Source organism: Carassius carassius, chromosome 2, assembly GCF_963082965.1.
Source record: "Carassius carassius chromosome 2, fCarCar2.1, whole genome shotgun sequence".
Lineage (NCBI taxonomy): Eukaryota > Metazoa > Chordata > Actinopteri > Cypriniformes > Cyprinidae > Carassius > Carassius carassius.
Window position 1 is genome coordinate 17,210,150 of NC_081756.1, and position 282,500 is coordinate 17,492,649.

Consider the following 282,500-nt stretch of genomic DNA (forward strand, 5'->3'; position numbering starts at 1 on the left):
TCTTTTTAATACCTACATCTTATTTTGTTTATTGAAACTAAACGCGTATAATAAACAAAATAAGAAAAGGGTAAAAAAAGATGATTTTAAAAATCACTTTAAAAACACTCAAAAACAACCACATCAACTTGGCACCCCGCGATCAAAACAAGTTCATACTTGGCAACCCTCTTTGTCACGACAGGACACACTTCAGTCGCGTTTAAGTAAAGAAAAGAAATGTCGAGCTCTATACAAAGTAAGATATAGCCTATATTGCATGTTAATCGGCTGATACAAAAAATAAATAAACAAATAAAACTGCAAAAGTGTCTGAAACTACATGACATAGTAGACTTTAACGCTGAGGTTGTCACAGCAAACCTATTAGCTGTATCCTGTAACGTTTAGTTACTGTGAGAAAGATTTTGGAGCGATGAGCTAATGAATAACTCTTATAAATCAATTGTTCGTGGAGTATATCTGGCATATTGAATGACTGGAACTGGAAGAAACGTAAAGCATTTTGTAATCGATTGGATGATGAGGAGCGACATCCTGTTTTTCTATCGAAGAGCACAGCAGAATCTGAGACACGAGCACCTCGTCTCTTTTACGGAGATATTCCCCGCTCCGCTTTGTAATGAACATATTGATCACGTTCAGTTCATGCATAGGCCTATATGAGAAATAATCATTAAAACTGAAATCTATCAGGATAGCTCTTCTCGCTGATTTACCACGACCAGCCCAGTCCTCCTTATTATTAAACGTAACGTTAAAAACAGAAACGTGTCCTTACCTTGTTGTGTCCTTTGTTTATCGTCTCTTCTGTCTAACTGGTGACATTAACAGACAGGGCAGCATCTTTAAAAACCCTCAAGCACGGAGGGCAAGCTGCCAGAAGGTCACGTGATGCCGGTAAAATTGGTGTCACGTGGGTTTATTTGCATATCAGACTGACTAAGTCGCTTTGTCAGCGAACCTATTCAGGTGCTGCCCTATAGCCAAAAGCGACCGATTTATGTGTTTGAGTGGTTTCTGATTAACGCTGGTTCACACATGATATGTTCAAAGTCAAGAGATTAGCTTTAAATAGAGGAATCAGGATTTGCTACAGAGGAAGGGATGAAATGAATAAAAAACATACATATAGCATATATATATATAATTGTTAATTCTGAATGGTGCAAGGAAATAAATATTTTAGGTCCTGCAACTGGTTACCAATACTTTTAATAAAATTTTTACCTTCACTAGTTCATTTTAAATGGCCCTGAATTGTGAAAAAATAATGGTGTAATTAAAAAATCTAAACAAATCTTTTGTCATTCTACGAGTATGTAGCTTTATTTATAATGACAGTCTTATTAATACTAATTATATAATAATTGCTTTAAATATAGTGATATTTATAATAATTATTCTTAATAAATAAACAAATGAAAAAAGGTTCTCTACGACATATTAAGTTTGATATGTCATTCCTGGATGCTGCTGAAGCTATTCGAATTCTCAAATCAAAGACATTTCATGAAGCAACTTGAATTCTCAAGTCAAAGACATTTCATTGCAATCTGAGTAAAGGCCCCTATGGCAAGGACCATTCTTGCCCTTTAAAACTAACCAGTGCAAAGATCATCCATGCAATTAGACAGTCTGTGAGGAGGTATGTGGCATGGTATTGACCTTAGTAATACCAAGTAATAGGTGTTCTCCGAGAAGTGAGTGGATCTTACGAAAGAGCTCAGGTCAAATACTGAAGGGACATACTGTTAAATACACATACTGTTATGTGGTAAATACACAACAGTATATATTATAAAACATATTACCAGTGTGAACATTTAATGACATTTCTTATACAATGTTTATTTTTTCCATACATTACTTTTTTATATTTATTTATTTATTTATTTGCTTTATACATGCCGTACCATAAATTTTACATAAGGAAGAAATGAATAATGTCTTGTTACAAGATACAATTCAATCAGAAACTACTGAGTCTGTTGTGCAACATGCACAATTGTTAGTAAAAAAAAATAAAAAAAAATACTTGGAAATGTATATTATGTACAATCTCAATTTAAACAGAACTCCTTTTCAAAACACATCTAAAGACTCGTCTTTTTCACCAGCACTTGACCAACTAATACTAGCACTTACCTTTTCTTGTCTATTCTATTCTATTCTTGAAGTATTCTATTCCTAGACTAACTGAGACTTGTCATGGCACTTGTATACTTTAGTTGTTCTCTTGTTGGTCTGATTGCTTCTATTGTTCTCATTTGTAAGTCGCTTTGGATAAAAGCGTCTGCTAAATGGATTAAATGTAAAATGTAATATATTTCACACAAAATAAATGTGGTTATAGTAAGGAATATTTTTAAATATGATCAAATGAATAATATATTAGGCTGTGAACTTCTCAGTCAACAGTTTCAGTATTATAACAGCAGCTGAGAGTGAAAGTTCACAGCATGCACGGTTAAGCATGAAATGGTCTTACCTTTCATCAAGGTTCTTTTTAAAATAATCTGTTTTTGTGCTGTTGAATTTTTTCTATCCACAAAGGAATGTAGTCAAACCTATATTTGCCCATTCATCAGAACATAATCATCATCATCAAAGGCATTTAATAATCCCTTCAGTTTGTCAACTGGGAAACAATGGCATAATCAGTACCTTTTATAATGGGTGTTAATTTGATTAGATTTTTAGATCCAAGTCTAAAGCTGCATTGTAATTGAGAGCTTATACTACCCTTGCAGAGAGTATAAGCTCTCCTCATCTGTTACAGAGTAGTCCAAACAAGAACACACTAACAATCCCAACACATTACAGTGCCACACAAATCTTATATCAGTCTGATATAAGTTGTTTCATGTGCAGTTACTGCATTTTGCAATTCCATAAGAGTAGCGGCACGTTGGCTTTACTTATCCAGCCTGCCACCTAGGGGTGGTCTGAGTATTTTCGGTGGATACTAAACCTAAAGTTGTGGCCACCAAGATAGCAACATTTTCACCAAGGCAGGTACAGATATCAAGCAAACAGCGTGTGCGTGCGGTCAAGGTCAGGGCCGCAGGGATGATCTCGTACATCTCACGGGTCACAGCTTGTCTAGCCCGCAACACATCAAGCAGGTTGTTAAGTCGTCCCTCAGTCATGCAGCGAACAATGACCTCCCGTCTTTCTTGCAGAAGTCGGCAACAGCTCTTTCCTGCAGACAGCTGGCATTTAACTAGAGAAAGAGGAAGGATCAGAGTATATGATAACAGAGTAAGCATAGAGTTAGGAACTAACACAAAGACAAGATTTACATCATTTTTATATTGTTCTATTATTATATGTGTGAGCAAAGCAAATCTGATCAATCTATCTCTCCGCTCTGCACATGGAAATAAATTACATTTTAAAATATACTGAAATAGAAATCAGTTCTAATAATATGTCACAATATAACTGTATTTTGATCAAATAAATGCAGCTTCGGTAAGCATAGAAGATGAGCATAGAAGGGTATTTTATTCAAAAACATAAAAAATAATACTAATCCCAAACTTTGTCAACCATAATGCATTTTTTAAAAATTGCCTTCCCACTTAACCAGTTACTTCACTGTGACAAAACCTGTAAAAGTTGACAAAAAAAAAAACACTGTGACAAAACCATCCGTAAAAACTACTTGCATTTCAACGAACAAAACAAGACTAATTCTGAGAAAAACAAAGACCCTCTGGGGAGGAAACACACTGGACACAGATAAGGCATGAGTGGGGCAGTCATTCAGGAAGCGAGTGAACAGTCTAACAGAACTGCTTACTGTGCACATGTAAAGTCCCAACACAAAAAACTGATACATTTGCTGTGTCCAGGTAGTTATGCCAACAGTATGTACACAATATCCTCTTGGGACCCAGACAGAGACTTTTGTCCTCTGTAGAGGACATTGTTTTTAGTGATTTTCTCTGAGACCATACATGCCACAGTGTTAAGTCTGGATGTCCTGTACAGAGCACATTATGGGGGTTTTAGAGATATCAAATGTTTGGAGGTTTGAACTTAAACAAATTTAGCATGTTTATGGAAATATGATAATATTTTGTAATTATCATTTAAATCTGACCAATTTTCCAATTGTTTGGCATATATAAACATCTCCAAAATGTTTTTTCTCCATTTGTTTCTTATGCTCCAACCAATGTAATGAAATAAAAAATGACAAAATTCACAAAGCTTCTTTTGTATGGTTCTCAGGAGGATGTGTACACAAAGCTCCTCCAGATTTATTTACCTAAAATACATCAGTCAATTAAGACTGACAAACAGCAAAGCTCTTCCAGATGGATTACAAGTTTGCAACAATGGCATGTTTATGTTCTTGGTCCGAACTCATTGGAAATATGCTGAACAGGAATAGAGAGTATTGGAGGGATTCAAAGAATTATACTGTTAGGACATTTTGGAGACAGAAATCATTTGTCACCCTGGTTGCCAGCATTTTGTTTTGGGTAACTCTGAAATATCGCTGTGGGGGAAACACATGGGAACCTTAAAGATGTAGAGCTCTGTCTCTGACGTCCATTAATCTGAATGAAACTATGATCATTGCAGGAGTTATTGGATTGGACTTTTGCCAGTATCTATAAAAGAGATGGGCAGGGGAAAACATAATTATAAGACAATTTATAGTAATGAAGAGATAAATGGTATACAAAATACTTTTAAATGAGAGATCACTAACCGCTACAACATCCAATCTGAGGACAACCCCTTATTGCCATCAGCAGAGGAGCCTTTACTTTTGTATTTAGTGAAGACTGGCAGAGTTTCATTTTGGGGAATCACCTCGGAGGTCAGATTTTTTCTGGTACTTTTGCATCTATTGTCCTGTTGGTGGTAAAAGACAGTCTGTTGTCAGAATCCAAAAGCTTTAAGAAGATTTATATTTGAATGTTATTTATTATGAACACACACACGATACAAAATGCAGCATCAGTAAAAAGTTCCTGCTTAATAATACTAACATTACGATATAAAAATGAGAGAACATTTCAATGCAAAAGTAAAACCTGCTCAAAATAAATGTACCAGCTGTCTAACTTCTAGGTTATGTAGCTCAGTATGCAACTCCCAGGATGAGCGCATTTTACAGCTCAGGAGCCTCCTCTCCTTATGAAACAGACAAACACAAAAAAACTAAATCAGTCAAGCATCCAATTCTTCACATCTCTATTAAATTGAATTTAAATGCATACAGGAACAAAAAAATCTACATAATATTGAGTCCATGTTCACTAGTGAAAATGCCCCTACTGATTTTTTATAATTTAATACTTTTTGCTTTACACATTTTATTATCAGCATAAAGTCAAAAGTTGATTTGAAAAATGAACAGTATTGATTTTTAGATTGTCTTCATTTTGCCAAAAGCAGCACTCAAGTTGCATGAACTTCACAAGTTTGTGTAAAACCTGATGATCTAAGAATGAGTTTAAGAATAATCCAAAAAGCATCTTGTTCTTTAATGGAAACAAGAACATTTGACCTTTTGAACAGTTTATATAATGATTAAATAATATGCGTATTGGATTAGTAACCAGAAAATCTTAAATATTTATTTTTATTCTTAACTTTTAATGTTTCCTTCATTTCCAGATTTTTAATGAAAAAATTGTATGTTTATAGTATGAAATTCGGACCCCTTTTTATAAAATATCCTATTATTCGGCTCATTAATTTTTAGATAAGAATACCTTGCATGTTTTCAGGTGAAGAACAGCTTCAGAGAAAATCTGTGGCTCAAACATTCCCAAAGTTGTCCTTAGAACCTCTACACACTCTGTATGAGCAGAAAAAATGAATGATTGTATAACATGATCTCTAAGATCCATAACTATTCCATAACTAACTCTCAGCTGATGGTCGTTATTGAGGTTTACGGTTCATGCATCTAATGATGAGCTGGGTGAGGGCATGGCTTTGAGGTGTCACTGGTGGCAGAAGTTCAACCTCCAAGCCCCAACTTGGTCTGAAGCTGATCAATACCTGTAAGAAAACAATTGTCTTCAGGCAAATGGAAGAATGACAAATCCTTCTCACTGAATAAGATAATTAGATTACACTGATACATTGAAGAGATGGCAACATACCTTCACATGGATGCTTTCTATTCAACGTTTCCCCCAAAAGAACCCCAAAACTGAAAATCATTAAAAAGCTCAAATGAACTCAACAACTGATATACAACTGAAACACTCTAAAATGTTGAAATAATGCACCTCACCTATATGTCAGCTTCCACAGATGGAACAGCGGCTTGTATGACTTCAGGCGACACATAGGCCAGATCTCTGTAACATGGCCCACGGCCATCAGAGGTGGTCAAGTGCATGTTTATCTCTTGTCCCCAGTCACACAACTACAATGCAACACACATAAAAGTAAGCAAAAGTTGCACAAAAAAACATGTTTCTATTTCAAGGGAATTTTGGGGGCTACGTCTGGCAAAACCTTGGCATGGTACTGTTTGTCGAGAAGAACATTAGTGGCTTTCAGGGCTCCATGAGGCAGCGGAATGGCATGGAGATGAGCTAAACCTTTAGAAACCTCCAAAAGGATCCGAAGACAAAGAGCCATTGAAAGCTCTTGGAACAGTCCTGTCTAATAAAAGCAAAAAATAAATGTCACTTTCAGCTGTATCGCTTGCCTGCACAGACAGACATTTGCTGAAAGTAAGAGTTATATTACTGATGACGCAATAGCTACTAACATGCTGATGCTTGTATTAGTATGCTATTAGTTGGTTGGCACTATTTTTGGTGCCTAGCGGATTTCCACATTCTCATGGTCACAAAAGTCAACACCTTCATCTACTAAAAGCAATCACACTTCCTGTTAACAGATTCATCAGGTTTATTAACACACCTGTCTTTGACTCATTAAATTATCTTTTTAAAAAAAGTTAAATAAATAAAATAAAAATTCAATTATTAGTAATTTGCCTACTAATTAAACAATATTATATAGTAAATAATCATTAGACCTGTATATGAATATTTACTACACTGAAAACCCTAATAAGTTGACTGAACTAAATTGATTGAGTAAACTCGTTGCCTCAATTTAATTGAGTAATGGAGTCTCCCAAAACGTACATATTTAAGTTTATTTAACTTGACGCTTTTGTAGACTCTACCTAAATCACTCAGAGGTTTTAAATGTTGATACTTGATTCATTTGAAGTCACCATTGTGGTGGAAAGTGTTTGGTTTAGTTGGGATCTTGGTCCAGTTGCTGCTGGGTTGGTGTATTTTAAAACGCTGTTTTTGTGGTGAAAAAAGACAAATTTAAATGAGCTCAGGTGTTATCAGATGTTTTTTGTTGATGAGAAAGTCATCACATAATACGTATTTGAGATCATAAAATAAGTTTTGTTTGATATTTTTAACAGGCACCAAGAGCAAAATACTTATTTTGAAGACGGACAAAATGAATGCATTTGAAATATTTTGAGTAAAAGAATCAAGTACTCACACACACAGACTTCTAGATTTAGCATATGCATCACAACAACGGTGACAAACAAAAGAGCTCCATAGCACAAACTCATCCTTATTTTACAGCCTTTTTTGTTCTGATTGTCACCATTGATGTGATGCATATCCAAAATCTTGATGTCTGTTTGTGACAATGTGATCTGTTTTCAAAAAGTAAGTACATTATTTTATCTACTATGTTTCTATCCATAAAAGTGAATCCACAGTTGCAGCAATACATTTTATTTTAACTTGTCACTATTACAAGCAAGATGTGCATGTCTGATCTCAACTCTCATTGCCACAATAACAGTGTTTTACAACACACAAGTTACAGCAGCAAGAGACAAGCTAACACCAACAAAGAGCTGATGACACCTGAGCTCATTTAAGTTTGTCTTTCTTCGCCACAAAAACAGTGTTTTAAAATACACTGTTACAGCAGCAAAAGACAAGCTTACACAAGAAGTAACTGGACCAAGATCCCATCTAAACCAAACACTTTCCACCACAATGGTGACTTCAAATGTATAAAGTATCAACATTTAAACCTCTGTTAATTCTCAATAAGAGCTTCTCTAGATGTCTGACAGAAATAAAGTCACAGAAAACCTTGTAAGGAGGATCTGTGAACGTCTATATCGGACGTACAGAAGACATAAAAAACATTTTAAAAAAGACATCATAAAACATTCTGCCTCCTCAGTGGACATCTTTTCAACGTCTGCAAAGACATAAAAAGATGTCCACTGGACGTAACTTTGCCCGATGGATTAGGTTGATGTTAAAATACGCAAACATAGTAATTTTTTGTTAAGTTTACTCAAAAAAGCGCTAGCGATAAGTTGCCTTATTTCTTTAAGTTGACACAACTTTTTTTACAGTGCAGTATAGGGTTTACTGTATTTTCATAAATATTGTGACATTTTGTCAAAAGGTCAAAGTTTAAATATGCTGTTATTTGTTTTACTTCAGTGTGCAAAAAGTGTGCGGTCAAAAATAAGAACATAATTTTCTGTTAAATTTACATGTTGAGTTAACTTAAATATATAAGTACACTTGAAATTAATACCAAGTTAAGTGAACATAATCGTTTAAGTACAATAAATAAGCACCAAGTTTGGTGAACTGAGTGATTTAAGTACAATCTACAAAACCGTCAAGTTAAATAAACTTAAATATATAAGTTTTGGGAGACTCCATTACTCAATTAAATTGAGGCAACGAGTTTACTCAATCAATTTAGTTCAGTCAACTTATTAGGGTTTTCTACAAAAACGTCAAGTTAAATAAACTTAAATATATAAGTTTTGGGAAACTCCATTACTCAATTAAATTGAGGCAACGAGTTTACTCAATCAATTTAGTTCAGTCAACTTATTAGGGTTTTCTACAAAAACGTCAAGTTAAATAAACTTAAATATGTAAGTTTTGGGAGACTCCATTACTCAATTAAATTGAGGCAACGAGTTTACTCAATCAATTTAGTTCAGTCAACTTATTAGGGTTTCCAGTGTATTGGTTTAACGAGTTAAGCAGTAACGTTAGCTGCCATGTTCTTTCTCTCAAAGGAAAACGATTGGGCCACTTCATCAAATACTATAAGTTGTCGTTTCAATAATCATACCATATCAAAATCACGTACCACAAGGATAACATATTTCACTAGTAGAAATCATGCAAAACAACTTTATATCTACATAACTTTACTCACCTAACATAATACACTAAAAAAAAACATCATCTTGAAATGTAGTTCAGCAAACCAAACAGACCAAAAGGACGAATTTTGTAATCCACCAATCAGTGCTTTTGTTCTCTTGTTGCTAGGCAGAATTCCTCCCATGGCCAATCACATTAAAGGAAGAACAGAGTGACGTTGAGTTTTTCCAAAGGATTACTCATGATTTTGAGCTCACAACACTTGAAATCTTAAGTTTATGCATTTTGAATGTAAATTAGTTAAATTAACTCATATTTTTAAGTGGCAGGGCCAAAACGCAAAATTTTAAGTAATGTTTAGTCAACATTACTTGATTTTTTTAAGTCAAGACAACATTAGGGTTTACAATGTATGCAAAACGCAAATAAACATGCAAAACAGATTAGTCACATATATGACAAGTAAAAAATTTTTTTGATTACTTTGATTACATGTCATGTCCTCCCAGAATGTCCTCGCAAACACACACCTGCACACGTTCGGACCAAAACAACATCGCGTAAGTCTTTCTCGTCAATCATCTGCAGATGACTGGTCTGAGCCATTCCTCTGGACACAATCGATTTCAGCGCTGCAGGGATACTGAGAGACTCAGATCTGTGTGGTGTCACGAATAGAACATGAAAGGACTCAAGAGCCCAGCCCCATATCGCGAGCTCATTCCACATCGCTTGTTTATGTCCATATTGGCTGCTGAGGCCACAGAACTCCCCGGCTATTTGAACAAAGTCAAGTAGTCTTGAAAACAATTGCAATTTAACTAATAGCTGAGTGATTCACCTGGGCTAGAGAGAAGGTAGGTAACACATAACCGATTAAAGTCTGAAATGCAATAAAAAGTAGTATCTCACTGCTCATCTTTTTTCATCCACATAATAAATATAAATATTTAGTTTCAACCTTCCTTTACCAAAATATATTTCAAACATATTTCAAAATTTATTTCAGGGTCAAGAAAACACATTTTCAATCATACAGTAGCCTTGGATAAATGCAACATAATACACTTTAATAATGTCTTTTAAAAAAAGAAACTTTGTAAAGTATGTTCCTTTCTCATTTTTATTCAAATATAATGTTTACCTTATTTTATTTTATTCTTAATTTTTTTTAGATTATTATATATATATTTTTTAATTGAAATAGATGGAGGGCAAATATTTTATTTGTCGGGAACACATTGATTATTGGACGAATAAGAAATTAATGCTGTGAGTGTCACCCACTCAGGGTCATCTCACGGTGAAGAGTCACTGGTGTGGTTCATGGAGTCATATAATAAACGCTAACATCTTCACAATGAAGATCGTCACTTATTTTTGAGTATTCGTCACTTCTTTTTCCCCCCTTGCCCCATTTCTTCTGAAAGTAATGACCACATTAATAACATCATAGTAGCCTATACACAAAATAGCTATAAAAGGAAGACAGTAAAGCAGTGGAGTGGAAAAACTCTAGTTATTATTAACCACTTGGCACCCATTTATCACCATTTTTAGTACCCTGTACATAATTCAAGTCTAAATAGCCCCTAGTCATTATGTTATAACACTGTTAACATATCTGCTTCAACAGAATCTGAATTAACAGCTATGGGCTATGTGAACTCATCAGTGTGGCTCCATCTTTCTCAACAAAAAAAGCAGTTTCCTCTTTTTCTCAGATGTCTGCCAAAATTGCAAAAGGAAGTGTCTGCCACACACTTGGGGGTTTACATTGCAAGAATAAAGTTTATAATTAAGTCTTACACCATTTGCTGATCACTGTTCAGTGCGACAAGTCAATAGGAAATGATATTTCTATCTTACATAAAAGGGGATGTCCAAAGTGACTGAACTTACAATAGAAAGAGGAATCTTATGTCATTATTTCATGCTGTTTTCTCAGGACAAATAAAAATAAAAATAAATATTGTCACTTTACTAATAACTTATAGTTTTAACTGTTTTATTGTAACCTACAGGTTATACATTATTGTACAGAAGCAAAAAAAATAAAAATAAAAATATATATATAGTATAGTTGTTGAGCTATTGTAGCCTATCTGATAAAACTAGTGAATACATTGACTTTTTATCTAAAATGATTAAAACTTATCATTACCTGAACAATATGTCATGTTACAAATATTGATCATGCTCACAAATGCACAAAGATAAAGAAGAAAGTTTAGAAAGTATTTTAATCCAACACAAAGGTAATCCACAAACACGAGGTAGAAACTGGACCAAGGAAACGCAAATGGAACTGAATTTAAGCAGGGGGAATACAAATACACACACAATGAAAATGCTACAGTAAAAATGTCTAAAATGTGCAACAGTCAAGGACCCAGGAAATAAGGCCCCAGTGGATTTTTTTTAACACACACCCTTAAAAGGCAGCTATGGGTACTCCAATTGGGCCAATAATTCAATTTCTCCTATTGCAGTGTCAAATCTGCTAAACTTATTGGTCCATAACTTTAAATTGCTACAGTAAAAATGTGTGAAATGGTCACTATAACAGTTAAGTGCCCTATAGGAACAAGGCCAATACTGCAATGGCTCCTTTAACTGTCAGTGTCCATAACATCAAAACTTTATAGTAACCAAGTTTAGTTCACATTTATTAATATAAAACTTTCATATTACATGTTTCAAAGCACCTTTACAGAAAACTTACTGTTCACTGAGGTCTAGGTCTAAAGTGGCACATTCTACAACCTGTCGTTTTGGCAGATTGGCTTCATTAAAAGAAGACTAACAAGAAAGTTTAAGTTATAAAACCTACGGGATGTTTTTATAGTACAATGACCACTTAAATGTCAAAAGATACACCTTAACACAATGATGAAATCCAATCAGTAACCATGACAACAACCTAAGGGCGGTAAATAGAGTTCATAGGGGTGTGATACATTGTATTTGAAAGTTTTCTGGGGGGAAATGTAAAGGGATTTGTTAGAAATGTGAACAAATTGTTACAAATATATTGTGCGTTAGTTATGTATATATTGTATGTTCTGTGCAATGTCATACAAAAATTACCTTATATAACTGGTTGTTGGAGCAAACCACCATTGCAAATTCCTTGGTATATGCAACTTATTTGGCCAGTAAAGTGAATTCTCACTGTGATCAATTGTGGTGGTGGTGGTGGTGGCATCATGCTTTGAGGATATGTTATCTGTTAAGGTGACTGGTAAAATCATGAAGATAAATAATGGATGGGATGGAAACAGAAAATTCTAGGTGGAAATCAGCTCAAGTCCAATAGTCCACAAGAGCACTGGGACTTGGATGATAGTTCAACAACCCAACAAACAATGGCCTGTTACATGCATCAAATATCACAGCAAAGACATAAAACATATCCCGGTGAGTAGCCTGTGTGAAATGAATAATAATAATAAAAAAACTTGGCTTTCCAATAGATTCCCTATCCGATTAAAATTTGAGGAATTTTGCGTAGAAGAACAGACAAAATTCCAGTAGCAAGATTGATAGACGCTCACATGTCTAATATTCCCGCCGAGGTGCTGAGACTGCAGCTCCAAACAGCTCCCACCAGAGGTCGCCTCTCTCAACCCAATCATCATTCTTAATATTCTGATTCAGACCCACCTCATATTATTTTTTTATATGCTACAGTTCTAATTGATTTAGTTAGTTTAATGGTCATTCATTCTTTCTGTTGTTTGACATCCCTTGGGTTTTAAATGGAAAATGTTGCCTTTGTTTTCACTTTACAGCTCTGCATACGTCCTCCTCAGTGTCTGTTTACACCACCGAACTCTAGTATCTCTCTTCAATTAATTTCTCTTTTTAATGAATCAAACAAAGCTTCTGCTCATTTTGAATAAATAACATGCTCGAAAATATATTTCAGAACAGTAAAAGATCAGGACTGTTTGGCATTTTCTAACATAAGTTATTTATATTATTATTATTATTTTAATTAATATTATGTTGGGTTTTCTGTCTGGTTCTATAAAAGATGTCCAATTTAAGTTGTTTAAAAAGGTGAAGAAAAGAAAATCAGCAAACACCAAAAATATTTATTTATATATTCTATATTATAATATTCCAACAGAAATACACATATGTTACAAATACGTAAAACGGAAAAAAAACTACAAAGTTTGTGCTTTACTCCATTTCATTACAAAACTGAAGAATGAACAAAAGTGCAGCCTACAGTTACATCTGACAGAACTAATACAGTGTTTGCTTAGCTCATTTACCATAATCCTGAAAATACACGAGGAAAGCACTTTTTGGCAGTTTCTACTTACTAATCTTACACAACTCAACTTTTTGACCACAAAATTATATATATATATATATTTTTATTCATTATTAAAAGCAATTTGCAAGAACTCCTATTAACATCTCACAAAGAATACAGCAGTTTCATACAGCAGTAAAAAAGCTAAAGTGCAAGACTGAGACAAACTATCATATGAATACAGAAATACAGCTTATGACAGGTAAAGCATTTATGCTCCATTACCTGGCACTCTGGTCCCCAATATCAGTGCAATGCCATCTAAAGAATATACCACACCCTGACCTGCAGGATGAGAAAATATCTTTACAAAATAAAATGCCCTTTGTGAATAATCTTTCATTGTAACATCTCTGAAAGAAGTGAAATTTGGCAATTTCAGAGAAACACTGTTTGAGCATCACCAGACTTTTAACTCTTTTCATGAGTCTGTAACATTTGCTGTTTTGAAGATCCAGAACTGCTCCTATCCGAAAAGGACCTATCATCATTTTTCATCCGATCAAGAGCATAGTATCGCAGCATGAGAAAAAATCCTGTTGGAATACAAGGAAATGGAATATCATGCCGATTTCATATAACAAAATGGAAGCTAATGAGTTAAATTCAAGATTTCTGAAGCAAACATGTAATGATAAGAAAAGGAAACAACTTTCAGGGCAGTTGTATTCTTATATGCTGCTACAGGAACTCAGCTTACATTCACACAAAAGCCTAGCCATGATTTGGCCTTGTTTATTTTGTGATAGTGCATTCAAAAAACCTTACCTTGTAAGGAATTGATAATGCAGAAGAGGAAGAGAATGGCCTCTGACAGGGGGCCAAAATCCAGGAAACCCAGACCCCAAGTTGTGCCGAACAGACAGGTGAGACCCCATATACTGAGAAAAGCCACATGAATCTTCTTCCAATCAGGTCGGTTGCGGATCTCCCTCACCACAACGAAAAGCATGACTGCACCAGAGCTCACCACAACAGCCAGTAGGCCAACATTAATGATGTAATGAGCCAATAGGCTCTTGTCATTCTTCAACATCCAGCACCTGGATGAGCAGAGCACAGCAGAGTTTACATTTTTGTATAGTGCATACACGGTTATATCTAATATTGAGTAATGTCTCCTTACATGTGGTAAGGATTGTTGACATCATCACTTGGTACAATATTCCTTTCGCCATATATATCTCCTACTGAGAGCAGTATACCGACAAGCAGAACCGGGAGACCTCAAATTGAAAACAAAAAACATCAAAACATGACATTATTACTTATAATGTTTATATTCATTATACACTTTTCTTCTTGTTTTAAAAAATACTTAATACATAATCGTGTTATCACTTACCAAAGCCTCCCAAGTAAAATATCCATGTCGGGAGGGTTGAGTTGAACACCTTGCGGATCAACAAAAATGTGTGAAACACTTCCATGGCCATCCAGCATAGGGTGCAGAGCAGCGCATAATGCAGAAGGGATCCAGTTATCTTACAGACGATTTCATTTCCTACATTGGCCAGTGTACCAGTAAGAATGAAGAACAAGCACAGAAGAAATATCGCCACCACTAGACCACGGTGCACCAGTGAGATCTGCGTTTTCTTCCCTCTTTTGGAATACAGAGACAAAGAAGAGACAAACAGAGCAAGAACATGGTGAGATTCACAATAGAATTATCACTGAACAAGCATTTTTTGTAATAGTGTTATGAAATCCAAATCAGTGAAGTCACAGTCACCTGCGTTTACAAAGCCAATAGAAGAGAACCAAACAGCTAACTAAGGACAAGGCACAGCCCACAGCGGTAATGAACGTCAGAGCCTTTAGATGGCGAACTGTAGCCTTCTGTTCCACTTGCTGAAGCAAAGAAGAAACAAGATCATCAAGGCTGGTTTAAGGAAAGAGACTAGAGGCCATTTTTAAAAAAGATTTCAATGGAGCAGATGTTTCACTATGCTAAATATAAAGCATTTTGGGAAAACAGCTTATAATTTAATGAACTGACAGCCTATTGGCTAATCTTCACCATGTTTGCCATTAAACATTCATTCTGGATTGTTCTGTTTTTAGATTTTACCCCCAAAAATGCTTTTTTTGTGAGAGGAGTCACAGACAATTTTGTGGCAGATAAAATTCAGTTTGCAGTTTGGATTCCACAAACAGTGACTGTCACAACTCTATGACATCGAGGCTGTGATGTTATTGGTTATCAAGGCACACGTGATCCAAGTTAGCCACTGCGCTTTCTCCAATGGTAGAGCCTTGAAACTTATCTCCCAATAATACAATCATTTCATTAATATGGCATGATTTGTTAATAACTCTGTCCCTCTAAATGCATACTATGCAAATACGGATTACCAAGGATGATAGAAATAGCTTTCATTGATTAAGATTATCTCACAGTGAGAAATATTACCAGCAGTCATTTTCTTGGTAAACCTGCTACTCACCACAAGGATGGCAAAGTATGTGAGGTGATTACAGTGACATTCTGTCTCTCTTTCATTAATATCAACAGTCGTACAGCCGTCATATCTCCAAGTCACTTCAATATCTGCAGAGACACATCGACAGAACAATCTGTAATTGTGCCACAGCTAGCATTAAACATTTGATTGATGTCTAATACTGAGTGTTGATGTGTCTATGAACATGAAGACTTGAGCGCACCTTCTTTTGTGTCCCATGAAACACATCTTCTAGAATGGTTAAGCTGTAAAAATGAAGTAGAAAAGGATAGGAGAAATGCATCTATAATCAGCTCAAAGAGAGTGGTTTGGCAATCACAGTACAGAGATTCATCATTGCTATTTCGATTGAGTAAATGGCTTTTGCGATTTAAATACCAAAAACAACATCAGAAATTTAATGTTTATCCGACTTCACCTCACCAGCTTTGTCGTTGTTTTCAGTGTTAAGGAAATGGCAGACATTTAGTCTACTCAGTAGAAAATGATTCCAGCTACAGTTGTTGCTAAGCTTATAAATAGCCTTTTAACATCACAACAAACAGGGTATTACTTGAGAAAGTACTAAATTGTGAACATGCACAAAACGACTTACTGGGAGAGTAGAGTGACGAAACCTGATTTTGACAGGTTCTGGGAGGTTTTTGATGGTCTCATTCTCCACTGAGAGTCCAACTATGTCATCCAGAAGAACTGCATCAGACGACCCCCCCTACACAACACAAACACAGTTGAATCAAACTGTTCATTGCTGTATATGTTGGTAAGGTAATGGAAGCTAATTAATTCACATGATTTATGTCTGCTGGACAAATATTGTCATACCTGAAATAAGGCCTTGTTTTTGAAGTAAGTACACACCACTTTGGTTTTTCTCCTTGACATAGATTTCAGGCAGGAGGGAAGATAAACTGAGGGTGTCCTGTTTGCAGCTGCAGTTCGAGGGCCCTGGAATGCAACATTTATATTTATTCATATTCTAGAAAGAGACCTTCCTGTGACTCAAAGGTTTTTTTGAACTTTGTGCTTCTATAAGGTGAATGTTATTTACTGGCAGAGTGAAATTGAGTCCTGTGAAACCATCGTTCATCTCAATGACTCTGCTCTGAGCACAAAGTAGATTCACCTGACCTGTTGTATTGGATTTCATCACTGCTTCCTCTATCCTGCAAACACACACAAACACATGCATTTGCACATGCTCAACAATGTTATTAACTCTGTCCCTGCCAAACACAGAATTTTCTGGGTTTTCACTGTTATATGCTAAGGGGTGCTGTAACGCATCTGAATGATTCCAGAATCTCATGATCAAAAACACAGATGAGGAAGATGCAGAGACTAATGATCTCATATGTAAATTTACCTCATATCCTAAAAAAGGAATGCTTGAAGTTAGAATAATTTTTTTTTATGTGAATAAAGAATAAACCCGATTCTTTTTATTTTGATGTATTGCATGTTCAGGTATTTATACAAAATTATATTCTGGGAGCCATGAAAGTTTAGTGAAAATGATAAAAAATGCAACTTTTTTCAAAAATGCTGTGGATAAAAGAGTTACATGTGCTAAAATATATATTTTTTAAGTATAAAACATACTTTCTAATATTTATATATGTAATGCACATTCTGTGTAGCTGACCAGGTTAACATTTAACTGCAAGTTGTATATAACTGTGACAAATAAAAATCTTTAAATCTTCTTCCTACTTCAGAAATGCATGAGCACACTTCATATCAGAGTATATGTCAGATTCAGTGTAAATACACAAATTACACCGATACCACAATACCACTACCTTTATCATTCAAAGAAAAAAAGTTTTTTAGTATTTGGAGGGCTGTGGAGAGTGTGTATTGTTATGATAAAAAACCACAGTAAACACTTTTGTAGCCACACGATATGTTTCCACCCATTTCTAAATCAAATAGATTATGCATGAAACGATACTAAAAAACTTTATTATGATGCCTTAGCATATCATATGAACATGCACAATAAATGGAGGGTATATACAATAAATAATGTGTTGAAGATGTGTTTAATGTATTAATAATCCTGCAATACACTTGGCAGTCCATGCATAAAAAGTAAGCATAATTTAGAAAGCCATTGTAGTCATGGGTTCAGCTTCCTGTTTGCGGCTCAACCTCTGTTTTTCACTCATACTTAAGCTTGTCAGGACTGTGCTCTTATAAGCATGCACAACATCACCTCTTGCTATCTGCATGATAGACCACATCAGTTCATAACACACTAAAGTAATAGGGAAACTAACAAACTGAAATAGAAACATGATTGGCTCACATGTTTGCTCCACTGGGCTTCGTACTTGCCTCATCACACAATTTCTTCTCTGCAAGAGGAAAGACAGAAGAAATATACTGAACCTAAAACTAATTACATTCTCAGAAATACTGAACTCACAAGTGAGCTCAGGCAATGTGTATTAATATCTGTAGCTTTTAAAAATTGCAATACAACGAAATGTAAAATATAACACTAAAGGTTCTTACTGCAGTCGATTGTATGTCCTCTAAATGTATAATTTCCCATGACATCATTTGTGAGGATATCACCGTGGATGCTGCCATTCGCAATACCATACAGAGCAGCAGCTTCTTGATGCTCTGGTGAGAGGTGAGTGCAGCACATTTCTTGAAGGCCATTTGGTCGACAAAGAGTGTGTTTCTTTCCATTCACCTGCACTATCAGCAGGTCCAGCAGCGGCTCCCAGAACACACAGAACTGACTTTGATTTTGAAGAGGGTTTGATTCTAGATTAATGGACGAAGATTGTGTGCACTTGGCTGTGATACTGCCCTGAATAGAAAGTGTGCTCTCACTGGCTGAAATCGCAATATTCTCACAGCCTGTTTTCAAATCATACTTCAGAGTTCGTGATGCGTTGCCATGGCGCCATGTTCCACACATCTTAAAGTTACTGTCATTTTCTGTTGATGCTACATGGACAAAATATGGTTAATTAATTTTTAATTAAAATAAATTATTAAATATATATCCAAGCTATTACATTTTTACAATGACCAAGTATGTATTTTCCTTCTAATAAATAGATTAATTAAACAAGATACTAAGAGCAATCCATCATCTATAACTAGAACAAAATTTTACTTCCTTAGCCATCACCTACTTACCTTGAACCAAAATGATCAAAAGACAGATGATTATCTGCATTCTTACAGTTTTTTGATTCCGTTCCATTGTAGCTCATAGATGATGCCTGAAAAGCAACAGAGAACTCAGTTAAAGAGAAATGAAAAAAATACACAAAGGCGTGCCTCAGTAGAGATATGCAAAGGCATCCCATATGAAATCATGTTATCAATATCTTGGCTGTTCCTTCCTCTTACTACTTCATTTTTTAGCAGAAGTCATATGTCTGTTTCATTTGTAAAACAAAAACCTTTCATTCCATCAAACAAACTCACTATTCTTGAGATAAAGAGGCAGCCATCTAGTAACACATATTCCTGGGCTCTTATCAAACACATACAAGGAAAGGTAAAAATAAATTCTGATGCATGCTACTGCCATCCTTTATCAATGAGAACAGACTTTCTTTTGCGACAAAGGGAGTTTTGAGATGATATTGTGAATACACACATTCATTGCAGAACATGGATATGATGCCATTCTTATGTCACCATCTTTGTTTTGTTTTGTGGAGCAATACATGAATCATCATGCTTAAGAAAAAGAGCATGTCTCAGTGTTTCCCATACATTGATTTATTTGTGGCGGTCCGCCACTATCAAAACTGACTGGCACAAATAGATTTTCCAAAAAGCTTTGAATTCGTTGATGACCACTGTACGTTTCAACAATCGAAACACGGTGCAGATGTTTTTATATCACTGTATTTCTGAAGGAAATCGACTGTCTTCAGAAAATTTAGGATATCATTTTCTTTTCATCTAGCATGTAACGGCTAATGAAGCAGTATTTGTGAGCTGAGCACTGCTTTGTCTACAGCCATTACTGGGGAAACCGCTATCTCTCCCGCTCTCCTGCTGGCCGAGAATGAATGTGCATATATATGTCACCACAAATAGATTCTAGTCTGTGGGAAACACTGATATCTCGTGTCCTACAATAGAGTGAATCATAATACACTGTCAGTCCCAGTGTGAAAAAACAGTCAGTGACAGTGTATGAGTCAGACACTGAATGTCATGTTTTCTGACTTGAGTCATCACGGCTTATTGAGGCACACAACAGATTCCCAAGTCACTTATGCAAATTTGATTTGTTGTAAGCTGATGTTTTTTCTCACCATGCAGACACCAGAAAACTGAGATATGTTTCTTTATGCACATGCAGCTTTTCACTTCACAGAATGTTAACTGATAGACTGGAGTTGTGTGGATTACTTGTGCATTATTGTTTGAACTCTCATTTGCTTTCTCCAAATCTTTTCAAATGAAAATGCTCAATTTGGGGCTAACTATTTCTTTTTTAACAGTGCAGTTCCCAAATAAAGTCTAACCATCCTTTGGGTAACAGCCAATAATACATGCTTCAATGCTTTGATTATTTCTCACCTATGTAACGCAGATCTGCCGTTTTGCTTTCCTGCGTGTTGACCTTTACATCTGTCAGAGATATAAGCCAAACTAATCGAAATGAAACTGTAGGAGAATATAGCACACTGTAAAGATCAGATCCTCTGTGGCTTTCCTGCATTTACCAACTTAATGCACAAACATGCAACAAACCTGCTGTGGCAGTATGCAAAACACAACACCTTCAGCTACCCAATTTGGTCTGACAACAGAACTATTTAATGTGTTTTGCCACTGCTGCTACTATTACGAGATGTGTTCTAGAACTACTAAACTACTATGAAATTGCATACGTGCATAAACAGAGTATGAGAGACATAAGTAAGTTAAAATAAATACTAATAGGAAATGACTGCTAATTGTGTAGAAAGGGCAATGATAAAAATATCTAAACTGTAAATGGCACATAAATACTTCCTTTAATCTGAATGAGGTGACAAAACTTTTCGACATATATATTTAATTGACTGTCGCATACAGTGTCAGAGATATGTGTGAGACATTTCTGAAAGTGTTTTGACACAAAGGCATCCTATACTAACAATGTGCCAACATATATTCTTGGGTTTAAGGGAACTTGTCTGTTTTTAAAAGCAATATTAATGTGGAATTTAGATTCAGATTTTTAGACCCCCAAACCTAAACCTACCCATTTAACAGCGATTATGAATAGATAAAAAAAAAAACATGATAGGATGAAATGCGCAGGGAAATTACCATTTTACTGTAGTAACACTATAGCATTTTGTCACTAATCTCTCTCCTAGACCATAACCATTTCTAAAAAATGGTAGCAGATATCACACAGTAACATAATTTTATCATTTCATATTAAGTAAATGAGTAAACTTCATTTATAAATGCAGTTGAAAACATAATGCCATTAATATGATAACTGAATGCAATAAAATGGGATTTCAATATTCATAAGTATTAATTTGTAAGTCTGCAAAGTTATGTAAATAATTGAAGTTTTAGGTGTTGTCAATATGTATTGTATGTTTAGACGCTGTTAATACATCAGTATTGTATCTTTCAGTGTCTGTTAAATGAAAATAAACATGTTTTGTAGAACCACAATTAATTTAAAATACATACAAATTCTCACATTGAAAGACGATGGCTAAATGGAGCTATAACAGAGCAGACTACCACAGAAAGTACCCAGTTCCTCTGTGCGACAGTAGGTTTGAGAAGGGTGCATCTATGCCTCCGCCCTTTTTGGCCCTCTCTCCCTCTGCCATTGTTCCAGCTATGTGGACTTCATAGCAGTCAAAGAATGTCCCCTTTCTCTCCAAGCACAGCTCAAAGGAAGCTGGTGAAGTCCATTTATTCAAACGGGGCGCCTTGCCAGTTTTGAACTGTGCACATAAAGGAATTTTTGCTCAAACTTTTCTTGCCCATGCTATGTTATTTCCCACTCCACAGCAATTTTTTTAAAAACTCAAACAATCATATAACACTTCCTCTTTTAGTTATAATGACTGTGTGGAAAACTGAGATGCAAACTCCTGAGCCTCCGCTCCAGTTGCCTATTTTTATTCCTGTGCTGATAAAATCTCTTGAAATGATTCAACATGTTTTGAAGTCCTACCTAAGCTTCAAGAGAGACAAACCACAGTAGACATGCATTTCTATAGTATTTCCATGGCCAGTGTTATGTCTAGCGAAGCTAACACCCTGCACAGAACAAGAATGTGAACTTTTAGAACTAGGTCAATTTACTGTGCTTTTCTTTCGTGACATCATTGCCAGTCATAAAAGCGAGAGGCCTTTCAGCTCGCCTCATTCTGAGCTGAACTGACAAGTCGTGGAGCTGAGGGCGAAGGTCTTTTAACCATGTAGTGGTGACCACATTGAAGCTAAGCTGCACTACAGCAAAAAACTTGTTGATGCTTAATTGTGCAGATCAGCCGCCGTGGTTCAGACAGGAAAACCAACATACACTACGAGACATGAAGAGAAGCTAAAATGAAAACGTATCTTATTGCAATTTCATGAGCAGCACTAAACACTAATTGGTGGTTATAGGCTTAATAGCCACCAATTCTTCAAGATAATGTCTTATGAATCTAAGTTCAGTTCGCATTTGCATTGTGCCTTCTAATATGCAGAAATAAAAAAAGCATATGTCAGTAGTAGGAACAGGCTCAATCTTCTCAGTTTGTAACATAGAAGGCAGAGAAAGGAAGCATTACTTTCTATTGAGGTGGATTGATGGGTTTGGGGGGGAGGTATGGGTTTGGGTCTCCGTCTCTGATTTGGTCACAGCCACGGAGTAAATATGTGGAGTCTGCTTCTCCACCTGTGTCACCAAGGAGCTTCTTGTCTCATTTATTACAACAGTGAGTGTAAAATGGTGAAAACAATGTGAAAATAGAAAGAAATGCATGTAGAATAGAGAAAAACTGCATGTTTATCTTATAAAGGTTGAGATGAGTGCTGTCTAAACCTAATCCTAATAAAGGTTTTTGCATGTTATGCTTTAATGTGTTACATGAAACTCATTAACATGGTTTATTTGTAATCAATTTAATGTATTTTAGCCATTTGACAGTTTATTTTGAGAGGGTGTCCTAAGCGAACTTGACACTTTATTCTGATTTGGGTGCCCTAAGCAAATATCAGGTATGGGGCACCAACACAATAACTAAGCATGCTCTTTTATGCCTAACACTTATTTTGCTCTCTCTCTCTCTCTCTCGGTCTCTCTCTCTCTCTATCTCTCATAGTTTACAGTTTATTTATCTCTTCACAACTTATGACAATTTGACACTCTCCAGAACACAAATACACACTGGAACGTTTGCCAAATATTTTTAGCCAATATCAGATGGGGCCCCCTGATGCCCCGGGGCCCTAAGCGGGTGCTAACCTCACTTATTGGTTAAGTCCACCCTCTGCACACATGCAAAAACTCCACTGAAAAATACAGAAACATAGGCCTTAGAATGACATGAGAGAGGGGCTAGTTGTCACAAGAGCTATACATAAGTTTTTGATAAAACAAATATTCAGTGGATTAAAATATTGCTTTTAAACACTTTTGTGAAATCAATCATTCAAACTGAAATTTAAATATCAAATAATTTTTCTAGCGCTTAACAAGTGATCACAATGAAAACACACTATCCATTGAAAAGAAAAGGACAGAAAAGGCCTTTTTCATAAATATCATATGTTATTTCAACAAAATTATCAAGAAGTTCTCATTGTTTTTACTGTGACAGCTTACCCCATTTAGAGTGTGTAAGCTTTGAGGTAGTGGAACAGACTGAGAATTAGGCTACTCACTGTCAGTCAAATAGCTCTGCATCTCCGTTCATTTTTTTTCTAATCAGTTTAAACAGTTCACATGAAAAAAAACATGGAAAAATAGTAAAACGTTTCACTATTCACGCGCGCATTTTGTAACCAAAATTAACCATGGTTTAATTATAGTAAAAGTGTTGTTATGGTTTTTGGGGGGATATTGATTGCCATAACCACAGTGTTACTACAAATACAATGGCTTAACTGTGTTTAGTGTATGTAGCCCATGGTTAATTGTGCTTCCCATGGTTTAACTATAGTGTTTTTTTGTTGTTGCTGTTGTTTTTTGGTTTTATTTGTAGGCTAGTAGAACCATGGTTAATTTTCGTAAGGGCAGTATCAGATATTCCACGTCAAAATGTATGAATAAAAACAATTCATAATCTAACACCTTTCTTAAATACCGAGTGATCTGAGATCATATCATGTAACATATTCGCAAACATTTAAAGAAATTGGCTTACCGTTCATAGACAAACGCAGAACACTTGCTATCTTCTCCTAGTACACAAAACACTTGCGTGGTGCTCGGAAAACGCGTAAATGGTCGCTCAGTTATTTGTTCATTCCCGGTGAGACAGTGCACGTGAAAACACGCGTAAAATAAAACGATTGGATGAGCGATAAACGCAAGTGACTCTCTCGCGCACGTCTCCGAGAGTGCGTCAAAGCTGAACTGAAGGCGCTCGTGTTACAGTATTATTTCTACTGAAAGAGAAGGCAACCTTACTCTCACTCCGACAACAATCTCATAGAAACACTCCGAGAGTCAATTACATGGCAGCATGAAAAAAAGCAGTCTAAACGACTGAAATAAACGTTCCAGCAAGCTTACCCCAACGGCCAGGTATGGCTACAGTAAAGGGAGGAGCGATGTCTGTGAACACTGGACTTAGTTTGCATAGTCTGGCTTTATTGTGCGTCGGAAAAAAGCTTAGAATAACTAGCCAAATGCAACACAAGTCTTTTCTCAGTATTGGAAGCATATTCTTTTCAAGGCCAACCTCTGTTGTCTCGGAATTTGTTACAAATTAAACCCTACAATAAAGCCATAATGTCCAGGATACTGATAAGATTGCATTGCTAGGTAGTGGACATGTAGGAGAGGGAGTGTAAGTGTGTGTGTGTGTGTGTGTGTGTGTGTGTGTGTGCTGTCTGTTGATCAGTTAAAGCACCTGGCTTCCTGTGCGTCTCAACTGCTATTTCGACAGCGTTAATAAAGGCCAAGGTCTGACAAAGGCTTTTCTGTTTCTCCAGAAGACTAATATTGAAAGATCATAAATAAAAAGTCAGACATTTACAGTGACGCATGTTTGATTTAGTTTGATGGGTCTTCTTATTGCTTCAGTTAGAAGTGATTTATAGACCGGAAATACCCTATAACTCTTTGCAGAAATACATGTATATTGATGAAATTATATATATTACATTTCTTATATCACATATATAAATAATTGTGGTCAGTAAGTTTTTTGATGTTAATGTTTTAATGTTATAATCCTATTTTCTGAAGACATTACTCCAGGCAAGTGTCACGTGATCCTTCAGAAATCATTCTAATATACTGATTTGAAGCTTAAGAAACATTTGTGCACTTTTTTAAACAAAATGTAATAATAAAAAAATATATATAGATAGATAGATAGATAGATAGATAGATAGCTAGCTAGCTAGCTTCCAATTCATGAACAGAAAAAGAATGCTGTGGTTAGAAAAGATTAGATATCTAAAAGTTGTATACTGGTCACCACATCCTGAAAAGAACTATGAATTTCCCTTTCACTATGTTTAACATGCATGGTTAAGCTATAGACAATGTGTAACTTGTCCCCTAACAGGTCATTAACTCCTTACAGCGAGATTTCAAATTGCAACTGCAGTTTTTATGTCTGAACTTATATGCGAGCTGAAAAAAAGAAGAGACTTTTCACACAGCTTTCTGTTAAGCATCTTACTTTTCACCTTGTTTGCAAAGTGGTCTGTTTTATTGCCGTTTAAGGTCCAACACCGTACAGACAGCTGCTTTACAACGACATTAAGGGCACACCATGGCTCTGTCTCTGAGCAATACAGCAGTGCATGCATATCTCAAAGAGATCCTACTGCTCATGCACACTCACAGACACATATTTTTGGTACATCAGGCCATTATATTTTGGCATATAGTTTATAGCAATACTAAACAGATGGCAGCTTTAGTGCAGATGGTATATAGTGCAATGGCAACCAGCCAACAAAGGCAGTGGTTTTGCTCTTTTGTTGCTTCTCTCAGTCTTTGTGAAGTGGTGCTAACTACCATGGTGATCTCACAGGCCAGGGGAACTCCAAACTGATGTTTATAAAGAGAGATTAGGGGTACCAGCATGAGAGAGTTGGATAAAAACATGTACATTTATCCATGTACTCATGGATAAAAACAGATGAAAAAATGAAAACAGGAAATAACTTTGTGGACAATAACTTGTTGGGACAAGACACAATTCACTTGTCCTACACTACAATTATGGCCAAAAGTTTTAGCAGTGACATCAGTTTTGTGTCAGCTGTTGTGGTGTTCATTCACATTGTTTCTATTATTGTGTAGAGTCATCAGATACATTTTAAACAATTGGTAAAAGCTTTATCGTTTTTGATCATAACACAAAATGACCAGCTATAGCATTAATTGACTATTCACATCAGCAGCACGTGAAATGAGAACTAGTCAGGTAAAATCATTATCATACTAAATAGATTGTAAGAGCAGACTTCATCACTTTGCGTTAAAATGTCCTCACATGGAAGGAAATTACTACAAAAAGTATTTACCCGATCATCAAGAAGTTCAAGAAGAGAGGTTCGACTGCAGTGAATAAATCTTCAGAACATCCAGAGTGTCCAGCAAGTGCCAGGACTATCTCCTCCTGAAGAGTCAGCTACAGAATCGTGTCTCCAGCAGCGAAGAGCTTGCTCAGGAATGGCAGCAGGTTGGTGTGAGAGCATCTGCACACACAGTGAGACCAAGACTTTTGGACAATGACCTGGAGTCAAGACGAGCAGCAAAGAAGCCCCTCCTCTCCAGGAAAAACGTCAAGAACAGACTGAAATTCTGCAGGAAGTACAAGTATTGTCTGCTAAATGCATAAATGTAAATGTTGTGCCAACAGTGTAGCATCCTGAGACCATCAATGTGTGGGGTTGCTTTTGAGCCAAGGGAGTGGGCTCTCATAATTCTGCCCAAAAACACTACCATGAATAAAGAATGGTATCAAATCATCCTGCAAGAGAGACTTCCTCCAATGATCCATGAGCAATTTGGTGATGATCTGTGCATTTTCCAGCATGATCACAAAGCAAGAGTGAAAAAGAAGTGACTGAAAGATCATTACTTTGAAATTTTGGATCCTTGGCCAGGCAACTCCCCTTATCTCAATCCCATAGAGAACCTGAGGTCAGTCCTCAAAAAATGAGTGGACAAGCAGAAGCCCACAAACTGCAAGAAAGCAAGAATGGATCGCCAGCAGTTAGGATTTGGCCCAGAAGCGAATATCCCACATGCCAGAGCGAACTGCAGAGCTTATGACGAACAAGGGTCAACACTGTAAATATTGACTCATTATTTTACTTTTTTAGTTATTTATTTTTTGACAATAAAAGCCTTTAAAACGTAAATGCTTATCATTGTTTTTCAGTATATCATAGAAATGTGGGAAAATAATCTACAAGTACTGAAGCAAACTGTGCAAAACACAATTTATACCACTGCCAAAAATTTTGGCCAAGACTGTACTAGTTGTTCACCAGAGCATGAGGCTGTTTTGCATAAACAAACACGAACATGCTTTAATATTCTACTTTCCTTTTCAGAATGTGTTTAAGACTACAATATATTTCCAAGTATGTGTGTATAAATAAGAGTTTAAACCATTTGAATCATCATTTTTATTATAAATTACATTTTTATCTGAAATGTTATAATTTTAGTCCAATATTCTCTCTAATTTTCTTTGAACAATTTAAAATGAAAAGTATTTTTGCATTAAATAATTATATTCAACAATATAATTTAAATAATACAATTTTAATAATAAAAATTTACCTACAATACATAAAGTTATATTATCCAAATTCAAAATCACTCCCTTACATTGACACACAACACTAATGACGCTGTACCTTCATGCCATAGCTCATTGTTAGGATCTTTCCATTTCTACTTCTCATTTTACGTATAGCTTTCTGTTCCTTTTTTCTGTCCCTCATCCTGCTGTGGTAAGCTGGGAGGTTTTTGTATGTGATTGTGGTGTCTGCTCAGCAGCAACAGTCGCATAATGTCTGTGACATGACAGTCTATGGTGAGCAGTCGGTTAACCTGTCAAGTCAAGAGACAGACGGATGTACCAACAACATCCCATCCAGTATTATTAACATGAATGAGCTGCTCTTGCCTTGTGGCTGCGGAATTCATCAATAATGGCACTATGGTTATTTGACCAATTCTGACTAATGGTCAATTCTGAGACTGCCAGCGCTGTAAGAGGGGAATTACTCTGGTTTATTAAAATCTTACAGTGAAAGGTTGCCAGGGTTGTCTTAATCTGATTTTATGACTACAAGCACACTGCATCAAATAAATGAAAAATAACCTTCGATTGCAATCATATCAGCAGTTTACACTGTCAACATGGAACTGAAGAAGAGCCACACTTGGAATTCGGTTCTGTAGCCCCTGAAGACATGGACTGGGTGAAATGTTCTAAAGCTTTAAGGATTATGTAACTACTATCAAATGTCTAGTTCTATCCCACCCATGTATTTAAACTGTGTTTACTGAAGCGGTTCAAATGCTTGACAGGAAGGAAGGAAACACAAGTGAACTGATAATAGAGAAATTTGTCAAAATGTGATTTTGGTAAACATTAAATGAAAACACTCCTGTCCACCTCCTTTGATCATTCAAAGAAAGACATAATATCCTGACAGGCAATTCCAGGTCGGATTTTGTTACATGCCTCACTTCTTACACCCAATAGAGGTCACCATTACCAGCCTGAAAAATCTCATTTTGACATGAACTCAACATTCATTCATTCAAATTAATGTAATTTTATATTTTTTATTATTTTTAAATAAATTGAGTCTTTATGTTATTTTGTGTGTCATTTTATTTATTTAAATACGCTACTCTTACTGTAAAATTAGTGTTTTGTATCTTTAGCATAGCTATCTTTGCATTCTGTATTCATGTTACTTAAGAAATAACACACAACTATTTAAAACAACATGATTGCAGGTGAGATATTGATTTTATTCAATAGCTCCATAAACATGAAGTTGATATAGCTTACATCTACATCCTGCCAATGGAAATAGTTCCAAACAGAGCGAAAGAAGAACCTCAGCATTGGTATTTCTAGCCTAAATTAAGTTTTTGAATGAATCAATTGAATTAATGATTCAATCGATTCATTTCGAATTCAGAAACACACACATACAAAATTAAATTTCAAGCACACTCCAAAGTCGGTGGAAAATTCAGATATGCAGTATTGGTTTAAACAATGCAACAGAATGCAAATGTAGGCCTAGGCCACAGGTGTTACATTAGACAATCCAAACATGTATAAGACATATGTTCAGATCAGATTTGTATTTCACTGTAACTGCTACATTAAATACCCTTTCTAATGAATGTTTGAAAATTAATTTTTCTTTCATTATTTTAAACTCCAAAAGCATTATATCTCAATTATATAAACTTAAGGAATTGCATACTGCAGATTTGCACAAAAATATTGCTGAAAGACAAGACTAGCTTCATAAATGTTAAGCTATTACATTCATAGAAATAAGATTAAAGAAATACAGCATAACTTGTGAAGTCTTCAATATACCTTCAGAGTGAGTGCAGACCAAAGAGTACATCAAACTTATTTATTTGTTTGGTCGTTGTATTATTATTATTATTATTTTTATAAATGCCCTTTTAAATAAAAACAATAATACTTATAAAACATTACTTAATCATTTCTACACTGTAACACAACAGATCCTCTACTACCCCCATCCGAACTCATCTCTTTTTCATTCGTTCAAGAGCATAGTATCGCAGCATATGAAAAACTCCTGTTTGGGTACAGAAATATTGATTATTCATAGATTATAATCCATAATTGAGAATTATCACTCTAAATGACTTCTCAATTTAGAAGCATGCATTATATACATCTGACAGGAACCTAATGAATTACATGCAAGCTTTCTTGTTATAGATTATATTCTGTCAAATTGACACAAAAGCATTGACAAGGCCAGTTATTTGATCTTTCTTTCATAACTTTCTTTAGTAAGTAGCAATAGTGTATCATCAAAAATTAGAAGAAAAAAAACTCTCTCACCATGACAGGAATTGATAATGCAGAAGAGGAAGAGGGTGGCCTCTGAGAGAGGGACAAAACTGAAGAGACCCAGGCCCCACGTTGTGCCAAACAGACAAGTGAGACCCCAGATACTGAAAAAAGCCATGCGGTTCTTCTTCCACTCAGGTCGGTTACCTATCTTTTTAGCCACAAAGAAAAGCATGACTGTACCAGAGATCACCACAACTGCCAATAAGCCAATAATAATGATGCAATGAGCCAATCTGCTCTTGTCAGAATCCAACATCCAGCACCTAAGTAAGGAAAAAAGTGTGTATTATATATATATGCTTGTGTTGCATAATGCAAGGTTACATCTTACTAAGTTTACTTACATAAAATATAGACTGGTGACATCTTCACTTGGCATAATATTCCTTAAGCCATAAATATCACCTATAGAAAGTAATCTATAAACTAGTATTGCTGGGATACCTGAAAAAAAATTACAAATTCTAATTTAGAAAATATAGCCATTTTTGAATAGGTTCTTTTTCAATTTATGTTTTAACTAACTCACCAAAGCCTGCCAAGTAAAAGACCCATGGAGGAAGAGTTGAGCTTGATAGACAGCAAACTAAAAAGAACGTGTGAAACATTTCTACAATCATCCAGGAGAGGGTGCTGAGCAGGGAATAGTGCAGAAGGGCTCCCGTTATCTTACAAATGGTTTCATTTCCAGTATTTGCTAGTGAACTGGTAAGACTGAAGCATAGGCAAAGAAAAAAGGTTGCCACCACCAGACTATGATGCACCAATAAGGACTGGTCTTTCCCTCTTCTTGAGTTCAGGGAAAGCAATAGAGGCAAAACAAGAAATTGAAATAAAAGTGGGAACAGGTTCACAAATAGACATAAAATGATAAGCATTCCATGTAAGCCACTTTAGTTGGTTACCTGGATTTACAAAGCCAATAGAAGAGAACCAAACAGCTAACTAAGGACAAGGCACAGCCCACAGCGGTAATGAACGTCAGAGCCTTTAGATGGTGAACTGTAGCCTTCTGTTCCACTTGCTGAAGCAAAAAAGGAAAAGAGACCAGGTGTGTACTGTATCATTACATTTGTATGGTGTAATCCAGAGTTCACCAAACTCAGCCCTGAAGGTCGGGTGTCCTGCAGAGTTTAGCTCCAACCCCAATCCAACACACCTGAACTAGCTAATCAAGCTCTTACTAGGTTTACATGAAACTTCCAGTCAGGTGTGTTGAGGCAAGTTGGAGCTAAACTCTGCAGGACACTGGCACTCCAGGGCCGAGTTTGGTGACCATTATTACCAACAATAAGTAAAAATACACTTATTTATATTCTTGGTAAACCTGCTACTCACCACAAGGATGGCAAAGTATGTGAGGTGATTACAGTGGCATTCTGTCTCTCTGTCATGGATTTTAACAGTCTTACAGCCGTCATATCTCCAAGTTACTTCAATATCTGCAGAGAGACACATCAACAGAACAATCGGTAATTGTGCTTCATTTAGCACTGAAACATTTGCTGGGTGTCAAATACTGAGTGTTGGTTCTTGTTGATGAGCACACCTTTTCTCTTGTCCCATGAAACGCATCTTCTGGAGTAGTTAGCCTTTTAAATGAAATAGGAGATGTCGGGAAGAAATGCATTTATAGTTAGAGCAGTTAAAGGGGTCATATGATGCAAATTCAGTATTTCCATTCTCTTTGGAGTGTTACAAGCTCTTGCTGCATAAATAAAATCTGTAAAGTTGCAAAGACTAAAGTTTCAAATCAAAAGAGTTATTCTTTATCAAAGTTAAGTCTTGTCCACACCCTCCTAAAATCCCACTCCTTCGTGGAATCTACCAGCCGTTCCCCACTCTAGCCGATGGCTGCTGCTCATTCAGGACAGCCGGCCGTTTCTCACTCTTTGCAAGGACAGTCTGACGCTTCTGACCCACAGTTTGTAAATAAGTTTTTAATACTAAAAAAATTTGCCAGTGATGATTCAACTGCCAGTTTTGAGCAGTTTAGAGTATGCTTGTTGGTTGTCGTTTTTTCTGATCACAAATGAAGACATGGTTTTATGTTTATGCGGCTCGATATGAAAGGCGTAAAAAGACAGTATAAGTCATTATAATCAGTAATTATGTCCCCACTGGATGCAACAAATTCCTGGTTTGTAATGGGTTTTATTGTTTTTGTCCTGACGTGCTGGTGTTCTGACCAGGACACGCCATAACAGGATGGTGAGGGACGTAACATTTCCCTCTGGAAAGCTGACCAATCAAAACACAGCTTGCTCTTCAGACCGATGAGCTTTGTAAAAAATGATGTGTTTCAGAAAGGCAGGGCATAGAGGACAAAGTATAATACACAGCATGTGGAAAGTAATGTGTTTTTTTTTTTTTTACCTCAAACTGCATAAACATTTAATTACACCAAATACACAAAATAATGGTCTTTTAAGCAACATCATACGACCCCTTTAAAAGAAAGTGTCATGTGGTTTTCAGTGTAAAGGAAATGGCAGACATTTAGTCTACTCACTAGAAAATGATGTGAGCTACGGTTGTTGCTAAGCTAATAAATAGCATTTTAACATCACAACAAACAGGGTATTACTTGAGAAAGTATTTAACAAAATAGTGAACATGCACAAAACGACTTACTGGCAGAGTAGAGTGATGAAACCTGATTTTGACAGGTTCTGGGAGGTTTTTGATGGTCTCATTCTCCACTGAGAGTCCAACTATGTCATCCAGAAGAACTGCATCAGACGACCCCCCCTACACAACACAAACACGGTTGAATCAAACTGTTCATTGCTGTATATGTTGGTAAGATAATGGAAGCTAATTAATCCACATGATTTATGTCTGCTAGACAAATATTGTCATACCTGAAATAAGGTCTTGTATTTGCAGTAAGTACACACCACTTTGGTTTTGTTCCTTGACATAGATTTCAGGCAGGAGGGAAGATAAACTGAGGGTATCCTGTTTGGAGCTACATTTCGAGGGGCCTGAAATGCAACATTTATATGTACTCATATGCTAAAAAACAAACTTCCTGTGACTCAAAGGTTATTTGAACTTTGTGCTTCTATAAGGTGAATGTTATTTACTGGCAGAGTGAAATTGAGTCCTGTGAAACCATCGTTCATCTCAATGACTCTGCTCTGAGCACAAAGTAGATTCACCTGACCTGTTGTATTGGATTTCATCACTGCTTCCTCTATCCTGCAAACACACACATACATATGCTTTTACACATGATCAACTGATACATTTAAGTATTATAAGTTATTTTTACATATTCCTTCACAAATGAAGAAAGCATGATTATACAATATACAAATATAAAAATGAAAGCTTTGAAGATTTTATTAATGCATCAAAAATCCAATGATGCCTTTTGAACTTCATGCATTAAAAGTGAACAGAAGTTTAAAAGCCATTGTAGTCATGGGTTCAGCTTCCTCTTTGTGGGTCAACCTCTGTTTTTCACTCATACTTAAGCTTGTCAGGACTGTGCTCTTATAAGCATGCACAACATCACCTCTTGCTATCTGCATGATAGACCACATCAGTTCATAACACACTAAAGTAATAGGGAAACTAACAAACTGAAATAGAAACATGATTGGCTCACATGTTTGCTCCATTGGGCTTCGTACTTGCCTCATCACACAATTTCTTCTCTGCAAGTGGAAAAACAGAAGAAATATACTGAACCTAAAACTAATTACATTCTCAGAAATACTGAACTCACAAGTGAGCTCAGGCAATGTATATTAATATCTTTTAAAAATTGTAATACAACAAAATGTAAACTATAACACTAAAGGCTCTTACTGCAGTCGATTGTATGTCCTCTAAATGTATAATTTCCTATGACATAATTTGTGATGATATCACCGTGGATGCTGCCATTCGCAATACCATACAGAGCAGCAGCTTCTTGATGCTCTGGTGAGAGGTGAGTGCAGCACATTTCTTGAAGGCCATTTGGTCGACAAAGAGTGTGTTTCTTTCCATTCACCTGCACTATCAGCAGGTCCAGCAGCGGCTCCCAGAACACACAGAACTGACTTTGATTTTGAAGAGGGTTTGATTCTAGATTAATGGACGAAGATTGTGTGCACTTGGCTGTGATACTGCCCTGAATAGAAAGTGTGCTCTCACTGGCTGAAATCGCAATATTCTCACAGCCTGTTTTCAAATCATACTTCAGAGTTCGTGATGCGTTGCCATGGCGCCATGTTCCACACATCTTAAAGTTACTGTCATTTTCTGTTGATGCTACATGGACAAAATATGGTTAATTAATTTTTAATTAAAATAAATTATTAAATATATATCCAAGCTATTACATTTTTTACAATGATCAAGTATGTATTTTCCTTCTAATAAATAGATTAATTAAACAAGATACTACGAGCAATCCATCATCTATAACTAGAACAAAATTTTACTTCCTTAGCCATCACCTACTTACCTTGAACCAAAATGAACAAAAGACAGGTGATTATCTGCATTCTTACAGTTTTTTGATTCCGTTCCATTGTAGCTCATAGATGATGCCTGAAAAGCAACAGAGAACTCAGTTAAAGAGAAATGAAAAAAATACACAAAGGCACCGATCTGTCACAAACTCAGAATTCTTGTGATAACGATTCACAGTCATAGGCCACCAAGTAACAAATTCCTGCAATTTTATAATGAGAAAACAAAGTACATATTCAACCATCATCCTTACTGAAAACACATCAGTTTTAAATAATTCACATAAACATGACATACTAATACTTGTTTCAGTTAAGTTAATGGTGAAACAGTAGCATTAATATGTTAGCATATATGCATAACATGAAGTTTTACTGTTATAATGACGCGTAACAGAGTATATAGGGAAGACTATGTCTGTCTGGATTTTAAGATAATGCCATCAACTGAAAATGTGTGCACAATTTGAAAAATAATGTTCTCTGATTTAAAACTTGATAGACACAGTGAGAGATCTGTTTGTTGTAAGCGTTTGCACTGCGTTTGAGCTCCGTCACTAGATTCTTTTTATCGACTATTTTTTTTTTACACACCATCGTTTCCGTTTCTATAGCGTGTGAATATATCCTCTATCGTATTCTACAACGTTGCTAACAGTCACACCACGTCTACGCCTTGTGTTTCTCTGCATAGGCCCGCACTGGTGCACCCAGGACGCGATCTTCCCAGATGTCCTTCACTCCGGCGCTGGGACACCACGGACCCTGGGTGCATCCACAGCGGAGGACGCGATCCAGGCCCCGGGCGACGACTTCTCCCTCTCCGGTCTTCGAGATCTCCACCCGGAATTGCTGCAGTGGATATGGTGCAAAACATATTTACACACTTGCATCAAGAAATGTGAAGTCGTGGAGAAATTTTGCACATCCGCAAATCAGTAGGCTACGTAAATTCATCCAATGAGAGTTGCACACTTGTATACTTGTAACTAGTATTTTCTCAGAAATGTCTTGTATATTTTTCTAACACAAACACAAGTACAAAACTACAGCTGCTTGAATCTGCTGCGACGAATCTAAAACACAGTTTTCGCTTTCAAGTGACAAGTTTCGCGCTCTCCCTTTTGCACCGAGATATTTCAATAGCAGATATTTGGTTCAAAAGTGATTTGTGCATTTGTAGAGGTAGTGGGCGGAACTGTTTAGAGATAAGAGAATTTCAGCCAATCAGAAGAGCTACTTTGGGTTGTTGCTGAGTAGGGGGAGGCTGCAGACCTGGAGCTGGTAGATACGCCCCAAGCAGTTTTACGTGCATTTTGCACATATACACGGCTCAAAACCCCCTGGATTTTGCTTTTGTTGTGTTCTAATGGGTGGATTGTGTGCATTCGGAGTAATATTTTATTTTAAGAAGCTCTTAAAAAAAAATATAAATGACTTATCCATGTTATGCAGCGCCGAGCAATCGATGTGACGTTCAGCCTGACAGAGAAAATCTCACAAGCACATATAAACACTCATTTTCATGTGTATAATGTATTCTTCTAATTGTTTTGTGCCGTTTTGCTGCAGTGTTTTAATGTAAAAGGCTGTAAATTCTCTATGTGGACTTCAAGTGTTCAGAAGAATACATTGCGAGCTCGCGGGCAGTTGTCTGCCACGAATATATCATGTTATTACTTTAGTTCACCCAGAGGAAGTGTCAGCCACATTAAAAAAGTTAACAGCTTAAGTCATTTGCGGATAAATGCGTATTGGAGACGTGAACCATTTAAAATGATTCAGTTCGATTTGGTGAACTGTTTCAAAAAGATCCGGTTACAGCGAATGATTCGTTCGCGAACCGGATATGACAAACTGCTTTGTTTTGAACGGTCTTACAACAGATACGGAAGAGAAGACAATGCTGAATAAAGTCGTAGTTTTTGCTATTTTTGGACCAAAACGTATTTTCGATGCTTCAAAAAATTCTAACTGACCCTCTGATGTCACATTGACTACTTTGATGTTTTTCTTACCTTTCTGGTAAAAAAACGGGTTTGGAACAACATGAGGGTAAGTTATTAATGACATAATTTTGCAAATTGGGCGAACTAACCCTTTAAGACTGCTATACTACATAGAGCTCGAATAAAAAAGTAATACTGTATAGCCACACTGGAGATAGGATACAAGCAGCCGTCGATCAAATTAGCACATTTTGACGAATTACGTCACTTTAGGGCACACGGCATGTATCCATGGCAACTCAGCCACTAATGACAGTTAAGGGTCATCTGGTGATTTCCTCAGACACAGCCTTGAGTTTTCGCTTTTGTTTGGTCAAAAAAGGTATTTATTCTTTTATATTATTAGACATTATAGCTACCGTAACTACTGTTTATCTCCTAATGCTTACATTTGATGAAGTTTACCTTTTTAAACCTTTGCTGAAGTTGTCCCACGCGGCTGCTGAGATTAGGCTATGTGAACACTTTCTAAGCTAATATTAGCTTGTAAAGCTGAAATGATTAAACGTATATAATAATGACAGATATTAAACTTAAATATTTAATTTCCATATGGTAAAAATACACACTGAGACGCCTATATGCGGCAAAAAGGCATATGTCGCTAAATTTCGGACCGCTTGGTCTAAATCCAAACTGTCAACAGTCTTTACAAATCTTTTGTCAATGGATAAACGATAGTCCTAGACATATAACGTCATAACACTACTGAATGTGTTCATTTTGTTGTTTTAGGTTAGAAGACAATGGGAAGAAATGCCATCGACTAACCACAGCTGACAACCAGAGACACGCTGACACACCATCCACCAAAACATACACACACACACACACACACACACACACACACACACACACACAAACACGAAAATAGCCTGCAACTTTACGATTGTTCAATTAAAATAAACGTATTTTGCTTCATACAGCGTGTCTGTTGTCTTTGATTAGCTTAAAAGTACAATCAAATGACATTTAGAGGATTTAAAGCGAAAGTCCCCTAAACGTCCCGAATGTCTGCTGCATGTCCTGTGAAGGTCCCCGTGAACGTCCGGGACGTCTTTGCGAACGTCCGCTCGACGTCAAGCGGACCCTACATGCTGACGTCCGGGGACGTTAGCAGAGGCCATTTCGGGGATGTCCTGGGGACCTTTTTTTGTTAGCTGGGATAAACGAAAACAGCCACGTGAACATAAACTGTTGAGAAATAAATGGAAAATGTGTAATGATGCTGGATTAAATATTAAAAGAGACTGCATTTACCAGCTGCTTTCAGTAAATTAGATTTTAATGGGAAATGAAGGACACATTGCTTATGTTGTCCACACGATGGCGCCACAGGATAAATACTAAATACTTCAAGATATATTCAGAGACAAAGCAGTTGGTAAATTAAATCACTTTAATATTCAAATAGAGTATCATAATCAACTTCCAATTTATTTCTCAACAGTTTGTTCAATAGCCAATTCTGTCGAAGCTATTGTCATAGCCTAGGCTTTTTATTAGAACAGAAGACAGCAAGGGTCCATAGAAAATTGCTTGGTGAATAGAAACGAAAACAGCCATGTGAACATAAACCTTTGATATACAAATCGGAAGTTGATCATGATACCGGATTTGAATATTAAAGTTACTTTATTTATCAGCGGAGCACAGGATTCTGCCTTAGTTTCACTTTTATATCGGTTAAAAATACAAGTAAATACATAAACTGCCTCTTGTCAAGTAAATTATGAGTCCTTCTGTGAGTCCTTCTACTATTAATTGCACAACATGAAAATAGATAACTAATATAGTGTCCCCTCTTTAATTTTTCAGTAATGTGTGATAACTTGAGAAATATGTTGTCAGTACTATTAAAATAAGATTATTATATGATAATACTATTAAAAAAGGAGATTATAGTTTTTGCATTATTACTATATTGGGCCTTATTGAAATTTAAAAAAAAAATGAGTATTTATAAATTTTTTATTTATGCACATAGATAAATTAGAAATATTACATGAGTTTGAATGAGTTTAAATTGATTAGAAATAGTTCTGTCAATTAAAGTCTATGGGATTTTTATGATTTTCAATATTTATTTTTATGAAAACCATAAGTCCAATCAGTTAGAAAAGATATAGCACACCTCATCTGTACAAAGACTTGAAAATGTTTCATTTATGTGCATAAATAAAAAAAGAATAAATATTCATAATTTTTTCATAACTTTCATAAAACCCAATATAGTAATTATGCAAAAACGATCGTCTCCTAAATACCATTAAATTTGATCATATTTTAATAATATTGCCAATATATTTATCAAGTTATCACACATTACTGAAAAAGTGGGACACTATGATAGTTATCTATTTTCATGTTGTGCATATAATAGTACTCACAAAAGGACTCATAATTTACTTGAAAAGATACACGTCCATTGTGCAACTGCATCATCTATACAAACCATTGTGCTTATAATCACCTTGATTTAAACCGCATTGTTTCAGTTATCTTGTGTGTCGTTGCCCACAACGCGACGGTGACAGGACTGTGAAATAGCAAACACGAGAAAAATAGGCATGACTTATTTCGCATCCAGCTGGACAACCGTGTCTATGGCTATGTCATCATATATATCTATCTATCTATCTATCTATCTATCTATCTATCTATCTATCTATCTGACTGTCTCTATCTATCTATCTGACTGTTTCTATTTATCTATCTATCTATCTATCTGACTGTTTCTATCTATCTATCTATCTATCTATCTATCTATCTATCTATCTATCTATCTATCTATCTACTGTATCTATCTGACTGTCTCTATCTATCTATCTGACTGTTTCTATCTATCTATCTATCTGACTGTTTCTATCTATCTATCTATCTATCTATCTATCTATCTATCTATCTATCTATCTATCTATCTATCTATCTATCTATCTATCTATCCTAGCAACATGCTAATGTTAGAAACATGCTAGTCGAATGCTAATCATGCTGATGATGATGAAACCTTTATTGCCCCAAGGGGAATTTGTTTTGCACTCAAGGGAGCCACATTTAACATTAACACAGATAACATAAAGGATACAGTAAAAAGTAAAACAAAACAAACAACAACACAGCAATGGTGTTGACATACAATCATCAATCTAATCAATAAAATAAATCAATAAATAATTAAACAAATAATCAATAGTAAACATTTCAAAATGTCTATGTGTCTTTGTCTGATCTGTTCAGTAACTGAATGCTCCTCGGCACAAATGATGTAATGGCACGTTTAGTTTTGTTAGGGACATTCGAAATCTGTGTCCAGAGGGGAGGGGGGAAAACTCTGAACAAAGTGGGTGGGATGGATCATCCAGTATCCTCAGAGCCAAATTGAGGGTATACTGATCTGCGAGATTGGAGATGCTTTTAACCTCAGATCCAGTAATTTTCCTGCCCATTTTAGTCACCTTGTCGAGCATATTCCTGTTCTGGACAGAAATACCCCCCCCAGCACTGGATGGCGAAAGTCACCACACTCTGAATTTTGACTGCACCATTCATGAAATTGGTCAACCTCAGTCCTGTAGTCCTGTTCATTATCTGTTAAAAAACCGACTAGGGCAGCATCATCTGCAAACTTAATCAGTGAACAGTTAGAATGGTGACTGACACAATCATTAGTATATAAAATAAATAACAATGGTGATAAAACACATACTTGTTGCACTCCCGTGTTTGTCATGATGGTTCTAGACTGGCTGTGACCCGCCCTCACATACTGTTGTCTACCTGTTAAAAAGTCCTGAATCCACTTTACAAGATTGCGATTTACACCCATGTTTGTCAGCTTCTCTTTCAACATGTGTGACTGGATAGTATTAAAAACGGACTGAAGAGAAGTCTGCAAACAGGATGTGTACATGAGAGGCAGGTGTTTCAAAGTGTTTGTAAATTCCATTCAGAAGGGTTGTGACAGCATCTTCCACCCCCCTTTTCTCCCTATAAGCAAACTGCAACGTATCTATGTGAGCTTTGGTTTGTATTTTGAGATGAATTAAAATGATCCGCTCAAAACACTTAATAGCAACAGAAGTGAGTGCTACTGGTCTAAAATCGTTCAGTCCAACTGGTTTGGGTTTCTTAGCAAGTTGTAAAATTTCCGCTGTTTTCCATATCTTTGGAACTTTATGTGTGTCCAGTGATTTCTGAAACAATTCTCTGAACACTGGACTCAGTTGTTCTTTGCAGCTCTTTAGGATGGTGCCTTCCAGTCTGTCAGGGCCGGCAGCTGTCCTTGTCCTTATATGGGAGAAGATCCGCCCCACTTCCTCACAGCGTACCCTTGATTGAAGCACTTGCTCTTCCATCAAGGCTTATTGGATTGGCTGGCACGTCACTCTCCCATCTCGCAAAGTGTTCGTTCAGGGCATTTGCCTGCTCAACTGTATGCTCCAGGGTGTAAGAGCAATTATTTTGACCTATGATAGTTTTAATACCCCTCCACGCCATACGTGAGTTATTTTCCTTTAGTTGTTTTTCAACTTTGTCTTTATATTGTCTGTTGCCCTGTTTGATTTTCGTCTGTATTTCCTTCTGAATCAGCTTCCCTCCATACCTGTCATTTGCTTTAAACGCTCTTTCTTTATCCATTAACAGTTTTTTAATATCAGTTGTAATCCAAGTTTTTGAGTTGGCAAACTGTTTCACGCGTTTTGTCGGGATCACATTATCCACACGAAAGTTAATATATGACGTGACAACATCCACATGCTCGTCGAGATCTACACAGTCCAAAACGCTCCAAACAGCCCTGCAGAGCTGTCACGCTGTCATCGTCCCACACACGCACTGATGCGATTTTAGATTTTTCCCTCTTCAGTTTTTGTCGATAAGAGGGCAATAAAAAGACAGTGTTATGATCTGAGCCGCCTATCGCTGGTTTGTTGACTGCTTTGTAAGCATTTTTTATGTTGCCATAACGTAGATCAATTATTTTTGATCCACGCGTAGCTCAATTCACATATTGCTGATAGTGGGGTAATGGAGATGATAAAGACCAGTCATTAAAGTCACCCAAAATAAATTTGGGAGTGTCTGGAGACACTGCCTCAAGTTCTTGTATGTGTTGATATATCGCATCTGCAGCCGCTTTGTAGTTTGCGTCAGGGGGAATATACACTAGACATACAAATAATTGTCCAAACTCTCGTGGTAAATATGTAGGTCTTAAGGAAACTGGGGTCTGGGGAATTGATGGTGTGTCTAATGATATGGTGTCTACACCACTTGATATTAATATACATGCATAGTCCTCCACCAATCGATTTCCCCGTAGCTTGTTGATCTCTATCAAGTCTTAACGGTGTACCAAAGCCAGGTAGGGAAATACTGTCATCATTCATTGTACGGTTCAACCAAGTCTCACTGAAACATAACAGACAACTATCTCTGTATTCATACCGGTATTGCGTAGAGGCACGGAGTTCATCTAATTTGTTCCTTAGCGATCTCACATTAGAGAGGACCATAGTTGGTAGTGGGGGTTTAGATCCTCTTGCATAAATGCGAATTAAACATTTTAACGACATGCTAGTCGCATGTTAGTCATGCTAGAAACATGCTAGCAACATGCTAATCATGCTAGAAACATGCTAGTCACATGATAATCATGCTAGAAACATGCTAGCAACATGCTAATCATGCTAGAAACATGCTAGTCGAATGCTAATCATGCTAGCAACATGCTAGCAACATGCTAATCATGCTAGGAACATGCTATTAACATGCTAGCGACATGCTAGTCACTTGCTAATCATGCTACAAACATGCTAGTCACTTGCTAATCATGCTAGAAACATGGTAGCTACATGCTAATCATGCTAAGAACATGCTAGTAACATGCTAACGACATGCTAGTCACTTGCTAATCGTGCTACAAACATGCTAGTGACATTTTAGTCACTTGCTAATCATGCTAGAAACATGCTAGCAACATGCTTGTCATGCTAAAGACGTGCTAGCCACATGCTAATCATGCTAGAAACATGCTAGCAACATACTAGCAAAATGCTAATCATGGTAGAAACATGCTAGCAACATGCTAATCATGCTAGCAACATGCTAGCGACATGCTAGAAACATGCTAACAACATGCTAATCATGCTAGCAACATACTAATTGAATGTTAATCATGCTAGCAACATGCTAGCAACATGCTAATCATGCTAGAAACATGCTAGCAACATGGTAATCATGCTAGGAACATGCTATTAACATGCTAGCGACATGCTAGTCACTTGCTAATCATGCTACAAACATGCTACAAACATGCTAGTCACTTGCTAATAATGCTAGAAACATGGTAGCTACATGCTAATCATGCTAGGAACATGCTAACAACATGCTAGTCACTTGCTAATGATGCTACAAACATGCTAGCGACATTTTAGTCACTTGCTAAACATGCTAGAAACATGCTAGCAACATGCTTATCATGCTAGAGACATGCTAGCCACATGCTTATCATGCTAGAAACATGCTAGCAACATGCTAGAAACATGCTAGCAACATGCTAATAACATACTAGTGAAATGCTAATCATGGTAGAAACATGCTACCAACATGCTAATCATGCTAGCAACATGCTAGAAACACGCTAACAACATGCTAATCATGCTAGAAACATGTTAGCAACATGTTAATCATGCTACGAACATGCTAGCGACATGCTAGTAACTTGTTAACCATGCTAGCGACATGCTAGTCACTTGCTTATCATGCTAGTGAAATGCTAGATACATTGCTAATCATGTTAAGTGCATGCTAGTCATTTACTTACCATGCTTTTAATGCTAGCAATATGTTAATCACTTTCTTTTTTAAACTTCTTAACTTTTCAAACTTTTTAATATTTTTGAACTTTTTAAACTTTTCAAACTTTCTACATTTTTCAAACTTTCTGGCCAGGCTTTTTCAAGCCAACTTAAAGTTTGATCACATACTTTACTATCTAGTTTAAATTGTTTACTATTTCAGACTGAAACCGTCAAACTTAAAACTTTTTAAACTTCTTAAACTTTTCAAACTTTTTCAAACTTTCGGGTCAGGCTTTCTCAATCCAACTTAAAGTTTGTCTTGACGAACTTTTTTATCTAGTTCTTATGATAAAATTATAATGTCTAAATATATTATAATTATTTTTAAATATAATGTTTAAATATATGTTGGCTTTCCCAAGCTAACATAATAAAGAAGCCTCAGAGAAACAACAACAAATTCAACATCAACAAATTTAGTATGTAATACAATTGTATTTTAATATTTTAAGGCATGCTATGCTCTCCAACCAAAGGGACTTTAATTGTCCAAAACCCTGCAAATTTCCGTCAGTACGTTCACTGATTCTAGATTCATTTTATTTGAACAGAGTATGCTAAATGCTTACATTCATTCATTTAAACTTAATTTCTATAGGCTAATATTCACATTTGACATATTTATTCAAGTGTTACACACCTACTTGCCTTTTGATATAAATAAAAGACGAGAGTGAGAAATGTTAAGGACATATTATCATAATACTGTTCAGCCTATATTCTTGATTTTTATTTCAACTCCCCTTTAATATTAAGATGACATATATGCAATGTTCTTATTAATGGGACAATATTCAGTATTCATTGATACAATATTCATTAGTACATAATATTAATTCAATCCTATAATTTAGAAATAATCTGTCAGAATACTCTTAAAAAAATCATTATAGGGGTCGTTTCAAAGTCGCTGCAGAACGAATTATGTGCCCAACAACATATTTCTGCTTCAAATATAATGAATTATATGTAAAATGTTATTTGTTCTGACTCTCATTCTTCCTCTCATAATTAAAAGGTCATAATGAAGGAGGAGCGATGTAACCAAACTGTTTCCGGAAATTTCCACAAAATAAAAAAACAGCTTGTGGTTTTTCTGTCAATCAGATGTGTGTGAAGGTGGTGTATATATCACTCAGAACAACTTAGAATAGCCTACAACAATTTTCTTTAATTACTCATTTAAGTACAGCAGGTAATCACAGCAGGATGCAGGAAATTGTTGAGTATTCGTTTAGGTATAAAAGACCTTTATTGTAATGCTTGTAGTGTCAATTTATAGTCTTTACATAGTAGCTTGGCTCCTTAAATGTTTAAAAACAGTTAATTTCAAAATGCTGACGTCACATTTGGTCGTCATGTGGGTCACCTGCAGAGTAAGATGCTCAAAGCTCAAGATGTTCGGTTTGACGTTCGATCGGTCGATCGATCGTTCGATCTTGGCACAATGTGCGCGCCATATTCAGGAGCCTGATCGAGACGGTTCGCAGCACGACGATCATTTTGTCAGGACCACTGCCCACGTATCGAGGAGGACACGAAAGGTTCAGTAGACTTGTTGCTTTAAATGAATGGTTGTTGTCATGGTGTAAAGAACAGAAACTGCTATTTGTTAATAATTTGAATCTTTTCTGGGAGCGTCCTAGGCTGTTTCGCGCTGATGGCCTGCACCCCAGCAGAGTCGGAGCGGAGCTGCTCTCTGACAACATCTCCAGGACACTTCGCTCCATGTGACTAGTAAGACAATTCTCAAATAACTATTAATGATGACTTTTGTTCCATCCGCTTAAATGATAAAAGTACTTGCGTTGTACAATCTATTAAGACTGTGTCTGTTCCCTGAATAGTGAGGTCAAAATATAAATTTAATGTAGGATCTAGAAAAAAACTTATCGTGATTAAACCAGAAAAATGTAAAGTAAATGAACAAAAACAATTTTTTTCTAATATTTATGAGCCCAAGTTTGGGCTCATAAATATTGGATCACTTGACTGAAACCTGGCTAAAACCAAATTATTATTTTGGTCTAAATGAGTCGACTCCACCAAACTACTGTTATAAGCATGAGCCACGTCAGACTGGTCGTGGCGGAGGTGTTGCAACACTATATAGTGATATTCTCAATGTTACCCAGAAAACAGGATACAGGTTTACCCATTAGAAATACTTCAGCTTAATGTTACACTGTCAGATATGCAAAAGAAATCTAATGTATCTCTTGCTCTGGCTACTGTGTATAGACCACCAGGGCTGTATACAGAATTTTTTAAAGAATTTGCAGATTTCCTCTAGGACCTTCTGGTTACAGTTGATAAAGTGACATGACATACAGCCAAGTATGGTGACCCATACTCGGAATTTGTGCTCTGCTTTCAACCCATCCAAAGTGCACACACACAGCAGTGAACACACACATACACACACTGTGAATACACCCACACATGAATACTCTAAACAAGTATTTTGGGTGAACTTTTTTATTGAATGCTAGACATCAAGTTGTTGTTATTTTCATCTGAAAGAAGAACTTTTTTTCAGTAAGCTAGACCCTATGTGTTCAGTAAGCTTGTTTCAGTAAGCTATGTGTTTTCAAGGCTTCAAGGTTTTATTGAAGGCTATCTCTATACAAGTGCAAAGTAATGCATTCTTAGTCAGTCTTTTATTTTGTAATTTTAAGAGAGATAAACATATATTGCAATGTTAAGGAATTCATGTTTTTTTCATTCAGATATGTAAATCAACATGTATAAATTGTTAGTAGTCAATTAATGGGGAGATAATCGAAACGGCCAGGAAAAATTAATCGTTAGATTAATGTGTATAGACCACCAGGGCTGTATACAGAATTTTTTAAAGAATTTGCAGATTTCCTCTAGGACCTTCTGGTTACAGTTGATAAAGTGACATGACATACAGCCAAGTATGGTGACCCATACTCGGAATTTGTGCTCTGCTTTCAACCCATCCAAAGTGCACACACACAGCAGTGAACACACACATACACACACTGTGAATACACCCGGAGCAGTGGGCAGCCATTTATGCTAATTATTCAATTATATCGCATGGAATCGATCTTACTGATATAGATATCGTACCTCAAAGTGATGATGTTACAGAACATTTCCTTGTATCGTGCATGCTGCGTATCACTGATATTAAGTATATGTCTCAGCGTTACCATCTGGGCAGAACTATTATTCCAGTCACCAAAGACAGATTCGCAAATAACCTGCCTGATCTATCTCAACTGCTATTTGTACCCAAAAATACACATGAATTAGACGAAATGACTGTCAACATGGGCACTATTTTCTCTAATACATTAGAAGCTGTTGCCCCCATCAAATTGAAAAAGGATAGAGAAAAATGTACTGTGCCATGGTATAACAGTAATACTCACTCTCTCAAGAAAGAAACTCGTAGTCTTGAACGCAAATGGAGAAAAACTAACTTGGAAGTTTTTATAATTGCATGGAAACACAGTATGTCCAGCTTATAGACAGGCTCTAAAAACTGCTAGGGCAGAGCATATACACAAACTCATAGAAAATAACCAAAACAATTAAAGGTTTTTATTTAGCACAGTGGCTAAATTAACAAATAACCAGATGCCACCTGATTTAAATATTCCATTAACGTTTAATAGTAATGACTTTATGAATTTCTTCACTGATAAAATAGATAACATTAGAAATACAATAGCGAATTTAAATTCAACAGCGTCTAACACTTCAGTTTCATCCATCGCACCCAAAGATAAACTGCAGTGCTTTACAACTATAGGACAGGAAGAGCTAAATAAACTTATCACTGTATCTAAACCAACAACATGTTTATTAGATCCTGTACCCACTAAAAAACTGAAAGAGTTGTTACCTGTAGCCGAAGAACCGCTTCTCAATATTATTAACTCGTTATCTTTAGGTCACGTCCCAAAACCATTCAAGCTGGCGGTTATTAAGCCTCTTATTAAGAAACCAAAACTAGATCCTACTGAACTGGCAAATTATAGGCCTATTTCAAATCTTCCATTTATGTCTAAAATTTTAGAAAAAGTTGTGTCTGCTCAATTGAGCTCCTTCTTGCAAAAAAAATTATCTGTATGAAGAATTTCAGGTTACAGGCCCCTCCATAGCACAGAAACTGCACTTGTTAAAATCACAAATGACCTGCTTCTTGCGTCAGATCAAGGCTGCATCTCATTGCTAGTTTTACTTGATCTTAGTGCTGCGTTCGACACCATAGATCATGACATACTCATAGATCGATTACAAACCTATACAGGTATTCAAGGGCAGGCTCTAAGATGGTTTAGATCCTACCTGTCCGATTGATACCATTTTGTTTATTTAAATGGGGAGTCATCTCATTTATCATCAGTAAAATATGGAGTGCCACAAGGATCCGTCCTAGGTCCCCTTCTGTTTTCAATATACATGTTGCCCCTTAGTAATATTATTAGAAAATACGGGATTAGTTTCCACTAGGGCTGGGACAACGCGTCGAGGTCATCGATGACGTCGACGCAAAAAATACATCGACGCAAAATATGCGCATCGATTCGTCGACCTGTTTTTATTTCCATAAAAAACGTTTGCAAAACGTTTATTTTATGTGCGCTGAATATACGCGATGGCCGGATCAACATTCTGTCCAACGTTATATAACCAATCCAGGGGTTTTTCTGCATTGATCTTTCTTTTTGGCGGCTGTCAAAGCCTTATTTGATCGGCGAGTGAAAGGGCGGAACGCCAAAGTTTCACGTGGAGCATTCGGAGATTTTTTTTTTCTCCATGACAGGCTGCTGGCTCCCACTGTTAATTTTTATTTTTTATTTTTTGGAAAAGCACTCTCTGTATTAGCTTAAAGCCCTAAAGTTTACATTGGTTACTGTATTCTTTCAATTGCTCTAAACAAGTATTTTGGGTGAACTTTTTTATTGAATGCTAGACATCAAGTTGTTGTTATTTTCATCTGAAAGAAGAACTTTTTTTCAGTAAGCTAGACCCTATGTGTTCAGTAAGCTTGTTTCAGTAAGCTATGTGTTTTCAAGGCTTCAAGGTTTTATTGAAGGCTATCTCTATACAAGTGCAAAGTAATGCATTCTTAGTCAGTCTTTTATTTTGTAATTTTAAGAGAGATAAACATATATTGCAATGTTAAGGAATTCATGTTTTTTTCATTCAGATATGTAAATCAACATGTATAAATTGTTAGTAGTCAATTAATGGGGAGATAATCGAAACGGCCAGGAAAAATTAATCGTTAGATTAATCGATGCATCGAAAAAATAATCGCTAGATTAATCGTTTAAAAAATAATCATTTATCCCAGCCCTAGTTTCCACTGTTATGCTGATGATACTCGGCTATATATGATACTCGGTATGTTTTGCCCAGAGGTGGAAAGTAACGAATTACATTTACTCGCGTTACTGTAATTGAGTAGCTTTTTTGTGTACTAATACTTTTTAAAGTAATTTTTTAAATCTGTAATTTTACTTTTACTTAAGTATATTTTGTTTGAAGTATTGTACTTCGCTACATTTTAAAAGACATTAATTACTGAGTAAAAAAAAATTAAAAAAAAAAAAAATCGCTCCCTGGAAACTATGTCAGTAAATTATGGGGAGGGCAAGCTGGCGTTAAAATCACAAGAAAGATGCAGACGGACAAAACAGGCGTTAGTGGTGCAGACACCGCTGAAAACGAATCCCCGTCATATTCTGAAGTTGAACTCGAAGGAAATGAAGTGAACCCCTGGCCATATGTATGCTCTATTATGCAGTGTAAGCTGTACTTGCCTAGGAAGACCAAACTAGCAGCTTATAAAATCTCGACAAGACATCAACCATTCGCAAGAATGTAGAGGTAAGCTAAATAATTGCATCGTTGCATTGGTGGTTAAAATGAAGCTTTGACATTTTAGCAAGAGGTTTTGCACAAATTAGCTAAAAAGACCGTGGTGAGGAGTGTGCTATTTTTGTTTTAATGATGTGCGCGCGCATTTATAGTGCGTTCTTTAACTGTGTGATTCAGTCTCCTAAAATGCATTTAGAATGATCACAAAATTGAAGATATAGGGGCAGAAAATTCACATATTTATATAATTTCATATATTAAATCAAAATCACACAAAGAATGCCATCGTTTCCTCCAAAAATCATCATGAATATATACATATATATATATATATATATATATATATATATATATATATATATATATATATATATATATATAACAGTTCAGTAAACAAGTTAATTAAGAGACTTGCGTTTTAGAAACCATATTGCCTTTTTAGCTCTATTTCTACAACAGAAAATAATTCCAAACACAGCCACCAAAGCACAGTTTTGCGTCTCTGAGCAACGTGACAGTGTTTCGTTCCTGAATGAATCAACCGTTTAAATGATTCGGTTCAATCGCAATGACTCACTTATTAACAGTGACTTGCTGACACATACTGGCCATTTTAATTTCACATTTAAAGTATCTTTTGATTTTTTTAAATAATTAATTTCTTATCATTTCAAATGAGTATTCAACATTTTATGTCTTGTATATCAAAACATTATTCATGCATTTGTAACTGCAGGTTAAATGCATTCTTGTCCTGCACTAAACAGTGTAATACATCTAAATGCCACTTCCAATGAATCTTCTTCATTTCCTCTGCATTAAAAGATGAGTTTGTTGATACTGATTTGCCTGGTAACAGCCCAAATGTTTTATTATTCTAAATAACTGATTCGTTTAATTAAAAACAACTAGTTTGAGATTAATAGACCTATCCCAGGGGTGTCAAACTCAGTTCCTGGAGGGCCGTAGCCCTGCAGAGTTTAGTTCTACCCCTGCTCCAGCACACATATCATGTAGTTTTCAAATAAACCTAAACGATTAGATTAGCTGGATCAGGTGTGTTTAATTAGGGTTAGATCTAAACTGTGTAGGACTGTGGCCCTCCAGGAACTGAGTTTGACACTCTTGGCCTGTCCCATTTTGACTCCCTCCCACTGTTAAAATGTAACTAAGTAATTTTTACTCTGAGTAAAGTTTAAATGAGCTACTTTTTACTTTTACTTGAGTAGATTTTTAGACTGGTACTTTTACTTGTACTTAAGTAAAATTTCATTAATGTAATGGTACTTTTACTTGAGTAGAATATTTTTGTACTCTTTCCACCTCTGGTTTTGCCACGGGTAACTAGGATTTACACAAGCTCCAGTCTGGATCCAGAACACCTGAGAAGAGATGATGCTGATCCTCAGAGGACCCCAGATGATGCTAACCCTGAAACAACATACAGAACTAACAAATATTGCTACAAGTGTGACTGCATCATATAATAACTGCTTTTAATAATGTTCATTGTCTGGCTGACTACGTCTTGTATTTATTTTTCTGGAAAATCCTGTCATATGCGCATAAACTGACAGTCACCACTTATAAGCTACTACTAAATATTGTAGAAACGTCATTTTCTGTAAAGTTGCTTTGTAATGATTTGTATTGCAAAAAGCGCTATACAAATAAACTTGAATTAAATTGAGATCTACTCACTCGATTAAGATCTGCTGATTTGTATCTCACTGTCTCGTCTCACTCATCTGGTAAATCCGAATGTGAGCCATTGACAATGACAGAAACAAGGATGGTTGCTTGCAGATAAATGTGCTATTGATAAAATACAGCAGATTAGATATAATTAATGAATGAATAAGAGATATGATAACTACATATTCTAGAACCTGTATATTAAGCACACACTAACACTTTCTTTTTCATCGACTGTGAGAAACAGTTGCTCTCTGCAGACTTCAAACCAACTCTCTCAAGGTGTTCCATTAGCCCACGAACCCCACTCTCAGACCACAGTAAATGACCTATAGCACAGTTACTCAGAAAAGACACATAAGACTAACACACATGTATCTTAGACGCACATATACAAGTAGATGGAAACCAAATGGAAAAGATATGTATTAAAGTATGACTGGGTGACCAAAATTTCAAACCATAGTTCACATTTAAACATCTAGAATGTCATCCAACATGATTTTTAATGATTGCAGGATAAACAGTGAAAACTACCTGCTCTCTCTCTCTCTCTCTCTCTCTCTCTCTCTCTGGCCATTCTGTCATGGCTTAGTTAAAGTCACAGTGAAGTAACATTTCCTGGCTGTGAGAATGAAACTTGTGTATTTTGGGACAGTTGCTGGGTGGAGGACATATGTGACACGTTCCTTATGTGTCCCTGCTTTGTAATATAAGAGCACATAAGGAAAAATAAGGTCATTTATTTCCATTAGTGTGAGGTGGTCCATGATCTTTAAACATTCTACGTTCTTAGACATCATGAAAAGTAATATTACATTTCTTAAAACGAATTCCCAAAATCCCAAAATTATTTTACAAAATTTGCTAATTTTCAGTTCTCAGTATGTTCATTCAGTTTACTTCAAGCCTTATATTATATACATCCAGAATTTGTGGATTTCCATGCTGGTTATTATGACGTTGCTGCGGACAATCTGCTGTAATTGAGGATATGGCTCCCCCTCGCGGACTTTTACATCATTTTCAGGAAGTTTTTGTTTTTTATAGAGACACATACAGCAACTTGTAAGTTTACATATTGACAGTTACCCTTATAGCATGATAACAGCTACATCTGTGTGTGAATGTGTTCTAACTCTTGAATCAATGCTTTAATTTGCCTCAGATCCTATTCTTTCTACAAAACTTGAATTTGTATTCCACCCATTCTCTAGTGACTTGCTCTAAATGAATCCAGTCTCAGGGGCGTCATGCATTCATGATTTTTGAGGGGGCACATTTGGGGGGTGGGGGGTGTGTGAAAAAACGTGACATTCAGCCAAGTATGGTGACCCATACTCAGAATTTGTGCTCTGCATTTAACCCATCCGAAGTGCACACACACAGAGCAGTGAACACACACACACACACTGTGAGCACACACCCGGAGCAGTGGGCAGCCATTTATGCTGCGGCGCCCGGGGAGCAGTTGGGGGTTCGATGCCTTGCTCAAGGGCACCTAAGTCGTGGTATTGAAGGTGAAGAGAGAACTGTACATGCACTCCCCCCACCCACAATTCCTGCCGGCCCGGGACTCGAACTCACAACCTTTCGATTGGGAGTCCGACTCTCTAACCATTAGGCCACGACTTCCCTGCGAGGACCCTCCCCCAGGGGGAACAGGGTATACTAGAGCACTTGAACACTCATATCCTTATGTATAAGTGTATAAGGGCCTTATGTATAAGGGTGTATAAGTCATTCTACGAAAGCACTGTATAACTGATATAGGCTTATGTTTTTTTTATTTATTTATTTTTCCTTTTTATTCAAAACAATTCCAAACATGCTTAATATATCAGGAAATATCTCGTTTCTCAAATATGTGTAGGTAAACGCGTTTTGCACCTTTATAGATTGTTATTTGATCAATATATGGAAAAGTAGTGTAATCTATTAACTACACATAAAAACCCGACTTTTTACTTAAGTGCCATATCATGCCATAAAATATTTTTAATACAACTGAAGTTGCATTTAATGTAAATTTTTATAACAATATTGTAAGTTACTTATTTTAACACTTTCATTTTACAGAGAGTAAAGAACATTTACATTATCAAAAAACATTTTCATTCAGTCTAGCCAGAGTTCAGGCACTCTGAAAAACTCCCATTAAAATCACTGAAGCACTTTACATTATGAAACGAATATCTTACTTACATTCGTACGCACATCTGCACTTTTTGTTGTTTCTGATGAGAGAATTCGCTAAATAATTTAGTCAGCAAGCAAGTAAACAAAACACTGCATTTCAGTGATGACTCTTCTGGACGTCTCTGATTGGCCATTGCATCCATAAGCGCAACAGAATAGTTTCTGATTGGTTATCATGAAGCGTTGTAGCGTGTTGAATGTAGCAGTTGATGCTGTGCACTGAACGATCTAATTTCACCGCTGTGAATGTATCAAATATATAAAAAAAATTATATTCGGCAATTTTTTTGTTGTTGTTGTTGTCGTTTGGAAGCTGCATTTAAAATCCACTTGGCTCAGAAATCTGAGGGGGCACGTGCCCCCTCACTTCGAATGGGCATGACGCCTCTGTCCAGTCTCACTGACAGACTCCCTCTGCCACCCCACAGTTCTATAACAGTAAATTAGATTTTTTCTTACTATCATTTAAATGAAATATTTTTAATGAAATTCTATATGAAATGAATTCCTACAGAATGTCAGGCTTTACTCATAGCCTAAACATTTATTGCCGTTTTTGTATATTCAGCTAGGCCTATCTCACATATTTTTGGCAAAATACAGTCTATTGCATAGGAATAGGAATGCATAGGAATAGCTTCCAGGCTGGAAGTTTGGTGACGGTGAAGGCGCCGCCTCCGTTCTGTTCGGTCATCCCTCCCCTTCCATCCTTTGCTCACATTGATCTTCCATTCGGTGGGAAAATTCCTGCTGGAATATTCACGGTGGATTTGAACTCGGGGGATTGTATGGGAAAGACAGGGATCTTCAACACACGCTGGAGGATTTTCTTCCATGTTCTTTCTTGTGTTGTTCAGGTATGTGCATGTGCTAACGGACACGGCATGATTCCAGATGTATTGTTGGGAGTTATCCGAACAGCGGTGTCGAGTGACATTCAACACGATAGTAATGTGCACGGAGACGTCGTTTTGGACATGCTGAACCTCCCAAATATGCAGTTTCCCTGTGAATTGCTACGCTGTTTACCCTGAAGCTGATGTGGTGCTGTTACAAATAGCATCTCTTGTTGCGTTGAGTCACGTCGTTGGAAATGTAGTGACTAGATCCTGTGTGAATTACAACTGTTCTGGAGGTTAAAAAGGGAAAGTTCATTGAGTTTTCATTGTTTTTAGACTTTCTATTACCGTTTTAGCATCAGAGCTCATATTAGTATTGTTTTTATGGTCTTAAAGTAAACAAGTAAGCGATAAATTGACTCGAAATACAAGTTTACAGTTGCACTATTTGAAACAAAGTCCACTTAGCAGTCATTCATTCATGTTGTATGGTAAACTTAAATGTAGCAGAGTGACTCAAAGCAGTTCAAATGTAAACTTTCGAGGAGTTGTGCTTTTAACAATATATTATTTTCTGAAAGAATATGGTGTTATCTAGTTCACAAAAGGCCCGTAATGCAATTGTTTCCCTATGTCCATCTTACAGTACAAATCGTTGTCAGTGACTGGATAATGACAGAAAAACAGGGCTTTTAAGACCATGACATCTGTTTTCCTCTGGGCTGGGTTGTCCCCATTTAATGCTCAGTTGTAAAACAGGTTAGAAGAAAGAAAATTGGGGGCTTCCTCTACACTAAAACAGTGTTAACTGGAGGTCACACAAGTTCCATAAAGCCACAGCCATGCTCACTATTTCAACACGAAATAACAGATCTATCCGTGACTACAGAGAAATACATTTTGGTGTTATATCCCCTAATAGCTGTCAGAGGAGGTTTATCCACAAATTTATAGTTATTCAGGAATATTGATTTGCATCCTAAAAACACACGCATGCAATCTAAAGGATGATTTGTAAATTACGTGAGGAAAGAGTTGGGGAAATAAGGCATGTATTGTACATTTGGGACTGGAGTTTCACAATGATTGTTTTTGTCTCTTGTGTTTGTCGTTTTTTTTTTTTAAGGAATGTTTTAGAATCCCAAATCTGGAGCACTATGGTCACCCACAGATTATGATTTTTTTTCTTCCTTCTCTGCATCACTGCATGAAAAGACGAACAGTCAAGGCCACGCTGAGCCTGGCCCTGTAGCCGCCCTAACCACGACCATCCCAACTGCAATTGCAATGACCAGCTATGTTGTCAGGACCAGATGTCTTGGTGCATAAAATGTCCGTCTGTCTTCGGAATTCCTTAAAAAAATTTACCCAAAATTTAACATTTAGTTATTGTTTGTGTCATTTCATCATTCAAGTCTTTTGAGCCCATATGATAGCTTTGTGGAAGATGGAAATCTTTCATTATTTACTGACAGTGTTCCCCTCCAGTGAGTCGTTTATTAATTATTTATTGCGCCAGACTTAACAAGTAATTGAGTCTTTAATCTCAATCTTTTAAAACTATTGTGAGGCTTTAGAATTCAACAAAGTCAATGCACAAATTGGTTGTTGACTATTTTATGGTGTATGGTGATTCTTGGAGCTTAATAAATGTCGTCCCTATGAATTGTCATTTTATGGAAAAGCGCTGAATGAAGATTATTCATAAATGGCCAATATAACATATATTATTTATTTTAGTTTGTTTAAATAAACACAACTAAAAGCTAAAATCGATCATTTTAAATATAACAAGTGACTTTAAGCATCATGTTATTACAATAGTCCCTATAGTATAAATGTATATTCATTTTAAGATTTGCTGAAGACTACATTTGAACTGTTATGATATTATTAGTGTTTTTAAAAATTAACTATAATAAGGGTGAGGTGATAGCAAAGGTAGTCTAAATGTAAAAACATGAGCACCATTAAATAACTTTAATATATCAATCAAATATCCATTATCTGCCAAAAGCTGTTATGGTACCAGTATATATTATTGTGCATTACTGTTTTATGTATCACTACAAGAACAGCAAGAAAATGTAAACTGCAAAGAAAACAGAACACAGATTATTATTCTTATTTTTAATTTGCACATGAATTTGTGATCTTGGTCCAGCAGTGCACTTGTTTTGGAGACCTTTCTGTATTCAGGTATGTCGACTCGACGGCCTTCATCAGCTTGATTTAATTACACGTCTTGTTTTGGTCTGGAGGTCAGACCTGCCAAACTCCCCTTCCCTTTAAACTGTCAGTCTGGCAGTGGTCAGCAGATGGTGGATTGCTTTGTGAAATACCTCTGTAAGCCATCGAGCCTCCCTCCTCAAGATATTCGCTTCACTGATCGTAGCGCCCAAGCATGGAAGTAGCTAGCCAGACAGATGGAAGGTGAAAAAGCACTGTTGCCCCTTCGTTTCTTTTCACTGAAAAGATAACCACTAGTGTGAGTGGTTGCTATGGTGACCACACATTTTCAGACGTCTCGTGCCGTCTTCTTGCAGGCTGCACATAGACTGAGAAAGCGGGAGAACGAGAGTTACAACGTTAGTGATCATATAGGGCTTTGTGTACGTGATCATGTATGCTTTTTGATTGTGAGAATCTGCTCGCATATGAATCCCACATCCTTGTTTTCGCTTCACGAGCATTACTTTTTCACGTAGTGTAGCTAAATCAAACCATTAAAGGTTTATATGGTCATTTATTTTTATTTTGAGGGCTTTGCGCCTTTCTCAGAAATGCAGCTTGCATGCTAAATTGACAGTTCATGCTAAATGACTGAATGTCAGTGTAATGCCTGTTAAAAGCATTCTGGTGGTCCACACCCGTCCCCGAACCTCACCTTTAAAATCTCCACGTTGTCTTTTCTGTTTCCCTGTCTCCTCGCGATTTCATGGTCTGTATTCGTTGTGATAGTTTTGGAAAGCTAGCTCTGGCTGAAGTGTTTCTCACAGCTCAGGCATGTGGCTACAGGAGATCTGTTCCTCCTAAATGATTGATTCATCTCTGACTGTGAAATACAAATTCTTTGATAGCAGATCAGCCCGAAACCGAAATGCGACTGTTGAAGTAGAGCTTATTGTCCTATGACAGGTCTCTTGAGGTACCTCACACCCCCATGGTGATAATTAAGGCCAGCTCTGAGGTCTGTGCAACCACAGAAATTGTATTACACCTCTTGATAATCCTTGGCATCAGATACAGTTACACATTCTCTGGCTGTTTTGTAAAGTCACGTTGAGGGTCAGGATTTATCTGTGAAAACCCCTAATTGGAAGTGGCAGTTAAGCTCATGATTAGCATTTCTGTGATGTGACGTGTGTCGGTGTGTTCCGTGCAAGTGTGCTGTTGGAGTCTCAAAAGTTTGTGAAAGTGTAGGGGATTTTTTTTTTACTCTACTTTCACTTTTTTTCTTTTTTTTATCAGTGTATTTGATTTAAATTGAAGCACATATTACCTGCAGAGACAAAACATTGCATGATTTACACTTAAAAGTTTATTGGTCGGAAAACATCTACTAAGTCAGTTTTAAATTGCACCATGGAGTGCCTGCATTTGGTCTAAAGGCCCGACGAAGTAAATTAATCCTAGTATTTGTTTTTTTTTTAACGTAAATATACTTTATCACCATTTTATATTTTTTGATATTCATTGGCATTGGCTTACCCCCAGGGCATCCAAGATGTAGGTGATTTTGTCTCTTCAGTAGAACACAAACAGTTGCAATCTGTCAGCCATATAATGGAAGTGAATGGGAAATCACAGCTTTGAGAGTCAAAAAAACATACACAAACAAAACCAAATTAAACCCTGCGGCTCGTGACGATAAATTATAGGTCTGTGCAAGAAACTGAACATTATTTATACCATTTTTTTACCTCTGATTCACCGCAATGCCCAAACTGTCCTGAGCATGTTCTCAACAGCCAGAGCGTGACGCAGACTTATAAGTTCATCACCACTACCTCTCTCAAATGGACCATTGACACTCTATCTACAATCTCCATTAGGAGTGTCAGTGGTCAAAAAATTTTCATTTTTGGGTGAACTATAAAGTCAACACTGGCTTTTCATTGGGAAGTGACTGGCTTAAGTATTCGTTTTCCAAGATGGGAGGATAAGTTCTGTCAGCTCTGAATTTGATGCATGGGGTTTGGATTAGGATCTGTGATAAGAAACACTGCATTCTTACATATTGTCACCAGATAACTGGACTCTCTATTTTTCTTCCTCTTTTTCCACTGTAATTTATGTGTGTGGGATTGGAGTATAAATCTTCTATTAAGAATTGCCTCATTCATGTGTGAAGAGTGTTGTGTCCTGTTATGAACCGGCACTTGTGTTAATAATTGCACCAATATTCTTTCCACATTACAGCTTCAGGCTCCGTATCACTGGTGACGTTTTGACATATTGCAATAGTCACCGATTTTGCATTGGTCTGCAAACTATTCAGATAGCACTGGGCAAGCATACTGTGTTTGCACTCCGCTAATATTTTGTCAGCCTTTGAGGCCTTTTTTTCAAAAGTTCTTTTGTCACTTCTCCAGCTGTGTCTCTGCACTGTTTATTATGGTGGTGACTTCAGTGCTAAAGTTAAGCCTTGTCAAGACCACACTAGCTGTTTAGAAAGACGTGAGGGAAACGTTTTTAGAGTGGAAACTTCATCGTTTTTTGTTTTGTTTTTTTGACAGGCAGCTCCTTGCACATTCATTTGTTGCAAATTAGACTGTAAATTCTTGTCAATGGGGCAAACAATCTCCAAAAGCTGTGTATTTCTGATTGCTATTGTTTACCTGGACCTGTGTGTTGTATTGCAGGCATTTTTTTCGATAAAGATCTTGAGGCATTTTGAAGTTGGAGCTGCAGGAAGGAAGTCTGATAGAATGTGTCAAAAGGAAGTTGTCTCAGGGGCCCATGACGACCCCCCCTGCTCTCCTTACTGTAGAAACAACTGTTCATGCCGGCTTCAGAGTGCTTATAAGTCACCTTTTGGCCCTGTAATAGGGGCCAGTCCAGCTGGGAATAAATGCACTACATCATTGGATTTTCTGTGCCTTCCTGTGGCCAATTAGCTTGCACCCCAGGCCCATAAGCAGTCTGCCAGATGCACCATAGCAGTGGTCTGTGGCTTTGAGAAGGAAGGGCTGTGGCAGCCTATGAGTGATTATTAGAGAGGCCCCTCTCTGAGTCCACACAAGCCTAGAGATTTGCAGCTTGACCTTCATTTAGACTGCAACTGGAATTGGGCCCCTCAAAGCCTGTAACGTTAAAGAATTTGGATGTGTCTCGATAAAATATTGTCCAAAACTTTCAGATCACTTCAAGACCCAACTTTAATAGGATAATTTATCCAGAATTCTTTGACTGGCAAACACAAAAGATATAGTTTTGAAGCACATTTTAAACTCTTGGCCATTTTGAAAACATCCATGCAGTGACAGTCAATGGGGTCCGAAATGGCAACTTTTATTGCATTTTTCAAAATGGTCAAAAAAAACAGTGGAAACGTTTTTCAAAATATCATCTTTTGTGTTGAAGACAGAAAGTCATACAGATTTGGAATGACATGAGTGAGAGTAAATTACAATTATTTTTTGGTTGAACTTTCTCTTCAAGTTCAAGTCAGAACCCAAACCATAAGTTTTGCAGACATTCTTTAATATTTTGCCAGATATTGAGTATGATTATAGTAGTTTAAGAGGTTTTGAAGGCTTCAGCCTTGACTGGATGATATCTGGAATGGGACTGGCAGATATAGAGCGCTCATAAATGTTAGAACACTTTTGTATTGTTCCGTTGTACTGCTGAGCATAGATGAGAAAACCATGACAAGGCTTTATTTTGAGCTGGCGTCAGCCCTAAGTTTAATAGTTGTATTAGAAGGGCTGTTTCTTTAGATAAAATCATCTTAAAGTCGCCAAGGTGTCTTCAGATGACATGAAAAAGATCTGCAAAGTTACAAAGCTCATTAATATGCTAATTTATTAGATATTTTATTTAACAGAAATCACTTTTTAAAAACTACAACAAACGACTCGTTTTGACTACAAAGCATATTTTCCAGGATTTGTGATATCACAAATACAGACGAATGGGACAAGACCTGGTTGAGCTGCACTAGAGAAGGCAACGGGTGTTATCACTATGTTGGTGACATGCTAGCTTTCCCAAGACAGACGAACTTAGAGTGGTTAGATTCATCCGGGTTTAAATCACGCTCAAATTGATTTGAATTTGACGCAATATTTACACTCAAGCCCACAGGCAACTTTGGTAAGGGGCATGACATTTCCGACCAGGCGCCGAGTGCTGCCAATCAAAACATACACTGGCCCAGCTAACCAATCACAGCACACTTCATATTTCAGAAGGCGGGCCTTCATATGATACAGGAACTATTTGAGCCATTCATGCCAGACTGGGGAGAGAGGTGTTGTTGTAATGTAAAATATGTGTAAAATAATGTTTTTTTTTTGTTTCTCGAACAACCTAGTACGAGAGCCTGTTCTAGTACACCCCCAAAACAAAATCAAGACTTTTTAAAAGAGCATAATAGGACCCTAATTAATCATGTGAGATTTAAAAAGACAAAATCACTGTCTCTCCATTTTCCAGTGGAGTGAGGCTTTTTCGCAAGCTTAGTGATAGTTCCTCTTGGGACTGGGAGCATACACACTCTCTGGTCTTGTAGTTTTCTTGTAGTAAAACTGTAATACCTTGAAAAGTTCATAAAGAGATTACAAAATTATTCCATATGAATTAAGCTGTTTAATTGAAACATGGACATTTTATATCATGAACATATTTAATTTACAAATTTTCATGAGCTTCACTGTAATTGTTTAGTGTGCGAGAACAAATCTCACCCTTTTCCCTAGACATCAAGCAAGCACCTTTTAGGATCCATTTACCATATTTGATGTGATCTGATCAATATCCATATTTCCATTGATCAGCACTTTTAATATGTGAATAAAAGCCTAATGTGTTCATCATATAAAGCGATCATTCTCTCAATAAGATATGGATTTATTTTATGATTAGTTTTTAATCATTAAAGTTTTGGGTGAATGGACTTTAAATGAATTGACAGAAATCTCAGGTTTTATTAAATACATCTTCATTTGTGTTTCAAAGATGAACAAAAGTCTTAAGGCTTTAAAACAAAATGATGGTGAGTAAAAGACAGAATTGAAATTTTTGGGAGAACTATCCCTTTAAGTAAGGAAAAAGCATTGTCAGTCTGAGAAGAGTCCCCGCAGTGAGGGGTTTCCCCTGGGTGTGTAGTTAGAAGATGATGGACTTTGCTTATGTGCTCAAGTTTTGTGATAGTTTGACTGTTTTTCCCTCATAAACTTTCCATTGAAAACTGTGATGTGTCCTTCAACCTGCTCTATCTGAACAGTTAATCTGATTGGTCGGTTAAACAGTCTGCCTTATGTTTTATCGTTTTCGCCTTTGTGTATTTAAACACCAAAGTGGCTAGAAACAATGTGTTCCTTCTGTCTAAAATTAACATACATTATGGCTGTTTATATCGCTCTGTCCTTTAATCAAAAGAAAGTATGTGAGAGAAATGGGGGATTTTGTTTTCTTTCTGGTGGATGGGTTCTCTTGATGGCTTTTGTGTTCTCTGGCTGAACCACAGAATGATTTAGTCTCTTTTTCTCCATTCATAATCAGAGCTCACTTCAAATACTGGATTTTTATTAAGAACGTTTAAGTTAATAAAGCTCTGTATTATCATTATTTAAAGTACCTTAAGTATCATAATCGTCTCAATATGTCTGCATTTGAAATACATTTCAAAATAACATCACTATATTATAGTTCATACAATATTTTGAAGGTATTATAATTTAGATCTTTACCTACCACAGGCATCAAGTGGAGGTCTTTTTGTGTTGTGCGTGTGTGTGGGTGTGCTGTTGTGGTGTATCATGTTTCTCATCTGATCCTCATTAGTGGCGGGGAACATGAAGAGTCTGTCTGTAGGGCTGTAGATGGTCTCATCCTCTCTGCATTTGTCTTAGCCTTATGTTGCACTTTACCATCAAAGACTGACTGGGATCCAAGCAGATGGCCTTCCTGAGCCCTCTGTGTTGATTTGAGTGTCAGTTGTTAGTCACTTTGTTTCATGAGTTTGAAACGGTAAGAGAGGTCAAAAAGCCTCTTTTGAATCCAGACCCTTTGACTCAACTGTTAAAGGGACACTACACCAAAAAATTCAAAACCTGTTTGACTTTCTTCTGTGGAACACAAAAGACAATATTTTGAATAATGTTAGTAACAGTGTTCATTTTGGCAGGCGTTTTTGATTTAGTCTTAGTCTTAGTCTTGAGACGAAAATGCTTAATAGTCTTAGTCACATTTTAGTCATTTGAGTCTTTCCTAGTTTTAGTAGAAAAAAAGTCATTGCATTTTTGTCAACTTTTAGTCATAACTTTTAGTCAGTAGTTTTAGCCAAACTGTAGTTACCAAAATTTATTTTGGTAGCTATTTTATATGTAGTTTTCAAATTAAAATAATTATTAATTCTTCTCTCTTTAGACCAAATCAATTAAGCTTATGAGAAATTTGAATCAAGGACTGAATTTGGAAAATCTTGAATAAATTATTAGGGATGCACCGATCATGATTTTTCATGGCAGATTCCGATACCGATTTCTGATTTCTTTTTTTCTTTGAGCAACAAACAAGAAAGAAGGAAAGTATGCATAAACAAGATGTTTATTTGGTATTTAATAGGCCAAACTGGCTTTTGGCTATTGAAAACAATAAACATTAACCATCTGAAATTAACGGCAGTAACTGCACAATAAGTAGCCTACATTCAATACAAACAAACAAAAGTATTTAGCTTTTGTTTTTGAATTGGGTTCAAAAACAACTGGTTGTACTTTTTGGATAGGGGTGCGCCATTCAGGGGCGGACTGGGATCAAAAAGTTGCCCTGGACTTTCTGGCCCACAGCAGCCCACCACATCTTAACGCAAACGCCCCTGTTTTGATGTCATTTATTAATTTAATATTTAAGTAAACAGTTTGGGGATTTTAACCAATAGGGCAACTGATCCTCCGTTGAAAAAAAAATACAAGTTCATGATCCGATTAGTGAACCGATGATTCTTTTGAGTCAATCTTTTAAAATAATAATTTATTTTGTTTAACGAAACCAGTGTGGAAACCAGTGTTTCACAAACTGGATAGATCTGAGGTGCAGGGCTCGCAAAATCGTTATCCCCACGTCCTGGGTCTATTGTGTTTTCCAGTCCGATGGGCTATCGTGAATAGTGATGTAAAATTCTTAACTTGATTCACGTTGTACACTTTAGACCTCTTTGGCATTGTAAAACGGAAACGTTTTGAGAAAAAACAACTACACTTGTGTTGTGTGACTGCGAGTATCTTCAGAAATCCTCCCCGTCACGTCACATGGTGGTAGACAGCCAATCACGGCAAATTTAGGTCCTTACATGCACGTATGCTACAAGCTCATACAGACACAGCCGCTTGAAAAAAAAAAAAAAAAACGGCCGCTTAGCTTTTGGAACCGAAATTTGGCACCGAAAGAGAAATAATTTTTCGATACTCATAGTATCGAAGTTGTTCGTTCGATACCATAAAGGCATCGAAGTTCGGTACCCAGCCCTAATCAACGCACATTCAATAAGATCTTTCTTACTCAGCATTCAGTTTTTGTTTTATTTTTTCAATTTGGTAAAAAAAAAAAGGTCTTTACCAGTGAGACTAAATAAAAGTATATAAAATAAATAAATTATTCCAAAATGTTAAAATCAAATAATGTTGGTGCGAATAAAACAAAGATGCAAAGTGTTTCATTCATCCAATAAAAAAAAAAATTGGGGTAATGATTTACATCTATAATGTTTACTTGAAAAAAATGAAAAATAACTATTGTCTCAAGTTAAAAAATATAGATGTTGGATGAATTGGATGAATGAAGCAGCTTTTTTCATTGTGCTACAGCAGGTGACTTTTAAATCAAATTAAGTCGATGTAATTTTAAGGTAAAATAAAAATAATCATCCTATACAGAACTGACGTTTACTGCTGGCTGTTCAAACGTGTATGCAAAAAAAAAAGTTTCAGTTTTGTCACAGTTTAGTCCGTTTTGTTTCTCATCCAACACGCGAGAAGTTGATCTGAACATCCCTTCACTGTCTCCACTTGTGCAGGGCACGGACAGGTACAGTACACTCGCACAACTTCAGTGAGAACAGGAAAGGGGCTCTTATTTTGTTCAGTAGGCTGTTCGTTTCCTGCTATCTGTGCTTCAGACGTGTAGCTCTGCGCTTCCAGTGCTGAACGGCTGCCCGTGTCCTGCGCACAGATTTCGAAATACTCCACACAAATGACATGATAGCAAATGATTACAATGTAGTCTGTGCACGTGGGTGCACTTCCGGAAAAATCGGCTGAAAAAAGACTAAAAACCAGCCAATTGCCGATCGCGTATTTCAAGCAAAAATCGTCTGGTTCCGATTTATGGCCGGTCAACGGGTGCATCCCTATAAATTATGAGAATTTTCAATTTTGGGTGAAGTATCCCTTTAACAGAAGTGAAAAAGGAGCAACTTATAAAAATATTATAAATATTATATTATAATATTTATTATTATATTATATAAAATTTTAGAATTGTGACTCCCGGGCAAAACGGGATGTCTGGTCCCCTCATCCCTACTCCTTCGAGTGCTCTGAGGCCATTGTTTCAGATCACTAGTTTGCATTTTTTTATTAGTCTATCCATCCACTGCGGCTGCTATACTGACTAGATATGCAAACGGCCCTTATCCGATCGCAATCCAATGACAGGGACGCACATTTTGAAGAACAATAGCCTATAGCAGTGGTTCCCAACCTTTTTCAACTCGCGGCCCACACAACCAAACATATATGTTTGCGTGGGCCACTGCAAAAAAATAAATAAATAACTGACCCCTCTATTGTTGGGTTAATAACTTAGTACTCAGAAGCTAGATTGTTAACTGTATTTATTGAATGAACTAGGGCTGTGCGATATGGACAAAAAAAATATACTGTATAAAAAAAATAAAAACATCGCGTTTCTTTGATCAGTTTTGCTATTTCGATTTTAATCACAATTCTGATGCACACATATATGCTTTACCTTCATAAATGCATTCAGGATGAATTTGAAACATATTCCCAAAAGAAAACCAATTAGAGCTTGTTGTAACGTCTCTAGAACAGACATTAGTCAAAATAATCACTATAGTAAAGGTGTAACAACATTTATAGACTTATGGAAAAATAAATAAATAAAATATAAATATATACAGTTTGTGTGTGCGGTGCAGAAGCAACAGAGAGAGCACATTAATGTAACGCGAAAGCACATTAAAATAATGCACGAGTGCGAATCTCTCCGCTCGCATGCAGATTTCCTTTTGCTCTGTCACAAAACCAGACGTGATGGCTCAGATACACGCTGCTCTCACCCGGAGAGAGTGTGCGCACTTAAAACATGTCTCCTCTCACTTAAACTGCGTCCTGTGCACTCACATTTCTCTCTATGCTCATGTGCTAGATATGAATTATTTTCGCACATTTTTATTTCTAGCCTTTTACCACGTGCAGTGTGAATGCTCTGATCTGTCAACATGGGCTCGGAAAAAAGGCGCACCACAGACAGTGTGTGATCCTGGAGTTCTGCATTCTGATTCTAATTGGATCGGATAGCATACTGCGGGAGGTCAGGGCCGCGGAAAATCGTGCTATAAAGCGATTTAGAAATCGCGCAGGCTCAAATCGTTATTTTATGACGATTTCTATTAATCGCATAGCCCTAGAATGAACTGGCAATGAACAGAAAATAACTTGGACTGGCACCACCCAGCAAAACGGGAAAACCAGATCCAGGCAGAGCTAGGCAGCGGGTAGACATGTTGACAGCATTTATGCATGTTTGAATTTGTTGTTCTGTAGCAGATGCAGCAAAAATATCTAAGATAAATTGCTGGTTTATTCTTAAACCAATCAGCAAGCTCGAATAGTGGAAGCATAGTTAGTTTAATATTTATTTTTTGTTATTTAATTATATATATATGAAATATATTATAATTTATTTTATTAGTAATTGGCGGCCCACCTGCAATACCATCGCGGCCCACAGGTTGAAAACCACTGGCTTATAGGATTCATTTTGAACGTCAGAATTTCGTCATCAGATATTATTTTTAGCTCGTCAACATCTTGTCTTAGTCACATAAAAAATTTTCGATAATGAATTTTTTCCGTCGTCGTCTTCGTTAACGAAATTAACACTGGTTGGTAACCAAACCTTTTTGGTGACCTTTGACTTTTTTACACTGAGACATTCCGCAAAATATCTTCTTTTATGTTCCACTGAAAAAAAGAACGGTTTGGAGCAACATGAGGGTGCGTAAATGAGGACAGACAGAATGTTCAGTTTTTGGTTGAACTATCCCTTTAAGAAGCACCTTGTCTGCTTTGATTATGGATTTTAGACAGATGCAGAGATCTCGGCTCTATTGCTGCCAGAGTAAGCAGCTAAATGATATCACTTCTCTCTCAGGCCCTCATTCTGAACTAGTTCTATCCTTTTGAATAAGTAATGGCCATCTGACACTAGAGCACATCCCCAGACAGCCACCAGCTTTGCAACTTGACTTCATCCTGTATTAAAGGAATTCTGTCATCATTTACTCACCCTCATGCTCCCAAAACCTGCATGCCTTTAATTCTTCTGTGGAAAACAAAAGATTCTTTTTAGAAGAATATCTAGGCTATTTGACATGTTTCAGTAAAGAATTTGGTTTATGCATAGCCAATATATAATATATAATCTGCAGGTGATTTCCAAGCAACAGCAGTTAGATGTACAGTCCCTCAGATCTGTATATGGAGTGACCAATGGCTCAAAATCAATAGCCAGCTTACTGTGTCAAATGTCTTATTATGGTGTTCTCTGTGTCCATCACATCAGCTTCAGCACTTACACTGCAGGATTGGAACAGGTTTAGCCCAAGGACAGGATCAGGATCTTGTGTGTTATTTAGTCTGGATGCTTAGTGTCCTCACCAGTCTGCGTTTAGAACAGTGGCGAAGCAGCATAAAATAATTATAAAAATTATCCCGGCTCATGAATATTAATAAGGTAAAATTCTAGGTGCTAGCCAAATTAGGACTACTGCTTACTGATTCATTGCCAATAGAACAGGTTGGCAAATGCTTGTGATTGGTCTCTTAAATATGGAATGATATAGCGGACTTTATTCAAAAGGAATTGCAAATTGTATTTGCAATTGCGTTTTCAATTTGTGGACGCATAAAATGTGACATAATCCAAACGCAAATGCAAAAAATGCTGAAGTTAGTAGGATAAACAAAAAAATAAAGAACGTCTGTGTCGGCCCGGGTTTCGAACACGCGCCAAAAGACGGTATGCCGTGAGAGAAGTCAGTCACTAACCACTGAACTACCAAGCTACACTGAATCAGCACCAGATCTCTAGATTCAAGACAGGACTCTCGGCTTTACATCGTGCAGCTGCTGAATCAAGGAAATGTGACCGTGTTAACTTGTGGCCTGTGTTTACCTATTATGAAAATAAACAATAGCAGAACACTGACTACATTTTATGGTTCATGATGTTAAAGAACATTTCATAACGTCTCAGACAACTGTACATTTGTGGCTACTGTGGCTTAATTATAAACACTATCGTTAACTCATATTTACCCTAGTAAAAACATGGTACATTTTAGTACGATCGTCACTTCCCAATGCAAACACGCCCAATAAAAGGGCCCCACCCCTGTCACTTGATTGACAGGTTTCCGTGTAGATGTTGGAAATTCAAATGCAAAAGGTATTGCGATTCCATTTGAGTTTTGGCAGTTTACATGCACAGTGCAGAGAGAGTGAAAAGGCAATGGTGGTAATTAATATTGCTATTTAAACATGACAGGCTCATAGCTCGTAAGATATGGGAAACACAATTGCAAACGGACTTTGCATTTCCATTTTAAATTTGGCAGACACTGTGCATTCACTTAATCGAAAATGAAAACGGTAATGCGCGATTTGCATTTGCGTTTGGATTATGTCACATTTTATGCGTCCACAAATTGAAAACGCAATTGCAAATACAATTTGCAATGCCTTTTGAATAATGTCCGCAATATCATTCCATACTTAAAGCTGTCGTTGTATTAGATATTCTAATATGTTCCTTGCCACTGACCAAGCAAAACAAAGGGATTCAATTATAATAGTGCTAGGACTGGGTCAAAAAATATTGTTTCTTCATTGTTTTGATGAATTGATACTGATTTATGAATACCAAGAATTTATCTTTTAGCCTGTGCTGTTTTTACTTCAATAAACAGAATTTGTAGTGCGCATGCCATTCAATAATCGCACTGAGCTCTGTGCTTGTTACTTTTGATAAGAAACACAATCTTAGTTTTCAAATTCTGCCAATGTTATGAAATTTAATATACCTGTCTTTGATCATTTATTTTGGACATTTGCAGACCACCATGGTCTCAGCATTTATTGAGAGATCATCAGTAGATTTGAGTAAGCAGTTGTAATGATTACATAAAAAACAGCTGTGTTTTTGACTGCAGAATCAGATTCATGCAATCTGTACAACATTTTTCGAATGTACCCATGAATTGCATTTTAATTCCCTCAAGACTGAAGTGTGTGTTTGCCACAGTCCCCTGCTCACCAGACACATTCCTTTTGATTATGTTTTGACTTTTTTAATTGGGCCCTTTGAGCTCTCAGGCAGATGTTGAGATTTCACTGCAGTTTTTGCCTCACAGGCTCCGAAGCGTTTGATCACCCAAGCAAGTCTCACACTTTTATATGTTCACTCGTAGTGATGACAAATGTGTTTGTTGTTTGAGGGATCCAACTCATTACTTTGATTGTGTTTGATGGTTTCATTAAGGTAGCTGGTCTTCTGTCTGGAGTGAAGAATTTCTTCTGATTCATGTAGAGTAGTATGATCTACTCTTATTGGCCTTGAGAAGAGATTCTAAAAACAAACTCCCTAATAATTTGGCTGAAGCTGCTTTATAGAAAATTAGCCCGGGGCATTTTTGGAACTGCATATTTGGCTTCAATTTTTGGTCATTATTATGAAAATGTAGAGAACATGAGGATCTGCTTTGTTGTTACACCCACTGATAGGTGTGGTCATTTTTGGTGTGTTGTAGGTACTTCTGTATGTGTGTTAGGGCTGCACGATGTGTCGTTTAAACATCAATATCGCGATGTACGAATCCACGATAGTCACATCGCAGGATGTGCGATGTAGGCTGTCGTAGTTGATCCGTTATTCATTAACTGTACGGGCCAGCTGCTCCCCGGCCCTTGGCGAATGTGATTCGCGGATTAATTGCACCGCTTAACCATCATAGAGTGAAAGTTTTGACAGTGCAGAGAGAGAGAGAGCGCGCGAGAGAGAGAGAGCGCGCGAGAGAGAGAGAGAGAGAGAGAGAGAGAGAGAGAGCGCGTGCACGAGAGGGAGAGAGAGAGAGAGAGAGAGAGAGAGAGAGAGAGAGAGCGTGCGTGCACGAGAGGGAGAGAGAGAGAGAGAGAGAGAGAGAGAGAGCGAGAGCCGCACGCTCACCGTCTTCAAACAACACGAGCGCTGTCTTGCTCTCTCTCCCTCGCGGATATTAATCAATTGACACGATGGTGTCGATGTTTTAATCATTTAAAATGAGAATTTAAGTGTGCTCACCCCATTTTTGTTTGTAAGAATTTTTTTTATTAGATTTCATATCGAAATATATATGGCAGAAAAATAAAATATCGCAATGTCATTTTTCCCCAATATCGTGCAGCCCTAATGTGTGTGTGTGTGTGGACTGGATATATGTATTTGCCGTCGAGTCTTTGTTTAGGAATGCATAGTGTGTCCTAGACTGATAGCTGAAACCTGGAGTCCTAAGAAACTCAGCAATTTCCTGTTGACACTGAGGAGCCGGTATATGATGGGACTAATTATTCTGGACAGAGCTGATGAGTGAGAACTAATGGTCCCATTATTATGCCTTTTATGAGATTACTTTGGAAAGAAATATCACAGCTAACTAACTGTTCTAACTGTGGATCTAACTGTGGCACACACCAGGCCTGCACAGTCGGAAGAAGTGGTTTCCTACTGGCCTTTCATATATTCTCATTGGTCACAGGCATTCTAGTCAAGCAGGGCCATAGTTAAAATATATTTGTAGGGTGGAGCTGTATGGAGTTATTTTACACTTACTCTGCAGTTTTCCTTCACGTTTATAAGTTGAGAACAAGCACAGGAAAATAACCGTTCTTTGTTTTGACAACTTAATTATTTCTCGGAGTTCAGTCCTGAAAAGAGCAGTCTACTGAATTTCCAGGCAGGTTTATAATTATAAAGCATATTTTATTTTTATTTTTAATTAATAATAATAATATGAATCTATTTATTTTTGCTAAATCCGTATGAAAATATGGTGTGGAGAAAAAAAAGATTAAGCTTTTTTCATGCCTCTGCTGTTGTGTTCTGTTCAGTTATGATCCTCCTGATGGCACGTTTCACTTGTCGATTTGCACATGTCCTGCTATGGCAGTATTTTACACTGGACTCTGAAATGGTCAGATTGGCTTCAAAGTCGATTCCCTTCTCAGCACAAGCCACTACTGAGAGTTATCATTTCAATTTGCTTATGTTGCTGATTCTGCTCTGTAGTGTGTGTGTAGTGGTTTGGACTCACTCATAGACTTGTTTGTATGCTTGCAGCTTTGCATTGTGACCATGCTCTGTAAACACTGCAGAACGTCAGGGGCGTTTTGTTTGATTCTTCAAGAAGAGTTTGGGTCTACTTTTTGTAATTCATGGGTTGCATGCAAAGCTTTGTTTATAGCATGTTTTTGTCTCGAAAATGCATGCTAAAGTATGATTGAGTTACTCTGTTAGATGTTTACAGATTTTTTTGCTGGCTTATTTTCAAAGCTGAATTTTAAATCGTGTCATATGTCATATGTGGATGAGAGAAAGAGAGAGAAAACCAGAGCATATGTTATTAAATTAAACTTTCAAAAATGGTTCACAGAAGTTTTATTCTGTGGTTTTATTGCACCTTCTCATTTTTTCAACCAACCTGCTTTCTTCAGCAACTTATTTGCACGTTTATGTGAACCCAACTTGGGAGGATGCAGCAACAATTATTGGTGTGGAAATGATTCACATCTTTGATGGTGGAGCTCTAGTCTACATTCCCTCTCTTGCTGGAAAACGCAACGGTCTTCAAATGGGAGCAATTCACATGCAGACTCCTTGAGAGCTGTCCAGATCTCTGCCTTGTTTCAGAATCACATGAATTAATGGGGAAATTTGCTATTAAGAGTATGACTGCATCTGTGCCAGCCACATCCATACACACAATGTGACAGTCAATAGTCTTTTTGTTCAGAGCAAATTTATGAACTGGCAGCTAGTTTATAGGAAAATGTACTCCCAGTCTGGCCAGCCCTGATATTTATCAATGATACGCAAAACTGACTGGCTATATTTTGGAGGCACTCTCATTATAGTAAAGGGCATTTAATAGCTAGATTGGGGCTCTTCTGGCTTTAAGCTTTTGCCTGGATTTCAAGTAAATTCCAAGTCTGTTTGGATGAGTGATTGATAGACTTTTCTGTAAAAAAGGAAGCTTCTGGGTTGTCAGAATGCAGTTCCCAGTATTGCAGCAATAGCAGTCATTAGTGCAAATGTGTTCTTTTGAAGTTATTTAAACTATCGACATGGCTATATCTGAAGAATGAATACCTGTTTAATGACATATATTTGTAGTTAAACCCCTTTTGCATATTAGCATAGTGTTTTTAAAACCTTATGTTTAATAGGGCTGCAACTAACGATTATTTTGATAATCGATTAATCTGTCAATTATTTTTACGATTAATCGATTAATCTTTATGTACTTATATTTTCGTTTTGCCCATTTTTTCCAATTAAATTATTAACAAAGGGTCTTTATCATTCAACATAGACTTTTTAGAGATTTTAACCATTTTGCATTGTCATATCCTCATCAAAAATATACCTGGAGTTTTGTTTTATTATGTGTTAGTAATTCTTTGTCAAACTCTTCTGCAATCAAAACACTGACCCATACTCTAGCAAATTTCACAAGGAGATTTCAAATAATGTTTTCACCATGGCAGTCCTCAGGGCACCTAAAGTAGTTTAACATCCCGAACAAAGCTTAAGGAATCTTTCAGAAGATATTTTCACGAAGAATAAGAATAAAACAGAATAATTTTGCAGTACATTGCATTTTATTATTTTTTTCCTGTAAACACACAACTTATACCTGGGAAACAGCTTTATAGCTTATGCTGTGAAATTGTAAACAATCCTTCGAATAAAGTGCCAGTGGCATGAAACCTGAATGGAACTCACATTTTAAATCCAGAAAAAAACACACAAAAAACCTGCTGTGTGAAAAAGACCAGTGAATACTTAGAAAAAAAGGGCATTTCAAATACATTTAAACATTTACCTCTCTCATTCAGTCATAATTAGGCTGCAAGACTGAATTATGAACTGGTAAATGACAAACTGATCACAGAACATGTTTGTAAATCTTTTAATGTTAACTGTTAAAAAGCAATGTTATCAGCTTTTACGACTAAACATTTGCAAACAACAACATTGTACTGGAGAATCTGCACAAATAAAAGTCTTAAACAGTTAAACAGTTCAGTAGTAGAGTTTACAGGTTACTCCTCTTTTTTGAAGGCTCAAAGTAAAGTTCTCCCACACTTTGGATGACTTCATTCGATTAGTTTTATCTTCCGCTTGTTTCTTTTTCTTTCTTTTTCTTTCTCAAGCTTCCTCCACTGCCGTCTGTCTCCACCATCTCGCTGAATGCTGCAGACGCAGTTAGGGAAGCACGTGACATAAAACGAGGCCAGTTATTGGCTATTCGCTACTTCTCCTGCTGTACTGGCTGAATAAAACCTCCGGTGGCTCATTACTGCCACACTTTGGTCATCGCAGATTTAAAATTTGCACAAAATGAGCCGCTTACGGGAAATAAAAGTTGTTTAGCAACTAATCGATGACTAAATTAGTTGATTTAATAATCAATTTTAATCGATTAAATCGATTAGTTGTTTCAGCTCTAATGTTTAATGACATGGCACAATGTTATCTGTTTGAAGCTGTGAACAGCCAATATTTTTTCAAGTAAGCTGAAAAATGGCATTAAAAATCTGTCTCAGGTGTATTGAAGGCTAACAACTAAAGCTAGCAAATATACACACCAGACAGTGTGAATTTTGTTTAGGCATAGCATATGGATAATTAGATTATATGATTAACTCACTGGCCCACAGCCAATTGAAATGAAGCCAAGAATTTAAATGAAAATGTGACCTCTAAATTACTTTGCAGTGAGATCTGCAAACACATGCGTCATCGGTTCATTAAACCATGAAAGTAGCTTTTATGGGTGTAATGTGGGAAGTGACAGATCAAATGAAGTAGTAGAGACAAGATCAAAGAGAGACAATTTGGCAGTGATATTTGGACCGGAAGATTTACAGTGGGAAATTTGACTGGAGATGGATTGATCTCTGAACTGGCATGCTGAAAGACAGACCGTCTTTCCTAAGGTTCTGAAGAAAACGTTTTTTTTTATTTTTGTTTTGTTTTTACTCCCATTTGAGCAAACAACAAAGAGCTCATTTGTTGGAATCAGCAAGTGATTGAGGTTCTGTAGTGTTCAGCACTCTTAAACTCCGCCAACGAAGAGTCTGATGTCATCTTTGTGTACAGATATGAATAACCGATGATAAAAAGATAAATTGTGGTTTTGTCGCCTTCATTGACACCAAAAAATGCTTTCTGACAGGAAATGGATTGTTGATGTTGCATGCTTTTTGCAAAGATGTTATACGAATTATAAATTTTCCAAAAAATTTTTTAATTAAAATTAAATTCATTTTAAGGTATTAGAAAATTAGTTTAGCATTCTATGTACTGTTTTGCATTACTATCACAACACAAGAAACAGCACATATTGCAGAAATTGTTTTGTTTCCATGAAGCTTTTAGATCATAATTGTAGAAACTTTGTAGAACATAACAATCAGTCACATCATAAGACATTTCAGGGTTTAGTCTATAATTTGATAAACTCTACTTATGTGTTTTTATACAGAATAACTTGCCAACTATATGATTTCCGTGTCTTGTTTGCTAAGGTTTTAACTTTTCATGCTTTGTCAATGTCAAAGCACCAAAACATGTTTCTTCTTGCTCTGAAACCACACTGTATATTATCCAATTCAACTTTCTGCCCAAGATCAGCAGTTTTGCAATGAACAGTCATCAACAATTAAAGAGCATTTTAATTAAGTTATAGACCCATTCAGTTGTAAAATTGCTTTAATTTAAAAGTTCATCCTCTTCTTTTGTATTCTATATAATTGTCTATATTTTGTATTCTATATAATTTTCTAAACTGAGAATTTGTAGATGGTGGCGTGCTTTCCTTCATCTAATCTCTTTCAGATTGCTCTCTCTCTTTCTCGCTACACTTTCAGCTTTTAGTCTGTAACTATTTCATGGATCATATAGTTGCAGAAATGTAGCATTGCCTTCCTCACTGTGAAGAAAGTCCGATCTGCTCATGTTAATGGATAACTGCCTCAGTGGAGCAGACTGAAGTCACATGGTCAAGCTGGAGGAAGTGTTTCGTCATGGGTCTTGAACACGGTGAGACTTGAACGGGCGTTAAAGTACTACAATCAATTGTTTTGGATTGCTTGCTTATGACCTAGTTCTGATCAGCACAGAAATGGATCCGCTAGCTCCCTTAGAGAGTCAGCGATTAAATGGGATTAATTTGTCACACATTGTGTAATATGTAACAAATTAATGTCTGCTTTTTTTGGTTATTTGTTTTAGTTTACACTGAACTGCATTTCCATCTCCCAGCACACATGTAGCAAAATTTTCTCAGCGTGTCTGAATCTCACACAGTGTTTTGGCCTTTTATTCCTGGTTTAACAGGATGTTTGTAAATCAGGCATCCTGTCTTTTAACCCAGTGTGCTCTGGATGAGCAAGGGACCTAAAAAGACATTGCCAAAGAGATTGAGAGCAGACCAACCTGCTCAGCTGTAAATAAGTGTAGTAAAATTCATCGGTGGCAGGAGGAATTCCATTCAGTAAAGAAACATCCTCTGCCATGATCTGCCCTTTCCATAAAGACTATTCCACTTTCCCCTCTTCCAGCTGTTTTTTTCTCCGGTGTTTCTGTCTTATTTCCTCTCTGTCTTCCTCAACTCTTTGCCCTCTGCCACAGCTTCTTTTCATACCTTTCCTCCCTTTCGTTGACTGTTTGCATTATTCAGTCTGGCTTGGATTATTACAGTTCATTTACATTTCACATTCTCCAGGATCCTTATTGCACACATAAATCTGCCAGCCTTTAACATCTGATCCCTATTAAAATGCATCATCGTACACGCTCCATATTACTGGTGCTATAAGATTGAGCACCATTAGCCATGGTAAGAAGAATGCACTGTTCTTTGAGTCATGTACCCTGTTACCCACTGAGCATGTGTGTGTGGACTGTACGGTGTCATTAACATACATTAGTTTTTCAACGGATATAACCTACATTGCACACAAGCACATGCACCTATATATTGTTTGATCAGTTTGACCAAACGCAGACAACGTGATTAATATTCATGAACCCAGCAGCTCATCAATTCATAGTGCATTGGATATACATTAGTATGATAGTAGAATTAGTAGTAGTATTATCTTTTAATAATAATTAATATGATCTATTACTATTTTTTTTACAGAAACCATCAATGACCAATATCTTAAGCATCACCACCAGTTTTAAGTTCAGTTAAAATGACAAATATGCATTTATTAGGCCTAAAAGTAAATTTTTACATAAAGGCATTGTGCTAGAAATATTACTATTATTTAGTAAAATGTAAGTGATACTGCTACTACCGTTGAAAACATTTATAAAACTTTATTTTTTAAAGAAATAAATCACAATATTTCTTACATGTTTTAATTTTAATAGAAAATCCCCTTTATTTACCAGAAATAAAATGTTTAAATTTCATAAATTAAAAGACAAATTAAATTTGGGTGAAACTTGTTTACTGTTTTTCATAATTATATAACTTGTAGAAAAATTTTAAACACAATTTTAAATAAGTATAAAGAATGGCATTGGTTTTATTTTTAGTGCTAAAAAGTTTTTTTTTATTTAGCATATTTTTGTGTTTTGCTTTGGTACCGAAATTGGTACCGAGAACCGTGGATTTTCACTGGTATCGGTACCGAATACTGAAATTTTGGTACCGTGACAACACTAAATGAGACCATATGTTGGCTAAGCTGGAATACAGTGAGAGCAGTGTTTGTCTGTTTCGTCATGTTGGTGGATGTTCAGAATTATGGATTAAGTTTAAAAATGGACATTGCACTCCGAGTACGAACTTCACCATGTGAGGTTCAGACAGATCACTTGGTGTCAAAAAGGCAGAATAATTTTATGTTTTGTTGTATAGTATACTGGGGTCAAGGGTTTTGAATCATCCTGACATTTTTTACTTTGTCCCCCTGATAAATATCAAAAAGATTTTTAGTTTAGAAATCAAAAACATGCTCCTTAGAGAAGATATTTTGAAGTCTTTCACTTCAGATGTATTTTGTGATAAATTACCAGTCCAGAAAAAAAAGAGCATCATATGATTTGACCTAGGGTTGTGCCGATAGACGATAGTATCGTGTATCGACGGTAGTCAGAGATATCGACGATAGCAGATGTCTCTGTCGATAGTCAAACGATATTAGGCTCATTCTCCTATTAATTTATTAAATAATAATAATAATTTTTATTTTTATTGGGCGGACTATTATAATTTGGCTATCAAACTGTCTAGCTATTTCACTTCAGCACCGCATTTCTCTCTCTCTCACACACACATGCGTGTGCAAATGAGGATTAGAGCCTGTAGCTGGTGAAGAAGTCTCCATCCACAAAAAAACGTACATCATCTGCAACGCCACTTCGTTTAATTAGCAAATGCATTTGCACCCATTTGTGCGCCCCTGGGCGTGCTGATCAAAAAAAGAGGTGTGTTCAGGCACATTGTTGGCGCATTGCTATTTTAAGGAGCTGAAAATAGACTGCGCCATAGACCAACTCGAACCTGTTCTGAAGTTAATGGCGCAATATTTTTTAATTGAACTATTTTTCAAATCGTTTTTTAAAGAGCGCGTTGGTAGAAAATGCACCTCTGGGTGGGTCAACAGTGCGCGTTGACTTTGCTTATTACACACAGGGATGTGCATCACACAAACATGCCAAATATTAAAAACAAAAGGATTACAGTGTAAAAGAATATTATTGTGTAGGCTACATGAATATAAAAATGTAATGATGGATAGTCATTGCATGTATTAGAATTAGGCTACCTATTTGCAATTACTACTTCTAATGATGAATGAAATTGGCTAATTCATTGAACAATCGTGCCAATACACACACACATATATATTAACTGACGCATCGCGCGGAGCTATTTGAAAGCCTGCATCCAACACAGACGACTGAAAGATTGACTGGCCACTTAACAGGTAATTTCAGCAAAACATCACTCGTTGAACTCCTCAGTTTAATCCGTGTTTAATAAGTCAGTGTATTCCTGCTTGTCCCGTAGATGATCTGCTTGCACGCTTTAACTTCGCGCACGAGCAGATCGGTTTCTTCGCTTGAGAAGCATTCAGGTTTTCCGCCAACAAATTCAGCCATGTAAATAGCGATCCGCCACGTCGGGAGCGCATCTCGCTCTTACAGGGAATGGGAGGTGAACGTTACGCCTATTACTTGTTAAGAGAATAGGGACAACCCATTCCAAAAATGCGCCTCGGCGCACTTTCCATTTTTCGGTCATTAAAATAGCAAAAGTGAATTTGGACACGACCTGAGTGCATCTGCGCCGCGCGCTTTAAACTTTGCGTTTAGAACGTTATAATGGGACCCTTTATATTTAACGTGTTCGTTTATGTTCAATATTAGTGTTAAATTGTTGGACTTTAAATGAAAGCTACTATCGATTTTCACTTTTGACTGATTTTGCAGAACATTTAGACTGATAACTTCCGTGCGCAGATGTGGCAAATTTGTCACAGGACGCACAATATGACAGTTGCGTCCGACTATATATGAACTAGCTGTTTGAAATACAGTATTTTTATATTTAACGTTAGTTTATCAGTATGTTTGAAAGTATATTTTTTTGATTATTGGTAATTCCAAAGGCTCTCTCTCTCGCGCACGTGCGGTTTAAAACCCCAAATAGTTCTCTAATAGTCTCTCTCTTGCTCCACCCATCCAGGATAATATCATGTATCGTCGATTTGACGGGCTGACGATATAACGATTTGAAAAATGACCATATCGCCCAACTTTAATTTGACCCTACTGCATATAGTTTAATATTCTTTCATGTACCCTCAAGTTATGTTATGTGCAAACTGTAAACCAAGACAAAGTGCATTTAAAACATTCAAGCCTTGTTAGTTCATATCTACTTAAATGACAGCATGTTATTTATGTGATCCCATAGCCATCTTATTTGTGAGTGCCATTATCTACTAATCCTGCTAAGTGCTTTATTTCTGGCAATGATTCCTCCCCAGGCAAACTCCTTGGTGTGCATAAGTGGCATAAGATAAAAGATGATAGTCATTATTATGCATTACTCTGCAGCCTGATCCTCACATCCCCCCCTGCTGTTAGCATGAAGAACAGCTGCTGTCCAATAGCTGCAAGATCATGTGCTGGTTGAGGGATTTCAGTCATTTTTGTGCCGTTGGCAGATACTACATCTCCTTTTATTAAAACTGCTTGAGTGGGTGATCGACTGTCATAAATTGTGTTAGTTTTCCTGGACACCCCTGGGGCAGTTTGCATCGTGATTGTTTCCTTTTCCAATTAAATGAAAGGCAGAAGTCTGATAATTGAGAAACTTTAAACACTATTTTGTACAGAAAAGCCACTGCATTTTATAGCATGTTGTGCTTAATACATTCAAGATAAATTGACATTATGGTGATATAGATGTATCATTATGCATGTGTAATTTTTGTGTTCCATGTGTCCCCTCAATGTTGGCTATGATGTCATCATACTGTGAAATTACAAGTTTAGGCACAACCCTGTCTTGTCTCGCCTGTATTTCCTCCCTTTATGCATGGTATGTGCCCTGTTTCTGCTTCTCCCTTGACTTTTCATCACCTGTCTTTTGTCCTACTTTTGCTTCCTGTTTTCCCTCCCTCATTTCAATGTCTTAGAATTTTTTGTTTCTTAGGGCTTTTCTCGAAGTCGGTTTGTGCCTAAAGGCAAAAAATAAAAAGTTAATTAAGAGAGTAAGTTCAACAAGTAAAGCCACGTTGTGAAATATGAAGTTACAATATAGAGTTAAAGACAACTGGGAGATATAAAATTAGGCAGAAATGTGCTACCATAACCTTCTTCCCAGTAGCTCTATTCAGCTCACTTGTCCAGTGTTTTGCATGACTGAAATCTTGTTTTGGTTGATACATGGTTGCAGGCCTGACCTTGACTTCATAAGCTGCTCATGTGGGAATTGGAATTATCGTTTCATGCCTTGTTGAATGAGATGATGAAGGGATTAACATCTAAATGAATAAAAGAGCACTTCCCTGTGAGACATTAACAGTTCTTACTTTCTCTCTCCCTTTTTGGCTGCTTATTAAAGCTGTCACAAGTATGAAATTTGGCTGAGGATTAATTGTCTAAAAATAGTCATGGTTATTGTGATTAATTGTCTGTTTAGGGCTTTGGCAATTATGATGATAGTGCCGATTATCGTGATTAATTGTCTGTTTTTTATGGCTTTTATTATTTAATTGTGATTTAAAAGTTCAGTAAATAATTATGATGTTATCTTTTAATCTTTTTATGGTTATTATTTGCAGTGTAAGATTACATAGAGTATAGAGCCAATAACGGTCCAACACCAGTGCTATTTTTTTTCTACACCACTAAAGAATATCAATACTGTGTTTGTGGAACTAATGGGCACTCTTTTTTTTTTTAAACCCTTTGTTAAACATAACCCACTAAATACTCACTTCCACATTACAGCAAAAAAACTATTATACGCTATGAAATTAAACTAGCTGACTGTATCTACCTTTTTCTTCAACGTGGAAGTAAGCCTATGGGTGAGACTTCTGGTTCATTAGCCACTATAGGTCAATAACGAGGAGAAAAACAACATGCGGTAAATGGTAAAGCTGTTTACACTACAAACCAGTGTGCTCATAATTAAGAAAAAATATTAAAATATTATGATAGGACACACCAACTTTCAATATCAAGCAGGAAAAATAAACTGTTTTGTTCAGTTAAAAATAGCTGGACTGAGTGGACGCAGATGAGACCGGAAGCCAGACCCATAGAATTTACAAATGCACCCATTTTTACGACAAGAAATGGATGCATAATTTAGTAGCAAAAACAAATCTTGACAAAAAAAAATCTTTGGTGCACATTATACAATTTAAACATATTTATTCTGTTAACTATTTGTATTCTTAAAAAGTACATTCATGAAATTAAGAAAACAAAAACAAATGCGCTTATGCACATGTTAGTTGCAGAATGATGTGCTTGAAACATGGTACAAACAAAGAGAAGAGAAATGAGAGAGCAATGAACTCAAGCAAGATGTCATTTTATGTGAATCCCCAGACCTTTATCTACACATCAAGTATTGTAAGAATCAGTAAGAATTTGTTGAAACTTTGAAAATACATTTTGGTCCAAAAATTATGGCTTTATACAGCATTGTCTTCTCTTCCGTGTTTGTTGTGAGCACGTTCACAACACTGCAGTGACGCTGCTGATGTGTTATCTTTGTTATTGGGTGCCCCAGAAAACACGTCAACAGTCACAGCAGTCGCAAGACCCAGAAGAGAAGACAATGGTGAATAAAGTTGTAATTTTTGTTATTTTTCAACCAAAATGTATTTTCGATGCTTCAACAAATTCTGGTGCTCTTCTGTTTCTTTTGGTGTATGACTCCCCCTTGTGCCATATAATAAGCACAATAATCAAATTAGGTTAGATCAAATAATTGCAAATTGATGGTTATTTAATTATCGCGACAGGCCTAGCTGCTTTAACTTCATCTTTCCCTCTATAACATGCTCGCCTGTATGAAAGTCCTTCAGACACCCTGATCCAGTAAATTCCTCTCTGGATATACTGGCTTTGATCAAGTTACTAGTGATTATTTTTACAAGAGGCCTGTGTAAGTGTGTGACAGGCTTGGCTGACCCCTTCCTGACCTTTTCCTGATGTCCCACTCAGTGAATTGACATCTGTCCCTCTTATTCTACATTTTCTGCTGATGTTGGTGCATTAGAGATGTATTATAATTATTATTATTATTATTATTTATTGGTAGAAATTTGTTGTTTAATTGTCCATTTTACCTGATCTGTAGCACATCCCAAAATGCATACATTTTTCGCACTGTAGATTATAATGATGTGATGCTGTTAAAAGTAAAAAAAAAAAAATATGTTTTGCCATAACATACGAATAATAATCAGCTTGTTGCCATGAGCAGGAAAAACCCAAAACAAGGAAACCTCTCTGCCTACCTGTTGATAACCTCAGAGATGTTATCTGTATTATCTGTATGTTATCTAGTATTATCTGTTCTTGAGTGAAATTTGCTTCACCCTAAAGGTGTCCAAATAATTGTCCATTCCAGATTTAAAATACATAGACACCATGGCCTGGTTCCACAGACAGAGTTTAGGTTAAGCCAGGATTAGGCCATAGTTCAATTAGGACGTTTCAGTATCTTTTATAAATGGGCCTTAGAAAAAAACATTACTGTTGTGCATCTTGAGACAAATCTGTAGTACTAACATAGTTTATAAGATATGTCAGTGCAAGTTGCTTACAGTTAAAACAGTCTGGGATTTTAGTCTGGGACTAGTCTTAAGTCTTGTCTGTGAAACTGGGGGCACATTTCTCAGGAAAAAAAAAATGTGTTAACCACAGCTGACCCCAGTATTATGCATGACCTGCAGATTTAATGCGGATAATTGTGTGTGTATTTAGTGTTGCTACAAAACATATGTTCACATTTCAAACATTGACCATGATTTATTTGAATCTTTCTTGATTTGAGTTCCATTTAAACAAAAACCTACATCCAGAAGAGTCACACCATATGAGCATTTGAATGTTCATTTCAGGATTCTGTATAGAAATGATTAAACATAGATGGAAATGGCATTATACTAGACTAATGTTTTATTAGCAGTATAAACATATTTTATGGCATTTTACTGGTCTTGATTAATGTGTAACATGCAGGCCCGGCTAGTCACTCAGGACACACTGGTGTTTCGTTGCATAGGTTATAGATGGCCTTCTGCTGGCTCACAGCAAACGTGCCTGGAGGGACTGTAGTTGTTGGTTTTACTATGTGTCATTTTTGGCATGTCTACCCGTTTCTGGTGTGTGAATCATTCAAATTTAATCAGCCGTGTCAGAGTGTGAGTCAATTACAAGCTTGAGAAAGGAAAGCTGAACGTGTTTACACTTTCTCTCATTTCTCTGTAAACTTTTGTTGAGAAAATAATTTCTTTTGAATTTACATGACATTTATTGTTCTTACTGAAACACTAACTGTTAAAGTTAATCTTGCAGAACAAAGAAAATTATGTCACGGTTGATGCCTTTTTTTTTTTTTTTTTTTTTTTTTTTTTTTTTTTAGCAAGTATTATGCTTGCGGTATGGGCTGTGTCCAGTGCTTTGTGATTAAAGTAAACTGCAGCTCCGGCTGGCTGACTATTTGGTCTCAAGTAAGATTCTTTTATTACTCCAGAATATTTTAATGTCCTCAAAAATCAGTTTGGCAATCCCTCTTAAGATATTTTTTTGTTAATCATAGCTAAACACTTCTATCCTGTCTTCTCCACTTGTTTTCTGCTGTCTGTATGGTATATTGTATCTGCTTACTGTCTGTTTACAATCAGAACAGTTTGACTGCTGTAACTTTTCAGCAAGTTTACTTTGCCATAGAGATAAGCCGTTTTTGATACTTGCATATTTACACTTGGCAGGAACGCTTTCATCCGAGACAGCGGAAGATCTTTTATCAAGATCGTCTGCTGTTAATGTGGAACGCAAAGTGATTGCTGTCACTTTCACAGTCTGCGGTTTGAGACCACATGCACTAAAAGCAGACAAACTTCCACTTCCTTTAGGGACAAGTTCTTCTGAAAACCACAAGGATCACAGGTCACAGCCAAGGTGTGCTTTCACGCTCATATCATTGAAATTTATACTAATGGATGCTGTGCTCAAAAAACTCCTTTTCTTGGATATTGCAGAACATTTCTATTGACTTTTTGGTTCTTCTTTTTACAGTGTTCTATGTTATGAGATCTCTGAAACATTACTCACTCCCTGCTGAGTTTCACTGACTCTTAACACTTTTTTTTGCTAATGGAAGAGTTCTCCTGAAAATAAACTTTGACAAGTATAGGAGATGGACCAGCGAACAAAAGAATTGTACTCCTGGCTTTGTATCAGAAGGTAACAGTAGGGCCTCTGTAGTAAAATGGGCTGCAGCCATCAGATCCTGTGAGTGACACTGTAGGAGCCATTTTTGAGTTTAGGTTAATCTAATTCGTTGTGCTATTGGAGCATGGGAATGTTTTGTTAGATTAGGGTCCTTTATTTGGTAGGGACTTATAGTTTGATAGTCGGTGAGAACGTTTGAAGATAAAGATGGCCGCCTCTCACCTTTCTAAAACAAAAGGAACATAGGAAGCTGTTGGAATGTATTAAGCACACAGTTCTTTACAATCACTATTGAATCGCTAAAGAATCTATACTGAATTAATTGAATCACTATTGAACAATATTTGGACATTATTTTTGATATTAAGTTGTGCCTTTTTTTAACCACTTACCAATCGTTTGTTGGACTACTGGAGTCCATGCTTTGTCTGCTACTACTAACCTACTTACCTGCCTGCTGCCTGCCTTGCTCTGCTTACCTGCCCTGTTTATCTATCGGCTGGAATCCCGTCTCATCCACCTCAAAAAAGGTACAATTTAAGTTTCTCTGTGTTGGATAGCTTGTCAAAGAAGCTAAGCAATACGTCCCAGCTAAGAGTGGTCCGCCAATACAGACACAGTATCTGAGTGTGCCCTTGAGTTCCTCCATCTCCTGCTGAGCAACTGGGAAAAACACAAATGGATAGTGTTTTACACAGGGGGGTTCATTTATTTCCTGCATTGAAGAACTCTTCAGATTGTAATTCACTGCTTGCTGAGTTTGGAGAGATGGGATGTTGCTCCGTGGTGTGTGGTCTCACTTGTTTGAAATGTTCTTGTAACTTTCCTGTGATGTAATCGCAGTTCTGGGGCCTCATGTATAAAACGTCATCCCTAGGTTTCATCCTAGAAGTATGCATACACACAAACTGCAGTTTTTGTTTATGTGTGCAAGATTTCAGATTTATTAAGCCATGCATATACCAGAGCCTGCTTCATGTTATAAAACACAGATAGTATATGCACAAGTTTCAACTGTCTTCTCCAAATTGACCATGCATGTAGCTCAACAACACTGGTTTTATTATGCATAACCTCGTCTGCATACAGTTTGCATACTCTGTGCATATTGTCATCCAGTCATGTGATACCTCCTTGGAAGTTTGAACCTAGGAAAATCATAAATGTAAAAGTTTTTTTTTTTTTTAGTCCAAGTTTAGTCCATTACCTAGGCAATGCAGTCGCCAAGTGTGTGGTAGATGCATACATCCCCACCCCCCAAGAATGTATTTATTTTTAATTAAATAAATACTGAAGTGCATATGTGGGGAAAAGACATGCACACTTTTCAATTGTCATTGTGTTTGCAACTTTTAAACAGGCCCCTGGTCTTGCAGATCTCACATTTGGAAAAAAATAAAATAGCTATTTTTGCTGAAGAACAACTGCCCATTGTTTTAACAAGTTGCCTTGAAATGCCAAGCATAATATGGCTGTTTTCTTTTGCTTATCCATCATTTTTCGAGCTTTCAGGTAACATTTGCTTTTTTTTTTTTTTTTAAAGATCATCTTTTGTCTTGCAGTTTTTGTCTTTTTTGCCTCGTTTTAAAGTATTTTGTTTTGGCAAAGATTCTAATCAATTTCTTCGTGCTTAAGCTGAACTAGCCTTTGTATACACTCCATTATACCTGTCAGCCTCGTTCTGTTTAGGTAAAGGGTGCTGTGAACATCCAGATGTTTCCTTGGCTGTGAAATATGAACTGAAATGGAGTCAGCTTGGTTCAATGGTAAATCCAAACTAATGGCAGCAAATTTGTGGCTTTAAGATTTCCTGTTGAGGGTACATAATTAACCGCTGGCTTTGTAGTTTTGCATTAAGTAGGATCTGTTCATATGTTAAGCAAGTGTTTCTCAATTTAGCCAAGTGCTTGAGTGTATTTGAATTCTGAACAGCATGTTTAATAAAGCAGAATGACCCTAAACATTTACTTCTTTGTTTAAGCTCACCTGCATATGTGTGGTTTAAATGTGTAGCATGTGATGCTGATGTCCCCACCAGGCTTAACTATCTTGACTAGCAAGATAAACCACTGTCAACCAGCTTTATTAGCTACGTTTTGCTAGACCAGCATCGAACCCATGCTGGGCTTGTAGCTGTACTGTGGAGAGAGAGAATCTTCTGTGTATCTTTAAAGGTGCTGTATGTAGGATTGACACAGAGTGATTGAACTAGGTATTGCAGTCCAAATTAAAATATTGGTGAGGATTTTTTTTTTCACCTAGCCCCTCCTCCTCAGACTTGATGCACACTCAGGTTGCCAGATTGACGACACCTACAGGAACGAGCACTCTTGATGATGAATGAAATGAAATACACTGTGTTTTCCACCAACTGGCAACCTGGGTCCCGGAATAAAATTTGGTAAACTGGCAGTGGGCTGGTTTCACAAACAAAACAGAGATCGACATTCCGGCCCAAAACACACATTTTCAAAGGAGAATAACCGTAGTATTGTTTTTCAGATAAAGAAGCATGTTAAATTAGTATGTTTCTTAAATATCTGCAAACATATTCTAGTATTTTTATGCTTTAGTAGAGTCAAAAACGTTTTAAGATATTGAAAGCATGTTTTTCCCCCTACTGTCAAAGATGCATTGATAAAATCCTCCCAAGTATGAAATAGGTTTACTTTTTTTGCTTTAGACAAAAGGCAAGCCTGAACCTTCATCGAAAAAAGTTTTTGCTCTTCTTTTGAAATCAACTGCTCTTTCTTTTATCTGTCAGCAGTATTCCAGTGGTTCCAGTCACTCACTCGTTCCACACCTCTTTCTCTTCATCTGCTTGTCTCTGCTCATGTTTCTGCTGGAGATGCTGCTCAGATTGCATCAAGGTTAATCAAGATTTCATGTGAAAGTCTCTGGAGCTAATTAAAATTTTCTGCCTCATTCTCCCGTTTTCTTACTTGCATTTATTTTGTAATTGTTTTTGACAGCTGCTTTGCCTCCAAAGGTAAAGAGGAGATATGAGCATGATGTGAGAAATTTTATTCTAAATCCAGGGTTACAAATCATACTGCACTTTTGTAAATTGTAAAGCACATTTTGTCTGTCAGATGTTTTCTCTCTTTTTTTTGGCTCAGAGAGATGACATTGCTCAGTTATCTTATGGGTCACATGTAGGGCTGTTTTTGAAAAATATAATAAATCTTATCCTTGTTCACCAAAGTCAGCGCACTGTGAAAAGCAGCCTCACACTTTTTACATATACAAACACAAGGTCCCACTTCCATAAGCTGCAGAGCTGTAACTCTCTCCTCACAGCCGATGAGAAATGCTGGCTGATGTGACTGAAGCCTTTTGACCTGAAACCTCCTCCTCTGTCGCCCTGCACTCTTTTAAGTAAATACAGCCTGTGTGTGGGAGTGTAAGAAAGGGAGAGCACATGTAAATCAAAACTGCACTGGGTTCTCATGGTGGTTTGGATTGCTCAACAATGTCAGTGTTATTAGCCATGTTAACAAAGTTATTTTTCTCTTGTTTGCTCTCATTGCTCCTGTATGTCTTTGTCATCTACTGAGTTTATATGTATTCTGGTTTTCAGAGCCAATTCTGGCTATTTTTTTAATTCCTCAAAAAATAAAAAATGCCAGGGTTATACTGATGTCATAATGAAGGAGAAAATTCTTTAAAAAACAAACAAAAAAAAAAAGTAATTTGAATCTCCAAAAAACTACAGGGATTTGTTTTAAAAAATACTTTGTTCTTTGGAGACAAAAACTATAATGTGTGTGTCTATAATATATATATATATATATATATATATATATATATATATATATATATATATATATTTCTTGAAAATGGTTGATTTCAAATTTTTTACAAACCACATGGATAATTTTTCAATGCTTTTTCCCCCCAACAGACATTCTTTTTTATTATTGATCCTTATAATGTTTTGTGACCGTTCAAGATCTTTTGAGCTGGTTTCTCAGTTGTTTTCTCTTTTTCTTTCTTCACAGAAAACCATCATGTTGATGTGGATCATGGCTTCCTGATCAGATCTTCCTGACCACTATCTTCTCTTTCCCTGGACTCATCATTGGCTCAGTGATGAACCACACACCCAGTCCCAACATGACAGAGACCGCCAAGTCAGGGGCAGGCTTGTTATGTGGCCTGGGCCTGGGCCCGGATCGGGTACGCTCCCCGGACAGCCTGACGCATACGCCCAGCCCGTCAGGGGGAACACCCAGTTCCAGCCCCCCTCTGCTGCTGTCTCCAGGGCTAGGCTGCGATGGCGGCGGGGACTGGGAGAGCCGTGAGGAGTTGCGTCTACGTGAACTGGAGGAGGCTCGGGCACGGGCGGCTCAGATGGAGAAGACGATGCGCTGGTGGTCGGACTGCACGGCCAACTGGAGGGAAAAATGGAGTAAAGTGCGGGCCGAACGCAACAGGGCACGGGATGAGGTCAGGCAGCTTAGACAACGTCTGGACACCCTTACAAAAGAGCTGACGGGGGCACGACGAGAGCGTCAAGAGCTGGCGGCAGAAAACGAACAACTGCGCCTAGAGGCCCAAAGAGTCCGGGCTGAACAGAACTCCCCAGAGAATGCTTCCACTGCACCAGCATCCAACTCCTCTGCTTCCACACACTCCAACCAGCCACGGGAACCAGACATCAAGCAGGACAGCCAGGATGAGGAGAATGTGAGAGATGGGCCAGGCTCTCCAGAGCAGGAACCTGTGAGAGATGTAGACACTGACAAACCAGACAAGCAGAAGGTTAGTGTAAAACTACATATTTTCAGAGAGGACCATTTAATGGGTTGCCTGGTAATTCACCTGACCCCAGTTGGACACTTAAAACAGAATGCACTGGTCAGCAGGAGCATTTTGTTAGAGTAGCAAGGGACTCAATGGAAAAAGTAATTTTAGTAATTTGCTTGTGCACTAACCATAACCGAAACAAGAAATCTGAGCTGACCTAAGGAGCCACATCTCTCAACATCATATCAGGGCATTTTTTCAGACCCTTGGTTTTTGTTTTTGAGGCATCATGTTGGCTAGTCCTAACCATATCTCATTGGTCTGCAATCTACAGTATGATGATATTTTTTAGCATCAAATATGTTGCCTCAAGTACTGTTATGTTTTCATTGTTGACAAAAAAGTTTTCACACTTGGTTTGAATGACTGGTCCAAAACAAAGTTTGACTTCTAACGCGCATGTCGTGTGTTATGGGTTTTCCTGTGTGGTTTTGGAAACTTACAGAGGTGCAGGTATGAGCTGTGTGTCATATGATGCTCAAATGGTCCGCTTCCAAGATTTGGCGGATGAACTTGCCCCTCAGCTGGAATTGTTATTTCAAATATGATTATACTTTTCAGTTTAATGGACTTTACCATGGTTGATACTACTTAAGTCGCTGTTACTATGGTTTTAGGTGATAGTCACAAATGGGCTTGACTTCTATGGCTATACTCGTTTGTATAGAAAGTGTATGAGAGTGTTCGAGGCACTACTAATGTGAATAGGACAGTTAGAGACTCACACCTGTTGTCAATCCCAAACAGTGTGAATGTAGCCTAAGTGAGCACACACATAAATAAAATATTTCATTAAATCATACTTAGCGTTTCATTAAAGTGAGTATGATTGCGAACATTGCAGCAGTACTGTACTAAAGTGTACTGAAGTTCTCAGGTAGCTCAGGCCACTTTTTTATGTTTTGTGGGTGCACACATGAAATTGGCATTCACATAATCATAGAAATTGGCATAAACATAATGCCAGGGATAGGCAACTCCGGTCCTGGAGGGCCACTATCCTGCAGAGTTTAGCTTCAGCCCTCATAAAAACTCACCTGCCTGTATCTATCTAGTAATCCCGAAAACACTCATTGCCTTGTTCAGGTGTGTTTAATTAAGGTTAGAGCTAAACTCTGCTGGGCAGTGGCCCTCCAGGACCGAAGACCTGGTTTAGTGCATCTCCCTGTGATTATCTGACGTTGCGTTATTTGCTTGTGCTGGTTTAATTTTTTGTCCTATTATTAGAATCACCCCTCTCCCAGCACAACCCCTCGTGTGTTTTACCTATGGGGCCACAGCCAGGGGTACTGCAGCAGTTCCCCCTACCCAGAAACCCCTTTATCATTCCTAGACTCGCTTAAGCATGTCTGTTGTTCCTCTAATGTGTTTATAACTAATCTATCAAGATAGATATAGAATTACCCCTCAAACAAACTTTGTCTGCTGTGTGCATTAGCATGCACCTCTTTTTTTTTTCTTTTTTTTTTTTGGTTAGCAAATAGATGCAAATACAACGCACCAGCAGAAAGAGGGAAGTTAGTATTCATGTCAGTGTCAAACTTGATCTTCAGAGCATGATGAATGTACTGTATATGTCTGCAAAGATATCAACAGGGGGTAGCCTAGATAGCTAGAGACTAAGGCTACTGTGAACAGTGAAGATTGCCTGCTGAGAGCAAAACTGGGTTTGGCTCTTTTTTTTTCAGCACAGAAATGTCCAACTTTTCCATCAGTAGTATCAGGAGTCCTAATTCAATCTTAGCTAAGTAAGCAAATAATAGTTGAAGTAGTCTGACTCTCACTTGATTGTTTGATACTAATCAATTCCCTGATCTGTTTCCACACACAAGTGGATCACTAGCTGTATTAGAATGCGTTTGGCTCCCCCTGGCGGTAGGGAGGTGTCATTGCGCTTTTATCTTACTCCACTGTGGCCGTTCTGGGATTGTAGCAGGTTTGCTGCATGTTTAGGGTCTCATGTCTGTCTCCTGAGGCCCATGTCTTTGATATATAATCCATAATGTGTGTAGGGAGGAAAGAGGAAGGATGGTGCATTGAACTGTAAAGCCAGTTTTTATTAATTGTATTCATGCACACAGGAAATAAGGGTAAGGTGCAATGTGATAGTTGTTATGTGAATGACAGAGAAAATGCCTCTTCTGTGGTTTGGTTTAATGAGGGAAAAAAACATTAAAGTCTTATTTTATTTATTATTTATTATTTTTTTGATTATGGTTTTCTTTTCTTTGTCGTGGAACATTGACTATGGCAGCGGTTCTCAGCTGGTTTCGCTTCACAAGCTCGGTTTTACTTTGGAAGTCGACTGGCAAGTCAACACAGGAGAATTGTTTATCGTACAAAAATCTTAATATGATTTTAAGTTAAAATATTAGGCTGTCCTTGTTTATTCCTTTTTTGTAAGGGAACTCCTATTTGTTTTCTGGGTTCAGTTTCTTTTGTAATTTTGTTCATGGTGTTAATGATAAACGCATGTCACGCAACCTTTCCATATTGCCATATTTTGACCATCTGCTGCCAAGTAGCAAATTAACTTACATTTATTTTCAAGTTATGTCAAGATTGATTGATTTGTTAAGCTTCAACTACAGTTTAAGAAGAGAAAATCATCATATTTACCATTCGTTTATTTATAAAACTATGTGTCAAAAAAAAAAAACTATTATTTCAGATTTCTAATTTCAATCTAGAATTAATTTTCCACTGTATTTGTAACCTTTTAACGTGCATGAAAAAAAATGTTTTGTAAACCTTGTCCGAATAGACTCATTATTTCTCCAGTTTAGAACCACTAGTGTTTAGAAGTATTTTAATTGTGATGCACAAAATTCTTTCTTTCTTTTGTCAGGAGTTAGAGTTATTGGAGGCTCTTCTCAGGGCAAAGTCAGAGGCTCCAGACTCTTGGGACATTCGCAGTGCCAGTAGCTTGCGCTCAGTTCTCAGTCGGCAGGACCGGAGCAGACTGCTGTGGGAGGATCTGGCTGCCCTGGAGGAGGACTCTAGCAAGCTCAACGCTCTCCAGCTACGTCTGGATGAGTCTCAGAAAGTCCTGCTGAAAGAACGAGAGTAAGAGATCATTGTCCAGGTGCAAACAATACATGCAGGAAATAGACCAGAACTCAACAAATGACATCAAAGGCTTTTTGGAGCTTCTCATAAAAATGACAGAGTCAGCATAGATGTATTCTTCTCCACCTATGATAAACAGTGAAGCATACATCTTTGTTGACTTGACTGGAGGCATCTCGGTAGAGCAGATCTTTTGTAGAACAATCTGTTTGGACTTGATGATTATGATCTATGTTGTGCATGTCCAACATGTCGTGTCTGTGTCAGGGATAAGCATGCGCTCATTAAGAACATCGAGAAGCTGGAGGCAGAGCTGAGTCAATGGAAACTCAAATATGAGGAACTGAACAAGAGCAAGCAAGAGGCCTTAAAACAGGTGAGGAAGCTTATTCTGTAGACTTTTACAACAACAAAAACAAGAAGCAACACTGCAGTGAAGAAACAACTCAAATCAGAGCAACACCCCATTTTTATTTTCCTGGCAGACTCTGTCTTAAAGGGAAAGTTCACCCTAAAATGAAAATTCTGTCATTAATTACTCACGCTGTTGTTGTGCCTTTAGGGATGAATGATATATAGAATACTCCTCATATATTTGTAGTGATTTTGCTGGTGATTAAATCAAGCAACCTTGTGTTCATTTAGTGACAGATGGTGTGGAAAACATGCCTCAATTACTTTTAACTAGATTTATAATTATGCATTAAATATTATGAATCTACTGAGCAACTATGATTGTCAGATTGAAATTACAGTTCATCCCTTTGGTTCATTTCAGCACAGTCATAAATATATAAAGTTATAAACTGAGATATATTAAATATGGTCAAAGGATTGGATATAGTGTATTTTGACAATAATTCTTCAGGAACCTGCAATAGATCTAACTCAAGGCCAAATAGCTTTGAAGCAGCTGTGGAACGTTTAGCTTACTGGCTTCATTTATTCAATTATGGTATTATAAGCAATTTGTTTTTGCTTTTGGGCATCAAGTCAAGACACCATTTGCTGAGCCTTAATTGACAACATTAGTATTCTGGCTTCAATGCTGAATTTGTTGTTTGTGGATCGTGTTTGAATTACAAATAACAGATAAATTGCTGAAGCCAGGAACACTAACACATGATATTCTCACGAGGAACTGTTCTCCTGCACTTTCATGTTAAAAGAGAATGGAATCCTTGGCCTTTTGTCCGATTTCCCCTGAGCAATTTGTAGTCGGAGCTTTAATCAGAAGGAAGAATGCATGGTGAGTGCACTGGGTGGAATGCGCTGTGGTTGTCTGTTCATCAAAACCCAGTACTTCACTTCACTTCCAGATGTCATATTCTTGACTTAAAAGATCCTCCAAATACAGTCACACCTGCCTCAAAGACATATTAAAAGGCAGAATGTTGAACATACCTACTCTTCATTTGCTACTTTTCTAAAATGTGCAAAAATAATAATTTGGAAAATATAAATAATAATCCAAACTGTAATTATAACAGTAAATTATAAACAGTAATTATAAAAATAAACTGAGTTATGTTTTGACCAAATAGTCTTAAGACTAAAATCGTTTTATATTTTAGTTGTCCCTTTTCCAGAAGTGTAGTTCTGCACACTTTCTTTCAACTTCATGATGTATCCATTTGCTATTTAATCAGTATTCATAATTGGCTGTTTTCCTAAACAATATACACTAAAAACAATAATTTCAATCATTTAAAATAACTGTTTTCTATTTTAATATTTTTGAAAATGCGATGGTAAAGCTATATTTTGTGCAGTCATTAGTCTTCAGTGTCACATCATCCTTCAGAAATCTTTCTAATATGTTGATTTGCTACTAAAAAAAAAACATTTCTTCAACAAAATGGTTGTGCTGCTTAATGTTTCTGTGGATGTTTTTGGGTTACAACCCTCCAGGTGAGAACAAGTATTTATTTGAAATAGAATTTTATCAATTTTACTTTGACTGTTGATCAATAAAAGGCATCCTTGCTGAATAAAAGTATTAATTTTGTTAAAAATCTTAAAAAACACAGACTGTTGAATGGTAGTTGTTTTGTTTGTTTTTTGACTAGGAATATGTATATTTTGTATAATTGTGTATAAGCATAAATTCTGTCATTGGTGTCAAACCTCCCGACTGATAAAATACATAACAACATATTATATTTGTGATTTTGAGTATTTTTTAAAGTAAAATTCAAGCATTTAACCACAAATATTTAAGATTATGAGGAGTGTTAATTCAATCAAATTTATCCGAACTAAAGAAAAATGAATGTAAAAATTGTATAGGGTGCTGCAAAGGATGCATCTCTAGTAGAGCACCACTAGGGGGCAGTTGTTACCTATGAACAAAACAGTCTGGCATTGTTTATGAATGATTAGTTTGCTGCTCAGGATTTCTTTCAGTCAGGCAATTTTATGGAATAGAACCGCACTGATTGGGCCCAGAGAAACTTTCACTCGCAATACAAGCCTTCCATAGAGAGAATAAGGGACTCATTCCCCCATCATACACCTACACTTTGTCATAGGAATATAGTAGAGGGATGATGAGTAGGAAGAGATGTGCTTCTCTTTTTAATAACCTCAACCCCTAAGGATGTGCATGAATACCATGAGATGATGAGTAAGAAGAGAGTGTGTGCCATATTGAGTAGTTTAACAGATGAGCTGCCTGTCGCCAGCCCAGCTGTGTGAGCTCACGACCTGCAGCGAATGTTAATCACTGTGTCTGAGTCACAGTACGCCGAGTGTGAGACGCTGTAGAGAGATCAGACTTTGACTGTAGTGTCCCTCTCCCTTAATGGCAAATGTGCCAGACCGTATTGCCGCAGAATGTCTGTACAAGTTGTATTAAATGAGCGCAGTTTCACAGAGTTTCATCAACTGTGAAATTAGTTTAAAAAGCAGACTCATTCATAATCCGAATGTTAAATCTGTTTGGATATCAGTGGCATCTTCTGAGTATTGCATAGTCAGACCGAGTATTTTATTTGAATACCATAGATAACCTCCAACAAAGCAAAGGGAAGATAGTGTTACTCAAGATCCGAAGTTCAGAGATGAAAGGATGACTCACTGTGTCTTTTTCGATCTCTCACGCAGCTGAACTTCTTGAAAGAGGTGCATCAGGATGAGCTGGGCCGCATGTCTGAAGATCTAGAGGACGAGTTGGGGGCTCGTACTAGCATGGACAAAAAACTGGCGGAGCTCCGTACAGAGGTGAAATGCATGTACATTTTCTGTATCCTACCCATACTGCACTGTTTTGCATGGCACAGCCGGTTTGGTGTCACCCCAGGACACACTGTGATCTACATCAAAGCTTAACATCCTTAGGGCTTTAAACATCCATCCTTTGTCTTCCTGTGTTTCGACTAGCATGACACCAGGCACCGCGTCCCTCTGTTTGTCAAGCTGACATAATGACAGAATGCTGCTTTAACACATTCCCAGCATGCAGTTTTAGCAGCAGGGTGTTGCTGAGATGAACCTGGCAGGAGAGAGTGACATTATGCACTTTGATGCGCTCCTTAAAGAGCACTGACACTCTCATGTGTCTGCTCAGATCCGCTGCATCCCCTCATCTCCAAAACCCCACAGTGACCTCCCTTCATCTCTGCCCTCAGGAATCAAGGCATTTCAAAGGCACTGCCTCATATCAGCAGTCAGATGATATTATAGAAATATTAATGACCAGTTGGTGTGGAGAGAGTTTGGGGTATGCCAGAAAAGTCAGCCAGCACTTAAGGTGAATCTAGAGATGATGATTTCCCATTAAACTGCTTTTAGCAGCAGGTGAGAACTGGGAAATCATGGATAGCCCTTTACTTAGCTCAACATCATTCTGGGCTAATAGAGGGAGCTGTGTGATAATGCAGCATTAGTCCTTCCTGATCATGGGTAAACGCAAGGGATATGCTGTCTCTTCATTATTTTATATATTTATTTATTTGATGAGGTTTGCACACAGTATTTGCATTAGCATTTTTAGTATGTTTTAGTTAAACCAAGTGCAACAAAAAAATGTATTGCGGTTAATTCAGTCAAAATTATTTGCATAATGCTTTTTACAAAACAAATTGTTCCAAATCAGCTTAACAAGCTGTTTTGGGAACTTAAACTTACTAAGAAACCTGTGTGTGTGTGTGTGTGTGTGTGGATGTTTTTCAAAGTCAGTACAAAATAATCAACATGACAAAAATGTACTTGACATTTCTGCAAAACAGTTTTTCTTTTAAAATTATTTATTTACTGAATTTGACAATAAAAAAATAAAAATAAAGCAATAGCATTTTGTACGAAAAAAGTGGGGGGAATTTCCAAAGTGAACAATAAGACTAAATGAAATATATTTTTTAAGGTTAATACTGTTACCGGCCACAGATTATGCTGTACAGACATGGAATAAATAAATGAAATACAATTCACAATACAATTTCGCTCTATGATAAAAAAAAATATTAGACCATTGTGAACATTTACATTCAGTTTAAATGGTTTTGGAGTGATGCATATTTTAGTTTTTAGTTAATTGACCCTTCACAAAGACCTGATCAGATCACCTGTCAGTCAAACTCCCTTCGAAGGGTCAATTATATAAAAAAATTTTGTGTTAAAATGGAGATGTTGGTAGTAAGCCTTTACAGTCGAAATGAATATATTGTCTTCATTAAATGTTTTTTTGTAATTTGTTGTCATGTCTCCCTTTTCTCTCACTATCTTACTAAATATATATGTGTATGTGTGCAGATGGAACGTCTGCAGGTGGAGAACGCAGCAGAGTGGGGTCGTCGGGAGCGTCTGGAGACGGAAAAGCTGGCTCTGGAGAGGGAAAACAAAAAGCTGCGTGCCCAGATGGAAGACCTGGAGGAGCAGCTGGCACGCAAACGCAGGCAGGCCGCCAGCGCCCTCGACACTGACCTCAAGACCATCCAGTGTGAGCTGTTTGAGAGGAACAAGGTGAGAGGAAGAGAGAACCGTCCACACATTATGTCAGCATCAGCTCAGATTCGACTGAATAGCATTGGAGAGATGGATGAAGTGTGGCGGCAGTTTGCAAAGCATCTGAGCCCTTTTCTCCAATAAATCCAAGCAGTGTGACTGAGGTAAAGAGGCCATCAGATCTCTGCTGCATGACCATTGAATTGCACAATAGCTGCCACACAATTTCAATTGTTTTATCTTATGTTATATATTGGCTGTGCTTTGAAAGTTGTTCTTTTTGTGTGTGTGTGTTTGTAAGATACTATTTAGACTATATTAAAGTAGTGCATCAGGAAATCCAGACACTTATGGCCATAGCTCTTATGAACAGCCATTAGTGCAACCAGAGATTTATGAAGTGATCCAAAGCACCCTTCATATAGACGCTGTAAATCACTCGCTCACCTGCTCTCTCACTTCTACCTTGAAAATAAGAAAGATTTAAAGAGAGTAGTGAAGAGGGAGAGATGAATATGAGCAGAGAGAGTTGTTTTAGAGGTGAGAGGTATGCTGAAGGGAAAGGAATGGAGAGAAAAAGGGTAAGAGTGAGCTTAGCATGTCAATTAAACCAGTAACAAGGGAAAAAGGATATTGTGCCAGGAAATGGACATGTAATCGCTGCATGTGAGGCTCAATGTGTTGGCTTATTTGTTAAATGCACGACATATGGCCATCTGAGAAGGGTGTTGCATTTTTGTGTGTTAGTGTGTCCGCATGCTGTTGCACATTCCCACACAAGTGATGTCCTGATAGTGGCCGGCGGCCTGCAGTCTGGGAGAGAAACATGGAGAGATTGATGAGCTTGCTCAGGAGCTGTTGAAGCAAATGGATCGATGAAGACAGGAGCGGAGAAACAGGCCACGGTGCACTGAGGACGATGCACCATCACTGACAAAAAGAACAAAGTGTGATTGATACTGAAAACATATCTCGCTCCAGCCGCTTTCTCACTTTCTACCACGTTTCCTTCGGCTCCCTTTCGTAGATTGATGTATACTGTCACATTTGCTGTTAAAACCAGCATGTCCAGAAGATTGGGAATGGGCCTCAATGGCTACTGGATAAACCTCGGTCACTCATTAGTAGAGTCTTTGTGCTCAAGAAACGTGAAGTCATAGAAAACTTTGAAATGTCAGGCAATTTTAAAATTGAGATTTGGTGGTCTGGGGAAATTAATAAATCCTGTATATACTGTATGTATATACACACATGATTAATTATATTAATCAAAAGTGACTAAAGACATATAAATGCTGTTCTTTTGAACTTTCTCTTTAAAGAATCCAGAGAAAAATGTATCATGGTTTCTACAAATATATTAAGCAGCACAACTGTTCTCAACATTTGTAATTATAAGAAATGTTTCTTATGGAACTAAATCAGCATATTGAAATGTTTTATGAAGGATCATGTGAAACTGAAGACTGGAGCAATGATTTTGCCATCACAGGAATACATTATTTTATATATATATATATATATATATATATATATATATATATACACACACACACATTTTCACCCCATAGTGAAAATATTCAGCCCATAGTACAAAAGAGTTTTTTGGACTTGAGAAGGAACTTGGAAGTTTAATTGCACATCCATACTTTAAGGCCTATATCATAGCCTGTTTTAACATAGTGACAGGTGCTCATCTGGAAGGCTACATGTTGATTAGAAAGAGATTCATCAGGTTGGCTGAGGCTCAATCAGAACTCTCAGTCTGACTGTGACAATGCTTTGTGCACAAACGCAGCTGCAGATCGGCACATCACATACACCTATAAAAACACACACACACACACACACACACACATCAAAAAGGCTCCAGGTGAATCGTGCAGGTGGAAGTTCTGCTATTGGTTCTGCTGTTTTCTCTCTATGTGTGTTGATCCGGGACTCGTGGTTTTGTTTGTGTGCATGACCTCTTACAAACTTCAAAGCATGTTTGTGTGGGGCTAATTCATGATGACGCTTGTGTTTCAACAAACAGAAATAAAATGAGTAGGCCTCCATCCAGATGGAAGAACGTGAGCAAACCAGGCTGTCGTTTTTCATTTTTATTTTTTTATTCCTAAAGGGTTTGTTGAGTCTATAGAGTCAGCAAGCTTTGAACTGGAGTTAAAGTCTGTCTCCTGCTCCCAGATCAAAGAGAAGTTTGTCTTTCTGAAGGTCAGTTTAATACCACACTTTTTTTTCAATCTCTCTCGGTCTCACTCCTTTCGTAATTTTCCCTTTACTCTCTCAACAGATCATTCACAGTACTAGTCAAATGTTTGACTAACCATATTATGATATATTATCAAATGAAGAATATAGTAATAAAGTCAACAGAAGTCATAGACTCATACTATAATTAATATCAACTATAATTTGTTAGTGTTTCTATATTCTAATCTGTGAAGCTATTTTACCTGCATTGTGCAAAAAAAGAGCTATCCAAATCATTTTATTGTTTAATATTAATGTTATTATTATTATTATTATAGCTAAGGAATAACACAAAGTATTGGAATTGTGTAGTGAAGTAATTAAAAGAAAAGCTTGGTGATATTTAAGGTGACATTACTTTTATTATAAAAAATAATGTATCAAGGCACAATTTACATTAGTATATTTATTTTTATTATACTCTTATTTATTTTCTTCAAATGTTTTATTCTGATCTGTGAAGCCATTTGAGTTGTATTGCATGCATGAAAAGTGCTATTCAAATTTTTATATTTATAATGATCTTTTATTTTTATTTATCATTTGTATTATTATTTTAAATAACAAAAATGTAAGCATATAAATTGTGTAGTGGTGATACAATTAATAATGGCTGATTAAATAGTAAGTTAATTAAATCTACTGAAGTTTTGTGCAGTAATATATATTTCTAAAAAAAAATATGACACTTACAATTGTCTGCTAATTTTATTTTAAGCATTTAAGCAAAATAATTTAGATCAAAAGGTTTTGAAGTTCAAGGGAAAACAAGTCTTGTCGTCTGTGCGTACTGTCATCTGTATCTCATTCTTTCTCCATATACAGCTGTGCTCTTCACGTTCTGTTTAATGTCTGTCCTTAAAATCCTTCAACATCTGGCCAACCACTTGCATCTCCGTACAGGTGTTTATCCCTCCTGCTCTGACGGTGTAGAGACAGAGTTCATTCACCAATCACAGTGATTAATGAGTCTATATTGGCTGCTCATCTGCTGCTGTTGCTCCCAGTTTCTGATAGAAATGCAGTAAACAGTATTGACAGCCAATGTGGGAGCCCATGTGCTCTGTTTTGCCTCTCTGGTTTTGAAAGCAGCATATGAAACTGTGTGTGTGTGTGTGTGTGTGTGTGTGTGTGTGTGTGTGTGTGTGTGTGTGTGTGTGTGTGTGTGTGTGTGTGTGTGTGTGTGTGTGTGTGTGTGTGTGTGTGTGTGTGTGTGTGTGTGTGTGTGTGTGTGTGTGTGTGTGTGTGTGTGTGTGTGTAAATCAGCTCCTCTAGTGTGTTACATCTGGAATAAGCCAGTGTGAAATGAATTGTCTTGCCTCTCAGGTTCTGGGCTGCTTCTCCAGAGGTTTTCCATTTGGGCCTGCTGTGTTTTTCTCACAGGGGTCGGCTCTTTACTGACTGAGGTGTCTCACACACATTTTCATCCATCAGTATTTTCCTGCTCTCATTCCTTTAACTTTGTCTCCTAAATTGTTGACGATTATTTGCTTTTTATGCAGTGCAAGAGCTGAAAGGTGAGGTGTATAATTTCTGCACCACTAGAAACAATGAAATGGATTTGGAAAAATAACTTTTTCCAGAAAAGTTTCCTCATGCCGTTGGTTAAGGCAGAAAATGATATGTCGGACGGCTTAACTGAACAAAAAAAATGTTTTGATAGCACATGTTTTGATATATATTGTTTTACCATTATTATAATTTATATTTTAAGCTTTTATTAGCTTTTATTTTTACATTTTCATTTGAGTAATTAGGTGGTTTTGTCATTTTTATTTGTTTTTATTTAAAATATTTTTGACTAGAATTTATTATTTATATTTTATTATAAGTTTTTATTTATTTGTTTTAGTAATTTTAGTACTTCAACATAAACTTAAAATTTGACATATATTTAGAACATAAGTCACCAGCAACGCCGGGTCCTTCAGCTTCACCCACTCCTTCACAATCACCAGGATTCTGATGCACTTCACCTGTCAGGACCAATCAGTGACAGTATAAAGTCACCTGCCCATCACCACCTCAGTGTCATGTACCTGCGTTGTCTCCTCCTGTTTGCTGACAAACATGAGGATCTGAAAATTATGACCATTTTCACTTTTGGTTGAACTCCTTTTCTCTTTAATGTTATGCTGTTCAAAGTAAAGTTCCTATGTTTTGGGACCATGTCCACACATTAGTCAGCTGTCCCACGATCCCACGCCAGTCAGTAGAGGCCTGTTACTGCAGGTCTGAGTTTAAATTAACCCATTAGCAGCTACTGCTATGGCTTATTTATGAGCCACTGAGGCTGATGTCCCAGTTAGCCAGCACTGACAACATGCCATTAATGGTGATCTACAGCACACTGTCTAACCTAAAGGGACAAACGACAAGGTGGACGTATGTATGTGTGGAATGTGCTGTAGAAAAGGTATAGAATGCATTAACTAAATGGTCCAAGTCCCCCCCCCCCCCCCCCTGAATTTCTCACTGACAAATCAGTTTGGGATCGGGAAAACTTCTTCCAGATTTGCATATTTGTAGATTCAGAACATTTTAAATTCTGATGTATGAGCCTAGACATTGATATGTAATGGTTGAGCAGCTCTGATACCAATGTCTGGGTCCAGTGATTTATTTTTTATTTTTTTTATCGAAAGAGATCTCGGTCAGCAAAAAAGCCTTCTCTCAGGACCGATAGGAAAGAAAGGTAGGGGAGGTGAAATGAAGGTTAAACTGAAGGCAGTCTGCAAAAAAGAGGGAGAGGATTGATGAGGATGAGGATAATGTGCCGAAAGAGAGTGCAGTGTTCATCTCATTACAATAGAAAGATTGTGTTGGGGGGGGGGGGGGTATGGACGGATGGACAGTGCAATCACAGTGGACAATGGATCCGCACTGTGAAATTGCATGGAGGTAATGAAGGTGAGACATAGAAGCTGAATGGAAGAGGTGACAGAAGAGTGAGAAACAGAGAAGGGAAGCAAAGGAAAAAGTAACTGGAACCTCAGAATTGAATGAGGAAAGTAAGAGGGGCTAGATCAGATGAAATAGTCTCACTTTAAATCTTTAAAGGTCATGTGATGTTTCGAGGGGTCCTATGTAGTCAGAATGAGGCCTTCTTGCATGCTGCAATTTATTGCTTCAAGAATCCTTACAGCAGTACACCAACATTACCAGCTCAGCTCTCCAGCACAAGGCCAGCAGAGGGTCATGGTTGTTTTTGTCTGTGCATCTGTCTTCTGGCATTTTAATTAAGCTTTGTTTAACTTATTTCAAATTAGGGCTGCCACGATATTAGATTTTTCATATCACGGTTATTGTGGCCATAAGAATTCATGATATCGATATATCATGATATCTATAGAAACCTTGGGGCGAAAAGATATCAGTCAAATTATTTTTTACTTTGTTTATTGAGTTTTTCTTTTGCACCCAACAAACATAAGGATACTGATAAACGCAGGGCACAAGACTGTGGCTTTCTCCGTCTTCTTTGAAGCGCCTATGAAATAACAAGTGAGAAAATACTGTAAAGTTCAACATTTGTTAACATTAATGTATTAACTAACATGAATAAACAACGAACAATACATTTATTACACATTTTATTAATCTTTGTTAATGATAATAAAAAAAGTCGTTCATGTTTTAGTCCACAGTGCATTAATGTTTACAAACACAACTTGTGATTTTAATAATGCATAAGTAAATGCTGAAATTAACATGAACTAAGGTTAATAAATGCTGTGAAAATATTGTTCATCATTATTTATGTTATTTCTGTATGTTAACTAATGTAATTAACTGATGTTAACTAATGAACCTTATTGAAGAATGGCCGCAGATGAGGCATTAAGTGCATGGCACTGCGACCAATTTACAAGTTTAATGTAGTAATGTGGTCGCTCAGCTTTTCAAGATAACTTTTAATCGTGTAACTGTTAATAGATTTGAAAAAAAAAGAAATAAAGTGTTACGCACAGGCTGTATTTATTGCAAATACAAAAACAAGGTGAGTAAAGAAAACGCGGTACTTATTAAAATAATCACCTTTCCTTAAATATATGAACCATAGACTGTATAAAAACATGGACGTAGTGTCCGTGACGTCACCCGTAGACTCCTGAAGTGTGTTTTTGAAGCCTAAAGTGTGTAGAGCGGGCCGTTGCCATCTTGGCAGCGCGTCACCGCGCGACTCTCCCGGACAATCAAAAATGGGCAAAAAGGCGGGAGCTAGTTGCTGTAGCCACACCCACCTAGCACGGCGGCAGTGTCAGCAGCGGCAATCCACCTGTCACTCAAGTGGCTACGCCCTTAATTATGCAGAACTTTAAGTCTTAATATAATTTAAACGGATGAGTTATAAAAAAAATCACCCCCCTCACAGTTGTCATGAAGGGCAAAATTAGCTATTTAGACCAAAATCATTTTTTGAACCAGGCTGTAAACATGTTTTTTCCTGGGCATTTTAACATGGGGAGTCTATGGGACTGACTCCCTTTTGCAGCCAGCCTCAAGCGGCCAGTCGATGAATTGCAGTTTTAGTCACTTCCTTATTGGCCTCACAAGAGAGAGCGGGAGGTTGGCGCTCGATATGAACACAGAAAACAGCTGTTAACAGGTTAATATAACATTTCCCCTTCTATAACTAGAAAAATAATGACAACTTTGATGAACATGGCTCTCCTTGGAGTATCTGTGAGTGCTGCGTCGTCTTCTTGTGTGACAGTGTCAGCGTTAATTAAGGCACAATACCGTCACCTGGGAGCTCAACCAGGTGCTGGCCCTGGAGTTTTTACATGTGGTGTTATCATAAGAGAACTGTTCATTTGAAATATTGAGGTTATCGCTAATACCGGTGTATCGTCACACACTAAATTAACACTATATCAATAATTGTTGTTTAAATATAACGGTTATCTTCAATTTCGGTATATCACAACACCTTTCTCTCTCTCTCTCTCTCTCTCTCTCTCTCTCTATATATATATATATATATATATATACATACACACACACTGATTTTCCAAACATTTTCAACTGGGTTTAGATCAGGATTCTGGGCTTGCTATTTCATTATTACAATGTTCTTAGCTTCAAGGAATTGCTTTACACATTTTCCAGTGTGACGGGGACAATGTCTTGCATGAAAATACAGGCTGATTAGGAGATTCTTGCAGGGAAGGTACCACGTGTTGCTGAAGGAGGTTCAGATAAACGTTAGGGCTGGACTGTTATTCGAATATTTTTTCAGTGGTTTGGCATTAGATTTTAAATTTTGAGATTTTAATAATCCTATTTTTTTTTTTTTACACCTGGCATCCCCTGTGAAACGGTCTTCATTCGCGCTTGAATATAGCTGTTTTCTGTACTGTCGGGCCGACCAGTTCTAAGGACAGTCAGTTATGTTTACAGTTGTATTTTCACGTGAGCCGGGTATGACGCGGCACAATTGCAATCGTTTTCAAAAGAGTTCTCTTTTTTTTTTTCTTAGCAATGCATATTACTAATCAAAAATTAAGTTTTAATATATTTACAGTGAGAAATGTACAAAATATATTCATGGAACATGATCTTTACTTAATATCCTAATGATTTTTGGCATAAAAGAAAAATGGATAATTTTGACCCATACAATGTATTTATTTTTTTCTATTGCTACAAATATACCCATGCTATCTATGACTGGTTTTGTGGTCTAGGGTCACATTTTATTCGTTTTTAAAATAATAACTTTGCATAATTGTGAAAAACAGAACAGGTCAGTGTGTTACTTATGTGTCAGCTCCTAATGAAGTGATTAACCAAGTGGTGGTGGGTACCTTGCATTTGGTTGTTACTTGATTTAGCATGTGTTAATTTTGGACCCTTTCTGTAAGGTTGCTTGTTAAAGCCACCAATCTGCCTGAAGACTCTTAAGGTGAACTCCAATTTAGATTCAGGCAGTGTAGATTGCTCACAAAGCACCATTCATTTGAAAGGCACAGCAAATTCTATTTTTGTAGACGGCACATCCATTTTCCTGGCCGGTTGAACTGCATGTTCCCTGTTCCCAGGTCAGGGCCACTGAAAGCCACAGACACTATTTTATCATAGCTCCTTGTCCAATGTTCTTGCCCACTGTGAAGCTGGAGAGAGTGAATCATCCTCTCAGTCTGTCAAGAGAAATAGTGTTAGGAAGGCACTAACTGGCAGAGAAACCATTATGGCTTCAGCGACTCCTACATCGCCCCCATTTTCCCATCGACTGAGGCATCCCACCCCCAGACCACGCTCTCTTTTAGCGGTCTTATTGGACTTGATCTAATCCTCAGCTGTAATGATAACTGTAAGGCAGGATAAGAGGGTTGTGCTGGAGTTTAGTTGCACTTGTTGAAGTTTGTGTTCATTTAAAAGATGCTTCCTTATGTAAAGCAACCTAAAGTAGGCATTTCTCCCAGAGCAGCGCTCAAGGACTCCTTAGTAAGAGAGACTCTCTAGATCATGGATCCCCACTTAGTGGATTTGGAGTTAGAACCTTATTTTACTAGTGCAGATCTTTAGCCACTAAGCTACCACAAAGTCCCTTGGCAGCCATATTCGTAACGCCCCTGAGCAGCTGTTTCCAGCCATGCAAAAACAGCTCCTATCTACTTGAATAGAGAAAGACTTGAATTTAATTTAAATGTTGCATAATAATAATATTAATTACTTATGTTATTGTTTATATTAAAATGAATTTTATAGGGCTACTTATTTAATTGTTGTGCTTTTAAACTGTTTTTTTTTTGTGTGGAAACCATGATACTGTTTCAGGAGGCTTTGATAAATATAATTATTTATTAATTATTTGACATAAAGACCTTTTGTAACTTTAATAATGTCTTCACTGTCACTTTTAATCAGTTTAATGCATTCCTGCTCAAAAGTATTAAATATAATTTAGTCAATTTCTTGTAGTCATGATATAGTTACATTGAAGTGCATTTTAACTGGAATTTATGTTGAAATGTTGAAAAACACTTAAATGAAGATTTACAACATTTCTGGGGTTTTTTCTCTCTCTGTCTCTCTTCAGGATGGTCAAGCTAATGAATGTTCTAGAGTAAATTAACAGTCGATTTACCCTTTTAACTGCAGAGCAAGACTAGCCTACAGTACATACTGAGCATTATGATTTCTGTTACACACTGCATCCTCTGCTTCAGCAGTCTCTGGCTGCTATCATGGCTGGCTTGTATAACTAGTTATGTGGGTGTGAGGGAATATATATATATATATACCAACAGCAGGAGTGGAGTTTGCTTTTTTCCTTATGTTAGAATCAAGTGAGAAAGCACGGGTTAGATTTAAGCTCCAGAAATAAATAAAACCTGCTCTATATCAGAGAACTACAAAGCGGGAAGAAATAGTTTAACATATTTATTAAGCTTAAGCCGTTTTTCTCCCGTATAATTCACTAAATAATATTATATATATATATAATATATATAATTTTTTTTTTTATTGCAAGTTAAAACATTGTAGCTTATACAATGTAAAATAACAATGTCATATATACATATACAAAAGACAGAAGAACATACAAAACACCCCCAAAAAAAAAAAAATATATATATATATATATATATATATATTTTATATTTCAACCTCCTAAAGCCTTGTCTGCTTTCAGCTGGCTGTGCATTGAAGCCACTCGATCCACGCGTGTCAAAAAGATCTTGGCTCTCTGCTCCCTGCTCTCGTTGCTGCTGCATGAAAAGCAAATTGAAAAGGATATAGAATATTCTAGGACCGTGCATGTAATTCTGATCTTTTATAGCGAGAGTGGGAGACAGAGAGATGTGATTGTGTCTGGCGTCACAAGCTGTGTGTTCTGAGCACAGTGGGCCAGATGTTTGAGCAGAATTCAGGATCTGAAAGCCTTGAGGGGGAAACATTTAACAGCCTTCCCCCACGTGGCTGTACAGCTTCAACTTGTCTTCACTTATCTTTATTCATTAACTCCGGGCGTATCTGTCTGTTTTTTTTATTTTACAAAGTATTTTTTTTGTCTTCACATTCTCTCGTTGTATTCCCATGTGTGTAGAACAGTATGTGTGAATCTGTATGTGTTGATCAGGTGTCTGTTCCCATATCCCAGGTTTCTATTTCCTTCTGCTGCAGTAAATTTCAGTAGCATCATAGATCATTCATAAAGACGTGGCATGTTTTATTCATCCGGGCCCCTCTTTCCTTCCGCTTTCTTTCACTATCGAAACACTCACCAAAGATGGCTTGGCCCAAATTACCCCAAATGAAAAATGTAACTTTTAAGTGGAGAAGGCTGTTAAATCACAGGCTCCTTGTTTCCTTTTTTTTTCTCGATATGATGTCATTAGTATTTTTACCTCCCCGCTAATCTCTATACTTTCTTTGAAGTTTTCTACTTTCACAGACAATGTTTCACCACTGTTTTGCATGACCAATTAACTTTTTTTTACCTGACTGTCTATCATTTCACAAACTAAATTTACAAGTCTACATTTATTTATTTATTTTTCCTCCATATCATTGAACCTGATTTGGCAAGGCTCATTGCCAAGTGTAGCAGCTGGGGCATGATTAATCATTTTATATATATATATATATATATATATAGATGGATATAGATAGATGGAGATAGATAGATGGAGATAGATAGATAGATAGATAGATAGATAGATAGATAGATAGATAGATAGATAGATAGATAGATAGAAGTTATTTTTACAGATACTTTTTACATATTTAATTTTCAATCTCTCTACAACCAACCAAGGACAAATTAACTATAATAATTTCAAAAGTAATATAATAACAATGAATATAAAATAAAGTAATTAATCAAAAATGTTACATTTAGATTAGGAAACTGGAACTCCTGTAGCAAAATATCAAAGAAAATTTCAGATAACATGATCCAATTTACCTGTTTTTAAATACATTTTTATTTGGGAAAACCACTTTTATAATCTTTGATCACCCCACACACACATAAGCTTGCACGTACAGGACTTAAAAAGGCCATAATTAAGCAATGTGCTCCACAAACAGAGCAGTGTGATTTGCTCTGGGGTTAACTATGCTGTGTAACTGCTCTCTCGGTAAATACACCAGTAGAGCTTGTCCTCCTTTCCAGTGATCCAGAAATCAATAGAACATAGCGGCATGGGATTCTCATTCTGCCAGGTGGCTTCGAGAGTATAAGTGTGTGTGTGCTTTTCATTCTTCTCTGTTCTCTTATGCTGTTGCTATCTTTTGAGGTCTAATCTTTCATATCAGTATGAAAAGGTCGAACCATTGATACTAAAAAAGTATGTATGTGTGCATACGTGCTCCCACTCTAAAACAAATATACCTTTTGGTTGCTCATGTGATGCAGGTACATTATGAATGAGACTTGTCTAGCCACTTGATTATCCTCTTAAATTATTAATGGTTTCTGGTGCTTCCCTTTGGCTTCCACCCCACTCTTTCTCTTTCTCTCTTTGTACCCTCACTGTTATGGCCACAGAGAGGTTTGTATGGGCTCTGTGTGTGTACAGAAACAGGAGAAGGTCAGAACACTAAATAGATCATACCCGGTTAGTTCTCACCAGGAGATATGCACAAGTAATTGTGCTTGACTTAACTGTTGAAGTGGTTGTGTCATATACTATATGTTGCCAATGTTATGGAAAAACCATTGCATTATTCATGGATCTAGAATTTCTTGGTCAATTATATATTTTTAACCAAGCCTGCATTTATTTTATAAAAATTGCAGAAACCGCAGGGCCAGCACTACCTATAGCCAAAGCAGACAATTGCCTATGGCAGGGGTGTCCAAACCCCAACCCTCAACATGAATTTTGCTTAGGGCATCCAGATGCCCTGGCAAACCATGATACATTTATAATTTTTTTTCAGGATTATTTGATAAATAGAACATTCAGAAGAACAGCATTTATTTGATATAGAATCATGTCACTTTTAATCACTTTAAAGGTTTAGTTCATCCGAGAATGAAAATTCCAGACCATTGTATTGTTGACCAATCAGAGCAGACTGCTCTTGTCGGAAGGAGGGACTTTGTAGAAAACGATGTGCTTGACAGAGACGGGGCATAGAGGACCTACAATAATGTACAGTATTTGAAAAATAATGTGTTTTTTGAACATTAAAGCATGTCAGCATATTCTGTTAAATCAAATACACAACATAATGATATTTAAAAAGCATCATATGACCGCTTTAAAGTAAAAATGTAAAGAGATCTTTTGGTTGTTTGTTTTAATCAGATAAAAAAAAGTCCATAAATGAGAAGGGGTTTTAGTGTGATATCATCCCGAGTGTATTTCGCAGGCCCCCTTTATTCCACTTTAGTTTGTTTTGTCTTTGTTTTCCTTTGTTGATTGGAACAGTATATGGGCTGTGGTACAGTGCATACCAGGAAGTGTCTCTGTTCAGATGCCTCAAGATCAACTGAATACAGTAGACATTATGTACATTATGTACATTGTGTTAGTTTGTCTTGTCTGATTTAAATACTTGAGGCTACGGTTTCCGGTTCCTAATCAGGGCACAGCTTCTAGTGGATGTTCTGAGAGGATTTCAAGATGGTAAATGTAAAGAGATACTTCCATGGCTTTCATAATATATAAAAAAAAAATCATAGTTCAGTGTTTCTGCCTTGCTTTTTTATTTACATTATTCCCAAAAACTGTATAAAAAAAAAGTTAGGCAGAGAAAAAATATTCAGGTGTAATGGAAAATAGATATAACACACTGTTCTCTTGTGCCATGGTAAATTTTTCAGAACTTTATACTCTACAAACATGATGGTGTTCTGTTCTGTGGACTGCAATAGACTCCAATGGCAGCAAAATAATAATACTAGGAGAAAACAAACACTATAGGAGGGTAATTCACCTTCTGTTAGCAACATAATGTTCTTTTTCGGACATGGGGCATTTTATTTGGTGATTAGATATGACTTGGGCTCCCCATCACAGTCCTTTTTTTGTGATGAGAACTGAAGCACTGTGTCCCATTGTATTAATGTCTAGGTAGGTACTAGGCTGTATTTTTATTTCTGATAAGTAACCAGCTCTATATGATATGTTTTCTCTCTAAAAACATAGCATGTGTAAATCTTTACTTTGATCTAGGCCTATTGAAGATAGCTCAGAATGTGTTTTCTTTATACACCATAATGTAACCAGCACCTTTTGTTTAAGCAGGAGTATACAGAAGTAACCATTATAGGACCTTAAGAAATTGCCTTTCACTTTATATTCAAGAGCTTCATTTTGCTTGGCTGCAGTGCAAACAGACCACAAAGCTTCTACAAATTAGTGAATGTACAGTACAATCTAATAGTTAGAGCCGTAATTAATATTCATGAGTTAGGCCAATAAGGTATATACTGTAATAGCCTCCCAAAGTACACACTTTTTATATTGAATCTGTGTCAAACTATATGAAAAAGTTAATGACACTTGGCAGTATTGGGCTTTTGTATTTGGAGCTTGGTGTCAGTACGTCTGCTCTCTTGCAGGAGCTGGCAGATTTGCGGCATGTCCACTCCAAGGTTAAAAAACAGTACCAGGAGAAGATGGCCGAGCTGGCACATGCTAACCGGCGTGTGGAGCAGCATGAGACAGAAGTTAAGAAGCTCCGACTGAGGGTGGAGGAACTAAAGAAAGAGCTGGGCCAGGCTGAAGATGAGGTGAACCAAAGCATTCACTCTAAATTATATTCATTATTGCTTCAAATGTGTTCTGTGGTTTTCTTTGTTTTGGCCATAGTTTTTTTATTCACTTTAGTAATTTTGTATTTAATTTTTGTATGTAATTAATAATATTATATTATATTATATTATATTATATTATATTATATTATATTATATTATATTATATTATATTATATTATATTATATTATATTTAAAAAAATAATGAATTGTATAGGTTTAAAATTTGTAAAAATTATATAGATATAAAATAACCTTTGCAAATTATAGCAAACAGTTATTTCATGATTATTAGATAATTTTCCACCCATTCTTCCTGTCCATTTTTACTGTCAGAAGTTTTTTTTTTGATCATCAGCTAGGTGACATTGCATTAGTGACTTATTTAAATCAGTAGAATTCTCAGCAACAATTCTCAGTAAATCACAGAAAACCAAATCTTTAAGTTTTCTAGGCATATACACATGATTAATTCATGTAAACTATAGTATGTATTATGCATTTGTTTTAGTTGGATGAGGCTCATAACCAGACCAGAAAGCTACAGAGGTCCTTGGATGAGCAGGTGGAGCAGACAGAGAACCTACAAGTTCAGCTGGAGCACCTACAATCCAGGTAACCAGATAAATATATGCACTAGGGCTGCCCTCGACTAAAGATTTATCCGGTTGACGAGTAGTCGTTTATTTTAAGCATTAGTCGATTATTAGTAACACTTTTATTAAAAACCATAGAAATCATAATAATGAGCCTTAATTGCTTACATAGCCTAAAAAGTGCTCAAGTGCACACACAAAAAGGCTTGCCAAAGCGCATCTGCAAATATAATAATTATGAATGTGTTAGTGAAAAACAGCAAGTACACTGCATTAACATTCTAATAATTTAATACACTAGTGCTCTCTGTTTTCGGTTTAAGAGATGAAGTCGACGACACTCTTCCTCTCCACCGTAGTGGATACACCTTTATGTTTCATACGGATTACATAATCTGAGAATATGTATTTTCTATTTGAATTGGTTTATTCCAAATTTTTACTCTCTATAGGTATATTTTCATGTCTATAATAAAGCAAGAATACACAGAGTTTTGAAGTGACTAGCTCAAATTCAGAGAGACCGAGACGAAAGAAAGCGCATCCTGTTTGCTTTATTTTACAAAAGCACAACGTTGCACTGTTATTCTGAGTGCACATGAATAAACAGAGTCTTTATAGATATGAAAGATGAATTACTCTTATCTGTATGATGACCAAAAATGACAAAGTATTTTAAGAGCCAATGATCACACTGGCACCTCCATCAGTCCTGCAGTAACCCAAGCTTCCACACTCCACACAAACACGCAAACAGCACACTTTTACTAGGCTAACATTAAATTGAGCTGCAATATAAAGTTGCTACTACATACATATTTCAGATGATAAGCCATATTTGAGGTTGATGAAAGTTAGGTGAGTGTATGGATGTCCTGCCCAATTCACTATATTACCACATAGACCAGCCGTTAACGAAACTCTGCAAGACGTTTGAGACTATTGTGTTCAGTTCAGATGTCTTTTGAGCAGTATTGAATACAGGATAAGCTTCTCTGTTACCCAACATCATGAATAAGATGGCAGGTTTATAGTGTAAACTGTCAATGATATCCTCGGCTTATTCTCTCTTTCAGTCTCACTCTCTCATTATTCTGCTTGCATTCAGGCTTGCACCTACCCGCAGCCAATCCCAGGCTGCCTGGATGTGGGTTACCGTAGTAACAGGGAGACTTACAGCAGTGTAGAGAGAACAGTGACAGGCATGGCGGCATGAATGTGTTTAGAGGGACATTCACACGGCACAATTCCTCCACTTCACACCTGTGCGGATACATATGATTAAATTATGAGATTGTCATGAAGACATAAGTCATTTATCTAAAATATGCAGCCTTACAAATTTTTTGTTCTTAACACTGGATTTGTGCAAAGTTATATTTCCTTTATGGGTATAGGAAGAGATGTCAGTTGGATTCAGTCCAGACTGTTGAGAAAAAAAATGTGTGACTTGAGAGGTGCTTGCCTGTGCATGATGTTAATGTGTTAGAGGTGGTTGTTCGAGCATTGCTAAGCGTTTGGTAGGTAATTCTATGTGGTTGCTTACTGGTCCGTGTTAAAAGAGTTCACCCCCATGTCTCTGTGATGTTCTTTTCCTAATTCTTATTCTTTAATGTATTGTTTATTTTATCATCTGCCAGGGAATCCTGTTCCTAAATGGTTCAATTAACAATTTTGTACTTTTAAGGAATAAGTTTAAAAAAAACTGTTGCACTTTCATTGCTAAATAATGGATACAAAATATGTATCAAAAAAAAAAAAAAAAAAAATATATATATATATATATATATATATATATATGATAGTAATATTTTAGTATGGTACACTGTCAGCAGTGGCAGAAGAATGCATGTGCAAAAATTGAAACCAAATTCAAAAAGCATTCAAGTTTAAGTCCAAACATTTTTTTAAAGCCTTTATTATATCATGGCTAGAAATATTAACAACAAGTAAAAATAACAGCCAAACATGCTTTTTTTTTGTTTTTGTTTTTTCAATAATTTATCCAAAGAACACCAAGAGATATGGGCATTATAAATAGGAATCACTCTCTGAATTATTGCCGTTGTTTAGGATATTCTTCAAATTCTTTTCTCAAAAATTTCTATATTCATGTCCATGGTTCTAACGCTGTGGGTGTTACAATATTAAGTTTAATAATTAAGCTTAGAGATTTGAACAAACCCCTAGCCCCAAGTATAAGCAATAACAATTCTATTCAGATTATGTTTGCTTAAAAACTTTAACCACTCTGTTGGGAGAAAAGGTTGCTTACTAGGCTGTCAGCAAGTGCCATACATCGCAGTGAAAGTGAAGAGTTGAAGAAAGGATGCAAGAACAATCAGACCGCCCTTCTGAGAGGTGGGCCAGGGTTCAGCACTATAGCAGTGATTGAGGAAGAGAGGAGCAGGCCATGGGTGGAGAGGGCGACAGATGGAGCTGAGCGCTTGTCCAAGTTGTCATGGAGACAGAGGATGGTCTAGGGGCGGATTTGGAGTAAGTGTTGTCAAGGTGACAGGAGAAGGCTGGAAATGACAGTATTAAGGATCTCATAGCACTTCAGTCATTGAGTTGACTTAGAGTTATACCCATATCTGATGCCACAGGAAGTTCAGAGTTGCATCTTTTCCCAGCTGGCTCTGACTCTGCCCAATTCATGCCCTGGAGCCAGAATACCCTGAACAACAAAATCCGCGGTGGACACAGAGGATCAGATCTCATGATTGAGGTAGGCTCCTCAAACAGGGTGAACTGGCCCGGTGTCCCACTCGCAGCTGCTGTGTTTGCCTGTTAGTCTCGCAGCATGAGACGGCAGCACCATTTGGCACCCCCACCTTGCCTATTTGCTTCTTTCTTCATTAGAAAGCTGTGAACTCACAGTCTCTCATCTCTGGTTCACCCTTAGTGGCTTATTGTTGTTCTCTCGTTGTTGTCATCCCTGTTCTAATTCTCTTTTTTATTTATGCCTCTCTGTCTCTTCCTCTCTCACTCAGTCTCTACAGAGAGTAGATGGTAATTGACTGTATGTGCTTCAGTCTATAATCATATAATCAAACTTGGTGTGTAAATCGATATATGAGGGCAGACAATGTTCCTAAGCCCTGCAGGAAGAACAGCAGCCTGCCAGGTCTGCGTGTCACATATGCCACATGCGTTCAACTCTTGTTGTCCATATATGTTGACTGAGACACTCATGGTCTATTTGGAGTGTGAAACACCACAAAGCCCTTCAAGTAGATCAAACAACATACATTAATTGCAAATTCTTTCACTATTTACTCACCCTTGTGTCATTCTAAACCTATTTTTTCTTCTGCAGAACGTAAAAGAAGAAATTGGGAAATATGTCAGTAGGCAAACTGGTTTGATGACCAATGTCTTGACCATTGTATTGGGGAAAAAATGCTGAGATATTTTTCAAAATATCTTCTTTTATGTTCCACAGATTAAAAAGTAATACAGGTGTGAAGTTGATCTCTTATGGCTTTATGATCTATAATAAATCTAACTATATTACATTATATCTATTCATTTATGTACAAAAACATACATGCAGTGATGTATGTTTTGGTTTTGTATTATTTTTCTATTTTTCTGTATTGCTGGTGTAAAACTGACTAAAATAGAGAATGTCATTTTTCTGGATCACAATCAACTTTTTGTGATCAAAATCTAATTTTCAGCATGTCCACTTTGATACAGTAAAAAGCTCCAATAATATATGCACACTTGGTTTTGATTATGTCACAGGATTATATTAAATTCAACATGAAATGGCTGTTACAATCCATTTTACCTCCATAAAGTAAAGGTTTTTTTGGTGAAATGGGACATGAAATGAAAAAAAGGTGGGGCTTAAATGTATTACAATTGTCTCTATTAGGCAGTTAGATCAAATCTGTTGAAATACAAATGGGATTGGTGAAATCTGCTAAAAAGGAAAGTTAGTTATTTCAGTGGCAGAATTAATTGCAGTTTGCAGTTAGATCAATAACTTTTCAAGAAAATAAATGGGGTCAAATTTAATTTCTCATTGAATTTAAGTGTTTAAAATAATTGTTTCTAAATAACTATAATTATTTTTATATGTACAGTAGGGCTGTCCATGCGATTGTAATGTGCATCTCGTCAGTAAAGCCGGTTCCATGATTGGTAGTAAATACCATCATCTGCTTTCAGATGGAGTGGCATTTACTACACAGAGCAGTAGTTCAGTGACAATTAGGCAATATCACATTCAATATAGTTGAATATCACATTCAACTGCAGATGAATCACATTCGATTATGAACGTGCTATTGCCTAGCTTGTCAATGAATATTGCTCTGTGTAGTAAATACTGCTCCATCTGAAACCAGGTGATGGCGATTTAAATCCAATCACGGAACCCGCTTTACTAACGAGATGCGCTTGACAATCGCATGCGATTGATTGCACAGCCCTAATGTACAGCATGTTTTGGACTCCAAGCACAAAGAATTTAAAATTTATCTTAACTGAACATGAGGGTTTAGGAGGGTTTGTTAACATGATAGTGGTCAGGGGTGGGATACAGATGAAAGCTTGTGTGTGTGTGTGTGTGTGTGTGTGTGTGTGTGTGTGTGTGTGTGTGTGTGTGTGTGTGTGTGTGTGTGTGTGTGTGTGTGTGTGTGTGTGTGTGTGTGTGTGTGTGTCTGTGTGTCTGTGTGTGTCTGTGTGTGACAGTGTTAATTCTCTGCAAAGCACTTTGTAGACCTGATAGCTTGAAAGCTTTGAGGAATGTGCCAGATATGGTTCTCTGTGAAGGAATGAGCTTCCCAAAGACATAGGCATGATGATGGGGCTTTGCATGAGATGTGAATGTGGATCCCCAGTTGTGCTCTTATCTGAGTTTCCAGACATTAAAAGGCAAGCACTTAAAGCGCACCTTCACTGACTGACTGGCAACTCATCAGCTTTGTGTGGCAGAGTGAACAGAAGGGCCAATTCTAGCCATTTTGACCCACTAGGCAAAATCCAAAACGTTGTTTAAAATGTTGATTTAAAGTGTCAGTTTTTTCATTATTATTTCAGTCCAGTAAAATGTAGTGTCAGTGCGTATTGGCTCCCCCTCCTGCTGGTGGCACCCTAGGCGACCGTCTAGTTTGCCCATGCCTAGAAACGGTACTGGGGAACGGCACAGTTTATTTTTCATTATTATTTTGTACTAGCATGTGGGGAAGTAGAAGTAGAAGAGGGGGATGTATTAATATTTCAAACAAAGGATAATGGAAATGTCTTTGCAGTAGAATTGGACTATCATATATGTCTGACTGACATTCTTTATTGTATTTTTTTTTATTTATATGTCTCTGTGCCAGTAACATTGGGGTAGAACAATTACATAGCTGCTTTACTATTGGTCACATTGGGTTCCCATTGGTTTGGTAGAACAGCAGTCAATTCCGTACTCAATTAATGCTGTAGCATTTTACATGAAAACAGAAAAAAGATAATATCATGCCTAAGGGTCTAAATTGATTCTTTGCCCCATAATAAAATTGAAGAATAACAGGCTAGCAGAGTTGCTGATCACATGCTCAGGAACTGTAAATGGGTAGTTGACATGAATTGTCAAGCAGTGACAACAGTATATCTGGTAAAACTATTTTACAATATTTCAGCATGAAAGTTCAGCATGGCTATCACAGGAATAAATCTCATTATAAATGAAAATATAATTACATTTAAAATAAATCAGTTAATTTAAATAGTAAAAATATTTCATAATACTAAAGGCATTTTCTGTAGTAAATGCAGTATGGGTGAGCATAAGAGACTTCTTTTTAAATTAACAAAAAAATACTGTACTGACCCCATGTTTTTTAATGGTAGTGTGTACAGTGTGTGTGTGTGTGTGTGTGTGTGTGTGTGTGTATATATATATACTAATAATTGTAGTAATCCAGGGTGATCAGTAACATGGTTTTTTCATTTCTGGTAAAGGATTTAAAAAACACTAATCAAAAATGACAGAAAAATATGTATTTAAATTGTACATTTTAAATAATCTCCATGTTATTTGTGTCATCCGCATGCTAAAATATTCATAGTCTTTCAGATAAAGCCTGATGGCATGAGTCACTGTGTGGGCTCAACAAGAATCTTTTTTGTTTCATTGTTTGTGTGTGTCTCTGTATTTATGATCTCTAGTGTAAATTGCAGCCTTGTTAAGCTTTGGACTCAAAAAGCTTTTAGCCTCTGTGAGTGAGGCACTGTGGTCAAAACAGTGCAATGTGTAATTTAGCAGTGTTTAGTGTTTCCTGACAATAGGTCCCTCTTCCGTGGAGGATCCTGGGCCCTTATTTGCCCCTGAGAGGCAAGAAGATTTTCATCTGTTCAGTTATACAAACACTAACAATATAGTGAGTCATCAGCTGTTCAAAGACAAGAAGAGGGTTTTTTCCTCTCCCCTCTTTTCTAACATCAACCTCTTGTTCTTTTTGTTTTTGTTGTTATGATTGTTTTACATTACCTGTTTACACTGCCAGCACTTTAATAGCCAGGAAATGTTTTACTGATCTGCCAAAAAGCCATTATTTCCTTACAATTACATCACAAACGTACAAATACAGTACTTGAAAAGAATAAAGACGCAAGACCGAGTGTGAGAGACTGAAAGAAAAAGGATGAAAAAACTGACGGAATGGAATGGTCTTAATGAATTGTGTGTACTGGTGACCAGCTGTTTGTGTTTGCCATTATAATACTCTCTATAATATTCAGATATCTTATAAATCATTGTAAAAACAAAGATTTAATCTATTGTACTTCACACTGGTTGCTTATTCTGAGCTATTTTGCATTTGGACAGATAGAGAAAGCAACTCTTTCATCATTACATTTAGAAATATTGCCAACGTTTATTTTCTGATGCACTGTTGACCTCAGCCAACTGAATTGATCTATTAGCACGTATTAATGTTGTTTGCCAGTGGTTGTCATGCCAGCAATAATGAAGCATGTACAGTTACTTTGATTCCCAGAACTCCTGTTTTTATTGGTGTTGTTTTCTGATTTCTTGTACCTATTCTAATGCATGTAACCAAGAATGGACCAAGAACTTCTCTTTCTTTCTTTCTTTCTTTCTTTCTTTCTTTCTTTCTTTCTTTCTTTCTTTCATTATTTTAGATTTATTCATTGATTTATTTTTATTTTTTGGGAAAGGCTGAGGCGTCAGCAGAATCCTGGCCTCTTTGGCAAGATGAGGACATCAGCGTCCTCGCGGTTTGTGCCTGAAGATGCAGACGTCCCCCCTAGCGACCCAGATGAAGATGAGGAAGAGGAACTGCAGCTCCAGATCCCCTAAACTGTTCACTCCAAACCTGGGAATGTAGGAAAGACTCGTAGCTCACACCCAAGCATTTCACTTTCCCCTTCATTTCATCTCCCAGCTGAATCCAGAAGAGGACACAGACTTCACAATCCTCAGCAGACAGATAAACACAAACAGTTTCAGTAGCCACTTTTCAACAGCTTAAAAGATGTGTGCCAGGGCCAAAGCAGCTTAAAGTGAGACTGAAATCTCATCTAAAAATCTGCTTCTCTGTCTCAACCAGTATATTCCTGGTTATAGTCCAAGATGGCACATAGATGATTGATCTAAAGATACACAGAACCTTGTACACGTTCTTTGTACAGGTGTTAGACTCAATTGTTGAAACCCTGTGACTTTTGAGGGTCATATGAGCACTAAAAAGCCCCTTTGATGCCTAGTGACCTCTAGAATGCACATGGTAAAGTAATAAGAGCACACAGTTCAAAGCAAGGAAAAGCCAATTGTTACTTGTTCACACTTTTAAACAGTGATTCCTTGGAAATAAATTGACATGGTCTAGACACAACACATTACTATCTATTATCTGACCTACAAAAAAGCACCCATGCGTCCATACAGTACCTCTGCTTTTCCCTGCCTCCCCTCTTCATTTTTTCCAATCGCCTGCATTATTTTATTTTTGTCTTGCCACCCTTTCCTTTCAATTGTTCCCTTTTGCTCTTCCCATTCATTTTGATTTCTTATATAATCTTTTGTCAGCCCTCCCACACATCCCCATGCCTTAACACCAACTCTCACATCAATATTTAAAACCACCCATTCAGAACACGATTATGTTTCCTGTGTCTGGGGAACATTTAATTTATGCTGTGTTGTTACCGAAGAGGCAGGCAAATAATTCGGTTTTTGCAAGTAGTCCTGTTTTAATTGTCCCAGAGTTTTTCTTGGTGACCATATAAATGTGTTTCTGTCTTTGCAGTGGAGAACTAGTCTTGTTTTATATAGGAAGGGGGGAGGGGATTGTGGGTAGTTTATGAAAGAGTCGGTTGGATTCTTATTCAATATATACAAGAATAATTGCTTTCTCCTTTTGCATTTCAACCTGTTTTAAAGGGACCAGTGCATTTAACAAATGTTCTGTTGATTTTAAACAGACTTTTAAGCAATATTATACTGTCTACATCTGCAATGGGGACCAATACTGATTCATCTTCAACTGGGAATTTGTACTGGTCTTATTAAAGTATTTATCAGATGTTTGTTTTTTACTTAAGTGGACTGTATAACAGTTTTTGGTATTTGTTTGTGTTTGTATGTTACCTCTATAAATGTTTAGTGTATATACAGTAAATACTGGCTGTGTGACAGTTATTTTGTGTCAGAACGGTGTGATTTTAATCTATGCTGAGTTTGTGTGTGAAGGAAATGCATTCATGTTTGGAACAACAGCGAGTCAGTTTTAGGTGAACTATCCCTTTAAAGCTTTTATATTCACCAATATTGCAGTGTTTTTGACTGCAATATTTTTATAAAATATTGCCGTTTATTAAATTATTTATTTGTGCACATTTTTTTACAAATTCATGTGTCCTTGTAATCTTATCAAAAATACTCACATGAGATTGCAGTAATTAGCAAACAATCCAATCAATTCCAGATAAACGAAATCACCTCCTGCCCTACATATTTTTTTTTGTTGGAGAACGTACTTCACCACTTCATGCCGACTTCAACTAAAATAACACATTTGTCTGCACATTTCTAAGACCGCTCTGCCTCTCTGTGACATCTTCATAATACCATCTCTTATGAGCTTTTCATACGCTTTGAGTACCGTATTTTCCGGACTATAAGTCGCACTTTTATTCACAGTTTGGCTGGTCCTGCGACTTATAGTCAGGTGCGACTTATTTATCAAAATTAATTTGACATGAACCAAGAGAAATGAACTAAGAGAAATGAACCAAGAGAAAACATTACCGTCTACAGCCGCGAGAGGGCGCTCTATGCTGCTCAGTGCTCCTGTAGTCTACACTGAAGACATAGAGCGCCCTCTCGCGGCTGTAGACGGTAATGTTTTCTCTTTGTTCTTCGTTCTAAATAAATGCGACTTATAGTCCAGTGCGACTTATGTTTTTTTCCTCATCATGACGTATTTTTGGACTGATGCGACTTATAGTCCGAAAAATACGGTATGTGTGCGGTGTTCACAATGATAATTAATTACAGTGCAGGTAGTGTTCTGCTTGAATTGGTCTTCTTTCAGACACGCCCTTCAACCAATGATGACCCCAGGGCAGATATCTTTCTTTACGTGTCTCTGTGTTCCAAGAGGTTTCTGATCTGTTGTATGCTAAGAATAGCTGATCATTGTAGATGGGATTCAGATCATTCAGTCCAACCTTACAGCGGTTTGTTTTTTTTAAGTGGTTTATTCAGGAGAGCTTGATTATATAGCTGAGCAGACTCCAAACTAAATCATTTTTACTTTGCAGAAAACATTTACTCACTGCACTTGCAGATGCAGTTGAATGGTCAATGTGCTGGTGCACCAAAGCATAAGGTGCAGGAACTAAAGTCCCTAGAGACCTATTATTTTGTGTGTTTAAATATATGTTTAAACTGCATCAGGTTATGTTCTGCTTCAATGGATATTTTGGCTATTACTGACTGAGGTTTTGAGTACGTCATGTTCCATTATAATGATGATAGTGCAGAGACCGAACAGCTTTAGCATCCAATGGCCAACATGTACCTCTTAATATATTTTATTCTCTATTTTCCCCTTTTTTTTTACCTTGTTGAACTTCTAAAATCTTCACTTAAGCTCATCTCCAGTATCCCTGTCTCCTCCACCTATGTATGACAGATGCTGACAGAGTCTTCCTGTACCACTGAAGGAGAAGAGACGAGGTGTTAACTTTTTTGCTACCTAATGTAGTGTGTCCTCAGTTCTACCTGCACTTATAGTTAATGTTGCAAGTCATCATCTGAAGCAGGCAAATACTAAAATAACATCCTTACTCCTTTCTGACCCCTTTAATGGCCTCCAATTATCCACATCTCAAACTTGTCGAGGAATAAGTGCTTCTGTGGAAGCGAAATTCAACATTGACATCTGGAGACCTCAAGTATGAAGGCTCAAAGGTGTGCATGCAACGAGAACAGTATGGTAATATCTATAGAGATTAACAAGATTTCCCCACTGAGTGTCTAGAACACATTTCTTGTAATGCTTTACCACATTGACCCTTAGTATAGTCTTTCAGAAGGAACTGTGCGAAATGGGATAAAAATATAGCCTGTATTTAAGCTTGCTTTGCATATCTCTGCCCTCCTCCATATAATATTTGGTTATACTGCTTATATATAATTACCAGAATAAAAAAAACTTTACTGTTTCTATATATGTTATAAATACAGAGATACTAGATGTTAATGCAACTTTTCTGAAGAAGATGTTAGTGCTGAGGTGGTTTCTAAGGTACTCTTGAGTGTTTATTAAGTGCTAGCTGGTTCCTTATTGGCACAAGTCCCATCCCTGGTCTCTACAATATTCTTCTACAATACAAGTCTATGAAAATGTTGTTTGTTTGTTCTGTCATTCATCAGGTGAAAACTGCAAGTCTGAAACTTAATACCACACCTCTCCTCAACAACTACTTTTTGAGGTATCATTCAAGACTAGTACAATTTCTAGAAAGATGAGACCTAATACAGACTAACACAATGTGGAAGATATTTTTTCATCATTTATACAACCTCACTTCTTTCTCACTTCTTGAGAAATATCTCGGTGTCCATACAGTTAAGGAAGTCAATGATAACCAAAACTGTTTGGTTATCAACATTATACAAAATTTATGTGTTATGCAGAAGAAAGCCATTTGGAGTGATAAAAGGAGAGAAAATGTTGAACTGTCCCTTTGAAAGTGAATACTGGAATTCCAGATGTACCTGAGCAAACTAGACAACAAATTAGACCTTAAGAAATGTGAAGATGCATGCAACTTTACCTCCCACAGCAACCTCCCAACACTGGTCAGATTTTTTTCTCCATTCGCTCTCACTTTGAACTCCAATTTTATCCTAAAAATATTCAAAATCCATGTGAGCAACCTTGTTTCTTTATTTTTAGGGAGAAAAAAAATGGTGCTGTTCTGTTTTTAATCTAAGAACTAATTCAGGATGTGCTAAAGATCAACAAAATTAGCCCATTGGACATGGGCACAAAAAGCTGCGATTCCATCCCTTTGATTAAAAAATCGATCAATTGTTCCAATTAAAAGGAACCACTCTTAATTACTGATGCTTGTTAAACACAAGCTCAGAGTGCTGCTATTGTTCTTGGATGCTAATGAGAAAAAGCAAATTCAGATTGCTGAATTGCTTACAAGCCAAGAAGATTAGAGCTAGTAATTAAACTCTTGTCCTCCATATTAGGCAGTTTAGTCCAAACAGCTTTAAACGGTTTTGTGGAGTCGTAGATTATTATCGTATTATCGTTCCATCACTCATTTTATTTTTGGAAAGATAGTCAGTTCCTTTTTCAATGAATGAAAAATATTTCTTCCTTCATGTCTGTCCCTATACTGAGAGAGTCAAGCTGAATGAAACAAGTGAACATGACAGGCTCATCAGCTGGAATCTCCATTACTGTATGACTCCAACAGTGAGTGTGCAAACCCTTCACTGTGCTGTCAACTTCAAATGACACACCTGATGCCAACCTTGACAGACAGGAGAAATAGAAAATAAACAGTTGTTTCACAAACAACAGGAATTTTATCCTCCATCTCTTATTTAAATTCCCTTCTCTCTGTCAACTATCGCAGGGCTGTCTATCCAAGCGAAGACATCTGACAAGAGAAGTAAGCTTCCACCGGTGCAGACGCTATTTCCTCCATATCTCTTCCCAGCACGCTGTGAGAGTTAAGAGATAGCATGGTACCACGTCTGTCGGAGAAAGAGCGAATTAGATAACAGATTCTCAAATATCACTCGCTTCTAAAGCAGAAAGTCTTGATATTCATCTCATGGTCAGCTGTCATTTCAGAATGCATGTCTCTGCAGCAGGGTGGTGTGGACAGAGTGTATCTATCACTTGTTTTGCTTGCTTCATGTAATGCTATTTTATTAACAAAGTTTGGGAGGAGCACGTTCAGACAATAAACTTAATCACCACAGGTGGAGCATGTACAGATAATCAACTTAATTAGCATTATAGTAAATATATATACAGTACTGTACAGCCAACATACCTCTGTCCCACAACAGTTTTTCTGGCATCCCTCCTTCACCTTAACTCCTTACTCCTAACTATTCTCATCCCAGCTTGGGGATATAGGGAGTTCTTGTTTCATGTCAAATGCCATTTTGTCAACAGCAGGAGTTGAAACGCTGTTTTGGCTGAGAGGACCTGAAGCCATCTTCTGTGCCTCTAAGTCCTTAAGCTCTCTACAAGTACTCAGGCATTTGTATAAAGTGCAGGATTCTTGATATTTTGAGCCTGGCATAACCTGAGCAAGGATGTTTGAAATTATGGGTTCTGTCTCTTAGATGCCTGGGGTTCTAAAACCCTCATGGTGTTCAGCGTGCTCTTTAATAAATATAGCTGACATTTTCATCACACATACAAGCAGTGTCCAATATGTTTATGTCTCCATGATAACAGAAACACTTCCTACCTGTAATGATCAGGCATGCTTTTAGAACCAGTTCATGTGGAGATACTGATCAGACCAAAGGGAATTGTAAACAGCTGTAAGAACACAGTTCCCTTCAATGGACCTCATCCACTCACCAGGGCCACTAATGAGTTAACCATGGCAACCACGCTGCAGAGATTATTTCAGAATGACATATAAATGAAGACAGCTACAGTATTTGGTGTGTTTGTAGATGTTCCTTGTCTACAAAACCAATTGTCTGATCTCTATGGTGATAATTGCAGGGCATGTCACCTGACACCTGGTCATTACAGCCCATATTGAATGCAGTATTGCATTCAATATTGAAGCGACAGAAGATGAGTGTTACCTCTCCTGCTCCCCACCTTCGCGCCATTAATGACAGCATTATTGGTTCATTAGGAATTCTGTAACCTATGCAAGGTAATGCAGTCTAATGGAATACAATCACAGCTAATGAAATTAAATCTAACCACTTGGTGCATGAAGATGCATTGTGACCTTGATATTTTAATTGAAAACATCTGATACAGATGGAAACACAGACAAGAATTGTAAATAAAATGAAGCATATGTACACTGTAAATAAATGAATTGTTAAAGGAAATGCTCAGAGAACGAACGTTGTGTGAAACTCTATGGGGAAACTCCTATTTAACTTGAATACAATACAGATTGTTTCAAAGCAATTTTACAGTGTTAAACAGGAAAAATATGTGCTGATAATGCAAGAGGACAGTAAAAAACAGTCAGTGTATCAGTTAAAGTCTGTTCATTGTTGATTCAGTGATGTCATCATCCAGTTCAGTTCTCTTCCAATAGTGTCTGTGCAGTCAAGCTGCCAGAAGTTGTGTCCCCAACTAAGCAAGCCAAAGGTGACAGTGACAAGGAACCAAAACTCCATCGGTGACAGAAATGCATGCAACTAGGCGTGTTCTCCTCTGGCCAGACAAAACCAGCAACCGCTAAAAGATCAAACTGCTCGCTGCAGATGTGGGTCTTTGATCCTCACATGTAAAGTACACCGCGAAATGGAATTGAAGAAAGCAATTCACAAGCGAAGCAGGTGAGACTCACACTCTCCCAGTGAGAGCAGTCTGAGTGTAGCCATAGCATGAGCAGAGCCCAGGCAAGCAACGGACTGTTCCCATCTGAAGCCGTCTGCTGCCGGGGCTCTTCTACGGCAAAATCACCCTTCTTCGGAATCCAGCAAGGAGACTATCTTCATGCTGAAAGAGAAAATTCTGGTGAAAAGGCATTCAGTGCCAACTTATATAGGGAGTCGGCTCCACCCATTTTGGCGGGCTGAAATGCCATTTGTTTGTGCAGCTACTTGAATGTGAAAAAGTTTACTCTTCAGTATTGAGAGTAAACAGGAATTTCCCCGTGTCATTTTATGCAACATGAGAGACTGTTTTCGAAAGGGAATAATGCAACCTGATGCTTTTAGATTTTTAGTTTCTCTTAACTAACTTGTCTTAAAAATTGTCAATATCTTTTCATTAAATATTTTGTCTTAAACATTGTCAATATCTTTTCATTAAATATTTTATATTTCATTAAATTTTCATTTCATTAAATATATCTTAATGTATCTATCAAATATTAACCAAAATCTTATGGAATGACATGAGGGTATATAAATGATGACCGAATTTTCATTTTTGGGTGGACATCCCTCTAATATATGAAGTGAAATATTTACAATATTTACATTTACAAAGCAAAAATTTCTGGTAGTTCTAGTTTTAGAAGATTTGGCACACAAACAGTCAACAAATGTAAATAGATGAACTCTTAACATCAAAACAACAAATAACTGACAATAATGAATCAAATGGTTGAAACAACAAGTAAAGCTTTTCTAAAAAGTCAGCAAACATATATTTTTAATAATATTGCAGTTATGCACTTGGGAATCACTTTTATCCAAAACAATCTATAGTACATTGTATTCAATACAATGAATACAATTTGAGGGAACAATAATCAGATAACTGTAACCACATGATTAATTCATGCTGCAATTCATGCTGATAACTCACAAATCATTTAAGCAATATTGTTTAATTTGAAATTGTTCAGACAAATAAATTTGACTAGTTGGTTTAATTCTTCAGGTCTGACATTGGTTTTAATGTACTTTGAAATAATTCATATTTCTTAGTATTTGTGGCTCAAAATGTCCCATATACTGGGAAATATGTACAGTAGTTACTTTTGACAGTGTATGAAAGAAGTACTTGAAAAGTGAATTAAAGGGGTCCTATTATGCTTTTACAAAGTTACAAAGCTCAAATCCACTTCAAAAGGAGACATTTTATTTAACAGAAATCACTTTTCAAAAACTACAATGAACGACTCATTTGGACTACAAAGCATATTTTCCAGGATTTGTGATATCACAAATACAGACGAATGGGACGAGACCTGGTTGAGCTGCACAAGAGAAGGCAACGAGTGTTATCATCACTATGTCGGAGACACGCTAGCTTTCCCAAGACAGACGAACTTAGAGTGGTTACAATCATCCGGGGTTTAAATCACGCTCAAATTGATTTGAGTTTGACCCAATATTTACACTCAAGCCCACAGGCATCTTTGGTAAGGGGCATGACATTTCCCGACCTGGTGCAGTGTGCTGTCATTCACAACACACACTGGCCCAGCTAACCAATCACATTTCATTTCGTATTTCAGAAGGCGGGCCTTCATTTGATACCCCCAAAATGAAATCAAGACTTTATAAAAGAGCATAATAGGACCCCTTGTAAGCTTTTTTCTTGCCTTTTTGTCTTCGCTTAATCATTTCACATTGTCATCCTTTCATTCTCTCCACTGAGATCACCCACTCCTGAGGACAGGATGAAAATGACAAGTGGAGCTGCTGGAGAGTGATTGGTTGTGGAGTGGCTTTGATTGTCCATTTAGAGACTGTGTCTGAGAAATACACTGCAGCCTTTAAGAAACTGTTACGTTTTTTTTCCACCAAGGAGAAGCCATGCGTTTCATTTAATAATTTCCCAGCACATTTAGGGGAACAAAAATGATCAATCTTAAAATTTAGCTTTGAGTGCAGTAGGCCTATAAAGAAAGTTCAAAAGAAAGATTAATGCTAGCTGTAGATATGATCCATCAGTGGTTATAAAGGACCCTTTCCATCACTACTGAGAGAACCTAAACTTCAGTTTGGTAATTTTTAAAATCTATTTCAGATTTGTGATCTGAGATTCATGTCATATTCTGTTTAACATATAATTAAACTATATCAGAAGCTAATTGGAGAATCTATTCTGCACTTCCTGGTTGTTGCTGCCTCACCATCTGTTATATGAAAATGAATGAAATATTAGATTAAATTAAAAGCAATTCAAATAGTTTCTTATTGTTGGCTCAGGCATGTGTGGCCCAAAGAAAATGAAGGAAAATAATGCATCTGTCGCTGTGTTTACATCTAATTTGCACAGTAAATATGCAAGTAAATAGGAGGAAATGCTAATGAAGTTGTAAGACTGTTTCTAAGCTCTGACTAATATTGTCTATTTGTTACTGTGGGATTTTGTAGTAATGTAACTGAGTGATAATTGTGTTTGTATACAATATGATAATGTTTCTGTGCCTCATTCACAGTGACACGGACAAATAAAGTGATAAAATAAACAGCAATGTTTCCTTTATTTAAAGCATTTGGTAACAGCAGTGTGATATAACAGAATTGTCTTATGTTATCAAGCTTGAAATATCAAAGACTATGATAATCAAAAAACTTTAAAACAATTTAGAGTTCTGCTCTATTACATAAACATAATGTTTTGTTCTATTCATGTGATCTCACAAAAAAATAAATGGGTTTAGTCTGAGATGTGGACTGGCTTTGAGCCAGTAAATAAAAGTGTTGAAAAGGCCCAAAATAACATTTTTAGCAAAGTAAATGTTTTTTGTGAACAGCTTGCACCCTAATTAACCATTAGAAATTCTTGAAATGATGCAGACATGGATGAGAATCTAAATGCAGGAATTTATTGATAGAAACAAAACTGCAAACACAGACACTGGGGGCACGAGAAACAGGAGCATAACATCAAACAACTGACAAAGCACTAGGGCTATATAAGCAGAGTAGAACCAATGAAATAGTGAGTAACCATGTTAACTGACAAGGAGATGGGTGTGGTCCAATGAGTGTCCATGTCAACAAACAAGGGAATAGAGCAGCAGGGATGCATGAGGTGAACAAAGCAACATTCAAGAGCCCATAACCACAGGCAAGGATTGTGACAATTCCGTTCCAAATTACTGTGTCAGCTTTGACTATCGCATCTAAATTCTATACTGTGAGTATCTAGACATGTAACTGTGCTGGCAGAAATCAGCAAAGAGTCTGATTTCATCCACTGTGTCTTTATCATGTTGTTTAACTAAAGCAGGTCTCATGAGAATCTGGTTGGATTATAAATAAATACAGGCTCTGTATTACAGGGATTTAAGAGCACTTCTAAACCACATATCTTTGTTCTAGCTCTGAGTAGGCTGTAGCGAGGCCTGCTCCCTGTGTTTTAATGGGTTATGGCAGACCAGTTTGCAGTGGATTACAGGCTTTTCTTTATTTTGTGAGACTAAGAATCATCGCTGTTCTGCTTTGAGCTTTGAAAGCAAAGGATCAATATTCATTACACTCAAAAATGTATTTTTACTGCATGCTCAAATGTAACATTTCTTGAAAAATTTTACAGCTTAAATTAGAGCGTGCAATCAACAAATATTTGTTAAATGGAAATTTACTTAAAGGGGTCATCGGATGCCCATCTTCCACAAGTTGATATTATTCTTTAGGGTCTTAATGAAAAGTCAGTAACATAGTTTGGTTAAAATTTAAAAAATGGTAGTTTGAGAAATCCCCGACCGCAATATTCTGTCCACTCCCGCAGATATATATCTAATCTTGTCCAGTCCCCACCTGTGACAAAACATTATAGATTCTTTTCTCTTCTCGCCCATCAAGAGTTGTCCCGCACCACACCCTGTTGCGTTTGGTCCTGTGGGAGTGCAGGTATCTAGTGTAAAACAACACCCTTTTTACCCGGTCGGTGAAGCTGGACCACGAATGATCTGCGCGAATATAGACAAACTTAGGTCGATCGGGGGCGCATTCCCTTCAAAAACAAAGGTAATCCTCTGCGTCTTCAGCAGCTCAGATGTCAGGAGTAAATGCTTTGTTCATTTTTACATCCAACAACAGAACACATCAATCGCTTAGGAGACATTCTCATCTGCTCTGGCAGCAGTGGCGGCTCGGCAGGGGAGGAAAAGCTTCCCTAAAATTTTAAGGGTGAAAAAGAGGACGATTTAATGTTAATTAAATTCACAGTTCATTTCAGTTCATGTCACAGAATGTATATATTTTTGTTTGTAATTTGACATTTGTAATACCATTACGTGAAAGCCCCGCTTTTCTATCGTGAATGTGCCGAATCTGCTGATGTAATTACAACTGCAAAGTGAAAGAGAAGGGGAGAGGGAGGCCGGGGAAGAGATGAACTTCTCGTGCCTCCATTGTTAAAAAAATTTGCCAATCAGCATCGAATGTTCACTTTCAGCGCTGAGGAGTGTTGGGAAAAGGAACATCATAGAGGAGGCTAGCCTCCCTTCTGGTATATCAACCAATCATCATAGAGACATAAATTGCGTGCTATTAGTTTGAACGTCTCCCGTAGCGGCTGGGCTAATAATTTACCAAGTATTTATGATGAGTAGCAATGTTGAATATTTGATCGCCAACAGCTGTCATTCAAACGGTATATATACAAATTAAAAATAAAGGGAACTACAACTATAGGCTACAGAAGTAGGCCTAATTAAATATCACAACAGGCAGCTCTCTTTTACCACAGACTTTTAAGAAGGAATGGATGCTTGTTTCATAGGACAGGTAAGTGAATTTATATTATCTTGCTGTATTTGTGTCGTTTTCTTTACTTTTTCGAACTCAAATCCACCAAAAAGCCATTTTAAAGTGGTTAATTAGTGTGCCTCCTCTATTTTAAAACCCACAAGCCACCACTGTCTGTGGTGAAATAATGGCAGACTGATGACGGCTCAGTCATGGCAGGTCAAGGTAAGACACCAGTCCAGTCTGTGCTGAAACGCTTCTGTCAATCAAACAATCAATCGTGGGAGGGCCCTGTCTTTTTATGACATCACACAGACAGGCATCTAAGATCGGCTCGGTTCGAGAAAGGGGAAATGATTTTACGGAAAAAAAAAAAAAAACTGTGGATTTTTATCATTTATGGTGGTTGTGTACACACACTGCCAACACAACACAACAAGTGCCTAGCATCTGACGACCCCTTTAATCCATTTGAATTGGGACTACACGTTGGCCATAACTGCATGTACAATATCTCGACAGATCTGCTGAAAAGCATTTATTTATTTTTATTTGATATACACATTTATACATGCATACACCGAAGCACAGGGAGTGCACATAATAACTTGTGGTAGTGAGTACTGTTTATAATTAAAGATGCAAAGCTACATTTAAAGTGTTTGAATATTTTTAACCTTGATAATTAATGCATAATTTAAAAAGTACTGGAGGACAAAAATTAATTTAATTTAATTAATTAATTAATTAATTAATTTAATTTAATTGCATTGAAAACTTTTCTTATATTTACATGCATTTCTTGTTAATCAAACAATAAAATAAAAAAGAGATAATACAATGTTTAAGTAATAAAGTATGAAGTAGCTTTAATGAATATTTTCGTGTATTTATGCCATAGAATTTAGGTAATTTGTATCTATCTAATGGTCTGTCTGAGGGCTCAGACCGCCTGTGGATGAACTCCTAGAACCGCCCCCTGTATAGCAATATGACCCAGCACCCAAAATGCTTTGCAAAAGATGGAAAAAGGCACACAGGAAACAAAAACCTTGAAAAAATTATATACAACCCCAACAAATCCTGTCCAAATCACAAGAGATGCCAATTTGCACAGGACTAATATTATCACAGGACTTCGGTGTTTGGCTAAATATGGTATGCCATTTGTGGGGGAGTTTTTACTTTACAAATTACAGACATGACTGATTCGAATGGGATTAAGATCACAGACAACCTCCGCGGTAATTACAAATTACTGGAGGTCACCATTTAATACTAGTCACGTGTGTATAGGGATGTTAAAAAAAGGGCCTATTATGAATTTCAAAGAAACAAATCTCTCATGAGCCTGACACATTTAAGTAGTTATTTTCTTTAGGGGTAATTGTAAGATTATCATTTCTTAGAGCACTGCATATTTAAGACTTCAAAAAGTATTGTAAACAAACAACTGGAACACGCGACTACAGAGAAAAGAGAAGTCATTAAAGCACAGAATTGCTCATGTTGTCAGCTGCCAGAACTAGTCCCTCTATAGTGCTAGAGTAAGTTGAAATCGATGCAAAATTAAATATGACTCTTTTGTGTCTTTTTTGAAGACAAAAAGACCTGCATACATACTGAGAAATTACTGCAAGGACAATTTTCCCCTTGCTTTTTGTGAGTGAAAAGAACAAACTGGAAATTAAATGGAAATTCAATGAATGTAAATGCACAGAAGGACAGAGTAAGATGAAAAGATGGATGAACTGATAGAAATGGAAATCTTTGCTTTGCGTGGGGTGTTTGAAAGGACAAAATTATGAAATTATGCATACTATTCTCCTGCGCACTGACCACACTGGCAGATGGCAGAAGGCCACGTCAAGAGAACCATTTGCCTCGCAAATAAAAATGGAAGTGCAGCTCTGCATCTCAGATAAAAGCACATTTAAACTGTGCTTAGAGGGCCCATAAATGTCTGGCACTACCCTGAATGGCAGAGAGGAAAGTTGAGTGAAATCCAGTAAATGAACATTGAATTTAAAAGTAAATAAAAAATACTTAATGGACATGGCAAAATTACAAAGCTAAACTAGACTATATAGACATATGAATATCCTCATCTGCATGTTGCATCCATTGTTCTGGTTTTGAATTCACTGATACTGTTTCCTGTCCCATCTTTTCCATATAGTTATACACAGGAAAACCTTCTAGGGAGAGGAAATCTAATTTATGGTAGGTGAGGTCAGTGACATTATTGATATTTGGTTTCATCTTGTGGTAATAGTTATGGAAACTGATACAGCCTGAGTATCTCTCTCGAGCTGTAGCTGTTGAATTCTGCCCTCAGTACATGCTTTTGATTTTCCAGAGAAAACACAAATTCTAGAAAAATACATGAGGCGAGAGGGTTATGAAGACCGTGGCTTAATGTCCTCAAACAATATGAGAATGCCATATAATAATTTTTTTTACACCCTCACACATAGCACACACATCTGTTGTCCATTTGATCATAATTATATTGGAGAGCACTTTTCCCCCAGTGCTGTTGCCAAATGTCAAAATATATACAATATAGGATGACGAGAGGATGATGGCAGAGAGGCAGCAAGGCTAAAGAGTAAAATGACATAGTGAAAGTTTATACTGGCCCCTGTGAGTTTGCTATCTTAATTGCTCTTTTCATTCCAGTTATAGTGGGTTTATTAATGTTTATTAATGTCTTGTGTCTGTCACACGTGTGTGTTTGGAGCTGTTGTGAGGCTCCCACAACTGTTTGATTTTCTGCTAAATGTCCTTCTCTCTCTCTCTCTCTCTCTCTCTCTCTCTCTCTCTCTTTCTCTCTCTTACTCTCAATTCAGTTCAGTTGAAATCAGCTTTATTGGCATGACAAATTGTACATTGTATTGCCAAAGGATTTATATGAGCAAGAAAAACAGAATAGGGAAATAAAACATTTTCAGATAAGAATTTATTGTATGATGAACAGTTGTAGAAAAACAATAGTATAGCGGTATTTGCAACATGCCATGTGTGTGTGAGTACATGGGCACAGTACTGTCGACTGGTCGACTTTTCCCTCTTATTGTGGCAGGCATTAATGTACCTTGCTGCTATTGAAATGCAGTCACTTTTTTTCAACAAGGAAATATTTAACTTCTGCAAAGTTTTATTTTCAAATGCCCGAAGTAATGATATAGTGTCAAGAATTTAATACACTTTTATTGACCTATTCGGTCTAGTCACAATGTTGCATACACTCTAATTTATATTATATACACATTAAATCCAGCAGAAATTCCAACAAAAAAGAGCCCTGCAGAGATGGTATATTTTTGTAAGCCATTTGTTTATGAAGAATCACAAACTTTTGTTGGTCACAGAGATTATTTTCTGCAATAATCCTGCAATTTTTTTCTTATTTATTTATTCATTAATTTTTTTTGTCAAGGAAATTCCAGGTTGGGCTTCAAAAATATGTCATCCCTTCACCAATCTTCGGCAGATATTGAAACAGTAAATGGCTGCTGCTTGATGTTTCCCACCCTGATGTTGGCACATACAGTGTAGTTGAGTATTTCTCAACCTATATGTTCTTAACCAAAATCTGTCGTGGATCATACAGTCCACTGCCTGAGAATGTTACTCAGGATGAATTGAAAATGCCCGCTTAAATCCACTCTGAAATTGGTCGAGTACCATGACAGAATTTGACAAATGACCTTAAAACAAATTCTGCACTTTATCAGAATCAAGTGCCATCTATTAAGTTGCTAAAATTTGCATAAAAGTTTCCTATTGCAGTTCTATTTCAGTTGCAGTACTTTTTTTGTGTGTGTGCCACTTTGACTGATTCCCCTGTTAGTCCGCTGACCTTCCTCATGACAGCTATTCTGTCTTCTCCCTCAGTCTTACTCTCTCTCTCTCTTTCTGTATCACAGGGGACCTGTTAACCAGGCCCGAACTCCATAAAGGCTGATGTTCGGGAGCTACAGCATACAGGCAGTTATAACTGGGTTGCATTTATTCTATCCACACAACAGCACCAGGCGCTGTGCTCTACCCAGCCTGACACAACCCCACAGCAAGTTGCCAATCACTGACAGAGATTGAGAGAGAGCGAAAGAGGGAGAGAGAAGGAGTGAGAACGAGTAGATGACAGGCTGATGCACTCTCTTGGCTCATGTAGCAGAGATATGAAGGCTGTCTGTTTCGAATAATAATAGAAATCAGCAGAAGAAGTAAGAGTGTCGGCATGCTGATAGGGATGTACAGGGAGATGAATGAGAGATGCCATCGGTGCAGGACATTCATCAGCATTTGGTTTTGCGGGTTTTGAAAGGGGTGTCAGGATCAACATGACAAGGCATCTTCTATCCAAAGGCAGAGAAAAGGACAGCTGATGATTGGTGGATGTGCTGTTGGACTGTGTCCATGCAGAAGGGGACAGAGACAGCTGGGGGCTAGTAATAATGATCTGCTGTGGAATGATTATTTTGGACAGGGGAGATGGAGCAAAGGGAATGGCACAATGGTGACAGAACACATGTAGAGAGGCAATTACATTATTTCCAAAACATTTCTGCAGAAAACACATTTACCATTTTGCTCTTACACTCCCCAAGATTAATGAACTATAAAAACTAAGGTTTTAATAAGTATTACACAAGGATGGATGGATTGTACTTCATATGGAAATATATAAATTAACTGGTTTTAATTTATTTTTAACTAGAGTTAAATATTAAAGTGTTTTTAAAAGTCAGATTAGATACTGCAAATCTGCCCTTTTAAAGGGTTTTCAGTTAGAAAAAGTCAATAATAATAAGAATAATAATAATAATAAAAGTCTACTGAAGAGGCACCAATTATAGAAAGCTGGAGACTTCTGGACACCTCTTGCCATGTGCAATTTTCTCCAGACAGGGCAGCCTGTGGTGCAAGGTGTTAAGAAAACAAACCGTGGCCAGAACCTGATGTTCTGCTTGTAAAATAATAATGTTCTATTCTCTGCATGCATGCGAAAGTGTGAATTTGAATCTGTATGTGAATGTTTGTCTCTTTGTGGAAAACAGCAGTATGCTTTTAATAAGAGAGAGAAGGCTGAGAAAGGAAGAGGAAGATTCAGTGCCAGGATCTTGCATGGCAGCTAAGAGGGCTTTACTCTAATTCATTCAGCTACAGGAGTTGTTTCTTTTTTACTACTACTTCCATCCATCATGCACACAGATAATAGATTCTCTTATCACTGTAAAATGTGCTATCTCACTACAAGATTACCCCACAGAGAGAATGCCAAGATACAATAAATACATCATAAATATCCAGTTTGAGCTCCGTTCTTAGAACAGTTTGCATATCGCTTGGCTGGCTTTAGCTGCACTTCATCCCATAATTTCTGAACAGCACACCAACTGATATGGCAACATTAACCCTCTGGCGATTAAATATGGACAGAAATCTCACATAATTTATCAAGCAGTGGGGTGTTTTTCTCCCCATTGATCCACTTCTATTCTTCCTTCATTTGCATTGGAGCTGCTTGCATTGTTTTCTCCCTTAACTCTGAATGGTAATTTAAGAGAATTATTCCAGCAATTAATTTGTGCAAAAAACATTCACAATTCCTTTGAATTAACATTAATATATATCCAAAACATCCTATCTCCATGCATAATTACTCAAATTTTGCCAATGTGCACCTCTTTTTCTGAGTTCATGTTTGATTATTCTATGGGAAAGGTTTATGGAGAATGATTGCTGGAAAATTTGGCATGTGTATTTTTTGTTGCTTTGGTTTTAGATATGGGTTTGCCGTTTGTTTATCCGTTTCTTCTTTAGAATTCATTCACACTATTTTCAGTTCCTCTAACATTATAAAATCTTAATTCCACAACACAACACAACAGCAGTAAAACATGTTTAGAATGCAATCAACACATTTGCATTCCATGCAACTTGCAGCTTTTTATCACACTTATGAAATCATTTTAATTTAATTTCCACTTAGACAGCATCAGCTCCAAACAGCACTGCTCTCTGTGGAAGTTTTATCTGCAGTGACATCAGGGAAATATTAAAACATAGAATGTTCTGTGAAGTCTCTGGGGACAGATAGTAAGGAGGAAGCTTATGGCAGGTTGCTGGAGACTTAGGATGTAGTATAGAGTATAGAGAAAAACATGTCAAAGTGTTTCAAGTGCGGCAGAATGAGACAAAGGATATCTGTTTGAAACAGTTTTGTTGAGTTCTTGAATTGAGAATGGCTTTAAAATAAGTTCAGTACCTGAATTTGAGGAAGCAAACAGGATGCAGGATTTGAATGTAAGCAAGCAGAAGTAAAATGAAGTTAAATTCAAAGAGATTCATACGATTGTAAATTTAACTCGAAGAGAAAAGTTTGTTGTCAAAATGTTGAAGCTTTTGAAAAAAAAAACTTTTACAGGTAGATAGAATGAAATATAGAAGAGTAGATAGATAGAATGCATCTTCCTGTCATTCCAATTCTACTTCCTGTGGGTGTGACCAATTCCATTCAAATTCACAATGATGAATTGAGCTAGTTCTCAGTTTCAAATTTTTGCTCAGCACTGAGGCCATCCTTAAAAATTTTCTTGTTTGCCATTACCCGACCAACCCTGTCAATTTAGGACCGACTCAATTTTTTTTTTTTTTTTTTTTTTTTTTTGCTTTTAGTCCGACCAACTTGCTGGTTGCTGTTTTTTTTTATTCTTCAGACAACTAATACAAAAGCAATAAAATAATATTAATTATATTTTAGTTAGTATTGTAAATCTATAAATTGCCTAGGCCTACATACAAACGAAGGCTACGTTCTTTCTTCAAAAGAAAACCTGTGACATCATCTATATTTACACGGATGTCACACTGTGGCCTGTGCGTTCGCTTCGTCTCATTCATTGTCAGAGTCAACGGTTCGTGCTTGGTAATGATGGCTGCGGCTGCAGTTAACAAAATGTTCGTGGTCACTGTTCAAAGTCATACGGTTTCGGGCACCATAATACATCTAAAAAATTCATTAAAACAGCTCTACACCGCTTTCAACTCGGCACGAAGTTCTGGAAAAACTGTGCCCAGATCTTTTCCCATCCCTTCTCCCGTCTAGTCTAAAACTTCGAAAATCTTTTGCATGAATCGATTGGACCAACCAACACATGTTTCGAAAAGGAAAATAGGAAATTGATTTTAACGACCTGCTCTCGGAGCGCGCCCAGGTTTTTTTTTTTTTTGGAACACGCGTCACACAGCAGCTGCAGCTTCGGACACATACGCACAACAGCAAATAATACTTCTGCACAATGTTTCTCTTTTTACTACAGAAATGTAAATTCTGCCGGTATTCAGACAGTCTCATGCATAAAGATACAGATTCGGGCTAGAATCGCCTACGTATGACATTTCTAATCGTAAACACAGCTATGTTGAAGCCTGCAGTAAATGTTTTGCATTATGGCAATCCATTCTGCTTATTGGTTTTCGAGAATGTTGCACTCCTGTTTGCCATTGTGCACGTAACTTCACGCCAATAAATCATCAGAAATATTGGTCTTTACCAATATATTGAATCTTTACATTCGTCCTGCCTGTTGTCCATGGATTTACCTATATTTGGTGTTATTTGTTGTATAAAATGAATCTAGACATGCAAAATCGATTTTACAATCGATTCAAATGAACACTTGTTACTCAAATCAAACAGGTTTTTTTTTCACACAAGTGACAACCAAAGAAAGCAAAGTAAACAGTCTCTCATTTGTAGGTTGCATTGACACCTAGCGGTGGAAGCAAGTCAAACAGTATAACAGTACCTCATTTTTTTTTCTTCTCACCTGAAATTCATGCAATAAACATGTTTTTGACAAAGATTTGAATTTGTTTGTGGTCTATATAGCCTGCATCAAAATGAGGTTTGCAATGATGCGCCCGAAGGCACGGGTTGAAGACCCAGCCAGTGACGTCACGATATGCTAATTTGTTTAAATACCATACCTACGTAATCACCATCACCAAAATTTTTTTTTACATTGAAACTTGAAAAAAAAAAAATATAGACCTACCTACCGACCCTTTTTTTTTATTTTTTTTCTTCTGTAATTGCAAACCAAAATATTTTTAAGGATGGCCTGATTTGAGGACCAAAAAAATTTGTAAACTATTTTTTTTTTTTAAATAAAACTTCCACAATTTTTAAACAAAATTTCTTTTTTAAAATCTTTTTAAATCTTTTATTTATTTTATTTTTTATCATTCCTTTCTTTTTTTTTTTTCTTTTTTTTTTGTTTGTTTTGGCCTCTTTTGCCTCTGTTCTCCCTCTACAGTTACATGGTGAAGACAGAAAAAATCTTAAATGAAGATATCCTGCTGTTGTTGCAGTTCTCTGAGCTGAACAGCATCTTTTGTTTACAACTATGGATTAAATAAAATTCCTTATAAAAATCTCTCCCCTGATGTGCCTCTGTTTTTTAATGAGGTCATAAATTGCAAGCCGCTCTGCTTTATGGTTATTATAATTTCAATTTTGTACTCCTGCGTTCAGATTTTATTTTCTACTTGATAACGTTGAACACTGAAATAGAAGGCTGCAAGTTGTGAGGCTTGCGAAAACATTGGGCTTGGACCAGTAAACAGGACATTAGGACTGCTGTGACTGATGTTATAATTAGCAGTGACATAAAAAAATTATGACTGACTGCATCTATAGCAAAAAGTTGTAAAAAATTACGACATGCTAAAGGCATGAAAAAAGAATTTGTTGTAGTAAAAAGGCTATTTTGAGTTGAATACAGAGCTAGAAGAACGGCTGTGATAATGATTATGTGGAATTGGTTACAGAAGCTTCAAGACATGATGCTAACAAGATATGATAGTAGGAAGATCTCCTGAGATCAGGGCATTGATTTTACTGCTTAAACCCGTCTAGCTTTAGTCAGCTGTATCAAAAGCGTGCTGGTTCTTCAATCAAAACCTATTTGTTCAATGGTTATAGAAAATGTAGGTGGGATTCTTTTTTAAACAGTGCTCACCATACCACAATCGCATCTGCATCCCCACTTCAGTCTGCTGTGGAGTGCTAGCAATGTACAGAATCTATTTTATTTGAACAAAACTTCCTTTGTCCTGTTTTGTACATAAGGTTTTTTTTATGTGTTCTGTCTTCATTAAAAATTCATGTAGAAATATATGTGTGTGTCTGAATTCACATACACATCAGGCAAACTGTGATTTGCAGAAAAACTGGTTTTAAGTGGATTCAGGAGAGCTGGGCTGGCAGAGCTGTGTGAAATGAAGAGTCAGTGATATTTTTTCCAGACATGTCGTTCAGGCTCTCAGAAGCTGCCATATGGCCACGATTACACTCATTTATGAAATGTCTCACACTGGATGCTTTTAGACTGCTGCTGTGTCTCCTAAGTGTTTGTCCTCTGCACTCAGTTAAACTAGAGAGGGCTGTGTATGTGAGTTTGTGCAATACAGAGAGAGAGAGAAAGAGAGAGAGGTTGTAAAAATGTATTATGTAAAAAAAACTGTATATTTACAGCTAAAGTCTCTGAAAATACAAATTTACTGTTAACAGAGTTTGATGACATTTACTGTATTGACTTTTTTAGTTAGACAACACAGTGAATTGTCGTAATATCCCTGAATTTGCAACAACCTTAGAATTTAGTGAGGAAATATCTGTCAAATGACATGAAAATTCACCCTAATATCTAAATACTGTACATGTTATTGAACAGTACAACAATGCATATATTTCATGTATTACAATTTGTCATAACTCAGTCTTCCAGTGAAATGACAGACTTCTTTCTAGTGACCTATGTAGGACTTCTCCAATCATTTAGTCTGCTGTAACCTTGCTTGACTGAATGCTTGCATTCAGTTCTGCCTCCATCCACTCAACAACCGATGAACTGATCTATTACTTCCCAACATTTTCATTCAGATGTACGTCACGATGTGTAAGAAAATATCCGGCACTACCTCTGTTTCATCACCACTATAAGACTTTGCATAAATGCTACAAGTAAAAGCACGAAGCATGAAACATTACCACTGCTGTGTCCAGTGGCGTTACAGCCAGGTGGAACATGATTTTGAGGGTGCCCCATAGCAAATTCTGTGCAATGGGCCCAGAATCCCTAGCGACTCCTCTGGTTGTGACCCTGCCAAAATAAGAAACATAGACCATTATTTCTCTATATTTACACAATTTACACTACTCAGTCATCACTTCATAAATAAGTCAGTTGTGAGAGTATAAAACTCTAAACCTTTGAACATGAGCATTATGTGTGTATTTATGATCCAGTGAACTGAAGAAAATAAACTACATGTCGTCAGGCTTTAAATATAGTTGCACAAATGGTATCTCCACTTTGTCTCTGTGTATGCAAATAAATGCAAGCGCATAAGGGTATGAGCCGCTGCTTGTCATCACTTGCCCTCATGTCTGCCTCTTGTCCCCTGCTGTCTCCCTCTGTCAACGTTATCACACACTCTTATCAGTGTGGCGGCACCACTTTTCTGAACAAATTCTGTCCCTCCTGCTCCTCCCCCATTCATGATCCTCATTTACTTTTCCTCTGAAATATATTCTAATGCGGTTGGCCAGTATGATAAGCCAATAATTATTTTCATGTTGTTTTAAAGCTGATAACGAATAAATAGTCAATATTAAAATTCTTTACTTTATTCTTAACTACAAATTAAGTCTTATTTTTAACTAACATTATAAAAGTGTTTGTTGAATTTTTTTCTTAGTAATGACTATTTGCCAGGGTGACAAGCCAATAAATGCAAGTTGACAACCTGACTCTTTTGCTCATTGCTATAATAGTGGTTTATGCTACATACTGGTGTCATTCTTCTTTGCTGTGCATCACTTTTCCTGCCTCTGTTACCATGAGAACCAAAGACAGCTGAAATGTTTTACTGTCACCATTCTGAGATCACCCCAACTGGTCCATATGCATGTCCCATTTCAAACCAGCTGGGGGCAATCAATTTTGACATCAAAACTTAATGTGACATGAGATTAGAGACTAAATGTTTAATGCATCTTCTTGATGCCTAAGAACTGTGAGTTTCAACATCACCAAAAATCCTTGGTGTTCAGACACTGTTTTCTCAAATGTTCATAACTCTTTTCTAAAAACACTGATCAGCATTTGTTTTGAGTGATGATGACGTAACAAGAGCAGAGACTCAAACATCAGCAATAGCAGACTCACTGGAATGCTCCCACCAAAAATCCATCATTTACACTGCAAGTGAGTGGCTCTCTTGGGCCTCATGCACCTCCCCAACAGCTCTATTGCAAAGTCTGAGAAGGATCACAGACAACACATCCATATTTCAAATTCACATCCACATACTGTAATATTTTGTTACCTAGAATGATTCCACTGATAATTTTCATGCTGATAAAAGCAGTATAATGTAATTCATTGAATCATATTAATTGCTTTTACAAGCAAATTGATTACTTTAGTTGAGATTTTTGTTCACATCAGTCCATGCATCCCTCTCAAGTACTGTAACTCAGGTTTATGTGCCTTGCTCAAGGGCACATTGGTGGTAGTCTCGGCCTCAGTCTGACCATTCACTGACCATCTGATGCACATTACACATAAAACTGGACTACACTTTTCCAGTCTGGTGAACTCTAATCTGATATAGGCTGACTTTAGGCAATTTCAAAGAATAAAAGCACACAGGTTTTCTAATTAATTGTTTACAGCTGGTATCTGGTTGATACAGTACATGCTTTTGATAAAATAATAATGACTGGATTAGCCTGACATCAAATATTAAAGTTAATTACAATTATTTTTCCACAGATATATTGTATCTCCCAGGGTTATTATATTTAACTAAACAGAAATAAAAAAAGAATACAAATGTATAAACAGTTAAAAACAAAAATTACAAAAACAACAGAATTACTAAAACTTTAACTTAAGTTTACATTTAAACTGAAAATATTTCAAAATATTAATAAAAACTATAACTGTATCTCAGTGCAACGAAAATAACACGTTGAAATTGCCTTTTACTCTATTAAGATATCACAATATACAATAAATTTAATGACCTAGGGCTAATACATTCGACCAAACAAGAAAGGTTAGATTTGAGGCTCTGTAATTTAAAAACTGATAAATTTTAAATATAATATTAAATGTTTCTTAGTGACGACAAATTTCTGACGTCAGTGTCCGCTAAACACGTTATTTTAGTGCGTTCTTCTTTGACGCACTACGGTAAAGGGTGGACTTGTGTTGTCTGCTGAAGCTGGAGACAGACAGCTGAGAGAGAAACAGTCGCTCGTGTGTGTTTGGTGCTTGAAATTCTCACGCGCTGCGCGGCGTCTCGTCCTGAAACCCAAGACGACAACCAAGAACATTCACTTGGATTACTATCCGCAGATCTTAAGCCCGAACACATTTATTCCAGGAAAACTTGCTGTTTCTCTCTCTCTCTCTCTCTCTCTCTCTCTCTCTGTTGGGGCACAGGCAAAAATCTCGCATTTTCACCGTTTAAAAGCAGCAGTCTTCTCGGAAGGGGCTGCACCTTCGGCTGAACATCATCCAGGTAGGTTTCTGAAAGTTTAAATGCTGTATCGAGGCCACGACCATTGCTCCAGTCACCCCAACAAAATACTGTCAGAATGGTGTTGTTTAAATGTGAGATGTTTTTTTTTTTATTATCCTCAAATTGTCATTGAATAATGTACGTCATTTACTCCTTTGGTCAACTTTTTGCGCAGCCGCATCCCACACGTTAAGGTTATTTAAACACCTCCGTTGTCTGATGTGAGTGAGTGTGTTTGAAGTGAAGGATGTAGTTTAATTGGGAAATCCATCTTCAGACTCAGTATAACTAATTATGAAGGTATTGTGTGCTGTAATGATTCATTCAGCTGCTCCTATGAATAGCTCTGGACGTTTACATGTGATATTATTCAGGTCTTTAAATAAAAAATTATGGGTTTATGTTATGCATTGATTTTATTATGAATCGTATTAATAAAGCGCGCGCACACACAGAGATATCAGTATCAATTAATATAATAAACTGTTAGATTTGTAATAATGTTGAATAATTATTGTGGTCATTTTCCACTGTACTGATTTTTATTGTATTGTATTGAATAGTAAGAATAATTTCCTTGACAATAAATCTAACCAACTAACTAACTTATTAAATAATGAGCTGAATACTTCACCGTTACTTATGGCAAAGTACTGTTACTAGTTTCATTTCACAATATCAAAAAAGTTTTAATAAATATTTTATTGCACAAACGGTAACTACAACTGCACCCTATAATGAAAATGGCCTGAAATTACATTGTTAATATTTTTCTGTATAAGCTGCACATAAAATTTTTGAGAGATGAATAAGCTCAGAAGTCCTGATGAAAATGAAAACAATATCATTTTGGTTAGGATTAGAAGAGAGAAAACCTGTAATTTGTAAGATAACCAGTCTGTATGAGAAGTAACTTCAATAGAAGATTAATGATATATTCATAATAATAGTGTTGGTCTTCTTGTATAATAAAATAACTGAACTCGACTCACCCTTGATCAATGGCTAAATCAGTGTCCGGATTCACTCTCTTAATTCTATTCACTTTTTGCTGATATGGTGCACTCAACCACCATAAACTATATAGGGATTATGTCACAGAACAGCTTATGTCACTCAACCTAAGAGAGTTGCACGTTGGATTTCAGAGGCGTCTTCTAGGTTGGCTCCGCTGACTCATCTGATGCTTAAAAGAAATGCTAAGTAGACAGATCAGTAGATTTATTGAGACATAACTAGACAAAACAAAGACCTCTGTTCCTGGACATGTTCCCACTTACTGTCCTTGTTGTCCATATTTTCACACAAATGTCTAAGTATGAAAAATAATTGCCTTGCACCTTGTCTTGTGGGCAGTTAATTAAATTGAAACCGTGTCTTTTGAATGGGCTGCATGCAGATAAAGGACAGCATTTATTCTGAGCCTTATCTCTCTGAACATAAACAGCTTCACTAAAGCAAATAATAAATTAGTCCGTGAATCTTCCATGGCTGTAGAGAATATAGAAAGTAAAAAAAAAAAACATCTTATCGTTCAGTGAGACCATTACCACGATGTAGGTAAACTGTTTTCGAGCACAATAAAGATTGAGATGGATAAACACATATTAACCTATAACCCCTTTAAACTGATCCCGACTCTGATTTAATGCTTGATAGAGATTGAATGAAACCCATTAGATAAATATCAGTCTTGTCACTTGAGTCAACTGAAGAGCAGGTTACCCTTCTTTTTAACCTTTTTTTTAGCAGTATTTTTTTGTTTTGCAACAGAAGTATTAATATGCCATAATCCTATTGCGAAATGACATTGCTAAGTAGTCAAATCATGTCTGCCTAAGACGGCAAGTATTAGAATTAGCACTTCTCAGTATATGAAGTCTGGCAGAACCTCATAACAAATCTGACATGATGAGTTGGACGTTCAGCCTGTCAAGCACTCTGTTTTAGCTAAAACAGTTTGTCTTCCATCCTTTTCTCCCTACCTACTTCATTTGTGTCTCGTTCACATTGTTTCAATGAGTAAGTGTGGGCTCTTGTCCTGCTGACCTAGGCTTTCTCCAGTATAATCTAACTCATGTAATTAAACACAATATGATTAGTGAGCAGAACGGACCCTGTTGCTGTGGAGGTGCACACACTGTATATGTAGTGGAATTTAATACTTTTGTGTGGGTTACTTATTTGGAAGTGTGAGTGTTGAATATGTGTGTATGTATAAGTGTATCTCCACTTGCAGTTCATTAATGGCTTTCAAAGAGTTCAGTCTATGCACACATAATACACAATAAAGGCATCAATAATACACATACCATCACTGGAGAGATCAGCGCCATCCAAGAGTACATGCTGTATGATCTGACCAGAAGCTGCTTAAAAAGACATAACAGTAAAAGATTCCAGTCAAGAAAGATAAATAGCCTTAGATGGCAGTCAGTTTCCAGTGGTTTTGTAATGGGGTCAATTACAATAGTCTTTACATACTAGTAAACCTTCTTGTGGGTTTTGTAGCATGTAAAGTCACCTGAGTCATAGATGTTATCCAAACAGCTGTCCTGGTGTGTGTGTGTGTGCGCGCACTTCTGCATTTTGTCTGAAGGTTGCAGATGACAGCGGAGCAGTGTGGGAGTTGGCTGATTTTGGTCAGCTGGCTCACAGTCTGAGAGAGAGCGATAGAGAGAGCGAGAGAGAGATGAACGCTCTGTAATTAGCACCCGTGGCTGCATGCTGCATTCCACCTCTGTAAATTACAGAGTGGCCCGCCTGCACTGCCAGACCCAGCAAACCTGCCTGTGTGAGTGTATCCAGACCCCCCTTTTTCTCTCCCTCGGCCTCATGCACACATAAAACTATGGCTTTACCTGCTAGCAGCAGACTTTGCCTTCTCTTCAGTTCACTTCCACTGTGTTTGTTTCTGCGCTGCAGTAATTGCCGGTGGTGGATACTCTTGTCTCTCCGGGGCTCAGCCTGCATTGATTTGTTTGTATTTCTGCTGCCCTCCCCAGAGCTTTGGCGTACCTACGCGCCACAGACTCCCAACACTGCTTTCTTTCATGTCTGAGCGGCATATTTAAAGAGTCTGGTGTTCATTGACACATACACTGAAATGCACAGCATTTCCATAACACAGGTTTTTTTTTTTTAAAGAAGAATTAATGCATTGGGATTTGACAATATGCTTTGTTTTGAGGGGTTTAACAGGGATTGTGTGTTTACAGAGCTTTGAGACTGACTGCAAAGAGGTCTTTGCTCAGAGCTTATGAGGTTTAGACGAGCCTGCAGCCATAACAGAAGTTGAGGATGTTGTCCCTTGTGTTTCATGTAATCGTCTAGATTTTTGATATATATTTTTATGAGTGGTTTTAAGTATATTATAAAGGTAAAAAAAAAAACAGATTTAAATAATTTGGTATATTACCGTTACTTTTTTTAAATGAAGTTCTGGCAACCACTGCTGAAATTTTTTTCCATTAATGTCAGATTTTTTTATTTTATATTTTTTTACAGTGTACCAGCATGAAAAGAAAGAGTGTGTGCTAATATGTAAGCAGCTAGTCATTTATTATTTGACAAATGTTTTACGACAGAACTGTTGAATGACCAACAGTAATATCCAATGATGCCTAACTACTTTTTTAGTCAAAGGGGTCATATGACGCAATCACAATTTTTCCTTTCTCTTTGGAGTGTTACAAGCTCTTGGTGCATAAAAAATAAAGTTGCGAAGACTAAAGTCTCAAATCCAAAGAGATATAAGAGTCAACCCCTAAAACAGCTTGTTGTCGTTTTTCCGATTACAAATGCAGACAAGGTTTTATATTTAAATGACCATATAAATCAACTGTTCTCAATTCCAGTCCTTGCACCCACTGCTCTGCACATTTTGTATGTTTCTCTTTTCGCTTCAGACATTTGTTCTGTTCGAACGTAAGTGCCCTGTGAAGTGGACATCACAGGATATTCCGCCACGATTCCAGTTCGTACCGAACATATATGTTCCATTGAAAGTGCACTGAAGTGTGCGAGACGTAAACTTCATCAGATTTCCCCTGCTCAGGGAGTAGGGAGCAACACTGTGTAGGGACCATGTCAATCGGTCATGCACAGAGCTCACTTCTGACGAGCTGATCATCTGAATCAGGTGTGTTAACAAAGAGATACATGCAAAACATGCAGAGCTGGGGGGCACGAGGACTGGAATTGAGAACCGCTGGTATTGTCATTATAATCTGTTTTTTTTTGTGTCGGTGCTCAGGAATACATGGCATCACCGTATAGTAAGGGACGTAACATTTCCGTCACACGCTTGAGGTATTCGGCCAATCGCAATGCACTGGATAGCTGGCCAATCAGAGCACACCTTGCTTTTCAGACTAATGAACTTTGTAAAAATTTACTCGTTTCAGAAAGGCGGGGTATAAAGGAGAAACAATAATTTACAGCAGGGTTCCTCAATAGGTGGTCCAAGGGCCACATCTGGCCTGCGAGAGAAAAATATTTGGCCTGCACTAATTTCAAATAATGTGGCATGAAAATTCAAACACAGCATCAGAACGCAACATTAACTTACATTCTGTCTATACCGGACGCGAGCGGCGCAACAAAAATACAATAGAACTTATTATAATCAGTGATGCTGTCTACACTGGATGGTGTGCAGTGCGACAAATCCCCGACAGAAAACTGTTGACTCATTCTATTTATGACGTGCTGACACGAAGTTCAAAGTGATTTGCAATGCTTTGTCTCGTCCAGTATAGATATACGATGTGACAGCAGAAACGTGGCAAGTGTGAAGTAAAGAAAAGTGGACACTAAAAATTGATGATTCAGATGTGAATGGACTGAACAGTTTTGAGTTAGCGATGCCATCTTTGTTATGGATGTTTGTTCACAGTAAGGTCACAGTTTTGACGCTAGTTTGCTTAAGCAATTATTTTCAAGATCCGAGGTGAAATATCTATTGTTGCTTTCACTATGGCTTTAAAAATCATGCAAAATAATATTCAAACTCACATTAGACACTTAATATTGAATAAAGCACATAATCATTACCTGAGATTATCACTGTCATATTTTGTATGTTGTTCCTACCGCTACGTCGCAGAAAATAAAACCCATTTCTAAAATAAAATTCTGTGCCGCTTATTGTCACGTGTCGCTGTCATGGGTGGTTAGAACAAAAACTGCATGGAAAATATACTTTTTATCGCGGTGCGTCATGTCTGGTTGGGATACACGGTTGTAGTTTGATCCCCCCAAAAAAAATCTAAGTACAAAAATATTTATGCTGACAGATCTAGAGATGAGCAGGAACAGCTGATTTGCATGGCAGACATGGAGATCCAGATTTTTTGTTAGTTCATTTGTTTTTAATATTCAACAGGCAAAGTTTTTCTGTATCTTAATACAAAAATGTTCATAATTGTTTAATAAAACACACTACTGGGTGGAAAAAAGCTAATATAATAATTGTAATAATGTATAAATATATATATGTATATGTGTTGTTATTATTATTATCATCATCATCATCATCATCATCATCATCATATAGGTCAGTGGCCCTTGGCTTGGTAATGTTGGCAAAATTCTTCCCTCTGCGAAAACTAATTGAGGAACCCTGTTGTATGTTTAAAAAGTTTTTTTTTTATTTTTTTTGTTACTTTAACCACATAAACACAGTGCAATACACAAAATACACAAAATAATGTTCTTTTTAGCCACATCACATGACCCCTTTAAAATTTCTCATTGAATGTAATTCATAATTAAATGGCATGAGACATACAATAACAAAGAGTTTTTTGGCATATTAGGCATAAAATTAAGAGTGAATGTGTGCATATTTTAAAATAAAATTATTATTTTTATTAACAGTTAAATAGTGTCTGTGCATTTATTTGCAATCAAGTCAACGATATCGCTGTAGATGAAGTGACCCCAACTAAGCAAGCCAGAGGCGACAGCGGCAAGGAACCGAAACTCCATCGGTTACAGAATGGAGAAAAAAACCTTGGGAGAAACCAGGCTCAGTTGGGGGGGCAGTTCTTCTCTGACCAGACGAAACCAGTAGTTCAGTTCCAGGCTGCAGCAAAGTCAGATTGTGCAGAAGAATCATCTGTTTCCTATGGTCTTGTCCTGGTGGTCCTCTGAGACAAGGTCTTTATGGGGATCTGTATCTGGGGCTCTAGTTGTCCTGGTCTCCGCTGTCTTTCAGGGCAGTAGAGGTCCTTTCTAGGTGCTGATCCACCATCTGGTCTGGATACTTACTGGATCCGGGTGACTGCAGTGACCCTCTGATCTGGATACAGACTGGATCTGGTGGCTACGGTGACCTCGGAATAAGAGAGAAACAGACAGATATCTCCCAAGGGTAACATATAAAGCGTGAAGAGTAGCGGCCCTAGTACTGAGCCTTGAGGTACTCCATACTGCACTTGTGATCAATATGATACATCTTCAGTCAAACGCAGCACTAAGATCCAATAAAACTAATAGAGAGATACACCCACGATCAGATGATAAGAGCAGGTCATTTCTAAGGAGAAATGACTCTAAGGAGAGCAGTCTCAGTACTATGATACAGTCTAAATCCTGACTGGAAATCCTCACATATACCATTTTTCTCTAAGAAGAAATATAATTGTGAGGATACCACCTTTTCTAGTATCTTTGACAGAAAAGGGAGATTCGAGATTGGTCTATAATTAACTAGTTCTTTGGGGTCAAGTTGTGGTTTTTTGATGAGAAGCTTAATAACAGCCAGTTTGAAGGTTTTGGGGACATATCCTAATGACAATGAGGAATTAATAATAGTCAGAAGAGGATATATGACCTCTTTTAGGAGCTTAGATGGTATAGGGTCTAACATGTTGTTGGTTTAGATGATTTAACAAGTTTATACAATTCTTCCTCTCCTATGGTAGAGAACGAGTGGAACTGTCCCTCAGGGGGTCTATAGTGCACTGTCTGATGCGATACTGTAGCTGACGGCTGAATGGTTGCAATTTTATCTCTAATAGTATCGATTTTAGAAGTAAAGTAGTTCATAAAGTCATTACTGCTGTGGTGTTGGGAAATGTCAACACTTTTTGAGGCTTTATTTTTCATTAATTTAGCCACTGTATTGAATAAATACCTGGGGTTATGTTTGTTTTCTTCTAAAAGAGAAGAAAAGTAATCCGATTTAGCAGTTTTTAATGGTTTTCTGTAAGATAGGTTATTTTCCTACCAAGCAATATGAAATACCTCTAGTTTTGTTTTCCTCCAACTGCGCTCCATTTTTCAGGCTGCTCTCTTTAGGGTGCGAGTATGCTCATTATACCATGGTGTAAAACTGTTTTCCTTAACCTTCCTTAAGCGTAAAGGAGCAACTGTATTTAAAGTGCTAGAAAAGAGAGAGTCCATAGTTTCTGTTACATCATCAAGTTGTTCTGAGGTTTTGGATATGCTAAGGAATTTGGATACATCAGGAAGATAACTTAAAAAGCAGTCTTTTGTGGTAGAAGTGATGGTTCTTCCATACTTGTAACAAAAAGTAGAATTTACAATTTTGGCTATATGAAGTTTGAACAAAACTAAATAATGATCACTTGATATCATCAGATATCATCACTTGACTGCATAATTTCAACACTATCAACATCAATTCCATGTGACCGTATTAAATCTAGGGTATGATTTCGACAATGAGTAGGTCCTGAAACGTGTTGTCTAACCCCAATAGAGTTCAGAATGTCTATAAATGCTGATCCCAATGCATCTTTTTCATTATCAACATGGATATTAAGATCACCAACTATTAAAACTTTATCTGCAGCCAGAACTAACTCGGATGTAAAATCACCAAACTCTTTAATAAAGTCTGTATGGTGCCCTGGTGGCCTGTATACAGTAGCCAGTACAAACATAACAGGGGATTTATCATTAACATTTGTTTTTCTGGATAATGTTATATGAAGCACCATTACTAAATGAGTTATACTTGAAGTCTGCCCTCTGAGAAATCCTGAAAACGTTGTTATAAATTGAAGCAACACCTCCCCCTTTGCCTTTTAGACACGGCTCATGTTTATAACAGTAATCTTGGGGGGTGGACTCATTTAAAATAATGTAATCATCAGGTTTTAGCCAGGTTTCTGTCAAACAGAGCACATCTATATTTTGATCAGTGATCATATTATTTACAAAAAGTGTTTTCGTAGAAAGGGATCTGATATTCAATAAGCCAAGCTTTATCATTTGTTTATCCATATTGCATCTGTTTTTTATTTGTTGAACCTCAATTAAATTGTTAATCTTAACTTGGTTTGGACGTTTTTTTGTATTTTCTAGTTCGGGAAACAGACACAGTCTCTATAGTGTGATATCTAGGTGAAAGAGTCTCTATGTGCTGAGAATTAGCTGACCTCTGTGACGTGAGGCAGCTAGCAGACGGTCGGTTTAGCCAGTCTGTCTGCTTCCTGACCTGGGCCCCAGTTAGTCAAGTATAAACACTAAGACTATTTGCCATATTTCTAGAGAGAAGAGTGGCGCCACCCCAGGAGGGATGACGACCATCTCTTTTCAACAGGTCAGGTCTGCCCCAAAAGCTCGTCCAATTGTCTATGAAACCTATGTTATTCTGTGGGCACCACTTAGACATCCAGCCATTGAGTGATGACAATCTGCTATGCATCTTGTCACCACGGTAAGCAGGGAGGGGACCAGAGCATATTACAGTGTCTGACATCGTGCTTGCAAGTTCACACACCTCTTTAATGTTATTGAAGTTATAGACTTGGGTTAAGATGTGAATTTATTTTTAAGTAAAGACTTCAGTTTTTGTTGTATGTGAAAACATATCTGAGGCTGAGAGCTGTGTATGTGTTTGTGAGGGTGGGCGTATAGGTAACGATCATGTAGTCAGTCTGTGCTGATGGATGGGACAGAGTGAATGGTTGTGACCCTGACAGAGGACCCAGCTGAGGGACCAAATGAGCTTTGTGACATAGCATATATATAAGTGTAGGTTTGTGTTTTTGTGCCTGTCTGAGTACCGCACACCATATAAGACAAGAGATGTCCCCTACCCTCTCCTTCTGTCTTATTCCATATACTGACAAGGTCTTTGTAGATTAATAGTACTAGTTTAATGTCATGATGAAACAGAAGTAACAACAGATCTTTTCTTCCATATGACACAAATCTAAGTGAAAGAGTTTATCAAAAAGAAAAAAAAATGTACAGCTTGGACTATGTTGACTGGATGGAGGCAGATCCGAATGTGAGCTTGCAACTGATTGTAGGAAAGGGTCAGGGTTTAATCAGACTTAATAATTGAAGTCACCAAACAGTCTGCCATTTCACTGGAAGATTGATTAGACACTTTGATTAAGAAATTACAAGGTCAAAAAAGAAGCACATGATAAATAACATGCATTTAGAAAAAAAAAAAAAATAGTGAATCATTTTATCCCCCCAAAAAAAGTCTTACTATGCAGCTGACACACTCGAGGTAACATGCTGGTTAAAGTGTGTATATTCTATACATCCAGCTTTACTCTAGATAACGTCCATCTTATTATAATGTTTGTATATTGTATGTCTATAAATCCAGGTTGAATATTGTACTTCTATGGTGCATGTCTATATGTTCCATCTGAGTATAGTGCTGCTAGAAAGCTTTCACAATGTTATTTGTCTATGGTCTCATCAGCTGACTCTGCAGCAGTTTTCTGTTTATGTCAGTTCTTCCTTTGCTGTTTGGTTAGTTAATGTATAAATGACCAGCTAATGATTGACAGTGATGTCTGAAGATGTCATCAAAGTCTGTTTTCCTGATCACATGGATTCTTTTTTAAATTACTGAATTTCACCTGCCAAGACTCACCAAATAATGGTAAATGTGACCACACCTTTAGTGTGTGAGATTTTTTTTGTTTTGAAAATGATTAGTTAGATTTGTTTTAAATGTAAGCGCACTCACTAAAGTTTTTTTTTTTTTTTTGCAATAGTTAAAGTGAAGTTTACCATGGCAAGGACGACTTATAATTTTAAGCATGCAAAAAGCTTGCGATGAATAAAGTGAGCCAATCTTACAGTAATGTGTTTTACCACTGGTGCACATGTCCATGACCCATGCTTTTGTGAAGCACTCCCAGTGCTGGAGCTGACATTGAGAGAGGAATGCTCTACATTATAAGTTCAGCTCTTCTGCCAGGCCTGCTGCTGTGAAGGCCCCCTGAGAGCCTCACAGCAGTTAGGAGATATCAGACAACATCCATAATTTATGACAGAGATAAAGATGTGGCTTGAGGCTTGTTTTTGTGTCTTAAGTTGTGCCCTTGTGCACTCCCTCTGTAACAAATGAATAGTGAACTCATTTCCTCCTGATGTCTTTTACTCTATCTTTTTCTCTCTTTCTTATCATGCTCCGTGTTCTGCTGGTTCTTCTAAATAAAATGGGAAGTTATGAGACAAGAATTTGACATTAGGCCATATTTATAGAGATTTGAACTTTTTGTTAGTGTAGTAATTATGGGTCAAGGTAGAACTCCAGCGACATGTTGGGGATTTGTTTATGGTTTTGCCCGGTTTCACCATGCTACCTCTGTGTAGGTTTTTATTTATTTATTTATTTTTTGTCATGTGGATCTGTCTTCAGTGATTCTGGTTCTTCATCTAGTTAAACATCATCAGTTTTTTTTTTTTGTTTTGTTTTTTTTACCAGAGTGCAATTCTCTCTCATTTTCTGTTAAAACTTCTTTGAAACAATATATATTTTGAAAAGTGCTGTACAAATAAAAGCAGGCTTGACAATAAGCTGTCAGAGTTTGCTTATAAAGGCTCTCAGTCAAAAATTTTATTTTGTTGAATTTTATTTGAGCACAGTAAAATAATCCTAAAATATGCTTACTATAGAGCATAAGTTTCATTTCATTTACTTATGTGGGCTACCTGGTATAATATCATTATTTTTTATTTATATTTACATTTTTGTATTTATTTAATTTTTATTTTATATAAAAAAGTTTTTATTTTAAAAAGATTATATGTTTCAGTATGTCTTTTTCATTATATCAGTTGGCTATTATTAAGTATTTAATGTAAATTTAAAATAACTGTTATGTAAGTTAAAAATAATCAAGGCATTCTTTCAAATTGTTTACTAAAGATAACTAAATGGAGGAAAAATAATACTTATTTTTTTCATTTATATGCACAAATATAAAAATGTATAATCAGTGTAATAAAATGAAATCCCTATATTTTTATATTAACATTTTAAAATATTTACATAATTGAGGGCAAACAGATTGTTAAATCAGCATTTTGACTTGATTGATTGAAATTCATTACTCTCACTCATTCTCTCATCTTTCCCTCATTTTGTGACACATTGTTTTATAATAAAGTAGCACATCGTTGTGGCTTGAACGTTTTCCTGTAAGAGGTGTGTCTGTCACTTCATCTTGCCATAAGAGAGAAACTTTAAAGCCAAAAGCTCCAGAATGCTGACGTGACCAATCTGCCGAGTTCCGACATCCTCTCTCAGCCCCTGTTTGAGTATCTCTCGATCTATCCGTGTCTCATTTCTGCTTCCTTCATCTTTTCCATCTCTTTCTCTGTTCACCCTCAGTCATGTGAGGCTGTCAAGGTGCATCTGTGTGAGACAGAGTGAACAAGAACCAGAGAAAGAAACACTTTTTGATTTAGATACAGATTCATGGAAAAAATGACTAATTTGTTGCCAAACTCATCAGATCTACCTGAAAAAGAGGAGCAGATTGTCACTTCCATTTCTTACAGCCATTAAACCATTTACAAAAAAGTACCAGTTGGTTTTCTTGAGATGATAATTCTATGTTTTTGGACGTGAACATTTGGACCATTAAAATACATATAATAATATTATTATTTCATATCATATGTCTCAGTGTGTGCATGTACAAGTAACCTCTTAATGTTCTTGTTGTATAATCATATAATGTTGTGTTCCAACTATACAAACTCTTCATTCATAAAAGGAAAAAAACAAGTTGACATACTTTTGCAGTTTTTTGTTTGGCAGCGGTTGAACATGATGCTGTGGTGCCAAGAATGGGCAGAGTTTGAAAATTTGACTGTTGAGCTGCACCAAGGAAAACCTCTGCCCTCACTCATCCTCCCTGTAGAGCAAACAGATTAGGATACAGTAACTCTTCCTTTAGGTCTTGTTAACTAAAACGTCCCTTGGAATTTGCTATCTTAGCTGGTCTGCTTAGTTTTCCTGACTTAGTCGTAGCTCGATCATAAATACACAACTAGTGGAGGCAGATTTGTGTAAAATGCAGTTTAAATGAAAGGACTTGCTAAGAATAAATCTAGACTTAGTTGTGTCTCAACTGTCAAAGGAAATGCTTGCCAGAGATGAGAAAAGGAAGCGACAGAGAGACTTCAGACAGACTACCACAGGAGCTAGACGAAGCCGATGACCTAGCCAAATGCATGCTTTGTGTGACAACAATGCTAGGGATTTGGAAATTGGATCCATCTGAAATATGCTTTCTCTCTCTGCATTTCTCTGCAAGCCCAGGTCTCTTTTTTTCGCTGTCACCTCTTTGTTCATTCATCTCATGCTGTTTGCGAGATGACGTGATAAATTCTAGGCTGTCATAAGTTAACCCCTTCATTTGCCCCTTCATTAGTTCTTTCCAAAAGGAATAGTCTAAACAGAAGGAACTGAAGAAGTGAAGTTTTGTCAAAATGTATTACTTTGTCAGAAATACAGTCATGACCGTGTGATTAAAAATGGGCAAAAACAACAGATTTACTAACAGCAAATGAGAAAACTGTGAAGTGCTTTAAGCATTGTGTGGTGGTGTTCTTTCTCTTTCTTAGTGTATAATGATTTTCTTTACATGTAGTAGGTAAATTTGAGCTTAATTCAGTGGCAATAATGTGTTTAAGTATTTCTGTCTTATTACAGGTTCTGATATTAATGCCTCTTTATAATCAACTCTTCCAACATTTCAGAAGCCTCAAAATACTGATGTGTAAACCTGTATACACCTCCATGTTTGTTTTACTGTGGCATTACATTTGCTGTGGTTTGGTAGCCATTTGTAAAACAAAACAGAAAAATTTGGAGGTTAGCGTAAATCGGAAAAGATTGAAGTCAGGTTAGATTTCCAAACACGATCTGTCATAATGTTTCTTTATTACAAAACACAGCAGCTACTTTCACGCTTTCTCTTCTCTCACTTTTTATCTCTAATGTGTAAACACTAGAGTGTTGTTAAGAAGGGCAGGAAGACAGGGACCGGCCCACACCTTTATTGAAATATCTCTCTGCTCTGCAGAATTAAAAAGGTTCAAATGTGGTTAATGGTTCCTAGGCATAAAAAGGCCCCATAAAGTTAAAAACCAATAAATGTCTCTCAGATGATAGCAAACTACATCTTTTCCTCTCCTTTCATGCCTGTGAGAATTTTATGAATTATAAATGTCTTTATTTGTTGTTGTTCTGCAGCAGCATTGGGATTGAGATTTGGAGGTGTGTGCATGTAAGGGTGTGTGTGTTTGTCCCGTATTGGAGGCTGTCTAGGACAAGAGACACACTTGAAGTCAGATGGGCTTTGGACTCATCGTGTCGGAAACCAGACAGCCACTCAAGATAGACGCTGCTGTATAAGGCTTTTCATTCTTACTCTATAAGGGGAATTCAACTCAATGAGATTCTAAAAGTTCACTTTCTTACAGACACACAAACACACAAACACTGAAGGTCTCTCTGTTTTTTCTTCTTTTTTTCTTGCCTCTCATGAAACTAAAATGTACTATACTTGTCCAACTTAGAAATACTAGACATTGTAATTACTACATGATATGCTGATTAATTCATTAAATGAGCATTCTAATTCAAATCTGATTTTTTTTTTTTTATATAAAATTAGCATTTAATTAATCAAATTAGCATTCAAATACAGTATTCTCGTAGCTCAAACAGTAAAAGTATGGTGCTCGTATGGGAAAATTCCATAATTGTTACATTTGAAATTTTAGTAATCAAACATCATGTGTAATTGATGAAATTATGAAACTTGTCAACAGTTTATAAAAAGTTAAAAAGAAATACAATCTTTAGGGGCCCTATGAAATCTGTTGTATTTTTTCAGAAATTTAGTTTTAAAGGGATAGTTCACCCAAAAAATTAAACTTTTATGTTTATCTGCTTATCCCCAGGACATCCAAGATGTAGGTGACTTTGTTTCTTCAGTAGAACACAAATCTGAGATTTTTAACTCAAATGGTTGCAATCTGTCAGTCTCATAATGTAAGTGGATGGGAATCACGGCTAAAACATACAATAAAAACAAAAAAACTAAACCAAATTAAACCCTGTGGCTCGTGATGATACATTGATGTGTAAAGACACAAAAGGATCAGTCTGTGCAAGAAACTGAACAGTATTTATTTAGTTTTTTACCTCGATTCACACAATGGGCAAACTGTTCGAACTCTCCTGAGCGCGTCCTCCTGAACGCATTCTGAAGCAGGCGTGTGAGGCGTCAGCTTCTTTTTCATGCTTTATGGTGGACCGCAGACTTATAAATTCATTACCGCCACCTATCTCTCAAATGGAGCATTCACACTCTATCTGCAATCTCAATTAGGAGTGTCAATGGTCCACTTAAGAGATAGGTGGCGGTAATCTATACCTATAATTATTTAAATAATTGTATTATTATTATTTTAATTATTTTTAGAAGTAATGCTCCCTCAAAACTTTGTGCATTGTGTGGTGCGATAAAACTGCACATTTTAGAGTGGCCTTTTATTGTGGGCAGCCTAAGGCACACCTGTGCAATAATCATGCTGTCTAATCAGCATCTTGATATGCCACAGCTGTGAGGTTGGATGGATTATCTCTGCAAAAGAGAAGTGCTCACTAACACAGATTTAGACAGATTTGTGAACAATATTAGCGAGAAATAGGCCTTTTGTGTACATAGAAAAAGTCTTAGATATTTGAGTTGTTAAGTTTGTGTTTATAATTTTGTTCAGTATACATTCTACTACAATAATAATATTTTTGTCACAGTTTCGAGTTAAGTTGAACTTTTATTTTGACAGGTTGCAATTTAAGACGCTTTGGATATCTGGCAAATGAATACTAGTAAAAATAATTGCAGTTAATCTAAAATATGTCAATAGAAGAAAATTAAGAAAATGTTTAAAAGCATTATTGTGGCCAAAGATAATGAATGTTGGCATAAATCGCCATATATTTTATTTTATATCAGTGAAGCCAATCATTGGCCTACAGTCAACATAAATAAGCTAAATGTAGTTTAATATTGAATCACGTTATCTCAAGACCCCTGCATTCTGTGCCGTTTTGTTGCTGACCATCTAGTTGAATGAAACAAATGTGTCCTTGGTGAACGGTCTCTTATTTAATGTGTGGTGATTGGACTCATAAGTATATAAAGGTGATGCATGCGTCAAGTTTGAATGGCTCCAATGTAGGAAAATTATTTATAACAGAACTTACGAATGAGGCATAATTAATTGCATTTTTATGGCATATTTTTATTTATTTAATAGTATTCACACTAAATGAATGCATTAAATGGACAGCGCTAATTGAAATGAGAGGAGGCAGTAAAACTCTGACAGAGAAGCTGAGACTGTTCCTCCAAATATTATACTACTACTCAATCATGCAAAAGTTTGGCAGTGTCCATGCCTGGAAACCACCCAAAGCTGAAAATCATATTCAAAACATCTAACTGTCAATTAACTTTTTTTTTATTTATTTAAATATATTACATATATGTACCTAAGCAGTTTTTTTTTTACTATTATTTTCTTTCATCAAATTCTGATTATTATCTTGTCAGAAACAAGTGCACGAACAAGAATAAGTGTCTACATGTAATAAATCTTTGCTTTTAGCAGTGTGTATTTGCATTCTTGCGTGTTTTGTTTGTTTTATCTCTGTCAATCTGGTAAAAGGACTGGAGACAAAGTGTCGCGTCAGGCTGTAGGAGGGGTGCTGAAACCAGTTGTCTGTGTTTATAGCTGCTCTGTTATCTTTGATAGATAGAGGCTTGCAGACATCATGTCTCATCTGCCTGTGCTTTCCAGTTCTGGGGCTTTGTGTTCATAATATGTGTGTATCTGTGTGTTTGTGTGCAGGACTTTTGTTAGAACTATGCAGAGTAAAGCCTGACATTTTTCCACAAGAGGTCAAAATCAGGACATATAAACTAGAGTTACAGGTGTCTTTCCGTTCCTCCAGCTGTCTATTCCCTTTTTCCTCTTCTTATTCATCATTTTTTTTATTTTTTGACTCATCCCCATTCAGCCCATTTTGTGTACTGTATTATTTGGCATTTTCTCACTTCTTCTGAAGAATACTGGCTCTACTCAACATGATTTTAGAAAGGCTGTGTCTTCCATCTCATTTCACTGAATAGTGGTACATTGTAGATGGTTCTCTGAGTGCTGTGATGTCTCTGTGGTTTCTGATGATTGCTTGTTGAAGGAGGTTACTTAATGGTAAAAAAAAAAAAAAACAAGCGGTTGAACGATGCCTTTTAGTGTTATAATAATATTTTGAGAGCAGATGTAATGCAAATATAAAATACTGTGCAAAAGAATGTTTTTTTTTTTTTTAGCAAATAATTTGCATAGGCTACTAATCTCACAGGGTTGTTACCATTAATGGCAAAATGATTTTTTTGGAAATTTAAATTATAAGAGAATAATGTATATATACATCAATCTATATTTTGTTAATGTCAAACTAATGTTATGATTCCTAGGTGGATTTAGACATGACTGTGTGTATTCCAGTCCAGGAAGAATATGAGAAACTGTTGATTTTGAGATGAATACTGCAATTGCTGCAAATAATAAAAAGTGCTTTCAAGAGACTGTACACTTAAAGAAATCAGCATTTTAAACCTGTTTTAGTCTAGTTTGTGCTACATAAAATAAAGAAATTATTCTTACAATCCTCAGATAACTTAATTATCAATTATTTAGCTGAAACTACTTCAGCTGAAACCACACACACAAAAAAACTATATTTTCCTCATATGTTGTGCATTTCTTTTTTTATTTAATTTAATCAGACCGTTTTTATTCAGTGCTGATAATCATGTTATTCTATCATTGTGGACCCGGGGGAAGAAGACCACCCAACGACATTTAAATGAAAGGTAGTGTCAGCCTTAAATGCTCTCTTTCACTTATGTATGTGGCAGTGTGTTAAAGGGGTCATATGATGCTTTTTTTAAAGATCATTATTTTGTGTATTTGGTGTAACAGAATATGTTGACATGCTTTAAAGTAAAAAAAAAAATGTTTAAATGAGCCGTTTTAGGAGGGTGTGGAAGTCTTAACTTTGATAAAGAATATCTCTTTGGATTTGAGTCTTTAGTCTTTGCAACTTTACAGATCTTCTTCATGCACCAAGAGCTTGTAACACTCCAAAGAGAAAGGAAAAATTGAAATTGCATCATATGACCCCTTTAAGACGTGTGTGGGTGGTGTGATTAGATTTGTTGGTCCTGAAATTGTTGATGATTTTGTTCTTTTTCTCTTTGTTGTTGTTGTTCTTTTTTTTGCCATTCCTAAACTAGGCTAGAAGAGTTAAACTAAGCAAGAGGTGGAATAAAAAAAAAAGAGCTTTATTGGCTAAGGGAAATCATAAACTCAGCTTTACAGGAGCTCTGAGCACTTAAATATGTACAAGAAAAATACATTACAAGAAAAAACAGCTAAATGGGGAAAAATAAATGGATGTAAAGATTGGGTGTAGTGTTTTTATATTTACATTTTTGCTAATGCATGACAAGTTGTATCCATGAATGATGATTGTGCCATACCTTGCTCTCTCTTAGCTGCCATGTTCGTCCCATTGCTAATAGACAACCTAGTGGATAAGGGTGTATAAATTAAAGTTGCCCTTTGACCTCATCTGGACCCATCGGGGCTGCTTGAGCCTTAGGCATTTATTCAACCTGCAGAAGATTGGTTATAAAGCTTTACTGATCTCACAAGTCCCATGATAGTGAATGAATAAAAATGCAGTAAGAATCACTTATAATTTTTTCTCATTTTCATTCTCCCCTTAACTTAATAGGTCATTTTGCATGTCATTGTGGCAGAGCCTGAGAGGACACCATGGGCCCATAACTGGATGTGATATGTGCATTGTATGGCAGGTTTTATGTGATATACGACAGCTGGATTAAGTGGTTAAGAAGGACAGAATGATGGTAAGACAGACATGGAGGGGTACCGGGACATGCCCTTGCACGCTCCTAAAGTGGTCCGATGACACCAAAACCCTTTAATTCAGTGTGAAATTTGGTTTGAGTGTATGTATGAAGTGGATTTATTGTCCCTTATTAGAATGTGTACACACTTTCTATCATAGGGGTTTGCCATTGACTTTTGTTGTTCTTAAAAACAGCTAATGATGTTCTTGATCCATTTTCATTTACATTTTCATTGAGAGATTATTTAGTATACTTAAGCCATTTTCCTTATGGGAGCTGTTGGCCGGTCTCCAGGTATGGGGGGGTGGGATTTCAGGTTTTACTATCCTTGTGGGTACATTTGGCAGACAAAAAATGACCCACACACATGCAGACAGTCAGGAGAGATCTATGTGGAGGCGGTTTTCAATCGGCCAATCATGAAGCCAGCTGAGCCCCCACTGCGTCCTGCCGTCACCTCAGCCCCATCCCTCCCACACCCGCTTTCTTTCACCTCTTTTTCCTTTACCTGGTAGTAAGGGTCATGTCACAGGCACTGGGGAACTCTGACTGTGCTGACAATGTGGATGAAAAAGAGCCGAACCAACAAAAAAAAAGGTCTATTCAAGAGAAATCCATCGTCCTTGAATGATAAATGAATGACAAGCTCCACAAAAGCGCGAAAACTCACTACTTTACTTGAATTCTTGAATTCAGCTCTATCGTGTTCAGTCGTTTTTCTTCTAACCTCATTTTTGCTCTTGTTAAATTCAGTTTGTTGAAATGTATTTCCTACTGTGTTGTTCTCTGGCTCCTGACGTTCTCTTAGCATGATATGAATAGAAGCACTCTATATTCTGTGAGTATTCTGTGGGAAAGTGACAGCAGAAGCAATATTAACTTTAGCAAAATGAGACAATTTCCACTTTCTTTATCTTTCATTTGCTGGTGGGGTTTTAGAAAGTGGAGTGTTGTAAAACTCAAATTTCCTCTTCTGTTGGGACATATTTATATAAAAAATGTGGTCTATACCAATACAGGCAATAATTATTTTCATTTAATGGATGATTAAAGACAATATTACAACTACTGTTTTTAAATTATTAAAGTTTGGAAAGATTAAAATAGGGGAACAGTTATTTTTTACTGATTATTGTTGATGTGCTTGGCTTGCATTCACTAGTCTACGTAGTTTTCGATTAATTCCTGATCAATTATTTTAATTTGCAATAGAGAGTGAGGGTCAATGTCAGTAACAATCTTTGCTTTGCTGTGTTAGTGCTGGTCCAGTCATTAAGTCCTGTCTGACCCTTTTGTACTTGGCTGAATTGATTTCTTTATGCTCTTTGTTTTCAGAGAAAGGGATGCAACATGGTTATAATGGTTTTGACGCTAGCAAGCAATGTAGACTCAGCTCTTAGTTTTATTTTGGCAATTTTTGCATTACTAAATCATTTATATGATGTTGTTTTTTTCCAGACCCACTAAAAACCAAAAGGGCTGCTGCTATTATACTGTTGAATATTTGATGATGGAATAAATATAATAAAACAAAATGAAAGTGTCACTGGCACATTTTCTCATTCCTCTTTCTTTAATTAGTCTTTCTACCATTTACATTTTTTATTAAGCTATAAGCTGTGAGAGATTTTGAGAGTGATACAAGTTTTTTTCAATATATGATATAGCAAATACTTTGACGTATGGCAGGTATAACTCTGATGGAATATCTGCAATTGAGTCTGTTGTCTTAAGTCTATCAAGATTTCCAACATAACCCATTATAAATATTTTTTTGCACATGCACTTCTAGGGAGTGATTAAGCTGAACTATGTGCCAGGTAGTTGCTGTTATAATGTGAACACAGCTGTGAAACCGCAATGATCTCAAGGGAAGTAAAAGAGATGCACTCTGTTTGATATATATGTGTACACGCTGTATTTGTCTGTGTGTGTGTGTGTGTGTGTGTATTTTATTTATTATATTTTTTATTTTTAAAGACAGTGGAACATGCCTTCTTGGAAGAAACACCCTTGCTTAAAGGTGCAGTACCATTAATGAAAATTTTGACAAAAAAGCCCATCGTCTTTTGTAGCAATGTATGAATCACAGCTCATACAGAAGTCTTTAAAAAAAAGAAAGAAAAATTTGAGTAAAAAAAAACAGCTTTATGTTGGTAAATGCGACAAATACGAGAAACTGTGGGGAAACTGTATGAGGGAATCCTTCGCCCTCATGCGATTAAACCAGATAGTTTGTATTCAGAGATTTCACCTGAGAAAATTCAGCAAAAATGCACCAAACTTTGATTCATGAAAATGAATCAATGTTCGGTTGGCTTTGTTCTCTGAAAATCATGTGTGTGAGTGCTGTTTTTGCCCTTTCATTCAATCTCTGGTCAATACAGGTGACCTCTGAAATACACACAATTGCAACTAATGACCTTTCTTTCTGTTGCTCTCTCTGTCTTTCCCTCAAGCACACTTAGTATTTCACTGTCCAGTCTATACTGGCCTCCTTGCCTGTATGAGTCACTGCAGCACTCTTTCAATTTTCAGTTCGCTTTCTCCTTTGATGGACTCCAGCTGTGAGGCTTTATCAGAACTGACAATCAACACACCTCTGCGCCTTCTATTCACTTTCTTTTCTTATTTACTACCACTAGTCCTCCTGGAGAATTAACCACCCACAATGCCTTTTTCTAGTCAGAGGCATATGTTACGGCACCCAGAGCATTAATGCATGAAGTTTTGAAAAATAAATCTTAAAATTTAAGAGAATTAAATTTGGACCAATTGGAAGTGTGAAGCTGAAAAAAAAACAAAAATAGACAAAATTTCCTGTTGCAGCTGGGAAGGACAAAAAATATTATTTACATGGAAGAGATAACTTGTATTGTTTGACACTTTATCGCTTCATGGCTGGTTCGGAGACAGTACTAAGAGGTGAAAGAGCAGCTCCCAGCTTGTATTGATAGTCTTGAAAAACTTAATCTCTAGCTAATAGAAATATGGCCAGACCAGGACTTTACTCTTTCATTTCTCCTAGATATCTCTTATTATTGTTTCTTTCATTCTCAAGATCACGTTATATCAATATTGAAGATCATAGGAAATTGATAGCATGTAGGCCTAATCTATTTGAACTGTATTTTGTTTTTCCAGGAAATATGACTTCTGTGACTATTAAAAAATAAACTGTGATTTGTTCAAGTGATATGAAAGAACGCTAAATAATTGTATTCCATCCTCCAAAACACTTGTGGACTTTTATACAATATAGTAAGACATAAATCATAATATACATGATAAATAAGAAATAAAAGTGTACTAGTAGAAATCACCCACTTATTTCAGTAATGCTTTTATGAACTTATTATTTTTGTAACAATAAAAGGAGATTGTGCCAATTAAATTATTATTGCACAGTTGATTCCTCGTAATTAAAGACATTTTGTTCGACTGTACTATTTGTCTCTTGGTCAAAACTAAACAATATTGGATATGCTGTGTAGTAAGTTATCGTTGTCATTGTTATATTTAATAAAAGCACATATTTCTATCACCACTTCCTCAAAAAAAGATTGTGAAACCTAACGCCATATTTCCAAATGGGACTTAAACCCATAACAATGTGGTGTAACTGGCCAATTCTCAGGGATTATAAAGACTTGGTAACAAAGCATCACTGGCCTATCATTAGCCAGGCGTTCAACAGAGACATGTCTGTCTGCTGCATGCTGTCTGCTCTTAACAGTGAGAACAGATGTTCTTCTTCCATTCGTCCTCCCTCTTTGAGTGTCACCTGCATCTTAACAAGCTGTTTGTCGCTAGAGCTGCAGGGGGCTGGGTGGGATATTCTGGTGTCTGTATTCATTAGTTGCCTCTGAGTCTTGTTCACACCTGGATTCCTTAGTCACCACTGTTTCTAGCTGCGACAAACAAGAGAAGAGAAGCGAAGCCTCAGCTCAGGCAATGACAGGGTTTCTCGGCTAATTTCGGCCTTGGCAATCTCAAGATAGAAGTGATTGCTAAAGATCGCCAAAAACACCTCATGTTCGTCCAGGCCTGAGATTGCTTGGAATTAACACCCTAAACATACTTACAGCTGCCTACTCACTGGATTGTGTATATGTGTGTTCTTATATGTGAATATATTATTATTTTTTAAAAATATTATTTCTCTATTATTTTTTTGTATTTAAAACACACCACCATTCATAAGTTTGGGGTAAATTTTTTCCTGTTTAAAAAATAACAAACAAAAAAATACTTACCAAGGCTGCATTTATTTTCTTGAAAATACAGTAAAAAACTGTATGTTATGATGATATACATTTCAAAATATAATTTTTTGAAATATTATTACAATTTAAAATAACTCTTTTCAATTTGAATGATTTTCAATTTGATTAATTCCTTTGATAGCAAAGCAAAATGTTCAGCATCATTACTCCAGTCTGCAGAGTCACATGATCCTTCAGAAATCATTCTGATATGCTTATTTGGTGCTCAAGAAACAATATTACTATTATTGCTATTAATGCTGAAAATAGTTGTGCTGTTTAGTGTTTAATATTTTTGTGAAAACCTTGATACATTATTATTTATTTTTTAGTATTCTTAAAAGAAAGTACCCCCCCCCCAAAAAAAAAAAAAATTGATCTGAAATAATGTATTGAATGTAAATTCAAATTTAAGCATAGTGGTTTTTCCAATGTATTCTGGGGAATTAAAGATGACTGATTTTTATTGACAACTGTAAATTGGGTAAAAAAAAAATTAAAACAATAAAACAACGGCATCATGAAGGACTTCTTATATTTTTACCTCTGTTCTTAAACTCTCTTTGTGTCTATAGGATTTGGATATAAAGAGGCTCGGCTGACACTTAAAGTCTTGATTTTCAAGCTGTTGTGATTTGTTTTGAGCTTTCATTATGCTGTTCCATTGAGGTCCTCTCAAAACGGCTTTTTCATCGTTCATATCCTCCTTCCAACTGTTTTTGTTCTCCCTTTTATTTGTATTTCTCCATTCACTCTTCTGACAAGGGCTTTTGAAGCTGGGTCATGAGAGCACATAATAATGGCATTATGATTCACTGATCTTCTACTGGAGCAAATGGCCCCTCCTTCCCTGAGCGAGCCACTTTTTAAAACCAACAGCGCCGACGACGATCAGCCTGACTCTGTCCTGGCTAATGAGCTCCTTGTTAAATTTAAATGTCAGTGTTCCACTGCAGTCAAGACTTTTAAGCTCCTGCTCTCTTCTGGGGAAGTGTACCACGTTGGGGTGTTGTTCCAGAGTATGCACATGATGCTGTTAGTTTTGCTCTTACAACCATGTTCCAGTTCTTCAGCCTGAGGGCCGGAGCTCAGAGGATTATTATGAATGCTTAAAACCCAAGAAACTGTGTGTTTAGCACATTATGCTTCTATTACTTATTATAAGTCAGCAGTTCTTCTTTGTTTTTCTTTTAAATTGAGGGTTTGTAAAAGCTTACTAAATTGGTTATGTGGGTAAGATTTCTCGCTCTGATTTTTAGGGATGGTTCACCCAAAAATCCAAATCCTGTCATAATTGAATCTCTCTAATGTTGTTCTAAACCTGTATGATTTTCTTTCCTCTCAGTTTAAAGTCTGCTACTTTGAAATGTTTAATCTCTCTCATTCTCCAAAAACAAGGTTTGAGCTATTTAGTGCAGAAATAATGTTTACAGTCAGAGTGTGACATTTGAAGCAGCTGTTGGGTAGAAATATGTCATATAGAACTTTGTTTATTGAACTCTCACTTTCTCAAGTTCAGCAGTGAACATTTCTGTAAAAATGTATAGTAAAAAGTGCATTCCCATAAAAGGGTTTCACCCAAGTAAAGCTCAATGAATCAATGAATAATCTATCGTCTTATAAGTAATCTCCATTCCCGTAAATGAATAAAAATGTGCCCTTTTTCCTCATCTCTCAGTGATCATGCAGGATTGAGGAGACACCAAGAATCCTGTTAGTGAACCTGGTCTGAAGATCTACATGACCTTCTGGATGAGAAGTTCCACAAAAGTTGCAGAGCTGATGAGATCTAAGAAGACTGGAAGGCAAGCGAAGAAGTGAATGAAGGAAGCAGGGAGTTGGTTGGACTGGCTGAAGGGGGAAACCGAAGGGCTGGATGCAAGCCTTTATTCATTCTAGAAGTTACCAGGTTCCTCAGAGATGGCCTCCAACTTCAATGACATTGTCAAGCAGGGCTATGTCCGCATGCGGAGCAGGAAACTGGGGGTGAGTAGTAATTAGTAGCATTTAGTCTTATGCTGGTTAACTTGTATTATCATTGAGACTTTGATTCCAGGATTAACATGGTTTTTATTTTGTTAGTTTTTTTCCCAATTGGTCTTTTCCATTTAATTTACTTTTCATTAGTTTTCAGCTAGTCAGTTTTAGTTTAATTTTGTTACATTAAATTTATTTCAAAGTTTCTTGTTTAGGTTTTTTTTATTTGTTAGTGCACTGAAAAACAATTAGTGTAGGGTTTACTAGTAAATTTCACAAATAATTTAAAAGAAAATGGCATGCAACACATTGAATTGACATAATCTTTGTTTTATTCACAACTTCATTTCTTGAACAGTATATGGCATTCAAATTTTAGTGGCATAACATTTCTCAGCATAGAGTCTGAATTGCTATCTTCTGGCATTTAATAATATTACCTTTAATCTGTATTATTATAGACCATATATAAAAATGTTTTATATATGGTAACAAGCATTATATACGTTTGTGTTGGTTAGCAAGATAAATAACAGTATGTGGCATCAGAACGTCCAAGCATTCTTCATGTTGTTTAACATTTCATCCAGATCAGACTAGCCATCTTACAGAACATATTGCCTCTTTTTACTGGATAATTGGATGTTTTTAAAGAGATTGAACAAATTGTTCCCTTGGAAGATGCTCGTGAAGCAATAATGGTGCAGGACATGGGGGGACTACATTTATACTACTAATTTAGCCTCATCGTTGGCCCAGAGACCTCATTACAGCTTTATAATCTTCCCTCTGACAGGAGCTTCAGTCTCACAGGGTCTGAGAGCATCTCCTCTGCTGTCCCAGTTAGTTATTATATATATATTAGCCAGTTATATATATATATATATATATATATATATATTGCCTTTTGTAAAGAAAAAAATCTCTTTATTTTCTTTTTGTCATTATACTATATATAATGTTTGTCTTTGCTTTATTTGCATTACAGTCACTTTCCATTATGCATTTTTCGGCTCTATATATGATTACAAGCATATGCTTTTAAACCTTTCACTGCTGAAATCAATTTGGATCAGCTGGCTGCATTGATGTTTTAAAATGTCTAAGAAGTTCCAGCATTACTGTGTCTAGTGACTTTCTGAGTGCCTCTCGAGCTCATGCACAGGTCTATGGCTGAATTATGTAGTCAGCAGGATTGTGGTTACTGTGGCAGCAGCGAGGTTGTGACACATGGTCCCCCTGGGGAACACAGTGCTAAATAATCTAAGAGGAGTTGATATTTTCTCCATTTGCTACTTTTTTTAACCCTTTTTTCCTCCTCTCCCTTCATTCTCTCATACATCTCTCTTGTTCCTTCTACACAGACACATCATGTGTCTGTCTGTACCCTATGTGTGCTTGTCTTTGTCTCTCGATTTTGCTCTCCTGTGCTGTGCAAACTCAAAATGGGTAACGTTCCTCTGTCAATGTTTAACATATGGCTTCCCTAATTGTAAGCCAATTTTCTTTGTCTATTTAATATGATGCTAGTGCACGTAATGCAAGCACAATATCGTAAATCCCTGCTTACGCACAGCTAATACTATTTACATCCATGCTGCTGCCTCTGTTCTGATTTGGCAGCAGCAGTGAGTGTGTGGCGGCATTTTCATTTGTGTCTGAGCCATGGCAAAGCCCTATCCCCCTCTCTCTCTTTCTTTGACTGTAGAGGAACTAGCCGCCACAGATTCTAACATCCATTTTCATTTGCTAAAAGCTCCCATATTACAGCATTTTCATTGTATTGTCCATCTGAGAGTTGAATTGACTGTGGGTGGTAAATATTTTGACCACCCAGGTTTATTTAGTTGTTGCTGTGTTTGTTAAAGAAAGGGTTTGGTCAATGAGATCTCAGTCATATTTGACTTTGGTTGAGGCTTTCTGTCAGACCTGAAGCTAACTAACTGATGCTTCTGGATTCTGTACACACATGCATTATAAAATGTATGCAAGTGCACTCACATCCATGTATTTTAAAGGGATATAAAAAATGAAATTCTGTTAGATTATATTAAAGTTAATGGAACACTATCGGCGGACTGTGAAAATGAAAGTCATGTATATTTATAGCTTTGCATACTTTCCACAAAAATATTAAGCAGCTCAACTGTTTTCAACACTGCTAATAATAAGAAATGTTTCTTGAGCCCCAAATCAGCATATTAGAATTATTTCTGAAGGATCAGGTTACACTGAAGCCTGGAGTAATGGCTGCTGAAAATTCAGCTTTGCCGTTACAAGAATATGTTACATCTTAATATGTATTCAAATAGAAGCAATTATAAATTGCAGCACATTTTTGCTTTTTTTATTAGTGACCATAGCATAAAATTAATTATCATGTTATGTAGACAGTCCTGCAGCTCGACCAGTTGAATGTAGTGCTAACAAGGTTAAGGTCATGGGATCGATTCCCAATTTATAAAATGTACCTGTATATATTGTATATGTAATACAATGCAGGTCTCTTTGGATAAAAGCTGTCAAATGCATAAATGTAAATGTAATTATCAGCTTGTTGGATAGAATTTAATAGCAAGAAATTGTGGTTAATTGTAAGCTGTGGTGCCACCTGCTTTCTCTGTGTTCATACGTGTTGCCATGAAGCAGCTGGGCGAGTCTCGTCAGCCCTTTGTCACAGTGTTCTGGACCTCCGTCTCTATGTCCCTTCCCCCTCCCTTCCTCTTTACGATCACTTCTTCACCTCCCTCGCCAAGCTTCCTGTGCACCTCTGGGGATGCTAATTAGCCAGACTGTATGCCTCTCTATCGCTCCCTCCCTTTCTCACTGTCTGTATCTATGCGGTCCACTTAGGGACCAAGAGGCCCAATCAGACTAATCAGAGCGCTGTTTAGCATTCAGCTCAGGTTCCGGCAGCCCTGTACCGCCGGCCTCACTGCCATGCTGGAATTACCCTGATTGCTCCTCAGCCACTGCCAGCCCTTTTGAGTGCATGTGCAGTCGTAAGTGGCTCAACAGCAGACAACACAATTATTGTCATTATTATACCAGACATTAGATGATGGAAGGGTGTTGGTCGATGTAGACAATAAAGGCCAAAAATCAACTGGACATGCACTGCAATACTATTTTTGCCATGCATCTCTGAGGGTCAAAGCAAAGATCTGAAGCTACAGTGATGCAGTAGTTCTCTGACACAAACAGACAGGACCTGCATTTTAGAATAGTTTCAGAAAATCCCCAACAGGTTTCAGTGGTCACAGTCAGTAAGCTCCCATTTTAAATTTAGTCTTGCCTGAGAGGAAGTGATTTAATTTTAGCTTTTAGCATAGCAACTGTTGTTACAGTGGTCTCATTATTCCTTTGACCATCCTAGGATGCCAAGCTGAGTTCTGTCAGATCTCAGAGGAAGAGCAGATGAGAGATGAACAGCTGACAAAAATGCAGAAAGGGATTCATTCCGGGGAAAACAGACTCATTATAGGCTTATTATCCTATGAAATGTTGGCACATTCTGCATCTTATTATATTTCCTCTTTTTCTTCCTTTTCACTGCTTCAGTTTAAACTCTGAATTTTCCCTTTGCCTTCATAAGCTGTTATTGTTTACTTTGTTCTCTTGCTCCTTCCTATTCTCTTATATTGCCCTGCAGTAAGCTCTTGAGATAAGTGTCGTGTAGTCCTCCATGCATTATTCCCCCATGTTTGTATCACATTTGCTTTGACTGCCATGATGACTTATTCCCCATGGAGCAGTTTGAGAGTCACACTAACAAACAAGACCATAAGCGGATAACTGCCCATTTTTATACAGCTTACCAATAATGTGTGAGAACTTTGACCCTGAAATAAAATTTCCATGGTTACTATGGTTTCTCCAGAAAAAAAAAAAAATACCTTGGTTACTTCAGCTATACTGCTGTAAACCATAATTGAGCAAAATAACATTCAAAATCACACTGTTATTTTATTCATGTCGATATTTAGTAATGTTGTGATTTATTGCTTTCAGCTAATGTCAATTACCAAGGCCAATTTGTTAGTAACAAAATGACAATAAAACAAGATCCAAAAGAAGCCAAAACAGCATTGGAATTGCAACAATAAAGTCATACATTTTTAAACTATGGCTGCATTTGTTTGATCAAAAAATACAGTAAAAACTATTATTGTGAAATATTAGAACAATTAGAAGTAATTGTTTTCCATTTTAAAATGTAATTTATTCCTGTGACACAAAGCTACATTTTCTGCAGCCACTCTTCAGTGTCACATGATCTTTCAGAAATTATTCTAATATGCTGATTTGGTGCATACAAAAAAAAACAACTTTTTTTTCCAACAGTAAAAGAAGCTTCTGTCCACTTACTTTCTTTCATTTTTAATTTATTTTTAATGACAGTGGTGCCTAATAGCAAGTTAAATGCTATAATCTAAACTGTAGAAACAGTATTTTAATGGAAATAAAGGCTACCATGGTACTTCTTTAGAAAGGGAGTGGTTTTTGGTTTTTGTGTGTGTATGCATCTCTGTGTGTGTATTAATGTTGCTCAGACTGATTATACAAACAGTACACACACACTCAGTCACTCTCTGCTGATGCTGTTGCACAGTCTGTTTACAGAGGATCAGTGTAACCTCAGAGGACAATATGATGCAAACAAGGGATCAATCTTTTACCTGCTGTGAATAGAAAACCATGCAGCTAACTTGCTCCCTAAGATGGGTCCAAGCATTCGAGTGGCAATGACATTAAGGTCAGCTTAGATGATAAAAACAAAAGCTCATCAGCTCAGTTCAGCTTTCTATCAGTCATCTTGGCAGGAAACTGGACACACTGTTAGTTGCAAGGTAGGATTTTTCTTTGGGACCCTTTTGGACCTTTTCTTTTGGCTCTTTTGGTCTCCATTGAGTCCAAATGACCTATTGATATGTTCATTCATGGACAATATGGTTAAAAGCATGTGGATTCACTTGTTTATATTTGAGGTGCAGTGCAGGCCTGTCATAATACAAGCCTGATGACTAATGCACTGTTTATGACCGTGTGAGTCAGAATGTAACTTTATTTAAAAACGTTGTCTAAACACCAGGGAATTTGATCAGTCTAAACACGTTGACTTTATTTCGCTCAAAAGGGTTATTGAGGCAAAAAAAACAACAACAAATAGTTCTCCCTTTTTTCCCCAAGCTCGCGTTTTCTTAAAGAATACTCTTTTTCCTTGTTGACCCAATACAGTTCAAATGTTTGGTTTCTCAATTGCCATTCCTGTTATCTTCCAACACAAAGGAAGGCTGTTCCTCATCAAACCAATCCATCAGGCTGTTCTGATAAAGGGTCATAATGGTTGTTGAATAGATGATATAGAAATAATGTTGCTCAGGAACAATTTCGAGTGATGGGACTGGCCCTGGGCTGGCCCCCGTAAATGGACGGGGGTTACCGTGGCAACTGTAGGATCTGTCGTTGAAGGAAATCAGTGGTGTAAACAGAAAATGGCTTTTATGGCAGCAGGGTCGATTGAGGGAGAGAGAGTGTTTACAAAAGATAAAGACAGATCACAACTGCTGTAGGTTTAATTGCAAGCTTTCATATTGCACAAATAACACATTTATTCAGCACAATGACTTGTTCTAGCTTTGGGGAAAAAAAATTCTTCTAAGCAATTGTTTTTCATTTTTCCCTTGTATATTTGCAATAAAGCGTAGGTCACTGTGCCACACACGGAATCATATTCTATACTACCCAGTCTCTCAGTGCTGTTTACTTATACTACCATTCAGAAGTTTAGGGTTTGGGTTTTTCTTTTTTAAAATAAATAGTTATAGTTATTGTTATTATTTTGGCATTGAATTGTTTGAAAATGACAATAAAGGTGTTTATAATGTTGCAAATGATTTCTATGCTGCTCTTTCGAACTTTCTATGCATCGAAGAATCCTGAAAAAATAGTTTCTAGCAGAAATATTATCAACATTGATAATAATAAGAAATGTTTCTTTAACACCAAAACAGTATATTAGAATGATTTCTGAAGGATCATGTGACACTGAAGACTGGAGTAATGGCTTCTGAAAAATCAGCTTTGCATCACAAGAATATATGACATTTTTAAAAATATATGAAAATTGTCATTTTAAATTGTAATATTTCACAACTCACTTTTGCACATGGTGAGTGTTATTTTTGGACCCTTTGTGATTATACGCATGTGTGTTTCAGATCTATCGGCGCTGCTGGCTGGTGTTTAAGAAGTCATCCAGTAAAGGACCTCGCAGACTGGAAAAATACCCTGATGAGAAGTCAGCCTACATCAGAGCCTGCCCTAAGGTACACTTCTCACTGCAACAGTTCACTTGAGGTCTGAAAATGTCACAGGAGAAATTAGATATTCAAGGAAAACATTCAAGTGTCACTTCAGTACTCCTATTTTACTAACAGCCACAAAAAGCACATTCATACTCCAAGAGCTGGGGGGCGAGATTACAAGACTGGCAGTGGGTAAACAGATAATTTCTTGAATAAAAGAATCCAATCACGATTTTCTCTAACTTTGCTGACTCGCAGGCCTGCGGATTCTTTGTGTTTATCGTCTCATTTGCCTTTCTTTACTGCACTGTGAAAGATAAATTAGATGATTAAGAGAGCACAAGCACCTTTCCAAATGATGCAAATGAAGTCTGTCTGAACAACTTGGCTCTGTCACTACTTCTGAGTTTGCATTGGTTTCCTTTTGCACACAGGTGACAGAGATTAGTAATGTGAAGAACATCACAAGATTGCCTCGTGACACGAAGCGGCAAGCCGTGGCCATCGTCTTTACAGATGACACCTCTCGAACCTTCACCTGTGAATCAGGTACAGCATCTCTTCCTAAGGCTTGTTTTGCTGCAGCAGCTGATGATGAGGATGCTTCACTTAAAGAAGCTTTGATTCTTGATATTAGCATTTCGGTCTATACGGTCTGATGACGTGCTGCTCTCAGGCACAATAACAGGCCGTGTCTCCTAGTGTATGTTTTTTTCATAGAACATTTTCATTGAAAGAACTTGTTCATTCATTGACATCATTGAATTTTCCTGTTCTCACAGAGCTGGAGGCTGAAGAGTGGTTTAAGACCTTGTCTATCGAGTGCTTGGGGACACGTGTTAATGACATCAGTCTTGGAGATCCAGACCTCCTGGCCGCTGGAGTTCAGTGTGAACACACAGGTAAGATACTAAAGCCGTTTGTACTATTGCTTACCTATGAGCTGGATTCCTGTAGCTTGTTTAAAATAAAGAGTATGGCTTTAAATCTGTTGTGTACTTCAGTGTCAACTTGGTAGCCCTTAGTTTAATACACACTGTCAAAAACATCCTGTTAAATTTTCATTAAATAAAGAATTTCACTGTAAAAAAAAATACGATGACAATGTTTTGGCTATTACTGGATGAAACATTTATGCTGGTTTATTTTACAAATTACAACTGCATATTTCATCACGTGATATGATGTAACTGATCTACTTGAACGTCTAAAATCTGCTTGGCCTATCAATAACATGACACTAAAATAATGCAATAAACATTTACTACAGAAAATGTAACAGTAACCACCCTGATGTATATAATAGAAATAAGATTAAAATAAATTATTAATATATAATATAATCAAATATGTGATGTGTCACAGAGACTTCTTGGAGTATTTGACTGTTTTTCATCATTTATTATGTAGTAATTAATAGTTTTCACCAACAATAAATTAGACCATATTTTACAGGAACATTTACATATAATGTGATGCTAAACCATTGACATTTTGGTTGCACTTTATTTTACAGTATGTGTACTTACATGTACTTATAGTGTACTTACAGTGTATTTATCTAAGAAAGTTTTGATATTACAAGGTAACTACTTGGGGTAGGGTTAGGTTTAGGTTCAGGGTTATTACCTAGTTATTAAATAGTTATTGTAATTACTATACATAGTATCTACATGAGGAACATGACTGTAAAATAAAGTGCTACCGACATTTTTCTCCATATACTGTGTGTAAAGGTTAAGCTTTTTTTCTGTAAAAATTACCAGTTAAGCAAACACAGTTAACCAAATACCTATTATCAGTCTCTCTTTTTTTTTTTTTTTTTTCTTACAGAGCGCTTCAACGTGTTCCTGTTGCCCTGCCCCAATCTTGACATCTACGGAGAGTGTATGATGCAGATCACGCATGAAAACATCTACCTGTGGGATATTCACAACCCTCGCACCAAGCTAGTAACCTGGCCGCTTTGCTCGCTGAGGCGCTACGGACGAGATGCTACGCGCTTCACCTTTGAGGCCGGCAGGTAAAATATGTTTAAGATATCATTCATTTAAATCTTGTGAAGTGTATTATTTTTAGTTCAGTGTGGTCATTTATATGTAGGAGAAACATGGAAGCAGATGAGAGAGCCATTGACCTGTGGACCTCCTAAAAGGATTTATTGAGTGGATTACAAGGAAATCAATGGCAGATTAGGTGTTCTTATCTCCCTCACTGCTTTGATCAAATAATAAAAGAAGAGTCACATCGCCAGCTGAATGCCCTTTGAGAGAGAAGATGAGAGTTTTAAAGAGAAGTTCGAGTCTGATGTAACACTGCCCTCTAATGGCTATTGTTATGCAACACACAAAGCAAGTCTAGCTAATGGGTTCGTTCTTGTTTGCTTTGCTAGATTGTGTATTGTTATCTTGTTTGTTATTTTTTAGGATGTGTGACAGTGGGGAGGGCCTGTATACTTTCCAGACACGGGAAGGAGAGCAGATCTACCAAAGGGTTCATTCTTCTACTCTGGCTATAGCTGAGCAGCATAAGAGAGTCCTTATGGAAATGGAAAAAAACAGCAAGGTAACCAAAGCATGCAGTGGGTTCAAATGCCTGAGGCCACTTTGTCTATTTTCTGATTCAAAATAGATTTTCAAAGTTTTGACACATTTAAAACTAAGACATTTCAACAAAAATAGTCTTCTCTATTTCTAGGTCACTATAATAAGCAATTTTGCCACACTGGCCTTGTGAATTCCTCTGTGCAAAAGACCTTCTTTGGAACAGTCTCAAATCAGTTCAACTTTTTACTTTGATAATATACAGTACAATATACTATTTATTTAGAGTTTTAATTTATTTGATCAAAAATACAGTAAATCAGTAATATTGTTAAGTATTATTACAATAATTCTTAAAGTATTATTAAAATGTATTTTATTCCTGAAGAGGCAAAGCTGAATTTTCAGCAGCTGTTACTTCAGTCTTCAGTGTTACGTGATCTTTTAAGTAACATTTAACAGAAAGTATAATTTCATATTATCACAGCTAAAATCAGTTGTGCTGTTGAATATTTTTGTGGAAACAGTGATAATTTTTTTAGGATTCTTTGGTGAATCAAAAGCATTTATTTGAAATAGAAATTACTTGTTTTTTTATATAAAACTCTCATAACAGTATATATTTTTTACAATTGAATGCATCCTTGCTGAATACAATAATTAATTTCTTAAATAAAAAAAGTCCTACTAACCCAATATTTGGAAACAGTAGACACACATAGTGTGTATTAAAACAAAGCTGGAGAGACGGCAGACTGCTGATTTTCTTCCTGTCTTACAACTTCTCAAAACCACAGAACCAAAGGCATAATTGTGTTATTAGCAAACTAATTGAAATTCTTTTCCATCTCTCTTCTTCTATCTCTCACCAGCTTTTATCTAAGGGTTTAGAGGGGACATCCTACCCCTGCACCCCGACAGCAATCTTACCACGAAGTGCTTTCTGGCACCACATCACCGGATCGCAGGCTGGGGTGGACACTGCCAACGGTGTGTTTGAACAGTGTTGATAAGTGTGTGTCAGTACAATAATCACATTATAGGAGCTTGGTGCCGCATGGCTAAAACACAGCTGCGAAAACTAATGTTGTTGCAAGTAGCAGTCCCAGAAAGCACAATATTAAACTATTTATCAACAACCTTGTGACATGTAGTCTTCTATGGAGCAACATAAAATAACGGAGTAAATTATTTGAAGAAAAAGTCTTGAAGCAAGTTTCACACAAAGTGACAAACATACAAACAATGCCTATCCATCAACGCTGACTCAGTCCTGATTATTCAAATATTTACATAGTCACACATGTACATTTACAGTTTTTTTTTTTACAGTCGCTAGGACACATTTCCCAATACTAAAGTCACTTATGAAGATTTTCAGCTACATGCAACTGCTTTGATAGTATTAGATTTTTTACATTCAGAATGTTTTTCTATATGATATTACTCTAGAAATGTTGCAAATTTCTGTCTTATTTATTTTTGTACTGTGCTATGTTTTGAACTTAAGTTTAACAGTTTTGAAAACTTTATTTAAACATGCTAATTGGCTTTTATATTACATAAAGTTTCAAAGTGATAAAAAGATTCATGTAATTTGACAGATGTCATCAGTTAATGCATTTTGTGCTAAAGCAATGATAAATGATTCACAGTTTAGCCCATATAGACACACGCTGTGTGAAGGGTTTTGAAAAAGTGACCTAAGTATTGAGAAATGTGTCCTAGCTTTGGGGTCAGTTGGAATTATTTTGGAAAAAAAGTTACTATTATTTAGCAAAGATGCATTAAATTGATGTAAACACAGTAGTAACAATATTTATAATGTTTTTAAAAGATTATTTTTTTTATTTTTTATTCAAGTAGTCCTGAAAAACATGTATTACAGTTTCCTCAAAATATTGAGCCAGGACAACTGTTTTAAACATTGATAATAAATTATATTTAATGAACACCAAATCAGCATATTAGAATGATTTCTGAAGGATCATGTGACACTGAAGTTTAGATTAGCTTTGCCATCACAGGAAAAAAAAAAGATATTTTAAAATACATACTGAAATAGAAAATCTCTGATGACCATTTTATAATTTTTGGTGTTATTAAAATAAAAATCTGTATAGTAACCCAGAAACCACTTTATTTTCTGCTTTAAAGTAACACAAACAACCTGTTACTGCTTGTGCATGCAAAATTAAGCAGACTATGCTATTTAGCCGTCCCATTAACTCCTGTCATCCTCTTTCAGGTGACATCTACGGTGATACTCAACCAGGAGTGGACACTGACCTCTTCTCTAAACGCCTTCCTCCAGAAAGACAGTCAACCTTTCCTGTGGGCCATGGCTGCCCTCAACCCCCGACACACTACCCCACGTACCCCAGCGAGTGAGCAATGAAACCTTCCAGTTTTTCACCTCTTGACCTCCCTCCACACTGCACTCTGCCCTAAGTTTTTCCATCTTCTTCAGCAAGGGAAGATCCATGCTGCCTCAGTCCCCCCCTGAGCCTGCCGGCGGCGCTGAAGGCACTTACTGTGGAATGAGGGAATGCACTGTGAAGCTTGAAGCGCTTCAGTCGGAGCAGGGCTCACATACCCTCAAAACAGACACAAGAGATGCGACAAAGTGTTGGAACTGGCTCAGTTGCCTTCACAGTGCAATATGGTCACTCTTGCTGGGTTTCTGCGAAAGTAGACTGTACTGTAGGTTCTTCTCAATAATATCTCTTATTCTAACTCTAATCTCATGCATGCTCTTCAACCCTATGCATGTCCCCCAAGGTAAGCAATTACGGAAGAGCTACGGAGGGGTTCCTTAGACTCCTGTAGAAGCCTCAACTCAAGAGAGTGTCCAGCAAACCACAGCGGCCCGGAGGAAGGGCCGTAAACACTTCTGCTCTTCAGTACGAGTAATCCAAAGCGTGTTTTGATCAGATGCTTTAATCATGATTTGATTAGCATGTCTGTAAGACTTCCCAAGCCCAGAGAAATGGGAGCACTTTCTGAAAGTGGCATTTTTTCCTGCATTTTATTTCTCCTTTTTCCTTTCGTTAAAATGGACAGTTCTGACATATAAAACTGTCTGTCCAATCTCTGTCATGTGATGAAGAAAGGACAGAAGTGGGGGTTAGTCTCGCTCATGTGCCTCGAGCTCTGGTTGATCTTTTCAGAGAGACTGATCCACCATTTTATCTGCAAGATGTCACGAGGGCCAGAGATCCACATATAGATGGAATCAAAGATTATGATTATACCCAGCTGATGTGGTTTAAGGAATTATTTATTTATTTATTGAAGTTTACCAACAAAGCACAAGACAAATTGCAGTGTATGGTACAGTAGTAGGTTTTCTTTAGCGGTTCAGCAATTCTGTATGTAAAAGGCTTTATACTAGCACTGTAAAAGAGGATAAAAACATCTTAAATAAGGTTGTAGGCCTCACACGAGACCTGTTTCTGGATTTCCATGCTTGTCAGCTATTTCCAGTTACTTCCATGAAATTAAGGGTATCATTATTGCTTTCATATCTCAGCAGACATTTATATTATGTGGCCGTGCAATGTTTTCAGTCAGCTACACTTTTTATGTTTTTCTCATGCTGTAACTCTCAATTTATAACCCTGTGTGTTGGAGCGGTTAGTGCACATTGTATAATGAGCTTGGTTGCTCATGCAGGCAACTGGAGTTTGATCGATCTGACTGACTAGCTTGGTGAAGCTGGTTAATCAAGATAAGTCGGTTACACTTTATTTCGATAGTCCACTTTAGACATTCTACTGACTATAAGTAACTTTGTAACTACATGTCAACTACATATCAACTAAATCTCAGAAATTTGCAACTACATGTCTACTATCTCTCAGAGTAGACTGTTAGGGTAAGTTTAGGGTTAGTGTTTGGGGTAGGTTTAGGCTTAGTATAAGTTGACAATAAGTTGACAAAGAAAGTGTTAGAAGATATTAAGCAGACAGTCTACTAATACTCTACTAACAGCTAGTTGACAAGTAGTTGCAAAGTTACTTACTGCTAGTAGAATGTCTAAAGTGGACTATCAAAATAAAGTGTAACCGATAAGTCTTGCTGGTTAACTTTTTACAGTTGGTCCTATTGGTTTATCCTTCACTCCCTGTGCTCCCTCTACTATCCATATAATTAAGTTACATACAGGCCAAAAATAAAACAAGCTCTTATATGTCTGGCACAGAATTAATTTGACTGTATTATCTGACTGAGCTACAGTCTTGAGGGTGTGAATACTTGTAGCTTTATTCATTTAAACATAGTTGTTCAGTGCTGGGATTTATTAACTCATGTCGTATGTATCATTAAAAGGAATTGAGCAGATCTGATTGTCATGATTGTACACTTTGAGGAAAAAGAGTATTTTCAGGTTTCCTTGCAGACTTTTTTAGCAGTACATATTTTAACAGCTCTTCAAAGATGAGCACCTTTCATGTAAGCTTTTCTTTTTTTTTTTGCCATGTCTAATTTTCAGTTACTCGCTGTAATGTACCCAAAATATGCCAACATAAATGAATGTATACTACCAAATGTATGGGGTTAGAAGGTTTTTTGTTTTTTTTTTGGTTGTTTTTTTTTATATATAAATTAATACTTTCAACCGGGATTTAAAAAAAAAAAAATTAGAAAATTCAGATTTGCCATCACATTAATAAATTCGTTAAATATGTTAAAATAGAAATATCTAGTTCACAATATTACTTTTTTTTTTCTTTTGATCAAATAAATGCATATTTGGTGAGGATAATAGACATATTTCTAAAATATTTGTAAAAATTCTTACCGACCCCAAACTTTAGATTTCCCTGTATGTCCGTTTTGCAGTTTGCACATTTTGTTTTTATTAATTGCTTTACAGTGCTATCCATTAAAAATGTATAGAAATTACAGGAATTTCATAGGCTGTTGCTTGGTAGACATCTAATAATAACCACACACCAGTAATGTATTCACCAAAAGTACATCATTCCTTATAATCCCCCTTCCCCGCTTTTGCAGGAAATCTGAGAAGTATAGTAATTCAACATTCATGTAATCACCCTGAAGTGAGTTACATGTTTTGTACATAAACAGCCAGCAGGTCCCTGGAGATATTCTGGATCTGAAAGTATCGCTTATTGACATTGTGCTTAACAGAACAATCTGTTTGATTATCAGAAGATGTTTTTCATCTCTTTACAAGACAGCAGCACTACTGTGAAAGTTAATGCTGATATGTGATAAGTTAAGTTGATAAGATGATAAGTTGACAGACATGTTTATACCATGAGGACTCACGTAATAAAGGTCCTAAAAGAAGAAAGTACATGAAGTCATGATTGAAGAAATTCTGAAAAGTTGTTTTACTAAACATTCATTTCGGTGCTCTTTATAAAAGAGGAGAGTGATAAACATGCTGTGTTGGGAGAACTTTGCCAGTTCTTCAGCTGTTCAGATTGGCCTCTGAGCATGTCACCATGAGTAGGAAACCTTTGCATGAGTTTTAATTGATAAATGACATGCGTGTTCTCAAATATGTGTGGTAAAATATTTTGCAGGGTTTTTTTTTTCAATAAAACTATATATATAAAATTGCATGCAATAATGATCCTTTCAGTCAAAATGTACACAAATCTCTTGTTTTTGTTTATCTTAAACTTTTAAGTCATAAGTAATTTATGCACTGTAAATCATTGCTCTTTTGCTGATTTTGATTGTCTCCATTGTCCTCATTTGTAAGTTGCTTTGGATAAAAGCATCTGCTGAATGACTAAATGTAAATGTACTGAAATACTAATTCCATACTCCGTTAAAGTAAACCATTTTACCAGCCACTCATCATTATTCATTTTTGTAATCCACAGTTATAATGATTTCATTTCAGGACATTTTAGCCAACTATTACTCTTAGTACTCATGGAGGAAGGAGGCAATTAAGCATTAAGAACTCCTCCCATTCTCTGTAATAATGTTTCTTCATCAGTTACTGCCAACCATATCAGCCAACAGCCTCTGTGTGAGGTAAAACCTTTCCATTGTTCTTTCTTACCTGCAAGCTCATTATTAGTTTCTTAGATGTTTTGTTTTTACAGTTAATTCTTTTTTTTCTTGGAAAATTATTTAACCTTTATTATATTATATTATAGTATACAAATAGCAGGTTTTATAATTACCTGATTTTTTAATAGAAATTTTTTTTATATTTTACAGAAATATATATATATATCTCTTAGATAAATAAATGCATAAAATATACAACCTTTATACTTTTCTATGGCAGATTTTGGCAAGTATATGTTGCAGTTTACAATCAACATTGAGTTTGATTTTTAAAGCAGTATTAATTATTAAATAGGTTATAGAAAAGAGCCATACAAATTCACCTTCTTGTTACTTTTCAAGTATGCTTAGTTGATTATTTTCTAATGGCAATAAAGCAAATTCTCCTGTGTTTCAGGTCGAGGAGTATCACAGGATGGACCGAAATCTAGGCTAAATCACAACAAACAATTAAGGTATATGTGTTTTCATATGCATAGGATAATAAAATTTAGATATTTAATTGCCAAGTTATTCGCTGTTCATTCATCATTATTTATTTATTTTCTTTGACAACCGAGTGTAATCGTCATTCAATAAATAAAAATAAATATGTAAAATAACTTCCTGAAAACACTCCCTGTACTTGTACACTTGGTCCAGGGCATTCTGCAGTGTCTTATACCTTAGATTGTTGGCCAAAAATAAGTAAGGATTAAATGACAGGGACTGTTAAATTATTATAATATAATCCCATCTAAAATAGCACGGCCAAGACGTGGAGTCAATTATTCCAGTTACCACACCTCAAGACATTGTTCAGATGTTGTATTTCAAGACATTTGTCAGGTTTTTGTCTATAAAATGCTCTTGTGTGTAGGATTAATTTCTTACACATCTCATCCTATGCTTCAGTTGCTCATTCCAAAACGTCATTTCAGACCTAGTAATGGAGACTTGAGCTGTTGATAAGAGTAATGCACTTATGATACAGGGAGAGATTAGGTGCATGTGAATTAACTCAAGTCTGTGCGTCTCTCAATAGAGGTTGGCAGCAGCATGTCTGCTAATAGCAAAACTTGAGCTTACAATACATCATAAAACTTACATGAATAAAGCCAGTTACATGAGTTTGAACATTCTAAGCCCAGTTCACAGAACATGGTCTGCACTGAAACCTCAACCAACATGACATTCCAGTTGGAAGTAAACTGTTTAGCTTGGTTACCTTGAGATATTAAACTGGACATCTGTGAAGACAGTTGTGTGTACATCTTCATCTGAAATGGTGGTTATCTGGATTATTTTTCCCATTGAGTTTGTTGTAATTTAATTTCTGGCACTCTATGGATTGTGTTGTCTGCTCAGGTATAACCATGTTGTCCCTTTATTCATCATAAATCTATTTGTTTCTGATATCATACAGATTTGTGTCAATATAAAAACAGAATGTATTCTTTTTTCTAGGCTATTTCATGTTTATATCCTGAGTATTTAACATTGGCTTCATGGTCTGTATCTCAATGGAAAGATACATAATGATCTAATACCCTGTTTGGTACCGACCTCATCATTTATGTAGGAATTTAGTTCTGATATGCTTTTTAGTTTGGGCAACACTATAATCAAAAGATTATTGCACCTAAAGTAGATGTTTTTATTTTTATTTTTTTACCTTATCCACTGGTTGCGTTTTCCTTCGTGGGTTCATGGAAGGCACTGTCTCATTCGGTCGTAGTCACCCCTGATGAAAGAAAGAGTATTTTGATGATACTGGCTCTTGTACTTCTCAATTACACTGTGTTGTTCCAACCAAGCATTGTGAAAAACTTAATTTTTACAGTATCCTTTAAGCACGGAATAAGTAGCTACTACGATTATTTACATTCAGTGTCAGGAATCATGTTGTATTTAAATCCACTTGCTGACTCTTTGCTCTATGTTTTTATAAGGAAGGATGCTACTCACATGTTTAGAGTTTGGTGTTGTAAAAAGCTGTGTGAAAATCAGGTGTAGCCCTTCAATCCAGCAGTTGCTATGTCATCTAAACTAGCAAACAGCCTTTGAGAAGCCCTGAGTTTTAAACGTTAGACCCCAAATAACAATTTTGAAACTTGAACCTATCCCCACTCACATACTTCAGGCCATTTCTTCTTTAGTCATACCTGCGCTTACTCACATTATCAACACCTCTCCTCACACTGGTGCATTTCCCACAGCATTTAAGCAGGCTCAGGTAACCCCACTGCTTAAGAAACCCTCTCTAAATCCAGCACTTTTAGAAAACTACGTCCCTTCTTCCGCTCATTGCAAAGACACTTGAGCGAGTTGTGTTCAACCAACTCTCTATGTTCCTTGTACAAAAAAACCTCCTGGACAATAACCAATCTGGCTTCAAAAGTGGCCACTCAACTGAGATTGCCCTGCTCTTTGTTACTGAAGCCCTGAGGCTGGAAAGAGCAGCTTCCAAGACCTCAGTACTCACCTTGCTGGATATGTCTGCTGTTTTTGACACAAGTAACCACCAGATCCTCTGGTCCACCCTCATAAGGATAGGCATTTTAGGAACCGCACTCTAGTGGTTCAAGTCTTACCTCTCAGGTAGGACTTTCAGGTTGTCTTGGGAGGGGTGAGGTTCACAACTTCTTACTACTGGGGTTCCTCAAGGCTCAGTGCTTGGATTTCTTCTCTTCTCCATCTACATGTCAGTCTGTCATTCAAAAGCATGGATTTTCTTGTCACTGTTATGTGTTCTCAGCCAGCCCAGCACTTCATCACAACTTTTCTATACAGCTGGGTTCGTCAACCATAATTCCTTCCAGGACAGCCAAGAACCTTGGAGTTGTAATCGACGATCAGTTAAGCTTCACAGGCCATATTGCTACAACAGGCGGTTCCTGCAGATTTGCCTTATACAACATTAGGAAGATTAGACCCTTCCTATCAGAGCAAGCTGCACAACTCTTGTCCAAGCTCTTGATCTCTCCAGACTGGACTATTGTAATGCTCTCTTGGCGGGCCTTCCCACATGTACTATCAAACCTCTGCAATCCAGAATGCAGCAGCGAGAATGGTCTTTAAACAAGACAAAAAAAGCTCATGTTACACCTCTCTTCATCAGTTTATACTGGCTACCAGTAGCTGCTTGCATAAAATTCAAGGTACTGATGTTTGCCTACAAGACAACAACTGGCAATGGCGTTGCACCTGAACTCTCTAGTTCAAACTTATGCTCCCTCCAGAAGCTTGCATTCTGCAAGTAAACAATGCCTTGTGTTGCCATCCCAAAGAGGCACAAAATCACTATCACTATTTCAATTCAAACAGCTCAGTCTTTTGCCATTTTCAAAATCTTTTTTGCCAGCACCTGACGAACAAATACTAGCACTTACCTATTCTATTCTATTCTATTCTATTCTATTCTATTCTATTCTATTCTATTCTATTCTATTCCAGTCCATTTAATAAAAAAAAATACAGAGCTATGTGTACTGTGCCAGACTTACTGAGACATGTCACAGCACTTGTATACTGTTGCCATGTCATTTGTCTGATTGCTTCTATTGCTCTTCTCATTTGTTGCTTTGGATAAAGGCGTCTGCTAAATGATTAAATGTAAATGTAAATTTAACACAATGTGTACAAAGTTTAATTTTTGTCAAGTATCAGGGATAGCACAGGAAACAATTTAATACATTTAACTACTTTACTGAGTACTCATCATTTCTCAACTTTGAAATGTAACAACATTTCTGTCAATCGCTGTGAGCATAATTACATTTCAGGAAATGCTAGCCAAATATTAATCTGATTGCATCTCATTGTCAGGTTAACCTATTTCTTATGCCTTATGTTTGCACAGTCATTGTGCGTTATCTTGGGAATTATTTATCAGATTTAGAAAATTAATTTAACTTTGAATGCATTGTGTATGTTACAAACAGATGTGCAATGATTTTACTTTGCATATAAATGTAAATAAATGTATTTGTGTTTTAAATGTATATTAACAGACTAGCCTTCAACAAATGTAATATTTGATTCTGTCTTTTTCGTGGAAATGAATGATTCTGCTATGAGAGAGTAGCAAAAATCTTTCACGTATTTCAGTTCAGCGTCCTTTTCAGTGTCACTTCCACAAAAACTGATAGGACAAATAATCACTATAGGTATATTGGACCAGAGGTGTAAAGAGTACCTGAAAACCATACTTGATGGAAAGTACAGGTACATTTCAGTAAAAATTTATCCACTACAAGTTACAAGTCATCAATTTAAAAACAACTTCAGTAATATTGTCTCAAAGATACACTAGTCAAAGAGACATGCCATTGAAAAACAAGAAGAGTTCATTTGTGAGAAGAGCAATCACTTTTATTTATTAATCTCTTTTCTTTTTCTTTTTTTGCTTGATTTGTTTATTGAACGTTTACAATAATAATAGCAAAACAGGAGAATAGAGAAAAAATAATGTTAAGTACAATAAAAAGTCAAAGCTTTCTTGCACTGGTTGAGCTGGTTTCAGCCTCGTAGCCGTTGATAAGGTACTCAAATTCACGTAAAGTATAGCCTTGATGACAGGTTTGGGTGAGTATAAGGGCAAAATGCACAAGATATTGTACTTTCAGTGTCCTGTAGTTGGTGATATCACTTCTTTTGTAGCAGAAATGAACTGCTGCAGAAAAAGCTAGGTGCCATGCAAAATGTTATGTCACTGCAACACTCATTACAAATGTAGTGGAGCAAAGAGTACAGATGCTTATTCAAAAATGTTGTGAACTAGAACTAGAGAGAAAAACACAGAATTGTTGACATTTTTGCAGATTTATTAAAAAGGAAAACTGAAATATCACATGGTCCTAAGTATTCAGACCCTTTGCTGAGACACTCATATATTTAACTCAGGTGCTGTCCATTTCTTCTGATCATCCTTGAGATGGTTCTACACCTTCATTTGAGTCCAGCTGTGTTTGATTATACTGATTGGACTTGATTAGGAAAGCCACACACCTGTCTATATAAGACCTTACAGTTCACAGTGCATGTCAGAGCAAATGAGAATCATGAGGTCAAAGGAACTGCTTAAAGTGCTCAGAGACAGAATTGTGGCAAGGCACAGATCTGGCCAAGGTTACAAAAAAAAAAATTCTGCTGCACTTAAGGTTCCTAAGAGCACAGCGACCTCCATAATCCTTAAATGGAAGATGTTTGGGATGACCAGAACCCTTCCTAGAGCTGGCCGTCCGGCCAAACTGAGCTATCGGGGGAGAAGAGCCTTGGTGAGAGAGGTAAAAAAGAACCCAAAGATCACTGTGGCTGAGCTCCAGAGATGCAGTCGGGAAGTGGGAGAAAGTTGTAGAAAGTCAACCATCACTGCATCCCTCCACCGGTCGGGGCTTTATGGCAGAGTGGCCCAACGGAAGCCCCTCCTCAGTGCAAGACACATGAAAGCCCCCATGGAGTTTGCTAATAATTTCCTGAATGATTCTCTGGTCTGATGAGACCAAGATAGAACCTTTTGACTTTAATTCTAAGCGGTATGTGTGGAGAAAACCAGGCACTGCTCATCACCTGTCCAATACAGTCCCAACGGGGTGTTTTTCAGCTGCAGGGACAGGACGACTGGTTGCAATCGAGGGGAAAGACGAATGCGGCCAAATACAGGTTATCCTGGACGAAAACCTTCTCCAGAGTGCTCAGATCCTCAGACTGGGCCGAAGGTTCACCTTCCAACAAGACAATGACCCTAAGCACACAGCTAAAATAACGAAGGAGTGGCTTCACAACAACCCCGTGACTGTTCTTCACTGGCCCAGTCAGAGCCCTGACTTAAACCCAATTGAGCATCTCTGGAGAGACAAAACTGGAGAGGATCTGCAAGGAGGAATGGCAGAAGATCCCCAAATCCAGGTGTGAATAACTTGTTGCATCTTTCCCAAAAAGACTCATGGCTGTATTAGATCAAAAGGGTGCTTCTACTAAATACTGAGCAAAGGGTCTGAATACTTAGGTCCATGTGATATTTCAGTTTTTCTTTTTTAATAAATGTGCAAAAATATCAACAGTTCTGTGTTTTTTCTGTCAATATGGAGTGCTGTGTGTACATTAATGAGGAAAATGTACACTTGAATGATTTTAGCAAATGACTGCAATATAACAAAGAGTGAAAAAAGCAAACTTTCTTATATTCTAGATTCATTGCACACATACTGAAATATTTCAAGAGTTTTTTTTGTTTTAATTCTGATGATTATGACTTACAGCTTAGGAAAATTACAAATTCAGTATCTCAAAAAAATAGAATATTTTCTCAAAGATCTATCAAAGAAAGATTTGCAAAACAGGAATGTTCAAGATCTCCAAAGCAGGTTTAATTATTCACTCAATACTTGGTTGGGGTTCCTTTTGCATTACTGCTTCAGTGCGGTGTGGCATGGAGGCGATCAGCCTGTGACATTGCTAAGGCGTTATTGAAGCCCAGGTTTCTTTGATAGTGGCCTTTAGCTCCTCTGTATTGTTTGTCAGATGTTACTTATCTTCTTCTTCACAATACCCCATAGATTCTCTCTGAGGTTCAGGTCAGGTGAGTTGGCTGGCCAATCAAGCACAGTAATATCTTGGTCATCAAACCACTTGGAAGTGGTTTTGGCAATGTGGGCAGGTGCTAAAGTCCTGCTGGAAAAGGAAATCAGCATCCTTATAAAGCTTGTCAGCAGATGGAAGCATAAGAGTGCTCCAAAATCTCCTGATAGACGGCTGTATTGACTTTGGACTTGATAAAACACAATGGAGCAACACCAGCAGACATCATGGCACCCCAAATCATCACTGACAGAAACTTCACACTGGACTGCAGCTCGGATTCTGTGCCTCTCCAGTCTTCCTCCAGATTCCAGACCTTGATTTCCATGCTAAATTTACTTTCGTCTGAAAAGAGGACTGTGGACCACTGATCAACAGTCCAGTTCTTTTTCTCCTTACCCCAGGTGAAATGCTTCTGACATTTTTTCTGGTTCGGGGGTGGTTTTGTTCTAGAAATGTGACAGCTGTAGCCCTTTTCCTGAAGACAGAAGAGTGTGGTGACTCTTGATGCGCTGACTCCAGCTTCAGTCCACTCCTTGTGAAGCTCTTCCAAGTTCTTGAATCAGCTTTTCCTGACAATGTTCCCAAGGCTGTGGTCATCCCTGTTGCTTGAGCATCTTTTCGTACCACACTTTTTTCTTGCAGTCAACTTTCTTTGAATATATCTTGATACAGCACTCTGTGAACAGCCAGCCTTTTCAGCAATGACCTTGTGGCTTACCTTCCTTGCCGAGGGTAAACTAGCCCAAGAGGTATCCAGTATTTATTCTCAAAATTAATCAAATTAATCAAGCTCAAAATTGAATATTCTAATTTATATATTTTTTATTTTCCTAAGCTGTAAGTCATAACCATCCGAATAAAAAAATTAAAAAACTCCTTTTCCATGATATTCAAATTTTTTGAGATGCACCTGTAGATACAGACTGGTTCTGGGTGGCTATGGTAACCCTCGGAATAAGAATAAAAGAGACTAATATTAGCGTAGATGACATTCTTCAAACGATGTAACAAGTACATCAGATGTTATGGGAAGTGTTCCCTGTTCCGGTTTACCTAATTAATGCAGCCTAACAATCCTTTAACAGATTTAAATTGTTTAAATATGATAGTCGTCCCTTTGGAATTATAAGGTTCTATCTGACATTTTTGTCAAAATTTTGTTATTCCTATATTGTTATTATGTGACAACTTATTTACATTATGTGATAGATTTGTTTTATGTTGTATACATTATGGGATTTTTATTTAAAAAACAATAAGGTTCTATCTACACAGTCGAATGGAATGCAAAAACTTTGAAGCTCAATATTTCAAAACTACTTGGAATGCAGATAGAACCTTATAATTCCAAGGGGGACGTAGTGTGTTATGTGTATGCCAGGTTAAAGAGATGGGTCTTTAATCTAGATTTAAACTGACAGAGTGTGTCTGCCTACTGAAGAACACTAAGTAGATTGTTCCAGAGTTTTGGCGCTTAATAGAAAAAGGATCTGACGCCTGCAGTTGATTTTGATATTCTAGGTATTATCAAATGGCCAGAGTTTTGAGATTGCAGTGGACGTGAAGGTCTATAATGCGAGATGAGCTTGATCAAGTATTGAGGAGCTAAACCATTCAGTGCTTTATAAGTAATTAGCAATGTTTTAAAATTTATTCATTTTTCAATAGGGAGCCAGTGCAGAGTTGACAAAACCCGGCTTATATGGTCGTACTTCCTGGTTCTAGTAAGAACTCTAGCTGCTGCATTTTGGACCAGCTGGAAATATCAAATAGCACACCTAGCTTCCTAACTGATGACGAGGAATTAACAGCCCAGCTATCAAGTGTTAGACAGTGTTTTGGGTTATACATGCAGAGGTTTTGGGTCCAATAATTAACATCTCTGTTTTTTTTTCAGAATTTAGCTGTAGGAAATTACTAGTCATACCGTTTTTTATATCAACTATCCATTCCATAAGTTTAGCAAATTTGTATGTTTCATCGGGCCGCAAGGAAATATAGAGCTGAGTATCATCAGCATAACAGTGAAAGCTAACACCATGTTGCTTGATAATATCTCTCAAGGCTAACATGTAAAGTGTGAAAAACAATGGTGCTAGTACAGAGTCTTGTGGCACTCCATGCTGTACTTGGGATCGATATGATATCTCATCATTTAATGCTATGAAATGATGATAGTCAGATAAGTAAGATTTGAACCATTAAAATGCAATTCCACTAATGCCAACATCATTTTGTAGTATACTCAATAGTGTCAAACGCAGCACTAACAGAGAAATACAACCACGATAGGATGATAAGACCAGGTCATTTGTTACTATGATGAGAGCAGTCTAAGTACTATGATACGGTCTAAATCCTGACTGGAAATCCTCAGAGATACCATTTCTTTACAAAAAAGAACATACTTTTTTTTGAGGATACTGCCTTTCTTAGAATTTTTGACAGAAAAGGAAGATTTGAGATCAGTCTGTAATTAACTAATTCTCTAGGATCAAGTTGTGTTTTTTTTAATGAGAGGCTTAATAACAGCCAGTTTGAAGGTTTTAAGAACATATCCTAAAGACATTGATAAATTATTATTTAGAAGAGGATCTTTGACTTCCAGAAGCACCTTTTTTAGTAGCTTAGATGGAATAGTGTCTAACATGTTGTAGGTTTTGATGATTTGACAAGTTTATACAATTCTTCCATTCTATATCCATTATATTCTATATCTATATGAGTGGAATTGTTCCTCAGGTGATCTATAGTGCATTTCTGATTGATACTATGGCTGACGGCTATATGGTTATAATTTTATCTCTAATAGCATTGATCTTGGAAGTAAAGAAGTTCATAAAGTCATTACTGCTGTGCTTTTGGGAAATCTCTTTGTCTGTTGGTTTTATCTTTCGTTAATTTAGCCACTGTATTGATTAAATGCCTGGGACTTTGTTTGTTCTCTTCTAAGAGAGACTAAAAGTAAGTGGATCTAGAAGTTTTCAGAGCTTTTCTATAAGAAGTACTTTCCCGCCATGCAATATGAAATACTTCTAGTTTTGTTTTCTTCCAGCTGCACTCCATTTTCCGGGCTGCTCTCTTTAAGGCACAGGTGTGCTCATTATACCACGGTGGCAAACTGTTTTCCTTAATGTTCTTTAAGGAACATTAAGGAAAACTGGTGTTTTCCTTAATGTTCTTTAAGTGTAAAGGAGCAACCGTATCTAAAGTGATAGAAAAGAGAGATTTAATAGTTTGTTACATCTTGATGTTTTCTGAGCTATTTGCTATGCTGAGGAATTGGAAAATTATTTACAATATTATTTATAATACGTCTTTTGTGGTAGAAGTGATGTTTCTACCAGATTTGTAGCAAGGAGTTGAATGTGCAGCTTTAGTTATATGGAGTATACATAAGAGCAGATAATGATCCAAGATATCATCACTCTGCTACAAAATTTAAATGCAGTATTAAATCTAAAGTATGATTCCGACAATGACTAAACCCTGACACGTGTTGTCTAACTGATAGAGGTCAGAATATCTATAAATGCTAATCCCAATGCATCTTTTTCATTATCAACTCAGATAGAAAATCAGCAAATTCTTTGATAAAGTCTGTATGGTGTCCTTGTGTCCTGTATACAGTAGCCAAGTACAAACATCGAAGGGGATTTATGGTTAACACTTGTTTCTCTGGGTAATGTTATTTGAATCCTCATTACTTCAAATGAATTATACTTGAAACCAGAGCTCTGATAAATACTGAAAATATTACTATAAATTGTAGCAACACATCCCCCCTTACCTTTTGGACGTGGCTAATGTTTATAACCGGGGGGGGGGGGGATAGACTCATTTAAAATAATGTAATCATCTGGTTTTAGCCAGGTTTTTGTCAAACAAAGCATGTTATGATCTGTAATCATATAATTTATAAAAAGTGGTTTTGTAGAAAGGGATCTAATATTCATTGTCTAGCTTTATCATTTGTTTATCTGAATTATATCTGTTTTTTATGTTTTGAACATCAATTAAATTGCTACCCTTAAATTGTTTTGGATGTTTCTTGTATTTGCTAGTTCAGGGAACAGACTCTCTATAGCAGGGGTCTCCAACCTTTTTGTGAGTGAGGGCTCCCTGAAGGGATAAAATAGTCTTGAGGGCTACTTGTTTGATATAGGCACACACACACACACACAGTTTCAAGTTTTGAAAAATACAACAACAAACTGTAATATAATATTACAGTTTGTTGTTGTATAACAACAAAAAGCCTATATTTTTAGGACAAAAAAACTACGGTAATTATATATTCAATAGTCATATTTAACAATATTACTAATATTGTTAAATATGACTATTGAATATATAATTACCGTAGTTTTTCTGTCCTAAAAATAGGCTTTTTTGTCCTAAAAAATGGGGGGTCGTCTTATATTCGCGATATAGACAAAATCACGGGGGGAAAGGGAGAAAGAACAACGGCATAAATATGAAATAGTGACTGAATGATATACTTTACATACTTGCATGTAAAATTAGAAAAGCAACATAATATCTGTGTTTAACTAAATTAAAACGCTGCTCCTCTGCCGCGCGATACGCAGAGAGAACAAGAGAGGTGCGCGCACGAGACGCAGAGCGAGAGAGAGAGACAGAGAGGTGCGCGAGACGAAGAGCGAGAGAGAGAGAGAGGTGCGCGCACGAGACCCCAGAAAGAGAGAGATAGAGAGACGTGCCAATTCTATTTTTTTTTTTTTTGAATTATTGAATTATTTTATTATGTTTTAATGGTATATGAAATGTCACCAATAGTTATTTTCTCATTTTATGCCATTATCATAAAAAAAATGAAAGATTACAATTCAGGCTATTTATAGAACGTGCTCGGCGGGCGACTCAGAGACTCCACGCGGGCTACCAGGTGCCCGCGGGCACCACGTTGGAGACCACTGCTCTATAGAGTGATATCTCTATAGTATGACATCTAAGTGAAAGGGTTTCTATGTGCTGAGAAATAACTGACTTCTGTGACATGAGGTGGTTAGCAGACGGTCAGTTTAGCCAGTCTGTCTGCTTCCTGACCTAGTTAGTCAAGTACAAACTCTAAGACTATGTGCCATATTTCTAGAGAGATAAGCGGCACCACCCCCGGAGGAATGAAGACCCTCTTTTCAACAGGTCAGGTTTACCCCAATGACTCTTCCAATTATCTATAAAACGTCTATAAAATTTTATTCTGTGGGCACCACTTAGACATCCAGCCACTGAGTGATGACAGTCTGCAATGTATCCTGGGTAAGCAGGGAGAGTCGCCAGTAACTAGGGCTCTTTCATCAGGTTTCTCAGTGGGTGCATCACTGAGTGGGGAGAACATGTTTAAAGTTTTTTTTTTTTTTTTTTTCTATTTATTGAAATTTTACAATAACCGGATATAGATACAGGAGAATCCTGAAAAAAACACACATACTTTTTTTATACCCCTTCCCACCCCCTAGAAGAAGAAAAAAAAAGTAAATAACAATAATAAATTAAGATAAAAATTATAATAATACAATAAATTAAAATGTAGTTAAAGCAATAGAACATAAAAAAAACACAATATCTGCTGTAATATAAAGAATGTCAAGCATTATCACAAAAAATAATAAAATCTTAATCCTTAATTTGACATTCTAGAAGTACAGTTATATTCAGAAAAATAAATAATAAAGGGATTCCAGATCTCAGAAAACATACCAGTGTTACCCTTTAACGTATACCTAATTTTTTCCAAATGAATGAAACTCATGACATCTCTCAACCAGTCATCGAAAGATGGAGGGAGTTTTTGTTTCCACAGCAGGAGAATGTGCCGTCTGGCTAATAATGTTAAAAAAGCAAAGGACTTTGCAGTATTTCCAGGCAAATCAGTGACTTTTGACGAAAGTCCAAAAAGTGCTACCAACGGGCAAGGCTCAATCTGTTTCTTTGTCACTAAAGAAAAACAATTAAAGATTGATAGCTAAAAAGAATTTAACGATGGACATGTCCAAAACATATGCATTATGTCTGCCGGGGCCTGATGGCAACGGTCATAGAGGATCAATACCAGGCTTGATTTTTGCCAATCTCACTTTTGTCCAGTAAATTCGATGAATAAATTTTAACTGGATAAGACTATGACGTGCACAAATAGAGGAGGTATGAACAAGGGACAGAATCTGGTTCCAAGTCTCATCATCAAATGTAAGACAAAGATCCGACTCCCATTGTTGTTTAATAAAAGAGAGAGAGGAAGTGGAAATGGAGGAAATTAGCTTGCATAGCATAGACAACACACCTCTTTTATTTAAGGCTACTTCAAGAATCTGATCGAGCGTAGATTTTGGGGGAAGATTAGGAAAATCAGGGAATGACTTTTTAACAAAATTTCGAAGTTGCAAGTATCAAAAAAAATTGTGCACTAGGGAGAGAGAATTTTTGTGTCAATTGAGAAAAACAGGGAAAAATATTATCCATGTAAATATCATTGACAACTGAAATCCCTGCTCTCTGCCAAATGTTAAATGCTTTGTCATTAAGTGAAGGGGGAAATAAGGGGTTGCGGTTTATAGGTGAAACCAATGGTAAGCGCTGAAGACCAAAATGGGTTCGAAATTGGAACCAAATTCTTAATGACTGCCGGACAATAGTATTACCATAAGGGCAGCGCGAGATAGCAGTAAGAGGGCTGCACAATAGTGCGGCAGGCGAGGCAGGAAAACAGGAACCCTCTTCAATACTGACCCAAGACGGGACCCAATCACTGAGCCCAAAATGACTTTGGAACCAGAATAATGTAAAATTTATATTTGCTGCCCAGTAGTAAAACAGGAAATTAGGACGGGCAAACCCGCCTTCAAGCTTTGGTTTCTGAAGTATTTCTCTATGAATTTTGGCTGGTCCTTTGTTCCAAATAAAAGATGAGATATTTTGATTTAGAGTCTTAAAGAAAGATTTGGGTATAAAAATTGGGACACACTGAAATAAATACAGAAATCTAGGTAAAACGTTCATTTTCACTGAACTCACACGTCCAGCCAATGAAAGGGGAAGAGCCGACCAATGAGTAAAATCTTTCTGAACTCGTTGGAGGAGTGTAGTGAAATTAGCCTTGAATAAATCTAAACACTTACTGTACGTGTAATTGTTACTCCTAAATATTTAAAACTATGTGAAGCGACTTTAAACATTGAAGTATTCATTGGTTCATCAGAAACTTTAAAATTTATTGGAAATAACTCACTTTTGTTTATATTCAGTTTATAGCCAGAAAAGAGGCTAAAGGAGTTTATAATTCTCAGAGCTTCGGGTAAAAACACAACCGGATCAGAGATATAGAGCACCACATCATCTGCATATAATGAGATTTTATGAACAGCACCAGTTCTCCTAATTCCCTGTATAGCCTTCTCACTACAAATGGCAATTGCCAATGGTTCAATTACCAATGCAAAAAGCAAAGGTGAAAGTGGACAGCCTTGTCTAGTGCCACGTTTTAAGGGGAAAATAGAGGAGGATACACCATTGGCCCGAACAGAGCATACTGGGGAAGAATATAAAAGTTTTATCCAGGATATGAACGTGTGGCCAAAGCCGAATTTCTGTAATACATAGAAAAGGTAATCCCATTCCACCCGATCAAAAAGGCTTTCTCTGCGTCAAGCAGAAGAAGAGCCTCTGATGGATGAGAGTTAGAGGAATAAATTATATTAAATGCCCTTCTAATGTTATGAGACAGTAATCTATTTTTAATAAACCCAGTTTGGTCACCATGTATGACTGCTGGTAAAACTGATTCAAGATGCCTTGCGAGCATTTTAGCCAGAATCTTTACATCTACATTCAGAAGACTAATTGGCCTGTACGAGCCACATTTGTGCGGGTCCTTGTCTTTTTTCAAAATCAAAGAAATACAAGACTGACGGAGGGTTGGAGGCAGGCAACCGTTATTGAGTGAATCTAACAGCATGTTTAGGAGTGGTGTTTTAAGTGTTTGAGAAAACGTCTTAAAAAATTCAACAGGAAACCCGTCCGGCCCAGGGGTCTTGCCATTCTGCATGCTCTCAATTGCTAGTACTATCTCCTCTGCGGAAAAAGGTAATTCTAGCTCTTTTCTCATTGCGTTTGTTATTGGTATGGGTAATGATTCAAAGAAATTTTCCATAAGGGACCTATCTGTGGGGGGTTCTGACTTGTATAACAAAGAGTAGTAATCTTTAAATTGTTTAGTAATAATAACAGGGTCAGTGATCAAATGGCCATCGGAGGACCGAATCTTAGATATTAAGTTTTGAGCTGACTTTTCCTTTAACTGAAGTGCAAGAAGTTTACTTGGCTTGTCACCATGTTCAAAAAAGGCATGTTTGGCCTTTTGCAATAACTTTTCAGCCTGATGGGATGATAATATATTAAAATCAGATTGAAGTTTGAGTCTCTTTTTATAAACTTCAGGATCTGGAGAAGCTGCATAAGCTGAATCAAGCCGAGCTATCTCCACAGATAATTCTTCTTGCTTCTTCCTTCTTTGTTTGTTTACACAGGCTGAGTATGAAATGACTTGACCCCGAGCATATGCTTTAAAAGATTCCCAAATTATGGAAGGTGAGGTCTCAGGGATGGTGTTTATCTCCAAAAATATATCTAATTGATTTTTTAAAGTATCACAGAAAGCCTTATCAGAGAGCAGTAAAGAATTAAATTTCCAACTTCGAGACCCCGACATCTTATCCAATCTTTTAACTGAAGAGAAAGTAAAAGTGGAACATGATCAGATATAACAATTCTGGCATAAGAACAGGCCTTTACTTTAGACAACAATTTCTTGTCTATGAAAAAGTAGTCAATACGGGAGTAATTGTGGTGAACATGAGAGAAAAACGAGTATTGTCGTGCTGTGGGATATAAAAAACGCCATACATCTGCCTGACCACAAGTTGTCAAAAGCGATTGGCGCATAATTGCCATTTTAGAGGGTAGGGCAGATTTAGTAGATGAACGATCTAGAGAAGGGTTCAGAGAACAATTAAAATCACCTCCCATAATGAGAGAGTGTGAGTTTAAGTCGGGGAGTAAAGAAAATATTTTCTGGATAAAATTTTCATCATCATATTTTGGTGCGAATATATTTGCAAGAGTCACTTTGAAACCATAAAGAAGGCCTTACACAATAATATATCTACCACCGGAATCAACTAAAGTTTTTGAGGGAGAAAATGGTATACATTTATTGATAATAATTGCCACCCCTCTAGATTTACTGAGAAATTTAGAATGAAATACGTGACCAATCCATTTCTTACAAAGTCTGGCATGATCTGGGTTTTTTAAGTGGGTCTCTTGCAAAAAACCAATATGAGTATTTAAATGTTCTAAATGTGATAAGACCTTGTTAAGTTTAATTACATTTTTTAAACCTTTGACATTCCAACTGGTAAAATTTACACATGAATCCCCAGCCTTGCTTAACTTAGTGGTCATTGGTTATAATAGGCACCACAAAAAATATATAAATGAAAAAAAAAACATGAATACGGCTTTCGTCTTGACAAATATGAAATGACGTGTAAGAAAAGAAAAAAAAAACAAGGAAGAAGAGAAAAAAGAAAAGAAGAAAAAAACATCACCCATAATACAACACACAAACCTTCTCTCCGCTGAACTTTCGGATACAGCTCCGCAACAGATTGTAAATATATAAATAAAACGGGAACAAAAGGTTCACAGACTGCATAGCAAAATAATAATAATAAAAGATGCATGGTCTGTACATGTTTATAATGCAAAAAGTCCATAAAGTCTGCTACAGCGCAGTACTACAGTACCACTACTAATCAGGCCGTATATCTGGCTCAGATAGGGCTTATACTCCGAGTAGAACCTTGTCCAATACAGGTTATTTACCTGCGTCCACAGCAGCTACTTTGCTTGACTGCCTAGGTTTAACAACGGTGACAATGAACGTAGACACAGCTTTGGGACTGTCAAAGCTGTGCGATTCGCCGTTGAATGAAAGTAGAAGTCTGCAGGGATACAGCATCTTGAATTTGACACCAGCTTCATGTAATTCTGCCTTGACTGCTTTAAACTGATCATGTCGTTTCTTGAGTTACACAGAAAAATCAGGAAAAATCAAAATCTTGCATTCCTTGTAGCGCAACTCTCCATGCTCGCGTGACAACCGTAAAATTTCTTCCCTGGTTTGGAAATGAAGAAAGCGTACAATCATGGGTCTCGGTGGTGTGCTCGATCATGGTTTAGGTGCGAGGGACTGATGTGCGTGCTCAATCTCCGGCGTCTGAGGTAATTTATCCCCGAAAAAAACTGTGAAGAAGGATGCCATGAACTGAGAGGGTTTGGACGTTTCAACATTCTCTGGGATACCTAATATACGAAGATTGTTCCGACGCAAGCGGTTTTCCAGATCCTCCATCTTACTCTTTAGCTCCTCGTTATCTCTTTCCAGGGACTGACATTTGCGCTCTAAAACGTCGAGCCTTTCGTCCACGCTGTTCATTGATGTTTCAATGTCTTTAATTTTGGAGCCATGACTGGAAATAGTAGCTTGGAGGGTAGCTGTGGAGGCGCATATTTCAGTGAGAAACTCAGTCCTTAGAGATGCGATTTCCTCACGAATTGTTTTGGTAAGCATCTCTTTTAAAAGAGCAGGCGTTAAACCTGAAGCAACCAAGGCCATGTTGCCAACTTCGTCAGCTTCATCGGGATCGGGAGAAGCACGTTTAGATTTAGGCATAGCAACGGAAATAACAGGCTACAGCACACAATCAAATGCTCTCCAGCGTTGTATACGCGGTCTTAAATTATTATGAATATGTAATGTTCCCGTTTACTATTGAAAAGAAATAAAATTTACGGAGCAACTCCCGGGCGCGCCTCACTCACTCAACTGCATGCCGGAAGTCCCATGTTTAAAGTTTTAATCGGAACGAAGAGTGGTGTTTTGTCCCGCGACTACGCCACCTCACAGTCACCCAGTCACCCTGCTGCGGGGGCTCTGCAACCGGAACTGAACAATGTATTGGACTTGCTAAGATAGTTGCATCCAAAGCCGTATGTAATGCCCTCACATTCTTACTATCCTCAATTAAAGTTTGGTTCCAGCTTACCACAGTTGTTTGATGAACTCGTGAAGAACAAAGCAGGAGAGAGAGAATAATAAATGGTCACAAATAACAAGCTAACAGGCTAATGGAATGCTAATGGCTGCACCTGTGTTTTAGATTAAAAAGCGAGCAATATCAAATTAGTATGGTAGATAATGTCAGAAATATATGGTGATAATTTAGATTTCAACATAAAAACAAATCTACACAGAGCTACTTTCAGTCTGGACACACCAGAAGTACATCATAAGTACATTCGTAACCTCTGAGATGTACAAAGATCACTTTTTCCTTTATCTTAAACCGTCACAGAAGTGATTCCATACACAGCCAAGTTAGCCATTTTACCAGCCACTCATCATTATTCATTTTTGTAATCCAGAGTTATCATAATTGTATTTCAGGACATTTTAGCCAACTATTACTCTTAGTACTCTCCCATATTAACTAAAATGCATAACCTATTGAGGCAATTAAGCATTAAAAACTCCTCCCTTTCTCTGTAATGTTGTTTCTTCATCATTTACTGCCAACCATATCAGCCAACAGCCTCTGTGTGAGGTAAAAACCTTTCCATTGTTCTTTCTTACCTGCAAGCTCATTATTCAATTCTTAGACTTTTTGTTTTTGTTTTTTTTCAGTATTTTCTACTGATTATATTAATGGATTATTTTATAATGGCAATTATGCATATTCTTGTTATTTTTTTCAGGTCTAGGAGTATCACAAAAACTGACAGGACAGACGGAAATCTAAATCACAACAATTAAGGTTTGATTATATGTGTTTCAAAGTGTATGGGATAACAATATGGTTAACGTATTTAATTGGCAAGTGAATCACTGTTCAGTTGTCTATTTGTTTACTGAATTAATAATAATTATCTTAGTGCAGGGCATTCTGCAGTGCCAGTGGCAAATTAAGAAGAACTTTGGTCAAAATTAATAAATAATATCACAAGATTATAATACAACACAAAACACACATAAAAAAGACAGTTGTGTGTGCATCTTTAACTGAAATGGTGGTTATCTGGATTATTTTCTCCATTGAGTTTGCTGTCATTTGTCTGGCACTCTATGGATTGTGTTGTCTGCTTAGGTCTAACCATGCTGTCCCTTTATTCATCATAAATCTGTTTGTTTCTGAGATCATACAGATTTGTGTCAAGCCTGTTCTGAATTTTTGTACATTTAATCTAAAAAAAGAATGTATTCTTTTTTGTATTTCATGTTTATATCCTGAGCATAGTAGTTAACATTGGCTTCATGGTCTGTATCTCAATGGAAAGATACATAATGATCTAATACCCTGTTTGGTACCGTCTTCATCATTCGTGTAGGAATTTAGTTCTGATATGCTTTTTAGTTTGGGCAACACTCTGTGGATTTATGGTGATGGATGTGATTATTGCACTTGCAGTAGATGTGGAACTTGCATTTCTTCTGAGTCTATTTATTTTTTTGTTACCTTATCCACTGGTTGTGTTTTCCTTCGTGGGTTCGTGGAAGGCACTGTCTCATTCGGTCGCAGTCACCCCTGATGAAAGAAAGAGTATTTTGATGATTCTGGCTCTTGTACTTCTCAATTACACTGTGTTGTTCCTACCAAGCATTGTGCAAAAGATAATTTTTGCAGTATCCTTTAAGCATGGAATAAGTAGCTACTATGATTGTTTACATTCAGTGTCAGGAATCATGATGTATTTAAAACCACTTGCTGACTCTTTGCTGTATGTTTTCATAAGGATGGATGCTAATCTCATGTTTAGAGTTTTGGGTTGTAAAAAGCTGTGTGAAAATCAGGTGTAGCCCTTCAATCCATAAGCTGTTGTGTTAAAACTAACAAACATTTGATTGAGAAGCACTGAATTTTAACCGTTAGAGCAAAAATAACAATTTTGATCGCCTTTAATGTGTGTTTTAAGTTCCATTTGTGTCAATATCAAAGACAGCACATGAAACTATTTAACAAATTTAACCACTTTACTGAGTACTCCCCATTATTCACATTTTAAATGTAACAACATTTTCTGTCAATCCCTATGAGCATAATTGAGTTTCAGGAAATGCTAGCCAAATATTAATCTGATTGCATGATGATAGGATGAAAATGCAGAGCTAATGGTGGATGGATCTGGTTAAGTGTTAGTGGCTCCTCCCTCTCTGCGTTGTCTCTTCATCTGTTACTTTCTACCATAATAAACCAGCAGAAGCAGCTCATTGTCAGGTAAACCCGTTTCACATGCTTTTTATGTTTGCACAGTCATTGTGCATTGTCTATTGATTATGCAATGATTTTGCTTTGTGTTGTAAATGAATATAAATATCTTTCAAGAATTGTAATATTTTAAACTGTCTTTTATTGGGAAATAAATTAGTGATTCTATGATGAGTGGGTAGAAAAAAATCTTTCATGTATTTCAGCTCAATAGAAGTGTCACTTTCACAAAAACTGATAGGACAAATAATCACCACAGGAGGTATGTCTGGACAAGTTTTTATTTTGCTCTATAAATGTACATTGTATTTTTAAACACTGTAAGTTTGATTTGTTTACTTTGTTTTTTCTTATTCCTACTTATAATTCTATATTTTTTGTGTTTAATGAAGCTCCTCTAATCCGTTTCACAAGTTTTCATATTTTTAACATTAAAACTATTATCGAAATTGATTTTTAATCTAAACTATTGACACAAAGCACATTTATGGACTGTATATTTCCATTATTAATGTTTATTTCTGCCATAAATTAATAATGAAATATTTAAAACAATAGCTGAAGATAAAGATTTGTAAAGGTGGACTTGATGGCATTCATCTGTGGACTGGTGTTAAATGGATATTCATAATTGTGTAGTACATTTCTTTCCTCATCAAACATACTGTAGAATTCAAAGGGAACCAGAAACTGTTTGGTTACCAACATTCTTCAAAATATCTTCATTTGTCTTAAACAGAAGAATGGGTCTTATAGATCTGTAACAACTTGAAGGTGAATCCCTTTAATTTCACAAACTGCATTTTCCTTAAGACTGGCTGACATTTAAATGAAATTGACAGAATCTGTGGACAGTATTTATCTGCTTCTTTTATCCACTGAGATTGTGTAAATTCTCAGGGGGCTTCCTAAATTCACAGAATGATGAAGGATAGAGGAAATTTTCAGAAAATTACAACAACAACAACAACAAAAAATGTGGGATACAAACTATTGTGAATAAACTACATTAATAATTAATTTGTTTTAAAATGTTGCATCAATTGAAATTTAAACTATAAAGACTCTATGAGAAACTATGATAACAGAACAAAAAATTCAATTATTTATTTAAAACATTACTTCGTTTTGTCGCCATTTTAGCATCCAGTGTCCATCCAAGACACAAGAAATGGTTTATACTGGAACATCAACCAATAGGACATTCCAGCTGGAAATAAGCCAATTTCCATGGCAAATTGATGAATTGAATTTGACATTTCTAGAAAAAATACTTTGTGGATCCACATTTGAAACTGTGGTTATATGGATTATTTTCTCCGTTGAGTTTCTTGTCATGTCCTTGGCATTCTATGGATTGTGCCGTCTGATCAGCCCTAACCATCCTGTTCCTGTATTTATCGTAAACCTCTTTATCACTGATGTCATTCAGATTTGTTTCAGACCCATCTTAAATTTTTGTACATTCAGTGTTGTTATTGCACTCATCTACTACATTTATTCCTTGAGCATAATAGTTAATGTTGGCTTCATGGTGTGTATATCTGTGGAAAGATACATAATGATCAAATACCCTGTTTGGTACCGACTTCATAATACTTCAAAAAATTTGGCTCTGATATGTTTGTTGGTTTGGGCAATATCATGTGGAATAAATGTGATTGATGTGATTATTGCACTTCACGGGAATATGGCACATGCATTTTTCAAAAGTGCATTTGTTCTATTGGTACCATATCCACTGGTTGTGTTTTCCTTTGTGGGATCATGGAAGGCACTGTCTCATTCCGTAGCAATAACCCCTAATGAACAGAAGAAGATTTTGGGGATTCTGGCCCTTGTACTTTTTAATTACACTGTGTTGTTTATGCCAGTCATTGTCCAAAGCATTATTATGATGTTTTCCTTTGAACAGGGTCTAAGACTTAGTGGTTATTTATTATCAGTGTCAGGAATCTTGGTGTATTTAAATCCACTCGCTGACTCTTTTCTGTATGTTTTCTTAAGGAGAGATGCTAACAGCATGTTTAAATGTTTATGTTGTGAGAAGCTACATGAAAATCAGATAGAAAACTCCTCAAATTCTTTATCTAGGAGGGGTGAAGTGCAAATCAGTATAATAGCATACAGAGAACCAACTGAGTTACAATCTAATTGTAATTTCAACTAATTGTAGAAATTAATTGTAATAATCCAGTGAGGTTTTTGTATGCACAATGAGTCTGACTACAGCAAGTGCTCCACACAGGGATTTGATCTTACCAACATCCAATCCATCTGGGATAACATGAAAAAAAAGGAAAAACTGAGGCAGGATCCAGAAGAACTGTGGCAACATCTACAAAACACTTGTATTTGTGCATTAACTAATGAGACAGTATTGTACTATTAGGCTACCTATTGTTCTTTATAATTCTTTTGCACTTTAATCTGTTTGAAACATTTATTTAATAAATTTTTGTTTAGCCTATTCCTTTAGCGTATTTAGATGTCCAGTTCTTTTGTTATATTAAAAAAGTCATTAAATGTGTTATGACATCACTTTTTTTTCAACTTATCCCAATATCGTGAAAACACTGTGATTAAAGCTTAAGCAATTAGCTATCGCAACATAAAAATTTGATACTGTCATAATATGCACATATGTATTTGTACTTTTATATCCTTATTGTATCCTTAGCCCACAACTCTGTTAAAATCGGGATGGTCCTCACTGCAGAACACAAGATCCAGGGAGTGTGGTTTGATCCAGATCCAACTCCTCCCACCTTATATATACCTAAACCTAATTGTCTCCTCCCCCTGACCCCTAAACCCAGCCACTTCCACCCCTAAACCTATCTTCACGCCCTAGATGTGGATACAACTACGCTCCCTGGATCTTGTGTTCTGCAGTGAGGGGCTACTGATAAAATCAATAAGTGAGAATTTATATTCCACTCAATGTGTCTTCATTAAAAGCTGATTAAATTAGAGGTTTACAAACCTATATTTGGGTAGTGTCGTTTCCAGAAACAGGCCTAATTTTTCACCACTAATATACTGCAATAAAAAGCACATACTTGTCCTCTCAGTATCAATATAATAAGTTACATGTTCTGATATAATATGTGGCTCAGTGGGGGAGCATTGCATTAGCAGTGCAAAAGGTTGTTGGTTTGATTCCCAGGGAACACATGTTAGGTAAAAAAAAATGTTAGCCTGAATGCACTGTAAGTTGCTTTGGATAAAGCGTCTGCTAAATGTAATAATATAATTTATTATAGTACATTGCTGCATATATTACATATAAAAATAGTACAGTAGTTTTCCCAAAATAATTTCCTCAGTCATCTCTGGTTGTGGACTATTTGTAAATCCATCAATTGGTCTACCAGCACAGATAGAGAGTGGTTTCTGTAGGATCCAGTAGAGGCCTGCCACCTGCCAGAAAAAGATCGCTCTGCCTCTTGAGAAGCTAACACAAAGTGTGTGTCACATCCGAGCTCAATGGCTGTCGTCCTCCCAGAGCTGTTTCCATGTACAACAACGAGCGCAAGCTAGATTCAATTTATGATTCAGTTTTAAATATGTTTATTGTGGGACAACAGGTGGTGTGTGTGTACTGCGCTAACCAATAGGGACAAGTCACTCTGTCACATTTTTCTTTCTTACAAAATTGAGTGAAAAGTGAAAGTGACATACAGCCAAGTATGGTGACCCATACTCAAAATTTGTACTCCGCATTTAACCCATCCAATGTACACACACACCAGGAGCAGTGGGCAGCCATTTATGCTGCGGCACCCAAGGAGCAGTCGTGGGTTTGATGCCTTGCTCAAGGGCACCTAAGTCATGGTATTGCTGGCCCAGGAGTCAAACCCACAATCTTAGGGTTAGAAATCAAATGCTCTAACCACTAAGCCACGACCCCCCCAATTTTTTTTTATAAGTATGGTAACCCATACTCGGAATTGGTGCATTTAACCCATCCAAGTGTATACACAAAGCAGTTAGAAGTGAACACACACCCAGAGCAGTGGGCAGCCATAGATCCAGCGCCTGGGGAACAACTGCGGGTTCAGTGTCTTGCCCTTCAGTCATGGGTTTTGAGGGTGGAAGAGAGCACTGATCATTCACTCGCTCCCACCTACAACTTAAAATGAGAGATGTGAGATGTGAAGACAGTTGTGTGTGCATCTTCATCTGAAATGGTGGTTATGGTGGTGATTGAGAAGTCCTGAATTTTAACCGTTAGAGCAAAAATAACAATTTTGATCGCCTTTAATGTGTGTTTTAAGTTCCATTTGTGTCAATATCAAAGACAGCACATGAAACTATTTAACAAATTTAACCACTTTACTGAGTACTCCCCATTATTCACATTTTAAATGTAACAACATTTTCTGTCAATCCCTATGAGCATAATTGAGTTTCAGGAAATGCTAGCCAAATATTAATCTGATTGCATGATGATAGGATGAAAATGCAGAGCTAATGGTGGATGGATCTGGTTAAGTGTTAGTGGCTCCTCCCTCTCTGCGTTGTCTCTTCATCTGTTACTTTCTACCATAATAAACCAGCAGAAGCAGCTCATTGTCAGGTAAACCCGTTTCACATGCTTTTTATGTTTGCACAGTCATTGTGCATTGTCTTGGGAATTATTTTTCAGATTAATTTAATTTTTAGGGTATTAGTTATGTAAATGTTACAGTCGGATTATGGAATGATTTTGCTTTGTGTTGTAAAGGAATATATATAGCTTTCAAGAATTTTTATATTTCATACTGTCTTTTATTAGGAAATAAATAAATGATTATATGATGAGTGGGTAGAAAAAAATCTTTCATGTATTTCAGCTCAATAGAAGTGTCACTTTCACAAAAACTGATAGGACAAATAATCACCACAGGAGGTATGTCTGGACAAGTTTTTATTTTGCTCTATAAATGTACATTGTATTTTTAAACACTGTAAGTTTGATTTGTTTACTTTGTTTTTTCTTATTCCTACTTATAATTCTATATTTTTTGTGTTTAATGAAGCTCCTCTAATCCGTTTCACAAGTTTTCATATTTTTAACATTAAAACTATTATCGAAATTGATTTTTAATCTAAACTATTGACACAAAGCACATTTATGGACTGTATATTTCCATTATTAATGTTTATTTCTGCCATAAATTAATAATGAAATATTTAAAACAATAGCTGAAGATAAAGATTTGTAAAGGTGGACTTGATGGCATTCATCTGTGGACTGGTGTTAAATGGATATTCATAATTGTGTAGTACATTTCTTTCCTCATCAAACATACTGTAGAATTCAAAGGGAACCAGAAACTGTTTGGTTACCAACATTCTTCAAAATATCTTCATTTGTCTTAAACAGAAGAATGGGTCTTATAGATCTGTAACAACTTGAAGGTGAATCCCTTTAATTTCACAAACTGCATTTTCCTTAAGACTGGCTGACATTTAAATGAAATTGACAGAATCTGTGGACAGTATTTATCTGCTTCTTTTATCCACTGAGATTGTGTAAATTCTCAGGGGGCTTCCTAAATTCACAGAATGATGAAGGATAGAGGAAATTTTCAGAAAATTCAAGTTGTGGAAAAAGTGGAAAAGAACAACAACAGAAAATGTGGGATACAAACTATTGTGAATAAACTACATTAATATTTAATTTGTTTTAAAATGTTGCATCAATTGAATTTAAACTATAAAGACTCTATGAGAAACTATGATAACAGAACAAAAAATTTAATTATTTATTTAAAACATTACTTCGTTTTGTCGCCATTTTAGCATCCAGTGTCCATCCAAGACACAAGAAATGGTTTATACTGGAACATCAACCAATAGGACATTCCAGCTGGAAATAAGCCAATTTCCATGGCAAATTGATTAATTGAATTTGACATTTCTAGAAAAAATACTTTGTGGATCCACATTTGAAACTGTGGTTATATGGATTATTTTCTCCGTTGAGTTTCTTGTCATGTCCTTGGCATTCTATGGATTGTGCCGTCTGATCAGCCCTAACCATCCTGTTCCTGTATTTATCGTAAACCTCTTTATCACTGATGTCATTCAGATTTGTTTCAGACCTATCTTAAATTTTTGTACATTCAGTGTTGTTATTGCACTCATCTACTACATTTATTCCTTGAGCATAATAGTTAATGTTGGCTTCATGGTGTGTATATCTGTGGAAAGATACATAATGATCAAATACCCTGTTTGGTACCGACTTCATAATACTTCAAAAAATTTGGCTCTGATATGTTTGTTGGTTTGGGCAATATCATGTGGAATAAATGTGATTGATGTGATTATTGCACTTCACGGGAATATTGCACATGCATTTTTGGTAATTGCATTTGTTCTATTGGTACCATATCCACTGGTTATGTTTTCCTTTGTGGGATCATGGAAGGCACTGTCTCATTCCGTAGCAATAACCCCTAATGAACAGAAGAAGATTTTGGGGATTCTGGCCCTTGTACTTTTTAATTACACTGTGTTGTTTATGCCAGTCATTGTCCAAAGCATTATTATGATGTTTTCCTTTGAACAGGGTCTAAGACTTAGTGGTTATTTATTATCAGTGTCAGGAATCTTGGTGTATTTAAATCCACTCGCTGACTCTTTTCTGTATGTTTTCTTAAGGAGAGATGCTAACAGCATGTTTAAATGTTTATGTTGTGAAAAGCTACATGAAAATCAGATAGAAAACTCCTCAAATTCTTTATCTAGGAGGGGTGAGTATAATATGTGAATTGGTGTAATGAATGTAATGTGTAATGAATCAGTATAATAACATACAGAGAAACTACTGAGTTAGAATCTGAGTGAGTGTCACTAATGAGTGGTTTTGTTCAACTCTAATAAGAATTTAATTTATTCATATATTTTCTAGGATTTCATTCTGAGGGGGGCTTAGCCCTCAAAGAGACCATTAGGCTACAAAGATACATTATGACCTAAATAGTACTTTAAAGTGCTTGTGAAAACTATGAATATACAAACATACCTACAGTATTAAAGCTACAGAAGTTACTAAGTTAAGATAATTTTTCTTTTGTTGTTTAACATTACTAACATAAGAAATGCACAGACCGTTATATTGACAAACATCCAATATTTTCTAAACTGTTTACTTTCACTTAATACTTAACTGACTGTGTTCATTTGGATATATGAACATATAGGTTTATATCATATATGAAATACTTATATTAGAAATTAATTGTAATAATCCAGTGAGGTTTTTTGTATGCACAATGAGTCTGACTACAGCAAGTGCTCCACACAGGGATCTGATCTCACCAACATCCAATCCATCTGGGATAACATGAAAAAAAAGGAAAAACTGAGGCAGGATCCAGAAGAACTGTGGCAACATCTACAAAACACTTGTATTTGTGCATTTATTAATGTTCTTTATAATTTTTTTGCACATTCATCTGTTTGAAACATTTGTTTATTTTATACATTTTTGTGTAGTCTATCCCTTTATTGTATTTAAATGTCCAGTTCTTTTTGTTATATTAACAAAAGTCATTGAATGTTTTATGACAACACTTTTTTTTTTCAACTTATCCCAATATTGTGAAAACACTTAAGCAAATATATTGTGATTAAAGGTTAAGCAATTAGCTATTGCAACCTCAAAATTAGATACTGTCATAAATATGCTCATACTTCAATATCCCCTATATTGTATCCTTAACCCAAAACTCTGTTAAAATCGAGATGGTCCTCACTGCAGAACACAAGATCCAGGGGGTGTGGTTGAATCCAGATCCAACTCCTCCCACCTTATATATACCTAAACCTACTTGTCTCCTCCCCCTGAGCCTCCCAAGTCCTGTTACTGAGGATCAGAGCCCTCAAGCTGAAACATCAGCCACTGCAGAGAGTGTCTCCTCAAAAACAGAGCAAGAACAAACTGATCCATTAGCATCAGAGATGGACTACATATTCAAACCTGCATCTGATGAGGAACAGATTATACAAACAACACTTGATCAAAATCAATCCAACCAGTCAAAACCAGAGAGACAGCAGACAGGTTCAGAACAGATTCTCCATCCTTTATTTGACCAGAAACAGACTGGCAAATCAACAACCCGGGGACTGAAGACAAAAGAGGAAAAGTACCAGAAAACGAGTGTCCACACAAAACCATTACAGTCATATCAGAGCGTTTTAGACTAGGACCAGCATTAACAACTGATGTGAGTACTTACACGATTGCTCAAATCAATATCACTTCCATTTGTTTTTACAATTAATAGAATTTCCTTGCACTGTATATTTGATTTAAACCACAACTTTGTATAACATTTAATTGCAAACAGTTTTGATGTTCCCGATTTCTCCCTTGGATCCTCCAGACCTTGAAGATTAAGAAAATAGCCTGATATTTCCAACAACATCACAGGTAAAAGCAGGGTTATTACAATTACCTAAAACTAAAAACACAAAAAAATGTTCCTTGAAAAAAATACAAATTTTACATATTAATAAATATTATAACAGTATCTCAATGATACTTAAATAACACTTGGTGAAAAAGCATTCAGTATATAATTAACATGATAACATTTCCTAAATTGTGATGAAACATTGTGATTAAATTTAATGGCAAAGTTGTGGTGATTTACTTCTTACATTTTTCAGAGTGTGATCCATCCAAAAATGCAGATCATCTCTGGTGATGGCACAGAATCAAAAGCTGTTACAAGTTTATTTCACTGACCTCAGTCAGTGCTTATTAATGCTTATTATTAATGTCTCCACAAAGAGAACCTCAAGCAGCAGAGTCCTGCCTTCACCAGTCAGTCAGAGGCAGGGGATGATTCCCCAAAGCCAGCGAAAAACAGAAAGACTTTTCTGATTGATTTTTTATGGTTGAACTAATGGATGAAACTATATTGTAGTGCTTCCCAACCCTGGGGGCCCTCCAGCACAAACCTTGGATGTGTATTTAAATTTGACGACTACCTGATTATCAATTGTGTTTAACTTTAAAACACCAAATCATATTAGTCATTTAAATAAAATAATACAAATAAAATAAATAAATAAAAATATTAATATTGCTTTGAAATGTATTGCCGATATTATAAATGTATTTTGCTAATAATTCAAGAAACTTATATATATAATTATATCTAATATTACATAATTATGGTCATTTGACACAAGATATAGATACTAAATCCTGTACCAAACCGTTAGATTTGAGTACAGAATATCACAGATTTTTATATCAAATATTTTGTAAATTTACATAATACATACATAAGTGCACTGAATATCTTACCAAAGAGCCTACACATTAAATTACACATGAAATTAAATAAAATGTACCAAGATAAGTCTGCATGCAGATATGTGCCTGTAAAAGTGTCACTGGCATAAGTCCAGCTATGTTAAATGGATAGGTTACAACCAAAGTGTAACCAAGGTTACTATTACTCATATCGAACCTATGAAACAAAAAGAAAAGAACGATTTTCATATAAATATTTAATTACTTTATTTTAATGTTTAAGAAATTAAATATTGCTCAATAAATAACAATAAATGTAACAGACTAGAAAAATAAATAAGTTGAACCATTCGGGTTAGCTCCGCCCTGAGTGGGTTGCGTCATCATTTCTAGCGCGGGTTAGAGAAGTGAGTCTCGTCACGGAGAAAAAGTGAAATGGCTGCTGAAGCGGTGATGCGGATTCATTTGCAGTTGTGAAATTAAAGTAAGTGAGAAAACCTAGATCAATAACTGAAATCAGGACCATTATTGACATAGTTGACAGGAAAGAGTTGTTTAAATAGTTGTCATTGCATTTGTATTGAATCCAAGGATTAAACGAGAAGTTGAGCTGATTCATCCGACGAAAACGGCGTTCGAAAAGATTTTCTTAATTCATCTGGGATTATTTCTAATCATTAGCACTTGATTCTTGGTAAGTGAGTTCATAAACTACCTTAATTAGTCATAGTTTGTGTATTGTTCAGTCTTTTGTGGTCTTAAATGGTACTGATCTGTATAATTCTTGTGAAATATACTTAGAAAATGTGATTTAAGTGGTAAATTAAGAGTTTATTTGCTGCTAAAAAATGTTTTATGCACATTTGTTGACGTCATGAGTGTAATGTGTGTAACGCAGCTCACGTGGAGTTTTGCTAGCCATGTGGAACGAGCTATAAAAGCTAATTGAGTGCACGTCATTTTAAGACGTCACATTTTTTCATTTTTAGCCCATAGTTGTTTCTATTAGGGTTGAAAAGGGTATAAGCACTAGTAAATGTGTGTATATATATTAATTTTGAAGAATTTGTTGTGATAATTGCCATTTGAAGTGTAAATGCTGTTTAAAGAGAATTAATTGTAATTAATTATCTTTTTTCTGCCTTGTCTTTGCAAGGTTGGGTTTTTTTTTTTCCTTCTCTATATTTTCTGTGTTTCCGGTCCTTGATATCTCTCTTTGAAAGTGAACGAGGAGTTCTGAGTTAGAACTGTTTCTGCCATCAACGAGGAGTGCTCAACATTGGTGGAAACTGGCGAGCCAACCTGGTTTTTCCTGAACTTGGACAATTTCATGTTTCATCAAAGTGGTAGGACCACACGTATCATTTTTTCCTTCCCTGGACGTTATTGCAACTGTGAACAAGAAGGTTTTTTTTTTTTCTTCCTCTCACTTGTTTCATCTCAGAGTTGCCTATCTGCAATTCTTTAACTGAACATTGAAACAGGACGGATACTGAACTGAGCTAATGTCCTATTTAATTGTTTGAGTCATTTCTGATTCTGATTTGGTGTGTCATTCATTGGACGTTTATCTGAAATTATCTCTATTGCTGTTTTGTTTGTATTTTTTTTATTTTTCCATCTCTTATTGAAATTTTCTAAAAAAAAAAGAGTGAATACAAAGGGTATTGAGTTGAACAATTTAACATTTTGGTATTGAACATACACTTTGTTTACCATTTATGTGAAAATAAGAAGCAGGGTTGTTTGAAAGTGGATAGCTATCCAGCTAAGGCATTAGAGCAGCTAAATTGAGTGAACTAGAATTAATTAACTAAATATCTAATTATAGAAATAAATAACGCACAAGGAGTCATAATTTGAGTAAAACATCTTTAATTCCAAGGGATTTATTTCAAGAGGTTTCTTTTGTGAATTTGTTATTGAAGCTGTCATTTTGTTTGTTTTTTTTTTGTTTTTTTGTTTTCCCCTTTGTTTGTTGGTTTTCTCCAACGTTACACAAACTAATACAAGTGTATAAGAAAAAGACTTACCCTTTGAGTATAAAAGAAAAACTACTTACCTTTCAACTACAAACCTGTCTTTTGTGATTATTTCCCTTGTCTTGCTGCAACACTGGCTCAAGAGCGAACCTAGACTTCTGATCTGGTCCGAGACATAGTGAACACGTAGACTGTAGGACGAGTGTTACAAAAGCAGCAGGAGAAGAGAGAGGCATATCTGGAGCAGCTCTTTACTGACTGAGTGGCTAACAGAATGAGCGAGTCCTTTGAGTGTTTCCTGGTTGGTTTGGTCAGTGTTGGGAACCAGAGGTGTGGTTGCAGTTGCAGTTGCAGCTTCAGTACGACCAGCACACATGTCGTAGAGGTTACCAGCAAACGCTGTTTTCCGGGACTCCGCCCTCAAAGATTCCCAAATTTCTGCTGCATCACCTCGGCAGCTCAACAAGACACCACTCACACACACCTGGAAAGCATCCCATGACCTGCAGATGTGAAAAGTGCAATGCATTGAGATAAAAATTTGTATTCGGTGGGGGGTGTATTTGTGTGTGAACGTGGCTCACTTGCAAATGGAGTTGATGTCCTGTGGGTTATCAGTCTTGGAGCTTACACTATCACCCAAAGTGACCAGACACTCAGCAAAGCCTCTGTATACAGAACTACATGGATGTATTACTGCTGCACTCAGCACAGAAGAACAGATACCTGAGAGGGGAAAAAAAGTAAGCAGTTCAGAATCAAAAAGACTTCTATTGTCTGATATGTTTACACACACAAGGAATTTGCCTTGGTGACAGGAGCATCTATAAGTACAGTCATAGTAGACACAGAAATTTGGCAATAAAAATGGGAAATAACACAATATTATTTAAAAAGACGAACATTTAAACATAATGCAATGCATTAAAAAATATTTTAAATATATATATATAAAAGATTTATGAATGTACAAAAATGTTATTTACAGGTGTACGATCAGTGACAAAGTCACTGATCTAGACAAATTTTACTAGGGGGGCCAAGGAGGGGCCAGTGTTTAACCAGAGGGGCACATTAAAAATGGCAACATATTTTATTTAAATGCAATGCAAATAAATACAAAAAGTAATTCTTGAAAAAATCTACACAGTAATTTTACACAATCTAAACATGTTAATAAAAACAAATTACTATTAGTACTCTTATAAAATTCAATCAGGCAGTCATACATTTCACAATTTAATATTTGAATGTCAAGAATTCAGAAGTGTATATATTTATAATGCTTACACTACACTACACAGAAATAATATACAATTAAATTATGCTTATTTTAAATGTATTGTGCAGGCTAAAAATATAATAAGCTTTTAATAATCTTTCAGTGCACAAAACCATGATAATATGAAACGCTTCAAAACTGAGCTCACAAAGTGATTTTAAAAGTCTACGGCTTTGAAAACGTGTGTGATCTAACAGGCACAAGCGAGTCTTTTAAAAACAGCAACAAACATAAAATACAAATACACAAAATAAAGTCATTTTATGCAAATCCACAGCCTTTTTATGTACAGATCAAGCATTATAATGTGAGTATATAATATTGGATGCATTTACCATGCATCCTGCTGTAAATGGACGAGGTGCGCGCTATTTGAATACTGAATGGAGAATGATTGACAGCCGCAGAGGAGGGAAAACAAGGTTTCCGTAAACTTTAATTTAATGATGTAAATAGTCTTCTGTCCATAACATTAAGCTATGGAATTGCTTCAGATGACTTTGAGAAATTATAATCAGACACAAGTCACCCAAAATGATGTGAAAAAACATCTCGGTTACGTATGTAACCACGGTTCCCTGAATAGGGAACGAAATGCTGCGGTGAAGTCACCGTATGGGAACACCCCTCGGTGTGACGAATGTCTGAAGCCCTATACCATCTCGCCAATCCTATAGGCCAAATAGCGCTTGGCACCGCCCTACACATGCGTACGCATCGTATACCTGAGTACCGCGCGCTATTTCGCTCAGATTTCATTAACTGAAGAAATGCTATCAAGGTACGGAACGGCCGGGACCGCAGCATCTCGTTCCCTATTCAGGGAACCGTGGTTACATACGTAACCGAGATGTTCCCTTTCAGAGGCCACTTCGATGGTGCGGTGACGTCACCGTATGGGAACCCTATACCATCACGCCTGACGTACCTGATAGTTGGAATCCAAGGAAAGCATCTGCCCAAGCGGACAGAACCCGGGAGCCAGGAGCCATCCTCACATCCAGACTGTAAAACTTGACAAAAGTGCTCTTTGAGGAACATCCTGCCGCAGCACAGACATCATATATAGAAGAACCACTGAGAAAGCTTGTGATGAAGCCACTGCTCTCGTGGAATAAGCTCTAACTCCTAAGGGCGAAGCGAGTCCGCGCGCCTCATAGGCTAAAGATGTAGTCTCCACCAGCCAATGGGACATGCGCTGCTTTGTGACAGCATGGCCTCTATTTTGTGTCCTAACAGACAAGCTGGTCGGACTCACGCCATGGAGCTGTTCGATCAACATAAGTCTTCAGCGCTCTGACAGGGCAAAGACTCAGATCTCCTGACCCCGCCTCTGCAGGGGGTAAAGCCTCCAGGACCACTTGTTGAAAGTGAAAAGGGTTCGAAGCGACCTGGGGACATAATTAGGCCTCGGTCGCAGCAATACTTTCACAGAGCCTGGTGCAAAATCCATGCACGAGGGCGGAACAGAAAAAGCCTATAAATCCCCAACTCTCTTGAGGGAGGATAAAGCCACAAGAAGAACTGTCTTTAGTCAGGATTCTATCCGGTATAGTTTCAAAGGGCTCAAACGGATGCCCTGATAAACCTTGCAACACAATGGATAAGTCCCATGAAGGAACTCGCACAGGGCGGAAAGGCCTCAGCCGTCGCGCACCTTGTATAAAATGAGAGACCAGCGGATGACGGCCCACTTAAGCACCATCTATATATACGTGGTTAGCTGAAATGGCTGCCACGTAAACTTTCAGAGTGGCTGGCGTTACTCCATCAGAGAAATGGTCTTGAAGGAACTCCAGTACTGAAGCCACTGGGCAGTAAACCGGATCCAATTACGAATTCCACACCAGGTCGTAAACAGTTTCCATTTGAAAGCATATAAGCGTCTCGTAGAAGCTGCCCTAGAATTCATTATAGCCTCGGTGGTTTCAACAGAAAGACCGGGACATATTAACTCACTCCGCTCAGAGGCCACACCCACAGCTTCCATAGATCTGGCCTTGGTGTCAAATCATTCCCTGTGCTTGCGATAGTAAGTCCTGTCTGAGGGGAATCTCCATGGAGAGCCCGCTAACAGACTGATCAGGTCCGCAAACCACGGCTGTGTGGGCCACCACGGAGCCACCAGCAGCAGCTGCTCCACTCTGTCCAGCCGTATCCTGGATAACACAGCTGGAATAGACGAATCGGGGGGAAAGCATACAAGCTGCTTCTGGGCCAATTGTGAGCTAACGCATCCAAGCCTAGGGGCGATGGAGGGCATAGGGAGAACCACAGCGGGCAATGCGTAGTCATACTCGACGCAAATAAGTCCACTCTTGCTTCTCCAAATATTTGCCATAAAAGGCTCACCGTTTGGGGGTGCAACCTCCATTCCCCCTGCTCCAGAGTCTGTCTGCATAGCAAATCCACTCCGAAGTTCAAACGTCCGGGGACATGAACCGCTCGGATCGACAGAAATCTGTTCTGAGACCAAAGAAGAATATATCTCGCCAGCCTGCACAGGGGGCGAGAGCGTAATCCTCCTTGATGATTCAGATACGACACAACCGCTATGTTGTCTGACCTGAGTAGTACATGACGGCCGATCAGCAGATTCGAGAAATACTGGAGAGCTAGAAAAACCGCCAGTAATTCCAACCTGTTTATATGCCAACTGCGTTGTGTCGCCGTCCATACTCCGTGAGCTGAGCGCCCTTGACAAACAGCTCCCCAACCGGTCAAAGACGCGTCCGTCGTGACAGTCTCTCGGGAAGCACAAATCCCCAGCCGAACTCCAGCTAGAAGGAATTCGGTTGACATCCATTGTCTTATTGACATAACACACCTCCGTGTCACCGAAATCATCCGATGCGGAAGACAATGGGGTGAAATGTTCCGGCTTGTCGTCCACCACTGAAAGGGGCGCATATGAAGTAAGCCCAGATGGATTACAGGGGATGCCGCTGCCATTAGACCTAAAAGTCTGAGGCACAAACTCACCATCACTGTGCAACCCACTTTGAAGTGACGCACGCATGACGCGAGAGACTGAGCGCGCGGGAGAGATAGTCTTGCTTGATTCCAAGTTTATTCCAGAAGGTTATCCGCTGAGAGGGAATTAAAACACTCTTCTAGAAATTTGTGCATAAGCCAAGGCTGTTTAGATGATTCAGCACAAGATCCCGATGGGAGTGTGCTTGAGTCTGCGATTGTGCTTAACACCAGCCAATCGTCCAGGCAATTCAATACACGAACGCCCTGGAGCCGCAACAGGGCCAGAACTGCGTCCATGCATTTCGAAAATACTCGATGAGCCAAGGCTAAGCCGAAAGAAGAACACAGTCTTGATACGCTTTGCCCTCTAAAGCAAATCTGAGAGGGGTCTACTTGTATAGCCCGCAGAGATGCTCCTGCCGCAGCACCACGATTTGGTTAACAACCATGGGAGATTTCCACGGCAAAAAGGCGGGCCTTTCTTAACTGAATGGTGTATCCGTGACGAATTGTGCGTAACACCCATAGTGAAAATGCTGGGCAAGCGCTACCCTGCGGCCCATAAAACGTAGTGGTTTCCAAGCTTCCGCCTGCAGCGTTCCCACATGCATTAACGTCCGAGCACGGAAAGCTCACAGCGTCCGTAAGCAAGGAAAGCGCATGTGTAAAAGTCACTATGTTTCGTTGTGTCTAATCCTGAAGTGTATCCACGGCAGAATTAAATCCAACAAAATGAACATTGGGTCACGCCACTCTTGTGCCGTCCCTCAAACTCTGAAGGCTGGATTGTGCAGTGTGTCTGAGGGGGCGCTCAAATGATAGCTCAATCCAATGATGCTCGAGGTGCCTTTGCTGCGAGACAGTCAATGTTAGAGCATGGGGATTGAGGACGAGAGGGTTTTGTCGTCCAACTCAGGTTTTTGTAATGTCGGCGAGATTAGCCAAGGTGGCGCTCGACCGTTAACATCCCCGTCATAGAACGGTTCACTGCTCGGGCAGTATGTTTGGTAGCATTTAGCCCCAAATCTGTTGCCCCCGCAGCTTTTTCACAGCCTCCGGTTGTAATATCTTTCTCGTTAAGAACCACCATAAGTGAAGTAAATTTGCCGAGATTAGATATGACTGGACACGCCTTCGGCGAGACTTTAGGCCGCGGCCGAGTTCGGCTCGATCCGTTCGGCTAGAGAGTTTGTCCACAGCGGCATTGCTGTATAACAGCAGTCCGCCATGTCAGCAATGGTGGCGAAACCCGCGGCGTTCATGACGTGCGCTGATTAAGGCTGCTTCCAGGACCTTGAAACCTCTTGGTGGAGGTCCGTGAAGAAGGGTAGCGGCTCACGGGGGGGATAGTTTATCCACCACGCGGGTAACCACATTCAACAGCTCACTGAGGAAAGGGAGGTGCGTTTCTCCTGTCCGCTCGGAGGGAGAGAACCGCATGTGCTGGCCAGAGCCTACTCTGAGTCCGAAGCCGCGGTGGACAAACATAGTTTGAAAAAGCAAATCTGCTGATTAACACGCTCGAGTCGGGAAGAGCGAGCAAAGTGGAAAAACTCCAGTGCATTAATGTATTCATAGTCAAAACCGCACAAATCCCCCAAACCACCGCCTCGTGCAGCGCCTCGGCGACCGCAGAAGCGTAACGGTGGGGGTTAGACGTGAGGCGACCTATAGAAAATACACTCCAGAGCGCAGATTCTTTTTTTCTTTTTTTACTATAGCCGTAGGCTATCACGGAGAGAACATGTAGAGAGGCTGCTAACGAACCTCTCATGACTGCCTCCTCGTGATAAACCCATTATACGGCTCTTACCTTTCATTGACTCATCGCGTCCGCGAAGAGGAGTTGAACACTGCTCGAAGAAAAAAAAAACGCTGAGAACGCGAGATGGTTTCCTTAGGGCACAGATGATTCGCTTTCCTGAAGGAATGAAATCTGAGCGAAATAGCGCGCAGCACTCAGGTATACGATGTGTACGCATTCGTAGGGCGGTGCCAAGCGCTATTTGGCCAATAGGATTGGCGGGATGGTATAGGGCTTCAGACATTCGTCACACCGAGGTGTGTTCCCATAGGGTGACGTCACCGCAGCATCGAAGTGACCTATGAAAGGGAAATGGGAGGCGCCGAAAACCACGATGTTTGCATCCCTGAATATGATTAAGTTCCTAAGTTTTTGGGCACTAATTTACCCATGTAGAACGTTGCGTTACATTAGTTCCACTTTTGGCGCTCGCGTGTAAAATCATATTACTTTTTTTTTTTTCAGCACGGGGGTGGCCACAGGGGTGGCCAGGGACATGTCTACAGAGGCACGGGCCTCCCGAGGCCTCCGTGTAGAACCGCCACTGTGTACGGTTTAAGAACTTATTTACAGATGTACAATTTTGGATTATGTTATGTACAAATGTTCAGATATAAGACATAATACTTGTTCAAATTTAATATAGCTTATGGATCTAATGATACAGAATACAATGTAGGCAGTGAAAAATAATACCCCTCAGGGCTGCAATGTTGATACCTGCAAATGCACTTAAATTTCTACAATTATTAGATTGGCATATGGCATAAACTGACAGAAATGTCAGCTGACGTGTCTGCTGCAACTCTACAATATTATTGTGGCAACATTCTATTGTATCTTTATGTTTATGTGTGTCTATACTGTTAGATGTTGTCATACGTCACATGGATTAATCTAGGGATTAGACGCAGAGTAAAAATGACATTTAATCTCGCTGCAGAACAGCTCGAAATGACAAATCTCCATTTATCCCATTTCTCTCCACTACTTGGCATGTTTATTTTTAACAGAGAAATATAAAAGATACTACTCATACATTTAATAGTTCAGAAACATTAGCTACAGCAACATCAGCAATTTCTAAATCTAAAAAAAATAAAAATAAATTGTCTTTCTTTTTGGGTGTTATTTTTAAGGTATGTACAGTAACAGTACACTATGCCCTATGACTGTGGCCACTAATTCAAATCTATTCAAAAACAAAAACAGACCTAAGAATTTAAAAACCGCACATAAAATATATTTTTTATGGATTAATCTAAACATAAATGTTTATAAAATTAAAAATAAAACATACCTTAAACAATATGTGTGTGTGTGTGTGTGTGTGTGTGTGTGTGTGTGTGTGTGTGTTTGTGTGTTATTACACACAAAACATAAGTTTGATGATAAAATAAACTTTTACTCACTGAGGCAGAATGAAATGATCAGCAGCAGATGCATTTCGTGGAACAGACAGAAATCTGAACTGACCACACTCACTGGAGAACCTAAATGTTTACACTTTAACACACATTCATGTACAAATTATCCAGACATTTTTGAGGTCCCATGCACCGTCCTTGATGTCCCATTCACCTCCTTGTTTCAGATTTAAAAAACTGCAATTTTAAGGCCAACTGTTGAGAATGATGGATAAACGGGGGCGGTGACATCTGATTGTAAAAATGGGAGGGGAGGGAACTGTGGGATTAAAGATAATTTCCGGCTACACTCTTCGTCATATCAGAGAAGGATATACCTCCCGTGACAATGGTTCTATATAGCTTAGCGTATTTGCTTTTTGTCTCTCTGTCTCTCTCTCTCACACACTCTCTCTCTGTCACATTCACGCACAATATACAAACAGATGGAGAAAGAAAAAAAAACAGTAGGACTGTCATTTTAATTCCAGCATGGTACTTTCTAATACACACACTGACACACAGTTGACAAGCCTCTGTCTGATTGACAGGCTTGGATTATGTCATTGCGTAAAACTAAAGGGAGAGGGGAATAAAGACGGATTACGACATTTTATATAAAGCCATTACTATCAGTTCCTCTTTCATTTTCTCTGTCACTGAATCTGTTACTGTTTTCCTAGTATTAATCTATTCTACTGTGTTTTTGGACATGGAATAATTGAAGTAGCCTACTTTAACTAAGCAACTATGTAAATGGTTTGTAGCCTACATGAAATAGGCTAGTAATATGGTAAGTCGGTAGGCTACTATGCAACAATAGACAGCCAAGTGCCATTGTATTAATATTTAATTCCATCATTGTACACTGATTAAGCTATAGTCATTTTTGTATTGTTTTCCTATGAACCTAACCACACTGCATACCAAATTCTTTATTATAAACCTAGAATAGGCCTAAAGATTCCCATAAGGTAAAAAATAAAAAAATTAAAAAAAATTCATCAAGTCACAAATGTAACGTGAATTACGTTTTTACACGAGGCATTTAATCTTTCCATGTTGTTTGTTAAAAAAAAACTACCATTAGGTGGGAGTAAAGTCGCGTTACAGTTGTATGACGCGCTAGAGTCAGCGGAAGTGACGCAGTTTGTGTGGATGTGGGAGAGTCATGGATGAAGTTGGTTTCTCGTCGCTTCGTTGTGGTGGTCCTGCGGGGCTCTCCGCCGTCCAGTCCGACACTATTGAGGGTCTGACAGAGCTGGACGATCTGGAGCGAGTGTATGCGCAGCTGTGTGCTGAAGAGGTGAATATTTATTAGTGGAGACATTGTTCGTTAGTCTCTATGAGCTGGACTACTAGTAAGGGTAGATAATGCTTGTCAGTTGTGTTAGTTAGTTGGTTACATATATATAAAATCAGCGTGTGCCTAAACTATGAGATTGTGTGCATGTTAACTATGCATCGGCATGAACTGATTATAAACGCACTTCACTCACAGGCGGAAGTGCAGATGGAGTTGGGCGCTCTTATGGGACAGCAGAGCAACATAGAAACAAAGATGCTGTCCCTGCAGAGGATGGGGTGAGTCAGTGTGTATGGGTTTTACACTTAGCATATGCTGTTGAACTGGAGGAATAGAATAGAGTGTGCTAATGAATTGTGTTTTTGTGTGTTCCTCAGACCCAACTTGCAGCTGATTGAAGGAGATGCTGTGCAGCTGTCTGGCATGATCAACTTCACCTGCAGCCTGGCAGAGAACGTCAGCAGCAAAGTCAGACAGCTGGACCTCACCAAGGTGGCCATCATACACATTCACATAATATGTACACTCTTAAAAATGACAGTCTCAGTCTGTGTATGTCAGCTTCCACTCAAGCTTTGTGCCTGGTTTTGTTTCAGAAAAGGCTGTACCAAGCAATTCAGAGGGCAGATGATATTCTAGATCTGAAGTTTTGCACGGATGGTGTTCAGACAGCCCTGCGTAACCAGGATTACGAGCAAGCTGCAGCCCACATTCATCGCTATCTTTCTCTTGACCAGTCAGTGATTGAGCTCAGCAAGCAGGGTGGAGAGGGTAAGTACTGTTGGGGTTTCCTAGCAACACCTAGTATTACCAATGCAACTATTGAGTAGTAATTTATAAAGTCATTTTCAAATATGTATATATCTATGTCAAGGGTACTAGGTGTTAGAAATTGAATATATGATATGGATATTTTTGCTGAACAATTCAATAAAAAATTGTTTATATTTCAATAACCATGTTTTTGCCTGCTGGTGGATAATCAATTGAATTAAATATGTTTGGCAAATTCACTGTTTTTTTTCTTTTAAACTTGATGGATGCAGATTAAATGGTATGATAATTCATAACGAAGAAAAATTCTGACATCTTAATAGCTTAAAAAGCTACTTTTTGGATGGTTATGACTTTGCAGTCTAATAAGTCACTCTTGTAGCTATTATAATATACACTACACTAATATACACAATTTAAAAAAAAATTCTAAAGAAATCTGTTATGCTCAACGGGGCTGCATTTATTTGATCAAAAATATATTTTAAAACTTTAATATGGTTTTTGGTCAGTTTAATGCATCTATGCTAAATAATTGCATTAATTTCTATTTAAAAAGCGCACTCTCGCTGACGTCAAACTTTTGAACAGTTGTGTTTGCACTCTTATCACTGAAAGTTTTGTTACCAACTGTACTTTGCAAATTGTTAAATGTGATTTATAGAAATAATAGACATTGTTCAAACTGATGCACAAAAATACTTAGAATAAGATATTTGTATTATTGTATTATCTGTATGCTATTCACTGTGCAGGCAGTGCAGTTGAAGCCAGCCTTGCATTGCTTCAAGAAGCAGAGCACAATCTGAAGGCACTGGTTACAACGCGACTGGAGGAGGCAGTCGCCACAGGTGACTTGCCTCAAGTGGAGCGCTTTTTCAAGATCCTTCCATTACTGGGACTTCATGAGCAGGGACTTGCACGCTTTGCTCAATACCTTTGCAGTCAGGTAGGGGCATTGTGTATGTCTGCCTTAAGCCTGGGACACACCAAGGTTTTTGAGCATCGGTCAGCTTTAGTTTTTTTTTTTTTTTTCTGAAGTGTTCCCCACTGTTGGAAGAAGAACAAGGGCTGACAATGCCAGTGCCATTTGCAACTTAGCAGACATGATTAAAAAAAGCTACACAAATTGGTCAGTAATGAGCATGGTGTAAACAATGGTAAAAGCAAGCACTGCTTGCTTTGTAAATACGCAGTTCTAGCTCTCCGTGTTTCCGTTTGAATACAGACTACTGTCACCTGCTGGTATGGGAGAGTTGCATTCTCTCAATCAAGTGCAGAGCGCACACACTAGTTGGCTGTCAGCTGTAGTCTGTCTGGTGTGTTCTAGTGCAAAGTTTTTTGTCCCAACGCTGGCAATTCGCTAGTTCTTTGGCCTCAGTTTTGTGTGTCCCTACCCGTACATGACCATTGAAATCTGTTGAGAATGCTTTGGTTTAGTTACTTGGGTTCTAATATTATAACCTCTGCCTTTTGCTTGCTTTTCTTTCAGTTGGCCAGTAAGGCAGAGGAGAACTTGCTCCTTGCTGTTGGCTCTGATCTCGGCGAACGCAGAGCACCGGTCATTTTTGCTGACACTCTAACACTGCTTCTTGAAGGTAAGAGCAGATGCATCGCTGTTTAATTTGTCAATATTTTAATGTTTAAACCGAGATCAACCAGCCTTGGTCTGTACCTGTTAGGTATTGCACGCATTGTTGAAACCCATCAGCCCATAGTGGAAACATACTATGGACCAGGCCGACTACACACACTCCTTGCACATCTTCAAAAAGAGTGTGATAAACAGGCTCAGAAAATAGTGGACAAATTCATCCAACAGAGAGATTACAACAATAAGGTGTGTAGTGTCTTCACTGTATGCTGTACTGTTGTGTATATGTTCTAATGCTTAATGTTTGCACCATGAATAAAGTGTGCTTTGATGTATTTATAAACATGATGCATACATTTTACTTTTTTATGCAACAGTTTCAGGTTATCCAGAGCAGCATGATGAGGGGCATGACTACAGAGAAGACTGAGCCCAGGTGCTGCATGTTTTAGTAGTTTTTCATTTTATCTTGTGAATACATGGTGTTTTATTTGTTGTCATGTGTTTAATCTAGAGACCTGGATCCCGTGTTATGTGAGGTTACATTAATGAACTCAAGAGCCGAGCTTTACTTTCGATTCTTGAGGCGGCGTATAGTGGCTGACTTTGAGGTTGCAGATGCAATGGCAGATGAAACAGTTATACAAGGTAACACTTAACTTTTCACACAATATGAAAAAAAAAAATAGCAATTAGCACACATTCCATTGCACATTAAGCCATGGTGTTTCCTAATCCAAGTTCTCCCCACCATTGCCTGTTAAACAGAAGTATATGTAACTAACTAGGCTATACAAACTGGGCATGTGTCAAATATGCTGATTTATGTAAATTAATACTCATCACTATTACGATTTGGTATCTTCTGCTGGCATTGTTAATGTTTGATTGTTTGTTTTGTTTTCTAGAGCATCAGCAGAGTTTAGAACAGTTACTGAAGAACTGCCAGCTGAGCCGCGCTATGCAGGAGCTGATTGGTTATTACATTCCCATGGAGGAGTATTACATGAGAGAGTCTGTCAACAAGGTGCGACACACATACAGTTAATGCTGACATCATGTGTGAATGTACATTACACCTAAATCAGAGATATCAGAACTATTGTCAAACACATCTACACTTTCATTCAAAAGGACATTTAAATGAAACTTTAATGATAAAATAAACACAAAACAGTCGTCTGCGAGGGGCTGTCACGCACAAACTAAACCAAACACAAAATAAAGACCAGGCCTGGTCCTCTCACGTCCTTTACTGTCGTCGCTCCTCTTTTGTATCCTTCCAATCTCCTCCGTGGGACTCGAGACCGGTGAGTGGAGCAGTTGTCGCTCTTTTCCAAATCACTCCACCGGCCTCGCTCCGTACCCACGGCTCTCGGCCCCGCCACACTCGTCACAATAGTGTACCTTCCTACATTTTCTAATTGTGTGCCTGTTTTATCTACAATATTATTTTAGTCATTGTTAAATTGCAGATACATTTCTTTGGTAGAACCTATGTACTCATAGGATGATTAATATGACCTTATAGGCAGTTGCAATGGACACAGCTGAGGTGGGTCAGCTGAGCTCCAGCATGGTGGACGATGTTTTCTACATTGTGAAGAAATGTATCAGCCGAGCCCTCACCAGCAACAGCTCTGACTGCGTGTGTGCTATGATCAATCATGCAGCCAGCGTTCTGGAGACAGACTTCAGGTAGAAACACAAATTTGGAATTTAATTTGTCTCAGTGTGTTTTGTTGTTATTGTGTTACTATTGAAGTGGTGGTTGAAGAGTTACAATTTCACAAAAAAAAAAAAAAAAATAATGTGTATACTCTTTGCATTTCTGTCCTTGAATGCAGAGAGGTGTTAGTATGTAAGCTGCGAGCTGGATATCCAGTCAGTGCTCTGCAGGACCTGCAGCGTGGGGTCAGCAGTGCAGTCAGTCTGATGCAGAGCAGCCTGCAGCATGGCAAGATAACAAATCTTACACAAACACTTGGGATTGAGAGCCAGGAGCAGGCAAAAAACACCTACTTGGTCAGCATCAAGTCTTTCTATCTCTATCTCACACACACACACAGTCTCAATTTAGTTTCACTTTTCACTTTGTTTTCCCTTGTGTAGTATAAAATTCTAAAACTTAAATAATGATATGTTTGGTTCTCAGGTGGCTCTCAATAATGTGGAGGTCTGCAGTCAGAATATCAGCACCCTGAAAAAGAACCTAGAGGTCAGTGTGATATAACTTTCTGATTTATTTTTTTATAAAAAAAACATTTTTTGTTATTCCAGCCGACCACCAGAATCACACACTCTTTCATTTGCTCACCATCATGTTATCCCAAAAGAGACTTTTTTTCCATGGAACACAAAAAGAGATATTTTGAAATCTTTTCTATGCAATTACAGTTGCAGATAGAAACTTACAAGCTACCATTAACAGATAATAAAAACTGGTACAATTAACTGCTTTCTCTTCCTGTCCGTCTCAGAGTGATTGTGCCAAGTTATTCAGTCAGGGAGTGGGCTCAGATCAGGCGAAGGCTAAGATAGACAGCTGTCTATCTGATTTGGTCAACACCTCCAGCAGATTCAAGGACCTCCTCCAGGTCAGTGAAAATATGCACTTCAATTCAAAAGTTTAAGGCAGCATTTATTGGATGAAAAGTAAAGTAACAATAGTATGTGATTTATAAGCAGTGAAATATTAAAAACTAAAAAATTAATTATAAATTTAATGTAGTTTAAAATGTAATTTATTCCTGTGATGGTAAAGCTGATTTTTCAGATGTCTTAAGGCCAGTCTTCTGTGTCTCATGATCTTTCAGAAATCAATCTAATATGCTCTAATTCTAATTTGGTGCTCAAGAAACATTATTATCAATATTGAAAATAGTTGTGATGCTTAATATTTTTGTGGAAACCATGGACCTTTTTTTTACAGGATTGTTATATGAAAAGGTTAAAAATAACAGTATTTATTTAAAAAGTAAATAATTTATAACATTATGAATGGTTTTACTGTCACTTTTGATCAGTTTAATGCGAAGCTGTCTTACTGACCCAAACTTTGGAATGGATGTATGTGACAACATCATCCATCTTAAATGTTTGTGCTGTTTTTATTAATGGTTTATAAATGTACAGGAGGGTCTACAGGAGCTTAATAACACATCTATCAGGCCACAAGTAAAACCCTGGATCAGCAGCTTCCTGTCTGTCTCACACAATATTGAAGAGGTATAACATTGCCGTATCTACTACTACTATTACTACTACTACTGATAAGAGTAGAAATAAACCTGTCTGCACATCGGTTGACAATGATAGCAATAGAAATATTTTTTTATTTTAGTTGATTTATTTTTATTTTGTTTGTTTGAGGATAAGTTAAGCCATGCTTGGTGTTTTTGTTTTCAGGAAGAGTTCGGTGAGTATGAAGCCAATGATCCTTGGGTTCAGCAACTCATTGTCCAGTTGGAGCAGCTCATGGCTGAGTTTAAGGTATATTCATTTTTACCCACTTAACACATGCTCACACAAACCTATCCTAATTCTAAAGATGCCTCTCTGTAGGTGGGCCTGTCACCAGTCATTTACGATACTCTAACTAGCCTGATGACCAGCCTCATCGCTATGGAGTTGGAGAAGACCGTGTTCAAATGCACCTTCAGCAGGGTGAGATATAAACCTGTCCTCCACAAAAGAACAGCCGCATATTTCCTAAAAGTCACAGACATCCTAACTGTCCTCTCCATTCTGATTTGCAGCTTGGTGGATTACAGTTTGATAAGGAGCTGCGCGCTTTGGTTGCCTACCTCTCCTCTGTCACCTCCTGGACCATCCGGGATAAGTTTGCACGACTCACACAGATGGCAACTATTCTCAACTTAGAAAGGGTATGTGGCTTTTTGACTGTCTTTTAAAATGTTAATCACTGAAAACTGGAGTCGTTTTGAATTTTGTTTGTGTTTTTCCTTTAGGTGTCTGAGATCCTGGATTATTGGGGACCCAACTCTGGGCCTTTGACTTGGCGTCTGACCCCTGCTGAAGTTCGGCAGGTCTTGGCTCTACGGGTAGATTTCCGTAGCGAGGACATTAAAAGATTACGACTCTAACAGAACTAAACAAACACGCTTTCCACTTGAGGCTTTTATGCATAGAATGGTGTTTTGGGTAACTTGAATGGAGGTGTGTTATCTCTAAACTTTTGTATAGGCAATTTTTGGTAACACCTTAGAATAATGGTACATTAGTTAATGTTAGTTAATTAATTAACATGGACAAACAATGAACAATGCAGTTATTACTGTATATATTTGTCTTTGTTAATGTTAGTAAATGAAAATACAGTTATTAATTGTAAGTTCATGCTTATTCACAGTGCATTAACTAATGTTAACAAGCACAACTTTTGATTTGAATAATGCATTAGTAAATGTTGAAATTAACATCAACTAAGATTAATAAACACTGTAGAAGGATTGTTCTTGCTTAGATCATGTTAACTAATATTAACTAATGGACCATTATTCTAAAGTGTTACCCAAATTTTTTTGTTGTTGTTTTTAAACATATGTAATGAATTACCAGCCAACATTGTGAATCAAATAGCCCAAGAGTTATTCTGAAGCACACACTCACTTAAATAATCTCTTCATATAATAAAAGGCCAATATCTTCTGCCCAAAGAGTATTTTTTGCCAAGTACTAGAAAGATTTGTTAATTTAAAGATGCCTTACTGACGACGGTTCATTAAAATTAAGTTTCCTAAAATAAATGTGATGCCACAAGGCTTCAAATACAAAAGAAACAGCTCTTTATAGTGCACTGTATATTCAGAACCTGTGGTAAAGAATCTTACAAAGGGGATTCAGAACTAAATCATTTGCTTAAATGGCATACCAACAAAAATAAAAACTCCAACAATTTATAGTTCTAAAGCAGTTTACTTCAAACCAATCAACTTTTCTAACTGTGTTGTTAACCTGCATGTAAAGAATCTGTTAATCTGAACCAGAAGCTGTGATCTGATGCACTCGAAGAAAACCAAATTATAAGCAGTTGTTGACACGTGTATGAAGCAGTCTCTTTGCGCATGTAACATGGTTAATGAATTGTGGCAGTTGGCTGATCTTGGGTCTGCTGCCTCCAACACTCAAACAGCACAAATGTGTACAATTAAATATAAAATGCGAAGGACCAGTCTGCTGAACTCATCTCAGTCCCCGTGTAGCGCTGTGCCGGACAGCTCGTGCAACCAGGTTGAAATCGTATCTGCGCTCTAACACACACACAGCTCGTCTACCATAACATAACTGGAGAAACTTTTAAATGAGATCTACAATGATACTTAATTGTCGTCGCCTTGTCTTACAGAAGCACCGAACACAGACCGTCCTTTGCGTCCTTAGTCCATCGTTTTTTTTTTGCGTTGTTCGTCAGAGTTTCATCTTGATGTTGTTGGCGGAGATCAGACGGTCCCGCTCCCGCAGCTCCTCCTGCAGCCGTGCCTCGTTGACCCGCAGCTGTCGGATAGTGTTCTTCATCTCCTTCATTTTGATCTCCATCAGCGCGATGATGTCCCGCTGCTCGTTCAGCTTCCGCAGCAGTTCGGCGGACGTTGTGCCGGTGGTTAGCGAGTACGAGTGGTCCACCCCGCACAGCGCGAGATCGGCCACGGGGCACGATGCGCTGCCTCCGGACAGGTTTCCACCTGAGCCCAAGACCACCGCCGCGAGGCAGGAGCCGTCTCCTGCAGGTGGGAGGTCCACGGGGGTGATGTACTGGCCGTTCTGACCTATCTGCACCACGGTGGCGTTTTCGGTGTCCCCTTCTTCCTCCACTGGCGCTGACTCGTTAGCAGTGGAAACGACGTTGCTGATGATGGGCACGACCGCGGAGACCTTCCTGCTCCTGCCCCGTCTGCTCTTCCTCTCGTTCACCCCGCGCAGAGGGAACAGTGTCGGGACGCGAATGGTGTAGGTTTTCCTGCCGCCGGGAAAGTGGACGCTGCAGACCCGGTGTCCGGTGGTGGGCTGAAAAGTGCTGAAGCAGCCGCTCACCCCGGCCCGCGAAATGTTCTTCAGCCATAGCTCTCGCTGAGTGGGATCCTTCGGAAAGGTGTAGAACCGCAGATCGCGGTCCCGGTGCGAGTTGTTGTAGCATCCCGGAACGCAGCAAGTAAAGCCGGGCATGATTGTGTAGAAGATGCACCAGTGTTAGCGCAATCCCTGGGAAGTTTCCCTAATTTTGTTTTGTTTGGTTCCTTCGTGTGCTGTTATCCAGACCAGCGGCCTACAAGCGGAACTACACGTCCCACAATACTTACGACTTCCTGTTTTGGTTTCAAACGCTAGTCGATAGACTCGAGACAGTGCGCAGACGCGTTTGGAGGACTTCACAGTGCAAGGCCAGGGGTGTTTGTTTCAACAGTGTTTAAATTGTACAGTACAATGTGCATCAAAACTAAACAGTTTGGAAATCTGTATGCTAAAAATAAAAGTAGTTTAATTCCTATGTAAATCAATGTAAGGCATCACATCGTTTTTTGTTTTTTTTGGTATAAAATCAATGTATCGTTTTATCGTGGTTCACCAAAACATTTCAAACAATGTCTTGTTCAGGAAATGCTTTACATCACAGCATCAGCTCATTACATCAGCATGAGCAACCGAGAATAGATGCCTACAAAAATATATTATAGTATGTCATTTATTAATAGCCTTTCAAAATGACACGACCACTAATATTTATTATGTAGCATACGTGTACATCATATAAATAGAAAGTCCAAAGCATCTACTTAAAGGTCAATCTAGGTTGCTTATCTTCATGATAAGCCCCGAACACTATGTAAATATGCCTTTGTACTGCAGTCTATACTTTGTACCTACAATAAAGAGGTCTTTTAAAGGGATAGTTCACCCAAAAATGAAAATGCTGTCATCATTTAGATGACACGTTTCTTTCCGCTGCTGAATGCAAAATAGCATATTATGAAGAACGCTGCCAAAATGTTGCTGGTAGACTATGGAAGAAAGAAACCGGTTGGGAACAACATTTGAGAGTGAGTAAATAATGACAAAATGTAAAACTTTGGATGAATTATCCCTAGAATGTTTTCTTTTTCAACAAATGGTTGTGTGAACAATTTATTTTTCTGGAGGTCTGAATTTGTTTTTTTTCCGCCATATTACCAAAATATTAGAAAAATAATATAATGTTGTTATATGCGGTGTTAGAAAATATCCATACACGTATCGCAATTTTTGTTTGGCGATACTGTATCGATTCTCAAAAAACGGAATATCGATATTTAAAAAAAAATAGTAATAATCATACAAGATTCATGGTAGTTGTTTCGTTTTGATTTTGTCTCCCGACTGCTAGATAGCAGTCTTCATCTCTGAACTTAAAAAGTGTCAGGAAATACTAGCATTAGGGAAAGACACTATCGTTAGCGTTAATATAGTTCCCGCCTTGGTGTACAAAGTTGAAGTGTGACATAATTTGGGCTTTTGTGGTAACGTCTGCCCAGGGACAGTGTAGGACCGCCGAGTGGCTGCAGCTTTCTCTCATGGTATGGCGTTTTGTGCAGTTGGGGCGGTGCTCGCGTTGCAGTCTCTGTGATTCCACGTGGAACATAAATACAAACTTAAAACCTGTGAAATCCAAGTTGAAAAGTTCTGAGACTGTTCAACATCTGTATTTATTTGATTGTTTTACACATTGTTTTGTTTTCTTTAGGTTTCTTAAACCAAAACAGAGATTGACATTCCGGCCCGGAAGACACGTTTTAGGAGAATAACTGTAGCATTGTTTTTCAGATAAACAATGTTAACTTAGCATGTTTCTTAAATATCTGCAAACATATTATGGTATTTTTATGCTTTAGTGGAATCATAAACATACACACAGCACCTTTAAATTCTGATTTGTGTAATTTTATAATTGTATAATGTTACTTGGTGTCACAGTTTTGAGGAATATAACCTATTCACAATTAAAAATATTGAATGACAATTAATCGAATATCAATTCAATGTATTACCTCAAAATCTTGACTTTCTATTGTTTTCATTACATTCAACAGTGTAGTCAAGACCTCTGTTGTGGGACAGACTAAAAACGTGTTTAGAGCTTTTTATGCTGGGCTCTTGGATATGTTTAATAAACGAGTTATATTCTTGTTTATCAAATATCTAATAAGTCCTACAACAAAAACACGTGCATGTGTGCATCTAAACCAAAAGACTGGAATGCGTGTTTCATTTCAATGTGCTAATATGGGCATTACAGAAAGGAAAAAAAAAACAGACGGTTTCGCGCATGCGCACATTATCGAATGTGTAGTTTAGGAGAACAGCAATGAGCTGTGAGCGCAGCAGCATTGTGGAATTACACGCGAAACAACACACCGCGATTTTAAGACGGACGAAGAATGTCCCATACGCTGAGAGGGTGGGAGGCGTGACGGCTTTGTCCTGTTTTTCTCCTGCTGTTGAGACGACATGAGAGCTCCAAGCCCTGGCTAAAGTGGAGCTTAAAGGGAGGGAGGTGTTCATCCTCTGGCCATCATCATTCTCCACAGCACCGGCGCCATCGCATCCTAGGCTTTGTCTTGCGGTAAGTTAACATCCCGTATGGAACTAACAGAGTCGTTTAAAAATGAACTAATGTTAACATTAATAACCGAAACGTTTAATTTGCACGAGTTCACATGGATGTTTATTTGTGAGTGTGAGTGACTGCGGCTGGACTGGACAGGTCTTGGCTAAGCTACATTGTAGGTATCTGGTACAAGGAATGTTTTGTTTGAGAATTTGGTGGTTTATATTTTTTTAAGTAAAATAAAACTCAACCAGTTTCAAATGTAAAACTCTTAAGGGATAGCTAATCCGACCGTCATCCGATGGTTAGCGCGAGGAAGTGATGCAAATGTTAGTGTGTCCCTAATATGCGTCCCAAATGGATATAGTTTCTTTTTTTTTTTTTATAAAAAAACAACATAATTCATTCTTCCATGTCAGTTCTTTAGGGATGTCCGCGAGATTCGTAGACTTCGAGACATGGATGTTTGCAAATCAAGACTTTCTTTTAGCCCTACTAGGAACTAGGAATGTCAGCGTCAGTGAACTTTGATGTTTCTCTCTTCTTTCACAGGTGAGCATCTGTGTAACAAGAGATTACATTAGCAGTGTGGAATGAGACACAGACTTGCGTGAAGCTGTGAAAGTGTCTGCTGTCAGAATAATGTTGCCAGGCGTGGGTGTATTTGGAACTGGGCAGACTGTACGTACCCTGGTGCCGTTGCTACAAAAAGAAGGCTTCCCTGTTCAGGCTGTATGGGGCCGTACGCAAGAGGAAGCAGAGTCACTAGCCAGTGAGCTGGACATCCCCTTTTCCACTAACAAGACAGATGATGTGCTGCTACACCCAGAAGTCCATCTCATCTGCATATTGACACCTCCTCCACACACACGGCAGATTGCAGTAAAAGCTCTAGGTGATGCTTATGTTTCTTTACTTCTTATCTTGATTGTCCATGTCGTCTCAGGGGATTGGGTTGGGTTCCTTCCTGGACTCAACTAGAGTGTTTACTGTGCTACTGTTTACTTTACAACTTGGCACAAGCCACAGTGGGCTTTTTTCCTGCTGATTAAATGTTGCATTCTTAGATCACAGTGGACCCCTTAGCACGGTTGAGATTATGCTGATAAAGCACTTGCTTCAAGCAGAAACTTGTTAGGCAAACAATATTTTTCGTCATCGTTATATAATGATTTTCTTTTTCTCATTTTCTATAGGTATAGGTAAAAATGTGATCAGTGAGCAGGCAGCTACACTGACAGATGCCTGTAAGATGGTGACAGCGGCAAGATATTATCCACAGCTTATGAGTATCATGGGAAATTCCTTGCGCTTCTTGCCCGCATTTGTCCAGATGAAACGCCTTCTTGGAGAGGGTTATTGTGGGAACTTGCAGGTATTGGAATTTACAATTATTTTTTTTACATGCATTCATCGTTCAATCAAAAGTTTGGGGTCAACATTATTTTTAAAATAATTTAATACATTTATTCATCAAGGATGCAATAAATCATTATAATATGCTGATTTTAAACAACATTTGATTTTTATTTGATTGAAATAGAAATATTTTGTATCGTGTGTCTCGAAGAATGGATTAATGGCTACTGAAATTTTAAGGCACTAAATAACATTTTTAAATATATTAAATTAAAATGTATTGAACAGATTCTTTTAAACTGTAATAATCTTGCACAGTTTTACTTATATAGATTTTTTCAAATAAATGCAGCCTTGGTAAGCATGACTGACTTCTTTCAAAAACAGGAAAAGTCTTAATTTTTCCAATATTTTGAATGGAAGTGTGTATAATGATATTTATATAATGACATGAATGTTAAGATTATTTATAATACCAGAAAATGCTGTTCTTCTGAACTTTCTATTCAAAGAAAGCAAAAAATAAAATAAAATAGTATCACGGTTTCTGCAAAAAAATGTAAACTCTTTCCAACATTGATAATTGATAATAATAAGAAATGTTTCTTGAGCACCAAATCAGGATATTAGAATGATTTCTGGAGGACCATGTAATACATGTATACATTAGTAATAGATTATTTTTGAAAATAGTGGATAAAAGCATCTGCTAAATTATGAAAACACATCAAAACAATGTTACATTTAAAAACATACAATTGTACAAATATTTCAAATATTACAAAGTTTTAACGGTATTTCTGAACAATTAAATGCAATTTTGGTAGTACTTTCAAAAACAAACAATCTTAAAATCTTATATAAAATAAATAACAATATATATACACACATATATATACATATATATATATATATATGTATGTGTGTGTATATATGTTATTTATTTATTTTTTTATGTGACTTAGAAAAAATTGCAAAATGTGCATAGTGATTAAAAGTTCAAATTTTAAGTTCATTCTTAAAATACTAAATGTCCTGACCTCCCTTTGTTAGTGCATATGTGACCCTGGGCCACAAAACCAGTCAAAATTTAGATTTATACATCAAAATACATCATCTATTTGTCAGAATTAATAAGCTTTCCATTGATGTATGGTTTGTTAGGATAGGGCAATATTTGGCCTAGATACAACTATTTGAAAATCTGGAATCTGAGGGTGCAAAAAAAAATCTATGTATTGAGAATATCTACTGAGCAATGCATATTACTCATCAAAAATTAATTTTTTATATATTTACAGTAGGAAATATACAAAATATCTTTATGAAACATGAACAAGGATCCGTCCTAGGTCCCCTTCTATTTTCAATATACATGTTGCCCCTTGGTAATATTATTAGAAAATACGGAATAAGCTTCCACTGTTATGCTGATGATACTCAGCTATATATTTCAACGAGACCAGATGAAACTTCCCAATTATCTAAGCTAACAGAGTGTGTTAAAAATGTAAAAGATTGGATGACAAATAATTTTCTCCAATTAAATTCAGATAAGACAGAGATATTAATTATTGGACCAAAAAACACCACACAGAATCTTGTAGATTACAATCTGCAACTAGACGGATGTACTGTTACTTCCTCTACAGTCAGAAATCTGGGTGTTATATTAGACAGCAATTTGTCTTTTGAAAATCATATTTCCAATGTTACAAAAACTGCATTCTTCCATCTTAGAAACATTGCCAAGCTACGAAACATGTTGTCTGTTTCTGATGCAGAAAAGCTAGTTCATGCATTCATGACCTCTAGACTGGACTATTGTAATGCACTTCTAGGTGGTTGTCCTGCTTCGTCAATAAACAAGCTACAGGTAATCCAAAATGCAGCAGCTAGAGTCCTTACCAGGTCAAGAAAATATGATCATATTACCCCAATTTTACAGTCTCTGCACTGGCTACCTATTAAGTTCCGTATCTGTTACAAATTATCATTACTTACCTATAAGGCCCTAAATGGTTTAGCTCCTGCGTACCTAACTAGCCTTCTACCACGCTACAACCCATCACGCACCCTAAGGTCACAAAACGCTGGACTTTTGGTAGTTCCTAGGATAGCAAAGTCCACTAAAGGAGGTAGAGCTTTTTCACATTTGGCTCCCAAACTCTGGAATAGCCTTCCTGATAATGTTCGGGGTTCAGACACACTCTCTCTGTTTAAATCTAGATTAAAAACGCATCTCTTTCGCCAAGCATTCGAATAATGTATCTCTTAAATTGTGAGTGTAGTTGCATCTGCATTTTTATTCTTTAGCTTGGGTTAAACTAATTTTACTTTGTTGGATCAGCAGCTATGCTAATGATGTCTCTATCTTGTTTACATCCCGTGGTAACTAGGATTTACACAAGCTCCAGTCTGGATCCAGAACACCTGAGAAGAGATGATGCTGACCCTCAGAGGACCCCAGATGATCCTAACCTTGAATCAACAAACAGAACTAACAATTATTGCTACATGTGTGACTGCATCATATAATTACTATTAATTAATAATATTGATAGTTCATCATCTAGCTGACTACGTCTTGTATTATTATTATTATTTTTAATTTTCTGTAAAGTTGCTTTGTAACGATTTGTATTGTAAAAAGCGCTATACAAATAAACTTGAATTGAATTGAATTGAATCTCTTCTTAATATCCGAATGATTTTTTGCATTAAAGAAAGGTTAATCATTTTTAATATGTAACTCAGATTGGACAAAATATTTTCTCTCTTTTTCAAGGTATGTGAAGCACGTGTTTATGGAGGCACGCTGCTCAGCCAGTCATATGGATGGGCTTGGGAGGAGCTGATGGGGGGCGGTGGCCTGCATACAGTTGGCTCCTGCATCATTGACCTCCTGAGCCACCTCACGGGACGTCGGTCTGTGCGAGTGCATGGAATGCTCCGGACTTTCGTACATCAGGGTGGCCCAGCTGGAGGGATTCGATCTGTAACCGCAGATGACTATGCTTGCTTTCAGCTGCTGATGAGTGGAGGCCTGGTCTGCAGTGTGACATTAAACTTCAATCTACCTGGCACAGATGTGCATGAGATCATGCTTGTGGGATCATCAGGACGACTTGTTGCTCGAGGAACAGAGCTGTATGGCCAACAGGCCAGCATGCAAGTAGAGGAGCTGCTTTTGAGCGATGATGGAGAAGGTGTTGGGCCATCTGTCAGGGGACTGAACAGCATGGTGACTCAACTCAGACTATCTTTTCAGGCACAAGAGGACAGGCGCTCTTGGGCACGGCATCCTGTTTCCATGGCAGCCTCCTTCGAGGATGGGCTGTATGTACAGGCGGTTGTAGATGCTATCAAACGGTCGAATCGCACTGGAGAGTGGGAGGCAGTGGAGGTCAAGATTCAGGATGTTGACCCAAACCACAACCACAGAACCCTTCCAAACTAACACTACACACACTGTTACATCGTTCATCTGCTATCTCCTATCTCAAGGCCAAGCCTGTTAACATCATTCACCTTCTTTTAAAATAATATAACCATGCTTTCATTTTAAGCATAAAGATAAAAATGTAACTGAAAGTTAATGCAGAATAACTCAAAGTTTTAAGTTAGAGTTGGGTAGCTAATGCTTATGCAAAACACTGGAAATGCATCACTGGAAAGGAATTGTGGTTTCAGAGTTGTTTTGTAGCTTTTTTACTGTAACACAAAAAAAGATGTGCAAAGCTGAGCTGTGAAAAACTATTTCTGTGCTTTTCCTATTTTTATGTGATCTTTTGAGTGTAAAGTTGAGTCACAGGGGTTTAATGTGAACCTTTTAAGTTTTTATATTGTATATGAATAGTGAATATAATAAGCTAGTGCTCTGCTGAGGATTTATTTTTTGGGTAAATGTGTGCATGAGAGAAACACATTTATGGCACTGATACATTTGTTATGCTGGACACTAGATATCATTTACTGTAATGTACCTGTTGTGACTTATAGCCTGATGTCCAACGTTTCTATTAAGCTGCATATGAATTATATTTTTTATTGCTGAATTTGTGTCTGTTCACTGTTTAAGTGCAAACGATGGTTTGGTGTGTGGATGGTGTTTTTATATTGTTATAAGTTTAAAAATAAATATTAATTAATTTAATTTAATATTTTAAATGTGAATATTGAAACAAATACCTGCTGAATAACAGAACAGATATTTACCTTTTGTTCTTTTTACATGTGGCTTATCTGCCGTCATTCTAAAGGGGGCGCTAAAGCGTTGTGTCTAGATCATAGACTGTATGGCCTAGAATCCTCGTTTGAAATTCTCGCGAGATTAGTTAATGTTCTATGCTCTTTGTTTGGGAATCCTGCATCACGGAGAATGGACAGGAAAAATATAAATGTTTTTATAATGCTTTGCAATTTTTTGAATATCACAAAATAAGAGATTTCTGACAATATGTGAAGCTTGTGCATGCAGAGTTGCAATGTTTTAGACTTAAGAGTCAATAAATGTTTATTAAACAATCTTTTAATTCTAAACAAACCAGATGATTTTCGTAAAGTGAACTTAGTATTTATGTGACGTGTAGTTCTATTTTCACTATAAACACCCTTGATTAGTTCAGTCACACACAATTCAGTAATCAGTACTTGAACTTTATCGTCATTATTATTAATAATTAAATAGCCAATAAAGTATTTTAAAAAAGCTACTAGCACCAAAAAGTAACTTAAAACTTTGAAAACAATTCAACATTGCAGAAAAAAGGTTATAAACAAAAGATGAAAAAAAATAGCTTCTCTGATCTTTTTGTATTTATCTATGTTTTATTTTTATTATACAGTTAAAAGCAAGAAAAAAGGCCTCTTAAACTAGCTTGCTCTATTCTCTTTCTATTATGTCTGTTTTGTTTTTATTTAACGTATAATAATAAAAAACATTGCTACGTGTACTGCGTTAAACTAACTTGAGACTTGTTATAGCACTTGCTCGTGTTGATTTTGATCGTCTCCATTGTCCTCATTTCTTAGTCGCTTTGGATCAAAGCATCTGCTAAATGCCAAAAAAAAAAAGATGACCATACTAAAAGGCACACAAAAAATGGAGGAGGAATGCTTCATGTAAAAAAACAAAACGCTGAACTATTGTTTTAGTTTTTTCCTCACTTTTTCTCCCTGCCTGACCAACGCGTCAGTACCAATGCGCATGCGCGAGAGTGTATCGAAAAGTAGGTTCCCTTCTATAATAAGACGATCAGTCATTCAGTATTCAAAGCCGACTACTTCGAAAATGGCGGCACGAAAGCGAAGCATAGTCTGGTCATTTTTCCAAGCTGAAGATGACAGAAGAGTGCTGTGTCTTCTCTGTATGAAGACGGTTTTGTATTTTGGTCACACGACAAACATGCTTCGCCATTTACGAACGAAACACCCCTCTGATTTTTCCTCGCTGGACAAAAGGAAGCCTGCGACTGATGCGGTGTCCAAACGCAACGACAGCGGCTGCGTGGAAGGTATGAAAGGCTCATTTATTGTATTGTAGTGTATCATGTAAAGTGGCGTGATGGGTACGGTGACATGGCATCTGGATGATTATGGAACTTAGAAAGGACACCTTAAATATTTATTTCTTTAATTTGTGATGTTTTTCCCTCCATTTTGGCCTACTGTGCACGTGCTTATAACTCACGGGAGTCCAAAGCCAATACAAAGGCGTTTTACCGTTCAAAACAGCGCTCGTTGTGACCGTAAGATTCAGTATCGACTCTTCAGTACGAACGGGTTTTGTTTACAGAGTCTTTAGTCAGAGGGACGAGGGTTTCACTCAGGCCAGGGTTTGGGTGGATGTCGCAGCGACGCCATGTTGTTTTCCCAAACAATTGTCTATTGCGTTGCCCGTTTATAGAAAGCCAATTTTGCGTATTTGATAGAATCTTAAACGAATTCCCCCGACTGAAGTCGATTCGACTCGACTCGTTCAGTCAAACGAATGAATCTTTTGAATCGTGTCGCCGATTTGGATCCGCAATAAAGGGTGCTCTGAAAGAGGCTCCCGCCCCCTCCTCTCCAGAATCAACGGGACAGAAAACCTTCAACCGTAACGACCCCGTTCTGTATGATGCATTAAGTAATATATATGAAACTATCTATGATTGGTGAATTGTACATAATGTATGTCTGTCTTTTTCGAAAATCTCAATTGCATTGAACTTTATTTGATCTGAAATTGTCACGTGATGCACCATCTGTCACATCCCCGGATGGGCGCATTTTTTAAATTCTAAAACTAGCAGGCCATTGGTTAAACCTAGATTAATAAAGTTATAAAATATATATTAATAGACAAATAAGAGTATAAACGGTTATGACTTACAGCACTTGTTGATTAGTGCTCAGCTACAATGTCGGATTATTGCTTTTGTTGCTTAGCAACGTTCTGTCCTGTCGTCATCTAGCGGAACGCCGCTTAATTATTTAGCAAAAATAATATATATATTTTTAAATAAAGCGTTATGGATTTAGCATCTTTTGTCGAATGTGTACTTATTCCCCCATTTGTCTTTTTTTCTGTTTATATTTAGCTTGACATAACTCTGTGTTTAACCATCTCATTGTCTTTTAGTAATGTCATATTACTTTTATGTGGATTATTACAGATGCTATTTTGTGCTGCTTATTGTCTGTAATTCAGTCTGTCCTCGTGCACTCTTCAAACACAAGGGACAAGCATTGCAAGATTTTCACCGGTTCAATTAAAGTGCATTTAGCCATGTGAAAATATTCTGTGCATCTAATTTTCCTCATTTCTTTTTTTTCTGTATCCAGTTACAGTATTGATGGATGAGCAGCAGGTAGAGGTGGAGTCAGTGGGAGAAGATGGGGAGATGGATGGTGCTATCAAAGGGATCCTCCGTGCTGCGGCAGGGGAAGGGACAACTGAAGCAGAGGTGGCTGATGAGGAAGGAGAGGGACCTGTTGATGAAGGGGATGGGAAAGAGATACAAGAGGAAGACAACCCTACTAATACTCGCAAGTGGAGCGCCGTGTGGGTGCACTATCGAAAGCTTGGCCAGGAGCCGCGAGCCCTGTGCTTGCTCTGCATGGAGAAGATCCAGCACCGGAGTAGCACAAGTAACCTTATCAGACATCTACAGCATAAGCATCCCAGTGAGTTTGCACAACTCGAAGATCATCCACAAAAGCGGCCTAACAAGCGCAAATCAGAAGATCCAAGCTGCCTTGCCTCCTCTCCCACATTAGCGAGTGGGACCCCAACCAGATCACACATTGTGTCACCGAAGCGGGATGTCCGTACACCATGCAGTACCAGCCTAGACAGATATTCAGGTATAGTTTTTAGTTCCTCTCAGTGTTCATGTTTTGCTTTTTGTAAAAAGGATGTTGTGAAAAGGGTGTTGAGCAATTATTATAGTAATAATAATAATAATATATACATTTGAATTATTATTATTATATTATAGTTAACTAGAATTTAAACTATACAAAATAATTGTTAAATGAAATAAAATATAAAAAACTTATTTTGCTTTAGTTATTGCCAAGAAAAAAAAATTATTTGATGCACTAAAGTATTTAAAAAACTAAGCATGTTTGAAAACTATATATTATACATGCATTATTAAAAAAAATTATATAAATGCACAAGAAAACTAAACTTTGTAATTTTCTTTAGTAAGAAAATAATAAAAAACAATAATACTAATAACTAGGGATGCACTGGTACTAAATTTCTCGGCCAATAACGAGATTATTCAAAATATCTAACAATAGTTTGTTTGTTTTTTCTGAGGGGAAAATTTTTTTCTCCCAACTAATGCTGTACAATATACAGGGAACCCTATTATTTGGTACATTATCACAATATTGGAGGTTAAAATTGACTGCAGATCTTGTTGTAATCAACTGCTATTTATTTTTAAATATAATAATCACACTCAACTGAAATAAAGCTGAAATGTTTGTTTACAACTCAATTGCACATAAGAGAGAATTATTTAAAGTAAATTTATTCAATAATGCATATCTATAAAACAGTAAATAATCTCCCCATTTTTTGTAGCTAACTAATGAACTGGGAACACTAGGTAACTCCTATTGCAACATTAAGTTGATCATGTGCTGTTTTATTAATGCGTTTCCACAGTTAAAGCGCTGATTGAGTAATCACATGACACATGATACATTTTGGTAAGTTGTACTGTCATTCCACAGACCTTCTGATGTTCAGACGTTTATTTCATGCTACAGCTATTAAAGTGGAATTGATTTTTCATGGCACATTTAAGAGCATCAAAATGGCATTTATGGTTGTAATTTTCTGATAAATTGGACAGGATCTGAGAGCTGAGATTGTTACTTATCAGAAATAATAAAGCACAAAGCTCCTTGCAGTTGTTCTTTGATTTTGCGTCTGTACCTATATTAAATTTTTTTTTTGGGTGATAAATAGGTGCTAAGTGGTCTGATGGTGTGCGTATATTGGAAAGAGAGCGGGAGCTGACGGAGGCGTTGAGGCGTGTCCAGCAGGAAGAGGGGCGGAGCATACAGCTGCAGAAGGAGTTACTGCAGCAGTTTCGGGAAATGGACGCTGAGCGCAGAGTGCTTCAGAACCAGAAATGTGAACAAGAGCAGGAGCACGCAAGATTGCGGAAGGAAAAAGAAGACCTCCAGAAGGAGAAGAATGAACTCCAAAGGGAAAAAGAGGAGCTGCAGAAGGAGAGAGAGGAGATTCAGAAAGAAAAGGAGGAACTGGAGAAGCAGAAACAAGAACTGGACTCTTGGAAAACATCTCAGGCACAGGGACAGACCTCTGGATTTTACAATTGTTGATATACTTCAGTATGTCTCTTTCACAAGGAAACAAGGATTTCCTTTTTATGGAAATGGGTATTTCTTTATCCTTTTTATTTTTTACAATATTGATTTGGATGGGGGGGAGTGGGGGAAATGCCAGGGATGTTGTATTTTGTTTAGCTAAATGAAAATGACCTTAACCTACAAGGATTTCAAACACGTACATGCATGCGAATTATAGATTACCTGCCGATAAAATAGAGATTCATAATAAAACCTTTCATGTCAGATATCTAGAAAATCGGTTTCATTAAATCTACTCAAGCTGTGTATATATATATATTATATATAAATGAGTGTTGTTAACACCAAAAAAATGTTTGTTCCAAATCTGACCAGTGTGTGAATGTATTCTAGTGTTTTTGTAAATTTCTGCACTGGGAATTAAATGAAAACTTTCAACAAATGTCCTTTCGCAGTCATTTGGTCCATTTCTGTTATTTCTGCCCTAGAGTTGATAACCTATCACAATAAGCCCTTTCACACATACAGACTTTTCCGGAAAATTACCGATAAATTGCCGTAAAGAGATCGTGTTCGAACAGGATCTTTTCAAAAATACCGGTAAATTCGTTCCGGCAATTTACCGGTATGAGAAGTTGTAACATTACCAGTAAATTGCCGGAATTCTGCAGTGTTTGAACGCAGAAGGAAAATTACCGGTATGAGCACGTACGAGTTCAGAACGCGGTGATGTAAGACGTCTACTCCGGGCCAATCATAACAATGTGACGCATTCACGCACTGTTTAAGAAAATAAAATAAAAATGTCATCCAACTGAAGCGACAGTGAAATTAAAGCGCTTCTCCTTATCCGGGCAGATGAAGAAATATTCCATCATCTGAGACAAAAACTGTTAGTGATGCGGTAACGTATGATAAAATAACTGTTAACTGTCTCCGAGAGGAATGCATTCACCACACAAAGTCAGGTTATCAATAAACTGAAAAGATTGCGTCTTAATATCTAAAAAAAATAAAAATATACGACCACAAACGAAGTAGTAGTGGAAGTATTTCTTGTTCCTATTATGACTTTTGTCAATCTATTTGGGCGTCCGGCTAATCCTGTAGCTCTAAACCAGTGGATCTCAACCCGCGGTACGTCTTATTACATCGCGGAGTTCATTTTTACAACAAATATTGAGTTTCTATATTGAGATTTAAATGTGTGTAAATGTGATTTAAATGGGGGGGGGGGGGATAGGGGTTGTGTGTCGTCATATATATCACATACACAAACGATGTGTCGCCATATATAATATCACATACACAAGCGCAAAGAAAAATGTAATTCATTTATTTGACAAATTCAATTCCTTAAGGCCTCTCCTCAGGAGGTTAGACCCTAATTTGTTAGCTACTGTAAATGAAGAGATATGAAATGGCTAGATCTTATCAATAAACATTTATTAATTCATAGCCTAATGCAACAATTACATAGGTAAACTCTCAAAACATTATAATTATGACATTTCATTTTTAAATTTTCATGTAACAGTCTAAAGCTAAATAAATAGCTGTTCTTGCCTTTCATTTCAGACGTCTGCTTCTAGGGGCCGTTCACATATCGCATCTTTTTCGCGCTCAAGGTCGTTATTTCAACCGTAGGTGCGCGGCCGCGGTGAGCACGCTCATAATGGAAGCAACGTGGTGCGCTACTTTTTCCAGGCGGGTTTTTCCTTCTCATCTCCAGAAATATATCTAGTAGTAAATCTAATGCGAGCCGAGGTGAGGCTAGAAATCAATTAATCCTTTGCTGATACCTCTTCGTCGTCATCATGGAGAGCGCAGTTTGGTTGCATAGCAACGACAGACGCCATGGGAGCGCAAGAGTTTGGTCTGAAACGGCGCCCAGTGACGGATGGTGTAGCAATATTGTTGACCGGGTGGAAATCGGGAGAAATGTCGGTCCGGGAGATTTTCGGGAGGGGCTTTGAAATTCGGGAGTCTCCCGGAAAATTAGGGAGGGTTGGCATGTATGTCTTAATGTGTATTATCATTGTAAGTTTATTTCCAGTTGACTGCTTTGTGCAATGCATTCAAATACGGAAATACGATTTTTTTTTTGTTTTTTTGCATAGATTTGACAGTTCGGTTGTATCATTTGTAATTATAAAATAATATAGAGATTATGCATAGGCAATAAAAAAAATTGAAAAACTTTTTAATCAAATGTGCCACCACTAACTGATTCTTGGCAATCAGGAATTAGCTACATGGAAATATAAACTGATGAGATTTATATGATGAGAATGCCACACACCATTATGATGGTGCCACACACCATCTACTATTCTAACATGCTTTATAAAAACTTACACCAACCATTCAGAAGTGTGCTTGACCTTGAAGTCTGTAATGTCATGTAAGTTTGCAACATAATGTAAATCTATGCTATATTAAACAAAGTTTGTACTTATTAACAGAAAGTCAAATGCTTTGACAAAACATTCAGGTATCTCCAGAAGAAACATGCTCATAGTGTTTATTGTTACACAGTTACAATTATAAACTGAATGACATTTAATATATATATATATATATATAATAAAAAATATATATAATATAAAAAATAGCCTATATAATGATAATCTGGCACTGGCCAATGCTAAATTTATACTGACACCTGCCGACGTGCTCACAGCGTCAAACAAAAACAAAGGATTACAGTAACGGATACAAGTATTAATGCGGTATTCGTAGTGATCCATTATAATTCTCCAACACTAAAAGCTGTGACACATGTCAATAGACTGCGTCATGTGTCAGTTGCTGCGGTGCGTGTCGCGCCTTTGGTAGTGACTGACACCTGCTGCTGGGTGTCGCTGCATAATGTAGATTGCGTGACACTCACTTAATGGCAGAACGATATTGAATTAATTAACAGTATGTTATTGTCAAACATACGTCTTATTACATCACAGAGTTCATTTTTACAACAAATATTGAGTTCCTATATTGATATTTTTCTGATGTGTATCGAATAATTGGTAGTCTGCGTGTACACCCACATACAAAGGCACTGGTAGGCTATTGCACAACAATCAGTGTCATCTGCCACTCATATACAGTGTCACATCTTGACATCATGTTTGAAAAACAAATAATAAACTTGTAAATAATGTGTCAGTGGAGAGTGGCATGAGTCACTTAAAGCATCACTAAAACTTGTGACACATGCCACTCTCCACTAACACATGCCAATGAAAATTGGACAGTTCAGCTGTTTTCAAGTGGCATGTGTCAGTGGAGAGTGGTTTGTGTCAATAAAACTTGTGACATGTGCCAATTGCTTATTACTAAATATATAATTTTCAGTGATAGTGGCCTACTCTGTACATTGTAGTGTTAGTATAATATACAGGCCTCCAGTGCTGACGTGTTTGCATTTTTAAAATGGTATGATTGTGTACACCAATGTAATAAATAATACATTATATAAACTGTAAATATGATGTATAATTGCAACTATATAAACATAATTATATACTCACTCCCAGCTTTTTTTGCCAGTTATGCATTATTTAGGTGCATTGTTGAATTTTATCAATTTTAATATTAGTTGCATCATAAATTACTGGCATTTTACGCTTCCAGTTTTTTTCACAGTGCCATGCTTTTGTGAAGAAAAAAAACTGATAAAAAAGAAGTCACTGGTATTGTTTTAAATGTGAAAAGATTATACAAAGGCAAAATGCATTTGAAAAACATCTGCAGAAACAAGGTAAGAGCTTAGGATGTTATTATATGATTATTAATCATGCTATAACTAAACTCATAACCAATTAAAATTGTTTCTCCAACTTGTTATTCATGTTTTGCAGGTTGCATGGTGACACCTTTCAAAGACCTGCCAGAAACAAGTATCTATTTGTATTTGTATCTTAGTTTATTGATATTTGAAGCCTACTTCAAATTATGTTTTCTGACTCAATATTCAAATGTAATTGTTGTCTCAGAAATGGCATTTACTCTTGGTTTTGTCAAGAAGGTCTACAATATATGTACCTAACCTGCCTACATAAAATATATGACATCAATTTATCAAACTCACATATCCACTCCTGTACTCCCTGTACACACACGACTGTGCAGCAACACACAGCTCCAACGTCATCGTCGAATTATCTGACTACACGACGGTGATAGGCCTGATCACCGACAACAATGAGCCGGCCTACAGAGGGGGGAGGTGAGCACCCTGACTAAAAGGTGTCAGGAGAACCACCTCTCACTCAACATCGACAAGACCAAGGAGCTGGTGGTGGATTTCAGGAGACAGAGCAGAGAACACACACCCATCTCCATTGACAAGACATCTGTGGAGCGGGTAAGCAACATCAAATTCCTCGGCGTTAACATCAATGAGGATCTTACCTGGTCCATACACACTGACGCAGTGCTGAAAAAGGCACATCAACACCTCTTCTTCCTGAGATTTGGAATGAGCCCCAGCATCCTCAGAGCATTCTACACATGTACTATAGAAAGCATCCTGACGGGCTGCATCACTGCCTGGTCTGGAAACAGCACCGCTGGCAACCGTAAATTGTTGGAGGTGAGCTTCCCTCCCTCCAGGACAACTACACCAGGCGGTGTATAAGGAAAGCCCGGAGGATCATCAGTGACTCCAGCCACCCGTCCCACAGACTGCTCTCTCTGCTGCCCTCAGGAAGACGTCTCCGCAGCATCCGATCCTGCACTAGCCGACTGATCATCATACTAATGACCAGTCAGATCTACAGAAAGGTTTCTTTGTTACAGCCAAAAACAGTAGAGGCCAAAGAGTGCCAATACATGTACTAAAAAATACCACCTCTGGCATAGTAAAATTTGACTGACTTGAACTGTGTACAAAGATTGGAGAAAATTTGCCACTATGGTTTTAATGGCCTGTTGAATAGTAAATTTTGATTGATTTGGAGTACTGTATGCAAATACAAGAACAAAGGCATTGCTTTAAATAACACATTTGTTGAGTCTCTTTTGTGTCTGTGCTTGCTGAAAAAAGTTTCTACATTTTATATGCAACCACTGACTTGAACTCATGATTAATCTATAATAACAACTACAAATACATGTAAAATATAGATATAATTTAAATATTTGGCAAATAGTTCTCATCTATTGCGTTAATATTTTTTGAAAATAATTTAAAAAAAACTATGTAACAAGAAATTAAATATATTTCTAACTGTGTGAACAAGCATTTCTTCTGGAGATGCCTGAATGTTTTGTCAAAGCATTTGACTTTCTGAAGACAGTTAATAAGTACAAACTTTGTTTAATATAGCATAGACTTACATTATGTTGCAGACTTACATGACATTACAGACTTCAAGGTCAAGCACACTTCTGAATGGTTGGTGTAAGTTTTTATAAAGCATGTTAGAATAGTAGACATCATAATGGTGTGTGGCATTTTCTCATCAGTTTATATTTCCATGTAGCTAATTCCTGATTGCCAAGTATCAGTTAGTGGTGGCACATTTTTTATTTTTTTTATGGCCTCTGCATAGTCTCTATATTATTTTATAATTACAAATGATACAACCGAACAGTCAAATCTATGCAAAAAACAAAAAAACAAAAAAAAACTCGTATTTACGCATTTGAATGCATTGCACAAAGCAGGCTACAGGAAATAAACTTACAATGAAAAATACACATTAAGAGGCGTAAGACACATTTTAATCTCAATATAGAAACTCAATATTTGTTGTAGGTGAACTCCGCGATGTAATAAGACGTATGTTTGACAATTACATACTGTTAATTAATTCAATATCGTTCTGCCATTAAGTGAGTGTCACGCAATCTACATTATGCAGCGACACCCAGCAGCAGGTGTCAGTCACTACCAAAGGCGCGACACGCACCGCAGCAACTGACACATGACGCAGTCTATTGACATGTGTCACAGCTTTTAGTGACACATGCCACTGTCCAATGACACATGCCACTGAAAACCGACATGTGTCAGGTTTTAGTGACACATGCCACTGCACACTTACACATGCCAATGGCATCTCTGCGTCAGATGTCATGTCACATAATGTTAAAACTGCCTCTCCACTTGAGGATGTTCAGCCCGTCTTTTTTCCCAATTCTCCAAAAACAGCGTAGGCCTATAGGCCTACTACTGTTTCAGCTATTAAAATAGTTCAGTTTTGTATGTTTGGAGCCGTTTTTGATCGTTAAACAGGCCTATAAGTTTTGTTTTTAAAGCGGCCAGCCCAGAGAGAGAGTTTACATAGCCTATGTTTAATCAGTTTAGCCTTCTGAAATCATCACGAATTGTCTAAAATAAAATCTAAAGATATAAAACAGTTCAAGCATGTAACGATGTCTTAACGTTAAACCCAGATATTTTGTGCGGAGAGTGCAAGATAAAGCACGCTTTTTTGGGACATATAGGTGCCAGTGCGATCATAATATAAAATAAAAAAATATAAAATAAAGAAAACAAACATGCTTTCTGCCGTCTCGTCTTGAACAGGAGAGCTTACAAAAAATAAGCCGAAACTCAGCGAATAGGCCTACATGCCTCACAGACATGATATATACATATAGAAAGCTTTAAATCACTACTTAACGAAATAATAATAATAATAAAAAAAATCTCAAAACAATTATAATCCGTATAGAAGGCACGTCTAATGAGGAGATGACGAGTCAGGCAACTTCATCCTTGGCACACAGACTCAGAAAACACTAGTTTATTAGTAAATAATTCAAATATATTTTTACTATTTCCCTCTGTCACATTCATGGTAATTACTTTTTCCGGTGCTTTGCGACATCTTTTGAACTCAATTTGAACGCAGAACTGTTTATCTGCGCTGACAGACTATTTGATATGAATTTGCATCAGCATTTTGTGAATTGTGATTTGTGAACGCACCTTTTCTGCAATGTCGCGCGTCTTACAGACTGCAATTTACAATCGCAACTTCATTGTGCTATTAATCCTTTCAAGCCGATTTTCAATAAATTGGTCAGCTCCCGACAGCATCGGGTGTTTTATTAATGGTGTTTATTTAAACCAGTCGTCTATTACGATGTCTCTCCATAACAAAAGCAGTTGCATGAATACTAAAGTTTGAAACAAAAATGAAACCATCAACAGAAATAGCCTACTGAACACGTATTACCCTCCATGTTTAAAAATACAAGCACAGCTGTTTAGAGGTTAATGACGTCACATAATTTACCGGTATTTTGGAATGGATGTGTGAATGGAGATTTTCCGGAAAAAAGACGGAATGTTGTTGACTTTGTGAACAGCGCATTTTTGAATTTACCGGTAAAGTCGTTCTGGTAATTTTACGGCAATTTACTCAAAGAGGCTAATATGTCACGGTTTTATTTTTGATTGACAGTATTGGTTGACATGAAGGCTGGTAAGATGGATACAGTGTTAATATTCATTGTGAAGAGAAATTAAAATGAACTTGCATGTTTTTACACACATCTACTCAAAGCTTTCAAAAACTAAAAGTTAAGAATTAAGAATTCTTTTTAACTTTTTTTTTAAGCCGATGAGACCAGATTGTCCACCCATTGTCAAATAAGCCATTACAGGATCACACACACACAAGTTATAAATATAAGAATTATATTTCTGTCAAAACTCGCTGTCCATGAAGCATGTTTTATTAGATGGTACTGGTTTGAAACCTGTGAGAGCCTTTTCACTCAGTAGACAATTTTTTTTTATTAAATAACCACATAAGATGGCATGATGTTTAAAAAAAATACAAAAAAATCTGTAAGGCTTGCTCTCCTCTGTTCAGTTCCCTCTAGTCTATACCATGAAAGTCAATTATCATCACAACTGTGTTCAGCAAAATAAAGTAATGTATAGGAATTAGGAAATTGTTAATTTTCTCTAATTTAATCAGAAGCCAAAACGTGTGAGAAAAATAAGCAAACAATTTTATACACCGCCCGTCCTACATATCCTGTAAAAAACAGTAAAAAATCTTGAACCACCTGCCGGAAGTAATGACGTCACTTTGCTGCTGCAAATGATCACGTGACTTGTGTCAGTTACGACGCTTCGCTCGCAGCAGCAGACCGTGAGATGTGATGTCTGCAGAAGGCTGATTCCGCTCTCACATAGTTTTTCTTCAGTTCCTGACTGTCCGAACATTTTGGACCATTCTACCCACGCTGTCTCATTCACCATCATAATGCTGAATTTCTGTCCTCAGTGTGGCTCAAAGTTACAGGCTGGTTTCAGATTTTGTCCGTCATGTGGAGTGAAACTGCCAGAAGAGCTAACAACAGAAGCTGTAGCTTCACCACATCCTAACTCTGTGTTTTCATCTGTGAGCGCCAAAGAAGGTAAATACAGGGTTCAGTTCGACCTTAAATTTAATCAAGGAATACAGTTCGTTTTGCTTGAAATTCATAAGTAAAGAAGCAGAACAAGGGGACTGAATAAAGTAACCAGACCAAGGCATCTGTAAGGTCATGAGTCATGATGACATACAGTAATGTCTTCATCATAAATTAAATACTTAAATACATTACAACTGTTAAGTGGACCAAATGTTTGCTGGTTTCCCACGATTGGTCTTCAACTGTATTCAATATTGATAATAATAAGAAACGTTTCTTGAGCACCAAATTAACATAATAGCATCATTTCTGAAGGGTCATGTGACTGAAGACTGAAGTGTGGATGCAGAAATTCAGGTTTATAATCACAGGAAAAAATAAGTAAAAAAGTATGCAGTATTAGTTTTTTTAATTTTAGTTGTAGTTCATCAATCAAATACAGCCCGGGTGAGCGTCAAGAGACTTCTTTCAACAGTATAAAAAAATCCAGTCCAAACTTTTGAATGGTAGTCTATGCATAATACTTGTATAGCTATTTATATGGCATCTGACTGCTTTCCTTCTGGCCTCAGTCACTTCTGCTGGAGACTCCTCACATTTTACACTGAATCGGCCTCCTTTGCGTTCAACACGACGGAAGAGCTTGAGTAGCACAGCCACAGAAGCTTACGGTGAGTCTAAGGGTGTTGTGTGTTTCCTTTAAAGAAACAAAGGCTTTGTAGACACACCAGAATTTGTGTGAAAGATGACTGCTTTATTTCAGATCAGAAGTCTCTGCCATATTCTCGAAAACGAAATGCATCTCCTCTGGTTAAATGGGAGGAAGAAGTGTCACAGACAACATCGGCCATAATAGCTCAACCCCCAGGTAGACACAATAAACTCACATTATTACATATATACAACACTGTTATTACATTGAAAGCTGGGGGATTTTGTGTGAAAAAACGTCTGCTTTGTTTCAGATAAGAAGTCATTGACATCTCCACGAAAAAGAAAGACATCCCCAGAGGTTAAGGAACAAGAGGTGAAACAACCTTTTATGGTCACACTTCAAACTCCAGGTAAGATGTTGTGTATTACGAATAAATAATTGATAAGCAGACTTTTAGTGGTTTGGCCTGAAGTTTTTGGTGTGCTGCATTATTTCAGATAAGACGTCTTCAATGTCACCTGGAAAATGCAAGACTTCCCCCCAGGTTAAAGACAATGAGGCGAAGCAAACATCTTCAGTTATTCAAAGCCCATGTAAGATGCACCAATACAGGACAGCCTGCACAATTTATACAAAAAAAAGTTTAATGATCTAAAAGTGCTAACATCACTTTTCTTTATTTTGTTACATACTAAATGGCAAAATGTTGTTATTTTGTGGCTTTTTAGCCAAATGCAAAGCCAAAAAGCGTGTGTGCGCTGTTGAGACTGTTCCGGAGGGTACAGTGGTTTGTGACCAGTCCAGCAAAAAGTGGAAGCTGGTTGAACTTCTGTGGCATACAGAATTAGATCTGACATATGCAGGTAAGATGTTTTTCAATTAAACCTTGCTGTCTTGATTAAGAGATGTGGGTGAATGTATCCATCTATGCATCTTAAATCCATCTTAGATCCTTTTATCATTTTTTGTCAGATGATTGAGATAAAGATAAAAGCAATGCATTAAATGTGGCTTATGAATCTAAATATTGTCTGTCTGATCTATTCTAGTGTGCCAGGCAAATCAGCACACAGACTCAAATGAATGCAAGTACATATTGCGACTGGTGAGTGCTGTTCACATAATGTAACCTGTATGTGTGCACGTGCTTGTGAGGAAGGTCCTGATGACTTTGTGCTCTCTTCCTCAGGGTGCTAAAGAGGGGCTCCTGTTTAATGAACAGAATTTCCATCTGAGAGCAGCCAAACCTGATGCAGGTCAGTCATATTAGCACTTGTAATGAATACATGAAGACCCAGTTTAGTGCATCTACAGGCTTATAACCACAAATTTCTTTTTCTTTGTCAATAGTGGAGAAATGGTTGAAATTGCACAAATGGGACTTCCTTGGGATTCCCTCCTGTGTAGGGTTCGGTCTTCATGAAGCATATAGGTATGTGGGCTTGTATGCTGTAGAAACTTTTATAGAATATTATACTACACTAATATCTGGGCTCAAAGAAATACTAGTTATATTCAGCAAGGATGTTTAATAAAAATGTCAGTGAAGACATTTATAATAATTTATTTCATATAAATGTTTTTTTTTAACTTTCAATTCATCAAAGAATACTGAAAATATCTATAGTACTAACTAAACTTTACTAACTAAATTAGTATATTAAATTGATGTCGAGTAACGGCTGCTGAAAATTCAACCGTGCCATGACATTTTAATCATTTTTTTAAGTATATTAAAGTATATTATAGAGAACAATTTTAAATTCTAATAAGATTTCACAATACTACTGTTTTACTGTATTATTTGATCAAATAAATGCAGGCTTGTTGAGAACAAGAGACTTCTTTCAAAAACATTTGAAAAAATTAGTGAAAAAATTAGTGTCCTCAAAGTTTTGAATGGCCGTGCATATACTGTATAACAATAGATGTCAATACATATTAGTGAGAAAAGCCTCCAAATTAAGAAAATTCAAGACATTACATTTATGTCAGAAAAGTAAATAATTAAACTGAAATTTCAAAAATGGTTTTCGAAGCCAGTATATTATTTTCCTCATCATTGAACAAACTGTACACTTACTGTATTACAGCCAACAGCAATTCATTTAGCAACCGAGCTGTCAGTTTGTCTGATTAAAAACATGCATTTTCCACACCACATCTGTATTATTTTTAGTCTTTGTACATATGTAGACTGGCGTCTTTGTTCATTGATTTGCATTTCACTGATTTTCATAGCCTTGTGTCCCAAGCACAACGTTTAATGATTGTGTGTAAAGATAAATAAGGTTCAATGAGTATAACCTCACTGTGGAATCTAATCATAACCATTTTCACCTCCCTGCAGGTTTTTAGTCTTTCCTAGCATGGGCCAAACTCTACAGACAGTCATGGATGAAGGGAACTGTACTCTGTCTGAGAAAGCTGTTCTACAGCTTGCATTACGACTAGTGAGTTTGCTATTAAATGACTTTACTCTCAGATTTGTTGTTATTTCCCTGTCAAACCCATTCTCAATGAAAAGGCTGTGTGTGTTTTGTAGTTGGATGTACTTGAATTCATTCACGAGAAGGAATATGCCCATGCAGACATCCATGCAGGAAATATTTACATCAACACTAACAGTCACACAGAAGTCAGTAACCATGTCCCTTATGAACTGAATATAAATGCTCTATATATTACTCAAGTATTAAAGTGTTTGCTTGTGTTTTGTAGGTTTTCTTGTCAGGGTTTGGTCATGCATTTAGGTTTTGCCCTAGTGGAAAGCATGTGGAGTACAGACAGGGTAGCCGCACTGCACACCAGGGTGACATCAACTTTATCAGCATGGATTCTCACAAGGGGGCTGGTGAGCATCAGTTGTTTATTGTATCATTTACATTATCCATGTAAGAAAGCAAGTCTAATTTGCATGTCCATGGATGTTTTGCAGGTCCCTCTCGTCGTAGTGACCTGCAGTCTCTGGGTTACTGTATGCTGTTTTGGATGACAGGCTCCCTACCCTGGAGTCACCATTCTCAAACAAGCTCTGCTGTTGCTGCAGAGAAGGAGAGGTCAGTAAAATCACAAAAACACCTTCATCAGGAATGCATTCATGAAAGACCAGGTGTATAAACTGCTTAAACTAGCCTTAGGAGTTATGCTGGACTACACACTAAAAGATTTTTAAAATCTTATAAGATTTTCAAAATATGAGAGACCACAAACATGAGGAAAAAAATCCTAGATTTAACCGTTTTGCTCCTATAGTGTGTGGTGTGCCGCACTCTGACAAAGAGCACACATCACAACAGATTTTCAACATGGGAAATCTCGCAAAACCTTTTAAGACTTGAGAATAAACATCGCAGAAGATAGGCAGGAAGACATTGAGAGGACTGCGTTTATCATGCTTTTGTCTCCTGTCAGCTCACCTTCTGATTGTATATTGTTTAGTTTCACATGATAATATCCAGATCGTACGCGCGTTTTGTCCTCAGATTTCCCCCCACACTTCAGGATTTTATTCAACAGGTTGAATATTTACCATTCATGATTGGGGCACCTCCAATGTTCTTCCAAGCAGATTCATTCAGTCTTAAAACCTCACACCACAGGAAAATCTGACTTGTACTGGTAACCTTCAAGAAACAAACCTTGTGAGCAAAATGTATGATAACTGAGGACCCTAAATATGATGGACCACCTTCCTAAAATATAAAGGGAACAATATATTTGAAGGCTCATAAATACTTTGCACCATAGTGATTAAATAAGAAATGAAGGTTGCTAGTGCACATGAACCATGAGCTTTCACTGGCTTTTCAAGAGAACTTTTTATCCCAGAAAAACTGTCCCTTCATTGAGTGTACTTTTAATCAGTTTAAATACAATCACCTGCATACTGGCTACTTAACCATACACATGCATTTAAAAACAAGAAACATTACTAGCGGATGTAGGATTTTCAAGAATGAAAACATACCACTTTACAGAGGTAAGGTTACATTTTGTGCTTTTATGTTGAAAATGTTTTCTGCCTGCCTACAGGTATATTTCTGATATCCCTGGACTCGTGAGCTGCTGTTACGAACAGAAGAAAGCTTCAGGTGAGCATGCATATTTCTATTCACACTTCATGTGTTCAGTGCTAGTGAAGATGTGTGTGTGTGTGTGTGTGTGTGTGTATATATATATATATATATATATATATATATATATATATCTTTTTTTTTACATTTAGGTGCATTACAAGATTATCTGACTAATGTGATGAGCCTGCAGTATGCTGAGAAACCAGATTACACACTTCTGAAAGCTGGGCTTCATGAGATCTTACAGAAGATGGGCGGGAGTCTGAATGAATCACTGAATTTGCAGGTAACACACATTCCTATATTTAAACTACTATTCCTAAATACTGTCTGCATAGTATGATGCCTTTACATGTTGTTTAGAAGATCCTTTCCAATTTTGAGGACCTGTTTATGGGTATCATGTTAAAGTGTTTTATGGTCAGCAAGACTAGGTAACATAATCCTCCAGTGTCCTCTCATGTATTTAATGCAAAATTGCAATGGCTAACTAGGCAGCTGTAAAAATTAGTTGTTCATGTACAACGTTAAAGTTTGGTAACTTGTATTAATGATCATGACAACAGCATGTTTTTTTAATTACAGGTGAATCCATAATGACGAGTTAGCAGGTGGAATGTGGATTTAATTGTTTTATAGAATCTTTAAGAAAGCTTTTATGTTTTTAAAAGCAACTTTTGTTGCTGTTTTTACAATGATATTGCTTGTGCAGACTTTGCATGTTTTCTCTCATAGATTCAGTTTTAATCACTGAGTTATTAGAATTTTTTAAATACAGTGTTTAAAACATTTAGTTGTAAGGGTGACTGTGTGTGTGTGTGTTTCCTGGTCTTGATAAAACCATTACATTTCATGCCATCGGTGAAGTAAAGTTTTTGTTGTAGGTTTACACTGTGAAAAAGGACATGATCGTGTTATAAGAGGATTTGTTTTTTTTTTCGTATTTTTCTTTTTCATAAGTTGTATTGTACCTTGCTGAAAATAAACAACAGTAACCAAAAATCTACTTATCTTGGTTTATTTTATGATTATTGTTATCGCAAGGGGGCACCAACGATTCAAACATATATGATTGTGGCGGAACTCAAATCGTCAGGTGTATTTTTCTACACGGAACGAAAATAAAACATCAATGTAGGAGGCGCGAAGACTTCAACGCTTCGATAAACTAATTTGTTGTATTTACGCAAGTGAACAGTAACAGATACATACAATGAATCCACCAAAGATAAAACGTCGCCGAATGGCTGAGCTGGAGCCGTGGATCGAGAAACTCATCCAAAACTACGGCCAAAGCCAGTGTGAAACGACTGTGAAAGCAAACGTCGTCGGCGTAAGTGGTTGTTTGTGTGATCATCTCTGTAGAGTGTCGTGTGGGGACTAAAGTGCGGGTGTGTGTCTGTCAGGTGTGTGATATCTCAGACTCGCAGCGGGTGGAGCACACTGATGTCTGTATGCTGTTCATGTCCGATGGGAGCGCTGTCATCCCCGCAGTGCTGAGCGACGCCGCGTGGGAGCGTCTGCAGGAGTGAGGGAGCGATTAAATCTCTGTTATGACCCACTCACTACACACCTGAGCCCCCGAGGCTGCTTTTATCTAACTCCTCTGGATAATGCTGAAATAAGCATGATCTCGCGCTTGAAAGGGCTGTGATCCTCTGCCTTAAAGAAACTGTTGCCTTGACTTTTGCACGTGCATGAGTGAATTTTAAAGAGCAACAGGCACTACTTTCGGTTTTAGTGTATTGATAGTAACTAAATCAAACTCAAACGTGACCGTGTCAGGGTTTTGTTCTGTGTTTCTTCACAGCTTTGAGGAGATGGAGTCTTTCACAGGCCTGCACAATGCTATAGTGTATATACGCAGCTTTGAGCTGAAGTTCGACATGAACCCTGATCTGGTATGTTATGAATGCAATTTTCTTTGTCCCAAGCTCTTTTTAATTTCTGTGCTGATGCTATGATATTGCTAATTGGGAAGATAAAATGTCATGCAAATATAGCCGTGGCCTTATCAAACCAAGCAGCCATTGGATATAGAGAGAGCAGTGTCACACTGAAATATATTTCATAAATATGGTCTATAATTCATACGGTGGCCTAAATTATAATATTGTGCAGTTAAATACTTACTTAAACTACTTTAGAGTGAAAATAATATAACTAATATACCATCAATATTATTATTATACAATTAATATAACTTCATTATTTTTAATGTGGGAGGGGTTGTAAAGCATTTAGCTGAATTTCAGCTTAATATTTACATTTTTGTTTTTTTACTTGTCTGGTCTAGAAAGCTCATGTAAATTCATACTTAATCTTAAAAGTAGTCCTAAAATAAGTCCTGGCTCATGGTTCTAACCTCTTTCTTACATACTGTCTGCTCTTGTAGTGTACTGTTCAAATAAAGTTGCAAAAAAAAAAGAGGAATGTTTTTCAAGTCAGAAACATTTTTAAATTGTGTTCAGGTGCAGTCACATTGAACATTTTTGCAGGTGAAATCCAGTCATTTCAATAGGAATGTGTATAGTTGGGATCTCATGGATTCACCATATTGACCAACAGAAAGCTTCTGGGTTTAAACATGACTTGTGTGAGCTGTGCTTCATACAAAGCACAAGATTGATAATGGACCTTTTTGCCAAACTTTATGGCTGCACCTTTAAACACATGCTTGTGTGGTTCATAACTTTTTTTTTTTTTTCAGGCATCTTGCCAGTTTTACTTAAAAGTCAATCAAATGAACACCATATGCATCGCCTCAAAGCACCAACACCCCCCCAGCTGGCAAGTCATCAATCTCTCTAAGCGTGCACAATGTCATTATAAATTAACCTTTATTAATCTAATTATCTTTCACTATCTTCCAGTACAACTCTCCCATCAGTCAGAGATCAGATCATAAAAACATGGAGGTGTGTTGACCTTATTTATAGTATGTGTGAACCCATACATCTCACACACATGTACAGTGTGGTTTTCAGATGATGTAGTAGTGTTAATTGTATTGCTCTCTTTCAGATCCTGCAGGGAGGGTTCAGTAAGTTCAGGCTCTGGTAAGTATCACACACACTCTTTCTCTTTGTGTTTCTTCAAATAACTTGCACACACACCTCTTGCATTGAATGCATGTAATTTGGACTCTTAATTTCGTTTGTAAAGCGAAGACACATTCCGCTTCACAGAAATTATAAAGCTCTGCATTATGTTCCTAATTTACCAGGGGTCTCACTCTCATCTCTGTTGGACGTGTGGCACAATGACATTATAATAAATATTGTGAATGATGCAACGGAGAAAATAACCATGTCTGCAACATATTGTCCAAGTGTGGCGACACCTACTCACTGGCACAGAGAGAGGCTTCACTGGAGGGTAAAGCTGCTTCCTTGGCAACTTAAAGGCACCAGCTGTGGACCAGACAAATTATCATTTTGTCTGGGTTTGTGTGTGTGTTTTCCAGGGACAGGAGCAGTTCATTGTCACCGTGCCTTTTCTTCTCATCCCGGAGGAACAGAGGGAGCTGATGACAGATGATCCCAGTACTGTCTGCTGTCTAATTAATTGCTTTTTTCATGACAACCCTTTGGGCTCTCTACAAGATTTCATGCATGTGGCGCATATATGTGCATATATGTTTTTGTCTCATGTACATCAGTGTGCGCAGTTGCAGATAATGAGAGTGAGACACCAAATGACCTGGCCCCGCCCCCTGTAGAATCACATCCAACCAGCGCGTCGAGTGCAAACCAAACAGTGGCCACACAGGACGGTTTAAGTGGCTCATGTCCAAATGAAGGACAGTCTTCTCCTGAACACACAAGACCAGGTGAGATTTTACAAAAGAAAGTCAGAGCTGTTCCAAGTAGATGATGTGTTAATAAACCCATCCCTCCATCTCCCAGAGGTTTTATGTGGGACGGGGGAGCTGTCTGGGGATGGAGAGAGCCCATGGGATATGTTCACACAAGAGCCGGCTCTATTAGGGAGATGTTCCACCTCAGACTCAAATGGTAATTTCCTGTTTATACAGATATTTATTACAATAACAGGGCATCGTTGTAATTGGGCACTAATCATTTCAATCATTTCTGTTATGAATCGAACCCAGAACAAGAAAGTCAATCGCTTTTAAGGGATGTCCCCCCATTGCCTATAGCAACAAGCACCCAAGCCCAACTCTCCAAGCAGATCTCAGGAGCGACGTCAAAGGACGGCATTACGCTCAGTCAGAGACCAAAACCGACCCAGTTTAGTCCGTCCCACTCGAGCGATAATTCTTTAAGAGACCCCAGTCAGCAGCAAGACAAAGAGCGTGCGCTGAGTCCTCCCTCGTGGCTCGTCCTTAATACAGCTCCACCCTCTGAACAGAGGCCCCTAGCGTCTCCACCTGCCGCTCCGAAGCCCTCAGCTTCTCCACCCACCACAGCCAGGAAAGTGAGTTTAAGTGATATTAATTATATTTTGCTGTGTCTGAGCAGGGCAGTGTGACTGACTTGTGTAAAATATGCTTAATGCTCTCTGTGGGACTAACCAAATTAAGAATATATTTAATCCTAATCTATTTTTGTATTGCATCAGAAATGTTGCTACATTGTCCCAGCTTCCTTGTTGCAGGTGCACTCAGATGGAATGCCTTTTTCCTATTTGTATCATCCAGAGCGTCAGGTTGCCACAGCCCTTGGTCATTTCCAGTGAGTATGATGTGTTCCCCACTGAGACATGCTGATTATAATATACTTCTAATGTGATGGGCAAATTCCGATTAGCTGAGAACTTTGTTTCACAGTTTTGAACTTATTACCGACTCCTAATTTTCCCCAAAAAAAAATATATATACACACACACACACACACACACACAGCAGGTATAGAAAATAATTACCCCCCTTTAATATAATCACATTTAGTTGTTGTTTTATCCAGCTGTATTTACTCAATTTCAACTTGTAACATCCAAGTGAAAGATATAACACCAACATAACAGAAAAAAATTTACAAATAAAAAAACAGAATCACTGAGTTGGAAAAAGGATCTCCACCTTTTGCTTTAATTACAGCCTTAAGTTTGTTTGGATATGTCTCTACTAACTTTGCACATCTAGACTTTGCAATATTCGCCCACTCTTCTTTGTAGAACTGCTCAGGTTCAGTTAAATGTGATGTGAGCATTTGTGGACTTCAGTCTTCAAGTCATTATCAAGTTATTCAAGGCCAGATAATTAAATCTATAAGGTGTGTTTAGGCAAAGCTCAGTCATGACTGCATGTGGCCTTTCTTGAGGAGTGATTTATCTTTCCTTGCAGCCCTCCCATCCAAGCCGCATTTGTGGAGAATTTGTGATGTTGTCACATGCACACAATGACCTCTCTTTGTCATAAATTCCTGCAACTGCTTCAGAGTTGCTGGTCGCCTCTCTGTCCAGTTTCCTCCTGGCTCTTTCATCAGTTTGGAGAGACGTCCTGATCCAAGGAGGGTCTGTGTTGTACCAAATATCTTCCACTTCTTAATAATAGACTTTACTGTGCTTCTAGGCATTGATAAATCCTTTTTTTGTATCCATCTCCTGACTTGTGCCTGTCCACAACTTCATCCCAGAGATCTTTTGACATTACCTTACCACCCACAGTTGATTGTGTGCTTCATATGCACTACCAAGGACTGAAATGCTCCAGGAAAGCTCTTTTTTTCATGTTGAGCTGATCAAAATGACTACAGCTGATCACAGTTGAAAGTGAAATGGCTTTGTGTGCCATTGAGAAGGTGATAAGCTACATTTGATTGAGTTTACAACTCATTTTTAGGAGAGGGGTGATCCTTTTTCCTTTCCAACTCCGTGATTATTGTTGTTGTTTTTTCTGACAAGTTGGTGTTATATCTTTCACTTGGATATTATAAGTTGCATTGAGTAGATAGATACAGCTGGATAAAACTAAAACTGCTAGTGTACATATAATAAAGCTTTGTAGGTATGAAATGTGAACACCAGATCAGCATCGGAGAAAAAGAAAAAAGATAGCAGTGTTATTTAGACAGTGGATATAAGTGTGTAATACTAGCGATATAATATGAAGGGTAAAACCAATCATCTGGGAATTAAGCCATTGTCTTTAAACTAACCACTGTAACATATTTCCCCGATGTCCAAGGTCTATTAATTGGTTGTTGCTGGTGTCTACCTATGTGTGTGTGTCTAGAATCCCAGGGCATCTGATCCAATGGGCGGTGTGTTATCTGGGGACCTCTGACTGTGGAGATGTCAGTGCTGAAGCTGGTTCATAAGCAAATGACATGATGTTCAGTTTTTTTTACATTTAAATATTAGTCCATATGTAGTCTAAAAAATATATATATTTTCTATAAAACGGATGGATGCTGGATCTTGAGTGTAAAGTAATTCCGTTATTATAATAAATGTTATTATTCAAATACTTTGACCTGTTTCACAGTTTGCATTATTTAATCACAATTTTACTTGCGTAACCATGTTTATCTCTTTTAAGCCATGGTATTAATGCTTTTTACCCAACAGAAACTTTCATTTGTCACAAAGAAATGACTAAATGTGGGCATGTTGCCAAAACACTAGGGATCAAATTTTGATATAAAACCACTTATCTATAATATATATAGATCAGTGTATAAAACAGGGTGAAGATGGAGATTTGCTTTATATAATGATAATTAATATTAAGTTATACATCTGAAAATGTGAAGATAGTCTATTCATCATGAGCAGCCTACATGTATCTGTATGTTTGTGTGTGTGTGTGTGTGTGTATATATATATATATATATATATATATATATACACAGTCATGGCCAAAACTTTTGAGAATTACATAAATATTAGTTTTCAAAACGTTTGCTGTGAAAAAAATCTTTGTTTCAGTTGTTTCTGTGATGTACTGAAATATAATTACAAGCACTTCATACGTTTCAAAGGCTTTTATCGACAATTACATGACATTTATGCAAAGAGTCAGTATTTGTAGTGTTGGCCCTTCTTTTTCAGGACCTCTGCAATTCGACTGGGCGTGCTCTCAATCAACTTCTGGGCCAAATCCTGACTGATAGCAACCCATTCTTTCATAATCACTTTTTGGAGTTTGTCAGAATTTGTGGGTTTTTGTTTGTCCACCCGCCTCTTGAGGATTGACCACAAGTTCTCAATGGGATTCAGATCTGGGGAGTTTCCAGGCCATGGACCCAAAATTTCAACATTCTGGTCCCCGAGCCACTTAGTTATCACTTTTGCCTTATGGCACGGTGCTCCATCGTGCTGGAAAATGCATTGTTCTTCACCAAACTGTTGTTGGATTGTTGGAAGAAGTTGCTGTTGGAGGGTGTTTTGGTACCATTCCTTATTCATGGCTGTGTTTTTGGGCAGAATTGTGAGTGAGCCCACTCCCTTGGATGAGAAGCAACCCCACACATGAATGGTGTCAGGATGCTTTACTGTTGGCATGACACAGGACTGATGGTAGCGCTCACCTTTTCTTCTCCGGACAAGCCTTTTTCCAGATGCCCCAAACAATCGGAAAGGGGCTTCATCGGGTAATATGACTTTGCCCCAGTCCTCAGCAGTCCATTCACTATACTTTCTGCAGAAGATCAATCTGTCCCTGATGTTTTTTGGAGAGAAGTGGCTTCTTTGCTGCCCTTCTTGACACCAGGCCATCTTCCAAAAGTCTTGGCCTCACTGTGCGTGCAGATGCGCTCACACCTGCCTGCTGCCATTCCTGAGCAAGCTCTGCACTGGTGGCACTCCGATCCCGCAGCTGAACCCTCTTTAGGAGACGATCCTGGCGCTTGCTGGACTTTCTTGGATGCCTTGAAGCCTTCTTTACAAGAATTGAACCTCTTTTCTTGAAGTTCTTGATGATCCTATAAATTGTTGATTTAGGTGCAATCTTAGTAGCCACAATATCCTTGCCTGTGAAGCCATTTTTATGCACCGCAATGAAGGCTGCACGCGTTTCTTTGCAGGTCACCATGGTTAACAATGGAAGAACAATGATTTCAAGCATCACCCTCCTTTTAACTTGTCAAGTCTGCCATTCTAACCCAATCAGCCTGACATAATGATCTCCAGCCTTGTGCTCGTCAACATTCTCACCTGAGTTAACAAGACGATTACTGAAATGATCTCAGCAGGTCCTTTAATGACAGCAATGAAATGCAGTGGAAAGGTTTTTTGGGATTAAGTTAATTTTCATAATTTTCATAATTAAAATTAATTAAAACTTTCATTCAGTGATAGTAAAGACTTGTTTTATTACAAAAGGCTTTTATTTTGAATAATTCCTGTTCTTTATATTCATAAGAGAAACTTGATAAAAGTATCATAGGTTCCCAAAAATATTAAACAGCATAATTGTTTCCAACATTGATAATAAATCAGCATATTAGAATGATTTCTAAAGGACACATGACACTGGAGACTGGAGTAATGGTTGATGAAAATTATAATTTTAATTAAAATGTTTAATTATTACATTTTTTATTAAAGTAGAAAATCATTATTTTAAATTGTAATAATATTTCACAATATTACTGTTTCCCCTATTTAAATAACAGCGTTTTTTTAAAAAGCGTTTTATCAGAAAATGCTTTCAAAAAGTTTTCAGGGAAGCTTTGCGCTATTCCACAGCTGACCTGGAGGGGCAGTACAGATCCAAAAGTGCCTCTGACTGAATCCGCACGAAGAAAAAGAAAACAAAAGTCCCCTTGAGTTTTTTCAACTCGTGGTATTGTTATGCCAGCTGAAAAACGACAGAATGATCCCACAACGGGTAAAATTAAGAATAAGAAAAAGAAACGAGGTGAACTCGCCGTGATTAACTCGGATTTGAGGGATGAAGCTGTGCAGAAAGGCATGAGAGACGCATGGCAGAGGAAAGAGAGCTACATTAATGGTATGTTTGTCCACCCACGTTAGCTTACATGAGTTCAGCAGAGTTACTGTTAGCAGAAAAGAGCAGTATCTATTTGCATTTTAGAGATATAGCAAACTGGTCTGTGTATTTGTGTATTTCTCTGGTCTCCGCTCCAGGTGATATCCACCTGGACTCTGAGCCCTTCCCTCACTGTCAGATCACGCGCTTCCTGCAGAATGAGAGCTTTGTGGACAGTCTTCAAGCAGAGCTCCTGCAGCTGAATTTCAACAGCAAGTCAAATGATCTGTACAAGTTTCAACAGGTATCAGTCTGAATCATAGCTATATATTATGAAGAAGTGGATACTTAGTACTGAATTCGTTTTCTTCTGCAGTCAGATGATCTGAGAGAGAGGAAAGAGCATCAGATCTCACAAATAAGGTGAGTTCAAATGAGCTTCTGTGTTTCAGTTTCTGTTATTGGCATGCTCACAGATGTGCTGTTTGTTGGGATCTCAGGTCTGTCATTTTTGGGGAGTTTCGCGTTTGGTTGTCAGAAGTGTTGCAGGTGGATCTGGAGGCGACTGTCGATATATCCTGTGCAAAGTACGAGCATACAGGTAAACCATCTGACCGCTTCTCGACCAATCACTGGGGTGTAGACCGGGAGAGGATGTGCGGCTGGTGCACTCCCAGTGAGTTTCTTGACGCCTCTCGCTGCTCTTTGTGCAGATGTTTTGCTGTGTCATGACGATGAGCTGGAGGGACGAAGAGTTGCGTTCATCCTCTATCTGGTTCCTCCCTGGGAGGTGAAAGATGGAGGGACACTGGACCTGTTCAGCACTGATGGTGTGTGATACAAGAGCATGATTAGTGTCATTTAACCCACTATTTTATGATGACATGATATTCAACAAAAAGTCATTAAAAAGTAGTTACATATTTGTGAAAGATCATAAGAGCAGACATTTTTCTTTGCAAAAAGTTATAATGAATCTTACATGAAGACCACATGTAAATGTATTTAATTGTTTGTTAATGAATTAATTCTAAATGTGTATGTTTCACAGAACACTTTCAGCCTGTGAGTGTTGTCAAGTCTCTGCTTCCTTGCTGGAACTCTCTGGTCTTTTTTGAAGTGTCCCCCGTCTCCTTCCATCAGGTAGTTAGAAACAGTGTTGTTTTAGTATGATTTTTATACTGTTATAGTATTGTTTAATATTTTGAATTAGCTTTTATTTGCATGATTTTTGTAGTTTTGTTATGTGCTTTTGATATTTTTCTTATGTTTTAGTTTTAGTAAAATTAGTGCCTCGGCAAGGCAACATTTCACATTTTTTAAGTTTTTTATCTGCTTCGGTGTTATGTCAATTCAACATGATTTTTAATAGTTTTTTAATAGTCGATACAAACACAAAAGAAGATATTTTCAAGAATGTTGGTTCCAAGTGGAAGTCAATGGCAACAAAATCTGTTTGGTTATCAACATTCTCCAAAATAGCTTCCTTTGTGTCTTTTTAACAATCACAACATTTGTCAGAAGGCTTGGTTCTCCATTCATCAGTGATTTACATCTGTTGTAATGAACTAAACTATAGTCTTGACTCTCTTAGGTGGCAGAGGTTCTTTCTGAGGAAAAGTGCCGTTTATCTCTGAGTGGCTGGTTTCATGGCCCTTCTCTACCAAGACCCTCACGCTACATTGAACCCCCAGTTCCCCGTCACACTCATATCCCCAGAGATGTACGTCAAGTTAGCATGAGAGAACATTTTTGGTGTGTTGGCCTGTATCTCCTCGATCTGAAGCTCAGTGTGTATGTGTGTTTGTTATAGGAGAGTTTGCTGTTTGAGTGGGTGAATGAGATGTTCCTGGATCCTCGATATCAGGCTCGGGTACAGCAGGAATTTGAAGAGAGTTCTGAGATTTGCTTGCCTGGTTTCTTACAGGTTAGTCGTCATCATCATCATTAATATTATTTACACAAAAACACTCAATTATAGTTAATGTGCATTAGTACATATTAGGGGTGTAACGGTACGTGTATTCGTACCGGACCGTTTCGGTACAGGGCTTTCGGTACGGTGCACGTGTGTACCGAATGCAATATTTTGTTTTGCGGAACATGGGTACATTATCGCACAAATGATCCCGCCCTGCAGCTGATTCTAAGGCTAGTGACACACTGGCTGCGTGGCGTTTCTATGGAAGCATATGGGTAGCATTATTCAATTTGGGATGTAATATTCAAAATAACAATGCAATATGTAAAATGACAATGCATTTCTGTATTTACATTTTCCAATACATTTGTGCAACGTTTGGTATAAAATGAAAATTAAATTACATAATTTTCATTTGCCATTTCATACACCAGTTTTAATATGTAAAATGAATACTAATTGTAACGCTTTATAAGTTGCAAAATTAAAATGAAAATGTATTACAGAAATGATAAGATATGTATAACATGTTCAAGCAAAAACTGTGGCAAAATGATCATTTAAATTAAATGTTATCGAAGGAGACAGAACTATTTGCACTGTTTTTATCAGTGGGACAATATTCATACAATACTACAACCTAGAAATAATTTGCAGGTCGCAGCAGCACGAATTATGTGCCCAGCTACATCTGATTCAAATATTATGCCAATTAACAGTGAGTGTAGTTTCAGACATTACAGTGCTTCAATCGCACTGACTCTTATTCTGCCTGAAAGAATGAAAAGACAGAGTTGAAGGTGGAGCGATTCGACCAATCAGATGAAAGCAGCATTTCAGCTCCGCCCACAAGTGCGAATGAAATATTGAAGCCATAAACCGAAATGATCAAAACGTACACGGGCCAACGGTCTTGTCCATGTTCTCTCACTTGAATCCTCTTCTTGAGATTTGAGTCTCTTGACCTTCTGCAAGCCCCGCCTTGTTCACGCAGTGATTGACATGGCTGGAGGGGGCGGACACGTGATCGGCTCGGAATGCATTTTCAATGTGCACATTGAATTTTGCTACATTCATTGCGGGACATTGAATGAAAATGCAATTGTGTCTTGACTGTGAGTGTTAATGCATTTAAGAAAAATAGCATTTAAATGATCATTTTGCCACAGTTTTTGTTGAACATGTTAGACATATCTAATCATTTCTGTAATACATTTTCATTTTAATTTTGCAACTTATAAAGCGTTAAAATTAGTATTCATTTTACATATTAAAACTGGTGTATGAAATGGCAAATGAAAATTATGTAATTTCATTTTCATTTTGCACCAAACGTTGCACAAATGTATTGGAAAATGTAAATCCAGAAATGCATTGTCATTTTACATATTGCATTGTCATTTTGCATATTACATTCCAAATTAAATAATGCTACCCATATGCTTCCATATGTTTCTGCTGCGTGTCAGATGCGTGACGGCTGCTTTGCGTTTTCTGTGTCTTTACACACCAGAATTGTGCCTGACGCGGCGCTGGTGCGCTGTTGCTGCTGTAGGTGACATAGAGGGAGACCGCCGACAGACCAGGATCTTGTCTTTACGACAACAATATCTATACTTCATGTTGAGCATAAATATAAAGCTTACTGATAAAGGACACTGTCAACAGTATTGACGGCAAAATAGACTATGTTTGACAGGTGCAATATGCCAGTGTGTCACCGGCCTAAGGTTTTCAAAAGGCATCACGCGAGTGTGAACATCACTACAACTAGGAAAAAAACGACCGTAATTCAAACGCAGCTCCCGTCGGCATTTAAACAGACATTTGCTCTTAATTCCGATCGGTCCAACGCTATAACGAAATCTGAGCAGTTCTAAAAACTGAAACGGTTGATGCTGCACTTTACACTTTGGAAAAGTTATATATATTTTTTAAATATGAGCAGGCCTACAAGCTGGGATTGGTAATGCTGTACTGTAATCATAGTTGTTTATTTATATTTTTCATTATATTTTATTATATGATATGGAGACTGAGAGTATTTTATTTAGTGGAGAACTTTGCAGCAGTATTTTATTTCTTATTCTTTTTTTATTTTATATTTACTTTATTAAAAAGTATTTTAAAAAAAGTGTAAACAAATTGTTAAAAAAAGTTTATAGTTATAAACAACCTGCAGTTTAATGTTTGCATTTCTTTCCCTTACTGTACCGAACCGTGACTTTAAACCGAGGTACGTACCGAACCGTGATTTTTGCGTACCGTTACACCCCAGTACATATACATATGTACATCAGGGTTTGGCTATGAGCAAAACACATTGGTACATGCTTAAAGGGTTAGTTCAGCCAAAAATGAAAATTATCTCATTAATCACTCACCATCCTACATTTTCAATGGAGGGACAGAAAGCTCGGACTAAATCTAAAATATCTTAAACTGTGTTCCGAAGATGAACGGAGGTCTTACGAGTTTGGAACAACATGAGGGTGAGTCATTAATGACATCATTTTAATTTTTGGGTGAACTAACCCTTTAAGATTTGTATATATTACCTGTTAAATAACCTCTGCCAGAAGATGCTTCCATGAGGGCCTTTAGTCTGTGCTGTTGTGGAGGTCCATGTATAACTGACGCAAAGGAGAAATTCCTGTAGATGTGAAATTTTGTGACCTGTCCCTTTCCTAAACTAGAGGCGCATAGTCAGAGTAAGTTTGAAATAATTAAGTGTCTAAGTAACTTATTTATAATTTTGCACATGTAAGAGTCACATTTGCAGACTCTGCATTCAAAAATAAGCTTATATTGTGCCATATTTACAATACCAATAGAGCTATTGCAATGAATATGCCAAAATGCTGTTTTTCATATGCATTAATGGTACCACTTCTCAGTTACATTTGCTAAATTAATGTTAATTTCTTCTAATGTTTTTAAGTTGCCATGAATTGGAAATTCAGTTTTATCTCTTTTCTAAATGCATGTTATTGAGTCATGCATCTGTTTGCTTTTTTTTTAATTGTTTTGACCTCATAATTAAACTCCACTCGTTCTTCCAGAATTTCACATTTCTCTCCAGTGATGTATGTTGGGCTTCTCCAATCATTCAGTCAGATTAAATCCCGCCTCTTTCTTATGACCAAATCCAAGCTCACATTTAGATCTTCCTCCATTCAATCAACAACCGGATAAGACTCCTAATTGAACCATAGTGTAAAGTGTATTCATGTTAATGAAAAACCTGCCTCTATCACTTACAAGTATCTATAATTCTGCTATCCTGAATTCTGCCCTTTAACTGTCAGGAGGAGAAACTGAGGCAGGTGCGCAGCGCACTGCAGTCATCTGAAATCCTGTGGGAAAGGAAGGGGCATCCCAATAAGAGGTGAGATGTAAAGCACCCATATTTTGTTTGATAACATTTCAGCTAATAATCTCTTCCGGTCTCTGCAGATTTAGTTTTCTGGTAAGTTTTATGTAATGTTTATATGCTATGTATTAATGCCCAATGCTGTGTTTAGGTGTTATGGCTGTGCAGATATGCAGAGCATCCCATCTTGTGTACAAGAGTGCTGGGAACTCCTCTCCTCTGAGTCATTCTTCATCCTCTTATCCAACCTGACCGGTCTCCGTCTACACTATCTGTGTGGTGATGAGGAGGAGAGCGAGAATGAAGATGGAAAGAATGAGACAGAAAACAGAGATGGAGAGGGAAATACACAAGCATCAGCATCCAATACTGATGCTGACACATCAACAACTGAGAAGAAAGACAAAGGTAGTCAGAATGTGTATGTACGCATGCATGTAAAGATAAATTTTTACATCTACAGAATATATTTTCTGTGTATTCTTGCAGGACCTCCAACTTGTGTAGGGGAACTGCGTCGCTGGATGCATGGCGACTACACGTTGTTACATGACTCTGTCAAAAGAGAGTATGCATTGGATCTGCAGCTTCACATGGGCTGTGCAGGTATGAAATCCAACATTTATGTTTGTCCTGCTTGCTATTAGTTGATATATAAGTGTGACTCAATTTTGATGGCGGGACAAAGGGTTGAAAAAAGGGTTGTTTTTACTGTCAGGGTGGAAGTCAGAGTTTGGAGGATTTACGTCCTATATTGCACATGATGAAGATGAGGAGGTAGGTTTTCATTTAATGATTTATTATAACGTATGCAAACACAGCAGACTAGTGCAGATTATTTATTCTGTTGACACTGTTTTTTTCCCTAGCTCCTGACAGTGTATCCTGAAGAGAACTCCCTCGCTCTGGTCTACAGAGACAAAGACACCCTCAAGTTCATCAAGCATATCAATAATAGCAGCTCCAGCCAACTTTCTTCTCAGAATACCGCAGCATTCTATGACTTCTCTTTCAACTACTATGAATGATAAGAGAAACTCAAACGTTTGATTGACTTGAGTATGCGAAAGCAGAGTGCATTGGCCATACATTTCATAACATTTTGAGCTTAATATACACAAACAAAAATAAGTTTAAAATAAGTGCACTTTCATTTTTGAATGTTCAAGTTTCACTTCCAACTACAAAAATTCAGTGTTGAAGGATGCTCGAAATGCTGTCAATAAATGTTAAGAATTAACATAAATAATGACATTTGTGTTCATCTGAATCCCATTGAGTTATATCACAGAACTATAACTTGTTAAAACACAGAATTAAATCTGAGAACATTAGTGAAAATGTGCATTATGTCACCCTCACCCTCATGTCACTGCATATTTATAACCTGTATGCATTTCTTTATTCTTTTGAACATAAAATAAGTCATTTTAAGAAATGTGTTTATTTTTCCATATAATGAAGTCCAATGTCATTTGGTTCCCAATGTTCAAAATATCTTCTTTTTGTGTTCTACAGAAGAAAGTAAGTAGTTCAGGTTTGGAATGACATGAGGCCGAGTAAATTATGACAGAATAATATTTAAGTGATTTTTAAGTGAAGTTTAATTAAAACATGTACATTCATTTCATAACATCTTAGTGTTTGGTCTGTCTCCCTTATGCTGTAGTGACAGCAGCATTTGAGCTCCATGAACTAAACCTGATGATCACATTCTCCTGCACGATTTGAGATTGAGAATGATCCAAAGAGCATCTTAAGCTTAAATGGAAAGGAGAACACCTAACCGTCTGTAAAAGGATTTTACATAATCGGTCTCACAAATGTAGCTATTTGATAAGACTGAAAAATAGTGCAAGAACACTTGAGAGCACTACTTCAGTTTAGTTTACTTTAGAGGTCCACGGGTGAGGCTCTTTATGTGTTTTGAGTGTGAATCTGCAGAGATTTGGACAGTTTGTGATGAATGCAGTTATTACTTCCTGCGAGACCACACAATAACAGTGAACCTCTTGGAGCCTGACGCACTGCTTTGCTAAGGCTATCAACTCTGAGTTAAGTTCAGGGGATGGGATTGTCTGCAGCTTCAGAACCTCTAGCGTGTTTGCGTAACTGCCTGACAATCTGACCCTCATCCAACAGCAAGGTCCAAGTGAGCATCCAAAGACATCGGACAGGGCTGGGCTGCAGTACCCCTGGAACGTGCAGTTCTGGAAGGGTGTGGTCCAGCTCAAGTTCCACCCAGAGACGTGGGTGTCTCAGTTTTGACTCCAACCATATCTGGTCACAGAGAGGCACGGTGTATTTGAGCGACTGTTTGCAACGGAGCTCTAGTTTCTTAAGTGCTGGACACTCTGGCAACATGTGATCTTTCGAGATGTCTTGTGAGAAAAACTCCAAGAATGCTGAGGGACTGGCAACATTTCAACGCTTGCCTTAGCGTCTCAGCATTGATGCCGCACAGTGATTGTTGATGTAAAGACTTTGCAAAGCAGGGCAAAGCATTGCTACACTCCTGACAAAGGAGTCGCTGAGGGTGAAAGGATCTCACCTTAGGTCAAGCATGGTTAGGGATGACCCGTTTGTCAGTATGTCCACTAAACCTTGCTGGAGGTCATGGCCAGCATAAAAAAGAGGTGTGTTCCCCACACAACAGATGGAAATTCCTTCCAGCCGCCCATCAACCCTGGCAACTGCCTTCCGTAGCACCCACAGTGCTGTTTTGCCATTGGCTGGATCGGTCAGACACATTCTCAGTTTCAATTTTCTGACCAGTGGCAGAATATCTGTCAGGGACACTGGTTCCTGACTCACACCTAAGACAAGAGATAACATATGTCACACAGAGCAAAACACGCATCATTTATGCCATTTATTATATTATTGTTATGAATATGCATGTGACAACATTTTATGACATATGGCACAAACACAAAGTCTTCACTAATGTCGTAACATGCTTTTATCAGGGTACTTAATCAGCACAGAACAAATATAAAAGGTCAAATATGAGGCCATAGAGAAGGAGAAGAAATAAATCACACAGGAGATCTCTTTAATAACTCAAACGTTTCTGCTAGACAGTAGAGATGGAGATAATAATGAGAAATGGAGAGCGGATGATCATTCTTGTCAAAGGTAACCTCACATGCTCCTCTTCTACAATTTCAAAAGATCTCAACCATTATCTTTGAAATGTTGGATTATAAAATCATACTACCGACATAAAATTTATTGTAACTCTGTATGATCTAGGAATTTTTAGGAGAAACGTGAGACAGAGTTAATCCTTGCATGCAGTTTAAATGAGATCTCCATTAAGTCTCCCGATATATGAAAGAGCAATATCTAGCCTAAGTAATACAATTATCCTCTGGAAGGGTTTCTATGGGATTATAATCCCGCCAAATGTATTGCATTCACAGAGCGAAAAATAACAAGCAAAGATCAAATATTTAAAAACACGTGTAAAATAATAACGCACAAAACCGAAAAACAAATGCAGTATTTTTTAAATAACAAAAGCGCAGTCATGGATCGAAAAATAATAAGCGTAAATCAAAAATGTAAACGCATTTAAAATTCTATTGCACAAAACTGAAACATGAATTCAAAATTTTCCAAATCTCAAACAAAATCAGGTTTCCTGCTCATATGTAATTTTTTTGTGTGCTTGTGGTTTTTCCCAGGCGGCAAGGAAGTCGACCGGAAGTTGAAGTCGGCCGCGTGCCGCCATCTTGTAGCAGAACTTCACTTGCGTTAGCATTCCCATTGACTCCCATTCATTTTGGCGTCACTTTGACAGCGAATAACTTTACATCTGAGGCGTTTAAAGACTCCGTTTGTCCATTATTTATTTCTAAAGATACATGACAATGTATAAAGGGCTCCATTACCTTCTATGTTACATTATGGCCCCGTAGAAACAGTTTTTGTAAAAAATAGGCTAACGATTGCGTCATAACCACTCGACTCTCTGTCGCATTACCGTACAGACAGGAGGAGAAGCTCACAGGCAATTAACTTAATATGGCGTACTGGCGTTACATTTTAAAATACTATACAAAATAATTAATCAGAATACTTACTCCTGCTCACTCACGCCAAAGAACTCCCCGCTCAAGCTCGCCGTCTCTGCAAGATTAACGATGGCAGTTTGCACGCACAGCTACTAGAAGATTTACATCTGTCAGACAGGTTGCTGACATCATCAAGCTTAGTTTGAGTCTGCGCGTCAGAACCGGAAGTGCTAAAAAAACGCTAAAAATGGGCTTCACTTGTCTCAATTGAGTTCCAATGGGCCGCTGTGTCCATTTCTTTTACTGTCTATGGTTTTTCCCCTTTGCTCGTTTCCACGTTCTGCGTTTGCGTTTCTAAAAGTTGCAGTTTGAGTTTCATGTAAATCAGGGCAGGCTTCAGCATCACCATTGGCCCGCAAGTTCTAGATTGACAGCTGCGCCTCTATTTTTTTATTTATTTTTATTGCTCAATAACATAAGAACAATGTCAAGGAATTACAAAAGATACATATAATAAAACAAAACAAGGATTATAAGAAAGAAAAAAAAAGATGACAAGACAAAGAGACGCAAGAATTCATACATTACCGCAGCTGATACAATAACATAAAAACCTTAATATACAGGGAAAGCTTTTAAATACATCTGTTTTCTTTAAACATTTCTTCATGATATTTTATAAATCTTAGGGATTTTTTGTTTTTTATATAACTAAGAGATTTAAGAAGTGATATTAATTCAGTTTTAAAATGGGGATATGATGGAATATTATTTGCAAACTTTTGTTTATGAATAAAGAATTTGCCATGTAAAATAAAGAAATTAAGATATAGGCCTACTCTAGGGGTCTATTTTTATCATTAATATAATAAAAATAATGTCTTTTAAACTGAAAGAATAAGTATCATTGGCAGAATCAAAAATATATGAGCCAAGATCGGACCAAAATTGCTTGGATATAGGGCAATCATAAAACAAATGTGCAAATGAGTCGCTTTGGAGTGACGTCAACTCCCACTTGAACTGATTGGCGCAGCCGTCAATCTAGAACTTGCGGGCGGACCAATCGTGACGCTGAAGCCTATCCTGATTTACATGAAACTCAAACTGCAACTTTTAGAAACGCAAGCGCAGAACGTGGAAACAAGGGCAAAGGGGAAAAGACCACAAGCACACAAAAAAATAACATATGAGCAGGAAACCTGATTTTGTTTGCGATTTGGAAAATTTTGAATTCATGTTTCAGTTTTGTGTAATCCATGACTGCTCTGTTTGTTATTTAAAAAAATTGCATTTGTTTTTCGGTTTTGTGCGTTATTATTTTACACGTGTTTTTAAATATTTTATTTAATAATTTATATTATTTTTCGATCTGTGACTGCAATACATTTGGCAGGATTCTAATCCCATAGGTTTCCTCATGGATACAAGACAAACCAACAGTTCTTACCTGACTTCAGTATCTTTCCATGAGCTTGGATGTGTCATGATATTAGACCAAGCCTTTCAAACAGTAAATGCATTGCATTTGTCCTGTAAAGGCAGGAAAGAAAAGAATATGTGCAAGGATCTCTTCTGGCAGATCCATTCCATTCCAAATCAGCCCTATATCTTCTGTCAGTCGCTGTAAGTAAAATACACTTGAAACAGATTATCTGAAATTATAGAAAACCTCTCAATCCAGCACAGTTCGTGATGACTCTGCTGTCTGCATGCCTCTCAAGTCAAGACTTCTGAAGAAAAAAAAAAACATGCGTTCTCAGCCTTCTGTACTTCCTCCTGGGTTACGAGTTCCGTTGTTAAATGCAGCGATGAAAACAGATGTGGAACAATGGGCCAATCATTATAGAATGCGTGATGCTCTTAACCAATCAGATTAAAGAACATTACAGTGGGTGTGTCTTAGGAGTGCTTCGACACCTCGAACGTTTCCTTCGTGTAAGTTTGCGGGCCTGTTTAGACTTCCTTATCATTCAAAGTTCACCAAGTCGTTGTGTAAGTAACATGTAATATATATAACAAAAGCGCAGGTTTAATTTTTGCTATTATGTAAATTGAATACAAGCATTATGTTAAACTTTTGTTCAAGAGAAAATTAAAATGATTAAAAATTAAAGCCACGACTCTGCGTGAGTGGGCGTTTGTATGTTTTATCCACCGACCTCTCAAAAATGTAACAAGTTAAAACCTTTAAACGTGTCGCATCATGTTATCTGTAAACATGTGCATCGCATATCTAACAATCAGAAACGTCTGACCCATTTATGTAGCAGTATCGACCAACAAACTCACAGCCTTATAAGGAAGTGGTTACATCCTGGGAACACACGAAATAATGTCTTTTTTTGTTAGTCTAATAAGATCTAAAATTAATTCTGCTTTGCCTTGTTTATGTTTTTTACGTGAAGTCATTTGTTCACACTCACAGGATTGAGATTTGAGTTTGATCAGAAGATGGACAGTATAGACACAAAGGTACATTGTGTTTACATTTGTGTCCATCCAGATATTGTTGTAAGTGAATGTTAATTGTGTGTATGATTTTATCTTCATCTGCAGAGGTTATATGACAGCAACGGCAATGATGGTGCATTTTCAGGGTGTGCTGTACTCTTCTTGGGGTGTAGCAGTCCAACACACAAGTTTCTATCGCTTTACAAAGACGAGCGAGGGAAATTCAGCGTGTTCAAGGTGCTTAAACTCACCCTTATAGGTAAGCATCAACAGAGGTGGCCACCAATTTATGTCTTTGTGTCGCAGTTGATACCTTTCAAACTGTCTTTGATCCAGATTCTGTTGGTGGACTGGAAGGGTACGAAATCCTGAAACTGCACGATGCTGATCCCTTCCTTGGGGTGGAACTTAAATTCATGGCCATGCCTCCCTGTCAGCGATTCCTGGAGAGCTATGCATGTGGTTCGCTTGCTCAGTTTCTGTCCCAGCATGCCTCACGCCTTCTTACTCTTCCTGATGGGGTTGTCATGGAAACACAGCTCAAAGCAGGGATACATACATTGGACCAAAGCCTTCAAGATCTAGAGATCTGTCTGGAGCACATAGGCCAGTCACAGGTATGTGTGTATGTTTCTGCTGATATGACCGACAGGATAGCTTTATACAGCTCTGTACTTTTATGAGCAGCTGTTTGCACAGAACGTCAGATGACGGAAGTAAATCACAGTTCACTGCTGCTTAACAGAGGTAGTATTAAAAATTTTTGATGATTCGTATTTAGGTGAAGTTTATATTTAGGCCAAAAGGTTATTGGTGTAAATGCTGGCAATTCCACGAATCAAGGGCCTCTGATATTGCAAGAAAATACACAGCTTTTGTAAGGATAACAAATAAGGAAAAAAAACTCACCACAGTGTTGGCAACTTAAATATGTTGTCAGTGTTAATTGCTCCATTACAATTCAAACCTTTATAACTTTTGTGTTAGATTACATGTGGTTTGTGCAGCAACTGTGAAATTTTGTATTATTGCAACATTATTGTAATATTAGGTATCAATGGTGAAAACAACAAAAAAATATTAGTTTTGGTAGAGTGATTCTCTGATGTAAATTTAGTACCTTAATTTTGCTCTGGACACCAAGTTGTACAAAACAAAATAAAATAATTGTTAAATGGATTATTAAGATTATTACAACAGATAATAATAGTAGAATTAGCTATTAGACTCATTTGCTTCGTAAATTGATGGTTTAATTCTCTTGGCAGCCAATAATCCACTGCAGTGTTTTTTGAGGATGAGCGGATGTGACACATCTGTCACATCTGTACATGTTGGCATCTTCTGGCAACTTCTACAAAGCCTCATTTGTGCTATAGAGTTAGTAACTAGAGCACTAGTAACTAGAAGCACTTGCTTGGCTTGGCATCAACAACAAAAGATATGGGAAGCAATTTTTCCTGTCTTTTTAAAAAGTCAGCCTATTTATTTTGTTATACTTTCTATCTGTGATTATAAAGTTGCAATTTTATAATTTGCATTTAACTTGTTTTTCACTGAGTCAGAGATGTGAAAACCATTCTTTAGCCTTCAGTTCCTTTAGGCTTACTTGTAAGTAAACTTTTGGCAAAAATAATTGAAGGTTTCGTCAAACCTTTCCTTGCCTATTTTACATTTTTTGTGACGTTAAATCTGAAATTCTTGCTGTCTGGCTTAGTTTTCAGGGATTATTGCAGAAAAACAATAAACAACTGACTCATAACCCCAGCTGAAGTGCTGTTTTTAGCTTGAACACAGAGTGACATGTGAAGATCTTTCGGGATTCTCATGAGTCCCTCACAACCTTCTAATGCCAAAGCCAGTCAGGTCTGTAAACAGAAGGCCTCGGACTTCTTGCATATTCTTATGCAAGAAGTCTATAAAGCCAGTCTAGAAGCTTTAAAGCCATCCTTCTCTGTCCTGATGTCATCATTGACATTGTGTCTTTTCAGTAGAAGTACAGGTGGTATCTGAACTAGTCTGATGTATCAGTCTTGCTCTGATGAGAACATCTCATTTTAAATGAAATCAACACCTTTTGAGAAAAATGATAAATCTCTTTTTTTGACTAAACAGCTGCTGGTTGAGCCTCACCTTCTATGTATGTAACAGTATGGTTCAGATATTTTCAAATAAACAGCTGTTTATTTAATGGATGGCTGTTTTGTAGCCTGTGCGTTTGCGAGATGACGAGGTCTCACAGTTGGAGCAGCAGCTGCAGAACAGCTTCTTTCCTCCCAGTCAACCACCGCAGGAGCTGCCCAGGAACTGCTTTCTGTTTCAGAAAAGAGTTTTTGGTGAGTTTTAACTATTTAAATGTATGTGATGATGCAGTTTACTCTTGTATTTCTACTAGCACAGACTAGTCACATTCAAATTGTTCGATTTTATTTTTGTCTTCTCTTTCCCTGTGCTCTCAGACGATAGGCCTTTGACCTCAGCAGACCAGCAACATTTTGCTGCTCACGTGGGACGGGATTGGAAACGAGTGGGACGGGCTTTACAAAAGAACTGCCGTGCCCTAAAAGGCCCTGCTATTGACAATCTCGCCTATGAGTATGAGAGGGAAGGGCTTTATGAACAGGCCTATCAATTGCTTGGATGTTTCATCCAATCAGAGGGCAGGAGTGCCAAACTGAGCCGTCTTATCAGTGCACTAGAGGAGACAAAACTGACAGGCATTGGAGAGATCATGTTGGGCATCCAGCCACGAGATTGACACTGTATGAGTCTCTGTACAATGAGTGATGTGTGTGTGTGTGTGTATGTACATGTGTTAATGTTTCCAAGATATATAATTACATTTGAAGAGTGTTTTTTTTTTAAATCATGACCTTGTCATTTCTATCTGTTTCCTACTTTAAAGTTCACAAACTGACGTCTTCCCAAAATGAAATACATTTTAAATAAAGAGTTTTCCATGCATATTTCATGCATAACTCAAGATTTGTCCTCCCCGTTGTCCCATCTGCTTTTTATCAGGTCAGGAAAAGTTGTATCTCGGAGTCATTATGTGCATAAGAGAAACAAACTGTAGATGCTAAAAACAGCATCACTTTAACTTCCAGAACTTGAGTGCGTTCTTAAACTGTGTATTGACCTCCACATTGAAGAGAGCAGTGTTATTGTTAGAAGGCGTTTAGTGTAGCAGGACTACTGCTAGAGCACAGCTAACATGGATTGACTCTTAATCGGCACATTACATGAAATCACTCGTACGTTAAAGACAACTGCAAATACAGAGCTTGACACCACTTTAAAAATTAAATTGTGAGGACCAAATTCCTGTTATGCATATTAAGGATATTACTGAACTATAGATTACTTTCATAATAATGTTTCTAAATAAACAGCTTTCTAGTCCAAAAGCATGCTTAATCTGATTATAAAACCAGTCCACTGAGTATAGGTCACCTATATTGATTTAATTTTTTAAAAGAGACTAGGAAGGATAAATATGACATGGAGCAGTATTAAAGAACTCTCTGTGAATAAATGTTGTTTTTAGAAATTCAATCCTGAAGTCAATATTCGGAAGTTCTATAAATTGAGACCAACCAACGTTACAGTAGCATATTGCTACCTTTTCCGGTAAGCTGAAACATTTGGAGAAACGATTGAGGATTTCCTGCTTTTTTTTTTCCTGCCATTTTTTTGATCTGAGAAGAAGGTGTGGTGAAATGAATGTCAAATAATCAGTTGAAAAAAAAAAGTCAACATCTGGATATGATTGTGTTGTAATACGCTATGAGATGCTATTATTCTTAGAAATTAATTTTAGCTTAATGGTATCTATTGAGGGTGGTCAGATTAATGAAATGGATGAGGCCTTTCTCCATTAAAGTATTACGCAGACCTGCCATTAAAGTATTACATGGTTAAGAGATCACATTCATTTTAGTTATGGGGATTTAGAAGCTCCTAGTCGTTTTCTAGAGTGAAATCGAGCATTTTCATTTATGAAAAACCTGGTGATTGAATACCAGAGAAAATTACTCAACAGTCCCATTTTTACCTGTCCATTGATGTGCTTTGTTAACTGTTTTATTCACAATTTAATTTAGGAATAGTTGTAAAGATTTCCTTGATTTTAGTTTGCTCAAGATAAATGCAACTCGCATATGATTATTTAATGATATTTCAGCATACTTGTGATGTTACGGCTTATGAAGGAGGGTCTGTGATTTTGTCTCCACCCTGGTAATAAAGATAAAAGCATGTTAAGCAGGCTGTGTGGCTTGATATTGCTCTTATCTTGGTAAAGTAATCCATCAGAGTGACCTGTGTGTGTGTGTCACTGGTGTGTTCAGAAAGTGAATAGTCCTGTGCAGTCCAGGCTGGGATTGGCATGAAAGCTGAAGTTATGTTTTACATTTTCCCCTCCCCTTGGTCATATTTCAAAGAATCAGCCAGATATTCATGTTTACCTAGAAGAATAAGCATTTATTTATTTGTATATGTACATTTTACCTTCTGCATCACAAACATTCACAATATTCTTTTGTGAAAACATTGACATTCTGACCGACATCAGAAAGCCAAAAGAATAACACTAAGTGTGAAATGATAATGCATGTGCATGCATATATTTTAAAGTGTTGAGTGATGACATCTAAAGATCTCCTGAGATTTACACTATAGATATTAAAAACCCACTCACTGATCTCATTTTTTTATCATCTCACCCATATAACAGCTGCATACAGTAGAAACAAACTTATAGCATTATTTTGTGTTGCCATCTAAAATCCAGCTGCAGAACATCTGGCTTTTTTAGTTCTGTAAGATTGGGAGGATGTGGGGGAGAATATTTGTATTTATATATTACTGTATCTGTGCTCCATCATTGTAGTTGCCTTTTTTAATCCCTACTAATGTTAAAGATGTTCATGTAACTTGGCTGGTAGAGCATGGCTCTTGGTCAGGGATTTGGTTTCCACGGGACACACATACTTAAATGTGTAGCCTACCTTGAGTGCTCTTTCAATTGCATAAATATTAACGTTTAAAAGCATCACTGCATTGAATTTGGTAAAAATGAAGATAAAAGGGGGACATTTTGAATCTCATATATATACACACATATAATATACAGTAATATTACAGCTGCGTTAACGTGAGACTCTTATCGGGCGATAAAAAAAATATCGCCGTTAATCTATTCTCAAAGTTGGGTTGGGAGCTGGGTCTATACTAAGCAAGCTATGATGACTTTCACCTTGATATTTTATATAACCGGCTGGCTGAGGCCAGCCTAAAAAGATGCTCAGGACAGTTGACTGGCCACTGCTGCACATCGTCACCAAAGCTTATCTTTT

At 37.2% G+C, this 282,500-nt stretch overlaps 14 protein-coding genes, 2 long non-coding RNA genes and 2 pseudogenes across 21 annotated transcripts in view; 11 read left to right on the forward strand and 7 right to left on the reverse strand.

The window, feature by feature from the left end:
- Positions 1 to 918, reverse strand: part of LOC132104643 (Y+L amino acid transporter 2) — a 9,173-nt gene extending 8,255 nt beyond the window's left edge. Inside the window, exon 1 of the mRNA XM_059510205.1 lies at positions 782 to 918. The gene's annotated coding sequence lies outside the window, so the exon portion shown is untranslated. The remainder of the gene's footprint in view (positions 1 to 781) is intronic.
- Positions 919 to 2,767: 1,849 nt separating this feature from the next.
- Positions 2,768 to 4,950, reverse strand: LOC132097258 (uncharacterized). Its single transcript, XR_009422711.1, has 3 exons — positions 4,730 to 4,950; positions 4,472 to 4,628; positions 2,768 to 3,226 (listed from the first exon to the last, which is right to left on the reverse strand). It is a non-coding gene; the product is annotated as an uncharacterized LOC132097258 (long non-coding RNA).
- Positions 4,951 to 13,569: 8,619 nt separating this feature from the next.
- On the reverse strand, positions 13,570 to 24,686 carry LOC132104651 (adhesion G-protein coupled receptor G5-like). The gene is made up of 14 exons (XM_059510217.1): positions 24,350 to 24,686; positions 19,146 to 19,231; positions 18,504 to 18,950; positions 18,295 to 18,343; positions 17,035 to 17,149; positions 16,809 to 16,931; positions 16,579 to 16,695; positions 16,186 to 16,228; positions 15,966 to 16,069; positions 15,251 to 15,369; positions 14,861 to 15,120; positions 14,642 to 14,741; positions 14,284 to 14,558; positions 13,570 to 14,051 (listed from the first exon to the last, which is right to left on the reverse strand). Exons 2-14 carry the CDS (start codon positions 19,210 to 19,212, stop codon positions 13,927 to 13,929), a joined length of 1,944 nt encoding a protein of 647 aa, XP_059366200.1. The 5' UTR covers positions 19,213 to 19,231; positions 24,350 to 24,686; the 3' UTR covers positions 13,570 to 13,926.
- A 4,659-nt stretch (positions 24,687 to 29,345) lies between these two features.
- LOC132104660 (adhesion G-protein coupled receptor G5-like) lies at positions 29,346 to 51,976 on the reverse strand (annotated as a pseudogene).
- Positions 51,977 to 54,057: 2,081 nt separating this feature from the next.
- On the forward strand, positions 54,058 to 119,244 carry LOC132104879 (coiled-coil domain-containing protein 102A-like). Of its 2 annotated transcripts, XM_059510399.1 has the most exons (9): positions 54,059 to 54,234; positions 87,966 to 88,728; positions 91,622 to 91,839; positions 92,110 to 92,218; positions 94,948 to 95,064; positions 96,595 to 96,804; positions 110,567 to 110,737; positions 111,271 to 111,374; positions 118,541 to 119,244. In XM_059510399.1, the coding sequence occupies exons 2-9, from the start codon at positions 88,057 to 88,059 to the stop codon at positions 118,680 to 118,682; spliced, it is 1,743 nt and encodes a 580-aa protein (XP_059366382.1). In that variant the 5' UTR covers positions 54,059 to 54,234; positions 87,966 to 88,056; the 3' UTR covers positions 118,683 to 119,244. The 2 variants fall into 2 exon arrangements, with proteins under 2 accessions (XP_059366387.1, XP_059366382.1); XM_059510404.1 differs by lacking the exon at positions 94,948 to 95,064 and having other exon boundaries at positions 54,058 to 54,234.
- A 23,272-nt stretch (positions 119,245 to 142,516) lies between these two features.
- On the forward strand, positions 142,517 to 180,538 carry LOC132104671 (docking protein 4-like). 3 transcript variants are annotated; one of them, XM_059510242.1, is made up of 11 exons: positions 142,517 to 142,841; positions 167,045 to 167,352; positions 173,565 to 173,672; positions 174,086 to 174,200; positions 174,434 to 174,553; positions 175,485 to 175,674; positions 176,078 to 176,216; positions 177,067 to 177,184; positions 178,443 to 178,897; positions 178,976 to 179,928; positions 180,270 to 180,538. In XM_059510242.1, the coding sequence occupies exons 2-9, from the start codon at positions 167,287 to 167,289 to the stop codon at positions 178,583 to 178,585; spliced, it is 999 nt and encodes a 332-aa protein (XP_059366225.1). In that variant the 5' UTR covers positions 142,517 to 142,841; positions 167,045 to 167,286; the 3' UTR covers positions 178,586 to 178,897; positions 178,976 to 179,928; positions 180,270 to 180,538. The 3 variants fall into 3 exon arrangements, with proteins under 3 accessions (XP_059366225.1, XP_059366219.1, XP_059366233.1); XM_059510236.1 differs by having other exon boundaries at positions 178,443 to 179,928; XM_059510250.1 differs by lacking the exon at positions 177,067 to 177,184 and having other exon boundaries at positions 178,443 to 179,928.
- Positions 180,539 to 200,974: 20,436 nt separating this feature from the next.
- On the forward strand, positions 200,975 to 209,574 carry LOC132097270 (proto-oncogene Mas-like). Of its 2 annotated transcripts, XM_059502904.1 has the most exons (4): positions 200,975 to 202,176; positions 202,374 to 202,429; positions 203,311 to 204,368; positions 209,420 to 209,574. In XM_059502904.1, the coding sequence occupies exon 3, from the start codon at positions 203,339 to 203,341 to the stop codon at positions 204,335 to 204,337; it is 999 nt and encodes a 332-aa protein (XP_059358887.1). In that variant the 5' UTR covers positions 200,975 to 202,176; positions 202,374 to 202,429; positions 203,311 to 203,338; the 3' UTR covers positions 204,338 to 204,368; positions 209,420 to 209,574. The 2 variants fall into 2 exon arrangements, with proteins under 2 accessions (XP_059358887.1, XP_059358881.1); XM_059502898.1 differs by lacking the exon at positions 209,420 to 209,574 and having other exon boundaries at positions 203,311 to 204,638.
- LOC132097264 (uncharacterized) lies at positions 206,058 to 209,160 on the forward strand. Its single transcript, XR_009422714.1, has 3 exons — positions 206,058 to 206,749; positions 207,006 to 207,061; positions 207,958 to 209,160. It is a non-coding gene; the product is annotated as an uncharacterized LOC132097264 (long non-coding RNA).
- Positions 209,575 to 213,619: 4,045 nt separating the features above from the next.
- Positions 213,620 to 221,243, reverse strand: LOC132098675 (neuritin-like protein). The gene is made up of 3 exons (XM_059504786.1): positions 220,889 to 221,243; positions 213,999 to 214,140; positions 213,620 to 213,917 (listed from the first exon to the last, which is right to left on the reverse strand). The coding sequence occupies exons 1-3, from the start codon at positions 220,920 to 220,922 to the stop codon at positions 213,620 to 213,622; spliced, it is 474 nt and encodes a 157-aa protein (XP_059360769.1). The 5' UTR covers positions 220,923 to 221,243.
- Positions 221,244 to 222,000: 757 nt separating this feature from the next.
- On the forward strand, positions 222,001 to 229,229 carry LOC132104695 (conserved oligomeric Golgi complex subunit 4-like). The gene is made up of 19 exons (XM_059510259.1): positions 222,001 to 222,188; positions 222,384 to 222,466; positions 222,566 to 222,680; positions 222,785 to 222,959; positions 223,718 to 223,911; positions 224,455 to 224,560; positions 224,645 to 224,802; positions 224,934 to 224,992; positions 225,071 to 225,204; positions 225,465 to 225,583; positions 226,088 to 226,254; positions 226,404 to 226,581; positions 226,712 to 226,774; positions 227,037 to 227,153; positions 227,692 to 227,784; positions 227,965 to 228,048; positions 228,121 to 228,222; positions 228,315 to 228,443; positions 228,528 to 229,229. Exons 1-19 carry the CDS (start codon positions 222,054 to 222,056, stop codon positions 228,660 to 228,662), a joined length of 2,346 nt encoding a protein of 781 aa, XP_059366242.1. The 5' UTR covers positions 222,001 to 222,053; the 3' UTR covers positions 228,663 to 229,229.
- A 245-nt stretch (positions 229,230 to 229,474) lies between these two features.
- On the reverse strand, positions 229,475 to 230,859 carry LOC132104705 (THAP domain-containing protein 11-like). The gene has a single exon (XM_059510269.1). It carries the CDS (start codon positions 230,740 to 230,742, stop codon positions 229,987 to 229,989), a length of 756 nt encoding a protein of 251 aa, XP_059366252.1. The 5' UTR covers positions 230,743 to 230,859; the 3' UTR covers positions 229,475 to 229,986.
- A 2,015-nt stretch (positions 230,860 to 232,874) lies between these two features.
- On the forward strand, positions 232,875 to 239,043 carry LOC132104726 (glucose-fructose oxidoreductase domain-containing protein 2-like). Its single transcript, XM_059510284.1, has 4 exons — positions 232,875 to 233,173; positions 233,711 to 234,053; positions 234,355 to 234,533; positions 237,306 to 239,043. Exons 2-4 carry the CDS (start codon positions 233,801 to 233,803, stop codon positions 237,975 to 237,977), a joined length of 1,104 nt encoding a protein of 367 aa, XP_059366267.1. The 5' UTR covers positions 232,875 to 233,173; positions 233,711 to 233,800; the 3' UTR covers positions 237,978 to 239,043.
- Positions 239,044 to 239,705: 662 nt separating this feature from the next.
- Positions 239,706 to 243,800, forward strand: LOC132104714 (trichohyalin-like). The gene is made up of 3 exons (XM_059510277.1): positions 239,706 to 240,033; positions 241,346 to 241,867; positions 242,991 to 243,800. Exons 1-3 carry the CDS (start codon positions 239,721 to 239,723, stop codon positions 243,368 to 243,370), a joined length of 1,215 nt encoding a protein of 404 aa, XP_059366260.1. The 5' UTR covers positions 239,706 to 239,720; the 3' UTR covers positions 243,371 to 243,800.
- A 7,742-nt stretch (positions 243,801 to 251,542) lies between these two features.
- Positions 251,543 to 257,293, forward strand: LOC132104738 (inactive serine/threonine-protein kinase VRK3-like). The gene is made up of 16 exons (XM_059510292.1): positions 251,543 to 251,746; positions 252,316 to 252,414; positions 252,507 to 252,611; positions 252,709 to 252,807; positions 252,896 to 252,991; positions 253,127 to 253,261; positions 253,448 to 253,503; positions 253,588 to 253,654; positions 253,749 to 253,830; positions 254,749 to 254,851; positions 254,944 to 255,036; positions 255,120 to 255,252; positions 255,337 to 255,457; positions 256,434 to 256,492; positions 256,627 to 256,763; positions 257,063 to 257,293. Exons 1-16 carry the CDS (start codon positions 251,593 to 251,595, stop codon positions 257,072 to 257,074), a joined length of 1,551 nt encoding a protein of 516 aa, XP_059366275.1. The 5' UTR covers positions 251,543 to 251,592; the 3' UTR covers positions 257,075 to 257,293.
- Positions 257,294 to 257,552: 259 nt separating this feature from the next.
- acd (ACD shelterin complex subunit and telomerase recruitment factor) lies at positions 257,553 to 262,913 on the forward strand. The gene is made up of 13 exons (XM_059510302.1): positions 257,553 to 257,810; positions 257,884 to 258,005; positions 258,288 to 258,378; positions 259,188 to 259,267; positions 259,351 to 259,395; positions 259,502 to 259,536; positions 259,704 to 259,855; positions 259,944 to 260,022; positions 260,139 to 260,309; positions 260,386 to 260,493; positions 260,592 to 260,917; positions 261,098 to 261,174; positions 262,677 to 262,913. Exons 1-13 carry the CDS (start codon positions 257,691 to 257,693, stop codon positions 262,759 to 262,761), a joined length of 1,491 nt encoding a protein of 496 aa, XP_059366285.1. The 5' UTR covers positions 257,553 to 257,690; the 3' UTR covers positions 262,762 to 262,913.
- A 2,278-nt stretch (positions 262,914 to 265,191) lies between these two features.
- On the forward strand, positions 265,192 to 271,919 carry LOC132104758 (prolyl 3-hydroxylase OGFOD1-like). Its single transcript, XM_059510310.1, has 13 exons — positions 265,192 to 265,397; positions 265,535 to 265,680; positions 265,753 to 265,799; positions 265,877 to 265,977; positions 266,090 to 266,206; positions 266,428 to 266,519; positions 266,971 to 267,099; positions 267,190 to 267,303; positions 270,606 to 270,685; positions 270,822 to 271,078; positions 271,160 to 271,276; positions 271,389 to 271,447; positions 271,540 to 271,919. Exons 1-13 carry the CDS (start codon positions 265,238 to 265,240, stop codon positions 271,696 to 271,698), a joined length of 1,578 nt encoding a protein of 525 aa, XP_059366293.1. The 5' UTR covers positions 265,192 to 265,237; the 3' UTR covers positions 271,699 to 271,919.
- A 219-nt stretch (positions 271,920 to 272,138) lies between these two features.
- LOC132104770 (F-box/LRR-repeat protein 8-like) lies at positions 272,139 to 276,479 on the reverse strand (annotated as a pseudogene).
- A 107-nt stretch (positions 276,480 to 276,586) lies between these two features.
- Positions 276,587 to 280,007, forward strand: LOC132104778 (tumor necrosis factor receptor type 1-associated DEATH domain protein). 2 transcript variants are annotated; one of them, XM_059510324.1, is made up of 6 exons: positions 276,587 to 276,684; positions 277,098 to 277,164; positions 277,249 to 277,402; positions 277,480 to 277,760; positions 279,353 to 279,479; positions 279,603 to 280,006. In XM_059510324.1, exons 2-6 carry the CDS (start codon positions 277,144 to 277,146, stop codon positions 279,899 to 279,901), a joined length of 882 nt encoding a protein of 293 aa, XP_059366307.1. In that variant the 5' UTR covers positions 276,587 to 276,684; positions 277,098 to 277,143; the 3' UTR covers positions 279,902 to 280,006. The 2 variants fall into 2 exon arrangements, with proteins under 2 accessions (XP_059366307.1, XP_059366311.1); XM_059510328.1 differs by having other exon boundaries at positions 276,589 to 276,684; positions 277,118 to 277,164; positions 279,603 to 280,007.
- Positions 280,008 to 282,500: the final 2,493 nt, after the last annotated feature.

What these genes read in the sequence shown, in the direction of transcription:
- LOC132104671 (XM_059510236.1), top strand. Translation starts at nt 167,287, where the DNA reads ATGGCCTCCAACTTCAATGACATTGTCAAGCAGGGCTATGTCCGCATG. An exon ending in AACCTTCACCTGTGAATCAG is followed by an intron (nt 174,201 to 174,433) that starts GTACAGCATCTC and finishes CTGTTCTCACAG; the next exon opens with AGCTGGAGGCTGAAGAGTGG. An exon ending in AGTTCAGTGTGAACACACAG is followed by an intron (nt 174,554 to 175,484) that starts GTAAGATACTAA and finishes TTTTTCTTACAG; the next exon opens with AGCGCTTCAACGTGTTCCTG.
- LOC132104695 (XM_059510259.1), top strand. Translation starts at nt 222,054, where the DNA reads ATGGATGAAGTTGGTTTCTCGTCGCTTCGTTGTGGTGGTCCTGCGGGG. An exon ending in ACAGAGAAGACTGAGCCCAG is followed by an intron (nt 224,993 to 225,070) that starts GTGCTGCATGTT and finishes TGTTTAATCTAG; the next exon opens with AGACCTGGATCCCGTGTTAT. An exon ending in CCCTGAAAAAGAACCTAGAG is followed by an intron (nt 226,775 to 227,036) that starts GTCAGTGTGATA and finishes TGTCCGTCTCAG; the next exon opens with AGTGATTGTGCCAAGTTATT.
- LOC132104879 (XM_059510399.1), top strand. Translation starts at nt 88,057, where the DNA reads ATGAACCACACACCCAGTCCCAACATGACAGAGACCGCCAAGTCAGGG. An exon ending in GTCCTGCTGAAAGAACGAGA is followed by an intron (nt 91,840 to 92,109) that starts GTAAGAGATCAT and finishes TGTCTGTGTCAG; the next exon opens with GGATAAGCATGCGCTCATTA. An exon ending in AGCTGTTTGAGAGGAACAAG is followed by an intron (nt 96,805 to 110,566) that starts GTGAGAGGAAGA and finishes GCTCTCTTGCAG; the next exon opens with GAGCTGGCAGATTTGCGGCA.
- LOC132104705 (XM_059510269.1), bottom strand. Translation starts at nt 230,742, where the DNA reads ATGCCCGGCTTTACTTGCTGCGTTCCGGGATGCTACAACAACTCGCAC.
- LOC132104726 (XM_059510284.1), top strand. Translation starts at nt 233,801, where the DNA reads ATGTTGCCAGGCGTGGGTGTATTTGGAACTGGGCAGACTGTACGTACC. An exon ending in GATTGCAGTAAAAGCTCTAG is followed by an intron (nt 234,054 to 234,354) that starts GTGATGCTTATG and finishes CATTTTCTATAG; the next exon opens with GTATAGGTAAAAATGTGATC. An exon ending in GTTATTGTGGGAACTTGCAG is followed by an intron (nt 234,534 to 237,305) that starts GTATTGGAATTT and finishes CTCTTTTTCAAG; the next exon opens with GTATGTGAAGCACGTGTTTA.
- LOC132104778 (XM_059510324.1), top strand. Translation starts at nt 277,144, where the DNA reads ATGGACAGTATAGACACAAAG. An exon ending in GCTTAAACTCACCCTTATAG is followed by an intron (nt 277,403 to 277,479) that starts GTAAGCATCAAC and finishes TCTTTGATCCAG; the next exon opens with ATTCTGTTGGTGGACTGGAA. An exon ending in AGCACATAGGCCAGTCACAG is followed by an intron (nt 277,761 to 279,352) that starts GTATGTGTGTAT and finishes GCTGTTTTGTAG; the next exon opens with CCTGTGCGTTTGCGAGATGA.
- acd (XM_059510302.1), top strand. Translation starts at nt 257,691, where the DNA reads ATGAATCCACCAAAGATAAAACGTCGCCGAATGGCTGAGCTGGAGCCG. An exon ending in GCGTGGGAGCGTCTGCAGGA is followed by an intron (nt 258,006 to 258,287) that starts GTGAGGGAGCGA and finishes GTTTCTTCACAG; the next exon opens with CTTTGAGGAGATGGAGTCTT. An exon ending in GCTGATGACAGATGATCCCA is followed by an intron (nt 260,023 to 260,138) that starts GTACTGTCTGCT and finishes CATGTACATCAG; the next exon opens with TGTGCGCAGTTGCAGATAAT.
- LOC132104714 (XM_059510277.1), top strand. Translation starts at nt 239,721, where the DNA reads ATGCGCATGCGCGAGAGTGTATCGAAAAGTAGGTTCCCTTCTATAATA. An exon ending in CGACAGCGGCTGCGTGGAAG is followed by an intron (nt 240,034 to 241,345) that starts GTATGAAAGGCT and finishes TTCTGTATCCAG; the next exon opens with TTACAGTATTGATGGATGAG. An exon ending in CAGCCTAGACAGATATTCAG is followed by an intron (nt 241,868 to 242,990) that starts GTATAGTTTTTA and finishes GGTGATAAATAG; the next exon opens with GTGCTAAGTGGTCTGATGGT.
- LOC132097270 (XM_059502904.1), top strand. Translation starts at nt 203,339, where the DNA reads ATGGTTTATACTGGAACATCAACCAATAGGACATTCCAGCTGGAAATA.
- LOC132098675 (XM_059504786.1), bottom strand. Translation starts at nt 220,922, where the DNA reads ATGCATCTGCTGCTGATCATTTCATTCTGCCTCA. An exon ending in GATCATTTCATTCTGCCTCA is followed by an intron (nt 214,141 to 220,888) that starts GTGAGTAAAAGT and finishes TTCCCCTCTCAG; the next exon opens with GTATCTGTTCTTCTGTGCTG. An exon ending in GACATCAACTCCATTTGCAA is followed by an intron (nt 213,918 to 213,998) that starts GTGAGCCACGTT and finishes TCACATCTGCAG; the next exon opens with GTCATGGGATGCTTTCCAGG.
- LOC132104651 (XM_059510217.1), bottom strand. Translation starts at nt 19,212, where the DNA reads ATGGAACGGAATCAAAAAACTGTAAGAATGCAGATAATCATCTGTCTT. An exon ending in TTCGTCACTCTACTCTCCCA is followed by an intron (nt 16,229 to 16,578) that starts GTAAGTCGTTTT and finishes TCATTTTTACAG; the next exon opens with CTTAACCATTCTAGAAGATG. An exon ending in CATACTTTGCCATCCTTGTG is followed by an intron (nt 15,370 to 15,965) that starts GTGAGTAGCAGG and finishes TCTTTGCTTCAG; the next exon opens with CAAGTGGAACAGAAGGCTAC.
- LOC132104738 (XM_059510292.1), top strand. Translation starts at nt 251,593, where the DNA reads ATGCTGAATTTCTGTCCTCAGTGTGGCTCAAAGTTACAGGCTGGTTTC. An exon ending in GGTCACACTTCAAACTCCAG is followed by an intron (nt 252,808 to 252,895) that starts GTAAGATGTTGT and finishes GCATTATTTCAG; the next exon opens with ATAAGACGTCTTCAATGTCA. An exon ending in GGATTCTCACAAGGGGGCTG is followed by an intron (nt 255,253 to 255,336) that starts GTGAGCATCAGT and finishes GATGTTTTGCAG; the next exon opens with GTCCCTCTCGTCGTAGTGAC.
- LOC132104758 (XM_059510310.1), top strand. Translation starts at nt 265,238, where the DNA reads ATGCCAGCTGAAAAACGACAGAATGATCCCACAACGGGTAAAATTAAG. An exon ending in GAAAGAGAGCTACATTAATG is followed by an intron (nt 265,398 to 265,534) that starts GTATGTTTGTCC and finishes TCTCCGCTCCAG; the next exon opens with GTGATATCCACCTGGACTCT. An exon ending in AAGGGGCATCCCAATAAGAG is followed by an intron (nt 270,686 to 270,821) that starts GTGAGATGTAAA and finishes TGCTGTGTTTAG; the next exon opens with GTGTTATGGCTGTGCAGATA.